The sequence below is a fragment of the Oryctolagus cuniculus genome, chromosome 8, assembly GCF_051225735.1.
Source record: "Oryctolagus cuniculus isolate XC-2025 breed Fujian yellow rabbit chromosome 8, ASM5122573v1, whole genome shotgun sequence".
NCBI lineage: Eukaryota > Metazoa > Chordata > Mammalia > Lagomorpha > Leporidae > Oryctolagus > Oryctolagus cuniculus.
The window spans coordinates 9504069-9792426 of NC_142874.1; the positions used below are offsets into that span (position 1 = coordinate 9504069).

At 39.6% G+C, this 288358-nt stretch overlaps 2 long non-coding RNA genes across 4 annotated transcripts; one reads left to right on the top strand and one right to left on the bottom strand.

Moving 5' to 3' along the window:
- Positions 1-4468: 4468 nt before the first annotated feature.
- LOC149124820 (uncharacterized) lies at positions 4469-45206 on the bottom strand. Of its 2 annotated transcripts, none has more exons than XR_016211560.1 (5): positions 45095-45206; positions 19194-19280; positions 14563-14633; positions 12499-12609; positions 4469-4752 (listed from the first exon to the last, which is right to left on the bottom strand). It is a non-coding gene; the product is annotated as an uncharacterized LOC149124820 (long non-coding RNA). The 2 variants fall into 2 exon arrangements; XR_016211561.1 differs by lacking the exon at positions 45095-45206 and adding an exon at positions 43365-43637.
- Positions 44504-118976, top strand: LOC149124821 (uncharacterized). Of its 2 annotated transcripts, none has more exons than XR_016211559.1 (3): positions 44504-44842; positions 74643-74722; positions 118688-118976. It is a non-coding gene; the product is annotated as an uncharacterized LOC149124821 (long non-coding RNA). The 2 variants fall into 2 exon arrangements; XR_016211558.1 differs by lacking the exon at positions 118688-118976 and adding an exon at positions 99372-100977 and having other exon boundaries at positions 44506-44842.
- The last annotated feature ends 169382 nt before the right edge of the window (positions 118977-288358 follow it).

Sequence of the window (288358 nt, forward strand, 5' to 3'; positions counted from 1 at the left end):
AGATCAGTGCAGCTCTGGCTGTTGTGGCCATTTGGGGAATGAACCAGCAGATGGAAGACCTCTCTCTCTCTCTCTCTCTCTCTCTGCCTCTCCTTCTCTCTCTGTGTAACTCTGACTTTCAAATAAATAAATACATGTTTTTTTAAAAAAAGGAAAATTCTTATTTCAAGTAGGAAGTGAAAGTAGGCCAGTTGAGTTGACATTTTGAACAAAGGTTATGCACACTTTTTAAAAAGATATATTTTATTTATTTGAAAGGCTGAGTGAGAGAGAGACAGAGAAAGAAAGAGAGCAGCCATTTGCTGGTTCACTTACGAAATGAGAGCCATCCTGTAGCCAGGAGCCTGGACTTCCATCTGGGTCTCCAACATGGGTCATAGGGGCCCAAGAACTTGGGTCATATTGGACTGCTTCCCCAGATGCGTTAGCAGGGAACTGGATCAGAAGTGGAGCAGCTGAAACTCGAACAGAGCCACTGGTCTACCTAAATCCATTGTCACTTTTTCCTTACTATAAGAACCTTGATAGTTCAATTAGATATTCTGTTTCCCAAGACTATAGAAAGTGAGCTACTTAACATTTTGATACGCATTTCTGTTATTCACTTACTAAAAATCTCCTACTATTCCGAACTGAATGGCTTTGATCAGTAAATTCCAGAGGTGTTTCCTCCTTGGCCTATGCTCACATGCAGCATGTAACCACAGCGTGCAATGCTGCAGAAAGAAATACAAGCAGGAGTTACTGGGTAGGGACTCTGGACAAGCTCCTCCGCAGGGGCAGGCTCCACTGGCTTTCTCTTAGCCTCCAACACTCTGCTCTTCCTCACTCGTCCTTCTCCTGGCTTCCTGCCTGGAGGACAGACGGCAGAACCAGACGGGGAGCAGCCAGGCTACAACTGTGCGGGGAAAATCCTATGCTGCAGTGGCTGGGAAGGAAGAAGATGCAGTCCCCGAGCCGTCTTCCCCTGCAGCTCCTGTTAGGTGAGGAAAATAAGCCCCGAAGTGTCAAGTCAGTGAAGTCGTGGACATCTGCTCCACAGAGCCAAATGTGGTGACCAACTTCGCAAATATTCTGTGTAGGATGGAAGAAAATAAAGATTTGAATCTGTTCCATTAGTAACATATCTTAAAAGCAAATGGCTCAAATAAAAAATGCTTTATACTTGCCCGCCTTGCCTTTCTCCTTCTCTTTTCTTTCCCTTGGCAAACAATAGAAGTTCAATCACAGGGGGTAGTTTCCCTTCATGACGAAGTCCTAGATTCATTGAAAATATGAGCACTATTTCACATATGTTAAATAACCAGGAGGCCGGTGCTGTGGTGTAGTATGCTAAGCCTCCGCCTGTGGCACTGACATCACATATGGATGTGGGTTCGAGTCCCGGCTGCTCCTCTTCTGATCCAGCTCTCTGCTATGGCCTGGGAAAGCACTGGAAGATGGCCCAAGCGTTTGGGCCCCTGCACCCATGTGGGAGACCTGGAGGAAGCTTCTTGCTTCGGATTGGCCCAGCTCTGGCTGTTCTGGCCATTTGGGAAGTGAAGCAGTGGTCGGAAGCCATTTCTGTCTCTCTCTCTCTTTATTGGTAACTCTACCTCTCAAATAAATAATGAAATAAAATCTTTAAAAAATAATCTAAATGTACCAATATGACACAGAGTGTTTACCTAGAATGAACAGGGGTGATAATTATGCAATTGAATGAACCCTGGGTTATAATACTGGATCCTCTAGTAGTTTCTGTATAGTTGCAGACAAGCTGTTTAAAATTTCTCAGCTCCCATTTCCTACCTGCCAAATGGTAATTAAATATTTATGTTATAGTGTTAATACAAGGATGATGACCATGATTCCATAATGATGCTCAGTATCTGGTACATGCTTGCATTTCTCTGGGTGTCTGATGGTGTAGGTGTTGTTAGGAGAGAATATTTGCTAGCGAGGCCAGCTTTGTCCTGGTCCTGGGGATTAATTTGATATTTGAGCAATGAACCTTTTTTGGAAAGCTAATAAACCTGCAAGGAAGCATACTGATTTTTTTTCAATGGAAGCTATTAAAAGCTATTTTTATTCTGACTGCACTTTCCTCTGGGTGCTATTACAAAGGGTTGTGCAAACACGTGGGATGTGATTTACCTGACCACATCACTGTGGGGAAGAGAAGTTGTCACAGAGGAAGACCGACTTCAGAGTAAGGAAGACTTACAACAGAGATGCTTTAAGAACAAGCATTTGTTTTTCATCCTAATGGAGGCGAAGGAGATCAAGGTCGAGGTGCCTACAGATTCAGTGTCTGGTGAGGTCCCCTGATGGAGCTCCCCGGGACGCCTTTTATAAACACAGTCCCATTCACGCGGCACCACCACTCTGACTCCATTACCCTCCCAAGCTAATACTTGCAGACATTGTCACAGAGGGGGTTGGGATTTTAATGTAGGAATTTGGAGAAGGAGACGACATAAATACCTCATAACCATAGAGTTCCTGATGTGTTTTAGGAACTGCTACTCACATAAACTCAAGTGAGATCTAAAATGTGGAAACAAAACAGAGTTGTCTTTCATTTATGTTGGTATACTTTTCTTTCTGCATGGTTGTGCATACACAGGGATTTTCTACCATATCACTAAACATCCAGTCTCTGGCTTCAAACAGCTGTACATGTTTAGAGGTTGCTGACTGACAGCTGCAGTCATTCCACCTTTCATCCTTCCAAATGACAGATTCAGTGATGAATCTTTTTTTTTTTTTTTTTTTTTTTTTTGGACAGGCAGAGTGGACAGTGAGAGAGAGAGACAGAGAGAAAGGTCTACCTTTGCCGTTGGTTCACCTTCCAATGGCCGCCGCGGCCTGCGCACCACGCTGATCCGATGGCAGGAGCCAGGTACTTATCCTGGTCTCCCATGGGGTGCAGGGTCCAAGGACTTGGGCCATCCTCCACTGCACTCCCGGGCCACAGCAGAGAGCTGGCCTAGAAGAGGGGCAACCGGGACAGAATCTGGCGACCCGACCGGGACTAGAACCCGGTGTGCTGGCGCCGCAAGGCGGAGGATTAGCCTAGTGAGCCGCAGCGCCGGCTTCAGTGAGGAATCTTTAAACTCAGACATTTCTGCTGTAACATTTCAATGGCACCTCAGTTGCGTCTCAGCAAGAATCTCTTCAGTTATAAAGGATTCCGGGTATCCTTTCAGACTATAAGAACTCTTTCTGAAACACGACAATGAATTACTTTTTAAAAAATATTTTATTTATTTTTTGAGAGGTAGAGTTGGAGAGAACCAGACAGAAAGGTCTTACATCCTTTGGTTCTCAGAAGTGATCTGAAGGAGACACACACACAGGAGTATCTATGAGGGGTCTGTGAAAAGTTCCTGGATCATGCACAGTGTGAAAAAAACTATGCATGGGAAAACTCTGCATGAATTTCAAAATATTTTTGCACCAAAATAAATTTTACAACAAAACTTATACTTTAATGTTGTTTTCCCATGAACTTCTTGAAGTAGTGTTGTACATATGCCAGTCCCAAGAGACCCCTTTCCATTGCCAACTGGTATTTACAGCACCTTGGGGCAGTTCACCCCCAAATCCTTCTGAAGGAGGTCAGTGTGACCAGTGGATTCATGCCGCTTCTGAGACTAGGTTACACAGAGGAGGCTTCTCATCTCTGCTTCTCTGTTGCATCCCTCTCTGGGGAGGCCAGCATCCCTGTCATGGGTGCAGCCCACCAAGCCCGGAATGGATGTGTGTTGCAGGCAGTCCTTGGGATGGATCTGGAAGAGGATCACCCGCCTCTTCCCATGAGGCCAGTCCTGACTAACACCAGGAGTACAGCACCCTAGGAGACACTGAGCTCAGCAAGGGAGCTAAGTCACCTTTGTGCTCCTGACAGAAGTGGTATGAAAGAATGCCTACACGTTTGTTGATTCAAGATCCTACATTTTCCAGTAATTAGCTACACAGCAACACATAGCTAATACAATGTGCAAAAACAAAAGTAGATATATTGATCTATGGGGGTCATTTGTTACACAGCAACAGAAAGCTAAGACAGTATGTAAACACATATATTGTTCTATATGGATATGTATGTCTCTATTTGAATATTAATATATTTATATTTAATTTTGATGAATGTTTCAAATAAGGTTAAAAATATCAATTTCTGGTCAACATTAAATTCAATGCAGTATTGGAATAAATTGTTAAATCCTTACAGTAACTTAAAATATATACTGCTACTGCCATCTATTGGTGATTTTAATAACTTCCACGTTTATTTTCTAATGTTTTCTCTTTTAGGGTGAACCATAATTGGGATACACAAAAACATATTTAAGCTTTTGAATACTGTTTAATATAAGTAAATATTTTATCCATATTACCTATTTAGATAATAACTTATGCTAGGGAATACATATATAAATATATTTAAAGATTTTATTTATTTATTTGAGAGGTAAAATTACAGAGAGAAGGAGAGACAGAAAGATCTTTCACCAGCTGGTTTACTCCCCAAATTGTTGCAATGGCTGGAGCTGGGCCAATCAGAATCCAGGAGCCATGAGCTTCCTCTGGGTCCTCACCGTGGTGCAGGGGCTCAAGCACTTGACCCAACTTCCATGGATTTCCCAGGTCATAAGCAAGAGCGCTGGATCAGAAAAGGAGCAGCCAGGACTTCAACCAGTGCTCATATGGGATGCTGGCACCGTAGGCAGAGACAGCCTACTACACCACAGCGCTGGCCCCGTCCTAGAAAATTTTGATAATTTGATAATGGCTATGAGTAATAAGATTTTTCATCAATCAATTACATTATTCTAATAATTTTATGATTCTATCATAATTATTGAAAAAATTCTCACTTTTGATAAATATATAATATGTGTCTGTAGTATATATAATAACAGAACACTGAAAGATAAAATTGTTTATTTGTTTTTTTTTTTTTTTTGACAGGCAGAGTGGACAGTGAGAGAGAGAGAGAAAGGTCTTCCTTTGCCGTTGGTTCACCCTCCAATGGCCGCCGCGGCTGGCGCACTGCGGCCGGCGCACCGTGCTGAACCGATGGCAGGAGCCAGGTACTTATCCTGGTCTCCCATGGGGTGCAGGGCCCAAGCACTTGGGCCATCCTCCACTGCACTCCCTGGCCACAGCAGAGAGCTGGCCTGGAAGAGAGGCAACCAGGACAGAATCTGGTGCCCTGACGGGGACTAGAACCCGGTGTGCCGGCGCCACAAGGTGGTAGATTAGCCTAGTGAGCCGCGGTGCTGGCCAAAATTGTTTATTTCACAATAACAATTGGAACAATATTAGAGGTCTTCAAAAATTCATAGTAGACATAAAATGTCTATACTACCTAAAGCAATCTACATATTCAGGGCAATCCCTATCAAAATATCCATGGCATTTTTTACAGTATTAGGAAAAGCAACCCTAAAATTCATATGGAATCACAAAAGACCCGAATATAACCAAAGCCATCCTGAACAAGAAAAAAGAAACTGGAGGATCATAATACCTGACTTCAAAGCATACTAGAAAGCTATAGTAATTCAAACAGCATGGTACTGGCATAAGAACAGATATGTAGATCAATTGAACAGAAGAGAGCCCCCAGAAATTAATCCACATACATACAGCCAACTGATTGTTGACAGAAGTGCTCAGACTACACAACAGAGTAAGGATAGTCTCTTCAACAAATGGTGCTTGCAAAACTGGACTTATATATCTAGAAGAATGAAATTATACCCATTCCTCTCACCATATAGAAAAATCAACTGAAGATGGATCAAAGACCTAAATTTAAGATCTGAGACAACGAAGCTGATGGAAGAAAACATGGGGGAAACACTACAAGACATTAGTGTAAGGGACGACTTGTACAAGACCTTCAATGCACAGGCAGCAAAAGCAAAACTAGTTCAGTGGGACTATATCAAACTTAGAATCTTTTACACACCAAAGGAAACCATCCATAGAGTGAAGAGACATCCAACGATAACAAGGAAAAAATCTGCAAACCAAGTATCTGACAAAGGATTAATATCTTGAATACACCAGCAACTTAAAAAGTCTCAACAAGAAGAAAACAACCAATCCAGTTGAGAAATGCGCAAAAGACTTCAGTAGCCTTGCGTCGCTGGCACACCGGGTTCTAGTCCCGGTCAGGGCACCAGATTCTGTCCTGGTTGCCCCTCTTCCAGGCCAGCTCTCTGCTGTGGCCAGGGAGTGCAGTGGAGGATGGCCCAAGTGCTTGGGTCCTGCACCCCATGGGAGACCAGGAGGAAGCACCTGGCTCCTGGCTTCGGATCGGCGCAGTGGGCCGGCTGTAGCAGCCATTTGGGGGGTGAACCAGCGGAAAAGGAAGACCTTTCTCTCTGTCTCTCTCTCTGTCTCTCTCTCTGTCTAACTCTGCCTGTCAAAAAAAAAAAAAAAAAAAAAGACTTCAGTAGACAGTTCTCAAAAGAAGAAATATAAATGGCCAACAAACATAAGAAACAATGGTGGACATCACTAGCCACCAGTGAAATGCAAGTCAAAACCGCAATGAGATATCACCTCACCCCTGTCAGAATGGCTAAAATCCAAAACACAGACAGTAACAAATACTGGCGAGGAGGTAAACAACCGTGCTTACACACGGTCGGTGAGAATGTAAATTAGTGCAAACACAGTGGAAAACAGCACTGAGACTTCTTAAGAAATTTAGAAATAGGCTTGTCATATGTTCCAACAATCTCACTACTGAATATATATCCAAAAGATTTGTTTAAAGATTTTTATTTTTATTTATTTAAAAGACAGAGAGAAAGGTAGAGACAGAGAGAGGTCTTCCAGTTCTCGTGTTCACTCCCCCAGATGACTGCAACGGCCAGAGCTGAGCTGATCAAAAGCCAGGAGCCTGGAGCTTCTTCCAGGTTTCCCAGATGGGTGCAGGGGCCCAATCACTTGGGCCATCACATCCTCCACTGCTTTCCCAGGCACATTAGCAGGGAGCTGGATGGGAAGTGGAGCAGCCAAGTCCCAAACCAGTACCCAAAAGGGATGTCGGTGCTAAAAGCCAAGGCTTTAACCACCCCTACCCAAAAGATTTGAATACATTGTATAAAAGAGATATCTGCACCACCATGTTTATAGCAGCACTGTTTACAATTAGCCAAAATTTGGCACCAACCAAAGCATATACCATCAGATGAATGGTGCTATATATACAACATGGAATATTATTCAAATAAATAATGAAATGCAAAATGAATGCAACTGGAGGAGATCACATTGAGTGAAATAAGGCAGAATCAGAAAGATAAACACCACATGTTATGCCTTGTATGTGGGAAATAGAACTTAAAAAATAAGTGGCCCAAGTCCTTGGGCCCCTGTACTTGCATGAGAGACCTAGAAGATGCTCCTGGCTCCTGGCTTCAGATAGGCCCAGCTCTGGCCATTGAGGCCATTTGGGGAATGAACCAGCAGATAGAAGACTTCTTCCTCTCTCTCTCTCTCTCTCTCTCTCTCTCTCTCTCCCTTTCTCTCTCTTTCTCTCTCTTTCTCTCTCTCTCCCTCTGCGTCTCGGTAACTTTGCCTTTCAAATAAATAGATAGATAAATAAATAAATAAAAAATAAATAAATAAAAAAGAAGGAAAAGCAATCTGTATCAGTATTGCTGTAAATATAGTTTGGTAAAACTTTGTTTTAAACCTTTGTGAATCCAATGGCTAAGAATGTTATATTACTATAGTGGAAATGATCTGTGGTTACTTTAAAATTTTCTGTATATGGGTGAAATGGTCAATTTTCCATCCCATTATTGTGTATAGCTATTGTCTGTATTCCCACTAAACTAGGATCTTTTTACTTGTTAAGCTTCTTATTTGGAGAAGTATTTAGCTTTTTACTACAAAGTAAATTTAAAATACATTATATCAAAAATGTAAAAAGACAGAAAAGGGGAAGAAAGGAGAGTAGGAGAGAGAGGGAAAGAAGGAGAGAGAGTAGAAGGGACTATCATTATCTTCTTAGAACTGTATCCACAAAGCACATTGTATCTATTAAAAGCTTATTAAAAATAAAATTAAATTCATGGAAATATGTATTATGAACAAAGTTGCATAGATTTCAGATTCTTGCACCAGAAATAAACCTACCTTTTAATTACATTTTCCATGAACTTTTTGAAATGTTCTCTTATTTAACATTTTTTTTTTTTGACAGGCAGAGTGGACAGTGAGAGAGAGAGAGACAGAGAGAAAGGTCTTCCTTTTGCCGTTGATCACCCTTCAATGGCCGCCACGGCCAGTGCACCACGCTGATCCGAAGCCAGGAGCCAGGTGCTTCTCCTGGTCTCCCATGGGGTGCAGGGCTCAAGCACTTGGGCCATCCTCCACTGCACTCCCTGGCCACAGCAGAGAGCTGGCCTGGAAGAGGGGCAACCAGGACAGAATCTGGCGCCCTGACCAGGACTAGAACCCGGTGTGCCGGCGCCACAAGGTGGTAGATTAGCCTAGTGAGCCGCGGTGCTGGCCAAAATTGTTTATTTCACAATAACAATTGGAACAATATTAGAGGTCTTCAAAAATTCATAGTAGACATAAAATGTCTATACTACCTAAAGCAATCTACATATTCAGGGCAATCCCTATCAAAATATCCATGGCATTTTTTACAGTATTAGGAAAAGCAACCCTAAAATTCATATGGAATCACAAAAGACCCGAATATAACCAAAGCCATCCTGAACAAGAAAAAAGAAACTGGAGGATCATAATACCTGACTTCAAAGCATACTAGAAAGCTATAGTAATTCAAACAGCATGGTACTGGCATAAAAACAGATATGTAGATCAATTGAACAGAAGAGAGCCCCCAGAAATTAATCCACATACATACAGCCAACTGATTGTTGACAGAAGTGCTCAGACTACACAACAGAATAAGGATAGTCTCTTCAACAAATGGTGCTTGCAAAACTGGACTTATATATCTAGAAGAATGAAATTATACCCATTCCTTTCACCATATACAAAAATCAACTGAAGATGGATCAAAGACCTAAATTTAAGATCTGAGACAACGAAGCTGATGGAAGAAAACATGGGGGAAACACTACAAGACATTAGTGTAAGGGATGACTTGTACAAGACCTTCAACGCACAGGCAGCAAAAGCAAAACTAGTTCAGTGGGACTATATCAAACTTAGAATCTTTTACACACCAAAGGAAACCATCCATAGAGTGAAGAGACATCCAACGATAACAAGGAAAAAAATCTGCAAACCAAGTATCTGACAAAGGATTAATATCTTGAATACACCAGCAACTTAAAAAGTCTCAACAAGAAGAAAACAACCAATCCAGTTGAGAAATGAGCAAAAGACTTCAGTAGCCTTGCGGCGCTGGCACACCGGGTTCTAGTCCCGGTCAGGGCACCAGATTCTGTCCCGGTTGCCCCTCTTCCAGGCCAGCTCTCTGCTGTGGCCAGGGAGTGCAGTGGAGGATGGCCCAAGTGCTTGGGTCCTGCACCCCATGGGAGACCAGGATAAGTACCTGGCTCCTGCTATGGGATCAGCGTGGTGTGCAGGCTGCGGCGGCCATTGGAGGGTGAACCAACGGCAAAGGAAGACCTTTCTCTCTGTCTCTCTCTCTCACTGTCTACTCTACCTGTCAAAAAAAAAAAAAAAAAAAAGACTTCAGTAGACAGTTCTCAAAAGAAGAAATATAAATGGCCAACAAACATAAGAGACAATGGTGGACATCACTAGCCACCAGTGAAATGCAAGTCAAAACCGCAATGAGATATCACCTCACCCCTGTCAGAATGGCTAAAATCCAAAACACAGACAGTAACAAATACTGGCGAGGAGGTAAACAACCGTGCTTACACACGGTCAGTGAGAATGTAAATTAGTGCAAACACAGTGGAAAACAGCACTGAGACTTCTTAAGAAATTTAGAAATAGGCTTGTCATATGTTCCAACAATCTCACTACTGAATATATATCCAAAAGATTTGTTTAAAGATTTTTATTTTTATTTATTTAAAAGACAGAGAGAAAGGTAGAGACAGAGAGAGGTCTTCCAGTTCTCGTGTTCACTCCCCCAAATGACTGCAACGGCCAGAGCTGAGCTGATCAAAAGCCAGGAGCCTGGAGCTTCTTCCAGGTTTCCCAGATGGCCCAATCACTTGGGCCATCACATCCTCCACTGCTTTCCCAGGCACATTAGCAGGGAGCTGGATGGGAAGTGGAGCAGCCAAGTCCCAAACCAGTACCCAAAAGGGATGTCGGTGCTAAAAGCCAAGGCTTTAACCACCCCTACCCAAAAGATTTGAATACATTGTATAAAAGAGATATCTGCACCACCATGTTTATAGCAGCACTGTTCACAATTAGCCAAAATTTGGCACCAACCAAAGCATATACCATCAGATGAATGGTGCTATATATACAACATGGAATATTATTCAAATAAATAATGAAATGCAAAATGAATGCAACTGGAGGAGATCACATTGAGTGAAATAAGGCAGAATCAGAAAGATAAACACCACATGTTATGCCTTGTATGTGGGAAATAGAACTTAAAAAATAAGTGGCCCAAGTCCTTGGGCCCCTGTACTTGCATGAGAGATCTAGAAGATGCTCCTGGCTCCTGGCTTCAGATAGGCCCAGCTCTGGCCATTGAGGCCATTTGGGGAATGAACCAGCAGATAGAAGACTTCTTCCTCTCTCTCTCTCTCTCTCTTTCTCTCTCTCCCTTTCTCTCTCTTTCTCTCTCTCTCCCCCTGCGTCTCGGTAACTTTGCCTTTCAAATAAATAGATAGATAAATAAATAAATAAATAAAAATAAATAAATAAATAAAAAAGAAGGAAAAGCAATCTGTATCAGTATTGCTGTAAATAGAGTTTGGTAAAACTTTGTTTTAAACCTTTGTGAATCCAATGGTTAAGAATGTTATACTACTATAGTGGAAATGATCTGTGGTTAGTTTAAAATTTTCTGTATATGGGTGAAATGGTCAATTTTCCATCCCATTATTGTGTATAGCTATTGTCTGTATTCCCACTAAACTAGGATCTTTTTTCTGTTTACTTGTTAAGCTTTTTGGAGAAGTATTTAGCTTTTTACTACAAAGTAAATTTAAAATACATTATATCAAAAATGTAAAAAGACAGAAAAGGGGAAGAAAGGAGAGAAGGAGAGAGAGGGAAAGGAGAGAGAGTAGAAGGGACTATCATTATCTTCTTAGAACTGTATCCACAAAGCACATTGTATCTATTAAAAGCTTATTAAAAATAAAATTAAATTCATGGAAATATGTATTATGGACAAAGTTGCATAGATTTCAGATTCTTGCACCAGAAATAAACCTACCTTTTAATTACATTTTCCATGAACTTTTCGAAATGTTCTCTTATTTAACATTTTTTTTTTGACAGGCAGAGTGGACAGTGAGAGAGAGAGAGACAGAGAGAAAGGTCTTCCTTTTGCCTTTGGATCACCCTTCAATGGCCGCCGCGGCCAGCGCACCACGCTGATCCGAAGCCAGGAGCCAGGTGCTTCTCCTGGTCTCCCATAGGGTGCAGGACCCAAGCACTTGGGCCAGCCTCCACTGCACTCCCGGGCCACAGCAGAGAGCTGGCCTGGAAGAGGATCAACCGGGACAGAACCCCGGCGCCCCGACTGGGACTAGAACCCGATGTGCCGGTGCTGCAAAGTGGAGGATTAGCCTAGTGAGCCATGTCGGTGGCTGTTAACATTTCTTTCACAAAATTTCTGAGAAAAAATAAATGAAAAAAATTTTCATGGCTGCCCACCATACTCCCTTCTTCAACTGTCTTAACTGATCCAAAGAAACAGAAAATGTTTAGCAACTCTCAGTATCTCTTGCAAAATTCGGTTCTTTCACAACAACTCTGCTGGTAACTCCTAAAAATGTCTACATTCCAAACTATCAGTTTACTGTTGGTTTCAGGGTTTTCCTCTCCATCTTACCTCCTATGTTTCTTTTATTCTGCACATTGCTAATCACATTTTAATTAATTAATGAAATGATGATGAAGATGATGATGATGAGTATCTTAGAAAGACCAAAGTAAGATATAATTAGGCAATGGAAAGGGAGGTGGATGGAAAGAGAGAAGAGGTGGAGAGATGGATGATAGATAGATAGATAGATAGATAGATAGATAGATAGATAATCTTGTTTGAAAATATGCAAATAAAGCCTAAAAGCAGTACAAATCAGATTTATTCTTTTGTTAGTCTGTATTCCCATACCTATAAATCTTTCCATCTCAGTGATCTAGTCATTACAGATAATTGGTTAGTGTGTTATCTCCATGCTGAGTAGAACAGTTATGTTACTAAAAGCATTTTTATAGGCAGTGTATTGGCACTTGCATAATTTAAGAAAATGTGAATCTCATAAAACACCTGGTATTCATTAGTACTTTTTATCGATATATTTCCTGCTCAATATTTTGATAACTTACCCCCTTCTGTGTGGATAACATAAAAAGCAGTCAAAAGTAAGAATTTGTTTTTTATAAGACAAGCATACAGTGCAACACAGCACATTTGTTTTCCTGTGTTCTTCTTTAATGCTGAAAAAGAGAGAGGATCAGTGAATATATAAGAAATGGTTGATTGAGAAGAAATTTATGAGAATACAATGGACACCATCTCATTTTTTGACTTACATGTTGTGCCATGTTATGGGAATCGTGCCTGAATCTGTCAGAAAGAAATTATCAAAGACTCAGAAGATAATTTATTAATGTACAGTTAATGAGCAGATTTCCTTGATGGCTGTTTTAGAGATGTAGGATAAAATAAGAAATCATCCAGAAAGGAAACTCCATTCTCCTGTTTTAACTAATAAGAAAATAAGCAAATGTTGTCCTGTAGCTATACTGTCTGTACCAATTTGTGTTCAGAAATGGTGATTCTGAAGTCATCAGGAGCCAGATCACACAGGATGATGAACTAAGCACACAGTACCAAATGTTTAAGGCGAGACCTGGTAACTGAAGGACAGTGTGCTTCTGGAATTTCTGATGAGATTTTTATTTTAGTTTTATCACTCACAATTGTGCTTCCATTCAAATTGGATATCCTAATTGTAACAAGTTCCCACTGCATTCCACGGATAAACTTTCTTTGTTAAAGAACTCTTGTTTGTACCTGAATTCACTTTAGTCCACAACTATCACTCACATTTATCAATAGAGGAGTTCAATCCCATTTTTTAGCAATTTCTAGTGGGAACACTTACAATAGAGGAATGACTCTTCATTTTAATAAGCCACATGAACTGTTTATCTTTCTGGCCATTAGCAACCTGAGATTAAATGCAAAAAATGATTCAATCAACAGAAATACAGCATTGAATTATTGTACCTAATAGATCAGAGCTTGATGACCTGTAATGAAGTTTTTTGTTTTTTATTTAAAAATTTTTGTTGTTTCTCTTCATCAAGATGAAACAATAGAAGAAGCCCTGTAGCCGTCTCACACCTGCAATGGATACCTTCCCTTCCACATGTTCTGTCTCCAGAACTCAACCTCCACCTTCTTTGGGAATCCACTTATTTTAAACACACTTCTTCAAGGGATGGCTATGAGGGTGATGATAAAATATAAGTGCACTCTATCCAAGGATAATGCCTAATACCTATTACCTTTCCATCAGATGTTGACTCCATATATGGAACATTTTTGAAGTACCCTCATACTATACACACAAGTCTGTCTCCTGACTACTTCTGAAAGCAAAACCACACAAGTTTCCTGTTTTGAGTTTTATTTCATCTATATTTTAAATGTTCTATATGGCATCTGTCTGCTTTCCTCTAATGTTCTCATAAAAGCTTATTTAATATTATAAATTATATCTGTAGAGTAAAGGAACTAACTACATTTGCTTTGGGTTATTAGCTCATGTTTATCCAAGTCACATTCGGATGCAGTCCGTTCTGCAAGTCATTGGCATCTCCAGACTAATGGGATAACACATTTCAATGAGTGCAGGGAAAGTCAATTCACCAGAGGCTAGAAGGAAAGATTATGGGGAAATTCATTTTCCTTGCCCGTTGCCCCTCATTAACGAAAATGAAAGACTGAGGTCATTCAAGAACTGGCTGAGAATTAAAAAGGAGAATAACAGTGTTACCGATAAAATAAGTCTTGAAGAAGAATAAGATAAATAATGTGATATTTATCTGAACTCTTTCTGCTAATCCCCATTAAAACACAAATCAAAGCACTGAGAATCCTAATGTGATATTTTGTAACATGAATTCTGATTGATATTTTTGTCAAAATGTCTTTTAAATGTATACTTAATTTGCCCTACATTTTAAAGAACGTACTTGGGAACAGTGATAAAACGTGTATTGTTTCTCAGAGAGTAAACTCCAGGGAAAGTGCTTATCAGAAAACTTTATAATACTAGCAATTTATCTTAAAAATATAATCCTGTGAAGCCAATACATAGGGAGAAAGAACTGCAGAATAAAATATACTTTGTTTCCTCAAATCACAAGAGAATAACTTACTTTGTGTCACTTGGTTGAGATCTTTCCCAGTAAATTGCAAATCCTTGCTCTTTGTGGTATTCTTTGCAGGTCTACAAAAAAAGGACAAAAGAATTGAAAGCTTCGGAATTGTTCTGAATCATAAAGCCTACCAAATTCCTGCTTCTAGTGTCTGGTTACAGTAATAGGGTATGAGTGACAACAGGTCTTAGGGGCCTCTGTAAATTAAATTAATGCACATATGTTAGTGCACATTCAAAGCCAGATAATTAATAAGGAGGCTTCATTAGATTATGTGTTAATCAGTACATAATAGTCATATTCTGCAAATGTTGTGCATTTTCTCTTTGTGTTTAAGTACGACAGAAAAGCTTCTGTTCATGTTCTACAGCATTTAATAAGTGTCCATAGTGTTTAGAAATAAGGAGAATCTTTGAACAAAAAACAAATAAACAAATAAGAACAACACATAATAGAGGAGATTAATTATTTTGATAACTCATCCTAATGCTTGAAAGTGTACTATTAAGATAATTGAAGAAATAAAAAAAATTAAAATTGTAAGGCCGCCACAAAACACACCAAACTCCGGAGTAAAGGAGAGTTTACTGGGGGAAACCCAACAGACTGGAGGGAAAGGGCGAAGAAGGAAGAGGGAGAAGGAGAATTTAAGAGAGAGAGAGGCAGACATCAGGAGACGGAGAGAAAGAGAGAGACAAGTGTTCAGAAACAGGTCCTTTTAAAACCTTGCTGGGGGGAGCAGGGAAGTGGGAGCAGTGAATCCCATTTGGATGGGGGTGGAGCTTGACACAGGTGGTTGGGCCATGTGGCCACCTGGCTTCCAGGAATGATGGCAGGGGCTAGAGCCTAGGATGGTGTTCGGGGTGTAGATCACACCACAGATAAGACTGCCATTTTACTAACAAGTGTGACTTAGGAAAATATGAAAATTAATTGAAATTAGAGTAAAAGGAACTACTTCAATATGATGATGAATTTGATGAAACAAATTTGCACATGTGGCCAGCATGTAGTATAGAAAAGGAAGGAATTGAAGTTCATGTACTTAGTGACATCTTTCTATCACTCTCCACAGGACAGAAAGGGAAACTGGAGGCTCATGAACTGGAAGCTGAGTTCTCCAAAATGCAGTAGGAAGGGTTCATCTGTGTTTCTGAGAATCTGAGAATTACCATCTCCGCAGCTCCCATGTCGTTTCCACTGGCTCCTGTCCTCTTAACCTCAGTTGTTTCCAAGTCCTGATAAACAGTTTACAAATGGCCTTTCCTTCCTTCACAATTCCCTCTTCTCTGCTTCCAGCAGGAACCCTAGAAAGTTGACCTGTTGGCTTGATCTTTAGTCTTTTTCTTTTGACAGCTCATACTCTCTTGAATCCCAGTGATTAAGGACTGCCACCCATTTCTGACAGATATCCTTAGTGGGGCTTGCTATTAAAATACCATCCACATATTGGAGTGGCATTTCCCTCTCCAGGAAGATTCCTCTAATTCACTAGCCAACACTTTACCAAATAGAGTAGGAAAGTTTTTGAGCCCCTTGGGGAGGACTGTCCACATAGCTGCTATCTGCACCCAAGATGAGGGCCTTGCCATTCATTCAAGGACAAAAAGGTCTTGAGATTCAGGGATAGGAGGAATGCATAAATAAGGCATCCTTTAGGTCAACATCCTTTCATTATAAACACTTAAATAAATTAAGTACAGAAGAAATGCATTCCAGTATAATAATGGCTTCAATCACAAGTTCAAATCCAATGTTGCATTTAATGGGGAAATGCTGGAAGTATTGCCGCTAAGAATCTGGAACTAGACAAAAATGTCTACTCTCACCACCCTTACTCAATGTAATATAAGAAGTTTTAGTCAGAGCCATCAGGCAAGAGAAAGAAATTATGTTTTATTTTATCAAATTATCTCTCTGAATCTACTGAGATAATTTTATGATTTTTATCCTTATTCTTGACATGGCATTTTATGTTTATTGATATGAATATGTTGAACCATGTCTTCATCCTTTGGATGGTCCAATTACAGAGATCTGAGGAGCTGAGGGTGTGGACATGATAACCACGGGGTCCCCATGTCCATTAAGTACCTTACCCACAGGTTAATAGCTTGTTCCTTGCTGGACTAGGATTAGATGCTGAGATTGGAGCATAAGGAACAAGGAACGTAGGCTGAGTGTATGAGGGGGGAACTGAAGAGGGGTTGGAAATATGGCAGGAAGAAGGTATCAAAGAGAGGGTGCATCATGAGACTAATGAGAGGCATGCTTGGCTTAGGAGGAGAAATTATGTCTAGTTAGTCTTCCGTAAATTCAAGGAACGGGGATACAGATTTTGACCCCTTGGCAACTGGCCATGAAAACTGAAATAAGGGATTTGGGCCTATTTCTTTCATCTTTGGCAAAGCACATCCAACTGAAGCATTGTGCTGTTATTTAGGGAGCCAATTCTCTCTCTCCTCCAATTTCTAATGTAGCAAAGTAGAATTACAGAGGGAAGTAGTTTCTTTGTCAATGTGTGATATCCAAAGAATTTCCAGTTCAAGAGAATGGCCTCCCAATGGTGACCCCTCTTGGAATCAACATCAGAATCCCCATAGTGGTGAGCTAGGAGTTCTCACTTGCTGCCAACTCCCTAGAGGCCCTTAGGGGAGACACAATGTTGATTTAAGAGGTCATGGAGAAGGCTATGGACCTTGTTGCCCTGAAACACCATCCATTCCAGAAAAGAAGGGGAAGGCCAATGGAACCCTCTAGAATGACTGCTGCAGAATTACTAATGAATAGGACCTGGAGCACCTCTCAGGATAGCAGGCTCTGTCTTGAGATTTGCAAGGCAAGGATTTCTCTTGAGTCTAGTAGGAGAGAGAGAGAGATCTTACTTGGAGGGGTTCAGGATTAGACTCAAGGATGGATAAAATATTTCATTCCTGGCTACAGGGAAAAGAACCTCAAAGAGGGATTAGAATTGAGGATTAGAAAGATCATAATTAGTAAATTTTGACAGATTTTCCAAGTTTTGAATAGCAAGAGTTAGTGGGCCCCAGGGATTGTAGAGGACTTTAGGTTCTAATTCTGTTCTGTGAACTAGATAGTGCCTTTCATCCTAAGTCTTTCTTTCTGTGCCACAGAGTACTTGCAGAAAGACCCCTGAGCATGAAAGCAAGTCCAGAGACCTCTGAAACAATGTCCAGGGGAGATCTAAGGCAGAAACAGAAGAGCTTGAAGAAGGTCTGTAGCCGTAGAGATCCATGGCAATGTTAGGGATGGGAAAAATGATTAAGACATATTCACAATAGACACTGAGAAATGAGCAGAAGGAAAAAGATGACAAGAAGACACAATCCATTGACACCTAGACACCAAAAAAGAGGCCAATTGAAAGGGAAGCCAATTAATACAAAATTAAAGCTAATTCTTACCAAGATAGATGATCCTGTAGGTTTAGATAACCAACTACCTTGCATATGAGGGACAACACAGGAACAGAGAAAATCTGGGGGACAGGAACACTCATCAGTGGTGGAGCAGGAGCCAGGACAGACTAAGGAACAATCACAGAGGTGTCTACATACGACTAGAACAATACGCATGTAAACACCAGATTCCTCACCAGAATGCTGCACAGCCCAGATGTCAGGTGAGAGAGTCACAGTCTCTCTCTCACTTTTGTGGGTCCCAGTATGGAACTGCTGTCCATCATACAATGATTGAGGTTTCTCTTACCCTTTCCAGGAGTTTTAAAATCTGAACTCCATGCTCTGGACAGGATTGCTGACCTTGTGCTGAGTGACCCCCATGCACACCTTTGGTTTTGGACAGATATTCCTAATCTACTTATGCCAGGAAGTCTTTGCCTCAGTATTCACCCTATGAGCTTCCTCAAACCTGTTCTTTCTTGGCTGTTGATGTAACTCAGAGTTGTACTCCAACCTCAGGGTAAAGGAGCCCTAACGGTGCACCCCCAAAAGAGTGACATGTAATCAGTCCATTGATTCCTTTATGACTACCAATTTTAGACTCCTTTTGGGAGCCCCCATTATGTGTGGGGGGACCTCCAAGTCAGGTGCTTTGTTCAGTGTCATGAAGCCAATAATGAAACCAATGCTGAGCATAAATAGCCAAAGAATGGAGAAGCAGGACTGTAGCTCAGAAATGAACTTCTCAGTCTACTAGGGACTGAGAAGTCATAAGTATTGGGCACCATGAGAAGGGACAGTATATGCTACTAACTGGAGGAGTATTTATTGATATGGGGGGAAAGGGAAAAGTAATTCTCAGAAGTGAGGAACTGTCCTTTTTTTGTTATTATATTGTTTCTAACACCTGTTGTTACAACAATTGTCAACTGTCACATGCTGGTGGGAGTTATTTCTACCTGTGGTTATGTTGGCAGCCATCTTGGATCTCACTGAATCAAACCAGGAAGCCTGGGAGGAACTTCTGCCTACTTCCCCTACATAACATAGAGACTGTATGGTAAGAGCCTGGAAGGCATGATGTCTGGCTTGGAATAGCCAAGGCAAGATGGTCATTATAACCAAGTAGTAGCACTTTTACTCACAGACTATGAAACATGACCAAGAAAAACAACACAAAGGAATAAGAGCAAGAAGAAGCTCTTTTACCTGCACTCTCTCTCCAATGCCTTCTACTGTCAAAGTGCAGCATCATGCTCACTGTAGAAAGGAAATTAGAGTCAGATCCATTTCCACCTAGAAGATAATGGAGGAAGAACATGGAGCTAAGAGACAATGAATTGATAACTGGCATGGGAGTAATTCAATTTACTGTCAAATAAACACCGTAATTGTCTTATCACAAAAGGTTAAATATTTTTCAAAAAGATAAAAGGTTGAAAATGTTGCTTATTTTTAAAAATAACAGAATTATTATTTTAATTGTGGTAATAATGGAAAAGATAGATAAGTAGATGAAAAAAGAAAAGTAAAGAAATAAAGAGAGAGAAAAAGAGACTGAAACCGGTTCACTCCTCAAATGTATGCAATGACCAGATATTGGGTGAGGCTGAAGTCAGGAGCTGGGGACTCAGTCAAGGCCTCCCATATAGGTGCCAAGAATCCTCGAGAAGTCCCTCAGATTTTACTAGAATCATCACCACTGACTTCCATTATTAGTACTAGCAGGAAGCTGAATTCAGAAGCCAGAGCTGGGCATCAAACACAGGTACAAATGTCTTAACTGCTAGGTGAATGAGTGCTACTGATTTTGGGTTGATCTTGTTATATAGCAGATGAATTTATTAAATTCATTTATTAATTTTAACAGGTTCTTTTTGCACATGTACTCTTTTTTTAAACTTTTATTTAGTAAATATAAATTTCCAAAGTACAGCTTATGGATTACAATGGCTTCCCCCACCTACCCATAACCTCCCTCCCACCCGCAACCCTCCCATCTCCCGCTCCCTCTCCCCTTCCATTCACATCAAGATTCATTTTCAATTCTCTTTATATACAGAAGATCAATTTAGTATATATTAAGTAAAGATTTCAACAGTTTGCACCCACACAGAACATAAAGTATAAAATATTGTTTGAGTACTAGTTATAGCATTAATTCACATTGAACAACACATTAAGGACAGAGATCCTGCATGAGGAGTAAGTGCACAGTGACTCCTGTTGTTGACTTAACAATTTGACACTCTTGTTTATTGCATCAGTAAATTAACACTCTTCTGTATGAGGCTCTTGACATAAGCTGCCTAGGATATGGAAGCCTTTTGAATCCACAAACTCCTTCAATAGTTAGACAAGGTCATAGTCAAAGTGGAAGTTCTCTCCTCCCTTCAGAGAAAAATACCTCCTTCTCTAATGAACACTTCTTTCCACTGGGGTCTCACCCACAGAGGTCCTTCATGTAGGATATTTTTTTGCCACAGTGTCTTGGCTTTCCCTACCTGAAATGCTCCCCTGGGCTTTTCAGCTAGACCAGAATGCCTTAAGAGCTGATTCTGAGGTTAGAGTGTTACTTAAAACCATTAACATTCTATGAGTCTGCTGTATGTACTGCTCCCCATGTTTTTAATTCTATCTATTATTATTACCAAACACTTAATACTATTGATATGATCACTTCAACACTTCATCTTATCCATGTGATTACTTTAACACTTAAATGATGTTTTTATTCCCCAACTTAAGAGGATTTGGGATCCCATGGCAAGTTTTTATTTTTTTATTTATTTTTTAAAAATTTATTTTAAAGAGTTTTTAGACAGTGAGAGAGAGAGAGACAGAGACAGAGAGAAAGGTCTTCCTTCTGTTGGTTCACACCCAAATGGCCACTACGATCGGCACTGTGCTGATTCAATGCCAGGAGCCAGGTGCTTCCTCCTGGTCTCCCATGCAGGTGCAGGGGCCCAAGCATTTGGACCATCCTCCACTGCACTCCTGGGCCACAGCAGAGAGCTGGACTGGAAGAGGAGCAACCAGGACTAGAACCCAGCACCCATATGAGATGTCAATACTGCAGGTGGAGGATTAACCAAGTGAGTAACAGCGCCAGCTGGCAAGTTTTTAAACTGTACCCTTAGAAGTAATTCTGTAGGAATGTATACAGAACTATACAGCTTTACAGTTATAAACTTCATCCACTCCCCAATGACAACTTTAGTGATATGGTCATTGTTCCCACTGTGCCCACCCTAGTATTTAACTTCTCACCACTCTTGCTCCTCCATCTCTTATTTCCACTCTTTTTTTTTACTAAGATATATTTTCAATTAACTTTATTCACATATGATTAACTCTCTGTTAAGAAAGTGTTCAACAAATAGTGAGAGGAAAAAAAAGAAAAATGGTTCCTCAACATTTGAGACAAGGGCTGTTCAGAGTCTTTGCTTCTCAAACTGTCAATTTCACTTCTACAGATTGCCTTTTAGTTGCTCTATTAGTTATCACAAGTTGGGGAGAACATATGATATTTGTCCCTTTGAGATTGGCTTATTTCCTAAGTGTGATGTTTCCCAGTTTCATCCATAGTGTTGCAAATGACTAGACTTTTTAAATCAGTGTGTTTTTTCCTATGATATACATATCCCATAATTTCTTTGTCCAGTCTTCAGTTGATGGGCATTTGGGATGATTCCATGTCTTAGCTGTTGTGAACTGAGCAGCAAATAAACATGGGGTACAGATAACTTTCATATACTGATTTCATTTACTTTGGGTAAATTTTCAGGAGTGAGATGGCTGGGTCGTGTGGTAGGTCTGTATTCAGATATCTGAGGACTCTCCATACTTTCTTCTATAGTGGCTGTACCAGTTTACATTCCCACCAACAGTGGTTTAGGATATCTTTTCCCCCACATCCTCACCAGCATTTGTTGTTTGTTGATTTCTGTATGAAAGTCATTCTAACTCAGGTGAGGTGAAACTTCATTGTGGTTTTGATTTGCATTTCCCTGATGGCTAGTGATCCTGAGCATTTTTTCATTTGTCTGTTGGCCATTTGGATTTCCTTTTTTGAAAAATGCCTGTTTAAATCCTTTGCCCATTTTTTAACTGGTTTTTTTGTTGTTGTTGAGTTTCTTGATTTATTAATCCTTTATCAGTTAAATAGTTTGCAAATAACTTTTCCCATTCTGTCAATTGCCTCTTGACTTTGCTGAGTGTTTCTTTTGCAGTACAGAAGCTTCTCAATTTGATGCAATCCATTTGTCAATTTTGGCTTTGATTGCCTGGGACTCTGGGGTCTTTTCCAAGAACTCTTTGTCTATGCTACTGTCTTGCAGAGTTTTCCCAATGTTCTCTAATAATTTGATGGTATCAGGTCATAGATTTAGGTCTTCAATCCATTTTGAGTGGACTTTTGTGTAAGGCATAAGGAAGGGGTGTTGCTTCATACTTCTGTATGTGGAAACCCAGTTTTCCAAGCACCATTTGTTGAAGAAACAGTCTGTGCTCCAGGGGTTGATTTTAGTCCCTGGGGGAAAGCTCCCTAGTTGGTCTTGGCAATGATTTTTGCAGTATGACACCAAAATCTCAGGAAATAAAAGCAAAAATAAACATGGTGGCTGTATCAAACTTGAAAGTTTCTATTAGGAAAGGAAACAATCAATAAAATAGTGTATAACTGGGAGAAAATATCTGCAAACCATATTTCAGGTAAGGGGTTAGTGTTTGAAATCTATAAGAAACTCAGGAAACTCAATAACAAAACAAATAAACAGACAACACCATGATTAGAAAATGTGCAAAGGATCTAATATACATTTCACAAGGAAAGGGATACAATGATAAACACATACATGAAAAGGTGCAAAAAAAAAAAAAGGACAACATAGATAATCATCCAGGAAATGGATTTGAAACCACAATGATATACCACCTCACATCTGTTAGAATGGATATTAGCAAAAAGAGGAAAGGTAACAACTATTGGCCTAGCCAATGTGTAAAGGGAAAGAATCTGCAATGTTTTCTGGAATATAAATTAGGACAACCAGTATACGGAAAGCAATAGGGAAGTCCCTCAAATTACTAGACATAGACTTAGTTGTATAGATGTTTGACCTAGGAGTGGAACAATTAATTACTAATTGAGATGACCAGATCCCACACCACTTTCCCTGCCTCCATAAAATAAATGTTAAGAATAAAATAAAACTACCAGAAATTCTACTTCTGGATATATAGCCAATGAATATGAAATCATTACCTTGAAAAAAAAGTCTGTATTCTAATGTTCATTGATGCATTAGTCACAACAGCAAACAGAGAAATAACCTAAATGCCCATCCGTAGATAAATGAGTAAATAAATTTTATATATATATATATAATATTTATTTGTGTGTATGTGGGTAACACATGCATATATATTATATATATCATGCACTTACACTCATATATATGTAATTTATATATAAGTAAAACAGAACATTATGTCAAGTGAAATAAACAAAGTACAGAAAGAAAAATACTACATGACCTCATTTGTGGAATCTAAACCAGCCAAACTCACAGAAGCAGAGAGTATAACAGGGGTTATCTGGACTGGGGCATGGGGAAAATATGGCGATATGAGTCAAGAGCACAAAAGCAGTGCTGTCGGATGGGTATCGAGAGCTAATGTAGAGCCTGAGGAATACAGTTAAGACCAGTGTATTACAGATGGTAAATTTGTTAAGATTAGGTTTCAAATGCTCTCATCTCACACATACAAGCACACACAGAGAAGCGGTAATTAAGCGAAGAGAGGAATATGTCAATTTGCTTAATGGTAGTAACCATCTCCCTATGAATATGTATATCAAGATATCATGTTGTTGATGCTGTAAATATAAGCAATATTTTTAGAAACTTGAAAAAGTACTAGAGTCATACTATTTTAAAATGTTGTGGGGACTGGTTTTATTTAACTAAAAATAGTACCTGAAATATGTGTGTATCATGATGGCGCACAGTGAGGGCAGTTTTATATGATAAAAAGGTTTTTGAATTGCAAACATAAATTAGGAGCGTACAGTGCAAGAAAAATGACTAATATAGAGAGATGAAAAATACAAATATCCTATATCATGGACTATTACTTAGGGAACTGCAGTTTGCTTTTAGGGAGAATGTATGAGGAAAACAAAGTGTCTGGAGGGGTGTGACCCTTTTGCTAATGAAGAAAATAGGAATAGGGTAACAGTTCCTTTAAGAAAGACAAACTAGGAGCAGGCATTGTGGTACAGTGGGTTAACCTACCACTTGTGGCATCAACATCCCGTATCAGAGTGCTGATTTGAATATCAGCTGCTCTACTTCTGATACAGCTTCCTGCTAATGCACCTGGGAAGGCCGTGGAAGATGGTCCAAGTGCTTGGGCCCCAGCCATCCACTTCAGAAACCTAAATGAAATTCCTGACGCCTGGCTTCAGCATGGCCCAGATCTGGATGTTGTGGCCATATCGGGAGTGAACCAGTGGATGGGAGATTTCTCTTCTCTTCTCTTCTCTTCTCTTCTCTTCTCTTCTCTTCTCTTCTCTTCTCTTCTCTTCTCTTCTCTTCTCTTCTCTTCCCTTCCCTTCCCTTCCCTTCCCTTCCCTTCCCTTCCCTTCCCTTCCCTTCCCTTCCCTTCCCTTCCCTTCCCTTCTTCTTCTTCTTCTTCTTCTTCTTCTTCTTCTTCTTCTTCTTCTTCTTCTTCTTCTTCTCTCTCTCTCTCTCTCTCTCCCTCCCCCCTTTCTCTGATATTTTGCCTTTCAGATAAATAAATCCCCCCCCACCAACAGGCTAGGAACACTATTAAAAATCCTTACGTGAGGATAGTATACACATTTTGCAGGACTGGGTGCACAGTGAAAGTGCAGGGTCCCTTGCTCAATAATGATTAGAAAGCAGCAGTGTACAAGATTGGGATCCTTCTAAGCCTGGTGCCTATGGGACTGCCACAAGTAGTCTGTCTGTCACAGGCCCTGTCTGTCACAGGAAGCCCTTTTCATGTAACAATTTAAGCTGGCCCATTGTAGAGTAGAATAACGATATGTGCTTAGTTACCCAGAGAATTGTCTTTATTTACTTATTTATATTTTTAAATTATGTCCCAGTTTAGATTTTGAATTCCAAAGTGACCCTGTTTATAAGATGACCCCGTTTATAAGATGTTAAAGCTGAAAAAAATGAACATTTCATAACCATGATGGCCCAGAGAAAGTGTCCTCTCCTGGAGAGAATGGTAGACATAGGTGTTGTCTTAACCAATCTGATACACTCAGGAAAGATACCTGAATAAGAAGGGAGAATGATGGGGTCACCTCTGCGGTTACAGCTATAGCTAATTCTTGCAAATTGGAAAACAAATATCGATCCCCTTGTAAACAGCATTATATTCTCTTTGCTTTCCTTTCCTCATTTTTTTTACCAAAATGGAGAGAGATGTTAACAAATGACATCAAAGTAGCACATTCTCCATATATGTGTGTGCATTTAGCACAAGAAAATATATCTGTGACTCATTTTTTAATTTAAAAATTATTTCTCAAGGTTTTGACCTAAATATTGTGTTTTCTAAATTCTCCGTTGATTAAACTAAAAATTTAGGGGGAAGGAAAACTGTTTATGTTATTGCTTTCTACAACCACATGGTGGCAGCAAAGGATAAGCACATATAGAGAGCAGCTCCCTAAAGGAACATGAAACTGTTACCAAAAAAAATTTACACAATTACAATACAAAACTATTTTTATTATATGAGCCCTAAAAAATATCAAGTGGAGACAGGCATTTTGCCTAGTGTATTAGCCACCATTTGGGATACCTGAGCCCTATATCAGAGTGTGTGTGTTAGAGTCCTGTCTCCCCTCCGTATTCCAGCTTCCCTCTGGGATGTACACTCAGAATGCTCAAGTCCTTGGGTCCCTGCCACCCACATGAAAGGCCTGGATTGAATGCCTGGCTCCAGGCATTGACCTGGCCCATCCCTGACTGTTGCAGGCATTAGGGAGTGAGCCAGCATCTAAGATATCTTTGATTCTCTCTCTCTTTACCTTTAAATAAATAATTCTTTAAAAAGATTCACATTAGAGGGAGAATATCCATCATGAGTAGTGATAAATCCTACCAAATTAAAAATTCTATGAAGTTGAAATTAAGATCTCTCCTCTTTCTAATATGTATGAGTTAAAATGTGTATTGAAACTTGCATTTCAGGGGCTGGCAGTGTGACACAGTGGGTTAAACCACAGCCTACAGCACCGACATCTCTTTTGTTCCACTCCCAACTGAATTCCTCACTAACACACCTGGGAAAATGTCAGAGGCCCCTGCACTAATATGGGGGACCCGGACCAAGCTCCTGGCTCCTGGCTTCAGCCTGGCCTACCCCCAGCTGTTGCAGCCATTTGGGGGGTAAATCAGTGAATGGAAGATCTCTCTTTCTCTGCCTCTCCTTCTCTCTCTCTCTCTCTCTCTCTCTCTCTCTCTCTCCCCTCTGCCTTTCAAATAAAGAAATAAAATCTTTTTTTAAAAAAAATCCTTGAATCTCCTGTTTAATTCTAATAGGCCCATAATGTAGATATCCGTGGTTACTGTGTTAACTCCGTGAATTACTTTCTTCAACATGTAGTTATTTTTTTTTTAATTTTTTTTTTTTTTGACAGACAGAGTGGACAGTGAGAGAGAGAGACAGAGAGAAAGGTCTTCCTTTGCCGTTGGTTCACCCTCCAATGGCCGCCACGGCCGGCGTGCTGCGGCCGGTGCACCGCGCTGATCCGATGGCAGGAGCCAGGAGCCAGGTGCTTTTCCTGGTCTCCCATGGGGTGCAGGGTCCAAGCACTTGGGCCATCCTCCACTGCACTCCCTGGCCACAGCAGAGAGCTGGCCTGGAAGAGGGGCAACCGGGGCAGAATCCGGCGCCCCAACCGGGACTAGAACCCGGTGTGCCGGCGCCGAAAGGTGGAGGATTAGCCTACTGAGCCGCGGCGCCGGCCAAGAATATTTTCAATACCCTTAAACCCCTTGCACCAATTACTGAAACCCATGAACCTGTTGGGAACACAAAAGCAGAAAACAATGCCCCTACCTCATCGAATGCAACGATCGTCACCTCAGAAGAAACTATTCTCTCCTTCAGCCTAAAACGTGAGACCAAAGTCCACTGGAAATTATATCCCTCCCAGGTTACCACCAGCCACATGGTTAATTAAAATAATATAGGCCGGCGACGCGGCTCACTAGGCTAATCCTCCGCCTTGCGGCGCCGGCACACCGGGTTCTAGTCACGGTCGGGGCACCGGATTCTGTCCCGGTTGTCCCTCTTCCAGGCCAGCTCTCTGCTGTGGCCCGGGAGTGCAGTGGAGGAGGGCCCAAGTGCTTGGGCCCTGCACCCCATGGGAGACCAGGAGAAGCACCTGGCTCCTGTCTTTGGATCAGCGTGGTGTGCCGGCCGCAGCACGCCGGCCGCGGCAGCCATTGGAGGGTGAACCAACGGCAAAGGAAGACCTTTCTCTCTGTCTCTCTCTCTCACTGTCCACTCTGCCTGTCAAAAAAAAAAAAAAATAATAATAACATGGAGATGGCAGCGGGAAAAGGACAGTTGATTTATAGATAACATGCTCATAGGCGAGTTGTTATGGAGCTCTCCTGAGCTATTACCACCGCTCTCCAATCCCCCATCCCAGGCTCGCATTTCTGCTCTTCAGCTGAGGGGTGGCCTGAAGGTTTCCACCTTGTGGGTATTTATGGCAGCTGGATGTAAGAATTCTCCACTGAATTTGGCCCTTGGGGACGGCAGTCCTACGAGGCACTCCAGATGAATTCCTGGGCTTTGAACAAACCTTGTTTTATTGAGTAATAGGGGTACTAATCCTAATGAGAATTAGCAATCGGGACCAGTTAGCACGCTTCCTGGAGCAGTCCCAAAGCCCATTTCTAAGAGACCACTACTGTATACTCTCGGATGTATTTTTTTCCTCATATTCCAAGCCCTTCTAAACCTGAAGTGCCCATGGCTATGGGACAGAGGAGCAATTATGTTAAGTTGAGGATAACAGCAAGAACGGACATCCTAGTTCCAACCCTTGATAGCCAGACTTACTACTGGAGGGAGGGAAGGAGGAAGGGATGGAGAGAGAATCATCTATCCACTGGTCCACTCTCCAAACAGCTACTATGGCTAGAGCTGGGTCAATCCAAAACTAGAAGCCAGGAGCTCCCTCTGGGTGCCTCACAAGGGTGCAGGAGCCCCAGCACTTAGGCCATCTTCAACCGTGTTCCCAGGCACATTGGCAGGGAGCTGTGTGGGATGTAAAGCAGCCAGGACACAACCCAGCTTCCCACGGGAAGTTTTACCTGCCATGCCAGAACACCAGCCCCTCTACAAATCCATAACAATAAGTAGAATCATTAACTAAATCTATTTTTATTGCAATGCCTGTATTCAGTTACTTAAAACATTAAGGTACAATAACATAGAGAATCCTGTAATCATTAAGATACAATGGAAGACCTCATAAGGGTAAATACAAATAGAAGGGGAAAAGGAAAAATATGAAGTTAAAATATGTATTTTGAAATCTATTAAGTGTCATATGTAAATTAATACTACTGAAATTTTATGCACTATTTCAAGATTAGACAGGTTAAGTAAGTAGACAAGACCAATGACGTATAACTAGAAGTGCTAGAATAATCAAATTCACAGCTACATTGTCATCTTTCCTGTAGATTATGGGAAGTCCTCTTGTTTTATTTCTTATGTGTTATGAAAAACTATAAAGATGATCCTACATTTTGCTGGTACTGATAGCATCATAGAGATACTCCTCGGATGGACTTTGAGATTCTCTCTATGGCAGTGCTGTTCAGACTGCCATCATTGGATAGGAAATTAGGAAGGACAAAGATCAGCTGAAATCTCTGGGAATTTTTCATTGAGCAGAGTGATTCCCTCACAAAAGCCACCTTCACTGAATTGCCAAGACCACTTTCACTTCGCAGCCTACTTTGAGGTAGTGATCTAAATTGACCTCAATGTACTTCTGAAAAATCATGTAATTTACTGACCAAATCAACCATAAGAGTGACTCTTTCAGATGGAGCCCAGTTTCAGAATATAAAAAGGAGGAGGGAGAGGATGATTGCTGCTAAAGTCAGGGTTTTCACTTGAATGGAACGCTCATCAAAGGAAATTCAGTTCCTTATCCAACTTTACTAGTTCACTCATTATCTCAAAAAACATTTAGAATGCCTATTATGGGCCAAAAATTTGAATAAAGAAGAATAAATTAATGGAACTAAAATATTTTGTTGCTTTTTTTGTTTTCTACAGTATGTATATCAGTAAATCTATGAGGAATAATGTTTTGTTTATGTTGCAATGATCTCTGCATTTGTTCAATTAAAATTAATGCTTTGAGAGTCATTCCAGATCTGACAACATTTATATGGCTTAGAGCATGAAACAAATTCTGTATTATCATGTTAATAACATTAATTACAAAATTATCCACAATTAAAAATATAATGGCCTATAATTACTTCCAAAGTAAATAAGAGCTACTTTGAAGGTGACTATGCCGTTTATCTTTGGGGTACATAAGCATGTCACATATAATAATACATATCCCAGGGCCAGCACTCCTGGCCTACGACACTGACATTCCATATGGGCGCCAATTCATGTCTTTATCCAGCTCCCTGCTAAGGAAGCAGGATACCTGCTTCCTTACCATGAAAGTAGGAAATGCAGCGGAAGACAGACCAAGCACTTGGGTCCCCGCACCCGTGTGGGAGACAAAGCTGGAGTTCCTGGATCCTGGCTTTGACCTTGCCCAGCCCTGGCTGTCGTGGTCACCTGATTTTTCTTCACAAGAATCATTTGCCTGTCAATTCTTGGAAGATTAGAATATTTTTTCACTGAAACAATACTGTAAATGATCCTCACTTTCACTTGTCTGTGAAACACCTTGAATTATTAATTTAACCAAGCTGACTCCATGATGACACTGCCCTGGAATGGCTGAACACACAACCACTGAGGGAACTGAGGCTTAGTGAGGAACATCTTGAACATTTTTGGGAGGATGCTAGGATTTGAACTTATACAGTCAGACTGGCATGGGGCAGATGTTTTAGGAATCCAAACACAGGTTAATTGGTTCAGGAAGCAGGTAGTATGGTGGTCGAGGGTGTAACCAGTTAGCTGGCAGGTATCCCAGACTTCAGCAGGACTTGGCTCTGAATTCACTAGGCAACCAGCATGGAGATCTTACCAACAGGGACAGAAGCGCTCAGGGGAAAAAAAACGCAAATCTAAATCAGAGAGTAATATTAAGTGAACGTACAACCTAAATTCTGGCTTGTTAGCTAAGACTTTGGTTCTACCTAATACAAGCTTCAGCCTGAAGTCTGCTCTGAGTTTGGGTTTCACACCATGAGCAGTATTTACTATAGCGGGTAATGGCTACTGCTTGTTCTCCTTTGTTCTCATATTTTCTGAGATCCACCCTAATGGATCCATTGAGCCTAAGGACTGAATGGTGAAACTGGATGTATTTTGAATGGAGACACAAAGCTACACCTGCCTATGTTTTCCTACCAAGCAGCCCTGTCATGTAGAGGAAGTCACTTAAAATAATGGGAAAAAGGTTAACTGTAGATAAAGGGAGCAAACTCAGTAAAAAACTATATAATTAAATGTCATATACAATTTAATTTATATAAATTATTTCCTCAGTCTAAATTGTCAATAAAAAAACCAAATGTTACAGTATTTGTGGTTGCACTATAGTCCGCTCATAAAATTCAGTATATTTTACCCATGAAATTTAAAGCAGTATTCTTTCATACATTATTTTTATGTTTAAAGGATATGTATTGTTCTCTTCTGAAAGGTCCCTTGAAAAATGAATATTCTATCATGCAGTTCATAAATTAGTACACTCTAAAAATTATTAGAAATAACTAAGCAATTATATCCTGATCTTAACAGGTTGTAAAATAAATGGGATGAATCAGACAATGAGTCCTCTCAAAGCACATACTGGCACCATATTTCTGCCAAAAATTGAAGTGGCACTTCATCAAAGTCGGCCCGAATACCAACTGGATATCTAATGCTTGCTCGCTTTGAGATTTCTGGGGTTGTAAGGAAAATCAGGATCACAGAATTTGAAGATTAGAATGTAACAAGAGTACTTTGACAAGCGCCTTATCCATTAGTGGCAATAGAGTGTAATCTTAATACAGATTTGTAGTTAAAATAGCAATTCCACATCAAAATCCATCTGCTTAAGGTCACTGTAGTGCTTCTTGTAACCTCAGTTTACTCATATGTCATTGATTATTCATGACATAAATCTTAGTCAACATGATAAAGAGTTATTACCCTTATTTGTTAAATATTTGTCTAATAACATGTGAGACACAAATAAGTACTTATACATCTAATCATGTAGTGAATTTGTGGGCAATGATCATTTTACTGAAGCTATGATATGAATAGGCATATTTCAAAATTTACAATCATAATCCTCAACTCTAGACCAGTGAATGTGGTTTTAATTAATATTTGATTTCAGCGTTGGACATGTGGAGTTATCATACGTTTATGAGGAAATATGAATCAAATAGTAAATATAATAGATATTGGACAGGAATTTGAATCCTTCTAGTAACAGACTGTCTATAGTTAAATTGTTCTCATTATGATTTTTTACAAATTATATTCACTTAACTGTTGCTTTTGGGGGAATATGTGGGAGCTGAGTGCTAAGGGTGTTGCAGCAATAATCAAGGCTTTTTTTATATTAAGGACGATTCCTTTGTAAAATAGGATTAGGTTTAAATCTCCTTCTCAGTGTCAGTAGTCTTTGCATAGTGAGCCACAGTACTATAGTGACTACATTAACACTGCCATGAATAAATCATCTGGATAACTGTCCCACCAAGTATCTGAGTTATCAGCTTAGCATATAATTATTATGAAATATTTCATATAACCTCCATTATGTAAAGTACTACAAAATAATCTTAAAACTATGGCCTAATAATGCATGAATTCTCTCATAGCTAATGAAGAATAGAGTTCTTATGGAATGTTTTCAAGTAGGTTTAGTATTTCCTTTCTTTAAGCTCCCCATCACTAAGTAAAAATGAAGAAAAGCTCTCTCCCTCCCACCCCATCCAAGGCGTGGTGATGAGGAAGGGTTTGGAAGGACCAGCCCGGAGAAGGCAAGGAGCAGGGCCCCTCTTGGAGACAAGAAAGCGATACTCCACTCACAATGCCATTATCCAAAGAAAAGGGACATCACACAGTTTTCTAGAGTGGAAAGTAAAAGTTCTCTAACTTAAGCCCAGCTAGATCTGGATTCTTAAGTCACGTGTCAATTTTTTCAGCTTTTCAACCTTTGACATTGTTTTTCTCTATGGTAGCTTTTTCTAAGATATAGTTTCCACAAATGTTACAACTTGGCTTATCTTTGCAATAATAAAAAAATTAGTTGGGGTGGGGGGTAGACATTTGTGCAGGTGTTTAGACACCACTGGACACCTGCATCTCATATTGGAGTGCCAGGGTCTGAGTTCCAGCTCTGCTCCTGATTCCACATTTCCATCAGTGCACACCATGGCAGACGGCTGCTGATGGCTCAAGTACATGGGTCCTTGTGGGAGGCCTGGATTGAGTTCTGGGCTTCTCACTTTGTTTTTGGCCAGGCCTTGCTATTGTGGGTATTTAGGAAGTGAACCAGGAGATGATTTTCTGTCTGACTCTTTTCACCTTTCAAACAAAAATATATTGATTAAAATTAAGTTAATTGAGTAATTTTTTTTTGATTTCTCAGTCTGGTTTTCATTGGCTTAAGTCATTGTCTTTCTGTGAATAAATGCATTTCTACTGAATCTACATGACTGCACTTAAAGCCAGAAAGTAAAACTAGTATTATTTAACCCACACAGTTGAAAGGGAGAAATAGCTGGCTTTCCAAATGAAAATAAGTATAATTTCACTCTCCGGTAGAAACGGAAAGCATTGTTGGTCAAGTAGAAGAAGTGCATGAGATGAGTCTGAAACTTGAGACTTGATTCATTAATTTGCTCAAGCAACAGAGAAGGTAGAGTGGGCTGTAGTTCCCCACATATGGATGACTTTGTGTTTTGGCTACATGTCTGGACAGTCATTTGTTGCAAGTGATTCTTACATAATGACAACCTGAACTGAATTGTGTTGTGCTATATCATATCTGTAGATCTGGGGACAGAGAAAAGCTATTGGCCTTCAACAGTTTGCTCCCACACAGAAACATAAAGTGAAAAATACTGATTGAGTACTAGTTATAGCATTAAATCTCAATGTACAGCACACTAAGGACAAAGATCCTACATGAGGAGTAAGTGCACAGTGACTCCTGTTGTTGACTTAACAAATTGACACTCTTGTTTATGGCCTCAGTAATCACCCTAGGCTCTTGTCATGAGCTGCCAAGGCTATGGAAGCCCCCTGAGTTCACTGACTCTAATCATTTTTAGACAAGGCCATGGTCAAAGTGGAAGTTCTCTCCTCCCTTCAGAGAAAGGTACCTCCTTCTTTGATGACCCATTCTTTCCACTGGGATCTCACTCGCAGAGATCTTTCATTTAGGTTTTTTTTTTTTTTTCCCCCCAGAGTGTTTTGGCTTTCCATGCCTGAAATACTCTCATGGGCATTTCAGCCGGATCCGCATGCCTTAAGGGCTGATTATGAAGCCAGAGTGCTGTTAGGACATTTGCCATTCTATGGGTCTGCTGTGTATCTCACTTCCCATGTTGGATCATTCTCTCCCTTTTTTATTCTATCAGCTAGTATTGGCAGACACTAGTCTTGTTTATGTGATCCCTATGCTTCTTAGTCCTATCTTTATGATCAATTGCGAACAGAAATTGATCACTGGGACTAGTGAGATGGCATTGGTACATGCCACCTCGATGGGATTGAATTCGAATCCCCTGGTATGTTTCTAAGTCTACCGTTTGAGGTAAGTCAGCTTGAGCATGTCCTGAATTGCACATCTCTTCCCTCTCTTATTCCCACTCTTATATTTAACAGCTATCACTTTTCAGTTAAGTTTCAGCACTTAAGAAGAATTGTGTATTGATTACAGTATTCAACCAAAAGTATTAAGTAGAACAAACAAAAAAATACTAAGAAGGATAACATATTAGAAATTAAAGGGATACAAATTGGGAAGGAAGAACTCAAACTATCCCTCTTTGCAGATGATATGATTCCTAATTAAGGGGACCCAAAGAACTCTACTAAGAGACTATTGGAACTCATAGAAGAGTTTGGCAAAGTAGCAGGGTATAAAATCAATGCACAAAAATCAATAGCCTTTGTATACACAGACAATGCCATGGCTGAGGAAGAACTTCTAAGATCAATCCCATTCACAATAGCTACAAAAACAATCAAATACCTTGGAATAAACTTAACCAAGGACGTTAAAGATCTCTACAATGAAAATTACAAAACCTTAAAGAAAGAAATAGAAGAGGATACCAAGAAATGGAAAAATCTTCCATGCTCATGGATTGGAAGAATCAATATCATCAAAATGTCCATTCTCCCAAAAGAAATTTATAGATTCAATGCAATACCAATCAAGATACCAAAGACATTCTTCGCAGATCTAGAAAAAATGGTGCTGAAATTTATATGGAGACACAGGAGACCTCGAATAGCTAAAGCAATCTTGTACCAAAAAAAAAAAAAAAAAAAAAAAAAACAAAGCTGGTGCATCACAATACCAGATTTCAGGACATACTACAGGGCAGTTGTAATCAAAACAGCATGGTACTAGTACAGATGGATAGACCAATGGAACAGAATTGAAACACCAGAAATCAACCCAAACATCTACAGCCAACTCATATTTGATCAAGGATCCAAAACCAGTCTCTGGAGTAGGGACAGTCTATTGAATAAATGGTGCTGGGAAAATTGGATTTCCACGTGCAGAATCATGAAGCAAGACCCCTACCTTTCACCTTACACAAAAATCCACTCAACATGGATTAAAAACTTAAATCTATGACCTGACACCATCAAATTATTAGAGAGCATTGGAAAAACCCTGCAAGATATAGGTACCGGCAATGACTTCTTGGAAAACACCCCAGAAGCACAGGCAGTCAAAGCCAAAATTCACATTTGGGATTGCATCAGATTGAGAAGTTTCTGTACTGCAAAAGAAACAGTCAGGAAAGTGAAGAGACAACCGACAGAATGGGAAAATATATTTGCAAACTATGCAACAGATAAAGGGTTGATAACCAGAATCTACAAAGAAATCAAGAAACTCCACAACATCAAAACAAACAACCCACTTAAGAGATGGGCCAAGGACCTCAATAGACATTTTTCAAAAGAGGAAATCCAAATGGCCAACAGGCACATGAAAAAATGTTCAAGGTCACTAGCAATCAGGGAAATGCAAATCAAAACCACAATGAGGTTCCACCTTACCCCAGTTAGAATGGCTCACGTGCAGAAATCTACCAACAATAGATGCTGGCGAGGATGTGGGGAAAAAGGGACACTAACCCACTGTTGGTGGGAATGCAAACTGGTTAAGCCACTATGGAAGTCAGTCTGGAGATTCCTCAGAAACCTGAATATAACCCTACCATTCAACCCAGCCATCCCACTCCTTGGAATTTCCCCAAAGGAAATTAAATTGGCAAACAAAAAAGCGGTCTGCACCCTAATGTTTATTGCAGCTCAGCTAAGACCTGGAACCAACCCAAATGCCCATCAACGGTAGACTGGATAAAGAAATTATGGGACATGTACTCTATAGAATACTATACAGCAGTCAAAAACAACGAAACCCAGACATTTGCAACAAGATGGAGGAATCTGGAAAACATCATGCTGAGTGAATTAAGCCAGTCCCAAAGGGACAAATATCATATGTTCTCCCTGATTGGCGACAACTAACTGAGCACCAAAGGGGAAACTTGTTGAAGTGAAATGGACACTATGAGAAACAGTGACTTGATCAGCTCTTGTCCTGACGGTTGATGTACAATGTAATACTTTATCCATTTTAGTATTTTTTTTTTGTTCTAGTACCATTGGTTGAACTCTGTAATTAACACACAATTATTCTTAGGTGTTTAAATTTTAACTGAAAAGTGATCCCTGTTAGGAATTTGGAAAACATTATGTTGAGTGAAATAAGCCAATCCCAAAGGGACAAATGACACTTGTTCTCCTTGATAGGTGACAACTAACTGAGCACCAAAAAGGAAACCTGTTAAAGTAAAATGAACACTAGGAGAAACGGTGACTTGATCAGCCCTCACCCTTGTGGGGAGCAACTCGGACTAGACTAAGTTACTGGAATTAAGACTTATTCTATGCATCTGCTCTCTCACAATATGGCGCTGGGAGAGGAGTAAACAACTTTTACACAGCTGCCTCCAGTTCGACCAGTAACCTGCAGGAGCTGATCCTGCTCCTGATTGGAGGAGAGCAGCGTACTCGGCGTGTGGGTAGCAGAGTTGGGATTGGTGGAAGAGGACTACAAAGGAGGAGAGAGACAACATGCGCCAGGAACATCTAAGGGGAACATCCGGATAACATCTGAGCAGCCCCCGAGAGAGCCGGCTGGTGGTGTGCCGCTCCCCCGCGGAAGTGGGGAATGTGGCAGGGGGAACCGCCCTTCCACGGAGGTGGAAGGGACGGCAGCCAACCCGGGAAGAACCAGCAGCAAACCCGGGGAGGGCCAAGCAGACAAAAGAACAGCTCAGGGTCCCGTGTCGTTCCTCCATGAAGAGGGGGAGCGACACACCCTGACTGTTGATGAGCAGCTTAAAAACTGGGTATTTCTAATACCAATGATCTATTGTTGAAATTTAGGAAAGCAATCAGCTTTTGCGTACTAATCAGGTATCCTGTGACCTTGCTGTACTTTGCTTATTAGTTTTCTGTATACACACATATGTGGAAGATAGTGATTATAGGATTGTGGATGCATTGTTTTCTGTAAGACAAACAGCAGTCAAACGTTTTTACCTGGATAAATGTGAGTGGCATTTATCATTTTCTTTAATTTTAATTATTCTAAAATTTAAAAGCAATGTATAACTAATGTTTCACACATCACAGTTCTACAGTATTTTATAATCTAGAATGATCTTAATATGCAAAATATATGTGTACATATGAATGAGCCTTTTATATAATTTTTTTTAACTTTTATTTAATGAATATTTCCAAAGTACAGCTTATGGGTTACAATGGCTTCCACCCAAAAATGTCCCTCCCACCCACAACCCTCCCCTTATCCACTCCCTCTCCCCTTCCATTCACATCAAGTTTCATTTTCGATTCTCTTTATATACAGAAGATCAGTTTAGCATCCATTAAGTAAAGATTTCAACAGTTTGCTCCCACACAGAAACATAAAGTGAAAAATACTGTTTGAGTACTAGTTATAGCATTAAATCTCAATGTACAGCACACTAAGGACAAAGATCCTACATGAGGAGTAAGTGCACAGTGACTCCTGTTGTTGACTTAACAAATTGACACTCTTGTTTATGGCCTCAGTAATCACCCTAGGCTCTTGTCATGAGCTGCCAAGGCTATGGAAGCCCCCTGAGTTCACTGACTCTGATCATATTTAGACAAGGCCATGGTCAAAGCGGAAGTTCTCTCCTCCCTTCAGAGAAAGGTACCTCCTTCTTTGATGACCCATTCTTTCCACTGGGATCTCACTCGCAGAGATCTTTCATTTAGGTTTTTTTTTTTTTTTTTTTCCCCCAGAGTGTTTTGGCTTTCCATGCCTGAAATACTCTCATGGGCTTTTCAGCCAGATCCGCATGCCTTAAGGGCTGATTCTGAGGTGGCATTTATCATAATGAAAAAGACAGAAGGGAAGGTTTAGGGAGTTTGATTTTGGAAATCATATGTTGAGATACCAAGTATTCATCTAAGTGGAAAAATCAAGTAGTCAGTTGAATACATAAATCTGGAGTTGGTGGCAAGAGATATTTAGAACAAAGATAAATATATAAAGGCTATGAGATTGAATAAGAAAACTTGGGTAACAAGAAGAATTATAGAAAGAATATGTTCGGGGCCAGTGCTGTGACTTAGCAGGTAAAGCCACCACCTGCAGTGCCCGCATCCCATATGGGTGCCAGTTCTAGTCCCAGTTACTCAACTTCCGATCCAGCTCTCTGCTATGGCCTGGCAAAGCAGTAGAAGATGGCCAAGTGCTTGAGCCCCTGCACCTGTATGGGAGACCCAGAAGAAGCTCCTGGCTCCTGGCTTCAGATCAGCCCAACTCCAGCCGTTGAGAACAATTAGGGAGTGAATCAGCAGACGGAAGACGCCCCTCTCTTTGTCTCTCTCTCTCTCTTTCTTACTCTCTCTCTTCCTCTCCTTATCTGTGTTACTCTGACTTTCAAATAAATAAATAAATAAATCTTTAAAATAAAAGAAAGAATATGTTCATGGATTACAGCCTGGAATATCTCAAAATTTAAAGGTCCAGAAGATAAGAAGAAATCAGCAGTGGGGATTAGGATGAATTTCCAACTATGTAAAGACAGACCTGAAAGAGAAGAACTTAAAATGAAGAGATAGCAGTATTTTAATAGAAAGTCATCACTGAATACATCTAATGTAACTGATAAAACATTCAGGCTGAGGGAACTGACCACTGAGTTTTACAACATAAATGTCTTGGTTACCTCAACAAGTGCTTTTTCAATAGAGCAAGAGGGGACTGAAATGACTAAAAAAATATAACTGGAAATCACTATGCTTAGTGAGATAAGCAAGTCCTCAGACAACAAATGTCATATGTTTTCTCTGATATGTGTCAGTTAATAAAGAAACATAGGGATGAAATGGACATCTTGTGATTTAATTGTTGTTTTCAGCCCGTTGGACTGTGGTTGTTCTACTTTTAGTTGTTGAATATTATGGATAGTGCTGCATTAAGCCTATTATTATAGAGTGAATTGAAATTATGTTTTTGCAAAAATTAAAGAAGAAAACGAAGAATGGGGAAAAGGAGGGGGTGGATGGAAGTACTATTATCTTCTGAGAATTTTACCTATAAAATAAATGAAATCTGCAAATCTCAATGTAAGGATTATATACCCAATTATCTCCCAAAGCTTAATAAATGTGTGCTGAAAAAAAGGCACAAAATAAACATGATTTGCATTAATGACTTCTTTAAAAATTTTTGTTATAAAGGAAAGTATAGTCATATGGGTTAGGTTAATTGTGTCTAAAGAAGTCTAAAGAAAAGAAATAGTTTGGCTTGGATGTACTCATGGAGATAACCTAGTGATTTTGTGATGCAGGAGAGAAGAGAGGGACATCTTTGCAAAATGAAAAGGAACAACATTGAATACATGATTCTAGGTGATTAGTAGTAAGAGGAGAGCCTTGTAAATTCATATAACAGCATAGAAGGCAGACCATATATGAAGATATGGAGAGCAGTAGGTAGATGTAAAGTATGGTACATGCAATTAATAAATATCAGTATAAATTCATAATTATTTTGTAAACCTAGTTTTATTGTCATTTCCTCCAAAATAACAAAAAGGAAATCTAAATTTTATTTTATGCTGACAATCAAATTGTATACCATGTCTCTGCTTGCTTGCATATTGTAAATTTATGAACAAAACATGTTTGAATACTTAGAAGTAAATCACCAAGGCAAAACATTTGCTACCAGATCAGAGTTTAACATACATGAGTGTGAAATCTCCAAAAATTGAGTAAATGATGGCTTCAAAGACTACACATGCATTTGTATACACACATACATATAGAGAAAAAATATTTTTATTTCAAATGCCAATTATTTATTGCCAGAATAGAGGAAAGCAGTCAATCTTAGCATATTAATTGGGTATCCTGTAACCTTGTTTACTTGCTTATTTGGCCCTACATAGCAAAATATGTATTTATTCTCATAATAATAATGGAAATGAGAGTAAAAAGAACTTTAAAATGATTGCTGAGCAAAGTTTAATCCACAAATTCAGGGCTTATAAGATGATCATTCAGTACCACTGGCTTTGTTTTTAAAACAAGGAACTCAATTTAAGAATAACTATAAAAATATTAGATATGATTTTAATTAAAATAGTAGGATCTAAACACAGTACAAGACATTTGTTAGGTTTGCTAATACTAGAATTCATCAAATTAGAATTAATCAAATGATGAATAATTATTATTAATAGATAGTAGGATAAGTGATTATTTTACATTCTATAAATGAGTACATTTTAATGAAAAGAAAAATTAAAAAATAGACATGTGGATGAGTGACTTAAGCCATCATGTAAATATAATGTAAAATAATAGTAATGTATATAATGTATATAATGTAAAAAATCAGAATTTGAATATCTAATGATAGAATAGTTCATTATAGATTGAACACTCCATGGCCTATAGTTGGTGATCACAAGAATTATTTACAGAAGGAAATACGCAAAATATGATTTTAAGAAATAAAAGAATATATTAACTGGCTAAAGTCATATCCTACTGAAGAGAGAGAGACACACACACACATACAGATGGAGATAGACAGATAGATAGGTAGATAAACAGATAGATAGATAGATAGATAGATAGATACAGGGAATCAAGGGGTGGGTGCAGGGAGAGAGCTGCAGAGGGTTTCAATGAACATAGTGACCTTGTCTATTTTCTGCACTGCAAGCTCAGAGTCTTGGTCAGTGTCTGGCACAAAGTAGATGCCCTGGAACACAACTCTCCATGGTAGCATGTATTGAAACATCAAGACTCAAAGTAATACACTAACATATCATATATGTTGAGATTGACTTTGTCCTAATGGAATTACACATGAAAAAGTTTTTCTTTCACATTTCTGTATTATCTAATGTTTCTATAATAAAAGTGAGAAGTCTTCAAAATGTTCATAGAAAATGTATAACATGTAAAAAAGTTGCATGGATTATAAAAACATGGCACCAAAATAAACTTATCTTTCAATTCCATTTTTCTACAAACTCACAGTCGTACCATTGTGTGAAACATTCAACCTGTGTCTTATCCTGATCTAAAGTACATCAAAGAGAACTTCAAACACATGTCAAGATAACCATAGGCATGTTTTTAAAGAAGATAGATTGAAAATAACATTTCATCCCTATGAATAAAAGCACTGTCATTTTTAGAAGTCACAGTGAAATGGCTACTTTGGTTAAAATTAAATCCAAAATAATTCTATAGCGACTTCTTATATAATGTAACTTTGAAAATCTCCGCTGATACTTAATTACTGACAGCATGGGAATTAGTATTCCAGCTACCAACTCTTTAGAGAGACCTTAATGCAACAGGAAAGAAGCACCAGATGTTCAGATGGCTGCAATTTTGTCCTCAGCAAAGGTTATAATCAGGTTCATAATATGAGGCTCGATGAAGAGGCAGCATACCACAGAAGAAAAATACATTGGGCAAAGACTCATAAAAACTGAGCTCAAAATTAGTCTCCATTGCTTAGTAATTATGAGTTTGATTCATCCTTAACTGTTATAAGCCTCAATTGCTTCAACAATATAATAGAGATCATAATAACCAGCTTACTTGCTCATTTCACATAGAGTTTAGTGTATTTGTCAGATTTCAAAAGGGAATTTCCCTTGCGCCTGTATTTTGTAATGAATAAATCTCTCATTTTCCTTCCCTACCCATCAAAGAATATGCTTTCAAAACTCTTTTATTTCAATGAAAATTTGAAAAAAAAATATTACCCATGTGGGAACAACTGTTGTTGACATAACTATCATTAAAATTTATTTTGAGAAGAGTTTTCCATGTTGTTTTACTTTATGTACTTTATAGTATTTGATAAAAAACGCCAAGTAGAAAGATGATTTTCCTTTACATGATTTACTGCACTTTAAAGTGAGTGCTGCTAAAATTAGTGCAAGATTATAGATCTTGTCATTCCCACATGGCCCACGTAGGAGGCCCCTGTGGGCTGTAGATTCTGCAGATTCTGAATCAGACGCCCCTGCCACCAACATTCCCTCTGGATATTGTGAATGCACTCATATTTCTGAAAATGACTTCCAGAATAATTGTGGGGTCTCTTCTCCCACAAGCTCTGCTAGCAGACGATGCTCCACCATTCTATGGTTCCAGGGAAGCCTGTGTTTTCTTGAGTCTGTGTTCTCATCTTCATCTTTCATACTGGTCCTTTGTAACTTGATGTGTGTAATAAGTAAATTTCTTTCACTCTCTAAAGGATTCCCCTCCCTTCGTACTGTAGATGAAACCAGAAGACTCACTGGAGTGCCAATTTCATCATCTCAATAGTTTCCTCTCCCTTGTCAGAAACCTACAAATTAGAAACTATGAAAGTAGTAGCCAATGAAGACTAACATTTCTTCACGTTTTGTTTTTCAAAAATTTCTGTTTTAATTTTTGAAAATAAGCCTCAACATCATATTCTTTCCAGCTGTTAGACCAATATGTACAAATTCTTCAAAGATATGGTCCATGTGTACTGAAGCTTTTTCCCCTGACACCAGCTACCTGCAACACACAGCAACATGACTACCACCTATTATTGCTTACAAAAATGCTGTTGGGGAGGGTAGGCTTATGTATCTTTAAGTGCCAACTGACCTGTAAGATTTTTCTTTTCACTTGATTACTCAGAAGCCTTCAATGCCAATAATTACATTTAACTTCCTGAAATTCCCAAGTATGTTCCTTTTCAATGCTCCCAGTTTCATAATTTCCTGACTGCATCTTTTATCTCTGATTTCTACTTGCTACCTGGTTGCTCTGCAATTGATTAGTAAATGCGGAATTTATTCATATCTCAAGACAGAGGTTCCTTATCTTACTTTCTATCAACTCTTTCCCTAAGATCTCATTTATTCCCATGACTATAGTTCTCCATGGAATATTTGAATATATATATATATATATATACATATCTATTACTAGCCCATAAATAATAAGTATTTTCAGAAGATAAAATCAGGAAACGTGTAAGGAGGTAAGAGGTAGTGACCTGCCATTGGAAGAGACTTCTCAGAGAAGCTGCATTTTTGTTGAACCTGGGCTCACGTGAAAGCCTGTGGTCAGGAGAAGACCTGAGAGAGCTGCAAACAGAAAGAGCATCAACTACAAAATCTGTGGAGGAGGCTGAGATCCAAAGGATAAGCAGAGACAGCATGCGATAGAGCTTTGAAAGTCACAGGACGAACTTTGACTGGACATATGGGAGGGGAAGACACCGCACGGCTTTAAGCAGGAGACAGACAAGCACTGACTCACAATCTGGGGCAGGTGCTCTGGTGCAGCAAACGGAGCTGTTCCGTGGGACACCTGCATCCTACATTGCGCCCTAGATGGAGTCCCAGCTGTTCTGCTTCTCATCCTACTGCCTGCTAATGAGCCTGAGAAGTAACACATGATGGCCAATTGCTTGATTCCCTGCCAGCCAAATGGGAGTCCCAGATGGAGTTCCTGGCTCCTGATTTCACCTGCCCCAGCCCCTGGCATTGCAGCCACTTGAGAAGTGAACCAGCAGATGGAAGTTTGACTTCTCTCCCTCTCCCCCTCTCCCCCTCTCCCCCTCTCCCCCTCTCCCCCTCTCCCCCCTCTAATGCTTTCTAAGGTGAACAATTTTGAGGAATGAATAAATTTCCTGTTAGAGTTGCCACCTGCCTTTACCTGGCCAGCTCTCCTTCCAGGCCAGCTGGGTAATGGAAGTCAACAGGGTGCCTTCCCCAAGGAGGTTCACACCTCCCTTATGATGTATCCCATGTAAAGAGATAGCTAAACCTGGGCCTTATAACTGGCAAGGCCTTAAAGCTCACCTTATTATTATCAGGCCCCTTCTGTCAATTTCTATTGGCCTCCCAATCAGAAAACTGACTCGTGCCACTCATGGGCTGCTATTCTCACCCTGTCTTTTATACTACTGTGTCTGTTTATGCGTTTACAGGAGGTGATAATGGAATGAACCAAAGCCTTCGCCAACCAGGTGGTCAACCAAATGCTGCTACAGGGATATACTTGGCTCCCCACCAGGGAGACAGAGGCTTGAGACATCGCCATCCAGCAGTGGGTACCTCTTCACCCCATGTCAGCAGGAAATTGCTCTAAAGACAGATCATCATCCCTCCACCCCTCCTGGACTTCTGGGGCTGATGTAATCCCATACAACTCTTGCTTTGTAAAAAACAGAAGGCGAGAATGTGGGTAAAATGGTGCAGTCTTATCTGTGGTGTGATCTGCGCCCTCAATACCATCCTAGGCTCTAGCCCACATCTCTCCCACCCCATCTCCTGCCGCCATTGCTGAAAGCCAGGTGGCCACCTGGCCCAACCACCGGTATCAGCTCCACCCCCACCCTAATGGGATTCGCTGCTCCTACTTCCCTGCCCGCCCCCTGACAAAAGTTTAAGAGAACATGTTCCCAACCAAACTCCCTGGATCTCTCTTATTCTCTCCTCGTCTCTTCTACCCTCACACATTCCCCTCCCCAGCCCGTGGGGTTCCCCCACCCAAATAAACCTTTCCTCTAAAAAAAAAAAAAAGTTTATAGTAAAGAATGTCTGCATATTGACTGGAGTTTTCTAGTGATGGAAGTGGGAAAAGTTTGATAGAGAAGATTAATCAAGGTAGAAATCTTACAGAATATGCTAATCAGCCGACTAATTCACAGGCAGATTGGTCTTAAAGAGAAGAAAAGCCTCTTCTGTGGCTGTGTCACTCACAGCAAGAGCTATCTGTAACAACAGATGCAGGTGAGTTGGTGGAGTTGGGGTAGAAGGACGACTTTTTGGTTTTTGGGTTGTTTTTTTTAATACTGCCTTTAGGTTCTTGAGATGTGAGAAAAGCAACAGTTTGAACAGATGTAGAGGCTTTCAGGAAACTTCAAGAGAAAATATGGTAATTAAAGAATGAGAAAAGGAGTTTACTAAGAAAGGAAAATATCTTTGCTGAATGTGGGCTTCTAATTTGCGTTCTTCAATTTTCAATGTGTCTGGAGAGCTTACCTGTGTGGGGTGTGTCTGTCAGTGCTCGGCCACTGCAGGTCAGGTATTTAAGTAGACAGAGAAAGGGTTTGCCAGGTGTTAATGCTGGAGGTGGGGACAGAGACTTAAACACTGTCTTATAGATTTACTATGGTGGCGGCTCATGGAGTCTCGGATGGTTGATGGACATGACGTCAAAAAAGACATAGCAGATCATGAAAAAGTGCTGAATTCCCAGAATAGGAGTTCTTAAGGAGACCAGAGAATTTTGGAGTGGGAGTCATGGACAGGAAGTGCTAACAAGCTGCAAGGGTTGTGATTAAGGCATCCAGCGCTAGGGTGTAAGCTGGGAGTTCACAGCTGTGGGGGATTTTCTCTTGTACTTTTTGAATGCAGCAGGGAACAGGGCAGTGTTGTCCTAAACAAAGCAGAACTAAAGACCAGCCTCACTGCGTCTGCTGCTTCCCTCAAAGAATGTCAATCACTGAATGGAGAATGAGTGCTTGACAAGCAAACTGAACATGCCCACACCCTCCGCTTCAAATACTTCCTTTTTCTTGCATAAAGAGCACAGTTCTTTTTAACAAAAACATTTACTGATTTCAAAGGCAGAGAGCGAGATTCTCCCCAAATGTCTGGGTCTCCCACATGGGTGGCAGCAAACAGGTACATCTGTTGCTTTCTAGGAACGCTAGTAGGAAGCTCAATTGAAAGCCAAGGCGGGACTCCAGCTTGGGCACCCTTGGGTGTCTGAGATGTGTTTTAACTTGCTGTTCCGTAAGGCCCAACCCAAGAGCCCCGTTCTTAAAACAGCCTACACTATGTGTTTCCCTGTGCTGCCAGGCCTTCACCCATCTTCCCAGCCTCCTTTCAGGCAGGTGCCCCTTTCTGACTTTGTCCAGGCCCTGTAGCCTTCTCTCTGCACTTGAATGTGTGCTGAGTTCTTTGCCTATGCTCCTGCACTCCCAGTTCTGCCCTGAGTCAGCTCCTGTGTCGCCGCCAGATGTCAGCTCAGCCAGGATTTCCTTTGGAAAGCCTTCTCTCCCTTCACAATTAGCGCATCCCATGTCTCCACACATCACGCATGCAAATTACATAACAAAGAGCATATTCCACACTTCAATATGCTTAAAATGTCAGAATGTCCCAAATTAGTCAGGATGTGGGAACATATTGGAAAATATATGAGAGGACTTCAAAAAGTTCATGAAAACATGGAATTAAACTAATGTTTATTTTGGTGCAAAAATGTTTGAAATCCAGACATAGTTTTTTTCATAATATTCATTTTCCATGAACTTACTGGAAATATTTAATAACAATGCTGATTTAAACCATAGGCATGCCACACTTTGGGTTTACTATACCATTGAGTTAAAAAAAAGGGGGGGGGAGGGATATAAAACACATATACACAGCAAGGCACATTTTATGATAATACCACTACTAATAAAAGCATTACTCTGCCAGATATTGCTAGAAAATAATATATATATATATATATATTTGAAAGAGTAAGAAAAGCTATATTAATTGTTTGGTTTGCTAAGTAGTAGTGTGATGCGTATTGAGAAAATATACTTTTAAAATACTAAGTTTTGTTAGGGCAACACAATTCATTGTTAATAGACTGATTTTTAAAATCACCAAAATGTTTAAAGTAAGTATCTTTGTAGGTTATTTCGGATACAGAAACTTCAATGCATTTCTGGAAAAAGAACTGGTAGCGTTGAGTAGAATCAGAGCACAGACTCTCACTAAAAGCCTAGACCTACTTTCTGGAAATTTCCACAGGCTGTAACTAATGAAGCCACTTACTCTAATGCTATGTTTAGTTGTTCTCTGCCACCATTCAGTTGTTTGTGTCTGGCATATCATGTGTGCTTACCCTCTCAGAGCTGCACTGTTCCAGGAAGTGGCTTGTCAGACTTCCGAACAGCTACTTCTCCAGGGGGTAATCTGGCTTTTTTCTACATTTTTAGGTCAATTTAGCAAAGAGATTTGTGCCTGAAAGAAAAAAAAATTATGATATTTCAAATTAAACATCAAAGAGTTTAATTTTGAAAATAAAAAAGAGATGGGCCAGATGAAGACTTGATTATAAATATTAACATAGAATGAAGCACACAGATTTAAAAAGTAGAATGATTACACATTTTCTGCTTTAGTCTTAACCTAGAAGAACTGATTTAAAAATAACCCTTTTAAAATAGGAATAAGCAAAATAAAACCAGATAAAAAGAACCTTGACTTTTTCCAGTATGTTCTAGTTTTGATCCCAAGCAAATGTATTTATTTTTCTGGATATATATGTGGAGACTGGAAAGAGACCTTAAAGGATAACATGAAGCATTTGAGTTTTATTAATACGTTAGACTCAGATTGTTATCAACTGCATAATCTCATGTAGATTATTTATCATCAGTAAATCTGTTTCCCATACATATAAAATGGAGATAATGAACACACTTGCTTTCTATGCTCCTAGGATTGATTCAATGGTAATATGTGGTTTTTTTAAAGATTTTATTTATTTATTTGAAAGAGTTGAAGAGGCAGAGAATCTTCCATCTGCTGGTTCACTCCCCATATAGCCATAATGGCTGGAGCTGCGCTGATCAGAAGCCAGGAGCTTCCTCTGGGTCTTCCCACATGGGTGCAGGAGCCCAAGGACTTAGGCCATCTTTTACTGCTTTCCCAGACCATTGCAGAGAGCTGGATAGAATGGAGCAGCCAGGACTTGAACCTGCGCCCATGTGGGATGCCGGCACTACTGGTGGCAGCTTTACCTGCTACGCCACAGCCCCAGCCCTGGTAATATGTATTAATGCACATAGGAATTCTTTACAAACTACCATAAATAACTCTGCCTTTCAAATAAATAAATCGTTTAGAAATTATCATGCAATTAAAGTCACATTATCATTGTGTTAATTCTGGGTTTCAGTGCACTCCTCCAATTCTTTGCAAATACTGATGTCACCAAAAATTATGAACATCATTAAGCCTGATCCATTGCTTTGCAGAAAAGGAACTGGAAAGAATAGAGGCCATTTGCACTAAATGACATTTCATGAGGATTGTCCCTCATGGCAGTTCTGATTGTAAGGGGCTGTTCCATCACTACGCTATGACAGAGAAAAAGAATCTGCATAATGTAACTCGCAACTTTGCATAGCGTTCCAGTTGGTAAGGACAAGATAGAAAAGTGTGACACTAAAATGTGTTTGCAAAAAACAGAGCATGTAGAATATTCAGTATTGGATTCTTGTGGGAAGCATTATGGTTTTAGTTTGTATAAAACACAATGTTTTCAGTACAACTCTTCATGCTAGACTGTAGTAAAATCTATAAACAAGTGAGAAATTCAATGATTATAATTATAGCTTAAAACAATATTTAAAGTACTCAAATGGTAGAAATTATACCTGACACTCATCAAAACAGAATCTACTAATCATTACCTTTAGCCATGGGCTGTAGCTTTGTTTATTATTTGGTACATGCAGTATGCAGTGAAGGAATCGCATCTGAAATATCTGTCCTAGAGAGTGAAACTTAGCAAGACACTGAAGAAAAAAATCTTTGGATTAATTTGAAAGTGTTTAAGTTTAAAATTCTAGGATACATGTCTGTACTTACTAGAGATGGAATAAAAGAATAAACAGGTTAGAAGTGTTAAAAATAGTGAGGAGGAGCAATGGGCCAGGATAAACCTGTCCTGTAAGAAAAAGCCATATTATAATCATCTATTTTTTTCCAAATGTGGTAACCATCTTTAATGTTTTCCAGAAATTTTTTTATTTAAGGAATACAAATTTCATGTTTTCCATAAATACTTTAGGAATATAGTGATTCTTCCCACTACTCACCCTTCCGCCCACACTTCCACCCCACTTCCTCCTCTCTTTCCTATCCCCATTATATTTTTTACTGAGATCTATTTTCAATTAACTCTATACACATATGATTAACTCTATACTAAGAACTCAACAAATTGGATTTAAAAAAAAAAAACCATTCCTCAACACTTAAGACAAGGGCAGTTCAAAGGCATTGCCTCTTTAAGTATTAATTTCACTTATATAGATTAACTTTTAGGTGCTCTATTAGTTGTCATAGATCAGGGAGAACATATGGTATTTGTCATTTTATGACTGGCTCATTTCACTAAGAATGATGTCTTCCAGTTCCATCAATTTTATTACAAATCACAAGATTTCATGTTTTACTGTTGTGTAGTATTCCATAGTGTACATATCCCATAATTTCTTTATCCAGTCTTAATTTGATGGGCAATTGGGTTGATTCCATGTCTTAGCTATTGTGAATTGAGCTACAATAAATATGAGGGTACAGGTAAATATTTCATATGCCCATTTCATTTTCTTTGAGTAAAATCCTAGGAATGGGATGTCTGGGTAGTACGGTAGGTCTATATTCAAATTTCTGAGGTAGTTCCATATTGTCTTCCATAGTAGCTGTACCAGTTTACATTCCCACCAGCAGTGGACCAGCATAGCTTTTCTCCACATGCTCGCCAGCATTTGTTTGTTGATTTCAGTATGAAAGCCATTTTAAAGGGGGTGAGGTGAAACCTCATTGTGGTTTTTGATTTATGTTTACCTGATGGCTAGTGATATGAACATTTTTTTTCATGTGTCTGTTGGCCATTTGGATTTCCTCGTTGGAAAAATGCCTGTTTAAGTCCTTTGGCCATTTCTTCACTGGGTTGTTTGTTTTGTTGTTGAGTTTCTTGAGCTCTTTTTAATCTTCTGATAATTATTTTCACAGGCAGAGTTAGTGAGAGAGAAAAACAGAAAGGTCTTCCTTCTGTTGGTTCATACCCCAAATGGCTGCTACTGCCAGCACGCTGCGCCAATCCGAAGCCAAGAGCCAGGTGCTTCCTCCTGGTCTCCCATGAGGGTGCAGGGGCCCAAGCACTTGGGCCATCCTCCACTGCCTTCCCAGGCCACAGCAGAGAGCTGGACTGGAAGAGGAGCAACCAGGACAGAACCTGGAGCCCCAACCGGGACTAGAACCCAGGGTGCCGGCGCTGCAGGCAGAGGATTAGCCTAGTGAGCTGCAGCGCCAGCCTATCTTCTGATAATTAATCCTCTTTCAGTTGTGGAGTTTGCAATATTTCCTCCCATTCTGTCAGTTGCCTCTTCACTTTGTTGAGTGTTTCTTTTGTTGTATAGAATCTACTCAAGTTGATGTTATCCCACTTGTCAATTTTGTCTTTGATTGCCTGTGCCTCTGGGTCTTTTTCAAGAACTCTTTGCCTACATCAATGTGTTGCAGAGTTTTCCCAATGTCCTCTAGTAATTTGATGGTATTGGTTCATAGATTTAGTGCATTTTGAGTGGAATTTTGTGTAAGGTGTAAGATAGGGGTCTTCCTTCATGCTTCTACATGCAGATATCTAGTTTTCCCAGTTCTCTTTGTTGAAGAGACTGTCCTTGTTCCAAGGATTGATTTTAGTTCCTTTGTCAAACATAAGTTGGTTGTAGATGCATGGGTTGATTTCTGGCATTTCTGTTCTGATCCATTGGTCTGTCCATCCGTTTTTGCCAGTAGCAGGCTGTCTTGATTCTATCTGCACTTTAGCATGTCTTCAAATCTGGTATTGTGATGCTTCTGTCTTTGTTTTTGTTGTATAATATTGCTTTAACTCTTTGGGTTCTCCTGTATTTCCATGTAAATTTCAGCATCATTTTTTCTATATCTGAGAAGAATGTCCTTAGTATTTATTAAGCGAGAGAAAAGGACAAAGAAGTTCTGAAAAGTCTGCTTCCTACTTCACACATACTGTCCAGGACTTCCTGACAGTAACCACAGAAGCAAAATTGAGCAGTGAGATCAATGACCAATGACTTTGCGTGTGACAGGCGTGATCTGGCATAGATATCCAGGCTATCTGCATCAAGCTGATTCACTCATTTCATTTCAATCAGTGTCTGACATTTTCTTCTTTAATCAAGCCTGTGATTTAGGGGAGGTTAAAAACTACTATCAAAATCATTGGTTTTGTTCAAATTTCTCAAAATGTGGAAGTCTGCACTCAAACCTTCACAGAAATGCTCTATAAATAAAACATCAAAAACTAAATATTGCACATAAGGAGGCCTATGCTTTTATCACAGTACCATGTTCAAAGGTTCATAATGCAGTTATATTACAGACTATCACACAGCTTATATTCTTTATTATAGTGAGATATAAATATTCTCAAACAATTTTAAATGTCTGCACATTTTCAAAGAAGCTCTCAAGAAAATTCATAAAACACTAATTTTCCACAGACCCTGGTTGCTGCTTTAGCACCAGGAGAGATCATTCATGCATTCTATAAAATGTATGGTCTTTATCACATATTTAATTCAGTAAAAAAAAGACTGACATATATATTATACTTTTTGTGTGACAAACATAAATTCTTAGAACCTAAGTGTTTTAGTGCTACATCTATTTTCTTTTCAAGAGCAAGAAATCTTGCAATTTTCTGAGAATTAGGCATCTACATTTTCAGAAATTTTGCGTATTTGTACTGAGAGTATAATTCTAGGTGGCATTCCTAGTAGGTATGTTGCTATGCACTGCATATGTAAGAGTTTTTTGTTTTGTTTTGTATTTTGGGATATTTTTTCAGGCTATCAGAGCTACGATACTTAGATAGGAGTGTTAGCAGAGTTTTAATGTAGATATTCGTGTTATTCTAAGAAATAAAACACTTGCTGATAAGCCAACTGACCCTTGATTTCGAATGACTTCAGGCTAAGTGTATCATATATAGGTGAATAAACACTTGACCCAAATGCAAATTGAACACTAAGAAAAGTTACAAGAAAAAGCTTAAATTTGGAGTGGGTGTTTGGCACAGCCATGAAGACTCTGCCTTGGATACCAGCGTTCCATACTGGAGTGCCTGGTTTGAGTCCTGGCTCCTCTTTCAATTCCTACTAATGCATACCCAGAGAAGCCGCAGGTGATGATTCAAGCTGTCAGGTCCTTGACAACTGTGTGAGAGATCAGAATTGAGTTCTTAGCTCTTGGCTTTAGCCTAGTTTAGCCACTGCTAATGTAGCCTATTGAGGAGTAAACCGGAAGACAGGAAGTCTGTATGTCTGTGTGTGTGTTCATGCGTTTGTGTGTCTGTCTCTGTAGCTCTGCCTTTCAAAGAAATAGAATAAGTAACGAAATAAAGAAGGGCTTAGCTTTTATTTATTTTAGTTATTTGAAAGAGTTACAGAGGGTGGAGGAGAGAGAGAGAGAGATCATCTACCTGCTGGTTCACTTCTCAGGTGGCTGCGATGACCAGGGCTGGCCAGGCTGAAGCCGGGAGCCAGGAGATTCTTCCAGGCCTTCCTTGTAGGTAGCAGGAGTCCAAACACTTAGGCCATCTGTGCTGCTTCTCCCAGGCCATTAGCGAGGAGCTGGATCTGAAGTTGTGCATCTGCGACCCGAACTGGCACAAGAAGGGACTAACTTTCAGTGCAGCTGGTTGCTTGTCATGCTGGTGATCATCACTCAGGAATTTTTCCAAACCTTCACCATGCACACTAGAGTTAAGAGTCTCTGATTGGTAAAACATATGTTAATTGGAATATATTTGTGACTTTCACTTGGCTCCAATTAGGTCTAACCCGCTTAAACCTAGACTAACTTTAAGCGGTTCGGGGTTTGAAGTGGCCGCCTTCCAGACTAAAATCCTCAGCCCTTGGGAAAAAAGAGGCTCTCCCTTAGCCTCCTTGGGAGCTCCAATGTATATTTAACTGAAAGGATAGGACAGGAAGTGGAGATATGTGGAAAGAGACAGGTTCAGATGAGGTGCATGGGCTAGGAACGGGAGTACTGTGGACGGTAGAGAGAAACCTGGAGCTAAGTGGGTTTTCATGGCTGAGCACAGCAACGGACACTGGAAAGCACAGGGCAGGAGCAGCCCCCTGCTATGAGCAGAACTGACAGTAGTCCCTGGCTGCATAGAATGCTTTGTGAGCCTGGGAGCCTGCTATGTGGCTGGATAAGGGAGGTGTGGGCCATTGTTACTGTTTCCCTTGGAACCTCGGAGGTCATGTGGGAATGTGGTGGAAATGGTATACCAAGACTCCAGGGATTTGAACAAAGGAGTTTAGGCAAGTTTTACTGACACAGTTTATGGGGAAGAGGGAGAAAATGCCTTTTGTTATTGTATAGTGTTTACGATTCCTTTATTTTAGAAAACAATAGTCTGATAAATAACATTTATGTTGTAGTTCCTGCTACTGTTGTGATCATGATCATATTTATTGGTAATACAGGAACAGCTTTATGACACATATAACAGTGTAAAATGTGTAGATTTCTAATTACCCTTGACTATCCAGTGTGTATGTGTGTCTGTACACTAACAAAATACTCCTCTCTGCTCATGTTTAGGGGAGTGGTTTTCATAACAGAACTCATGGACTTCTTGAGTAAAGAGTAGGATTGAAACATAAAGGTCCAAAAAGTTTATGGAAGAAATGGAAATATAAATTTATTCAGGGGCACAAAATTATAATGCACACATAGCTTTTTTTCATAGTATGCAATTTCCATTAGTCAATGAACTTCTCTTTCCTTTAATTTTCAGAGCTTCAGTATTTTTATATATCCTCAGTGAGTTAGTTCATCATGTTCAGCATCTTCAGTTGCCAGAAGGAGCAATAGTATTTCAGATACATTCTGCTGCAGATCCCCGAAGGGAACTTAGAGCCTAAGTATAAATAATAAGAGATAATGCCTAAGGCTTGGTTACTTTTTCCAAGTATGAAATTTTTTTACTTGAGTGTCTAAGTCCTATTCATAACTTCAAATGACTTCTTTGAGACAGAATTCCTTTAAGGAAACTTTAGACAGTTATTTCCATTTGAATAGACGAATAGAGATTGAGACTGACACTCTAAAGTCTTCAACTTAGTCATTGAATTCTATCCGCTTCCTGAAGGATTCTCGGCTGAGTTGTGATTCTCTGACTACATAGAATTCTAGGAACTGTTTTTGCTTCAGGTAACAGAGACCTCTTCCTTGGCATGTACGAAGTCATATGGGTTCTTGCCTGTGACTGGTGTAATTGATGAGGTGGATGAGGAGGGAGTCCTTGGGCAGTGTGGAAAGGTGCCCAAGGCCTGTCTCCCAAGGGCTCTCAGTTCAGCTTTTGATCAGTTTTCATTGGGTCAATAACTGTTTTGTAAGATTTGTTTATGTATTTACTTATTTGAAAGACATAGTGACAGGTGAGAGGGGCAGACAGGGAGATCTTCCATCTGCTGATTCACTTCCCAAATGCCTAGTGCTGCTACTGATGCAAACCACTGGTGGTAACAGTCCAACTTGGTTTTTAACTTGGTTTGGGTAAATGTGCTTGAGATCCTCATCTCTCTTTGCCTAAATCTACATGATGAGTGCTTCCCTTCTGACCCTCAGCTGATAATCGTGAGCTGATCTTGGCTGATGTTGTGTTTATACGTATTTTTATCTGTGTGAATTGTACAAGTCCACTGTCTTTTCTACTCTAAGAATTTGCATTTTACTGTAAATTCTGTGAACAGTGAATTCTGTTTCACATTCCAAGACCTTAATGACTGGTAATAGGCTCAGCTAGAATGCTGCAGTCCCTTCTACCCCTGCCTGCCAAACATGGTTATCTTGGCTGAGGCTACTGGGCTTGCCTTGTACATCACCAGTGTTTGCCACTAGTCACAAATTTTTACTTTAGAAAGTGTTTAAAGTCCTGGAATTGGTTCATATTAACTTGACTGTATTTATTTACATTAAAATTCACTCTCAAATGATCCTATAAATAATATTTTGCATAAAAAACTAAGGGGTAGAGCTGGTGTTTGGCCAGGGTGAAGCTGCAGCTTGGGGCACCCACATTCCATATCAGAGTCACTGGCTTGGCATGCGTGTTCAGATCCCAAATTTAGCTTCCTGCTAGTTCATACTCTGGGAGGCAGCAGGTGATGATTCGAGCACTTGGATTCCTGGTGCCCACGTCAGAGCCCTGGATGGAGTTCCTGCTCCTGGCTTGGCTTGGCCAAGTGGACATAAGCAGTGAATCAGCAGGTGCAAACACTTTCTCTACTCTCTCCCTCTCTTTCCCTTTCAAATAAATTGAATAAGTATTTCAAAAAGCCAAGCAAGTGGTTTCTAAGAAAATGCAAATTCTTTTCTTTTGTACCTTTTATAACTTTCCAAAGAAGATCTCCTAACACCATTGGACTCTTAACAAATGCTTTTGCCACAAATTCATTGCTGAAATTCCTAAGGAAATGAAACACTGATATCTGCTTATAAATCATCTTTTCCTATTGAAAAATTTAGTGATAGTATGATTTTGATAATGATTTTTAAGAAATAAAGCTATTAAAATATAGTAGGCTTTCCTTTATTTTACTGAAAATACTCAATTTAATTTTAAATTTCTATTTATTTGATGACTGTCTAAATTCTCCGGGTACACGCACTAAGTTTTCTTTGTCTACGATTCCCTGGCCCCGTATTTGCCTATATCGCTCCCTCAGTCATGTCAGCTGTTCATGCATATTTCACCTCTCAGCAAACGTTCATGAAAATGTTACTTAAATGTACAATTTTATGTCTCAATTCTTCTTTATATGTTTACTTCATGTTTTCATTTTCTCCATGGCCATCCTTACTATGTAAAGTCCTGAATGTGGTGTTTATTTGACTTTCATTAGAGATGCAGGCAAACCAAAGATAGTCTGTAGGATGTAAAAATATAGTTTTCCTTAACTGTAGAGTATCTCTGAAGATATTGCTTTATCTATCAGCAAAACAATCAATGATTTTCTAGCTACCTTGCATATTGGAATGCACATGGGATATAGTGACCAGATAGAATTATCATCAAATATCTTTATTTTGATTACATAACCTTTGAAAGAGAGACACAGGATCTCCCATCTGCTTCACTTTCCCAAATGCCTCTACCTACTGGGACTGGGCCAAACTAAACCAGGAGCTAGAAACTCAATGTGGGTATTCCACATAGGCAACAAGGACCCAACTATTGAGTCATCACTCGGTAGTAGCCTTCCAGAGTGCACATTAGAAGGAAGCTGGAATTGGAAGTGAAGCCAGACCTTGGACCCAGACACTCTGATGTGGCATGTTGACATCCCAAGAAGGATCTTAACCAATGTGTCAAACACCTTCCCTTCATAAAATATCATTGAAATAGGGTAGGGTCAGCATTGCCTATTCCCACCCCATGTTGCCCAGAATACAGATTCAAAGTTGGAAATAAAACAACTAACATGTTATGAATAGGGGATAAGCATGAGGCTAAAGTGACATGTTAAGAGTGAGCAGAAGGTTGGATGGAGCTGAAACAGCTGCTGAGTCCACTGACGACAGACTGCAAACCTACAAACTCTTTGGACGTGTGAGGGGAATGGCTCCCCACTGGATGACACCACTGTCACTTGAGAGCTCTGTCACAGACAGCCAAGGAGTATTCCAGCCAACACCAACCTAAAGATCTCTCAGAGCTCTGTTTCCCTCCTGAATTCCATTTGATTTTTTGCCTGGCACTTGTGCTCTGCAATTGTAAACTGGGCTACAGACATTTAAACCAGAATTTACATACCAAATATACTCTAAGATGGGTTTTGCTTATTGATCAGTATTTTTTTTTATTGTGGAATTCACGAAGAAGTTGCAAAGCACTATGGAAAGAACAAGACACAGGGGTCACATTTCTTAGATTTACCCAAGATTTGCTGTTAGTCTGGGATGGCAACATAACCACTTACTAGGGCTGAGTCTGTTTCTTCATCTCTGTATGGTAGCATTGGGCTGAAAATCTCCTGTCTTTTCTTGCTCTAATACTGTGATTGTTTCTGTACTGTTTGATATGATTATTATATGCACGTGCATGAAGAATAAGGAAATAGTCGGATTAGTCTGGTTAATATAGATTTCATTTAGATGATTTCAGTTACTCTTTCACCCAAACAAAACACAGTAAGAAAGTTCGTGGCAAATGTTTGTTACATTTTGTTCAGCAAATTAGGGAGCTGTCCTAATACTAGCTAATGATGCCTGCTTTCCCGTGTCCACAATTTTTCTAAACTACAGGTGGCAGATTAGATCGTACTTGCAACATCTATTTCTAGCTCTTGGTCAGACTGACCTAATCCTACATCGTTGTTGGTGTGAGTAAAAAGTTGATGGGATGGTACTTTCATATTGAGGGAGAACTGAGAAAATCTAATTTTAAAAAACAGCTTTAAAGCAAGTACCCCGAGTTACTTCTGGAAGATGCTTCTGGAATGTTGTCCTAGGAATCTCATGTCATTGTCAAGTCGGATGACAGCTGCACTGCTGGAAAATGAACTCCAAAGGGTTCTGGCCTCTTTTGTACTCTGCTACATCCCCAAGGCTTAGGACATGGTGTGGCACAGAGTAGGCATTCAGTAATTAGCTGTTGAACTGGATTTAATAGAAATGATTATGTTGTTATCATAGCCTGTTTGGGGGGAAAAACACTATATTGAAGTCAGAACATTTCCAAATTTAAAAGCCAGCAATTTTTGTTTTTTATTACTAAGTAGGAAACTGTTGCATCCCCTTGTCAGCTAAAACAGAATATTACAAAAACCAGTGACAGCCACACATGAAATTTATTGAAAATGAGAGGCAAGGCAACAGATCAGGACTGACACTTCTTACCAGAGTGTGGGCCCCAACAGTGAGTTAGACAGCTGTTTATAGTATTGTGTCCACTAGGGCTCACAATTTCAAACCCCTGGTATGCAGTGAACAAAAGAAAAACAAAACAAACAAACAAACAAAAAAAAACACCAGAATATGGATCTAAGATAACAGTTAACAATAACAAATCCAGGAACAATAACAAACCTAAGGTAACAGTGCAGGGTGCATTTCTGTCAGCTTAGTCCTTTCTCGATTCCTTGGAATTTGAGCCTTCATTGTTTCACAAGATTCACCCTTAGCCTTTAGCAAGCAAAGCGTACAGAAGCAAGAGATCTGCAATTAGCTTTTAGCCACACTCACTCCATTTTGATTTTGACTGCACAAAATTAGTCTTCCATGGAATATAAAATACATTTTGAGAATTTATCATAATATTGTAATTTTTTGTGTAACAAGAGTGAAACTTGATGTGATAAAAAACATTAAAATGTATAGACAGTAAATGCATAAATTGTGCCTTCTTTGGTGGCTAAGTATTTTTTTTTTTTAGATTTATTTTACTCGAAAGTCACAGTTACACAGAGAGCAGGAGAGGCAGAGAGAGAGAGAGATCGATCTTCCATTAGCTGGTTCACTCCCCAGATGCCCGCAATGGCTGGAGCTGCACCAATCCAAAGTCAGGAGCCAGGAGCTTCCTCCAGGTCTCCCACATGGATGCAGGGGCCCAAGGACTTGGGCCATATTCTACTGCTTTCGCAAGCCATAGCAGAGAGCTGGATTAGAAGTGGAGCAGCTGGGTCTCGAACCAGTGCCCATATGGGATGCTGGCACCACAGGCAGCGGCTTTACCGGTTATGCCACAGTGCTGGCCCCATGGCTAAGTATTTACACAGGTCAACAACAACAAGGGCTCAGCCCAAATTCATGACTAAGAGGTTCTGGGCAAGACAGAAGGCCACTGTCACCTAGACAAAGGTAGCATTTTCACGAGGGTGCTCCCGACGGCTTCAGTTAAGGTGGAGGAGGAAGGGAGGCAGACACAGGGAGAATGAAAAATTTAAACACACTCTGGCCACTTCTGAGAGTTAAAAGGGGAGAGAAGTAAGAATGCTAACTGAGACTATTTTTTCAAATTAAGTAGTGATTATAAGAAGCAGTTACATTGAAATAATTCTATGCTACCTTGAAATTTATAAACATAAAAGGGCTTATTACAGGCTACATTTCCTATGATTTTGGGGGGCCTTAACTGAGATTAAAATATAGGTTAATGCATTATTAAATGTAGAGGAATTAAACTTAAATTACTTGCTCTAGGAGGCCGGCACTGTGGCACAGTGGGTTAATGCCCTGGCCTGAAGCGCCAGCATCCCATATGGGTGCCGGTTCGAGACACAGTTGCTCCACTTCCGACCCTGCTCTGCTATGGCCTGTGAAGCAGTAGAGGATGGCCCAAGTCCTTGGGCAACTGCACCCGTGTGGGAGACCCAGAAGAAGCTCCTGGCTTCCGGCTTTGGATAGGCACAGCTCTGGCCATTGCGGCCAATTGAGGAGTGAACCATCGGATGGAACACCTCTCTCTCTTTCTGCCTCTCCTCTCTCTGTGTAACTCTGGCTTTAAAATAAATAAATATTTTTAAAAAATTACTTGCTCTATAGTGGCAGTGGATTAAGTTTGCTCACCATGACTACTAAAAAAATCCCCTCTAGGCATTCTAGTAGATGTTTCTTGATAAAGTGTTCAGAACCTTTTCATAAAATCCCATTTTGGCACTTAAAAATATGGGAACACACCTACAAATATATGAGGTTACTTCAAAAACGTTGTTGAAAAATGAAATTAAAAGGTGTTTATTTTAGGGGCTGACATCGTGGCACAGTGGCTTAAGCCACAGTCCGTAGCACTGATGTCCCATATAAGCCCCAGTTCCAGTCTTGGGTGCTCCGTTTCCAATTCATTCCCTTGCTAATGTGCCCTGGAAGGCAGGGGAGATGGTCAAGGACTGGAGAACCTGCCACCTACATAGGAAACCTGGGTGGAGTTCCAGGCTTTAGAGAACCAGTGGATGGAAGGTCTCTCTCACCCTCCCTCTCTAATTCTGCCTGTCAAATAAATAAGTCTGTAAAAAGATGTTTATGTTGTTGCAAAAAATTCCATGCATAATTTTTTCATACTATGCATATTCCAAGAACTTTTTGTAAACCCTTCTATAGTACATATAACCTAAGTGTCTTATTTTATTGGTTAGTGCAAAGAAGGGATATATATCTGATCAATATATTTTTTATATTTTTTATTTTTTTATTTAATAAACAAATTTCCAAAGTACAGTTTATGGATTACAATGGCTCCCTCCCCATAATGTCCCTCCCACTCGCACCCCTCCCATCTCCCGCTCCCTCTCCCATTCCATTCACATCAAGATTCATTCAATTATCTTTATATACAGAAGATTTAGTATATATTAAGTAAAGATTTCATCAGTTTGCACCCACACAGAAACACAAAGTGTAAAATACTGCTTCAGTACTAGTTATAGCATTAATTCACAATGTACAGCACACTAAGAACAGATCCCACATGAGAAGTAAGTACACAGTGACAACTATTGTAGACTTAACAAATTGACACTCTTGTTTATGGCATCAGTAGGCTCTAGTCATGAGTTGCCAAGGCTATGGAAGCCTGTTGAGTTCACCAATTTGATCTTATTCCAACAGGGTCATAGTCATAGTGGAAGTTCTCTCCTCCCTTCAGAGAAAGGTACCTCCTTCTTTGGTTGCCCGTTCTTTCCACTGGGATCTCACTCACAGAGATCTCTCATTTAGGTCTTTTTTTTTTTTCCAGGGTGTCTTGGCTTTCCATGCCTAAAATACTCTCATGGGCTCTTCAGCCAGATCCGAATGCCTTAAGGGCTGATTCTGAGGCCAGAGTGCTATTTAGGACATCTGCCATTCTATGAGTCCGCTGTGTATTCCGCTTCCCATGATGGATTGTTCTCTCCCTTTTTGATTCTATCAGTTAGTATTAGCAGACACTAGTCTTGTTTGTGTGATCCCTTTGACTCTTAGGACTATCATTATGATCAATGGTGAACTGAAATTGATCACTTGGACTAATGAGATGGCATTGGTACATGCCACCTTGATGGGATTGTATTGGAATCCCCTGGCACGATTCTAACTCTACCATTTGGGGCAAGTCCGATTCAGCGTGTCCCAAATTGTACATCTACCTCTCTTATTCCCACTGTTATATTTAACAGGGATCACTTTTCCATTAAAATTTAAACACCTAAAAATAATTCTGTGTTAATTACATAGTTCAACCAATAGTACTAGAACAAAACAAAGAGAAAATACTAAAATAAATAAAGTATTACATTATACATCAACAGCCAGCAAAAGAGCTGATCAAGTCACTGTTTCTCATAGTGTCCATTTCACTTCAACAGGTTTCCACTTTGGTGCTCAGTTAGTTGTCACCGATCAGGGAGAACATATGATATTTGTCCCTTTGGGACTGGCTTAATTCACTCAGCATGATGTTTTCCAGATTCCTCCATCTTGTTGCAAATGACCGTGTTTCATTGTTTTTGACTGCTGTATAGTATTCTATAGAGTACATGTCCCATAATTTCTTTATCCAGTCTACTGTTGATGGGCATTTGGGTTGGTTCCAGGTCTTAGCTATTGTGAATTGAGCTGCAATAAACATTAATGTGCAGACAGCTTGTTTGTTTGCCAATTTCATTTCCTTTGGGTAAATTCCAAGGAGTGGGATGGCTGGGTTGTATGGTAGGGTTATATTCAGGTTACTGAGGAATCTCCAGACTGACTTCCACAGTGGCTTGACCAGTTTGCATTCCCACCAACAGTGGGTTAGTGTCCCTTTTTCCCCACATCCTCGCCAGCATCTGTTGTTGGCAGATTTCTGCATGTGAGCCATTCTAACCGGGGTGAGATGAAACCTCATTGTGGTTTTGATTTGCATTTCCCTGATTGCTAGTGACCTTGAACATTTTTTCATGTGCCTGTTGGCCATTTGGATTTCCTCTTTTGAAAAATGTCTATTGAGGTCCTTGGCCCATCTCTTAAGTGGGTTGTTTGTTTTGATGTTGTGGAGTTTCTTGATTTCTTTGTAGATTCTGGTTATCAACCCTTTATCTGTTGTGTAGTTTGCAAATAATTTTTCCCATTCTGTCGGTTGCCTCTTCACTCTCCTGACTGTTTCCTTTGCAGTACACAAACTTCTCAATTTGGTGCAATCCCAATAGTTAATTTTGGCTTTGACTGCCTGTACCTCCAGGGTCTTTTCTAGGAAGTCTTTTCTGGTACCTATATCTTGCAGGGTTTCTCAATGCTCTCTAACAATTTGATGGTGTCAGGTTGTAGATTTAAGTCTTTAATCCAGGTTGAGTGAATTTTTGTGTAAGGTGAATGGTAGGGGTCTTGCTTCATGATTCTACACATGGAAATCCAATTTTCCCAGCACCATTTACTGAATAGACTGTCCTTACTCCAGGGATTGGTTTTAGATCCTTGATCAAATATGAGTTGGCTACAGATGTTTGGATTGATCTGGTGTTTCTATTCTGTTCCATTGGTCTATCCGTCTGTTTCTGTACCAGTACCATGCTGTTTTGATAACAACTGCCCTGTAGTATGTCCTGAAATCTGGTATTGTGATGCCTCTGGCTTTTTTTTTTTTTTTAATGTACAAGATTACTTTAGCTATTCGAGGTCTCCTTTGTCTCCATATGAATTTCAGCATCATTTTTCCAGACCTGAGAAGAATGTCTTCGGTATTTTGATTGGTATCACATAGAATCTGTAAATTGCTTTTGGGAGAATGGACATTTTGATGATGTTGATTCTTCAGATCCATGAGATGGAAGATTTTTCCATTTTTTGGTATCCTCTGCTATTTCTTTCTTTACGGTTTTGTAATTTTCATCGTAGAGATCTTTAACGGCCTTTGTTAAGTTTATTCCAAGGTATTTGATTGTTTTTGTAGCTATTGTGAATGGGATTGATCTTAGAAGTTCTTTCCCAGCCATGGCATTGTCTGTTATACAAAGGTTGTTGATTTTTGTGCATTGATTTTATACCCTGCTACTTTGCTAAACTCTTCTATGAGTTCCAATAGTCTCTTAGTAGAGTTCTTTGGGTCCCCTAAATAAAGAATCATATTATCTGCAAAGAGGGATAGTTTGAGTTCTTCCTTCCCAATTTGTATCCCTTTAATTTCTTTTTCTTGCCTAATAGCTCTGGCTAGAACTTGCGGAACTATATTGAATAGCAGTGGTGAGAGTGGGCATCCCTGTCTGGTACCAGATCTCAGGGGAAATGCTTCCAACTTTTCCCCATTCAATAGGATGTTGGCCGTGGGTTTTTCATAAATTGCTTTGATTATATTGAGGAATGTTCCTTCCATACCCAGTTTGCTTAGAGTTTTCATCATGAACGGGTGTTGTATTTATCAAATGCTTTCTCTGTGTCTATTGAGATAATCATATGGTTTTTCTTCTGCAGTCTCTTAATGTGGTGTATCACCTTGATTGTTTTGCGCACATTGAACCATCCCTGCCTACAAGGGAAAAATCCCACTTGGTCTGGGTGGATGATCTTTCTGATGTGTTGTTGCATTCTATTGGCCAGAATTTTATTGAGGATTTTTGCATCTATGTTCATCAGGGATATTAGTCTGTAATTCTCTTTCAATGCTGCATCTTTTTCTGGCTTAGGAATTAAGGTGATGCTGGCTTCATAGAAAGAATTTGGGAGGATTCCCTCTTTTTCAATTTTTCTGAATAGTGTGAGAAGATTGGAGTCAGTTCTTCTTTAAATGTCTCGTAGAATTCAGCAGTGAATCCAGCTGGTCCTTGGCTTTGCTTTGTTGGGAGGGCCTTTATTTCTGTTTCAATTTCTGTCTCAGTTATGGGTCTGTTTAGCTTTTCTATGTCTTCCTGGTTCAATTTAGGTAGGTTGCATGTGTCCAGGAATCTATCCATTTCTGATCGGTTTCCCTGTTTGCTGGCATACAAGTCCTTGTAGTAATTTCTGATGATTCTTTTTATTTCTGTGGTGTCTGTTGTTATGTTTCCTTTTTCATCTCTGATTTTATTGATTTGGGTCTTCTCTCTTCTTTTTTTAGTTAGTTGGGCCAATGGGGTGTCAATTTTGTTTATTTTTTCAAAAAAACCAGCTCCTCGTTTGGCTGGTTTTTTATAATGTATTTTTTTGGATTCAATCCTGTTAATTTCTTCTCTGATTTTAATTATTTCTCTTCTCCTACTAGATTTGGGTCTGGTTTGCTGCAGATTTTCTAGGTCCTAGAGATGAATTGAAATCTCATTTATTTGGTGCCTTTCCAATTTCTTGATGTAGGCACCTATTGATATAAACTTTCCTCTTAACACTACTTTTGCTGTATCCCATAAGTTTTGGTATGTTGTGGTGTTGTCCTCATTTACTTCCAGAAAGTTTTTGATTTCTCTTTTGATTTCTTCTATGAACATTGTTCATTCAGAAGCATGTTGTTCAATCTCCATGTGTTTGCATATGCTCTAGGGATTCCTGAGTTGCTCATTCCCAACTTCATTCCTTTATGGTCTGAGAAGCTGCATCATATGATTCTAATTCTTTTGAATTTGCTGAGACTTACTTTATGGCCTAGTATGTGGTCAATCCTAGAGAAGGTTCCATGTACTGCTGAGAAGAATGTAAATGCTTTCTGTGTAGGATGAAAAGTTCTGTAGATATCTGTTAGATCCATTTGGGCTATAGTGTCGTTTAAATCTACTGTATCCTTGTTGATCTTCTGTCCTATTGATCTGTCTATTTCTGAGAGTGGAGTATTGAATTCCCCCAGTACTATTGTATTGGAGTCTAAGTCTCCCTTTAAGTCCCTTAACAAATCTTTTAAATAAACTGGTTCCCTGTAATTAGTTGCATATACATTGATAATCGTTGTATCTTCCTGTTGATTGATCCCTTAATCATTATATAGTGCCCCTCTTTGTCTCTCTTAACAGTTTTTGTGTTAAAGTTTATGTTGTCCGATATTAAGATGGCTACACCCACTCTTTTTTCATTTCCGTTGGCATGGTATATCTTTTTCCAGCCTTTCACTTTCAGTCTGTATGCATCTTTGTTGGAAAGATGTGTTTCTTGTAAGCAGCAAATAGATGGGTTTTGTTCCTAAATCCAATCAGCCAATCTGTATCTTTTAACTGGACAGTTCAGGCCATTAACGTTCAATGTGACTATTGATAGATGGTAACTTTGCACTGCCATTTGCCAAAGATATTTTCTAATATATGCTTTGAATTCCCTGTGATCTTTTGCTGTGAGGTTTCCTTCGTTTACCTTCTTTCGTATTGATGACCATGTTTCTGTGTTTCTGTGTGTAACATATCTTTAAGCATCTTTTGCAGGGCTGGACGAGTGGCGACAAATTCTTTCAATTTCTGTTTGCTATGAAAGGTCTTTATTTCAACTTCATTCACAAATGAGAGCTTCACAGGATATAATATTCTGGGCTGGAAGTTTTTCTCTCTTAGTACCTGGGCTATGTCTCGGCATTCCCTTCTCGCTTGTAGGGTTTCTGGTGAGAAGTCAGCTGTGAGTCTAATTGGAGATCCTCTGAGAGTAATCTGACGTTTCTCTCTTGCACATTTTAGGATCTTTTCTTTCTGTTTCACTGTGGTGAGTTTGATTACAACGTGTCATGGTGAGGATCTCTTTTGGTCATGTTTACTAGGAGTTCTATGGGCTTCCTGTACTAGGATTTCTCTGTCCTTCTCCAAACCTGGGAAATTTTCTGCTAATATCTCACTAAAAAGGCCTTCTAATCCTTTCTCCCTCTCTAAGCCTTCAGGAACTCCTAGAACCAGAATGTTGGGTTTTTTAGTAGTATCCTGTGGATTCCCGACAATATTTTTTAGATTTCTAATTTCCTCTTCTTTTCTTTGGTTTGACTGTATACTTTCCTGTTCTCTGTCTTCTAAGTCCAATATTCTCTCTTCTGCTTTACTCATTCTGTTTTAAGGCTCTCTAATGTATTTGTCATTTGATCTATTGAATTCTTCATTTCATTATGATTTCTCGTCACTTTCACAGTTTCATGTTCTACTAGTTGCTTCATTTCATTTTGATTCCTCCTTAATATTTCATTTTCATGAGAGAGATTTTCTATCCTGTCCATTAAGGATTTCTGTAGTTCAAGAATTTGTTATTGAGAACTTCTTAATGTTCTTATCAATTTTTTGAGATCTGCTTCTTTCATTTCTTCTATCTCGTCATAATCTTGAATTGGGGTGTCTTTATCATTTCGGGGCATCGTAGTTTCTTCCTTGTTCTTGTTATCTTGGTTTCTGCGTTTGTTTGGCATTGTGGAGATATTCTTTGGTTTCTTTTCTGTGGTGTTTTTTCTTGTTATACTATGAATCTAGATTAAGTGGACTGTCTGCTTTTGATGGAGCCTTAGAGGCTTGATATGGGTGTGGCCTGAGAGCTCCGTTTGGTTCCTCGGGGTTAAGGGTGTGCCAAAGGTGACACTCCCAGCTTAGGCATGGTAAATCTCTCTCTCTCTCTTTCTTTCTTTTTTTGATTCAAAAGGGAAGTAATTCTGCACAGCTCGCATTCCAGTGCTGGTGTGTTGAGTCTGCTGCTGGTGTCCCGAACTGTGGGCTCCCACACTCTCCACGCAGTTCCACTGTGAATCACTAGTTCCAGAAGTGTTTCCTCTGTTGTTTCTTCCCCTACTCTTCCTTGAACCTGCAGTATCTCCACTTTTATTAAACTGTCTCTTCCTGGACTATCAGTGTGCTCCCTTCCTATTCCGCCATCTTGCCGCTCCTCGATCAATATGATTTTTGAGTGGTAAATTGAGACGAGGCAGAAATAGACATAATTGTCTAAAATCTGTTGGTGAAAATTTCCCATTGTCGCATTATTATAGTACTATGCCAACACCCTCTGACTTAATCCAGTCCCCACCTCTCCCTCTTTTCTCTCTCACCTGCCTATTCCTGCACCCTCCTTATCATCCTTGCAGATCTTGAACACACCAATCACACTTCCTTCTCATTTTCAGTATTTGTACTCCCAAGGTTCACCTCAATGTTATTGTTGTCTATCCTCAAGTACAACTTACACCTTGTTGGCAAACCCCTTATCTACATACATATCTCAAGAAGGAAGACCGCTCATTTTTGACTGCTTGCTGTCACTCTGTTTCTGTCAGTACGTTTATTCCTTCCAGTGTTTTACTACCTTTTTTGATTGTTCTTGCCTCTGCAGACAATCTTGCTTCTCTGTGAGATGTACGTTCTGCTTTCTCCATTTCATGTACCCAACACCAAGAATCGTACCTGGTGTGTGTGGTGAATTAAAAAGAGCTACTTGGACAAAGAAATGATGATGCATTTGAATGTCAGCCTACTCGAAATACATTACTCTTTTTTAGATTAATGCCTGAATTGCATGAGCATTGTGTGACTTTCTATAATCTTTTCAACTAAAGTATTTCCATGTTAGACAGTTCTCTGCCATTCATCATCTGCCTCAATCATTTACTCTCTCCTCCGAAGGTTGGCATTCCAGTTCAGTATTATGGAGAACTTGGGTTCAAAGGACAATTTTTAAAATTTATTTATTTGAAAATCAGAGCTACACAGAGAGAGAAGGAGAGGCAGAGAGAGAGGTCTTCCATCAGCTGGATCACTCCTCAGACCTCAATGGCTAGAGCTGTACAGATCTGAAGCTGGGAGCTTCTTCCAGGTCTCCCACGTGGGTGCAGGGGCTCAACGACTTGGGCCATCTTCTACTGCTTTCCCAGGCCACAGAAGAGAGCTGGATCAGAATGGAGCAGCCGAGATTCGAACCTGAGCCCGTATGGGATGCTGGCACGGCAGGCGGTGGCTCTATCCACTATGACACAGATTGTCTCTGAAGGACAATTTCATCAGACATGCTGGAAGCTACATAAGAAAAGAAAGATTTAGTATGCAATAAAAATGAATATAAAAAGATTGTCATTTTCTAAATTCATATCAACCCTTTTTCAAAACTGTATTTCATTGTCTGTTTCTGCTGGTAGATAATCCATTGCCTGCAGAGCACTAATTATCCGTGGCAGAGTGTTCTCAGATGTTACATTTCCTGCTGTGTTATCCAAAAACATTATAAGACCATTCACTGGAATCGTGGGTATTTGGAGACATTGAAAAGGGAAGAGGGGCCAGTGCTGTGGCACAGGAGCTGAATCCTCTGCCTGCGGCACCAGCATCCCATGTGGGCACCTGATATAGTCCCGGCTGCTCTTCCGATCCAGGCTCCACTATGGCCTGGGAAAGCAGTAGAAGATGGCCCAAGTCCTTGGGTCCCTGCACCCATGTGGGAGACCTGGAAGAAGCTCGTGGCTCCTGGCTTCGCATAGGCTCAGCTCCGGCCGTTGGGGCCATTTGGGGAGTGAACCAGTGGATGGAAGACCTCTCTCTCTGTCTCCTCCTCTGACTGTTGGTAATTCTACCTCTGAAATAAATAAAATTTTAAAAAATGAAAGGGGAAGAAAATGATTATGGTTGCACTCCAAATGAATTTTGAAAATCTATCACATTCTCCTTCACATTCTATTCCAGATTGTCTGAGATATTTTTAATAACTTATTTATTTTTTAAGGATTAATTTTTGAGAGGCAGAGTTAGAGAAGCGGACACAGAGAGAAAAGTCTCCCATCCACTGGTTCACTCCCCACATTGTCGCAATGGCTGGAGCTGGGCCGATCCAAATCCAGGAGCCCATAGCTTCATCCAGGTCTCCCACATAGGTGCAGGGTATCCTCCACTGCTTTCCCAGGCACGTGAGCAGGGAGCTGGATTGGAAGTGGAGCAGCCAGGGCTTGAACCAGCGCCCATACAGGATGCCAGTGCCACAGGCCAGGGCTTCAATCTGCTGAGCGACAGCACTGGCCCCAAGATGTTTTTTTTCTCTATAGCTAAGATACCAGAATAAGAATTGATAGTGATCTTAAAGTGCTTTAGAGATCTGTATGTTAAAAAAAAAAATGGGAGAGTGAACACTGAGAATAGTGATTGAGACTTCTGTGTCCTACAGCAGAGTCCTGGGTTAGGTTCCTAGTTTGATAATTTTTTTTTAAGATTTTATTTATTTATTTGAAAGTCAGAGTTACATGGAGAGAGGAGAGGCAGAGAGAGAGGTCTTCCATCCGATGGTTCACTCCCCAATTGACCGCAACGGCTGGAGCTGTGCCAATCCGAAGCCAGGAGTCAGGACCTTCCTCCGGGTTTCCCACGTGGGTGCAGGGGCCCAAGCACTTGGGATATCTTCTACTGCTTTCCCAGGCCATAGCAGAGAGCTGGATGGGAAGTGGAGCAGCCGGGTCTTGAACCGGTGCCCATGTGGGATGCTGGTGCATCAGGCCAGGGCGTTAACCTGCTGCACCACAGCGCCAGCCCCCCAGTTTGATCTTTGTACTTCACCATCCTGGTAACGCAGACACAGAGGCAGCAGTGATAGTTCAAATAATTGAATTCCTGCCATCCACAAGAGAGTCCTTGATTGTGTTCCCAGCTCTATTTCTCTCTTCTCTGTTTCTCACGTCTACCTCTTTCTCCCCACCCCACACTGCCCATATCTCCCTTTGAGGGAAAAAAAAATAAAAATATATTTGGGTAAAATAAAAATAGGAGTGATTTCTCTGTGCACTAGCTGAAATATTTTTGAAGAAACCATCCTAACTTCCCTGAAATAGCTGTCGGTATATGATATGTTCTGGGTGTGATATTTCATAGGAATATTGTTATTATCATTTGAAATGATGTGTGTGAAGTACCTGAAACTTAGTTGACATCCAGTGAGCATTACCTATTAGTAGCATGTTAATTTAACTAGGAAGGTTAGAGAATGTGAAGAAAATGAGAAAAAGAAAGAGGAAATATGAGGAAATACGAAAGGAAGGATGATAGTAGGTGAGAGAGGTAGAGGATGGTAAAGAAATAAGAAGGAGGAAGTGTGACTCACCTGTACACACTAGGTCCTGAGCAAGAGCACGCTGGCAGGAAGGTGCATGGTTATCTGTACTACAAAGTTGCCACTCCTCTCTCTCTCTCACTGTCTAACTCTGCCTGTCAAAAACCAAACAAAACAAAAAGTTGCCCCTGTAGTACTCTGACTCAAGGATTCAAGCCTTCTGCATGATGACATTTGGCTTCTGGGAGGTGAGCGTGTATGAGCACTGTTCTTGGACCCATAATTAAAGTCACAAATTCAGTTTTGGGAATCATTAAACAAGCAGTCATGAATCCATCATCATTATGAAGTGTTTTGCAATTTATTATGAATCAATCTATGATTATTAAATTAGAGACAGCATAATCATTTATGGTGGATAAATTATTGCTCCCTGAAGTATCTGAAATTCTCAAAGGAGGTAACTGTTACCTCCTGAAAGGTTTAATAACACCTTTGTGAAAATAATTTAAGCAAATTTAATAAAAACATAATAGGACATAACTTCTATGAAATAATTAAAATCACAATAATTTATTAATCCTCTTTAACCATGTGTTAATCTTCATGAAGCTGTTCACTGGCCCTGGCTATTTCTCCCATCTCATTTTAATCTATGACTTCTCAATATGAAATAAATTCTGTTTACACTGATGATCACTCTGTCCCTCTAATGGGCCATTCTTGCTTTCATTAGTATATGGGGACATTTTTGGGGTCTTATCCTAAACATATTCTTCAGAAAGTCTCCCTGCTGTGTCTAGCTCAGATTGTCAGCCTTCTCTAATCACTCTACAGCACTAGCCTTCAGGACTCCCTCAGTCAAGGTGCTATAGTATGATAATTGTCTATTTAGTAGTATCTTTCTGCCCACTAACACAGTCACTGGAGATAACCATTGTTCTGAACAACAGGGTGTGGATGTTGGATGTTCCTTGGTATACAGTGGGATAATTTGAACAGAAAGAATGTATCTAGAGATTTCTTTGAGTTTTTCTTTAGAAAAATGTCTATTTTAAGGCAAAAATAAATAAGAAACAAACCAGAAGATGTTTAAACAAGCATTGCTAATAAATATCCATGGCTTCTAGTAGTGACATGCCCCATAAATCTGTCAAAAAAGGAATCAAAACTTTTTTAAAAATCAATTAAGTATCACCTTTTTTTTTTTTTTTTTTGACAGGCAGACAGGCAGAGTGGACAGTGAGAGAGAGAGAGAGACAGAGAGAAAGGTCTTCCTTTGCTGTTGGTTCACCCTCCAATGGCCGCCACAGCTGGCACGCTGCGGCCAGCGCACCGCACTGATCCAAAGCCAGGAGCCAGGTACTTATCCTGGTCTCCCATGGGGTGCAGGGCCCAAGCACTTGGGCCGTCCTCCACTGCACTCCCTGGCCACAACAGAGAGCTGGCCTGGAAGAGGGGCAACCGGGACAGAATCCGGTGCCCTGACCAGGACTAGAACCCTATGTGCCGGCGCCGCTAGGCGGAGGATTAGCCTAGTGAGCCGCGGCGCCGGCCAAAAAATCAATTAAGTATCACCTTTTTCAGATGTTTTCTCATTTAATCAAGGCTAACAATAAATGAAATTATAGCTTTGTGAGAAGTGGAAAATGAGCAGAAAGCAAGTATTTCTATTATGCTAAAATCACAAGGAGTTCAATATCGGATTTAAACATTGGGAATGTATCAAATGCCATGTAAATAAAAAACTGGAATTTATCCTAATATTCCCATCTTGCTTATCTGTGCCTTCCCTCTACCAGAGTGAGAAATGTAGGTCCCACCATTCATGATCCAGCAGTGTCTCAGTTGTTAACCCATACGACCTGAGAAACAAGGTTTCTCCATTTGAGTCCACTATTCATGTACACTTACTTTTGGCTTTAGTCACATAGTTTCCAACCAAACTACTATTTTCCATTTTTATAGCTTTTACTGCGTATGAATAAAACTGGTATGAATAAAACTGGTGTGTGTGTGTGTATATATATATATATATTTGCACACATGTTGTTATATAAACAAAATTTCAAAGAAAATGAACTTTTTAAAAAAATATTTATTTGAAAGGCAGAATTACAGAGAGGTAGAGGCAGAGAGAGAGAGAGAGAGATCGATCCTCCATCCGCTGGTTCACTTTCCCAAATGGCCGCAATGGCCAGAGCTGGGTCCAACTGAAGCCAGGTCCAACCGAAGCCAGGAGCTCCTTCCAAGTCCCCGAAGCAGGAACACCCAAGGAATTGAGCCATCTTCCACTGTTTTCCTAGGCCATAGCAGAGAGCTGGATCAGAAGCTGGGCAGCCAGGACTCCAACCAGTTCCCATATGAGATGCCTGCACTTCAGGAGGCAGCTTCACTGGCTATGCCACCGCGCTGGCCCCAGAAAAAGAACTTATTAAACATGGTGAATGTTTAAACATGAAAATGTGAGATCCAGAAGCATGATAAATTATTAGCTTGAATTCAATATGGTTGCAAGAGAAATTTGACTCAATGCTGAAAGCAGTACAGAAGTTTGTGTTTCTCGCATCAGAAATTCTAGATACGTTATTCTCTTCCTTTGTGTGTTGTATGGAACCAGGGTCCTTCTTTCTTTCTGCTCAGGCCCTCACATTTCTTTTGTCAAGTTCATGTGAGCTAAAAACGCAGCATTGATGTCACCCTTTACACCTTTACATCATCATTCAACTCAGCAAAAAGAAGGGAAAAGGTAAGAAGACTGAAGGAAAAGTCACAGAATTCACACATACTCCTTTCCACATTTTTGGCACTGGCCAAAATCTACCACGTAGACATATCCCGCTCCAAGAGAGACCTGCAAATGAAATCTTTAATCTTGGGATCCACTGTCCACCTCAAACTGGCGTAGTACGGCACCACTGTAGGGGCGAAGAATAGCTGTTGAGGATATTTCTGAGTTAGTTTTGTTCATCTGACTAGGTCGGACCAATGACATACAGGATACATCTTTTAAGAAGCTTTGGGGAAAAGTGATTGTTCCGTTTACTCTTTTCTGGTGGCTGGGATATGAACAGGATGGCTGAAGTTTGTTCCACAAGGGGAATTTAGGATTGTAAGCTAGTATGATCATCAACATGTGGGCACAAGATAAGGTTGTGAGACATGGGACAATCCTTGATTGTCTACTTCCATCCTTCTTCATGAGAGAGAAGACAACTTCTGTCTTTTTTACATGATTGCTCTTTCAAGTTTCCTGTCAAATGTATGCCTAATCCTAACAACACAAGGAAAGTAGCTGTCTGCTTCATATTAAGTCTATTCCAGGTGCTGCCATTATGAAATAGATTTGTTTGAAATTTTGCCAGGATTAAACTAAGATTTTTCAACAAACGCATATCATTTCAAAGATCACCGAGTATCATACTATGTATTTATTTCATTTATCAGAAGGTTAGAGACATAGAGAGAGAGACAGGCAAACTGACGGAGAAAGAATGAGATGGAGACCTGCCATCTGCTGGCTCAGGAGCCAAATGCCACAACAGCCGGGCTGGACAAAGGTAAAGCCAGGATCCAGGAACTCCTTTCCGGTTTTCCCTGTGGGTGGCAAGAAACTAACCACACGAGCCATCACCTGCTGCCTCCCAGGGTGTGCATTATCAGGAAGTTGAGGTTGGGAGTAGAGTTGCGGCTGAAACCCAGGCTTCCTGATAGGGTAAACTAGTGTCCTGGGTGATGTCTTCCCTGCTGGGCCAAATGTTTGTCCTTTTAACTGACACCGTTGAAGGCACCAGGAACACAGTGTGAAATAAACTAAAATGTTCCTGTCTCGGTGGCATTTTCTGTCTAGTAAAGGTAATATTTTAATAAGATTATTTTATCCCCAAAATGTAATTGTATTAGTTGTGGAAGGTCTATGAAGGAAAAGAAGAGAAAGAATTTGTAGGTGGTCAGACATATCCTTGTGTCTGTTGTATATGTGGTATAGTTTACTTTCATCTCTTATTGATGGCTTGCAGACGTTTTCAGATGTACATTGGATTAAGTTGGGGAATGTGTTGGAAAAAAGTTTGAATGCATAAAATGAAATTCCTGATATTGAAGATCTCATGCAAAGCTAGCAATGAACCTATGATTTGAAAATCTTACTGAGGGCCAGTGCCATGACTCACTTGATTAATCTTCTGCCTGTGGCACTGGCATCCCATATGGGTACCGGGTTCTAATCCTGGTCACTCCTCTTCCAGTCCAGCTCTCTGCTGTGGCCCGGGAGTGCAGTGGAGGATGGCCCAAGTCCTTGGGCCCCTGCACCCCATGGGAGACTAGGAGAAGCACCTGGCTCCTGCCTTCGGATTGGTGCAGCGCCGGCCGTAGCGGCCATTTGGGGAGTGAACCAACAGAAGAAAGACCTTTCTCTCTGTCTCTCTTTCTCTGTCTATAACTCTGTCAAATAAATTAAAAAAGAAAATCTTACTGAAATTATTCTCTAACTTAAAGGTTGTCAAAAGAGAGTAAATTCTAAATGAACTGTGAAATTTTATCGTATGTATCTTACTAGATAACCTTACGTTCTGATTGAGGATAGCTTTTATAGTATTAAAGGAAGGATACTTAATTCCAACTACATACTTCTACTTCTCGGGAGTCAGGGAGACTTCTATGTTCCCTCTGACATCTGATGCAGGTGCTGCATTTATTAAGTGCTTAATGATTACACATTGGGCTTGAGCTGATGCTCTGTAGGAAGCCAGAGATTTCCAAAATGACTTCAGTTCAAGTTCCAGTGACTTAGGGAACTCAATAAAATCAGTTTAAGAATTGATAATGTAATCGCCTTATTAATACTGCACACCTTTTTATTCTACAGCACGGTGCCTTGCAAGCAGCTATACAGAGAATAGTTTCCTAAAGCATTCAGTTGCAAGATTGTCATGATTATCTCTATAGGTGAGTTCTTATTAATTCAGAAGTTAGTATGTTTACATACTTTAGGCAATCTAATTGCTCACATTATAAAGATGTCTGAGTTTTGCTTTCAAACTCAGAGCTGGAATTCAAAAAAAGTTTAAAAATGATCTTCCAGAAGCAGTTTTCATCTTGAAATTTCTTTGTCATTTCATCCCCAGTTGGTATTAGTCTCTCCACTAGTTATTGACTAAAATTAATGTGAAAATGTGATTTTGTTGACTTGTAAAAGAATGTCTAATGTTTAAAAGAAGTGGCATAATTATACTAAATGTTTGAGAGCACCTAAATTAGAGGTATTTATGCACTAATATGTATAATATAAATTAAGAATTTACCAAGTTTCAAGGAATCACACAGGTAAGTTATTTTTTAATGTTATTTGTTATACAAGTTTGAAGTATTCATATATACAGATTTAGGAACATAGTGATACTCCCCCCCCTCCTCCTGCCCACACTCAAACCCTTCTTCCTCCCTCTCCCATTCCCACTCTTAATTTTTACAAATATCCATATTCAATTCACTTAATGATCATAAACTTAACCCTACACAAGATAAAAGACTTCAACAAATAGTATGAAGAAGAAAACATTGTTCCTTAACAGAACACACAAGTGCTGTAAACAATCATCAAATCTCAAAATGTCCATTTCACTCTGATATATTACATTTTACACACTCTATTAATTACCCCTGATCAGGTAAACCATATGATATTTGTCTTTTTGTACTGTCTAATTTCATTAAGTATATTGGTTTCCAGTTGAATCCATTTTTTTTTAATAGCTTAGTACTCTGTTGTGTATATATACCATGATTTCTTTCTTTTTTTTTTTTTTTTTTTTTTTTTTTTTTGACAGGCAGAGTGGACAGTGAGAGAGAGAGGCAGAGAGAAAGGTCTTCCTTTGCCGTTGGTTCACCCTCCAATGGCCGCTGCAGCCGGCGCGCTGCAGCCAGCGCACCACGCTGATCCGAAGGCAGGAGCCAGGTGCTTCTCCTGGTCTCCCATGGGGTGCAGGGCCCAAGCATTTGGGCCATCCTCCACTGCACTCCCTGGCCACAGCAGAGAGCTGGCCTAGAAGAGGGGCAACCGGGACAGAATCCAGCGCCCCGACCGGGACTAGAACCCGGTGTGCCAGCGCTGCTAGGCGGAGGATTAGCCTAGTGAGCTGCGGCGCCGGCCTATATCATGATGTCTTTATCCAGTCATTGGTTGACAGAAGTTTGGGTTGATTCCATATCTTAGCTATTGTGAATTGAGCTGCAGTAAACATGGGGGTACAGATAACTCTTACATATGCTGATTTCATTTCCTTTGGGTAAATTCCCAGAAGTGGGATGGCTGGGTCCTGTGTTAAGTCTATACTCATATTTCTGAGGTATCTCCATACTGTCACCCACAGTGGCTGCACCAGTTTATATTCTCGCCCAACAGTGGACCAAGGTACCCTTTCCTCCACATCCTCACCAGCATTTATTTGTTGATTTCTGTATCAGAGACATTCTAACTGGGGTGAGGTGAAACCTTATTATGGTTTTGATTTTGATTTTTCTGATGGCTAGAGATCCTGAATATATTTTCAAGTTTCTGTAGGCCATTTGAACTTCCTCTTTTTTTAAGATTTATTTATGTATTTGAAAGTCAGAGTTACACAAAGAGAGGAGAGACAGAGAGAGAGAGAGAGAGAGAGAGAGAGGTCTTCCCTCTGATGGTTCACTCGCCAATTGGCCAGAGCTGTGCCGATCCAAAGCCAGGAGCTTCCTCCCCAAATGGCTGCAATGCCTGGAGCTGTGCTGATCCGAAGCCAGGAGCCAGGAGCTTCTTCCAGGTCTCCCACGTGGTGCAGGGGCCCAAGGACTTGGGCCATCTTCTACTGATTTCCCAGGCCATAGCAGAGAGCTGGATCAGAAGAGGAGCAGCTGGGACTAGACTTGTGCCCATATGGGATGCCGGCGCTTCAGGCCAGGGCGTTAACCCACTGTGCCACAGCGCTGACCCCTTGAATTTCCTCTCTTGAAAAGTGCCTGTTCAAGTTCTTTGTCCACTTCTTAACTGGATTGTTTGTTGTTGTTGAATTCCTTGAGCTCTTTATAGATTCTGGATGTTAATCCTTTATCAGTTGTGTAGTTTGCCACTGTTTTCTCCCCTTCTGTGGGTTGCCTCCTGACTTTACTGAGTGTTCCATTTGCAGTACCGAAGCTCCTCAGCTTGATATAATCCAATGTGCCAATGTCTTTCATTTCCTGTGCTTCTTAGACCTTTTCCAAGAAGTCTTTGCCTAAGCCAATGTCTTGCAGAGTTTCTCCTAATGTCCTCTAGTAATTTTTGGTATCGTGTCATAGATGTCAGTCTTTGATCTATTTTGAGTGGGTTTTTGTGTAAACCATAAGGAAGTGGTCTAGTTTCATACTTCTGCATGTGGAGATCCAGTTTTCCCAGCACTACTTTTGAAAGAGACTATTTTCAACTACAGCTCCTAAGAGAGAAATGTGTTGTTGAAACATTGTAGAAGCAAAATTAACAGATGAGAATTTGAACTGAAGAAGAATTCGGTACTGGGTATAAGTAATTTCATACAGTATTTTCTAAGAAAGCTGAGCTACTTGGGATACTAATTTGAGATTCGCAGACTCACAAAAATGCTTTGTGACCACATCACTTTGGGAAAGGGCTGGCTGATAGACTACAAAATATTTGGTTGATAGAAACCTTTATTTTCTTTGAGTATATTTAAAGAATATTTCATGTGACTAACTTTGAAAGAATAAAATAAAAGGAAGCAAGTATTGATTACTTTAGGAGTTTGGGGCCTAGATTCATGGGCTTGAGAATTTTTGTTGATTAAATTACTCAGTATTGTATGCATAGATAACATGTCATGATCCTAAAAGCTGTGTAACAAACCAGATCTTTTGTATCCATTTATTATTTTTATGACCCTCAATGTTTTACTTAAACTTCATGAATTTTAGTTCTCGTTGGTAACAAAAAACAGACAATAATACTATTTATCTGATATATTCATGTAACTTCTAAGTGAAGCGATGCATGTGGTGAATACATAATTTTTATAAACCACGTAAAAATTTTAAATATTATTTTTCTTTTTTTTGATAGGCAGAGTTAGACACACAGAGAGAGAGAAAGAAAGGTCTTTCTTCCGTTGGTTCACCCCCCCAATTGGCCGCTATGGCCAGCGCACTGTGCTGATCCGAAGCCAGGAGCCATGTGCTTCCTCCTGGTCTTCCATGCGGGTGCAGAGCCCAAGCACTTGGGCCATCCTCCACTGCACTCCCGGGCCACAGCAAAGAGCTGGACTGGAAGAGGGGCAACCGGAACAGAATCTGGCGCCCGACCGGGACTAGAACCTGGGGTGCTGGCGCCTCAGGCAGAGGATTACCCTAGTGAGCCACAGCACCGGCCAATATTATTTTTATGTTCATAAATGTATAGATAGACACATGTTCATGAAATAATAGTTTTTCTCTCTCGTACTTTATGGTGAAGTTGTGTGAAAAGATTACTTCTGCAGGGGCTGGCGCCATGGCTCACTTGGTTAATCCTCTGCCTGTGGCGCCGGCATCTCATATGAGCTCCGGGTTCTAGTCCCAGCTGCTCCTCTTCCAGTCTAGCTCTCTGCTGTGGCCCGGGAGGGCAGTGGAGGATGGCCGAAGTGCTTGCGCCCCTGCACCCGCATGGAAGACCAGGAGGAAGCACATGGCTCCTGGCTTCGGATCAGCACAGTGAGCTGGCCATAGCGGCCAATTGGGGGGTGAACCAATGGAAGGAAGACCTTTCTTTCTCTCTCTCTGTCTGGCAGAAGCACCTGGCTCCTGGCTTTGGATCGGCACAGCACCAGCCAAGGCGGCTTTTAGGGAGTGAACCAATGGAAGGAAGACCTTTCTCTCTGCCTCTCTCTCTATAACTCTGTCAAATTAAAAAAAAAATTACCTAAATTTTTAGGTGGCACAAATGGTAATATTTTTCTCCAATTTCCTAATTCTAGATTTTCCTTTTTCTGATAAGTTTTAAGTACATATGACTTACTTCTGAGTCTTCTTGCCTGTTTTCTTCTCTTTTTATTTAGTACTTTCTCTGTATCTGTTGTCCCTGTCCAGTTCCCCTGGGAGTCCATTCTTCATCAGATTTTTCTCAGAATGGAGCTTTGTCCTAGAAGTGAGCCACAGCTGGTTAGTGCTGCTGAAGTTCACACTACTTCTCCACCTTCAGAAATTATCTCAATGCGCTACACTCACCTGCTGTTAGGATCTATTAACCCCACACACTTCACTCACTGTTCTCAAATTGGTTCACCGAGAGTTTGGGTGAACAACCAACTGTTATTTTCAAGATTTTAGGCTTTCCAGAGATTCTGTTCCTTCTCTCTCCTTCTTCATGTACAAATAGTGAGTTCATATAGGTTTTGAAATTGGTGGTTTTGCCACTCCCACTCAAATTAGGTCATATAAGGATATCTTTCACCTAATATCATTAAATGTATTTTCCATGACTTTTTGGTTGTGTTGTCCTAGTTTGTTTTCCCCGCTGGTTCCCTTTGATTTTTATGGGAAAATTTAGACAACTAAGGCTGTCACTTCTGCTTTCTTTCAAGAATCCCATTTCCTACAAGGTTTTGTTAAAATTCTCCCAATCTCCGTTCCTTATGTAGTCCAAGTCAGCACTTATGACAGGGTAAGTATTATTACTTAGTAACAGTTTATTGAGTGATGCATAGGACCCAAGTACTTTACAAGTCCTTGCAAAATAAGACGTGATGAATCTTGCCCTTGGATTGGAGAAAAGTCTAGTAGATGCTTAAAGAAATATATTTAATGTATTATGAAAGTGCACACAGATTCTTTTCTTTGTCAGCTGCTTCTCTTTCTTCAAGGCTTGCTTCAAATCTGCCCCCACCCTTTTTTTTCCTTAAACTTTTTTGCAACCCTTTGTTTCCCCCATCTCATCATTCCATCCCAAAAGTCACCTGTGCTTCCAGTCCTCTAGGCACTTCCTTTATACCCTTAGAATTAAAGTGTTAAAGGCAGATTTTTATTTTTCTTTCTCCACAACACAATTAAATATGTGCTACATTACTTTTGATTAAATATCTGTTGGATTAATGGTTCATTAATGTACATGTTTAAAGTCAGAAAAGGATAAGTAATTCCATTTGAAAATAAAAATCAAGCTTCACAAAACATTGATATGGGCTTTCAAATATTGAAGTAAACCATAAACATTTGGTAAAGAGGAAAATTATTTATGAAAATCGTAATCTTCCATTAGAAGTAGGTATTTAATAACTAGAGTTGGAATTACTCATTACAGAATATTCTATGCACACCAAATCCCCAGAAAATTAATGTTTTAAGGCACTTCTCTTTAGTGACTCACAAATGTTATTTTGAAAGTTCAAAATTCAATGAAACTATGAATTTATTATTGCCATAGTCAACACCTTGAGTCATTTGTGGGAATTGATAGTCAATTCGATTATCTGAATAACATTACTCTGTGTGGCTATAGCTATTTCACACACAAAAAATCCTCTTAAGCTTCTCTATTTCCTGAGTCCTTTAGGGATTTTGTAGACTAAGCTCATTTTTCCCAAAATGATTCAAAACCATTTTTTTCTTTCATAATACCTCTAAATTGATGCTCTTCTTTGAGACTTTCCCTCTATTGATCAGTGCCTGCTCATTCTTTCTTCCTAATTTTTTTTTACAATGGCTTCCCCCCCATAACGTCCCTCCCACCTGCAACCCTCCCTTTTCCCACTCCCTCTCCCCTTCCATTCACATGAGGATTCATTTTTGATTCTCTTTATATACAGAAGATCAGTTTAGCATACATTAAGTAAAGATTTCAACAGTTTGCTCCCACACAGAAACATAAAGTGAAAAATAATAGATGATTTTTTAAATAAAAAGGCAGAAGGCTTAAATAAAGTAGATCTAATTTACATATATTGGGCATACTGCAGCCAAACTAAAAAATACTAGTAATACTATGAATGTAAGTTTAGAAAAGTTTATGAAATGAAAATTAAAGAATTTTTGAAACTATATTCCTTGGCTGTGGTGAACATTTGGGAAGGGAATCAGTAGATGGGATCTCTTTCTGTCTTTCAAATAAGTAAAACAAATAAGTACATATATTTTTAAATTTATTTATTTATTAGAAAGAGCTACACAGAGAGAGGAGAGGCAGAGAAAGAGAGAAGGGGGAGAGAGGAGGAGAGGAGTCTTCCATCTGCTGATTCACTCTCCAATTGGCCACAATGGCCAGAGCTGTGCTGATCCATAGCCAGGAGCTTCTTCTGGGTCTCCCATGCAGGTACAAGGGTCCAAGGACTTGGGCCATCTTCTGCTGCTTTCCCAGGCCACAGCAGAGAGCTGGATCGGAAGTGGAGCAGCCAGGACTTGAACCGGCGCCAATATGGAATGCCGGCGCTTCAGGCCAGGGCTTTAACCTGCTGCGCCACAGCATCAGCCCCTAAACTGTTTTCAACGTGAAATTTTCAGAGAATCTATTTCACATAGTATTCTAGAAATGAGTACTTTAAAATTAAAATGATTAGAAATATTGACATAAAGTAGATAACTTTAAATATATATTTCATGCATAGTAGAATAAATTAAAGACAAAAAGGAGACTATATGCTACTTAGTAGCTAAAATTGTCTTCTCAAAATCAAACAATGAAATTGTAAACATTAGGGAACAAACAGAAAATTTGCATGTAAAATATTTTTATAACAATTTGAAATATTTTCAGTTCTCTTATGGTTGAAATTTATATTGCCATTCTGAAAATTTTTTATAGCTAACACAGAATAAAGCAAAAGGAACAATGATGTGAGACTTTATATCTCCCCTTGGGTCCTCAAAAGCAGTGATTGTTTTCTGGAGGAAAGGTGTAATAGATGTGAGTTGCAGAGATATGTAATTACCATATAGACTAGGGTTTAAGTTGAAAGTATCAGTTTGAAATTATGGTTTATTTTATCCCCAAAAGTAATGTATCTTATATATTAAAAACCCCTAGCTCTGTTCACATAAATGCCAGGGCACAATGCTATATCCAATACCAGTGATTGTCTCTAATAGCCAGACTGCAGTGCCATTTACTGCTAAAATAAAATAAACTCTCCTAGAGAAATCATTTACTTAGTCTGGAACAAAAAAATGGGTAAAAAGAACTTAGAAAATCTTCCTGTTTTATAATGCATAGATCCAACAGTAATACATATATACATATATATATTTTTTTCACTCTTTAATCCATTGGTTTTCAAAAGTGAAACTAATTTGTGATTTTTAAAAAAAAACTATTATATATTATATATGAAATTTAACTGAAAAGTGATCTCTGTTAAATATAAGAGTGGGAATAAGAGAGGGAGGAGATGTACAATTTGGGACATGCTCAATCGGACTTGCCCCAAATGGTAGAGTTAGAAATGTGCCTGGGTATTCCAATTCAATCCCATCAAGGTGGCATGTACCAATGCCATCTCACTAGTCCAAGCGATCAATTTCAGTTCATAATTGATCATAATGATAGGATTAAGAATCAAAGGGATCACATAAACAAGACTAGTGTCTGCAAATACTAACTGATAGAATTAAAAAGGAGAGAACGATCCAACATGGGAAGTGGGATACACAGCAGACTCATAGAATGACAGATGTCCTAAACAGCACTCTGGCCTCAGAATCAGCCCTTAAGGCATTCTGATCTAGCTGAAGAGCCCATGAGAGTATTTTAGGCATGGAAAGCCAAGACACTCTGGAAAAAAAAAATAAACAAAACACCTAAAAGAAAGATCTCTGCGAGTGAGATCCTAGTGGAAAGAACGGGCCATCAAAGAAGGAGGTACCTTTCTCTGAAGGGAGGAGAGAACTTCCACTTTGACTATGACCTTGTCTAAATAAGATCGGAGTTGGCAAACTTAAAAGGCTTCCATAGCCTTGGAAACTCATGACTAGAGCCTAGGGTGATTACTGACGCCATAAACAAGAGCGTCAATTTGTTCCATCAACAACAGGAGTCACTGTGCACTTACTCCTCATGTAGAATCTCTGTCCTTAATGTGTTGTTCAATGTGAATTTATGCTATAACTAGTATTCAAACAATATTTTACACTTTGTGTTTTGTGTGGGGGCAAACTGTTGAAATCTCTACTTAATATATACTAAATTGATCTTCTGTATATAAAGATAATTGAAAATGAATCTTGATGTGAATGGAATGGGAGAGGGAACGGGAGCTGGGAGGGTTGAGGGTGGGAGGGAAGTTATGGAGGGAAAAAGCCATTGTAATCCATAAGCTGCACTTTGGAAATTTATATTTGTTAAGTAAAAGTTAAAAAAAAGCTATTATATAGGAGGAAGTTTCATTTTCCTTTTTTGGTAGACATTTTAATATACATGAACACATCATACATGAAGCCATTTCAAAAAGTTCATGGGAAAATTCAGTTAAAATATGAGTTATTACTGGTACAAAAACATTTTAAAGTACATGAATAGTTTTCTTATTTTTTTTTTTTTTTGACAGGCAGAGTGGACAGTGAGAGAGAGAGACAGAGAGAAAGGTCTTTCTTTTGCCGTTGGTTCACCCTCCAATGGCCGCTGCAGCCTGCGCACCGTGCTGATCCGATGGCAGGAGCCAGGTGCTTCTCCTGGTCTCCCATGGGGTGGAGGGCCCAAGCACTTGGGCCATCCTCCACTGCACTCCCTGGCCACAGCAGAGAGCTGGCCTGGAAGAGGGGCAACCGGGACAGAATCCGGCGCCCCGACCGGGACTAGAACCTGGTGTGCCGGCGCTGCTAGGCGGAGGATTAGCCTAGTGAGCTGTGGCACCGGCTGAGTAGTTTTCTTATATATATTCCACCTATGAAAAGAAATTTTTGCATCAAAATATTGCTTTCATCAAAATAATTTCATTTCATTTTATCGTAGTTTGAAGTACCCCTATGTGTTGTGCAGCCACTTCTACAATTGGTATACAGGACACTCTATAACCCCCCAAATTCCTTACATCATCACTTTTTTTTTTTTATCACATCTATAATGTCTATAACTGTTGGAAACCACTGACATAGTCCCTGTCAGGAATATACTGTGGAGTGGGCATTTGACAAAGTGGATAATGTGCTGCCTGGGACCTACCATTCCATATTGCAGTACCTGGTTAGGAATCCAACTCCTTTGCTTTCTGCTCGAGTGAACCTCTGGAGCCAGCAGATGATGGCGTAGGTAGTTGATTTCCTGCCACCCATGTGAGACACCTGGATAGATTCCCAGCCTGGTCTGGTCCCAGCTGTTGCAGGCATTTGGGGTATGAATCAGCAGATGGAAGATCCTCTCTCTGCCATTTACAAAAATAATGTCAGAAAACAGATTGATATAGTATGTAATCTGTTAAGATTGGTTCTTTCACTAAGCATAATGTCTTTGAAATTTCTCCCAGTTGTTCCTCCCAATATATTTGTTCATCTTTTTATTGTTGAGTATTTTTCTCATTTTAAATGATTCTATTGATATAAAGAGAACCAGTTTCACGTATTTCATGGGTAAAATTCTTCCCACCCTCTCCCTCCCTCTTTTCCCATTCTTCCTTCCTTTCTTATTTTTCTTTACTTTTTCAAAAACCTAATGTCAATCCACTCTATAATCATAGGCTTAATATGTCACTAACCAAAATATTCAACAAGTAAAAAGTCTAAAGACCACACTTTCACGGGAGTATAAACAAGGACTAAAAACAACATTCAGATCACATGATATCCATTTTATTCCTGCACATTTTTTGTCTATATTAACTACAATGTATCAGAGAAATATGATATTTGTCTGTTGGGAACTGGCTTATTTCACTAAGCAAAATGTTTCCAGTTGCATCCATTTTGTTGCCAAAGACAGGATTTCTTTGTGTGTGTGTGTGTGTGTGTGTTTGAGTCGTAAGGCAGAGTGATACCTGAAATACTGTCAGATGATCTTGAGGATCCACAGAAACTGCGTTCTGTCAACATCAGGAAATGAGGAAAGGACACTGATCTTCAGAGACATAGCGTTCCCCAGTGACTCCTTGACTTCATCCTGGTGAGACTGAATCATGAACCCAGCAGAACTTGGGATCTGCAGAAACCACAAGGCAATAATAGGGCTGCTGTTTGAAGCCACTGCTAAGTTTGTGATGATGTAACAGAGTGGTGTGAAACTCACAAACCCCTCTTCTCTTTTATGGAGGAGATTATGAAAATTTGTTATTCCTTTAAATGTTTGCTGAAGTTGACAGAAAACCTGAAGATTTTCCTTATGGGAAAAAATATTAGGGTTTGGCTCTGTGGTATAGTAGGTTAAGCATCCCCCTGCAGTGGGTGCTGCATCCCATGTGTGCGCTGGTTGGTGTCCTGGCTGCCCCATTCATATCCAACTCCCTGTTGATGGCCTGGGAAAGCAGTGGAGGATGGCCCAAGTACCACGTGGGAGACCCAGAAAAAGCTCCAGGATCCTGGCTTCAGATTGGCCCAGCTCCGTCTGTTGTGGCCAGAGGATGGAAGACCTCTTTTTCTCTCTGTGTTTTTCCCTCTGTTTCTAACTCTGCCTCTCAAATAAATAATTCTTTTTAAAATTTTAAATAGAAATCCAACTGAGTTAAAGCAACTCAGGATATTGTACCTTAGATGGTTGGTTGGTTGGTTGGTTTATTTATGTTCCTTTTTAGCTTATCCTTTCTGAGTAGTCAATCCATTTGATCTAAGTTTTAAAATTTATGCATCTGATTATTCTTCAATGTCTGTGGAAACTGTAGCAGTCCTATTAGTCTGCTTTTCCGTACTTCCTTAAAATGCCTGAGAGGAGCTTTTGGGGAAGGCCAGTCACAGTGGAGGTTACAGGGTCTGCTGGCCCCGGAGTCTGGCATCAGGTGGAAGCTGGTTGTGGTGGGTGCAGAAGCACTGTCACACGCTGTACCGGGAAGCTGAACTTCAACTGACACACCTTGCACCGTGCCACGAGGGCAGGCCCCAAATCACGCACAGACCTCCCAGGGGCCCCACCTCTCAGATGCCATCCTTAGGTCAAGTCTCCACACTTACCAGTAATTAACACTAAGACAGCAGAGTTGGAACAGCTACATGAGTTTTGGGGGAACAAACCCTACTCAAGCCATACTAGTAATACACTCTTTAATCCCTGATATTGGCAATTTGTATCTCATGGAAAGAGTGAACCTGGGATCATTTTAATGCAATATGGCAACACTTCTTTTCATTTGTGTTTATTCATTTACATTTACTGTTATGTTTATATATTTGAACATTGATTATTATGTTTTCCATTTTCCCCTGCTTTTTGTTATTCTATTTGTTTCTTGAGCTATTTGAATATTTTTAGTACTCCATTTTAATGTATTGATGGTGACTTTGGCTAAATATCTGTAAGTATAATGCATTTCTTTTTTTATTTTCTTTAAAGATTTTATTTATTTATTTATTTGAAAATCAGATTTACAGAGAGAGAGAAAGAGATCTTCCATCCACTGATTCACTCCCCAAATGGCCACAATGGTCAGAGCTGACAGGCCAAAGCCAAAAGCCAGCAGCTTCCTCTGGGTCTCCCCTGTGGATGCAGAGGCCCTAGGACTTGGGCCAGTTTCTGCTCTCCTAGGTGCATTAGCTGGGATCTGGATTGGCAGTGAACAGCGGAGACCATATGAAATGCTGGTGCTGCAGGCAATGGCTTTACCTGCTACGCCACAATACTGGCCCCTATATAATATACTTCTACTAGTTTTAGAGATTATAAAACACTTAGTCATGATAGCCATGTTGCAGGCATCTTACTGCCATAAAGATCCCCTCACTCTTTGCCTTTTATGCTATCATTTTATTACCTAGTCAAATTCGCATACCCTGAAAATTCCATCTAACAGATATTTGCTGTCAACCCTCAGACATGTTTCAAGAATTTGAGAGCAAAGTAGACTATTGTGTTTACCCAGACATTTGCTATTTCTGTCATTCTTTGTTTATGCCTGATCTTTTAAATTATCTTGCATCATTTACCTGTTGTCTGAAGACTAATTTTAGCAATTATTTTTTACAACTCCGATAGTTATAAATTTGTGTTTTGTCTTCATCTGAGAATGTCTCTATTTCATTTTCATCTTTGAAAGGTATTTTCCATAGATACGGAACTCTGAATTGATGATTTTCTTTGAATATGGATGAAAAAAAGACTTTGTCACTTCTGGACCCACGGCCACTGATGAGAAATTGCAATTATGTGAATCATTGCTATTCTCTATATATAATAAGGCATTTCTCAAGCTATTTTTAAGATGGTTTCTTTGTCTTTAGTTATGAAATTTGAATATGGGTACCATGGGTGTCTTTGGCTCCATCTGTTTGAGATTTGCTCACTTCCTTGAATCTGATAGTTTTATGTCAGTTGAGAAACTTGAGAAATTTCTAGCCATTTAGTTTCAAACTTCTTTTGATCCATTATTGTGTTTTTCAGTTTAAAAAATTTAGTTCTTTATAAATTTTCTGATACTTGCTAGTCTAACATTTCAGGAACAGTTTCAATCAATTTTGTAGCACCTGCAGGATAGTCCTTATCAGATAATCTCAACATCCATGTATTCTCATTTTTGTTGACTTTTGATATCACTTTCCATGTGGGTTGAGATTTTCATGGTTCTTTGTATGTTGAGAAATTCTGGACACATTGTATTCTGGACAGTGTTCAGTATTGTATTTTTAAGCTCTGGACTCTATTTAAATCGCAGTGAGAATGTTGATACTTTTTTCTAGCCATCTGTGGGCCATGGGTTAATGTTAATTCCGTGTTCAAAGACTGTGCAGTGCAGTGCTATTTAGATTTGCTTCATTTGTGTCACCCGCTACTGCTCATCTGCTTCCAGGCAGAATTCTCCCAGTTCCTTAAGTGTTAGGTAGTTAACTTGGGATCCAAGTGTGCACAGCTTAGCAGTGAGAGTCACAGTACTGAAAAACAATGCAATAGGCTCGTTTTCTCAAATTCCTCCATCTCCAATAAATTCTAATTCCCTGGTTCCTTATTCTGGTCCTTTATGCAATTGCTGCCCACTTCCAAAGAATAAGGAAACAACAGTCAGAAAGCACAACACCAGATATTTTGACCTTATCATCTTGGAATTCCAAAAGGAAATAAGAATGTCCTTGGCACCTGAGTTTTGACTTTTTAGGGTCCTTTCTTGACTGCATCTGCTGGTGCCACCACTTGGGCAGAACACCAATTAACAAGGAAGAGAGAAAAATGGAAAAGGGATTTACCATTCTTTTGAGCACAGGGAGTCACCTTTCCCATTCAGTGAGCGAGAATTCCTGGGTCTCTGTACAATAGCCATCACGCGTTTCGAATTGTGTTGAAGTTAGTGCAGTGCAGTCTGGGGATGCGGGAGGAAGGGAAGAGAGGCAGGTTCACTACTGGTTTGGTAGTACTTCCAATTCCAGTTACTTATACCAGACTGCTACTGATACTTCTCAAGCTTTTCAAATATGAGGGTACTTCAAGAGTTCATGGAAAATGGAATTTAAAAATAGTCTATTTTGGTGCAGTTTTGAAATGAGAGATTAGTCTTTTATTCCCCCATATTTTATGCCTTTCATGAACATTTTGAATACCTTTTTTTCTGTCCATGGTTTCAGTTTACCTATGCTTTATAGTTAGATAAGAGGGAGGCAAGAAGTAGTATATATTTATTTTATAAATATATACTATCATATTTATATTATATATTGTTATTATTATATTTGTAACAGTCCACAAGCCAAACGTCAAACTGACTTTTTGTGTGTTTTCCACCCATTTTATTTATTTACTTGGGTGGTAGAGATTGACAGAGAACTCAGTGGCAGGAATCTTGGGTCAAGAGCCAGAGCCAAAAGCTGAACCCAGCTACTCTGGAGTAGAACACAGGCAACTTAACCACTAGGCTAAATGCATGCCCCTAATACTTTATTTTTCTGTAAGATTTATTTATTTAAAAGGCAGAATTAGAGCGAGAGAGAAGGAGAGACAGAGATCTTCCATGTGCTGTTTAACTCCCCAAATGGCCACAACGCCCGGGGCTGTACCAGGCTGAAGCCATGAACCAGGAGCTTCTTCTGGGTCCCCCATGTGGGTGCAGGGGCCCAAGAACCTGTGCCATCCTCCACTTCAGGGAGCTGGACTGGAAGTGGAGCATCTGGGACTCAAACTGGCACTTGTATGGTATTCACCAATGTATGGAATGGTATGCACTGTCCCCAGTACTTCAGCAATGAAGAAAGGAAGACAAATTGCAGTTTACAAATTTAAGTACAATATAGAAAACATGCTAGGAAACTTATAATATTGAAATTCACAAAGTTTCAAATTTAAATCATGACTATAGTCACTCATAGCTGTATCACATTAGTCAGAACACTCCATGAATCTCATTGTCAGGCTCTCATTTCCAGAAAGGGAAAAATACCAATATTGTAGGATACGAAACTTTAACCTCCTTACATTTTGCTACAAACAACCGGCAGTTTCCAAAAGTGTATCTTGTTCTTGCCAAAGCTTGTTTTCTTTAATGAGGTCGTTCCTGATTTCATTACATATAATCTTTAATCAATCCCAACGCATCACATGGATTCTAATGTTTCTCATATTTGGTATTTTATTCTTATTATATCACACAAATGAGAAAAGACATTAAGTGAAAGTCCTATTCCTAGTGTTATTTATTCAATGTTAAAAATGATCAGTATAAAGATACAGCAACATTTCAGGTTTCAGTTGCATAGGCTTGTGCATGCATAAGCAGGCCCAAAGTATGTTCAAATGTAGAATAAAAAGGAACATAAAGCAAAATATTTAAAATGATCTATATTTATCATGAAAACTCTCTATGAAAGAGTATGGATCCTGATTAAAAAAAAAAAGATGGAAATCGCATTCCCATTATGCAAAAGTAAAATAGCATGGATGGGTCCCAATAGCTCTTAATATTTCACAATTTATCACTGGTTTCTTCACAAAAACAACCCCTAAACAAGTATATTTTTTCCTTTAAAGTTATGACACTTCATCAACCTAAATTCTTTGGGAACTTTTCCCATGTTCAAAGTACTATTACCAAATCCTCCTTCCTAGCAACAAAGTTATGTTTAATAAGTAGCATTACATGGTAGCTCAAGATTGCCATTAATATCTCTCCTTTGATCTAATGTTTCCTATTGTTCATTCTGAAAGTCGGTTTTCCCCACAAGCAAAACATAAAAAATATAATTTTCTGATCTTTACAGGCACTGAAGAGATTAAAATTTAAAAAACTTCATAATTGCAATAATAGAAAGAAAATATATAATTTAAAAAATGTAGAAGCTGATTGACTTCAGTGTTTAATGCACATTTGTTATTTAAATTATAATGTTTGCATTTTATGGTAATTGAGGTGAAGCAAATCTTCTTTAATCTTACATTTAATTCATATTCATAAATAGATGCAGTTGTAGAATGTGAGTATAATGAGTCACATTTTATATTCCTTTTCCAAATAATTTTCATAAATGCATTATTTATAAGTGTAGGTGTTTGCATTGCTCCTTTTTGAGGTAGTTATCTTGTCTGGATTGATAACATATTCACAGCTCACAGAGCAAAACCTGACCCCTCTAAGTCTCAGTAAGTCTTACTCTCATTCTCCCCTGGTCAAATATACTGGCAATCACATTACTAAAAGGGCAATTATTATTACTTAGCATACTCTATTTATTGAAGTAGAGCTGCTTTCATTCTTCCATTGTAATTAAGATACTTCAAGATACCAGATAATTTGCATTTAATTTTCTCTCTAATACTGCAAGAAATCTGAATGTAGTAACATAAAAAAAAAATCTTAAAGCATTTAGATTGACTTCACATTCACACAGTTAATTGGAGGAAAGCATGAATGTTACCTAAAAATATCAGCACTTACTATGATTTTTTTTCTATTCTTTATTCCTTACTCCTTAGTAATATTATTTTAAGGAATGTTTGTTAACTATACATTAAGATACTTTGAAAAAGGTAAAAGAGTTTAATATTATAAATATTATTAAATACCAAAGTATACTTATGTGCCTTTTTCTTTGCAGTTGTTAAAAATAGTGATCATATATATAAATATGAGATTGATATCACGTGTGTATATGCATACACACATATAGGAGTATATCTGTTAAACAATATTATGTGAATAAAGTAAGTTTCACTTTATTAAATTAAATTTCCTATTAAAAACAAATGAGAGAAAACCAACATGTAACATGTGAATTTGATTAGATTCCCATGGATACAGAAATAATTGTTCAAAGATGCATAACTGCTGGATAGAGTTTGATACTTCAGGGGACATTGGTAGAAAGGTGAAAGCTGAATTTTCCATATGTAACCCATCTTCTTTGAACAGTAAAAAATAGCACACTCATATGACTGTTTATTAATAATTTTTTAGTGACAGAAACAAGTAATAGGGAATTAAACAATCATAATTTTCAAATATGCCTCCCTGAAACATTAAACCTTTCAATATTATCTTCATGATTATTGCATAAACTAATAAAAACATGTATATTGCAAAATTCTATTGGTCATTTTTTGACATTATGTGGATCTTTAAAAATGAAAAATTGAAAAATATCTAAAATCCAATAAAACCAATCAAATTACAGCAGTCTTTCACAAATAAGTAATTATTTTTCTAACTGTAAAAACATGAAGTTGGTATCAATAAAAATTTGTGGTCTAATACTAGATCAAGATTTTATTGACATGAAGTCTCTGCATTAATAGAAAGATAAACCCATTTACAGTTTTTGAAAATTAACTTAATAGTGTATTTTATTTCCAGTATGTGTCATATCTTAAGAGAAATCATTTCAACGTATCTGAATTATTTGTCAATATTAGAAAAACTGTTTTTATGGTAAACTCTTATAAGTTATGTTGTGGCTACAGATTAAGAACTCAGTTACACAGAACATTTCTGCAGGTAGCTCCTGATGGTAAGTTGTGTTAAAGATGTTTCTTTAATGACTGAAGGAAATATAGGTCTTAAAGGCTTCTTGCATAAACTTTGCAGTATTTTTCCTTGTGTTTGTCTAGTAAAATATCAATATACTTTAATTCACAGGTATTGATAATACTGATTTACCTCCTCTCATGGATGAAAACCTCCCTACTTCCTTAAGCAAACTCCCTCCCTTGTACTCTTCTTTTAAGAAATTTGCTCCTATAGACAACTTGATCTTCCTTCATCAATTTTTCCTTCTGTACCGGACAGTCCTATCAGCATACAAGCATCCTTATGTCTGCCTCTTTTCTCAGGGTACTAATCCTATTAATGACGACGCTGTCCTCAAAATCAATCACTCCTCTTCAGGGTTAGGGTTTCAACATACAGATTTTGCGAGGCAAAAGCATTCAGTTCATAGCAGTATCTTTCCTGACTTCCACCCATTTTTTGTCTTTAAATAGCAAAGGTTTATGTCTGTCTTTTCCATTAGGTGACCTCATCAAATTCTAGGTTTTTAAGCCCAATATTTGTGCCAATATCTCAAAACTCTATTAATTCAATTTTGACATGTTCCCAAGACTCCTCCTCATATATTCACATTTAATTTCTTTCTTCTTCTTTTTTTAAGATTTATTTATTCATTTGACAGAGATTTGACAAGCAGTTACAGAGAATCTGCCATCCTCTGGTTCACTCACCAAATGTCTGCAACAGCCAGAGCTGGGCCAATCCAAAGCCAGGAGCCAGGAGCTTCTTCTGGGTCTCCCATGCAGGTGCAGGGGCCCAAGGACTTGGGCCATCTTCTACTGCTTTCCTAGGCCATAGCAGAGAGCTGGATCAGAAATAGAACAGCTGGGATTCCAACCTGAGCCCATATGGGATGCTGGTGTTGACTTTGCCTGCTATGCCAAAATGTTGGTCCCTAATTTTTTTTAAATTATTTGAAAGGCATAAAGACAAAATGATAGGAAAAGAGAGAGGAGGAGGGGTGGAGGGAGGGAGAGAAGGAGAGAGAGAGAGGGAGAGAGAGAAGAGGGGAGAGAGGGAGGGAGAGATCTCCCATCCACAGGTTCACTTCCCAGTGCCAGCAAGGGCCAGGACTAAAGTCAGGAGCGCAGAACAGTGCAGATCTCCCACATAGCAGCTGTCAGCATCGCCTTTCAGTGTCAGCATCATCAGGAAGCTGGGATCAGGAGCTGGATCAGAGAACTGAAGTCAGGTCCCGTGGCACGTGGGTGTCTGAACCTCTAGGCTGAACGCCTGCTCCCACGTCTGATTTCATTAGATCACCACCGGGACACTGAAAATCCAAACTGAATGAAGCTAAACTAAACCTTGATTCCCACCAACGGTCCACCTGCACTACAGTATTCTTTCCTCCACAGTCTCCTTCCATAGCTATGGAGAAGTGAGCAGTGTGACAACCAGATAGGTTCCTGTCATTCCTCCTCAGCCATGTATCCCTCCCATCAGCAATACCACTAGCTTGGTCCCAGAACTCATCTCAGTGTGCTCCTCATTTCCGCATTTCCACCAGTCCCCCACCACAGCAAAGTCCATCTTCTTCCATCCCCAAGTCTTTCCTCCCCCTACATTGTTTCCCTGTAATCCAACCCACCCAGCAACCTTAGTGCTTTTTTAAATATAGGTCCCATAAGACCACTTTTGTGCTTGAAACCTTCCAGTCATGTCTGTATGTGGACGGAAATCGACACTTGCTATGGTTTGGCAAGTGCTGTGTGGTCAGGCTTCTTGGATCTCATCTCCAACTACAGTGGGTATCACTTCATAGCAACACCTCCTCCTTTCCCAAGCATACAAACTGGTCGCCAAGCTAAGTCTTTGCCATGATCGGTCTGTGGCATGCACCTTCGACACTCTTCATCTTCACACATCTGGCCTCTTAGATTCTGGATTCTAATACAAACTGCTCAGAGAGAACTACGTGGATCTGACTTATTAAGTAGTCATTTCGTTACTTTCTATCACAACAGCTTATATATATTCTCTATGCACATTTAAGGTTATCTGCCTTTTACTAATTATTTGTTTTAAAAAATTTTTAAATTAATTTCTATCTTATTCTCTGTATTAGAATAGAGATCTTGGCAGCCTTGTTTTATGATATCTCCAGGGTCTAGGACATGGTTGGTGTTTAGTCACAGTTAATAAATACCTTTTAAGTGAATAACTGCAAATGAATAAATGATGGAAATTAATGTGTAACCTGCAACTTAAAAGATATGATCTAAAAATCTTAGGACAAGCCTTTTTTCTTTTTGAAGATTTATTTACTTATTGGAGTCAGAGTTACACAGAGAGAAAAGAAGAAGCAGAGAGAGAGTGTGTGTGTGTGTGAGAGAGAGAGAGAGAGAGAGGTTTTCCATCCGCTGGTTCACTCCTCTATTGGCCACAATGCCTGAAGCTAAGCTGATCTGAAACCAGGAGCCAGGAGCTTCTTCTTGGTCTCCCATATGAGTGTAGGGGCCCAAGAACTTGGACCATCTTCTACTGCTTTCCCAGGCCATAGTAGAGAGCTGGATTGGAAATGGAGCAGTCGGGATTCAAACTGGCACCCATATGGGATACCAGCTCTGTAGGCGGCGGATTTACCGGCTATGCCACAGCAACGGACCCAGGACAAGCCTTTGGAAAAACCTGTTTTTCCTCTGCTTGCTTGCTTTCTTTTTTTAAATTTTATTTGACAGGTAGAGTTATAGACAGTGAGAGAGAGAGAGACAGAGAGAAAGGTCTTCCTTCCATTGATTGGTTCACCCCCCAAATGGCCACTACAGCTGGCGCTGTGCCAATCTGAAGCCAGGAGCCAGGTACTTCTCCTGGTGTCCCATGGGGTGCAGGGCCCAAGCACTTGGGCCATCCTCCACTGCACTCCCGGGCCACAGCAGAGAGCTGGCCTGGAAGAGGAGCAACCAGGACTAGAACCCTGCGCCTATATGGGATGCCGGCGCCACAGGCGGAGGATTAACCAAGTGAGCCAGGGTGCCGGCCCTGCCTCCGCTTTATTTTTAACCATCCCTTGGATCTGTTATGTATCTGGAACACCCATCTCTCCATCTGTCTGTCTCTAAAAGCTAAACATAATTACATGGATTGATCCCATCCAGTAATGTTCATCAGTTTGTCAGAATAAGATCAAAACGTGAGCCATCACGGTGCTTCATGCTTGGACTTCAGATTTCGGCTAAGAGGTTGTGGTCCACAACCTTAGCTGTGGGTAAAGTGGGACGAGAGCAGCACAGTCTCCGCCACCTGGCTGTGGAGGCTGCAGGCTGCAGGTTTTCCACTTCGGTTCAGCAGTGCCTTGTGCCACCCAGGAGCTTTGCAAAATCCTCCTCTACAGACGGTGTCTCCAGCCCCTGGGCTTTTGAGCTGACGTTTGTAAAACTGTTTTCTCTTTGAGAAATCGCCATCAGCCGTGAGGAGTCCTGTTGTCTAGGAGAGGAAACCACAGGTTGCCAGCACAAGGAAGAAAGGAAGTCCAAGTTCCGATTACGCTAGACAAGGAATGGTGGAAACTGCATATTAAAGCAAGCGCGCCGGTGCCGCGGCTCACTAGGCTAATCCTCCGCCTGTGGCGCCGGCACACCGGGTTCTAGTCCCGGTCGGGGCGCCGGATTCTGTCCCGGTTGCCCCTCTTCCAGGCCAGCTCTCTGCTGTGGCCAGGGAGTGCAGTGGAGGATGGCCCAGGTGTTTGGGCCCTGCACCCCATGGGAGACCAGGAGAAGCACCTGGCTCCTGCCATCGGATCAGCGTGGTGTGCCAGCCACAGTGCGCTGGCCGCGGCCATTGGAGGGTGAACCAACAGCAAAGGAAGACCTTTCTCTCTGTCTCTCTCTCTCACTGTCCACTCTGCCCGTCAAAAAAAAAAAAGAAAGGGCAGGCGCAAGGCTAGGCCATGCATGCCCGTGACCTTGTTGAGGTCACACAGTAAGGTCATAGGCTACTTGGGACAGCACCAGTAGACTCCTATAGGTGACGGAACATGTTTAATGAACATGTAACTGACAAAAACATTGTAAAACGCAAACCAACGCAGATCTCCTTCTCAGCCTTTAGGACATTAGAGCTGTTTCGGCAGGATAGAGGGGCCTGGCAGTGCCGCTCTTACGTATTTATTGCTAAATAAGCATCTTGCAGCTTTCAATTTCAGGGCATCAGGAAAGTGAGGGCTGTAAATCCCGTTATGGATGCCGACTCATTATGATTGTCCTAAAATCCAAGTCTGCTTCGCTCAAAAACCTGTTGCTCATTATCTTTTGCAGGGAAAAACACTTAGTTCTTTTCCAGTGTTTTTCTATTCCTGCTTCCCCTGAAAATAGTTTACCTACACAAATCAACATTTCAAATGAGAAAATCTGCATGCATGTGGGTAGCTATTGCTTCTAAATTAAAACTGTGAGTTGATTTCCAAACCTAAATCTCCTACACACCCTCACCCCCAAACACTTCTGCTATTTGGAAAATTAATTATGCTACATCAGCTAAAAAGCAATCACCTCTTCTCTTTAACAGAATTGTGATGACAAAAAGGAAAGTTTATTATTATAAAGGGACATTTTTGGATTATGTATTTATGTTTTCATAAATGCATTTATATATCCTATGCTGTTGAGAAAGTTTTAGAAAAAGTTTTAAGCAAATATGTGTAAATTTCTTCATTTTTTTGTAAAATTAGTTTTGACTACATGTTTAGTAATCTGAAGGAAATAGTTATGCTTTAGTCACATAAAAATACTCACTTAGTGTACAGAATTATTACTGATTATATCCATTTTAAATCACATTTTTAAATAAGCAGACGGAATTATTTATGCCAATACATTAATGATAGCTTTTCTGAATAGTAGATATTATCATCTTATTCTAAAACAAGAGTATTTTCCTTATTTAGTAACAACAGTATTCTAAATACTTGATTATGGTATTTTTTAAAAAGTTTTTTTAAAAAGATGTATTGGCCAGTACCGCGGCTCACTAGGCTAATCCTCCGCCTTGCGGCGCCGGCACACGGGTTCTAGTCCCGGTTGGGGCGCCGGATTCTGTCCTGGTTGCCCCTCTTCCAGGCCAGCTCTCTGCTGTGGCCAGGGAGTGCAGTGGAGGATGGTCCAAGTCCTTGGGCCCTGCACCCCATGGGAGACCAGGAGAAGCACCTGGCTCCTGCCATCGGATCAGCCTGGTGCGCCGGCCCCGGCAGCCATTGGAGGGTGAACCAACGGCAAAGGAAGACCTTTCTCTCTGTCTCTCTCTCTCACTGTCCACTCTGCCTGTAAAAAAAAAAAAAAAAAAAAAAGTATTATTTTTCTATAAAAGGCAGATAGAACGCGCGAGCTATCTCCACCCTGTGCTTCATTCCCCAGATGGCCACATGGCGCAGAACTGGGCTGAGACAAACAGGAGCCAGAGCTCCATCACTCTCCCACGGGGGTGGCAGGGGCTCAAGGACTTGGGCCATCCCCTGCTGCATTTCCCAGGCCATTAGCAGGGAGCTGGATCAGAAGTGGGGCAGACAGACTTTATCTGGTGCTCTGATATGAGACGTTGGTTTCACAGGCAGCAGCTTAAACCACTGTGCTGCAATGCAGGCCACTTATATACTTAAGTGAAATTAAATATTTGATATTTTCATTTGAAAATAAATCTAAAGTTAGTTAAAAATATGTGACTGGTAATAAAATAGTGCAACTAAATATTTGCAACTGGAATGACTAAGAACCTACTGAGTGAAAATGTGCAAATGAATATATTAAGGATTTTTATTTTGCATTTAAAGGCAACTAAGAAAAGGAGATAATCCAGTGTTCAAAGAGTGTTAAACCTCAAAGATGGTTCTATAATTTTTCAGGTACACTGGTATTAAATCTAGTGAATATCACACAGCTAGTGGGGGCTTGTCTTTTGGAGAAAAACGAAATCTTTGATTCTAGCAGGTGTGGGTACTGCTGCCACCTCTCTCGTTATCTTTATGACTCATAAAGAAGCTGCAAATGTATCCGCCAACCCAGAAGGAGAAAAGGGCTTATCTCCATACTCAATCTGAGTCAGTGTATTTGAATTTTTTTTTTTTGCATTTGCTGATCCAGTAACTTTTTTTAAAAAGATTTATTTATTTATTTGAAACGGAATTACAGAGATAGGAGAGACAGAGAGAAAGATCTCTCATCTGCTGGTTCGCTCCCAAATGGCAACGATGGCCAAAGCCACGAGCCTGGAGCTTCTTCTGGATTTCCCACACAAGTGTGGGGACCCAAGGACTTGGGCCATCTTCCACTGCTTTCCTAGGCCATAGCAGAGAGCTGGATCAGAAGCGGAACAGCCTTGACTTGAACCTACTCGCATATGGGATGCTGACACTGCAAGAGGCTTTACCAGCTACGCCACAGTGCCGGCTGCAGTCCAAAAACTTTAAAAGTGAAAAGTGATCCCTGTTAAATATACGAGTGGGAATAAGAGAGGGAAGAGATGTGCAATTTGGGACATGCTCAAGCTGACTTGCTCCAAACAGTAGAGTTAGAAACATACCAGGGGATTCGAATTCAGTCCCATCAAGGTGGCATATACAATGCCATCTCACTAGTCCAAGTGATCAATTTCTGCTGACAGTTGATCATAATGATAGCACTAAGAGCCAAAGGGATCACATAAACAAGACTAGTGTCTACAAATACTGATAGAATAAAAAAGGGAGAGAACGATCCAACATGGGAAGTGAGATACACAGCAGACCCATAGAATGGCAGATGTCCTAAACAGCACTCTGGCCTCAGAATCAGCCCTTAAGGCATTCAGATCTGGCTGAAAAGCCCATGAGAGTATTTCAGGCATGGAAAGTCAAGACACTCTGAAAAAAAAAAAAATGAAAATGACCTAAATGAAAGATCTCTGTGCATGAGATCCCAGTGGAAAGAACAGGTCATCAGAGAAGGAGGTATCTTTCTCTCAAGGGAGGAGAGAACTTCCACTCTGACTACGACCTTGTCTAAATATGATCAGAGTTGGCGAACTCAAAAGGCTTCCATAGCCTTGGCAACTCGTGACAAGAGCCTAGGGTGATTACTGATGCCATAAACAAGAGTGTCAATTTGTTAAGTCAGCAACAGGAGTCACTGTGCACTTACTCCTCATGTAGGATCTGTGTCCTTAGTGTGCTGTACATTGAGATTTAATGCTATAACTAGTACTCAAACAGTATTTTTCACTTTGTGTTTCTATGTGGGTGCAAACTGTTGAAATCTTTACTTAATATATGCTAAACTGATCTTCTGTATATAAAGAGAATTGAAAATGAATCTTGATGTGAATGGAAGGGGAGAGGGAGCGGGAAAGGGGAGGGTTGCAGGTGGGAGGGAAGTTATGGGGGGCGGGAAGCCATTGTAATCCATAAGCTGTACTTTGGAAATTTATATTCATTAAATAAAAGTTTAAAAAAAGTACATAAGGAACAGGTGTGGATGTAGTGGTTGAGATGACTGTGTTCCACACTGGAGTGCCTGGGTTTGATTCTAGGTTCTGGCTCCTTTTTCCAGCTTCCAGCTGGTGTAGACACTAGAAGGCAATGGTGATGATTCAAGAAACTGCATTTCTCCACTCAAGTTGGACACCTGGATTGTGTTCCCAGCTCCTGACGCTGGCCCTGGCCCAGCCCTGGTGGTTTTAGACATTTAGAGAGTAGAACAGTGGATGGGTGTATTCTGTTTGTCTGCACATGTCTCTCTTTCTCTGTCACTCAAATTTAAAAAGGTACATAGAATTAAAGTTTTCATTTACATTCCCCTTTAAAGTGTCAATTAGGCATTTTTGTAAATATTAAAATAACTGTTTCCTTTTCTGTAAACTATCTGTTCTTGTGTTTTGTTCATGTGTAAACTGGTTTGCTTTATCTTTTTGAAATTAATATTCATCTGCACTATATGCTAGATATTTTCCCATTTCTTTTATATTAATTTAAAGAGTTTACAGATTTTAACCTTGTTCTGTGACTTTGCATATGTGATTTGTGCCAAGTTACTGTTTGCATAATACTCTATTTTACTATTTTAATTAATTCTAAAGATCTGTACCAAACTGAAATCCATACAACATTAAGTTCACCATTTTAAAGTGAACAATTCAGTGTACTTTAGAACAGCAGCAGTGTAGTGCACCCTCTAGGATTAGCTAGTTAGAAAAGTTTTCATCTCCTAAAGTTTATACCTGATACCTGTTGTTACCGTGCAGTCCCCACTTCTCTATGTATTAATCTATTCTGCATAATTACTATATAATGAATCATACAATTTGTAACGTGTGTTTTCTCCTGGCAGTGTTTTCCAGGTTTATCCATGATGCTTCTTTTTTATGCCTGAATGACTTGCTATTGCATGTGCACACAACCATTTATTTATCCTTCCATCTGTTAATGCATATTCAGGTGTATCACCTTTATCCAGCATGAATAATGCTTCTATGAACATGCATGCACACATACTTGTTTGAGTCCCTGTTTGAACTCTACTGGGTGTACACCTAGTGGTTGAATTGCTAAGCCATATGGCAATTTTATATTTAACTTTTTGAGGAAGCACCAGATCCTTTTTCATGGCTACTGAAACTCTTTACATTCCTACCAGCAGTGTGCAACAGTTCTAACTCCACCACATACTCAACAATACTTGTTATCTTCTGTATATTATCACATTTTAGCACACACCACATGATTAGGTTTTAGTCAATAATGGGCCACATATGAGGGCACTTCAAAAAGTTCATGGAAAATAGTTAAACATTCTTATTTTGTTGCAAAAATTAAAACTCAGTTTTTTTATAATATCCCTTTTCCGTGAACTTTTGGAAGTGATGTTGTATATAATGGGAGTCCCATGAGATTATAATGTACAAGCTGAACCATTCCTGTAACCTGTTGACTTTGTAGAGGTCACAGCACAGGTAATAAATCACATGTTTTGGTGATGTTGATATAAACAAACAAGCCATCACTGCCAGTCATAAAAGCACAGCACACATGACTATGATATAATACTTGTTAGCAATAACACATAGGGATGCTACTGGTTTATGCAGTCACCATAGTATGCCACAATAACTTATCCTATGGCTTTTGTTACTCTTTTAGAGTATATTCTTTTTATTAAAAAGAAAAATTTGTTGTAAAGTAGTACACTGTGTTACATGGGCAGCAGCCTCATATACCCAGTGTTCACCCTTTCTTTTGATTGCAACAAGAGGCCATGTTGAGTGATTGATCTATACCATAAGGTTAGTGTAAATACACTTTATATTTATAAGGTGATAAAATTGCCTAATAATCTATTTCTCAAAATGTGTAACCATTCTTAAGCAGTGCATGACTATCTTAATATCAATTTCTATTCCAGCTGAAACTCTTGTATATTTGTAGTGTCCAACCAAAGAGAAAATATGTTCTTCCAGAAAGTTGCCATTATCCAATCAAGACATTGATATTTTCTTTCTCTTAAAGTTGGATGGGTATATATAACTACCTTAAATTAAATAGAATACTACACAAGTAACATGTAACAATTTTTAAGGGTGGGTTAGAATAAGAAATCCAGGTTTTTCAATCTCTGTCCATTGGGATGCTTACCTCTGAAACCAGATTATCATGAACAAAAACCCAGACTCATTGAGAGGCCGCATGCAATGTAATCATTAGAGTTGTAGCCAGCTCCAAGTATCAGCCACCATACTAATGCTAATAAAACCTTAAGATGATGTTCAGCCCCTATGTGCAGTCAACTCTAACCTACAAGCCACTAGCTGAGTCCACAGCTGTCACTGAACAGACAATCTTTCCTGCTGCCCTAACTTCCTGATGGCCTCGTTCCATGTGTGAACACAGCAACTGGCTGTTTGCATCACTAACTCCTAGAGTAATTTTCCACACAGCAGTGAATAACCAGAACAGAAGAATGGCCATGAGCAAATTAAATCTATGAACTTAATTGATAACAATAATATTCAGATACCACTGATTAAACCATGTAATCAATAGTCTTAAGATGATCAGGGGTCACAATTGTTGTAATGTGACACAGCAGGTTAAGCCACTGCTTACAGTGTCAGGTTCAAGTCCTGGCTACACTTCTTTCAGCCCAGCTCCTTGATAATACACCTGAGAAAAGCAGCGGAGGATGGCATAAGTACTTGAGCTCCTGCCACAGACACTGGAGACCCATATGGAGTCTGGGGCTTCTGGCTTCGGCCTGGCCCAGCTCTAGCTGTTGAGGTTATTTGGGGAGCTGGTGGAGGATCTCTCTTTCTCTCTCTGTACCTCCCTAACTTTTTGTTACTCTTTCAAATAAATAAGTAAATCTCCAAAAGAGGTGACCAATATGTTTCTGAACAGAAATAATACAGAAGAAAAAAAATATATTTTTATGAAATCACAGCTAGTAAGAAGTTGACAGTTTGGGTCAGTTAAGAGACTAAAAGTTCCTCAAGTGCAGAGATAGTGTGTTACTCACATTCTTGCAGATGAACTCAATTAATTAAAATGAGTACTTAATGAGGTAATGACATTTCTGTACTTGCTACAAACATTGTGCATTTAGATTCCAGTGAGTCAGAGATTACAGGAATTGATAGTTGCTTTTACCCTCCAAACATAGATACTTAACAACCCTAAGTTAACTAAATGCTAAAAAAAACTAAGCAAAATGAGTAGAGACACTTCTAGTTCAAGATTTGTGTGTGTGTATGTGTGTGTGTGTATCTAGTTTTCTTAAGGAATGACAGGGATAGGTTATAGTAATATCATAAAATTGGGTAGTTACAAGATTTTTATAATTACATAACATGCATTTTTGCCATTTTTCAACCTAAAATTGGAACTCTGGCTCTCCACATACAGACTTTAGTTGAAAGAGCAAAACATTACATGGTAGTTTTCTGACCAGTGATAATTAATATAGTAAAATCTGGCATTGTATTTGTTTCTCTGTAAACACATTTTTCAATGTTTCAAAATTTAAATAGTTTAAAACTCTAGATCTGCATGTCACTGGAAAAATATTATTTGTGCATGAATTGCTAGAAATAGTTAAGTCAATCTCTTAAACTGATCAAAAACATTTTTGTATGTGAAACTATTGGTGTGGTGCATCTGACATCTGGACCAATTGTCAACGATAGATAATTCAGTCCCTTAATGGTTCCATGCATCTATTTTCAATCCAGTTCAGACCTTGTAATTAAAATCTCTTTAAATAGGACACAGCTCTTTTGGATAATACAAAAGCCTGATTGAATTCAATAGAGTGACGTGACATCACAGAACCTTTGTCTCTAAAAAGTCATTACATTGTGAAAGTTTTCATCTCTGCTGGCCTAAAAGCAGTGTGAGATATTCTATACAGATGTATTGGCATAGCAGTTTATGAGACTTGGAAACCCATACTGAATGTATAAATATCTCTGGTTCTTAGACTACAATTATGTATACCTAACATGTTTAAGATCTACAGATCGGCAATAAAACACCATGTTAGCTATGGATAGAAGCAATAAACTTTTGGAGATTTAGATGTCAGGCAAGTGATAATGCTTCTTCATTATCCAAATAACTCCAGCCTCTCATTGATTTCACTCACAGGCACAACATACATAGTACACGTATGTCATGGAGCTTCAGAGTCAAACACAAATAGCTGAAAATCTAAATTGTGAATGTCACCAACACACTGTTCAGGCACTTATTTCACTAAGAATTGCAAATAATGTGCACACTCTGTAGTAGAAATGGATTGGAGGAATATGGTCACAGCAACCCTTCTCTCTTCAGTAGTCCCACCATGCTTTCCCCAGTATATATCTTGCTATAGGAACAGTTGTATTATCATGCTAGAAATTTGGCAAGCCACTGAGTCTAATTGATCTCTCTCCTGGGAGTTAAAATGTTGAATATAGTATCACAGGCCGGCGCTGTGGCTCGCTAGGCTAATCCTCCGCCTGTGGCGCTGGCACACCGGGTTCTAGTCCCAGTCAGGGCGCCGGATTCTGTCCCGGTTGCCCCTCTTCCAGGCCAGCTCTCTGCTGTGGCCCAGGAGTGCAGTGGAGGATGGCCCAAGTGCTTGGGCCCTGCACCCCATGGGAGACCAGGAGAAGCACCTGGCTCCTGGCTTCGGTTCAGCGCGGTGCGCCGGCTGCAGGGCGCCAGCCGTGGCGGCCATTGGAGGGTGAACCAGTGGCAAAGGAAGACCTTTCTATCTGTCTCTCTCACTGTCCACTCTGCCTGTAAAAATAAATAAATAAATAAATAAATAGTCACAAAGAAAATCAACATTTCATTTATTGCTTTCTGTTATATAGGTCAAGTTTCAGCAAAGGAGGATTGGCTTCTAATTTTTATAAATAGTTTTATGGGGACATGGCCGTGCTCACTTATTTTTGTATTGTATCTAGCTAATTTCACACCATGATGGCAGAGGTACATAGTTGTAACAGCAATCAAATGGCTTAAAAGCTTAAAATGCCTGGCACTATAATAAAAACTTTGCTGATTCCTGACCTAGATCATTAGAGCTGCTATAATTTCTCTCTTTTAGGAGCCAATTTGTTCAATTATTTGGGGTTTGTGAAATGCTAAGGGTATTGATGTTTGTTCATCTGATCAAAAATTAGATTCCAGGGGCAGGAACATGTAACTGATCCTCTGAGAAATATAAGGTATTAGAATTATACCCACACTAAGGAGAGGAACAACAGAGAGAATACAGTTTAAAGACTGCAATGAGACAGTGAAACCCCTGCTAAGCATTTCAAAGCACTTATTTAATCCGTCCAGTATGGCTCCTGGGTCATTGAGTCAACAGAGGAGAATTTTCTCTAATATTGTATAGCAACCTGAATATGGTGAGGAATGCCTAAGCTGTAAAGCAGATGCTTACGTATATCAGAAAAGGACTATGTAATTTAAAAACCTGATTTCTGAATTAAGATGAAGTTGGCTTCTCTTGTTTATAATGTAAAGAACTTACCTGGCCCACCCTCAATTGGGGACAGATCAATTGTAGCTCCTCCATAACCCAAAGTTGACATCGTTCTTCCTGCTTCAGTGCATCACCCAACAACCACTCTTGCTCATGTCTGCTATGTGTGATAGGGATCATTGTGCAGACCATCTCCGCAGAGCTGTGTGGCATGATATCCATTTTACCTGTAAGAAACCATAGCCATTAAATTTTTTTTTATTTTTATTTTTTGACAGGCAGAGTGGACAGTGAGAGAGAGAGACAGAGAGAAAGGTCTTCCTTTGCCGCTGGTTCACTCTCCAATGGCCGCCGTGGCCGGCGTGCTGTGGCCAGCGCACCACACCTATCCAAAGGCCAGGTGCTTCTCCTGGTCTCTCATGGGGTGCAGGGCCCAAGCACTTGGGCCATCCTCCACTGCACTCCCGGGCCACAGCAGAGAGCTGGCCTGGAAGAGGGGCAACTGGGACTAGAACCCAGGGTGTCGGCGCCGCAAGGTGGAGGATTAGCCTAGTGAGCTGCGGCGCCGGGCCCAAGAAACCATAGCCATTAAACAGACTTTTCTCAATAATATAGATGAATAATGAGAGACCAGGAGAAGCACCTGGCTCCTGCCATCGGATCAGCGTGGTGCGCCGGCCGCGGTGGCCATTGGAGGGTGAACCAACGGCAAAGGAAGACCTTTCTCTCTGTCTCTCTCTCTCACTGTCCACTCTGCCTGTCAAAAAAAAAAAAAAAAAAAAAGTATTATATAAAAGGCAGATAGAATGAGTGAGCTATCTTCCACCCCATGCTTAGGAATTTGCTCTAGATGTAAGGTAGATAAGTAAAAGCAATCTTAAATTCTATCCTTCTAGAGTTTTCAATTTGTTTCAATCAAGCTATGAAAACTGACAAAGGCAGACAGTCCACTTCCCATGTAGTGGGAGTATAAATCATTAGATTTGTAGTAGGAAACTTCGAGCTGGAGTCGCAATTATGATATTGTTTTGTGTCATTCATGTGATTGTCAAAGAAAATTATAACACTTATTCAGGTGAATATATTTTAAGTTGTAAAAGATTCTAAAATGAAAATTCTTGTTTCCAGACTGAGTAGATTAAGACTGTGAATACTAATCCAAATCTTGGTTTTTATTTGTTTGCTTTCATAACCTTAAAGTCCACTCTTAGATAAGACAATGTTAATTTATCAGGAAAAAAATTGAGTGTAAAATTAAAATATTTTCAGAAAATAACAGTTTCAAGGGAAGGAATTGTGGTACAGTGTGTTGGGCTGCTACTTCGGATGCCCACATACCATGTTGTTGTGCCTGGGCCCAAGTCTCGTCTCTACTTCTGATCCAGTTTCCTGCTAATGCACACACTGGCAAGAGCATATAATGGCATAGTACACTGTTTCTGCAGGGCATATGTTAAACCTGGATTGAATTGACAGCAACTGTATTCTGACTTGGGCCTGGCCTGGTCCTGGTTGTTAAGAATTTCTCCCTCTCTCTTTCTCTCTCTCTCTCTGCCTCTTTTTCTCTGTTTCTCCCTTTCAAATATATAAAATAAATAACTCAAAAAGAGAAAATAATATATTGTCAAATGAACAATTAAGATAAATGGATTTTTTAAAAACTATGACATACTACTCAGACATCAGAATTTTAAGAAAAATAATTGATAGAACAAGGACATACATGTTAGCCATTCTAGCTCCTTGCCTGAAAGTAAATAAAATTGGGGTTTACTTCTTATCTATTACTTCTTTCCAGAGACCTTTCATTCTTACACCCTGTATTGTTCCTTACTCCACCCCCTGCATTCTTTGATTTGAAAGCCCACAAGAAAACTTGAAAAACTGTATGGAGAAACTCAGCTCCATCTGCCATGCCCTACTCTGTCTCCAGACCCTTAACCCACCCTAAGATATAAAAGGCCCAGCCTGCCGAGGGACTGGGCCTTCTGCCACGTGTTCAGTCTGTATGCACACTAGTAGTTGATCGCTCAATGCTGTGAGTTTATTTTTCTTGAATAAATTTGTTCTGGCTGAGAGTTTGTATCCTGTCTCCTCTCTGTTCTGTGTCCCTTTTCCTTACAATAATCATATCAACTTGTTGATAAATTAATTGGTTCTTTATATTCATGGAAGGATGGATTTGTTCTTTCATAAGTAAGAAAGTAGAGCTTTCTGATAGAGGAAAGGTGATCATTATATATCTCATGCCCTCCCCGCTTTGTTTTCGTCTAAATAAGAACTATGTTTACTGTGTTATTGATGACTAGTTTCCTTGAGTTGTTATGACCTTGAAACTCCTTACCTTCATTATGTTCTACATTTGGGAACTCTCAAAGGGGATGCAAGATAAGAACTCCTACTTTAGTCCAGATGAAGAGTGGACAAGAAAGTACCCCTTCCTTTTTATAGCAAGTTTCCTTTATTTGCCTGCCTGTTGCGTAGTAACTCACAACCCACAACAGTTGTCATTGCCAAAATCTGCCGAGTCAGAGTTGGCTTTTTGGGTGCTTGATAAAACAAGACAGAACCAGCTGCAGCCAGAATTGGAATAAAATCTTCAGAGACCAATTCTGAAGACCTAAGATTTATAGCGTGGCTCATTATGAAGTTAAGTGGCACAGCTCTGATGACATTGATTGACATCTTTTTTTTATTTCAGATATATTTTATTTATTTGAAAGACAGAGTTACAGAGAGAGAGATGGAGGGGCTGAGAGAGAGTGATCTTCCCGTCCACTTTGCTTCACTTCCCAAATGTCCATGCCAAAGCCAGGAGCAGAAGCTTCTTCCAGGTCTCACAGTGGATGGCAGGCGCCCATGCACTGGGCCGTCCTCTCCTGTTTTCCTAGGCCATTAGTAGGGAGCTGGATCAGAAGTAGAGCAGCTAGGACTTGAACCGGTGCCCACATGGGATGCCAATGTTGCCAGCAGTGGCTTAACCCACTATATCACAATGCCAGCCTCCAGCAGCCATCTTTGAACATATGTTTATGTTAATTATATGTTAATGCTCACGCTCCAAGGACTTTCCATACCCCTTTCCTCTGTACCTCATATTCTGACCTTAACTGAGCACAGTCATGCCCCATTCACCCTAACTCCATGAATTCAAACCCCTTTTTGAATGGGAGGTTGGTTTGGGTTCGTGGTCTGACTGCCCCCATCGCTTACAAGCTTGTCATGAAGTTTGTTTTTCTCGGAAGACTCAGCATCTGGTGTTTGCTTATCTTATGTTCACGCAATCAGGGCCAGCCCGTTGCTTGGCAGCACACATAAAAACAATTTAGATAATTAGGTAATTAAGACTATCTTTCCTGAATGACTTAAAAACTGTGAATATACATACAGTCACATGTATATACATATATATATTATATATGAGAGAGAGAAATTGTCACAAGCTGACTCATGCAACGGAAACTGGCAATTTCCAAGATCCACAGCAAGCAAGCGGAAGACACAGAGAGCTGCTGGTCCAGGTCCAGTGTGCCAGAGATGCAGAACGAGCAGCTGCTTTAGATGGAGCTCAAAGGTGGGAGAATCCAATGTCCCACCTCAAAGGGAGTCTCCTTTCTGGTTCTATGTAGGCCTTGAGCTGCAAGGATGATGCCTATGACATTAGGAAAAATATTCTGCTTTACTCAGTCTATTGATTTAAATACTAAATTCAACTAAAAACTCCCTATTAGAAACATACAGAATGATGTCCCCCCCCCCTTTTTTTTAAAGAGATTTGAGAGGTTTAGCTACAGAGAGTGTGAGAGACAGAGACTCTCCATCCGCCGGCCTAAATGGCCACAATGGTCATAGCTGAGTGGATCTGAAGCCAGGAGCTTCCTCCAGGCCTCCCACGTGGGTGCAGGGGCCCAAGCACTGGGCCATCTTCTACCACTTTCCCTGGCCATTAGCAGAGAGTTGGATCAGAAGAGGAACGGCCAGGATATGAACTGAAACCCATATGGGACGCCAGTGCCACTGTGCACTAAGCCACAGTGCCAGCCCCCAGAATAATGTTTTACCAAATATTCGGATACACTGTGGGCCAGTCAAGTAGACAAATAAAACTACCACAACATTCCTATTAACTTATGTTTGAACAAATTAATTAATCGGCCAATAACTAACTCTAAATAGCCTAAATTTACATCTTACTGGGATATTTACAAATCCAAAATGATAAACAAAAGGACACAAGTACATTTGGCAAGGATGGAAAATTCAGTCTCATACTTTTCATTTTTGTACCCCTAACCAAATCATCATTAAATTAGCACATTTCAAATAGGTGTTAGTTTTTCAATGGAAACAAATGATTTTGCATTTCAAACTGAGGAAAGGGAAATCACAAAACTACAGGCGTTTTTAGTCCAATTTACCCTAATAGTGTAATGTTTATTAAAATGTATTAAAATTAGAATGACATTCTTGTCTTTAAAGGGAAAAGTAGAGAGTATATCTTGCCCTTAGAGTGAAATAGCCATTTATAAGATTATTGCAAGATATATGTTCATCTTGATTATATGTTTATGTTATAGAACATAAAAAAATCCTTTAATATAATGCTGTTCTCTGAAAATTATTTAGTTTTACTTGATTACTGTTACACATTGGCAAAACACATGACTGGATAATATGTTGAAATAAGTTTAGAAATATATATATATATATATACACACATACATATATAATCGAGCTGATGAGTTTTCCTTTTACAAGGTACAAAAACAAAATAAGATCAATTCATTTTGTAGCCATGAAGCAATTTGTTAATGGCCTTTTTGTTATTTCCAGATTCAGCTTCATGAATCATGCCCTGTCCCTTTTTCCTTCATTCTCTGTGTTCCATTTGCCTCTGCTATGTAGACGGGTTGTTAGCAACATGAGGTGATAACGAGTCACTTCTTCAGCTTTGTCACAGCTCTCGGGCATCACAGAGCCCTAACTCCGGGCATAGGCTCTGGAATAAGTCTGCTTAGCCTAGTTTCAGGCTCTAGGACTGCCATCTGCTAGCTGTACCAACCAGGGGCAAATTAGTGACCTCTCTGTGCTTGTTTACTCATCTCTGCGAGATGAAAATAACCAGCATGACTCCTCCATAATACTAATGTCGAGGCCAAATGTGTTCATGTTTATACAGCAGTAGTTAGTTCTCAATAGACACTAACCACAAATATACAAAAAGATGACAACCTGCTAGGCTTTACACTGTAGCTTTTCAGTGCTAACCAGGCTTTCATTTGGTGTTTGTATTCTATCAGTAGATTCCCAGAAATGTTAAAAGTGGAAATTTTGCAAAAATATGACTTGTTTTTCTGTAGGTAGAGATGTTTGGTCTTATGTTGAATTCTGAAATAAGTGTGATGGATTGTAGTTAGATAATCTTCCTCAAGCAAAACTTACTTGAGTCACCTTTTTTCAGAATATCACTGTGATATTTCATCTGATACAAATCTATTTAAAATTATTTCCTGCTCAATAAAGATAATTTTTTTGCAAAATTGGATGCACATCATTTTGGCCAAAACAACAGTGGAGACTGATTACCTGTCAGCTGCATTAGACAGGATGTCCTGCTTTTGTAATTACTGTGTTGTCCTGAAGATCCTAGAATAAGATTGTGTGACAGCTCATCCTTTGGCTTGTCCATAAAGTTGAGATATTTGTTTCAGAAAGTAACCCCTATTATCAAATGTTTCTTTTAATGTGAAGCTAATAGAGATACTGAAATAATGGGACAAAAAATGATAATGATACAAAATAGTTAACTGCTCATCTCTCATCATTTTCATTTTTACTGGATAATCATATGTCTATACTGTACATGTGTGCTTGAAGAAATATCTTCACACGATATATATGAGGGCACTTCAAAAAGTTCATGGAGAAATGGAATTAAAAGATAAAATTATTTTGGTTCATTTTTTTTAAATCCATAGTTTTTATAAATAACATGTATTCTCCATGAACTTTTCAATATTTCCTCCTACTCATGGATTTAAAATGATTTGCAACAAAATCAATATCATTTAATTCCATTTTCAACAAACTTTTTGAAGTATTCATGTATATAAGACACATTTTAATGTTCTGTTATATAATGAAAAGTTCAGGAAGATAGAAACCAAAGGAAAATATGATTAGATGAGGAATATAACACAATATGGACCAATAAAATTAAACTATACCCATATTAGGTCAATAATTATACTATGAATATAGGCACTTAATTTTAATTCTAATCCTGTAAAATAACATGCAGTAGAAAATTTTAATTGTTTGACAGCATTCCTCCACATAAAGGCTAAAATACTCTAACATCATTCATATCCTTTCTTTTTATCTTTACATCCAACATATTTTCATTTTTAAACTTTTATGTAATTCAGACTTAACAATAATTATCTGACAAAGTGCGTGTTTCTCTTACTAAAGCAAATGTTTCAAAAGATAACTAAATTAATTTCTTAAAGATTTTATTTATTTGTTTGAGAAGCAGAGTTATAGACAGAGAGAGACATAGAGAGAAATGTCTTCCATTTAACTGGTTCACTCCCCAAATAGCCACAATGGCCAACTGGTAAGAAGAAAATTAATGGGAAGATACAAAATTCAGTTATAAGTTTTAAAATACATTGTGTGAATTACTCTTATCTCATTGGTCTATACTGGATCATGTGAGTACTGTTTTTAATTAACTTTCACTTTGAAGTTGATAATGAGAATTGATATCTTATTTTTCCTGCATCATATTGTGATTATATGGTGCGTTTCTAAAAATCCAAGCTCAATTTCTGCTTCTCTGATGATTTGAACCTTTGAGATGACAGCTCAGAAATTGCTTTTAGAAAACAGGAATGACAGAATTCACAACAAATTGTGTAAGCAATTCAAGTAAGTTTCTAGTACTTGTTTTGGTGAAGAAAGATGACAGTGCTTTTTAAATCCCACATTATTTATTTATTTGCGAGGCAAAGAAAGAGACAGGGAATGCTTCCATATGCTGCTTCACTCTCCAAATGCCTCCTGTGCCTGGGGCTGTGCGAGACTGAAACTGGGAGCCAGGCACTCAACCCAGCTCTCCTATAGCAGTGACAGTGACTTGACTGCTTGAGCCGTCACTACTGGGTCCCAGAGTGTGCCAGCAGGAAGCTGGAGTCGGGCGTGGGGCACAATCACCCTACTGTGGGATATGAGCATCCCAATGAATATAACTGCTAGACCAAGCACCAGCCCCCAGATGCTGGTGCAGTTCACTATTGTGTTATCCAGCGCTGCTTAGAAGAAGATGATGAGCGTAGAACATCGACTCCCAGTCGGGCATCAAAGTCCACAGTTCTGTGATCAAGCATCCATGTCCCCAACACTTCCCAACAATTATTCCATTGCATTAAACGGTTAAAAAGCAAAGCAGAAACTGGATGATCACAGGTTCTGTAATACACTTACTTTGACTAATCACCATAAACAAACAGGCTGAACTTCAATAGAGAAAATTTAGAGCATATCAATTTGTGTCTATGATATTATCCCCCAAACTAAGTAATCATATTGAACCACGTGTATCACTCACCTTTATAGAATTTGTTAATATAAAGTCTAGTGTTTCAGAGTGTTAGTCTTCTGTAATAATGAATGCAGTTATTAAACTTCCTATTTTCTATCAAAATAAAAACAGTATTGTGATTGATGTCAGATTGGGTTTGAATCCCAATTCTGTCATTTATACACTGCGTAAATTAAGACAACTTGGTTAACCTTTCTGTTCCTTAGTTTCTTTACAATGTATAGTATTCAGAGAGTTAGATTCTTGGGAAGTGAGTGAACAATGAAGTGCTCAGAAAAGTGACTGGCACAGAGTGAGCTTCTGGAATTTTCTGTTACTCTCCATCATCGAGTTACTCTCCTTAAAGGAAGTGATACAGCTTTTCTAACTGAATTTGTCATAAGCTAAACAAAGTGTGTGTGCCAATGACAGTCATCTTTTTATCCCATTTATTAAAAGCATTAAAGTCACAAGTTAAAACTGTGAGATGGGCATTGTTTTGGAAAAGGCTCTGCTTTTTAAAATCTGAAGTAATGTAAATATGTGGGTAGGAAAAAGCCTACTGAAGTCAATTCCTGTACTGTTTAATTCTTCTTATCTACCCACTTTTTTTTCTTTTTCAGTACAAAAGTCCATCAAGCCAGGAAGGCACCATGATATGTAAACATATCTAAAATTGTTTCTAAAAAGTGAAGCACACTAACATGTGTTGCTGTTGTGGAGGGAAAACAGTTGGAATTACACACAATTCAGCCTGACAGCACAGTGCTCCAGACTCATAGAATGACAAATGCCCTGAACAGCACTCTGACCTCAGAATCAGCCCTTAAGCTGACACCACTTAAGAATGGTATCCTACCGGCCGGCGCCATGGCTCACTAGGCTAATCCTCCACCTTGCGGCACCGGCACACCGGATTCTAGTTCCAGTCGGGGTGCCGGATTCTGTCCCGGTTGCCCCTCTTCCAGGCCAGCTCTCTGCTGTGGCCAGGGAGTGCAGTGGAGGATGGCCCAAGTGCTTGGGCCCTGCACCCCATGGGAGACCACGATAAGTACCTGGCTCCTGCTATCCAATCAGCGCGGTGCGCTGGCCACAGTGCGCCAGCCGCGGCGGGCATTGGAGGGTGAACCAACGGCAAAGGAAGACCTTTCTCTCTGTCTCTCTCTCTCTCACTGTCCACTCTGCCTTTCAAAAAAAAAAAAAAAAAAAAGTATGGTATCCTTTTTCTGGAGGACACTTCGCCGGTGCCTATTGGACAGACACTGTTTCTGTCCTGATGCTTTTCTTTTTTCCTTTCAATCCAATTTTCAGTTTCATATTTTTTTAACTCCTTAGTGTTCATAGGTATTAACTAACCTTTTTTTTGTCTTTGCTGCAACTCCAGTAAATGTTTATTGCAATTCAATAAGATTTTGCAGTCCATTATCCTACAATGGATGTAGCCTTTCAGTATTTTTGAAACTAAAATTAAAAGAAAAATGAGGAATACTGTCGATTAATGCATATGTAAGAATCTTACCCTACCTTTTAAACATTTTAATAAACATTTTAAAGCACAATAAATAACATGAAAATAAATATACTGGATATTTGTAATGACAAACCCACTCTTTTAGCCATTTTCTGTATTTTTAAACTTTTTTTTATAAAGTTTTTATTTAATGAATACAAACTTCACAGGTACAGCTTTAGGAATATAGTGGTTCTTTCTCCATACCTGCCCTCCCATCCCCACTTCCATCCCACCTCCTCCTCCCTCTCCCATCCCATTCTTCATTAAGATTCATTTTCAATTAATTTTATATACAGAAGACCAACTCTATACTAAGTAAAGATTTCAACAATTTGCACCCCACACACACACAAAGTATGGCTTGTGCCACGGCTCACTTGGCTAATCCTCCACCTACGGCACCAGCACACCAGGTTCTAGTCCTGTTTGGGGCGCCAATTCTTTCCCGGTTGCCCCTCTTCCAGTCCAGCTCTCTGCTGTGGCCTGGGAGTGTAGCGGAGGATGGCTCAAGTGCTTGGGCCATACACTCACATGGGAGACCAGGAGGAAGCATCTGGCTCCTGGCATGGGATTGGCCCAGTGCGCCAGCCATGATGGCCATTTGGGGGGTGACTCAATGGAAGGAAGACCTTTCTGTCTCTCTCTCTCTTTCACTGTCTAACTCTGCCTGTCAAAAAAAAATTTGCACCCCCCAACAAAGTATAAAGTACTGTTTGAGAGCAAATTTTATGGTTAATTCTCATAGGACAACTCATTAAAAGACAGAGGTCCTACATGGGGAGTAGGTGCACAGTGACTCCTGTTGTCAATTTAACAATTAACACTCTTATTTATGTCAGTGATCTCCCAAGGCTCTTGACATAAGCTGCCAAAGCTATGGAAACCTGTTGAGTCCAGAAACTCCATCAGTATTCAGAAAGGGCCATAAGCAAAGTGGAAGTTCTCTCCTCCCTTCAGGGAAAAGTACCTCCTTCTTTGATGGCCCCTTCTTTCCACCAGGATCTCACTCACAGAGATTCTTCATGTAGAACATTTCTTGCCATGGTGTCTTGACTTTCTATGACTGAAATGCTCTCATGTACTTTTCAGCCAGACCAGAATGCATTATGGGCTGATTCTGAGATCAGAGTGCTGTTTAGGGCAATTGTCATTCTATGAGTCTACTGTGTGGACTGCTTCTCATGTTGGATCATCCTCTCCCTCCTAATTCTATCCATTGTTATCACCAGACAGTAGTCTTATTTATGTGATCCCTTAATCACTTAATCCTATCTATATGATCAATTAACACTTAATATGATCACTTTAGCACATAAGATGGCATTAGTACCACCCAGCTTAATGGGATTCGGAGTCTCATGACAAGTTTTTCTGCTTTACCTTTATTGGTAAGTCCATGGGAATGTGCGCCAAAATGTACAGCTCCTCCCTCTCTTATTCTCACTCTTATTTTTCACTGAGATCTATTTTCAATTGAATTTATACATTTATGATTAATTCTATGTTAAGTACATAGTTCAACCAATGGTATTAAGTAGCAAAAAAATTAAAAAAATAAAATAATAAACAGTTCCTTGACAGTTAAGACAATGGCTGTGCAAGTCATTGCTTTTCCTTTTTTTTTTTTTCTTTTTCTTTTTCTTTTTTTTTGACAGGCAGAGTGGACAGTGAGAGAGAGAGACAGAGAGAAAGGTCTTCCTTTGCCGTTGGTTCACCCTCCAATGGCCGCCGCGGCCGGCGCACCATGCTGATCCGATGGCAGGAGCCAGGAGCCAGGTGCTTTTCCTGGTCTCCCATGGGGTGCAGGGCCCAAGCACCTGGGCCATCCTCCACTGCACTCCCTGGCCACAGCAGAGAGCTGGCCTGGAAGAGGGGTAACCGGGACAGATTCCGGCACCCCGACCGGGACTAGAACCCGGTGTGCCAGCGCCGCTAGGCGGAGGATTAGCCTAGTGAGCCACGGCGCTGGCCCAAGTCATTGCTTTTCAAAGTGTCAATTTCACTTTTGCAAGTTTCCTTTTAGGTGCTGTATTAATACAAATGAGGGAGAACATATGGTATTTGTCTCTTTGGGATTGGCTTATTTCACTAACTATAGTGTTTTCCAGATCCATCCATCCATTTTGTTGCAAATGACCAGATTTCTTTTTTTAACCACTGTATAGTATTCCAGAGTACATATCTCATAATTTCTTTATCCAGTCTTCAGTTGATGGGCATTTAAGTTGATTCCATGTCTAAGCTATTGTGAATTAAGCTGCAATAAACATGGAAGTACAGATAATTCTTTTATTTGCTGATTTAATTTCGCTCGGGCAAATTCCCAGGAGTGGGATGGCTGGGTCATATGGTAGGACTATATTCATATTTCTGATGTATCTCCAAACTGTCTTCCATATTGGTTTTACCAGTTTACATTCCCACCAACAGTGGATTAGGGTACCTTTTTTCCCACATCCTCACCAACATTTGTTGTTTGTTGATTTCTGTATGAAAGCCATTCTAACTGAGGTGAAGTAAAACCTCATTGTGGTTGTGATCCTGAACAGTTTTTTTTTTTTTTTTTGACAGGCAGAGTGGACAGTGAGAGAGAGAGACAGAGAGAAAGGTCTTCCTTTGCTGCTGGTTCACCCTCCAATGGCCGCCACGGCCGGTGCACCGCGCTGATCCGATGGCAGGAGCCAGGTGCTTCTCCTGGTCTCCCATGGGTTACAGGGTCCAAGGACTTGGGCCATCCTCCACTGCACTCCCTGGCCACAGCAGAGAGCTGGCCTGGAAGAGGGGCAACCGGAATCCAGCGCCCTGACCAGGACTAGAACCCGGTGTGCCGGCACCACAAGGTGGAGGATTAGCCTAGTGAGCCGCGGCGCCGGCCCTTGAACTGTTTTTAATGTGTTGTTGGCAATTGGATTTCCTTTTTAGTGAAACGTCTGTTTAAGTTGTTGCCCTTTTCTTGATTTTTCACCTCTAATTTTATTTGGTCTTCTCTCTCCTTTGGTTATTTGGGACAATGGTCTTTGAATTTTGTTTATTTTTTGAAAAAAAGCACTTCATTTTGCTGATCTTTTGTATTTTTTTGTTTCAATTTTTTTGATTTCTTATCCAATTTTAATTCTTTTTTTTTCTACTGGTTTTGGATTTGGTTTGCTGTTCTTTTTCTAGATCCTTGAGGTGCATAAATAGTTCATTTTTGGGGGGCCTTTCCAATTTCTTGATGTAGGCACCAATTGCTATATACATTTCTCTTAATATTGCTTTTACTGTATCCCACGAATTTTGGTATGTTTTATTGTCATCTTCATTTGTTTCCAGAATTTTTTTTTATTTCTCTTTTGATTTTGTCTATGACCCACTGTTGATTCAGGAGCATGGTGATCATTCTCCATGTGTTTGCGTATGGTGTAGAGATTCTTGAGTTGTTGATTTCTAGCTTCATTGTATTGTAGTCCAAGGAGATGCATTATACAATTTTGATTTTTTTGAATTTGCTAAGACTTCCTTTATGGGCTAGCATGTGTTCAATCCCAGAGAAAGTTCCATGTACTGGAGAGAAATATGTGTACTATGTGGCTGTAGGGTGGAAGGTTCGGTAGATATCTGCTCGGTCTGTTTGGTCTATGGTGTTGATTAACTGTGTATTTCCTTGTTGATTTTCTGAGTGTTTGCTGAAAGTGGAGTAATGAAGTCCCCCATTACTATTGTAATTGATTCTATGTCTCCCTTAATATTTTTTAAATAGCCAGGTACCCTGTTATTAGGTGCATATACTTGTACATTAGTCACATCTTCATGTTGAATTGATCCTTTAATCATTATATAATGTCCCTCTTTGTCTCTTTTAATAGTTTTTTTTGTTAAAGCCTGTTTTGTCTGATACTAGGATGGCCATATCAGCTCTATTTTGGTTTCTGTTAGCATGGATTATCTTTTTCCATACCTTCACTTTCAGTCTGCATACATCTTTGTTGGTAAGATGTGTTTCTTTTAGGCAGCAAATAGATGGGTTTTCTATTTTAATCCATTCAGCCAGTCTCTGTCTTTTAACTGGGGAGTTGAGACCATTTACATTCAGTGTGACTATTTTTTAAAGATTTATTTATTTAAAGTCAAGTTACACAGATAGAGGGGAGGCAGAGAAAGAGAGGTCTTCCATCCAATGGTTTACTCCCCAGTTGGCCACAACAGCCAGAGCTGCGCTGATCCAAAGCCAGGAGCCAGGAGCTTCTTCCAGGTCTCCCACTAGGGTGCAGGGGCCCAACGACTTGCGCCATCTTCTACTGCTTTCCCAGGACATAGTGGAGAGCTGGGTTGTAAGTGGAGCAGCCAGGTCTCAAGCCAGTGCCCATATGGGATGCCAGTGCTGCAGGCCAAGGTGTTAACCCACTGCACCACAGCGCCAGCTCCATGGCTATTGTTAAGTACCAACTTTGCCCTGCCATGTTTCCATAAATAGTCCTGTTTATGTATTTTGGATTTCATTTGTACGTTTGCTGAGTCATTTTCTGCCTTCATGTACTTTTGTTGTGATGTTCCTGTTTCTGTGTTTCTATATGTAGGATATCCTTGAGCATCTTTTGTAGGGCTGAGTGAGTAGTTTCTAATTCTTTGCATTTCTGTTTTTGTTGAAGATCCTTATTTCTCCTTCATTCATAAATGAGAGTTTTCCAGGATACAGTAATCTGGGGTTAACCCACTTTTATTGTTTGGAATCAGAGTTGCATAAATTTCCTGGCATTCTCATCATGTGCCGCCTATTAGCAATTTGCACTAATTATTCCTTTTTTTTCTTTTTGACAGGCAGAGTTAGAGACAGAGAGAAAGGTCTTCCTTTCCGTTGTTTCACGCCCCATTGGCCGCTACGGCCAGCATGCTGCACCGATCTGAAGCCAGGAGCAAGGTGCTTCCTCCTGATCTCCCATGTGGGTGCAGGGCCCAAGGACCTGGACCATCCTCCACTGCACTCCCAGGCCACAGCAGAGAGCTGGCCTGGAAGATGAGCAACCGGGACAGAACCCGTGCCCCAACAGGGACTAGAACCCGGGGTGCCGGCGCCACAGGCGGAGGATTAGCCTAGTGAGGTGCAGCGCTGGCCCAATGAAGTATATTTTTAAAGAATTATAGATAATACTTGATAAATGCTCTATCATGTCAAAATAATATGTGTCCTTTACAAATATGAATAAATTTCTAATAAAAGCAGAAAGTACAGGCACAATGTAAATTATTAACTAATCTCTTTTGGACTTTTGCCATCATTCATAATGAGACTAGTCTGGTAAAGACTTCATGCTTTGTGGCCTGAACTTTTACAGTAGCCTCTGCATTCCAATAGTCACCCAATACCATGTTTTCCCTACCTGCATCTCAAGCACAGACTGCTTTTATAGACTATGTCTTAGAACATAATCTCAAATAATGCACTTTTCACTGACCCTTTGTGCATCACAGGATGTCAAAATCTCTTGTCTGTTTTTCAGGCTCTCATAATTGTCATTTACAGATCTTTTGATCATGTACTTGAGATTCATTCTCACCTCTTTCTGCTCATCCACTGTCTTTGCCTGAAGTATTCTCTTCTCTGCACAATGAGAGCTTACTTCGGGCACAGATGAAATATTAGTTCAGCTGACAAATTTTCTCCAGAACACCACCACAGCAGCAACACATTTTCACCTCCACTGCCATATCCCTCATCACCAATGCAAAGTTTGTGTCTTACATCAAAACTTCGGTTCATGATCTCTGGGCTCAGACCTCAGTAGCCACACTATGGCTAACACCAAGAAGGTCAGGATCATGGACCTGCTATGGCACCTCCTTCCAGAAAATGGTGAAGCAAATTGAAAACAGCAAGCATGCCAAGTACACGTGCTGCTTCTTAAGCAAAACCAAGATGAGACAAGCTGTGGGGAGCTGTGGGGAGCTGTGGGGAGCTGGCACCATGGTTCCTGCATGAAAACAGTAGCTGGTGCTGCCTGGACACACAACACCTGAAGTCTTCCATCGGAAGACTGAAAGAAATGAAAGACCAGGAGAGGTGTCAGCTTTGAGCCATGAGTAGACTATATTAAATGGGTTAATTTATATACCGAAAAAATTTACATGTATGTCTGTATGAAGCTTTTGCTTAATTTTCCACAAATTCCTCTCCAAAACCCAAGACCAATGACTTATTAAAGCAATAACAGTTTATCGCTGTGTCTACTACATTCAGTATGTTGGCTTTTACTGCTTTTTTAAGGAATTTTTTATTTATTTGAATGCAGAATGACAGAGATGGAAAGACAGAAAGAAAATGATCTTCCATCCACTGCTTCATGCCCCATGAGGCCCCAGCGGCTGGGGACTGAGCCATTAGCAGGGACCTGGATCAGAACCGAAGCAACAAAGTCTCGATATGGCGCTCATGTGGAATGGTGATATTGCACGCGGCAGCTTAGCCTGCTGTGCCACGATGTTGGATTTTGTGGATTTTGATAGCAGATCAAGCCCTCTTCTAAGGAGTAAGTCTGTGCTTGCAAATTCTTTTCCTAAATGTATCATACTAATCTCTAAGTTTTACATAGTATACTATGGTGACATATTTATATTTAATTTATAAAGTGTTAGTAAAAACAGAGACATCAAGATGTGACAAGTTATTCCAAACTTATTGACAAGGGATAGACGTGTTGGAACACCATTTAGAAAGACAAGTAAAAGTGGAAAATTGTGAAAAGTTGTTGAAGTGATCACAGATATTTAAAACAAATGCAAAATTAGGTGTCTTGGGATGGGCACTTGGTGCAGTGAATAAGCGGCTGTTTGGGTTCACCTGAATCCCATATGGTGTACCTGGGTTTCAGTCCTGCCTCCACTCTCCGTTCTAGATTCCTGAAAATGCACACCTAGGAGGCATCAGGTGATGGATGCCTTGGCTCCCTGACAATCACATGAGAGACACACAGATTATGTTACAACTCATCTTTTCGGGCTGTTGTTAGTATTTGGGGAGTGAACCAGCCAATGGGGAGCTTTCTCTGTCTCTTTCTTTCTATTTGTCTTTCAAAATAAATGAAGACAAAATTATAAAAAAGTACCAATAATAAATTGAATTTTGTTCCTCTTTGTTTAGTAAGGATGGCATAAAAGCTACTATCCATTAATCTTCTGTCTCATCAAAAATCCACCTAGGGAAAAATGGTCTAACTATAAATAGCCAATATATTTTCTATAATAATGACTCTTTGGGCAATTTGCTAATTATAATTGTAATTTGATGAAAACTATAGAATGATCATATAAATGATCCCATTCTAAAAATCTAACAATCATTAATCACTAGCAGAACAGGTTACATTAAAAATAATCTATTTGTTTAAGATGTTCACTACATTTATTATGTCGATGAAAGAAATGCCAATGTCTTATTTTAGAATCACCATTTTATTCGTAATGTTTAAAAGGAGCAATATTCTTAAAATATAAAGCAATTCCTGATATTACATTAGTGAAGGTGACCTTGTATAGATCCAGTAGACATTTGTAGTATACAGGAAATGGAACAAACACTTACGTGACAGGAGCTGTAAGCTTGAAACCACTCCCTTTTCTTCCTTAACCACTGCAAATTAATTTATCTGGGGATTATTTGTCATGACATAAAAATATTCAAAGTGAAATTGTTGATTGCTCTTTGTTCCAATGCAGCCACTGAAATAAGTATTATCATTGTGTAATTAAAGCATGTTTGCTTAAGAGTAATTGGTGAGAAATAAATGTTACAAGGCTGTTAATCATAGAGTAGCATTAGGAGGGGTTCACCCTCTGTCACAGATTTAATTTTATATGATCCAAGAAAATCAAGCTGAAATGCAGGATATAAACAGGTAGCAAAAATATAGTAAGACAAATATGTATATATGAAATTTTATGTTGGATGGTTAAAATGAAATGTATTTTATCACCTTATATTGAAACAAGTCTATTTCTACATATGTGTATGTGGACATATGGATAGATATTGTTCAATATGTGGGTACTTCTATCTAACATAATATAACAATGCCAGAATGAACTCTGAAGAGGATAAATTTTACCATCAACTCAGATACATGCTAATTATCCTTCTAATGGAAATGATTGCATGCAACTCTTGCTGAGTTCTGAATATGATTCTAAGTGAAACCTTCCTCTGCATGTTATTTTTATACAAGTAAAACTCCTTGTTTTTAAGTTATATTTATGATGCTTAGGTAGTATAAAAAAGTTGATCAGTTTTTCAGACAGAATCCTGCTTTGTACTGTTGAATGCATTACAAGTAGGGAATAACTTTTAGAACTAGAGCAAAATGGCTCAATATGTTGGAGGTAATCCAACAATTTTCTATAATCTTTATAAATTCTAAATTTTTCCACTGGCAAATACTGCTCAAATTTCTTGACATGATAATAATCAGGCAACTAGATATTATTTTTAAAATATGACCTAGATATTTAGTTATGCATTTATAAAACTGCTTTATCATTATAATCTTCATTAATAACTTTGGTGATAGAGGATGAGATACATAGGTAATAGTAACAAGTTTAACTAATTCACTCATTTTATTTCTGTAGTTGAATTTGTATATTGTACTCAGGATTCTCATTACTTATCTATTAAGTTAGCCCTTTAAAAACTAAACCAGAATACTTCTGCTTCAGTGAAGATCAAGGTCATGGGGTCAAACAATCCTTCATGAAATGAAGACAGGCTAGAGAGGCTTGAGAGGCTATGCAAATTTATTTACTTATTTATTTGTATTTTGCCTGTTTAATGTCAGCAGAGTACTGCAGAAGTGAAGAAAGACCTACATTCTTATAGGGATCCACAAAGTTCGCATATAGAAAGAAGCTGAGGTTGTAGGCAAAGAGCCTAGAGGAGGCTGCAGTTGAGAATCAGAGAAATCAACTCGTGTTTTGTTGTGGGGCTGCAGACAAGGAATTTGGAGCTGGTGAGACTAAGGGTCTAATAAGAATGGAGGCATAAAAATGAGGCAGAAACACAGGAGATTGGGGCTGGCGCTATGGTATAGCAGGTAAAAATAGCCGCCTGCAGTACGCTTGCTGTGTAACTCGAAATTTCAAGTAAATAAATAAATCCATTTTTAAAAAAAATATTGACCTCTCAATGGATTCTAAGCTAATTTTCTTTGTGCATCAACACAGTGAGGCTGCAGAGGATGGCCCAAGTGCTTGGGCCTCTATACCCATGTGGGAGACCCGGAAGAAGCAGCTGGCTTCGGATCAGCACAGCTCTGGCCTTTGAGGCCATTTAGGGAGGGAACCGGGACTAGAACCTGGGGTGCTGGCACCACAGGTGGAGGATTAGCCTAGTGAGCAGTGGCGAATGGACATTTCGATTATACTAATTCTTCCAATCTTTGAACATGGAAGATTTTTCAATTTTTTTGTATCTGTTTCTGTTTCTTTCTTGAATATTTTGTAATTCTCTTCATATAAATTTTTGACAGCCCTGATTAAATTTATTCCAAGTATGTGAATTTTTTTGTAGCTATTGTGAATGGGATTGCTCTTAGCAGTTCATTCTCAGACTTGGCATTATCTATTTATACAAGGCTTTTGATTTTTGTGTGTTGACTTTATATATTGCTTCTTTACCAAACTCTTCTATGAGTTCCCATACACTCTTGTTGGAATCTTTTGGTTCTCCTATATATAGGATCATGCCATCCTCAAATAGGGATAGTTTAACTTCCTAGTTCCCAATTTGTATCCCTTTGATATCTTTTTCTTGCCTACAGGCTCTGGCTAAAACTTCCAGGGCTATATTAAATAGCAATGGTGAGAATGGACATTCCTGTCTGGCATCAGATCTCAGTGGGAATGCTTCCAACTTTTCCCCATTCAATATGATATTGGCCATGGGTTTGGCATAAATTGCCTTGATTGTGTTGAGGAATGTTTCTTTAAAAGCCAGTTAGTTTTCATCATGAAAGGGTGTTCTATTTTATTGAATGATTTCTCTATAACTATTAAGATAACTATATGGTGTTTGTCTTCAGTTTATTAATGAGATGTATTACATTGATTGATTTGCAAATGTTGAATCTTCATTACTTACAAGGGATAAATCCCATTTGGTCTGGGTGAATGATCTTCCTAATGTGTTGTTGGATTTGATTGGCCAGAATTTTGTTGAGGATTTTTGCACCAATGTTTATCAGGGAAATTGGCCTGTAGTTATCTTTCTCTGTTGCATTTTTTCCAGGTTTAGGAATTAAGGTGATGCTGGCTTCGTGGAAAAAATTTGGGTGGATTCCCTCCCTTTCAATTGTTTTGTATAACATGAGAAGAATTGGAGTTATTTCTTTAAATGTCTGTGGAATTCATCTGTGAAGCAATCTGGTCTGGGCTATTCTTTGTTGGGAGGACCTTTATTACTATTTCAGTTTCTGTCTTGGTTATGGGTTTGTTTAGGATTTTTATGTCTTCATGACTCAATTTATATAGGTTGTATTTGTCCAGGAATCTGTCCATTTCTTCTAGGTTTCTGTCTGTGGCACACAGCTCTTTCTAGTGGTTTCTGATGATTCTTTTTATTTCTGTAGTCTCTGTTGTTACATTTCCTTTTTCATCTTTAATTTTATTGATTTGGGTCTTCTCTCTCCTTTTTTTAGTTTGGCCTATAGTTCATCAATTTTGATTTTTTTTTAAAACACTAGCTTTTCATTTGGCTGATCTTTTGTATTTTTTGTTTCAATTTTGTTGATTTCTTCTCTAATTTTAATAATTTCTTCACTAGTTTTGGGTTTGGTTTGCTGTTTTTCTAGATGCCTGAGGATCTAGATAGTTCATTTCTTTTGTGCCTTTCCAGTTTCTTGATTTAAGCACCAAATGCTATAAACTTTCATCTTAATACTGCTTTTGCTGTACTCCACCAATTTTGGTATGTTGTATTGTCATCTTCATTTGTTTCCGGAATTGTTTTGATTTCTCTTTTGATTTCTTCTATGTCCGGTGTTCCTTAAGAAACATGTTCATTCTGTATGTGTTTGCATATGATGTGGAGATTCTTGAGTTGTTAATTTCCAGCTTCATTGCTTTGTGGCCTGAGACGATGTATAATAGGATTTAATTTTTTAAATTTGTTCAGACTGACTTTATGGCCTAGCATGTGGCCAATCCTAGAGAAAGTTCCATGCAGTAGGAAAAAAAAAATGTATACTCCTTTGCTGTAGGGTGGAAGATTTTGTAGATACCTGCTAGGGCTACTTGGTCTGTTGTTGATTAACTCTATTGTTTCCTTGTTGATGTTCTGTTTGGTGGACCTTTCCGTGGCTAAATGTATCTACATCCGCTTTAAATCTCTGAACAATTATTTCAAATAGCCATGTGCCCTGTACTTAGATGCATATACATTTAAAATAATCACATTTTCCTGTTGAATTGATCCTTTAATCATTATATAGCATCCTTCTTTGTCTCTTTTAATAGTTTTTGTGTTAAAGTCTATTTTGTCTGACATTAGGATATCCACACCAGATTTTTTGGTTTCTATTAGCATGGATTATCTTTTCCATACCTTCACTTTCAGTCTGCATATGTCCTTGTTGGTAAGTATGTTTCTTGTGGGCAGCAAATAGATGGTTTTTCTTTTTTAATTGATTCATTATGTGTATTTTAATTGGGGAGGTGATACCATTTACATTCAGTGTGACTATTGTTAAGTACCGACTTTGCCCTGTCATGTTTCCATAAATAGTCCTGTTTATGTATTTTGGATTTCATTTGTATGTTCACTGGGTCATTTTCTGCATTCATCTTCTTTTTAGTGATGTTCCTGTTTCTGTGTTTCTGTATGTAGCACATCCTTGAGCATCTTTTGTAGGGCTCGGCAAGTAGTTACAGATTCTTTCAATTTCTGATTGTTCTGAAGATCCTTATTTCTCCTTCATTCATGAGTGAGAGTTTTCCTGGGTACAGTATTCTGAGTTGATTATTCTCTTAGGACTTGGAATATGTCTTGCCATTTTCTCCTTTCCTGTAGTGTTTGCAATGAGAAGTCCAGGGTGAGTTTAATTGGGTTTCCTCTGAGTGTGATTTGTTGTTTCTCTCATGCACCTTTTAAGATCTGTTCTTTGTGTTTTACTGAGGTGAGTTTTCCTTCAGTGTGTCATGGTGAAGTTCTTTTCTCATCATATCTATTGGGAATTCTGTGTATTTCTTGAACTTGGATATCTCTTTCTCCTGATTGTGTAAGTTCTCTGTTATTATTTCATTAATCAGGCCTTCTAAACCCTTCTCTCTTTTCACATCTTCTGCATTTCCTAGGATCCATAAGTTGGGTCATTTGATAGAAACTTGTAAATTTCCAACCATGGTTTTCAGTTTTCTAATTTATTCTTTTGTATTTGGTCTTACTAAACTATTTCCAGAAGTTTGTCTTCTAGTTCTGATATAATTTTTGTCCCTTCTATGCTATTGCTAAGACTTTCTACTGCAGCCAGCACCGCAGCTCACTTGGCTAATCCGCCACCTGCAGCGCCGGCACCCCAGGTTCTAGTCCCAGCTGGGGCACCGGATTCTGTCCCAGTTGCTCCTCTTCCAGCCCAGCTCTCTGCTGTGGCCAGGGAGTGCAGTGGAGGATGGCCCAAGTGCTTGGGCCCTGCACCCCATGGGAGACCAGGAGAAGTTCCTGGCTCCTGCCTTTGGATTGGCGCAGTGCGCCAGCTGTAGCGGTTATTTGGGGGGTGAACCAACGGAAAAAGGAAGATCTTTCTCTCTGTCTCTCTCTCTCTCACTGTCTAACTCTGCCTGTCAAAAAAAAAAAAAAGACTTTCTACTGCATTTTTTATTTGACCTATTGAATTCTTCATTTCCAGTATTTCATTGTGGCTTCTCTTTAAAATCTCAATTTCTTGGGAATGCTTTTTATTTAGATCTCGAGTTTGTTTCTGATTGCTTTTAAGTAATCTATTAATTTTCTGAATTCCTTTTCTGGCATATCCTCATTCTCTTCAGCCTCCATTTTTTAAAATGTTTTATTTTTATATTTTACAGATTTTATTTATTTATTTGAGAGGTAGAGTTACAGACAGTGAGAGGGAGAGACAGAGAGAAAGGTCTTCCTTCCATTGGTTCACTCCCCAAATGGCCGCAACGGCCAGAGCTTTGCCGATCCGAAGACAGGAGCCAGGAGCTTCTTCCAGGTCTCCCATGTAGGTACAGGGACCCAAGGACTTGGGCCATCTTCTACTGCTTTACCAGGCCACAGCAGAGATCTTGATTGGAAGAGGAGCAGCTGGGACTAGAACTGGCACCAATATGGGATGCAGGCACTGTAGGAGGAGGATTAACCTACTATGCCATGGCACCAGCCTTCAGCCTCCATTATTGAAGATTTGTATTGCTCCTTGGGGAGTTCATAGAGTCTTCCTTATTCTTATTTGGGATTTTTCCTTTGTTCTTTAGTATTTCTAGTTGATTTTATTTTTAAATTGTGACTTTGTGCCTGTGGCATGATTTCCTTTTGGTATGAGCTGCTATATGTCTCTGTTTCAAGTGGAAGCACACAGCCCTGCCTCCTGAAGCCCTGTTTACTTCTAGATCAGGATGGAGGTGGGTACCAGGGCTTTGGTGCACTCTGCCTCGCCTACTTGGGGCTGGACTTACTTCTCAGTGGTGCCAGACATGAGCTTGGGCTTTCACTGTTTAGGACTACTCCTCGGTGTACAGTTTATGTTACGGCGAGGAAATCACTCTGAAATGTTCTGATCCTTGTTCCCGGGTAGGGCATGTTGTGAGGTGGCCCCCGCAATTGATTGGTGTGTGTGTGGAGGCAAACACAGTAGCCCCCTGCTTATATTCGAAAATGCAAATAATCAAATTGGCTTTTCCCTGCTGGCTCTAGGTCTGGTTGGGAGAAACGCAGATGGACCATGGCGTGCCCAACCTCTCTGCCAGTTCCCCTACAATTTCCTTCCAGCTTAGAGCTTCAAATGTAGTTTGCCAAGGTTCCCCGCCCACTGCTATCTGCAGACTTCTCACCTGGTCCTGGGGGCAGGCAATCACCTCACTCCATCCCTCTACCGCTCCTTCACCGTCCATCCGCCACCTGTTCCTCCTCTTTGTTCCCCTAGCATGGACCTGCGCAGTCTCTGGTGGACTCATGGGCCACTCTGCATGAACTTTTTGTGATTGTGCTACTGGCTTGTATCCCCTCTCCTCTCTAACTAAGCATTTTACCCCATGTGACTCGGAACATCTAGGTGCTATGCCACCATCTTGGCCCCCTCCTTCTTGAACATGTTTTTACTAAAGAATTTTGTCTCAGTAAATGTTTAAAATAAAATATAGAAAATATTCTCATTGGTAATGATCTATTTTTTCATCTGCTTTCTTTTTAGTGAAAAAGAAACTTTAATTTGTGTAAATTCTTGGCCCTTCTCTTCTTCCAATATTCACTAATTAAAGGAAATGATGAATTTTGTGGCTGGTCAATGAGACAGGAATAAGCCTAATATGGCCCAAAAGATTCTTATCTACTACTTTTAATACTCTTTATCATCCCCTCCCTTTCACCATCAGCAAAATGTAGGAAGATGCTGCAATCCATTCCCGAAATACATTACAGTATGTGGCAAAGGTGAAGAGGTTTCGTAGATGTAATTCAAGTCTCCAATCCATCTGCCTTTAAATGAATCAAAAGGGAAATTATTCAGAATTGCCCTTTCTTTTATTGGTGAGTCCCTAAAAGAACATTTAGGCTTTTGTTGATAGCAGAGAGATTATGTGTCTGGTCTTAAAACGAGCTAGCATGTGCTCCATGGCTGTAAGAAAAGGAACACCAGCAGTAGTACCACTAGATTAGAAGAGGACCCAGAGACTCAGCCCTGGCCAGTGTCCATATTGCAAGTGTGATGCCCTGAGCAGAGGACCCAGACCAAGTTGTATGTGGACTTCAGACATACATAAGAGAAAATATACAGCGTCAGTTAAGGCTCTTCAGTTGATAACGTCATTTATGCAGCAATAGAAAGTAATACAGTGAGTTCTGAAGAGGTCAGTGAGAAAATATTTTTCAATCTTTGTATGGAGCCTGACAACAGGAAGCAGAGGATATGGACTGGCAGTGTGGCACAGGGGGGTAGGCCACCACGTTGGAGCACCAGTTCATGTCTCAGCTGCTCCTCTTCAGCCCCAGCTCCCTGCTAATGCACCTGCGGAAACTCCTTGGGGCCCTGCCACCCCTGTGGGAGACCTGGATGAAGTTCTGGGCTCCTTGTTTCAGCCTGGCCCCGTGCCAGCCATCACAGTCATTTGGGAAGTGAACCAGCAGATGGAAGATCTGCCTCTTTAACTCTCTCTCACTCTCCATTTCTGTCTGTCTGCCTTTTAAATAACTAAATAAATAAGTCTTTTTAAAAAGATGCATAGAATTATCACTGCTAGGAAATTCTGTGACTTGGTAGCTGTGACAGTATCTCTATTGCAAATCAGGAGAAAGTAATAGCAAATACTCTTCTCACACATATAAAAATCGTATTATTCAATAAACATTAATGCAAAAGTTACAGTTTAGATCTTAATCTAAATCCTAAACCATGTCTCCTATAATTCTGAATTAATTTGAAGTAAAGAAATAACCATTCTTTATTGCATGCTCACAAACCTGAAGACCACAATATTTTCATTTGCTATACAATAATGATGCCATATCAATATTGTACAGCATTACCATGAACCAAGAAAATCGAGAGAAAGAAAGCAGCCAGAAAAATGAAGGGCATCCTGGGTAAATGTCATTTCTCCATGAAAATCTAAAATGATTTCAATGTTATTATCCAAACAATCACCCCTGACTTTCATTATCTTCTTCCTGATGTTAAATGGGTTGAAAATATAACTTACCCTTTTTAAATGCGCAATTGCAAGGATGGTCACAGTAGAAGAAAATCATTGCAACACAGTATCCTTGAGTGACGTCCTAGAGTTTTTAGAATTAATTGACATAACTGGCAGTTTTGAGCTTCCTAAATCTCCTTGGCAGAAATACTCTCCCAGTTGTTTTTCCAGAATGAGGATGACAATGTTCTTAAATAAAATTGTCACTAAATTTCCTTTCAAATTCTGACTGCATGATTGAATAAATGTAGTCTACTGGAACTGTGAAGATAAGTATTTCATGACAGTTAATATATTTCATATGCAAATGTTTTGGCCTCTTTTTATATTGGAAACAAGGAAGAAAATTGTGTTATTGATTTAATTTAGAACATACTATCAAATCAGATGCATAAATCCCTGAAATTAAATAGGTATTTTATTGTATTATGCTATGAAAATAGCACACTTTGTACCAAATACAATTCTGTGACAAGATTCTGATTTCAGTATGCATGATGTACTATCAGAAAGAAATGTTTTATTAAATTTGAATTACTAATGTAAAATCTGTAGCCATTATAAATATGTATATATACATGAAGGTACATCAAAAAGTTCACATCAAAAAAAATTAAAAGTTCAGGGGTAGATGCTGACCTAGCAGTTAAGTCATTGGTTGGGACATGTACGTATTGGATTGCTGGTTTCTGACTTCACTCCCAGTTCCATCTACCTGTAATAATGCGTCTTGAGATGACGGCATTCATGGCACTAGTAGCTGTGGCCCTGTCTCCTACATGGGAAACCTGAGTAGCGTTCCTTGCACCTGGCTTCAGTACTCTGGCTTTGCTAAGATCTGGGGAGTGAACCAGCAAATGGGAGTTCTCCCTTTCTCTATATCACTGTCTCTGTAATTAAAATAATAATAATTTTAAACACATTTTGGTGCAAATTTTGAAACTCCTGAGTTTAAAAAAAATTTGTGAGAAGTCTTCAAAAAGCCTGTGTAAAATGTATCTTATAAAAAAAAGTCCTTGCATGGATTTCAAGGTTTTTGTATCAAAATAAATTTTAATTTCATTGTCCATGATTTTTTAAGGTTTTTGCTTTGCTTGGTTTTAATTTGAGAGGCAAAAAGAGAGAGTTCCAGTCACCTTTTGTTCCCAAATGCCCATGATGGCTGGTGTTGGTTCAGGCCAATAACAACAGCCAGGAACTTAATCCAGGATTCCCATGAGGATGGCAATGATCTGACTACTTAAGCCATCTCTTCCTGCCTCCCAGGGTCTGCACTGGCAGAGAGCTGAAATCAGGTGCCAGAGCTAGGACTGAAACACAGGTACTCTGAAATATCTCTCACATTCATATACACTTCAATTTAGACTTACACTCCAGCTTCCAAATTTTCATGTAAATTTCTACACACCGGCAAATATAAAATCATCCTACATTTTATCATGAATAAAACTGGTCCCTTGAAACATTAGAGAAATCTGTATGTTTTCACCTATATATATGATTTTTTTACATTGCTTTTAATTGAATTTCACTTGCTTTTCTGTGTACCTACTAATTTCATCCTAATTTATTACTTCAATCTAAATATAAATTCCACTTACTAAAACTGTCATGATTTATCATTCCACATAAGAGTTTTAAGTCTGATAAATATTTAAAATTGAAGTTATGCTGCATAAGAAATATATTAATTTGGATATTTTGAAGTTTATGAATTATCTTTGCATAGTTGTCAGTTCAAAAAATAAAATATTTCCCAGTCTTCTCATACCAATTGCCTTTCCTTCATACTTAAAAACAGGTAAGATTTTTAAAAGCTTTTATTTAATGAATGCAAACTTCATAGGTATAACTTTAGGAATATAGTGGGTTATCCCCCCATACCCGCCCTCCTGTCCCACCTCCCACTCCCTCTCCCATCCATTAAGATTCAATTTTTTAACTTGACATACAGAAGACCAACTCTATACTAAGTAACAGTTTCAACAGTTTGCACCCACAAATACACACAATGTATAAAGTACTGTTTAAGAACAAGTTTTGTAGATAATTCTCTTAGTATAACTCCTTAAGGACAGAGGTTCTACATGGGCCGGCCTCCTTGTTGATTTTCTGTTTCATTGATCTTGCCATTGCTGAAAGAGGGGTATTGAAGTCTCCCATTACTATTGTATTTGAGTCTATATCTCCCTTTGAATCCATTAATTCTTTCAAATAGCCAGGTGCTCTGTAATTAGGTGCATATACACTTACTGTAGTCACATTTTCCTGTTGAAATTATCTTTTAATCATTATATAGTGTCCTTCCTTGTCTCTCTTAATAGTTTATTTTGTCTGATATCAGGATGTGCACAGCAGCTCTTTTTTGGTTTCTGTTAGCATGGGTTATTTTTCCATCCTTTCACTTTCAGTCTGCGTGTGTCTTTGTTGGTAAAATGCATTTCTTGTAAGTAGAAAATAGGAGGGTTTTGTGTTTTTTTAATCCATTTACCAATTTGTCTTTTAATTGGGGAGGTGATACCATTTACATTCAGTGTGGCTATTGTTAAGTACCAACTTTGCACTGCCATGTTTCTGTAAATAGTCCTGTTTATATAATTTGGATTTCATTATTACGTTTGCTGGGTCATTTTCTGAGTCCATTTTCTTTTGTAGTGATGTTCCTATTTCTGTGTGTAGCACATCCTTGAGCATCTTTTGTAGGGCTGGGCAAGTAGTTACAAATTCTTTCAATTTCTGCTTGTTGTGGAAGATCCTTATTTCTCCTTCATTCATAAATGAGAGCTTTACAGGGCACAGTATTCTGGGTTGACTGTTTTCTCTTAGGACTTGGGATATGTCTTGCCATTTTCTCCTTGCCTGTAGGGTTTTAGGAGGAGGATTCGTGGGTGAGTCTAATTGGGTTTCCTCTGCATGTGATTTGTTGTTTCTCTCATGCACATTTTAAGATCTGTTCTTTGTGTTTCACTGAGGTGGATTTTGCTTCAATATGTCATTGTGAAGCTCTTTTCTGGTTGTATCTATTGTGAGTTCTGTGTACTTCTTGTACTTGGATGTCTTATTCTTTCTCCTGATTGGGGAAGTTCTATGTCATTATTTCATTAAGAAGGCCTTCTACTCCTTTCTCTCTTTCCACACCTTCTGGAATTCCTAGGACCCATAAGTTGGGTCGTTTGATGGAATCTTGTGAATCTCCAACCATAATTTTTAATTTTCTAATTTCTTCTTCTGGTATTTGGTCTGACTGTATTATTTCTGGATAATGGTTATTTAGTTCTGATATTCTTTCTTCTCTGTCTTCTATTAAGATTTTCTACTGTATTTTTATTTGATCTATTGAATTCTTAATTTCTAGTATTACTTTGACTTCTCTTTAATATCTCAGTTTCTTTGGAGTGTTTTTTATTTAGATTGTGAATTTGTTTCTGATTGCTTCTAATTAATTTGTCTATTAATTTTCTGAATTCCTTTTCTGGCATATCCTTGATCTCTTCTTGAACTTCATTATTGAAGACTTGTTGTGTTCCTTTGGGGAGTTCCTAGAGGCTTTCTTATTCTTTTTCATGGATTTTCCTTTGCTTTTCTGGTTGATTTTATCTTTAATTTGTGCCTGTGGTGTGATTTCCTTCTGCTATGAGCTGCTATGTGTCTGTGCCTTGCCAGTGACATACCATTTTAATATTTTTGTACACATAATAAAGACTTTGTAAAAATTCCCACTCTACTTTAAAAATGTAACTCTATTATTCCATTTTATGTTCTATTTTGAATCTGTTTCAAGTTTTCCTTTTGGGCTAGCTTAATTAACATGTTGATTGTTGTTTTCTACAAGCACATATGAGTACTATTTCTTCTTTTCAAATATAATTGCTTTTTATATTTCTCTTAAAACAGAAGATTATTCTGAGAACATAACAACAGAGAAAAACTAATTGCATCACAAACAAATTTCTGATTGAAAGAACTGGAAGTAAAATAAAGATCTCAGGATTCAGAGGTGGAGAACAGCTCATTTAACTGACAGAGGATGCATGCAGGGTTCATTAGAGAATGAGATATATAGGTGCAAGGAAATGTATTGACAACTTTGCGTACTGTATTAAAAACTAAATAAAGGGAGGAGAATATTCACTGACACACAGCAGGTTAAGCTGCTTGCAACTCCCATATTCCACATCAGAGTGCTGGTTCAAGTCCCAGCTGTACACTTCCATTCCAGCTTCCTGCTAATGAGCCTGGGATCTCCAGATGATGGTCCACATAAACATGAGTGCCTACCACCCAGGTGGGAGACATGAATGGAACTCCTAGCTCTTGGCTTTGGCCTGGCCTAGTGTCAGCTGTTGTGGATATTTGAGAAGTGGATTAGCAGGTAGAGGATCCGTGCATGTGTGTGTGTTGAGGGGGGGGATCTTCTCTGCTGTCTCTCTGCCTTTCAAACAAATAGGCAACTCTTTAAAAAATAAGGGAAAGGAAGGGAAATAAAAAATTCTGAATGTTCAGAACAATCGAAAGAGAAGGAACCCTCCCAAATTCTTTCTATGATGCCAGCATCACCTTAATTCCTAAGCCAGAGAAAGATGCAGCACTGAAAGAAAATTACAGACCAATATCCCTGATGAACATAGACGCAAAAATCCTCAATAAAATTCTCGCCAATAGAGTACAACAACACATCAGGAAAATCATCCACCCAGACCAAGTGGGATTCATCCCTGGTAGGCAGGGATGGTTCAATGTTCACAAATCAAACAATGTGATACACACCACATTAACAGACTGCAGAAGAAAAACCATAGGATTATCTCAATATATGCAGAGAAAGCATTCAATAAAATACAACACCCTTTCATGGTGAAAACTCTAAGCAAACTGGGTATGGAAGGAACATTCCTCAATACAATCAAAGCAATCTATGAAAAGCCCACGGCCAACATCCTATTGAATGGGGAAAAGTTGGAAGCATTTCCACTGAGATCTGGGACCAGACAGGGATTCCCACTCTCACCACTGCTATTCAATATCGTTCTGGAAGATTTAGCCAGAGCTATCAGGCAAGAAAAGGAAATTAAAGGGATACAAATTGGGAAGGAAGAAGTCAAACTATCCCTCTTTGCAGATGATATGATTCTTTATTTAGGGGATGCAAAGAACTCTACTAAGAGACTATTGGAACCCATAGAAGAGTTTGGCAAAGTAGCAGGATATAAAATCAATGCACAAAAATCAACAGCCTTTGTATACACAGACAATGCCACAGCTGAGAAAGAACTGCTAAGATCAATCGCATTCACAATAGCTACAAAAACAATCAAATACCTTGGAATAAACTTAACCAAGGACGTTAAAGATCTCTACGATGAAAATTACAAAACCTTAAAAAGGAAGAGGATATCAAAAATTGGAAAAATCTTCCATCTCATGGATTGGAAGAATCAATATCATCAAAATGTCCATTCTCCCAAAAGCAATTTATAGATTCAATGTGATAAGAACCAAAATACCAAAGACATGCTTCTCAGTCCTGGAAAAAACGATGCTGAAATTCATATGGAGACACAGGAGACCTCCAATAGCTAAAGCAATCTTGTACAACAAAAACAAAGCCAGAGGCATCACAATACCAGATTTCAGGACATACTACAGGGCAATTGTAATCAAAAAGGCATGGTACTGATACAGAAACAGATGGATAGACCAATGGAACAGAATAGAAACACCAGAAATCAATCCAAACATCTACAACCAATTTATATTTGATCAAGGAGCTAAAACCAATTCCTGGACCAAGGACAGTCTATTCAATAAATGGTGCTGGGAAAACTGGATTTCCACATGCAGAAGCATGAAGCAAGACTCCTACCTTACACCTTACACAAAAATCCACTCAACATGGATTAAAAATCTAAATCTACAACCCGACACCATCAAATTATTAGAGAACACTGGGGAAACCCTGCAAGGTATAGGCACTGACAAGACTTCATGGAAAAGACCCCGGAGGCACAGGCAGTCAAAGCCAAAATTAACATTTGGGATTGCATCAAATTGAGAAGTTTCTGTACTGCAAAAGAAACAGGAAAGTGAAGAGGCAACTGACAGAATGGGAAAAAAATATTTGCAAACTATGCAACAGTTAAAGGTTTAATAACCAGAATCTACAAAGAGATCAAGAAACTCCACAACAAAAAACCAAGCAACCCACTTAAGAGATGGGCCAAGGACCTCAATAGACATTTTTCAAAAGAGGAAATCCAAATGGCCAACAGACACATGAAAAAATGTTCAAGATCACTAGCAATAGGGAAATGCAAATCAAAACCACAATGAGGTTTTACCTCACCCCAGTTAGAATGGATCACATGCAGAAATCTACCAACAACAGATGCTGGAGAGGATGTGGGGAAAAAGGGACACTAACCCACTGTTGGTGGGAATGCAAACTGGTAAAGCCCTTACGGAAGTCAGTCTGGAGATTCCTCAGAAACCTGAATATAACTCTACCATACAACCCAGCCATCCCACTCCTTGGAATTTACCCAAAGGAAATTAAATTAGAAAACAAAAAAGCTGTCTGCACCTTGTTTATTGCAGCTCAATTCGCAGTAGCTAAGACCTGGAATTAACCTAAATGCCCATCCAGTAGACTGGATAAAGAAATTATCGGACATGTACTCTATAAAATACTATACAGTAGTTTAAAACAATGAAATCCGGTCATTTGCAAGAAAATGGAGGAATCTGGAAAACATCATGCTGAGTGAACTAAGCCAGTCCCATAGGGACAAATATCATATGTTCTCCCTGATCGATGACAACTAACCAAGCGCCAAAAAAGAAACCTGTTGCAGTGAAATGGACGCTATGAGAAACAGTGACTTGATCGGCCCTTGTCCTGACTGTTGATGAACGACTTAATACTTTATCCCTTTTAGTATTTTTTTTTTATCATACTTAATACTATTGGTTGAACTCTGTAATTAACACACAATTATTCTTATGTTTAAATTTAACTAAAAAGTGATCTCTGTTAAATATAAGAGTGGGAATAAGAGGGGTAGGAGATGCATAATTTGGCATAGGCTCAATCTGACTTGCCCCAAACGGTAGAGTTAGAAACGTGCCAGGGGACTCCAATTCAATCCCATCAAGGTGGCATGTACCAATGCCATCTCAGTATTCCAAATGATCAATTTCAGTTCATAATTGAACATAATGATAGGTCTAAGAGTCAAAGGGATCACACAAACAAGACTAGTGTCTGCTAATACTAACTGATAGAATGAAAAAGGGAGAGAACGATCCAACATGGGAAGTGAGATACACAGCAGACTCAGAATGGCAGATGTCCTAAATAGGACTCTGGCCTCAGAATCAACCCTTAAGGCATTCAGATATGGCTGAAGAGCCCATGAGAGTATTTCAGGCATGGAAAGCCAAGACACTCTGGCAAAAAAAAAAAAAAAAAAAAAAAAAAAAAAAAAAAAACACCCCTAAATGAAAGATCTCTCTGCGAGTGAGATCCCAGTGGAAAGAATGGGCCATCAAAGAAGGAGGTACCTTTCTCTGAAGGGAGGAGAGAACTTCCACTTTGACTAGGACCTCATTTAAATAAGATCAGAGTCGGCGAACTCAAAAGGCTTCCATAGCCTTGGCAACTCGTGACAAGAGCCTAGGGTGATTACTGACACCATAAACGAGAGTGTCAATTTGTTAAGTCAACAACAGGAGTCACTGTGCACTTACTCCTCATGTAGGATCTCTGTCCTTAATGTGTTGTACAATGTGAATTAATACTATAACTAGGACTCAAACAGTATTTTACACTTTATGTTTCTGTTTGGGTGCAAACTGTTGAAATCTTAATTTATACTAAATTGATATTCTATATATAAAGATAATTGAAAATGAATCTTGATGAGAATGGAATGGGAGAGGGAGTGGGAGATGGGAGGGTTGTAGGTGGGAGGGAAGTTATGGGGTGGGGAAGCCATTGTAATCCATAAGCTGTACTTTGGAAATTTATATTTATTAAATAAAAGTTTAAAAAAGAAAAAAATGCATTAAAGATAGCAAAAAAGTTTTTGAATGTTGTAAACTGCAAAAATGAATAAAAGTGAAAATGAACAAAAAAATCCCATTGCATTTGAAAAGAAAAAGAAAACATTTTCTGAAAAATGATAGACAAGAAAGTTAGCTGTATGGAGACTGAACAACTACTTAACCAGCTTACTTAAAAAAACCAAGGGTGTTTTTTCCATATAAATACTCACATTAAACATTTTTCAGATCCTCTCATGAGTCATATATCTCTTTCTTTGTTCCTCTATTCTTGTCCATAACTAATATTAAACAAGAAATTGATAAATTAAAAGGGAAGATTTTATGAGTACAGTTTTCAGTTATCTAAAACAACTTACCATTGTACAGATTCAATCACCATGGAGGAGCAGAACCATGGTCTAAAGGGTTAGCTGTGGGAACTGGAATGTCTGAAATCCACAGGGAAGGCTAGAAGGCTGAAAATTCAGATGATTTGCTATTGCAGTTTCTTCTTTCTATCTATCTATCTCTACTCCAGAGGTAGAGAGACAGAGATTTCTCATATGCTGTTTCACTCCCCCACATACCCAAAATGCCTAGGTTTGGGCCATTGCAAAAGCCAGAAGTCAGTGGTGCAATGCTCGTCTCGTATGTTGGTGACAGGAATCCAACTACATGAGCCACCATTGCTACCTCACAGAGTCTCTAAGGAGCTGGAGTCAGGAGATGAGCTGGAAACGGAATCCAAACACTGTAATGTGGGACGTAGGCACCTTAACCATTAGAGCAACTGTCCACACCAATTGTAATTTTTATGCTGAAATTCATAACGAAGGATGGGAAACCTTAGATTTTACGTTAAGTCTTTCCTAACTGTATGAAACCCAGCAATGTTGTTAAGAGTATATCTACTTTAAGCAAATTGATTGTGGATATTAATTACATGTACAAAATACCTTCACAGTGACATCTAGGCCAATGCTTGATCAAAAGAACCTAGCCTAATTGACACACAGATCCATCATTAGAAAAAATAAATCATTAAAAAAATCATTAAAAAAAAAGAAACTGGAGGTTAGGAAATAAGAAATGGAAGAGTGTGGTCTTTGAAATAAAATGAAATTTAAAGTCATGAATATATTCTTTTAGATTTGTAAAACAGAAAATGAAGTCATAAAAATAATATTTAATGACTAGCAATTTCAAAAATTTAATGACTATGTGAGATTATTTTTATGGAGCATTTCATGTTCCTCTAAAGTTATTTATAGGCTAGGGATGCTGGCTCCCTCCCCTAACACAATTTACAGGTACCCTAAAAACCAGAAACAGATAGAAATATCTGTCACATTAAGATAAATACTATGAGAAAACACCATAAGATGATTTTGGGGTAGTAACTTAAAATAAAAGAGACTTGAGCATACAAATAAGAGAATTTTTTTAGTATGTCATTTTCTCTCCTCCATATTGTCCTCAATTCTTTGTTGCCATAGAAAGTTATAAAATTATTGGCCCACTGAAGACTTCCAGAATCTCTAGTTTAATAGAGATTACACAAGACCAACTGCACAAATTCCCCAGTGCCTCAAACTAAACTCTTCCCCCAGTGCTACATCTGGAAACGCAGGTGGCTTTACGGATAACAGCGGTACACACTGTACTCCTATAGTCTTTACTGTTCGTCATAGCAGAAGTAGACACTATAATAATGATGCAGGCTGTCTCCTATGATTCTGTTCACCAGTGCCCCCAATTCACCAATCAAGGCAGAAATAAGTTTCTGGATTTAGCTTTTCTTCCACGGTACACACCATGAACTGCTATGAACATATGTCCAAAATCATAAGATCCCAGAAGAAAATCATAAATATCTGGTGTGTTGCCACTGTGAGAGAGATATGAGCAGATGATGAAGAATTTCATATACAGTAAATAGTTCAAAGTTAGTGTATTCGATATCTGCAGAGATATATGAAGATGTTGAGCAGGAAGAATGCACAGAATGTCCTAAAATATAAGTGGGATATTATTTATGAGATAGCCCAACAGATGGTCTGAGTTTTGGTATGAAAACGAGAGAGATTACTGATCTGCAAGATGTCAGGAAGAAAAGAGTTTTAGCAAATAAAACTGAAAAGGACATAGACTTTGGAGGTATAACTGTCAATACTTACAGAAGTAAAGGGTAGTAAGGCAACATTTTTTACAAATAATTACTGAGAAACTTCTCCGGTATCATAATATGCCAGATAGTAAGTTATATTCATGAAATTTTAAATCATCAGAAAAAATAGAGAATTATAAAAATGCCAAGGGGAAAAAGCCAGTTAACTAGTAAAGGGAACAATTTGGCATTGTGTGCTATACTTTATTTTTTTAGAAACCTTTTATTTAATGAGTACAAATTTCATAACTACAACTTTAGGAATACAGTGGTTCTTCTCCCCAACCCGCCCTCCCACCTGCACTCCCGTCCTACCACCTCCTCCCTATTTCAACCCATTCTTCATTAATTCATTTTTAATTAAGTTTATACAAAGAAGACCAACTCTATACTAAAAAAAAGATTTCAACAATGTGCACCCCCCCAACACACAAAAAATATAAAGAACTGTTTGAGAAGAAGTTTTACAATTAATTCTTATACTACAACTAATTAAGGACGGAGGTCCTACATGGGGAATAAGTGCACAGTGATTCCTGTTACTCAATTAACAATCTTAGCTATGACGTCAGTTATCACTCAAGGCCCTTGCCATGCAAAATACAATTAATTATATATTAAGTAAAGAGTTCAACCAATGGTAAGGGCTGTTCAAGTCATTGCTTCTCATAGTGTCAATTTCATTTTTACAGGTTTCCTTTTAGGTACTCTGTTATCACAGATCAGGGAGAACATATGGTATTTATCCCTTTGGGATTGGCTTATTTCACTAAGTATGATATTTTCCAGATTCACCCATTTTGTTGCAAATAACCAGATTGATTTTTTTTTGGCCGCTGAGTAGTATTCCATTGAGTAAATATTCCATACTTTCTTTATCCAGTCTTCCACTGAGAGACATCTGGGTTGATTCCATATCTTAGCTATTGCAAATTGAGCTGCAATAAACATGGGGGTACAGATCACTCTTTTATTTGCTAATTTCATTTCCCTTGGATAAATTCTGAGAAGTGTGATGGCACAGTCACATGGTAGGACTATATTTAGATTTCTGAGGTATCTCCAAACTGTCTTCTATAATGGTTTTATCAGTTTGCCTTCTCACCAACAGTGGATTAGGATACCTTTTTCCCCACATCCTAACCAACACTTCTGTGTTGATTTCTGTATGAAACCCATTCTAACGGGAGTGAGGTGAAACCTCATTATAGTTTCGATTCGCATTTTCCTGAAGGCTAGTGATCCTGAACATTCTTTCATGTTTCTGTTGGCCATTTGGATTTCCTCCTTTGAGAAATGTCTGTTTGTCCTTTTGCCATTTCTTGACTGGGTTGTTTGTTTTGTTGCTGGGAAGTTTCCTGAGCTCTTTGTATATTCTGGTGATTAATCCTTTATCAGTTGCACGTTTGCAAATAATTTCTCCCAATCTGTCGATTGCCTCTTTACTTTCTTGTTTCTTTTGCAGTACGGAAGCTTCTCAATTTGATGTAATCATATTTGTTAATTATGGCTTTTTTTTTGCCTCTGCCTCTTTTATGCCTTTTTTTGCCTTTGCCTATGCTTTTTTTTATGTCTTTTTTTGCCTGTGCCTCTGGGGTCTTTTTCAGCAACTCTTTGCCTGTGTCAGTATCTTGCAGGGTTTCCCCAATGCTCTCTAATAATTTGAGGGTATTATGTCATAGATTAGATCTTTAATCCATGTTGATTGGATTTTTGTGTGAGGTAGGGGTCCTAATTCATACTTCTGCATGTGGAAATCCAGTTTTCCCAGCACCATTTGTTGAAGAGGCTGTCCTTGCTCCAAGAACTGGCTTTAGCTCCTTTGTGAAAGCTAAGTTGGTCATAGATGCATAGGTAGATTTTTGGTATTTCTATTCTCTTCCATTGGTCTGTCCATCTATTTTTTTTTTACTAGTACCAGGCTGTTTTGATTATATCTGCCTTGTAGTATGAATTAAAATCTGCTATTGTGATGCCTCCAGCTTTGTTTTTGTTGTATAAGATTGTTTTAGCTATTTGAGGTCTCCTGTGTTTCCAAATTAATTTTATCTTTTTTTTTATATCCAAGAAGTACATCTTTGCTATTTTGATTCATATTGCATTGAGTCTTTAAATTGCTTTTGGAAGAATCAACATTTTTGTGATATTGATTCTTCTAATCTATGAACATGGAAGTTTTTTCCATTTTTTTGTATCTTCTTCTATTTCTTTCTTTAATGTTTTGTTTAATGTTTTGTAATTCTCACAGTAGAAATCTTTGACGCCCTTGGTTAAATTTACTCCAAGATATTTGAATTTTTTGTAGCTATTGTGAATGGGATTGATGTTAGAAGTTCTTCCTCAGCTGTGGTACTGTCTGTATATATATACAAGGCTGCTGTTTTTGTCAATTGATTTTATATCATGCTGATGATTCTTTTTATTCCTGTGGTGTCTGTTGCTACATATCCTTTTTCATCTTTAATTTTGTTGATTTGAGTCTTCAGCAGGTAGGGAAATGTATTGATAATTAAAAGGTAACTGGGGGTTCAATGGCATGGCAGGGGTTGATCTAAATCATGATTATACTTCATATAACCTGGCTGAACTATACCATATTTATAATATTTATCAAATTATAGTAAACTTGATAAATTTTATTCTATTTTAATATATTTGAATAAAACTTATTTAAAGAAAAAGATTAATGTGAGATATACATTTATCTGCTATTGCTTTTTCTATACTAATGTCTTGAAGTATTGCAAAAATAATTCTTCTAGCTATGTCATCATTTCATTCTTACATTTAGGTCTATTTTATTTTGAGTTGATTTTTGAATATGATGTGAGGTAGGCAATCTAATTTCAATCTTCTACATGGATATCTGTTTTGTCAGTATCATTTATTGAATAGCCTGGACTCTCTCAAATGTGTATTCTTGACATCTTTGCAAAAATCAGTTGACTGGGTATATGTGGATTAATTTCTGGATTCTTTATTATGTTGATATATATGTTTATTGTTATGCAAGTACCATACTCTTTTGATTACTACAACTTTTTAGTACACATTTAAGTCTGGTATTTTGATGCCTCTAACTGTATTTTATTTGTTTGTTGTTCTGCTGTGGATGATTTTGGCCATTCTGGTGCCTCTGTAGTTTTGTGTGACTTTTGGGATTTTTTTCCCCATTTCTGTAAAAACAAAATATATAGCCTGTATTTCTATGAGGATTGCATTAAATCCACAGATTGCTTTGAATAATATGGACATTCTATTAAGCAGCAACCAATGGCTGGTTAATTTAGGACCATAGGAGTATTGCTTTCATGCCCCAGAGTGTAACTGCTGGGTGGCATCGTGCACCCTTAGTAGTCTGTGCACTAACATCTATCTTTCACCACTTCAGTAAAATTCCCACTATCACGGTGACAAACATGTGACTTAAAAATCTCAAATATGGTATAAGATGATTTTTTTAAATTGTCAAAAACTCAGAAGTATGGTCACTTTCCCTTGGTCACTTCTGTTTGTTCTCTAACATACATATCAAATATCATCAGATGAAACTTTATTATGAAAACTAAGTTTATGTCATGTATATCCCAAGTTTACATCAACTAAATATAACTGTGGCCGGCGCCGCGGCTCACTAGGCTAATCCTCCGCCTAGCGGCGCCGGCACACCGGGTTCTAGTCCCGGTCAGGGCGCCGGATTCTGTCCCGGTTGCCCCTCTTCCAGGCCAGCTCTCTGCTGTGGCCAGGGAGTGCAGTGGAGGATGGCCCAGGTGCTTGGGCCCTGCACCCCATGGGAGACCAGGAAAAGCACCTGGCTCCTGGCTCCTGCCATCGGATCAGCGCGGTGCGCCGGCCGCAGCGCGCCAGCCGCGGCGGCCATTGGAGGGTGAACCAACGGCAAAGGAAGACCTTTCTCTCTGTCTCTCTCTCTCACTGTCCACTCTGCCTGTCAAAAAAATAAATAAAAAAAAAAAATTAAAAAAAAAATATATAACTGTGAACACTAACTCTTTTTATGTGGAAAAATAGCCTTTTTCACATTATCATGTAATCTTCCAAAATTAAGGAAGCTAAAATATTCAGCAAAAACAAATATGATCCAATTTAACTACAGAAAATATTGTAAGGCAAATGAGCATTCTGCTGCCTGAGGAAAAAGAACAGTGTAGAAGCAAAGAATAGACAAGTTGAAAACGGGAAGAAAACATCGGGGAACGTTAATTAGAAAAGCTAGAGCATTGAAACACGCCCACATAACCTGGAAAATTTAGAAAGCCATGTGTATGACCAGCATAAGATGCCTGCTCAGAAAAACTCCCTGAATACCCTAAGATTTATCCAGCATGAGTGGAAAGTCAAGGCAAATGCAGAGTTGGGAACTCCAGTAAAGAGCCAACTTGAAAACACTGAGCAAGATTCTCACTCCTCCTGCTCCTTGTCTTCAATATAAATATTTTCCCTCTTGCTCTCAGCTCCAAGCGGATGAGGAAGTGTTGGCTAAAACAATAGCTGGCCACAGAGACCTCAGAGACGACACAAATGACAAGAAATACAGAGATTAAAAAATAATTTTGGAATGTCACCAAACAAATAAAATATACAAAATACAAAACAAACCTTAAAGTGGAAGAATGGTCTGATCTCAAAGTTACCATATCATGTTATTTAATGTGTTCAGTTTCCAGCAAGATGTTATAGTAGTAAAAGCATGCAGAGAAAGCAGGAAGCAAGTGTGGTGTTTTGCAGAAGCAAACACAGCCTTCAAATATATTAAACAAAGACATTAAGCCAACTATCTTAAATATGGTCAAATAGCTATTGGAAACTAGAAACCAGGGGCAAATGCTGAGTACCATAGAAACAGTGTACTGGGTCCAGTGTCGCGGTTCAGCGGGAACGTTGCTGTCTGAATGCCAGCATCCCTTATGGGCATCAGTTTGTGTCTCAGTTGCTACTCATCCTGACCCCTGCTGATGGCCTTGAAAAGCAGCAGAGGATGGCCCAAGTGCTTGGGCCCCTGCCATCCAGGTGGGAGATGCAGATGAAGTTCGTGGCTCAGCCCTGGATGTTGTGGCCGTCCGGCAAATGAACCAGCAGACAGATCTCTCTGTCTGTCTCTGCCTGTCACTCTGTAACTCTTTCAAATAAATCTTTATTGCTACCTTGTTTTTTAATTTTTTTAAAGAGAGGCTATTAACAATGAGGAATTATAAAATATTTTTATCAGAAAGGAATTAAAAATATTTTTATAAATAAGGATGCCTATTTATCAGTTTTGCTTCAAATTTAATGTTTTGTAAAAATTTCCTTTAAATTTTTTTCAGATTGTTAAGAATTATACACCATAGTAATTTTAATGAACTGACTAATTTTAAATTTATCTCAGTAAGTTTGAATGTTTTCCATTTGTTCATTATTATAGCCTTTGCCTATATTAATGCTGAATATGGTCTTTTTCACTTTTTATTTGTAGAACTCTTTAATTAGGGGAGCAATAAGCCTTGTAAATTAAATGTAAATTAAAAATATTACCTCAAAAAGAAAAAAAAAGGCATTAGATAAAAACAAAGGAAATTTTTAAAGTATGGGATTTAGTTTATAAAAATCTATAAATATTAATTGTGATAAATGTCTGATGCAAATTATAGGAGTAATTTTGCACAGAGACTGGGTAGGGAGGATGTATCAGAACTCTTTGTGTTGCCTGTTCAATTTTTCTGTAAATCTAAAATTGTTTTTAAAAATGAGATCTATCAGTAAAAAAAATGAAATAATGATTGAAAACTTACCAATTTGATGAATGACTGTCTAAGAATCCAAGTTCTAAAAAACCCTAAGAAAGACAAATACAAAGAGGTCCACACTGAGAACATTATATTCCAACTGTCAAAAGCCAAAGGCAAAGAAAGAACATGAAAAATAGCAACAGAGAAGCAACGTGACACAATGGATCCTCAATAAGTTTAGCAGATCATGCTTCATCAGAAGCCCTGGAGACTAGAAGGCAAGAGAATGCCATGTTGAAAATGAAAAAATCAAAAAGATTCTACATCCAGCAAAATTGTCTTTGAAAAAATGAAGAAGGGACAGGTGCTATGGCACGTGGGGTTAAGCCGCTGTTTGGGTCATCGGCATTCCATATCAGATTGTCTGGTTCCACTTGGCTTACTCCAATCCAACTTCCTACTAATGTACACCCTTGGAAGCAGCAGGAGATGTCTTAAGTACTTTGGTTTCAGCAGACCTGATGGAATTCTAGGCTCTTGGCATCAGCAGCTGGGGCAAACATTTGGGAAGTAAACAAATGTGGAAATATCTCTCTCTCCCTCCTCTCTCTCTCTCTCTCTCTGTCATTCTACATTTTAAAAAAGTGAATGTAAACATTTTTAAAAAAGAAAAAAAATTCTGACATTTCTGAATACACAAATCTATGAATTCAACCCTATAAGCAAAATTAAAGGAACTCCTTCTGGTAGAAATGAAATCACACTAGATACCAACTTAAAGACATATTAAGACTTACAGATTGCTTGTAGAAACAATGCAGTTAGAAACAAAAACAATGACATGGTTTTGGCTTCTTATTTCTTTTTTCCCATATTGTTTAAAAATGAATGCATAAAATAATAACCAAAAATATTGATGATCCAATACTCTATAAAGTTGTTATGGTAGTAGCAACAATGTAAAATGAGAGGGATGGAGCTCTATAGAAGTAGAATTCTTGTACACTGTTGAAACTAATGTGATTTAAATTCAAAATAGATTTTAGAGATTTTAAGACACTAATTTTATTCCCAAAGAGTTAAGGCATTAATTGTAATTTGAGAAAATAACTAGGGGTAGGCCTATAGCATAGTGTTTAATCTACCTATTGGGACACCTGCATCCAATATCAGAGTGTGTGAGTTCAAGTCCCACTCTGCTCCTAATTCCAGCTTCCTGTCAGTGTGCACCTGGGAGTCAGCAAGTGAGGGCTTCAGAACTCAAGTCCCTGCCACCCACTCAGGAGACTCAGACTGAGTTCCTGTCTCTTGTCTGGCATGGCTTAGCTCCAGCTGTTGCAGGCATCTGAGGAGCAAGTCACTAGATAGGAGATCTCTTTTTCTTTCTTTCTCTATGCTTTTCAAATAAATAAAAAAGTTTAAAGAAAGTAACAAATATGTATAGAAAAAGGACATTAAAAAGTAATCAAAATGGTAAATTACAGAAAAATTAAACGAAAAAAGAGATGTGGTGGCAGGATTCAGAAACAAAGGAATGACTGGCATAGCCATCAAATAACAAAATGGCAGAAGTTGTTTTTTTCTTTTCACTAATTACTTTATAAATATAAAATTCTAAAAGACAGAAATTGGCACATGGATTTTATAAAAGGGCCCAATTCTTTGTTGCCCATAGAGACTCACTTTAAATACAAAAGAACCACAGATTAAAAGTGAAAGATATCCTTATACAACAGAAACAAAGCCAGAGACATCACAATACCAGATTTCAAGACATACTACAAAAGCATTTATAATCAAAATAGCCTGGACTTTAAAAAAAACATATGGATAGACAAATAGAACAGAATAGAAATGACAGAAATTAACCCAAGCATCTACAACCAACTTACATTTGGCCAAGAAGCTAAAAACCAATCCCTGGAGCAAGGACAGTCTCTTCAACAAATGGTTCTGGGAAAACTGGATTTCCACATGCAGAAATATGAAGCAGGACCCTAACCAAAAATATATTCAAAATGGATTAAAGAACGAAATCTTTGACCCAATACCATCAGATGACTAGAAAGCACTGGGGAAAGCCAGCAAGACGTGGCCATAGGCAAAGAGTTCCTGGAAAAGACCCCAGAGGCACAGGCAGTCAAAGCCAAAATTAACAAATAGGATTACATCAAATTGAGAAGCTTCCGGACAGCAAAAAAAAAAAAAAAAAAAAAAGAGTCAGGAAAGTGAAGAGGCAATGGACAGACGGGGAGAAATTATTTGCAAACCACGCAATTGATAAAGGGTTAATCACCAGAATATACAAAGAGCTCAAGAAGCTCAACAACAACACAACCATCCAATCAAGATATGGGCAAAGGACTTGGACATTTCTCAAAGGAGGGAATCCAAATGGCCAACAGAAACATGAAAGAATGTTCAGGATCATTCAATGTCAGGGAAATGGACATCAAAACCACAATGAGGTTTCACCTCACCCCGGTTAGAATGGCTCTCATACAGAAATCAACAAACTACAAATGCTGGCAAGGATGTAGGGTAAAAGGTACCCTAATCCACTGTTGGTGGGAATGTAAGCTAGTAAAGCCACTATGGAAGACAAAATACACATTCTTTTCCAAAGCACAAGAAACATTTTCCAGGATGGATAATGGTAGGCCACAAAACAAGAGTCAAAAAATGTAGAAAGATTCTAGTTGCAGAACAAACCTATGTGCTCATAATGGAACTAAACTACAAAGCAAAAGGGAAAGGAAACTCTTACTTCATATATAGAAAGTAAATATAGTCTTAAACAACGGGTCAAAAAGAAATCATTGGAATGTGAAATATTTTGAAATGAATGACATGAAAAACACAACACTGTAGAAGCTGTGAGATGCAGGAATAACTACACTCAGATGCAACTATTCAGAGCTGTGGACAAGGGAAAGATCCAGAAAGAGTGTCGAGCGCTTGGACAGCAGCTCATATACCACTTGGGACATCCGCATCCCTTTCAGACGTCAGGTGCATGTCTTCACTCCCATTTCAGCTTCTGCTAACGCACACCCTGAGAGGCAGCAAATGAGGGCTGACGTACTTACTACCTTGCCACCTACGTGGGAGACTCCTAGATACTGGTTTTGGCCTGTTTCAGCTCTGGTTGTTGTAGGTACTTAGAAAGTGAACCAGCAGATGGAAGGTAATCCTCTTGCTCTCTCTGCCTTCCAAAGAAAATAAAAATAAGAAAAATTTAAAAGCTAAAAATATCAAGTCAATAATCAGGTATTTAACTTAAAGGAACAGAAATAGCTTGAGAAATATAAATTCTAAGCTAGAAGCAAAGGAACATAAAAACTTAGAGTGTAAATAAACGGAAAATAAAAGCAATAATAAGCAATGAAACCAAAAGTTAATTATATGGAAAGTTAACAAAATACTAATGTTTTTAGTTGATTCTATAAGAATAAGAGAAGACTCAAATTTGTAAATTTGGAAGTGAAAGCAGGAATATTTTTATCAACCTTACAGAATTATAAAGGATTATAAGATAATATTCATAAGTAATGATATGGCCAACTCATAAAACAATCTAGGTGAAATGGACAACTTCTGAATGTTGATAAGGTTAATAAACTTCTCAAAGGCTAAACAAGGAAAACAAAAGAGAAGAAACAAAATACCTATATTGAGGCTGAAATAGGAGTCCCTTCTTTAATAAAAGAATACTAAAGAATATGATGAGGACATCTATGCCAACAAATCTGATGATACAGGTGAACTGAATCAAATTCCCCTTTGAAAGACTTATTTATTGTATTTGAAAGGTAGACTTACAGAGAGGTGTGTGTGCATGCACACACACACAGAATCTTCCATCCACGGGTTCACTCCCCAAATGGCTGCAACAGCCAAAGCTGAGACAGACAGAAGCCAGGAGCCAGGAGCTTCATTCAGGACTTCCATGTTAGTACAGGGGCCCACGCTCTTGGGCCATCTTATGTTGCTTTCCCAGGTGCATTAGCAGAGAGCTGGATAGGAATTGGAGCAGCCAGGACTTGAACCAGTGCCCATATGAGATGCTAGCACTGCAGGCAGAGGCTTATATTTTTATGCCACAGCACTGGCCCCTGGATCAAATTCTTGATACATAACATACTGAAGGAGTGACAAATAACATGAATAACAGTATATGTAGTAATTCCATTAATAACTTCTTAATTTCCGTAATCTTCTCTTCTCTTCTTTAGGGATTTCCTTTCTCTTCTTAGGGGGTTTCTCTTCCTCTTCTTTAGGGGTTTCCTTCAGCAAGTAACTTTTCCATGTAGATCTGTATGCATGTGAGGAGCTGTCCAATTTGTCCAGTGGTTGATACTTGGAGAGTTGACTCACTATTGTGTGTTGTTAATCATTCACTGTAGTCCAAAAAGCCTTGTGCAAATGTTATGCCCTAAGTAACAGAGTACCACAAAATAAAATCACATTTCTTAAACCAAAATAAATAAAAATTTCCAAAAATTAAATACTTAAGTACAGATTGTTTTGCTATTGAATTCCAGAAAACATTTGAGGAAGAACAATACCAACCCTACAAATGGTATCTGTTGTGTTGGAGTTTGGGAGATGCTTCCAATGCTTTGTGGCACTTTGAGATGACCTAGTTTCATCTTGCAAAATATCTGCCTGGTCCTAGAACTAGCCGTTTCCCAAAGGACTCTGTGTTGCACTTACTATAGAATGCTGTTAGAAATCAAGGTTGAGCACTGGTATACTCACCAATCTTGTGCTGCTTTGTAGGTGCAGAAAGTACAGAGTGACCTGTGTATTTGCACATGCCTGCATTTATTTTTAACTGAATCTCTCCTCATATATATTAAGCTTACCATTCGCGTGGAAGGATGCCTCTAACTACAGTCACCTGGGTCATCTTGGGTTGTAACAATGAAAGGTGGCTTTGACCATCCACCATGTGTTTTTAGTGTGTTCAGTCATCCTATGTACATGCACAGTACTTTCAGAATCTTAAGCTGGTATCTCTGGGAGAAACAACTTTCCCAACAAAACTACAATGCTTATCAAATGCTATAGGTCTTTTCATCTTTACTTACACAGTCTCCATTCATCTCAGAGTTACTTGGATCAGCAACCTTTTGCCTTAACCTCTCAATTCAAGTTGTCCTATGTGTGTAATACAGGAAGAGTATAGTTAGGATTGTTGTCACAGTTTACTTTCCATTATGGAACCTCCTGACTTCTTATTTGATTTTTAAAATTGACTTGAAGTTTACAAGCTTTCACAAATACATAGTGTCATTATCCACCACTGGAGTATCATTATAGAGTTTCATAGCCCTAAGTTTCCACTGCGCTTCACCAGTTTGACTGGTTATTCTCTCAAAACCTCTAGAAACCACTGATCTATTTTTCATGTCCATACTTTGCTATTTCCAGGATGTCATATAAGTGGAAGCATCAGAATATAATCTTTTCACACTACTCTCTTTCTCTTAGTTGGATAAGGTTAAAATGAATTTGTTTTTAAAAATAAAAACAAAATAAATAAGGAGGCCAGTGTTGTGGTACACTGAATGAAGTCCCACTTAGGACCCTGGCATTCCATATCGGAATGCTGGTTCGAGTCCCAACCACCCTGCTTCCAATTCAGCTCCCTACTGATTCTGCCTGAGAAAGCAGCAAAGGGCAGCCCAAGTACTTGGGCCCCTGCCACCCATGTGGGAGATCAGAATGGGCTTTGGGCTCCTGGCTTCAGCTTGGACCAGCCCCAGCCATTGCAACCTTTTGGGGAGTGAATCAGTGGATGGAAAATCTCACTCTCTGTCTCTCCCCACCCACTGTCACTCTGCTTGTCAAATAAATATCTTTGTTAAAAAGATTACTTCATTGTTGTATAGTTTGGTAATTCATTTATTTTTATATTACTGAACAGTTTACAGTCCTGTGTGCACACCATAGTCTATTTATCTGTTAATAAGCATTTTAGTAACTGATTTCTTATAATAAATTGTACAGATTTTGAATGTTTGGTTCCATGTGTGTTTTGGCAAAGGCAGGCACCCTAGTAAACAATATGCTAGTTATAACATAAAGATTTCATCATCCCAGGATGATGTGGGTTGCCTGTAACCCATATCAGAGTGCCTGCGTTCAAGATCTAGCCACACTCCAGATTCCAGCTTCCTACTAACGAACACCCTGGGAGACAGCGGATGGTGGCTCAAACAGTTGATCCTTGACACCGACATGGGAAATCTGGGTAAGTCATGAGCTCTTCACCTCAGCCTGGCTAAGTCCTGGTATTTAAAAGCATTTGAGGAGCGAACCACTGTTTAGAGGATATCTCTCTAAATGAATACAGACATACATACATACATAAATTGATTTAAATGGAAAAATACAAAGCAATCAATCCAGTTATTGCTCTGTGAAGAGGACAAGGATGGTATGGAGGGTGGAGAGCAGCGAGATGGGAACTCAGACACCAATGTTTTCAGTGGTGTGGAGGTGCATCTGATTATTTTTATATAAAAAGGCAGGTATTGATTAGATTTGACCAAAATTATAAACTGAGTAATTTTGAGGGGCTACTGATCTTAATTACATTAATTCCTATTATTACCTTTCAGACTTTGGTAAGACTTGAGATGTTGTTATTAATATAATGCCTTAATTTTTTTTTTCTTTAGCTATTTTCCCACTTTGCTGTGGAAAGCTGTAGGATGATTTGAGTAGAATTAGTGTAGTCCATTCTTCCTGAAATTATAGGTAATGTAGTAAAATAGATCAAATTGCAAAAAGAATCCGTAGAAAGGATTTCATTATCCACCTCTCTTTGAAATCCATATTAAGTCATATATCCAAAGCATATTTTGAAATAAGATGTTAATTCCAGCTATCTTTCACATCTTATTTTTCTCTTGTAAGCAGCAGGTGAATCATTTGTTATTTGATATCCAAATAGCCTATAATTAGCTTGTGAAATTAACAGGGTTGTTGATTGCTCCATGCAAGATTGCACGTATTATCTGACATGAAAAAAACTTAACACTAGTCATTCCACAAAGTAAAAAAAAAAAATATTGTGTTCAGTAGACAAGGGAAAGCAGAGCTGGTCTCTTCCTTCATTCCAGATTGGGTATAAAGAGGCCAGATCGCCTCTCTTTAATAAAGATGTGGCTGCCCGCCTGCTGGACAGGTTGGATTACATTAATCCTACTCAAAAGTTAACGTATTGGGTGGATATTGAGCACAGAGGGGTGATTGAAATATGTGCATTCCATATGGCTACTCCACTTTCAGTCCAGCTTCCTGCTAAGGCATCTGGGAGGCGGCAGGTGATGATTCCAGTCCTTGAGTCTCTGTCACCAGATGGAGACCCAGCTGGAGTTCCTGGATCCATGTTTTGGCCTGGCCATCCCGAGCTGCTGTGAGAATCTGAGGAGTAAACAGGTGGATGGAAAAACTCTCCCTCTCTCCCTCTCTCTCTCTCTCTCTCACACACACACACACACACACATACCCTCAGTCCCTCCCTCCCTCTCTCTCATGCATTTCAAATAAATATGCAAACGCTTTTTAAAAATTAATGGGTGGAAGTGTTTCATCATAAAAATAATCTCAGGTGGATACCATTGTAACAACAAAACATCATATTCTAAACTAAAGTGTGCCATATATATTTGGCCTTTCTATATTCAAAGAAAAAACACTTCAATACTCTTTAAGAAATTCTGCCTATGTAAACTGATTCCTGTTCTCATTTTTCTTACTTCTCAAGAGGAAATAATCAGAAATGAAAATTTAAAAGAATTACTGTGCTCTGGTGTACACAAACTGGTATATAAGTATAATTAAATGATTTATAAATTGTTATACAGAAATAAAAGGTAATAACGATAAATTCACCATGCACAAATAAAATAATTTACATGACCTCATATACATAATATTTTTCAGATTGGAAAAGGTCACTACATATCATCAGCAACTTGCAAACTTCCTTAATAAGGAACTCCCGAAAGTAAGGACAGCAAAAGATGAGCGAAAGAAAGGAAGAAAGACAAGGGAGGAAGGAAAAAGAAACAACAAGACAATGGAAAACCAGTTCTCTGTAGAGGACACCCATACAGTTATGTCAGTGCTGGACAGCATGCTCAGGTTTCTTCATTACTAAAGAAGAAAAAAAAATCAAAACAAAACAAAAAACCCTCAAAATACAGAGTGAATCCATTGCAGAGCAGTGATAAAGTAGTTAACATGTCTCTGTGTACACAAGGAGAAACCGGAATGCTTGGGGCATTCCTTCTGGGAGTGGATACTGCTACGATCTGATCTCTGACAGCTAGTCTTCTAGGACACTGCAGAAGTAATTAAGCACACATCTTTTGATCTGGTACCTCCCTGTCTACACGTGCACAGGGCAGAGCAGCTTCGTTACAAGAATGTTTACTGCGGTGGTTTTTTTGTGATAGGACGGTAAAAGGGCAGAAACGTTCATCAGTAAGTACAGCAGATACCCCGGGGTTCAGAGCACCGGAGAACATAGACTCACCTAGTGAATTACGTATGGCACATCAGGAAACTAAGACTAAGCCACTATATAATAAAATGAAGCGACTGAAGGTAATGACGACAAGGCATACTGTTGATGGAAATGGAAAAATTTCTCCAGTCTTCCAATTCCATTATGAAAACAAACTGATGATTGCTTGTTTTCAGCTCTTTCTCACCCTGTTCTGCATTACATGAGAAATTCTCTGTCGCTCCCCCTCTTCGTGGAGGAAGGACACAGGACCCTGCGCTGTTCTTTTGTCTGCTCGGCCCTCCCCGGGTTTGCTGCTGGTTCTTCCCGGGTTGGCTACCGTCCCTTCCACCTCCGTGGAGGGGCGGCTCCCCCTGCCACTTTCCCCACTTCCGCGGAGAAGCGGCACACCGCCGGCCGGCTCTCTCGGGGGCTGCACAGATGTTATCCGGATGTTCCTGGTGCATGTCTCTCTCCTCCTTTATAGTCCTCTTCCACCAATCCCAACTCTGCTACCCACATGCCGAGCACGCTGCTCTCCTCCAATCAGGAGCAGCTTCTGCAGTTTATTGGTCGAACTGGAGGCAGCTGCATAGAAGCTGTTTACTCCTCTCCCAGCGCCATATTGTGGGAGAGCAGATACATAGATTAAGTCTTAATTCCAGTAACTTAGTCTAGTCCGAGTTGCTCCCCACATTCTCAAATTAATTAATTAAAACACAGCAATCTGTGAATCAAAAAGAAAGAAAATCAGAGGTCTTGGTCCCAGAAGGATGGCCCCACCTTACACTCTACAGCTCCAGGCAGAGGCAGAGGACAGGACAATCACTACACTGGGTATTGAGGGAAAGAGATTTAAAAAAAATTGATTATGGGGGCCTGCACTGTGGCAAAGCAGGTTAAAGCTTTGGCCTGAAGCGCCAGCATCCTATATGGGTGCCAGTTACAGTCCTGGCTGCTCCTCTTCTAATCCAGCTCTCTGCTATGGCCTGGGAAAGCAGTAGAAGATGGCCCAAGTCCTTGGGCCCCTGCACCCGCATGGGAGACCCAGAAGCAGCTCCTGGCTCCTAGCTTTGATCAGTGCAGCTCTGGCCGTTGCAGCCATCTTGGGAGTGAACCATCGGATGAAAGACCTCTCTCTCTCTCTCTCTGCATCTCCTCTGTGTATAATTCTGACTTTCAAATAAATAAATAAATCTTTAAAAAAAATTATGAGAGAAACCCAATAGCACTGTGATGAACTTGTGGAAATAAATGAGAAAGGAAAAATAGCAAGAAAGTCTGTGTTGAAACAAAGCCATGAATCTTCGGAGGGGAACATCTTAAAGATGTATTGATTCTCTCTAATATTCTGTTTCAAGGGGTGTTAGAATTAATAAAGGTGGCAACAGGAAGTAATGTTGATGTTCCTGTTTGACAAAGTAGCTTTTTTTTTTTTTTTTTTTGGTACAGTCTGAACAGGTTCATAATTACTAAGTGTAAATATCTTCTAGCATTGTTATGCAATAAAACCCTATTTTGCAATAGGGAATTTTACAAAGAAAATTTAGACTTTTGAATTATGTTTCATTTGTGTATAAATCAAATTATCGCAGCACAGCAACAGTCATTGCCACTACCTTGTATTACACTCTAGTAACTTCTCGCCGTCTCTTTCAAAAGCCTCTTTCCTGCTCTACCCACTCTCATTCTTGTTTAGCCACTTTATTCTCCACATCACCATGAGAGAGCTTTATCTAAGATGCAAATTAGCTAATGCCACTTCACTCCTTGAGGCAAAGGATTCCGTGTGGAGATCACCATTTATTCCCCTATGTATTTTTATTGTAATTCTTGCTATAGAGGAACACCATTGAATGGTCATAAGTGTAGAGGAAGGAAAATCTTTCTGCAGTGCTGTTTAATGAAGGCTCAGTCTGTCTGTAAGCCTAGCTGGGAATTTCCCTCTCCCACTTCGTCAGAGGCTGGATGGACCTGGAGTAGAGTACAGTCAGTGCTTGCTCAATGTCAGGGGCATTTTCTGAGAAAAGTGTCATTGAGAGATCTTGTTGTATGAACATCGGAATGTGTGCTAAAGCAAACTGGGATGGCTACTCGGTGATAGAATAGTATGGAGCCACTTTCATTGAGTCAACCATCCATCATTGTTGACTAAACGTTGCTGGTGATGCTCCAGCCTCCAAGCTGGTCAGGCTGTTTGGTAAAATTCCGGTCATTAGGCTCTGGTAAAGTAGCTCCTATTGAGGCGCAGTGCAGCTAAGGGCACCTTTCCTCTTTCTGACCCAGAAGCACCAAGGTACATTTTTTCTCAGACCTGCACAGTGAGAATCTGGTAGGGCTCCTGAGTGCGGGGTGCCCTTGGGGTTTTGAACTCTTAGGGTCAACACATGTAGCCTGCAGCAGTTCATGTATGGTAGTGTTGTCTTTCTGCTGGTACTGCCTCCAGATACCAGGATCTGCTCTTGGCAACTTGGCTCTCTAGTTCTGGGGCAACAGTTCTCCTATGACTTCACCTCTCTGATGGATGTAAGAGTTTTAGATTGCCACTTTTTTTCCGAGCTTTTTTTCATGTTTGGAGGATGGGAGTGGTGACTAATAATCTCTTTATACACAGAATGAAAGCCAGAAGTTCATGATTCCTTTGAAAATAGCTCCTTTGAGACCAAGTAGAAAAAACCACTGACTGTCAATTGACAGTGAACATGCAACATAGGTCCCATTAAGAACTGGGTGTTCTCTGCCCCTTCAAGCCATAAGTCAAAATGTCCACCTCAGCGATCCATCTTCAAGAAAAACTTCAGCACTGATAGCTTTGTAGATACTAGTGCCATCTTTATAAAGGGCTCTAAGTTGTGTCTGAATTTATTTCTGAAAGAATAAAAGTTTGGAATTTGTATGATGAAAACTGAACTTGAGCGTGGGAGCTGGGGTCAGCGGTTCTGGTATGGACTGAGAATCTGACATTGGCACAATCATGTCACATCTCTCCTTCAGCTTTTAGGAGGCTGTTGCAGTACACACCGTGAACACCTACAAAGCCCTGAAAGAATTTCTGTGAGTTCTGAAGGCTTTGATCCTTCCCCAGCCTGGAGGGAACTGTCGTGCCTATGTAGAATGTCCTTAATGTCTTGTAGATACATCTTCCTACTTGGCTGCTCCCTGCCCACCTTCCCAGGAAGCTTAGCTGGTGCGTGTGCAGGGACACACTGCTTTCAACAGAGGGGATGTCTTAACCCTCCTGATATTATTCTGCAAAGAAACCCATGAATTGGGAGAAGATGCCTGTGTTCAGAACTATTTTGCTGCTACTTTTGAGAATTTTAAAATTTAATGTCAACCCATCTATGGACATTAAAAGCCCTTGAAAGTACAATTGTTTCCTCTTTGTGCCTGTTCATGGTGGGTTCTTTCCCTTCCTCCATTAGAGATGGAATCAGACCTTGGTCTTATTCCTCCAAAGAAACCAGTTGGTTTCTAGAACGCTGATTTTTAGATTGCTTATACTTTTCAGCTCTTGAACAAACTTTAGCAATGAGATATATCATTTTTAAAAATTTATCCTGTTTCTGTTATTGGAAAAGGGGTGAGATTTCTTTTATCTTGAGGGGAAGTAAAATTTATGCACTATGATTTTTACTTATTTAAAAGTGCATACCTAAGAGTCTAGAAAAATAAGTTCATCCCCTTTCCATATTTCTATGTGAAGTGATAAATTATATTCTCTCTATTGTTTATGGCAACAAAGATTCTATTTATTCATTCATAATATTCTTGTGGCATTTTCTTTTTGCTGTGCTGCTATGATTTGTGATTTTCCATAATAACCATTATTTCCTCTTCTCAGAGTGCTTTCTATCATGTGGAATTCTGACGAATGTGCTCTGTGGAATAGTTATTTTATCAACACTATTTTTTCCTTTGCAAGTACCTGAAACTTGTATAACAAATAAAATTTTTTAAAAATTTTTGAAAAAGAGAGACATACAGAGAGAGGAGAGAGAGATTTTTCATCTGTTGGTGAATTCCCCAAATGCTCACATGAGAAATTTAACAGGAATAATGTGAGTGCGGGTTATTTATCAGCCTAAAGATGATGGCAAAGATTAACAAACTTTTAAATCAACAAATAAAATTAAAATATTGACTTAAAAATGAAAGCCTAATAGTTTGCAAATTCCCTTCTATGAACTAAATTCTGAGCTAATTTGGAAACATTCTTCTATAATGCATGTTCTAATATTTACCTTCCTTAATAAAAGTGTTCTCACTTTTTTTTTTACCACCTTTGGTATATTTAGCACTTAATTACTTCTAACACTTAATTAGATTCCTTTATTTATATAGGCTATTTTATTTTCAAATTAAAATAGAGAGCATGGTGGTGGGAATGTAAACTGGTAAAGCCACTATGGAAGACAGCATGGAGATACCTCAGAAATCTGAACATAGACCTACCGTATGACCCAGCCATCCCACTCCTGGGTATTTATCCAAGGGGAATAAAGTCAGCATATGAGTTATCTGCACCCTCATGTTTATTGCAGCTCAATTCACAATAGCTAAGACATGGAATCAACTCAAATACCTATCAACTGAAGACTGGATAAAGAAATTATGGGATATGTACACTATAGAATACTACACAGTGGTAAAAAAAAAAAAAAGAAAGAAATCCAGTCATTTACAACAAAATGGATGAATCTAGAAAACATTATACTTAGTGAAATAAGCCAGTCCCAGAGAGACAAATGTCACATGTCCTCCTTGACCTGTGATAACCAATAGAGCACCTAAAAGACAATCTGTAGAAGTGAAATTGATACTTTAAGAAGCAATGACTTGATCAGCTCTTGTCTTTTAGTACTATTTGTTGAAATCTTAACATAGAGTTAAACATACGTGTTTAAAGTCAATTGAAAATAGATCTCAGTAAAAAAAAAATGAGTGGGAATAAGAGAAGGAGGAGGAAAAGGGGCGGGAGTATGGGTGGGAGGGCAGGCATGGTGGGAAGGATCACTATGTTTTTAAAGTTGTAATTATAAAGTGTGTATGAAGTTTGTAATTGTAAAGCTGTATAGTTCTGCATACATTCCTAGGGACTTACTTCTAAGAGTACAGTTTAAAAACGGCATGGGGCCGGCACCATGGCTCAATAGGCTAATCCTCTGCCTTGTGGCACTGGCACACTGGGTTCTAGTCCCGGTCGGGGCGCCGGATTCTGTCCCGGTTGCCCCTCTTCCAGGCCAGCTCTCTGCTGTGGCCCGGGAGTGCAGTGGAGGATGGCCCAGGTGCTTGGGCCCTGCACCCCATGGGAGACCAGGAGAAGGACCTCGCTCCTTCGGATCAGTGCGGTGCGCCAGCCACAGGGCGCCGGCTGCGGTGGCCATTGGAGGGTGAACCAACAGCAAAAGAAGACCTTTCTCTCTGTCTCTCTCTCTCACTGTCCACTCTGCCTGTAAAAAAAAGGGGGGGGGGGGCATGGGACCTCAAATCCCCTTAAGCTGGGTGGTAAAAATAGCATTTTTAAGTGTTAAAGTGATCATATGCATAAGATTAAGAGTCTGGTAGTAATAATAGAATTAAAAGGAGTGAATGCTCCAACATGGGAAGCAGTCTACACAACAGACTCACGGAATGACAATTGCTTTAAATAGCACTCTGACCTCAGAATCAGCACATAATGCATTCTGGTCTGGATGAAAAGCCCACGAGAGCATTTCAGGCTTGGAAAGCCAAGACACTGGGGCCAAAATGTCCTACATGAAGGACCTCTGTGAGTGAGACCACAGGGAAAAGAACTGGTCATCAAAGAAGGAGGTACTTTTCTCTGAAGGGAGGAAAAGAATTTCCACTTTGCTTATGGATTTGTCTAAATACTGACAGAGTTTGCAGATTCAAAAGTCTTCCATAGCCGTGGCAGCTCATGTCAAGAGCCTCAGGTGATCACTGGCATCATACATAAGAGTGTTGATTGTTAAAATAACAAGTCACTGTGCACTAACTTCCCATGCAGGACCTCTGTCCTAAAATAGTTGTATTACAACTACGTCTAAGATCTCACAAAATATATATCATTATTGGTCCTTCCAAAAAAAAAAAGTGAAATTAACTTCAAGATGCAATGACTTTGAACAGCCCTCATCTCGACTGTTGAGGAGCAGTTTTGTTTTCATGGAAATTGTTGGACTCTTTACTTAGTATAGAGCTGGTCTTCTGTGTATAAAGTTAATTGAAAATGGGACTGGGATTAGAAAAGAGAAGAGGAGGAGGAGTGAGAGAGTGGGTGAGAGGGAGGGCATGGTAGGAAGCATCACTATATTCCTAAAGTTGTACTTACAAAATGCATGAAGTTTGTATTCCTTAAATAAAAGATTTGTAGGGAAAAATAAAAAATAAATTAAAAATGGAGTGGAAAGATGAGCTGCTAATTGTGTTCACATATTGTGGAAAAATCAAATTAATGCAATAAGTCTACTCAGAAATAGTTTGCTTTAAAAAAATAGTTTGTTTTAAATAGTTTAGTTTGTCTTTTAAAAAAAAGGTAAAATGTAGGAAAAATATGCCATTGCTTTAATTTAAAAATCTACATCTTTTTTCATCAACCAAAGATATTTTTCAAAAAATAAATGTAATGGATCACCATAATATTGTTTAGAATATTAAAAAATAGGTCATATTATAATATAGCTTAAAACATACCAAATGTAACTACATTAATATGAAACGATGCTGTATTCAATTCACTTATGACACTACAAAATCTGTAATCAAGCATACCTTTTGGTATTAGAAAATACATTAGTTAAGTGCATATGAAGGTACACTTACACATGATGACTTTTGTTCTAAAGATCTCACGTATGGCTATAGGGTACCATCTCTACTGTATACCAAGAAATTTGGTAAGAGGGGAGATCCTAACTGTTCTCACACACATGTATAAACTCACACACATAGTAACTAGGTAAATAAGGTGATAGATGGCATAATACATTTGATTGGGTATATTTATGTATGAAATCAAATTGTGGACCTTAAATACATGCAATAAAAACAATAACAGAAAATAAAGTTTTAAAAGAGTAGCAAAGGAAACAGGAATGTATGGATTTTGCTTTTTAAATCATGCATATTATAGGCATTTTAATGTATTCCTTTACTACATTGCAAGCACAGAGGTATTTACTGCTTATGGGAAGACAGTAGATGGGGTGTCTTCAAGTGTCTCATAGCTGAAGGAGCAAGAAGATGGTAAACAGAAACAGCAAAGTCAAGTAACAAAAAATAGAGGTAGTTACACATCCATCAGTGAAAAAACAATTTACAAAGATGATTCCTACGATGAATGGATGTTGTTCTGATACTTTTTATATGTTGGATACTTGCACTTATTTAAAACATTTAATAACTAAACTTCATTCTCTACAACTCCTGCACAAATAAGGCAAGAAAATAATGAAAACACAACGGTTCTCTGTTTTTCAAGAGAGAATATATATCACATTGAAATACGTGGAAGAAAACCAGAATCAATGCATCAAGCATTACGAAAAATGCTTTCACAGTCAAAGGTAAAATTATGCAATTTATAATAATATCTGTAATTTGAAAAATACTTCAAGAAATGGGGACCATGGTCACAGTTTTTCTCTGGAGTCAAAGAAATATTAACAAAAAGGAAAAAATCATTTTCAACATTTTAAAAAATTGTGATTAGGTAAATTAAGAGAATTTTTGAATGTTTTCTTAAAAACCAACTGACATAGGTTGTAGGTAAATGACGCTAATAAATTTTTGCCACGAGCAGATAATATAATTACCTAGACATGGAAACTCACACAATTAGCAAAGATTTCTAAAGCTGAAGTGAAAATAATACTATAGAAAAAGTAAATAAAGTCATTACAGTTTACTTGGATGAGATGGGGCTGGCCCTGTGGCATAGTGGGTAAAGTCAATGCCTGCAGTGCCAGCATCCTGTATGGGTGCTGGTTCAAGTCCCGGCTGCTCCACTTCTGATCCAGCTCTCTGCTGTGGCCTGGGAAGCAGTAGAAAATGGCCCAAGTCCTTGGGCCCCTGCACCCACATGGGAGACCTGGAAGAGGCTCCTGGTTCTTGACTTTGGATTAGCATAGCTGTTGTGGTCATTGAGGGAGTGAACCAGCAGATGGACCTCTCTGTCTCTCTCTGCCTTTCAAATAAATAAATCTTTTAAAAAAATTGTTTGTAGAATCTTATAAAATTGCAGATTTATATGGGTTTCTTTCCTAGAGCTTTCTCTTAAGTAGCCCCACAGATTATCATACTTATCATTACTAATATACATTCCCATACAAGGAAAGGCTAGCAACAAATTGCACACATCATCAACTGGAAAGACAGTGTTTCAGGCTGTTCTTAACACAGCCTGTTCTCCTATTGTGCAGATACAGTTGTCTTATTTTAGCTGCGTCTGTAATGGGTTGTGTTTGCAGGTATCTTCCATTTTTATCTCTAGCCGATGCAGAAAGGCTGTGCATTGGAGAACACTGCCGCTGTTTTCCCAACAGAGCTGCTGAGTGCCTTCCCATTGCATAGTGTAAGTAGGGCATCCAGAAAACAGAGCAGGCACTCTGGAATAACATATGTATCAGATTATTTACTTTGAACAAGTGACTCATGTTTCTGATCTTATTTCCCCTACAGTAAATTAGCCATAACGCTTACTTGTAGATCATTGTTGGAGGCATCTGATAAGATGGCATATGTACATTACTTGGCATATGCATATTACTTGGCATAAAAAGAAAGTGCCATAGGTATTAATTACCTATACCAGTATCAAGCCTTACTAATAATATAAAATATGTTTTCAATAAAACACAAGCGTTTTCTTTAAGTAAAAAACAGATTTAATTAACATGCACTACTAAAGTCTGAGGAGTCAGTTTCTCAAGTTTACATTTGTGTGTATGTGTGCATACCCTGCTTAAGAAATTGTCTCTATTCCAGTTCTGTAAATATCTTTTATATTTGTTTAAAAAATGACAAATGGCTTAAAGGAGTTATTCATTATGCATAATCAATATCAAGCAATACATAATAATTCAACATTTGTCCTTTAATTTGCATCAAATTTCCATAGGTATGTGGATATCTTCATGAACTCTATTCCACCTAATTAGTCTACTGACCTATTTCATAGCTTCACCCTAATATCTTAATTACTATACTTTTATTAAAGTGGTAATACTCATTTTTGCTAAGCCAAACACTTACTGCTTGGTTCTTGTTCTTTTCCTTCAAAGCTGTTTTATGTGTGTATCTGTATTACTGCAAATATAGTTTTGTGAAACTTTGTCAAACCAATGGTTAGTAATGATATTCTATAGTCTTAATGATCTGATTAAGATTTATTTATTTTGTGAAAGAGTTACAGAGTGAGTGGGAAGGAGGGAGAGCGATAGATGGAGATAGAGAAAGATGGAGGGGGGGAAGAGAAGCAGAAAGATGGGGAGGGGGGAGAGGAGAGGAGAGGAGAGGAAAGGGGAGGGGAGGGAAGAGGAGGGGAGGGGAGGGGAGGGGAGGAGGGGAGGAGGGGAGGGGAGGGGAGGAGGGGAGGGGAGGAGAGGAGAGGGGAGGGGAGGAGAGGAGAGGAGAGGAGAGGAGAGGAGAGGAGAGGAGAGGAGAGGAGAGGAGAGGAGAGGAGAGGAGAGGAGAGGAGAGGAGAGGAGAGATCTTCCACCCACTGGTTCACTTCCCAGATTATTACACTGGCCAGAGCTGGGATAAGCAGAAGGCAGGAGCAAGGAGCTTCTTTGTGCTTTTCTCAGGCCTTTAGCAGAGAGCCAATTCAGAAGTGGAGCAGCCAGGACTCACATAGGATATTCATTGTGTATGAATGAAATGGACATTTTTTCACTTGATCTTTGTTTATAATCTGTGTCTATACTGATACTGAGTTATAATCTTTTTTACTGTTTATGTCTTGAATATTTTTAGTGGAACATTAAGCCTTTGGCTGTAATGTAAATTAAAACTTTGTTATCTCTCTCTCTCTTTTTTTTTTTTTTTTTTTTTTGACAGGCAGAGTGGACAGTGAGAGAGAGAGACAGAGAGAAAGGTCTCCCTTTTGCCGTTGGTTCACCCTCCAATGGCAACCGCGGCCGGCGCGCTATGGCCGGCATACCGTGCTGATCCGATGGCAGGAGCCAGGTGCTTCTCCTGGTCTCCCATGGGGTGCAGGGCCCAAGGACTTGGGCCATCCTCCACTGCACTCCCGGGCCACAGCAGAGAGCTGGCCTGGAAGAGGGACAACCGGGACAGAATCCGGCGCCCTGACCGGGACTAGAACCCGGTGTGCCGACGCCGCAAGGCAGAGGATTAGCCTATTGAGCCACGGCGCCGGCTAAACTTTGTTATCTCTTAAATTAGAAATAGAAAGACAGAGAGGGAAGAAGGAAGGAAGTAAGAGAGAGGGAGAGAGGATAGGAAGTATCCTTGTATATTTAGAGATGTATCTATGTACAACATAGAATCTGTCCTATTTGTATTATTATGAGAAATTATGAGAGTTGTGTATAGTAATTATCATGCATTTGACCCCAAGAATCTAATGTATTAATTCCTTACCCATTATCTTGTGTCTTCTTTAATCTTTGCATTTCTATATCAATTATACAATCAGCTTTCAAGTTTTATTGAAAAATACAGCATTCAGGGCCCGGCACCATGGCTCATTTGGTTAATCCTCCACCTGTGGCACTAGCATCCCATATGGGCACTAGGTTCTAGTCCCAGTCACTCCTCTTATAGTCCAGCTCTCTGCTGTGGCCCAGGAAGGCAATGGAGGATGGCCCAAGTACTTGGGCCCCTGCACTCGCTTGGGAGACCAGAAGGAAGCACCTGGCTTAGGATCAGCGCATCACCAGCTGTAGCGGCCATTTGGGGAGTGAACCAATGGAAGGAAGACCTTCCTCTCTGTCTCTCTCTCTCACTGTCTGTAACTCTACCTATTAAATAAAAAAAAAAGAAAAATATAGCATTCAATTAAAATAGCATTAGATCTAAGGAGTAGTTTAAAGAAAATCTTCAGGGACTGGTGTTGTAACTCAGCAGGTTAAGCCACCGCCTGCAATCCTGGCATCCCATATTGGAGTGCCATTCTGCTATTATGTCTGAGATAGAAGCAGAAAATGACTCAAAGATTTGGACCCCTGCCACCCAAGTGGGAGACACAGATAAGTTCCTGGCTCTGGCCGGTCTCAGACCTGGCTCTAGCAACCATTTGGGGATTCAACACGTGGATGGAAAAATCTCTCTCACTTTGTCTCTGTCTTCCTCCTTCTCTATCCATCTCTATGTCACTCTGCTTTTCAAATAAATAAATATTTAAAAATATATTAAATATTGAGTTTTCCTATCCATGAGAACTAACCTACATGCCTCTGTTGGAGGAAGAACAAAGGGTGTAGTCAGGGAGATCAACTTGAAATTCTTGTAGTACCACAGATGAAAGTGTATAGTGAGAAAATGATGTTCCTCCCTCCAAGATACCAAAATCATCATTCTCCAAATCTTTATGCTACCTTGTAAAGCAAAAGAATTTTGCAAAAGATGTTAAATTAAGGATGCCGCATGGGCAGATTCTACTAGCTAATCATATTCATTCATTCATCATACGTGTCCTTATAAGAGGGAGGGTGGAGTGGCAGGATGCAAAAAGGAGATTTGACAATGGAAACAGAGGGCAGAGATACAAGTCTTATAGAAGTCATGATGACGACGCTGTAGGTGGAAGAAGTCAGAAGCCAGGAAATGCAGGCAGCTTCCATACGCTGAAAAACAAGGAAGGGATTTCTCCCTTCTAGTCTCTAGAAGGCAGATGGGCCTGCTATTGTGATTTTAGAAATTTTGACTTCCAGAATTTAAAGGTAGCAAGCTTTTGTGTTTTTTTTTTGGGGGGGGGAGTTGTTTTTATTTTTAAAGGTTTTATTTATTTGAGAGGTAGAGTTACAGAGAGGGAGAGACAGAGGAAAATGTGCTCCATCTGCTGGTTCATTCCCCAAATGATTGCAAAGGCTGGAGCAGGCCGATTTGAAACCAAGAGCAAGGAGCTTCTTCCGGGTCTCCCAGAAGTGAGTGCAAGGACCCAATCACTTAGGCCATCCTCTACTGCTTTCCCAGGCCATAGCAGTGAGCTGGATTGGAAGAGGAGCAGCCAGGACCAGAACTGATACCCATATGGGATGCCAGCTGTTGTTTAAAACTGGTGGATTTATGGTATTTGTTATGACAGCTCAAGATTGCTTTGGCTATTCAGGGTCTTTTGTGGTTCCATAAAAATTTTACTAGTGTATTTCAAATTCAGTGAAAGATGTCATTGGGATTAGAGATTCCATGAATCTGTGAATCACTTTGGGTAGTATGTCTATTTTAATGATATTGATTCTTCCAATTCATCAACAGGGGATGCTGATGATTTCTTAGTGCCCTCTTCAATTTATTTCACCAATAATAATTTTCGTTGTAGGGATATTTCACTTCTTTGGCTAAATTTATTCTTAGATATTTTTTGTGAACATTGAAAATCAAATTACTTTCTTGATTTTTATGTCAGCACAGGAAATTAATACAAAGTAGATGTGAGCTGAATTAGGAAGTTAGCACACAAATGATAAGAATTACTTGAATTCATCATAGAACTTGAAATTAGAGCCATATATGAATTGTTGATCTACTCTTGTGGACAAGGAGAGTCCAGAGAAACTTGAAGATTCAGGGCCTTACCAATTGGAAAAAATCAAATTACTACATTGTGATATACAATGGATCTGGAAGAAGAGATTAGGGACAGGGAAATGAGTTTTAGTCCCTTTATATTTGGAATGACTACTGGCATTCAAATGGAGAAGCTGAAATTGGCAGATGGATTTAGGGAAGAGGGGAGAAGAATAAAGGTGCATGTTTGGAGATTGCTAGTATTCAAAGTACCTAATGACGAATTACATTATCCATTGGGTGGAAAAAAAAAACAGAATGAACCAATGTCTCAGTAGTTTATTATGACAATGAGGAATAATGTTAGAGAAAAATATTCCCTTTTAGCAGGAGGAAAACTGAAAATGTTGGATCCTTAGCTTGAAAGATAAGGAAGGGAATGATCAACTATATCCCATTTCGGGAATGAAGAAAAAGTCGATGGCAACTTAGAGAAAAGATCCTGAAATGGAGTGATAAGGATGAACAACTGAACAGACTAGAATAGAAGAAAATAAATTAGATGGCAAGCATGGAGTACCTCATTATGAAGATTTCTGTAAATAATGAAAAGAAACTGGGTAGCTAAAAAGAAAAGCAGGTTCTCTCTATTATTTTAGGTTGAGATCTATTATACAGTAATTTCATGCTCAAGACAATGATTTAGTAGAAAATTACTGGAATGATGGCCTTGGATAAGAGAAGGTTGAATTTCATTAGAATGTGGATAAAGTCATCTTATATAAGAGGAAGAAAAGAAATGGGTCTCAGATTCAGTTCTAAGAGCCTATAGATGTCCTCTACTTTTATATTTTATCTTCTAATTGAAATAAGCAACAAGATAAATGCTGAATTAAAATCCAATACTGCATATTCAAAAAAGAGAAGGAGTAAAATGGCCATGTAGAATATTACGGTTAATGTGGTGAGACTGCTTGGCAGGCATATGGTGGGTGAAATTTTTAGATAAGAACAGGCTGGAGTTCTGCCAAATTAACAGGATAAATAGAAAAAAGGCCAAGAGTACTATAGGCCCATGGACAGATCTTTGAAACGGAATGATAGTACATATGGCCAGTAGCGTCTAATGACAGTAATGAAGGTAGTTGAGGTTACACAGAGGAGGAAATATGTGCAAGAGTAGTAGGATCTATGAACTGGACATCTTAGTTGGCTTAATAAACCTGGGTGACAGAGGTTATAACTTAAACAGGAGGAGATTGATGGGTGGAGGGCAGTTAACTAAGACCATATTCCAGAGAAGCTGCAGTTATTGGTAACAATGATATGTAGGTGTGACCTTAGGTACACGTGACTGAAGCAGTGGAGGAAAATATCACTGAGGGAGAGGAGCTGTCCCGCCACTGTATGATATCATTTGTGGATATTAAAAGCATCAAGAGTTAGGCCAGTAAAGATCAGAATTAGAAAATCACCTAGAGTTATCGGTGTGAAGCCAGAGGAGATCTACCACATCTCCAGGTAAAGTGTGTGTGGAATGCAGAGACAAAATGGTCACAGAGCACGTGAGCTTCAAGGGGAGCAGCCAGTGGGACAGGAAAGTGAGAAGGTTCAGAGAAGACAGGCACGGCAAAGAGGGTGTGTGAATGAACGACAGGGCTGCACAGTGTCCCGCAGGGATGGGAGGGGTAATGCCCAGAAACACAAGAAGTGCCTTCTGATGAGAAGAGGTGTGGGAGTCTCGGGATTGTGGTGTTCCCAACAAGGAGGGGTGGAACACACAGTGTGAATGATTTATGTAACTGTGACGATGGTGCAGGCCCTCTGCAGGTTATTTTTAAAAATTGATTCTGTAATCATGAGAAAATTAAATTATTGTCATGGAAAATGAGAAAATATGTACATATTAGGGATAATCTCAATTACACTGAAATTATAAATTATATACAGATGCCCACAAATAACAAATGCTAATTAATTCTAAGTTGAAAATAGTGTATTCAAGTTTTATTAAAAAATTAAAACCACCTAAAATTTCCAACTAAGAATTAAAATTTACTAATTCAATCTTAGCTAAATATCCAGATTAGGAAGCCAATTAATTTTAATAAATCTTGAATATACAGTTTTAAATTCATTTAAAATCAAATTTTCTTAAGTCTAAGTAACATGGTATTTATTGACCTCATTAATAAGTCCAGCTGAATTATTCATTAATGGATGTGTTTCAGGCTTTGGTGATCATCTTATTTTAGAGTCAAAGATTTTTATAATAGCATTCTAATATTCAGTAAATATTTGGAATTCTCATCTAGACAAAGAATAGAGGTCATAATGATAACCCAGTTATCAAGTAAGACAATGTAGTAATGGTAACATCTCAAAATGGTGTTTTCCCTGGGGGATCCTCTCTCACCCTTAACACAGAAGGGGTTATCATGTTATTGTTGGCATATGAAAGAAATACAAACTCGTAGAATGAGAAATACAGGGCAAGGGTTTGGTGCAGCAGTTAGAATGCTGTTCAGGTCAAACTGCCCGGTTTGGAGACCAGCTCTGCTTCGGATGTTGGTGTCCTGCTAATGCACACCTTGGGAGGAAACAGGGGACGACAAGTACTGTGTTCCTGACACTCACATAGGAGACCTACATTGAGTTCTGAGCCCCCGGCTTTGGCACAACACAAATACCCATCATTATAATACATATGAAAGAAATACACAATCTGCTTGTACCTTCATGTGAGCCTCCTTTACTGACTGCTCACAATAGCCCTTTGCCTGTCCAGCTTTCAGTAGCTGGGTAACGAACAGGTAGATGCTTGACCTAGAGAGGCAGACAGTGCTTGGAAAACCCCCATCTCACATCAGAATGCATGGGTTCTATCCCAGGCTTCAGCTCCTGACTCCAGCTTCCTGCTAATGCAGACTCTGCAAGACAGTGCTGACGCCTCAAATGGTTGGGTCTGTGCCATCCACATGGTAGACATGGACTGAGTTCCTGTCTTCTGACTTCAGCCTAGGCTGGCCTTGACCATTGTATTTGGGAAGTAAAACAGAGGATACGGGAGCTTCCTTCCTTCCTTTCCTTCCTTCCTCTCCTTCCTTCCTTTCCTTCCCTTTCCTTCCTTCCTTCCTTCATTTCTTGCTCTCATATAAGGAAATAAAAATGTATAATCACTGTGTGAATTTCAAAAATTACGAGAATTCTCTGTCATCATTTTTTCTCAAAGTCTTTTCTGGAAAATATATTGATAGTCCTTGCATGTTGGGTGGGAATCTCAGAGAATACTGTGAATGCCAGCCATTGCTACGGTTAAGGCCCTTATGCTTAAACTGAGTACAGAGGCAAGTTCTGTTGCCTTTTTATTTTAAACTGGAGAAGTAAAACTTGGAGCGTCCATCTGCAAAACCTGCCACCCCTCCAAAGTGGAGAAGGCCACTTCTCCCCACGATCACATATGTGTTTCTTGTAGTATTCCAATAGAGTCCTGCTCTGTCAGCATGCAATCAAGGGAACTTAAACTGAAGGAGACTCATCACTTAACTTTCACAGCACTTAGTATTTGTACCTTCAGAAGGAAATGGAAGACCACAGACAGCAATATAAAACATATAAACCATATGCCATACCTCCCAAGCACAAATGAATAAACCTATTTCAATATGAAATTTTCAAAGTATCATGGAGACTACACAATAGCCCATCTGTGTGCTAAGGTGTTACTTAAAGCGCTTCTTGACTTGTGAATGCTCATCTTTTGATTACAATGAATTCATCTGAAACACCCACCCTCATTGGTAAGCACTTGAATGATAATTTTGTTGTTTTAAATTAAAAGAATTCAAGTTCTGCAATTTGAGTGTTAGGCATGTTAATTTGTGAATTTTCTCTCCTAAAACTCTCACTAGATGACACTATCCTACCATCTAAAAGTGCTTCCAACTTCAAGTACAAGAAGACTATCAACGTAGTTCATTTCTTCCTAATGAAGGAGTGGTGTTTTAAAGGAACTCATCTTTATGGTTTTCCAGTTAAGATGGATAAACCTTAATTCAAAAATGGTAGCCTTCCACACCTTGGGACAACGAATCTTTTTGACAGTGAAGTCCAGTGTAATTTCTTGTCGAATACAAAAAGTTTCCTGCCTGTTCTTGTACTCGTAGAATGAGAAATACAGGGCAAGTGTTTGGTGCAGCAGTTAGACTGCTGTTCAGGTCAATCTGCCCGGGTTGGAGACCAGCTCTGCTTCGGATGTTGGTGTCCTGCTAATGCACACCTTGGGAGGTAGCAGGTGACAACAAGTACTGTGTTCCTGACACTCACATAGGAGACCTACATTGAGTTCTGAGCCCCCGGCTTTGGCACAACACAAATACCCATCATTATAAGCAGTATTTTATAATAATGGCTAACACATGTCCATTTATTGTGTACCATATATAGTAAACAATGTAATACTAACAACGAACCTAAAAAAATCAAACTTACCCCTTCTTCATTATTTTTATATAAGAAAACTGAATCCCAGAGAGGTTAAAAATCTACCAGGTGACAACGAAGTATAATCGAGGAGTCCATGTGCTTGATCAGACCATCTGCTACCACCCAAACTCAAAAAATAGTCATAGACTTAACTGATTCCAGCTTGACCCCCTCCCCCCAAACAGGTGTTAAAATTCAGTAATCAATTTCCTTAATTCTTTGATTTTAGAAGAATATTTCTAAAATCACATTCCTCCTCAGGGACACAGGGTGTTGAAGGGTGGAGGCACACTGCCTGGATTCAAACCTCTGTTCTGGCATTTACTGGGGGGTTGAACCTGAGCAAGTTGTTTAACCTCCTTAAGCCTTAATATAGGAGTTTCCACAATGCCTAACTCACATAACTGTGGTGAGTAGTAAAGGTTTTTGGATATCTACCTCCAATGATAAACTTTTTTTTTATTGAGTCAATTTGTAATATTCATTTATACTGTACTTGGAGATATTCATTGTATAGAACATTAAATCAGCTTATTTGCATATAATCACCTAAGATAGGACAAGAACCAAACTGTACTAATCATCTGGCATACTGTCTAGGTGTTACGTTTTCCTTTGTATGCAGTCCCTTACTCTTCACCTCTCAAGTATCCTTTACAATGCACTCTCTAACAGCCCTGCTCAATAGGAATAAACTCTTCACTTTGAAATTCTTCTACAGATATGTCCTCTGTTTTCTGAGCTTAACTAGACTCTACAACAATCAATTTTCATGCATACGTTTAAAGCTAAAAGTTGTGTGTGTGTGATATGCACACACATGCATTTTATTTACCTTAGACTCTGACTAGGGGATCAGTGTTTTCCAGCTTAGACCATTTTCCCCATACTTTTATATTTAAAAACAAAATCTGTTTCCTTTAAACTCAAGTCATTCTTTGCTCTACCCTGTCATAAAAAAAATCTACACATTTCTGTTAACTCTACCACATATGTAAAGATGAGCCTATCTGGTTTGCAACATCCAGTTCTATAACATCTGTTGCACTTTAGATTGTTTCAAAATTTTTCCAAAATCTCAGCTTTACTTTGGCCAAACATCTAGTGGTCTCTCCTTCCTGCTAGCTCCCTTTCTCTGCTAAAGCTCATCAGAAATTGTGCCAATAACCAAATAACGGAATTGGAAGGCCTACAACATCTCAGAACGTCCCTCTTCACCATGTTGTACAAATCATTCCTCCAGATACTTAAGTCATTGATTCTCTTACTACTTTTCTCCTTCCATCTTTTCCACCTTTTCCTAATTTTCTCATTGCTTATGTAACTTGAATATTTTAAGATTATCACTACAGTCATTATCTACTTCCTTCTATCGCCCATATATAACTAGAGAGGAAACACAGGTCCTCATACTCTGTTTTAGAAAGGGAGAGAAAAAGAGGCGGGAAAGGGAGGAAGGGAGGAAGGGAGGCAGGGAGAGAAAGAGAGGGAGTGGGGGAAGAGAGAGATTGATTTTCCGTCCACTGGCTCCTTCCCCGCATCCCTGCAACACCAGAAACTGTGCCAGGCTGAAGCCAGGAGCCAGGAATCAATCCAGGTTTCCTAGAGGGATGGCAAGCACTATTGCACACAAGGATGACAGTTTTTAGTTTGAGACTTTAGAGGAATAGGACAGATTCCATTGTAGACACAACACAGTATCTCAGTGCCTAGTGTACAATACAAAAGTACCCAATATTAAAACAAAGGAATTGTGAACAATTTGCAAGAGTAAAGGCAGTTGGTCACAATGACCCGAAGGCAGATGAGGAGATTACTGGATGTGGAATTGCAAGAAATGTTTATAGCTGACCTCAGGTACATGACAGAAAATATGATCACACAGAATAGAAAGAGACTATCGTAATAGAGTCACAGAAATTGTAAGATACAGAAAATATGGGAATAAAACAGATAATATCTCAAATAAATTATTACAGTGAAATCCTTATTCTCGCCAAGTGTACTAGAGTTTCTTTCCTCTTTGTATAAAGCAGAAAAGTGCTTATTCCCAAGAACTATCAGACTTTCATTTTGATTAGTTATAAATAAATCTTCGCCAAAGTGATTTCACAGTGTCCTATCACCAGCAGTACACTATGCAACATGTATGCTTCCATCTTCAAGCCTCAATTAGATGAAACTAATTGGTAAAAACTAAAGTCAGGGCCTGAGTTTTAGTTGGATGGCTGTCTAGAAATGAAATTTTTAGCTTTCACGTTTCAAGAGAGAACACCAAGACAGATGGAAGTTGCAAAGGGTTTTGAGTAAAACAGCAGCAGTATCAGCACACCATTTGTTGGAAGGAAATAATTTTCACTGCAGCTATTTTAAATGAATATAACTTAGTGCTGTGAAATCACAGTATTTATTCCCTCTATGGTGACTTGCTTATTGTAATATCAAAAATTCTGTTCTTTCCTTAGGTTATTTTGGCGCTATACTTAGTTCTAAGCCAATAGTAAACCAATTATTTAATGACTATTAAAACTGCAGAAAAAACATAAAAGTACAGTTTAATTCTAAATATGCAAAGTATACTGCTTGAAGGGGCTGGCGCCATGGCGCAGTAGGTTAATCCTCCGCCTGTGGCACCGGCATCCCATATGCACACTGGTTCTAGTCCTGGCTGCTCCTTTTCCGATCCAGCTCTCTGCTATGGTCTAGGAAAGCAGTAGAAGATGGCCCAAGCACTTGGGCCCCTGCACATGCGTGGGAGACCAGGAAGAAGCACCTGGCTCCTGGCTTTGGATCTGTGCAGCTCCGACTGTTGCAGCCATTTGGGGAGTGAACCAGTGGAAGGAAGACCTTTCTCTGTCTCTTCCTCTCACTGTCTATAACTCTACCTCTCAAATTAATAAATAAAAACTTAAAAAACAAAAAGAGTATACTGCTTGTTAGATAAACCACTAAGAAAATACATAAGCAAGACATGAAATTTAAGATTGGCCTAAAATCTCCCCAGCCAGCCATTTCTTAGACTTAATGGTTTACTAAATTTTGAATTGTTAACACGAAAACTTCTCACACAATAAATAATAAATGTAACAGGTTTATCTGAGCAAAGGAAGACTCATTAGCTGGGTAGCACCGAATACCAGAAGCAGCTCAGAGAGCATGTTCTGCAACATGGGAGTGAGTGTGTAGAGGTCACAAGGAGACAAAGTAAAGAAATAGCTCTTCGGGTTCCAACTAGGCTTTGGCCTTATCTGGACATTCGAATGAGGTCGGATCAGTTGGCAGTCTGTGACAGCTTGAAGCTCAGCTGCTTGTGATTCTATATTATGCAAACACACTCCTCAGTTGAGTTTCGGTTCATTAACACACCAAGTTAGCTTGTAGCTCATTACGCAGGAACTCGAAGTTCTAAGACAGCATCAGGACAACGGCTTCCTATTATTTAACTTCATAGAGTACAGTTTTTGCTCTATATTTTCTTGACTTTTTATTTCATGAATATGTTATTGTTAAATTTTTAGAAACATGATTTTAACACTTCCATAATGTTTATCCTATGTATAATAATTTAAGTATATTGTGGTTAGTATATTTTTAACAAGAAATAATTTACTGGACTCAACATATAATTAGCCAAAAAATAAATTGAAAGGATTGTGGACTGGATAGATTCTAACCACATTTATTCATTTTCTTCCTCTTCTTAAGACATAAATCAAGAGGATGAAAGAAATACAACACTTTCTGGAAGATGTACAAATAACAGAAGCATTGAATTGTACCTAACTGAAAAGATGTGAGGAAATCAAATGTTAAGCCAGCAGTGGTAGAGAGTGCTAAAGACCCCAATGGTTTCATAATCTCCTTAGAAGGCCCAGGGGCTGGCAGCAGTCTGGTACCACTTGAATTGAGAAGGAGGCCAAAATAAGGGTTGAATTAAAGCTGCTTTGTTGATTTCCAGATGCCTTTGCTACCATCAATAGCAAAAGCCATCTGTAGGCTTACCTTCCCTGAATGTAAAACAGTGAGCTGCTTGGGTGCAGATGCCAGGCACAGAAGAGATCTTGTGTATTTTACCACAAACAGGAGTCCAGGGCCATATGGAGGGCGAAATGCCAAGATCCTGCAAAGATCCTCCTAAAGTAGACTAAGGGAATATTAGCAAGCCACTGTTTACCCTCCTGGTGAGTGGGCAGAGAATAACTAAAGATATCAACGCTCTTGTGAATTTCAAAACATAAAATACATTTCCATTGCAGCAAAGGACTCTCCCATCCACGGAACACATTCTTTAGTCACTACCTAAAAAATCAAGGAAATTTAAACATTCATGAAAAGTATCCAGCCTAGAAGATGCAGATAAGAAAAGTCCTTCAAAAAGGAACCTGGTGGAACTGATTTTTCAGGGAAAATAAAACTGAGATGATAATCTTAATATCCTCCTGAGAATAAAAGAAGACAATTTTATGCAACAAAAAAATAAATCACACAAACAGATATTCTTTAAAAAGTATCAGAGAGCAGAGAAAAAGCTCCTGGAAATCAATATGAAATAATAAAATGGGACACAGAAATTGAAATAATTATCAATGAATAAACTAAAGTGGGTTCCAAAAACTGGATTAACAAATCAGGCTTGAAGAGTAGGAGATAATTAAAAAGTAAATTACAGTCTCTATTAGAGTTTAAGCCTTAAAAATCTAACTTCTAGGAAGGCAGAAGAAATAAAATGGGATGGCTCATAGGGTCAATGAAATAATTTAAAGTAAAAATTACAAAATTAAAAGCTTTGACTTTCCAAATTGTTATGGCCTGTTAAGTACACAACACCATGGATAAAAAGACACATACCCATACACACATATAACCCAATTTGTGTCATTTTTAATTTCCAAATTCTGAGCAAAAAGATCCTGAGCGTACAAAGGGGTTAAAAAGAAAGATGTCAAATAATGATACATAGTTAATTTCTTTATAGAAAATCTTGATGCTCAAATATCCTAAAACTTATAAAAAGTTCTTCTACCTAGGCTTCTATACCAAGTTAAAGCTAATTACACAAAGTGAAAGAAATTTGGAATTGACAAGATTACAGGAACACACGAAACAAATCACCCATGTACCTTTCAACATAACACAACTGGAGATTATACAAAACAAGGAATGAATGAAGGAATGCGAGTATTTGATACCTAATTAAGAGAAGCTATGGCATGGGAAAGAATTAGAAGCATTTCCCAGAATGGTGGTACAGTAGATGGATCACTGATGGCCACAACCAAGCTGGAAGGATGGCGGAAGTAGCAGTAAATATAGAACAGAGGAGGGGTAAATATGAAACGCTAACCACAGTGGAGATCTGCACTTTGTGCCACTTCATCCTCTGTTAGGAACGCCCAACTCTCCATCATCACTTTCACTGATGAAATCTACATCATGATATTGTACAGCTGAATCTGAATGATGAGAAAACAAATGTAGTTAAACTGAAGACTGGGGCGGGGTGGTCTTGTAGAAATACCTTGCTCGGACAGTTCTGGTCCAGACCACTTTGAGAAGAGGCACAAATCTATCCAGATGAGAGAACACAACTTTGCATGCACACAGCGTACAAAGCATAAGGGCACAACAGAAGCTAGTATCAACTGCCTTTGAGGACTGGGATAAAAGCGCTGTGAAGAACGCACCTTTTCAAGCCTTCATATTTTTTTTGTAATTTAATAAACTGAGGAAAAGAAACCCTATGAAAGTTAATGAAAATAAAATATATCCTCTAAAGTTAAGCAAATACCACCATTTATTATTTTTGAGGCTATTGTTTATCTTCACCAACATTGTCTCAGTCCTAAAATCTGGTTTTGTTCCGTTGACGAGTAATTCAGTGCTAATTCTTCTGCAAATGCCAGTGGACTTATATTTCCCTGTAGATAAGAATGACTTTCAGCACTCGCATTTTATGTAATACTTTAATTCATCAACATAACTTCCTGTAGGATATGTGAGCTTATCTTTACCGATTAAATTGGGATAAATTGCTTTGATGAAAATATACAGAGAAAAGTCAGTTAGTGAAGAATGCAAAAAAAGCTGTCCAGTTTTGTCTTACTTTCAAATGAAATTTGTGTCATCAAAGCACTGTTCTCACTGATTGACTTAATTCTTCCTTTTTTTTTTGATGCTGTTGTTCTGAGATGACTTTCAGCTTCATTTACATATAACTTTGCTCCTTTATGTTCCTTTTAATCTTCAGTTTATAGACATTTCCAGAATCTGAAAATGTCTCTCAATTTTCTACATTCTTTTACTAAGGGTTGGCTTGGCTATTTCAATTTTAGTATCTCTGATCCATTTCTATATTGGTTGAAATAAGGCATAATCAATATTTAATTTATTATTTATCTATTATAGGTGGAAACATTAAAACATTATTACAATAATTTTCAGTTTATACTTTCTGTACACTAATATGTTCATTCTTTTTGGTGAAAAATGTTAAGTATCCAACTAACATCACACTAAACTGAACCTTCACATTGTACTTGCATACCAGACATGTACATTTATGAGGCTGGTTGTTACCTGCTTTACAATTGTAACACAGTGATTTAATGCAATATTATATTTTATAATGGAGATAACAAATTTATGTTTCCAAAACAAAAAAAATCTGTTTAATCTAGTTCTAACTTGTACCCAAAAAAGCCCTAATGCACAGAAACCAATTTAAGAGGTTGTGATGAAGAAAGAACATCAAATTTAGCAATCATCATTTCACAAGAAAAATTTGAGTACTGCAGAATATTACATAAATTTTATATTTTCATGTCAGGATGAAAATTTATGATGGAATAAGAACTTTTAAGCTCCCCAGTGATCTGTATTCATCTTCAAATACCATACTCCCGTTGTTCTGCTATCCTTATAGCATTTTCTAACATAATAATAATTTAGAAGAAACTTGCAAAATAAGTGTTTACTTAATTATCAGGCTATAGCTATCTAGTTTAATAAAGGGTGAATAAAATTATAGCAATATATGCAAATTTATTTAGAAAAAGAAAATATCTTTATAGGGACATATTTTCAAAATATATTTTTAATAATTCATAGATTTTTAGTGTTTTTATCTTTAATACTTTATATCATTTACTTAATTTGAAAACTATATAAGCAAATGAAGCTAGGTAAATATTAGTGACTATCAGTCAACAAGTCATAAAGATAGCATAGTAAATTTTATGAGTTAGTATGAAAGGTAGATAACAATGGGAATCGTGGGCCAGCAAGGAAACTGACATTTGCAAGTAGCATTCTAAAAGAATAGATGCCAGATGGTTTATGTTTGTATTTCAAGATTATTAAGGTTGCAAGGCAGCAAGATCTTAAAAACATAAGTCAATACTGAGATCAAGCCAGTACTCGGTGACAGTGGAGAGGAACAGAGGGTCCAAAGAGTGACCAGCAAGTAAAGGATCAACTTCTTAGAAGGCTGGGTTACAAAAACAATGGCAAACGCATGTGCTGTCCTCAATTATCTAAACCAAAGATGAGGGATGAATTCTTTCAAATACAAGCTTGCTAACATTTGTGATGAGCTCGTTGTGATGTTTAAGATACAATTTCCAGGTAGAACCATGTACCTGGAAAGCAAGGACTCCCATCAGTCCAGCATCAGTCTTATTTTCTCAATGGCATCTCTGTGTGGCCAGTGTGTTTCTATCATTATAGCTGCTCTCGTTTTCCTTTACACTAGATAATGAGACTAGGTGTATTGTGTTGTTGCTATGGCAATGAATTGATTTTTTTTAAGTTAATACAGCTAGTATTTAATTAAAAATTATAATTAACTCAGTTTTAAAGGTGAGAAATGAAATAAGAAACTTGCTCAAGATTTCTAAGAAAAAGAGAACACTGCATCTCTGATTTGAGTCTGTATTCTCAACCTCCCCACTATACTACACGTGTGTGTGTGTGTGTGTGAGCACACACATATAATGAGGCTCCTTGGGACAAAATGAAACACAGATGAAGAGATATATCTTAGTGACTATAAATTATTCATTTAGAATGCATTTAATCTAGCATGGACTAAATTCTACATTCACAAATATGAGCCAGACTTGATCCTAGCCTAAACAAATGCTGAGTTCATAAGAGACAGAAACACATGGACAATTTCACAGGATGAGGATTTGCGTTGCTGAGCACAGTGGTTGGATCTCTAGCTGCAGAGAGCAGGGTCACGGTGCCTGTCAGAGAGGCCCTGCCCTCCACAGTGCGCAGGTGCCCACCACAAGGCAGAGCGTTCAAGTCATCTGGGCAGACTCCTGCTGACTTTGGTCGGAGGACTCCTCAAGGATTCTGAAAATCCTTCTAAGGCAACAAGAACTCTCCACCCAACCTCTTTTCCTCTTTTTTCCATGTGAGGTCAGTTTTGCTTTATACTCTGACTGCTTTCCCAACCTCGATGAGCTTCCACTGTAATTTCTCCTAGGTGTGTATTTTGCCTGACATAATCTTTGCACGCTCAATCACACCTTGACGTCTGCTGCTCAGAGAGCTAACAGCATTCCACAGGAATGAGCAGAGGTGGGCTTCTGAGGGAGGATGTTCCTGCATTTGTGAATGTTGGAACTCTACATTCACCATCCTCATAAAAGCAGCCTCAGGCTAAGTAGAGCTGACATGAGCCCCAGGGCAGTCTTTGCTGGGCTTTTCTCTCCAGTCACAAATACCTACAATTCCCAATCAAAACTTCACTCACCAGAAATATATTTTTGACTTGTGAGAGCCATTTGTTAAAATGCAAATTCTACACATTTTTTTTTTCTTTTTAGGCACTGTTATTATATTTTATTACTGTTTGGGACTGGTTTGGAGGGAAAGAGGATGATTGCAACCCAGAGTCAAGGTCTAGAGAGAGGAACCGTCAGGGAGTATCAGATCCAGGTCACAGGTCCAAGAGAGACAAAGTACCACAAAGAATAAAGATTTCCTCCAAACACTGAGTACTGTGATAATAACTCTCAGGTATCGATATTAAACAATACATTCATATTTCAAAGATAGCATTAAACACAGTTTGAATTTATTATACAGGTGCCCAGCTCCCAGACTTCTTTAGATTAATTACTTTTTTTACATCTACTCTCAACTTACGATCTGGCATATAGTGAGTAACAGCTTTTTATTTTAACATTCATTCATCCACACAATTGTCCATTCATTCCCTGATGCATGCATTTAATAAATGTGGAATAATTATCTTCTAAGGGCCCAGGACTCCAAGCTGGGGTTTCAGCAGTAAGCAAAACATACCATTATCTACTGAAGCTTGCAGTCCCAATGAAACAGTTGATAAAGGACAAAGGAATATGAAATAAGTAATATGGTATGTGCTAACGAATACAGTTAAAGGGCTAGGGAATTTTTTGGAATGAGGAAGGGTACTCAATAAGTACAGGTGTCAGGGGAGGCATAGCAGGAAGGTTGACAGTTGAGCACAGACCCAAACAAACCAAAAGGAAGGAACCATGTGAATATCTGGAAAAAGAGCACTCCAAAGAGAGAGAATAAAGACAGAGAGCTAGAAGTGTGCTTGGGAAGCTTGACAAACAGCAGGTGGGCCCAGTGCCTGAAAAGTGCAATCAGGGTTAGAAAACGAGGCTGCACCTAAGACACATGATCAGACGTGGTCTGCTTAATGCAGAAAACAGAGGGTCCTTTTATACAGGTATCTGGGGAGTTATTAGCCAGAAATTTGCTACTATTGAGAAGTTTCTCCAAAATAGCTATCTGTCATAAGTGCATTTAGATAGGACTGTGCGCCACAGGCTGCATCTAAGGCCTGCTGAATTATTAATGACAGACCCGTGCTTTGCACACTGGCACATTCAGCTGGACTGATGCGTGCTCTAACAATCTGGTGTAATTTAGTCAGCAGCTGTGCTCTCCAATCATACGTCACCCTTGAGACGGTCTAATATTTGAACAGTCCCAAATTATTTTCTATTTGACTATAACCAGCAAATAATTTACTGTGTTCTATAGAAGCAAGTTCGCTATCAAAACAAATGGTCTTAATTTTCAGGAAAAATGCTATTTGGTGAAAGAATGCATTTGGTGAATAGCATTTTAACTTGAAGGTTATTAATGTCTTACCCTGTAATTTACATAATTGCTGATACATTGATGCACATCCAAAGAAGCCTATGAAAGTCATTTTTAAAATTCTCTCTGAATAAGGATGTACTCAATGTTAATATTTTCTAGAGTACCTTTAAAGACAACATGAAATATTTTTACAATGTTATATATTCTAAACAGTTCCATGACTCAATTTCTTTATTTAGGCATATTTAGTAGTTCCTTAAAAGCACACACACACAAGCAATGATGCTAGATGATATTAATAATTTGTTACAATGAAATTTTTTTTCAAATAATTTTTTTAAGATTTATTTTATTTATTTGAAAGAGTTACAGAGGTGGGGGAGGAAAGGTCTTCCATCCACTGGTTCATTCCCCAGTTGGCTGCAACGGCTGGAGCTGCACCAATCTGAAGCCAGGAGCCAGGAGCCTCCTCTAGGTCTCCCACGTGGATGCAGGGGACTAAGGACCTGGGCCATCTTCTACTGCTTTCCCAGGTCATAGCAGAGAGCTGGATCAGAAGAGGAGCAGCCAGGACTTGAACCGGCGCCCATATGGGATGCTGGCACTGCAGGCAGCGGCTTTATCCACTACGCCACAGCGCCGGCCCCTGTCACAATGAAATTTATCTAAAACTCATGTAGTTTTTTTTCATTGTTTCTGTCTGGCATGAATAAAACTATGTTTAAATTATTTCACTAAATAACTTGAAAATGGGGGACCAGCGCTGTGGTGCAGCAGGTTAAAGCCCTGGCCTGAAGTGTCAGCATTCCATATGGGCACTGGTTATAGTCCCGGCTGCTCCTCTTCTGATCCAGCTCTCTGCTATGGCCTGGGAAAGCAGTAGAAGATGGCCTAAGCTCTTGGGCCCCTGCACCCTCATGGGAGACCCAGAAGAAGTTCCTGGCTCCTGGCTTCAGATCGGCACAGCTCCGGCCGTAGCGGCCATCTGGGGAGTGAACCGGCAGATGGAAGACCTCTCTCTCTGTCTCTACCTCACTACGTAACTCTGTCTTCCAATAAATAAAATAAATCTTTAAAGAAAATAGTAACTTGGAAATGGTTAAAAATATTTATAACATTTAATAAAATTTATATGGAAGAGTTTTTGATAGAATATCAAGTTGTTTTGAATGATGTTCCATTCCAGACTGTTTCTTATTATAAGAAAATTTCAAGACATCTTGACTAGAATTGAGAAATTTTAGTACCAAGGAAAAAACTAGGTAAGAATCTTGTTTGCTTAACTTTGCTGGTATGATAAAACAAAAATACGTAAAATCCACATAAGAACTGTTTGAAACCTAGTAATTAGACTTAAGGACATCTAGTGGAAAACTTTCATCAGAATCCTGTATTTGATATTCATGTTTTTCTTTTCCATGAGAGCTTCCCCAGCACTTTGAGATGAGGTACAATTAAGTTTCCCCACATGGTTTACGTTGTTATGATCTTCTGTTTAATAAGTAACTTGAATTTAAAGTAGATGGGTTTAATTCCTTCGATAGTTCATATAAAACTCTACCCTTAAAGAGCATCATTAAATAAATAATGAAGATCCTAAATGCTGGCTTTGATACTAGACAGTAAGCATCTAAAATTACCAGTAGTATGTGACCAAAGGTTTAAAACTGAAAAAAAGAAAGAAAAAAAATATGAAGATATGGCATGGGGTGACTGATTGAATTTATAGCTTCACTCCATGCTAAAGATGTTGAGAAAAATAAAGTGATTGTGCTATCTACATTACTACATTTTTTTTTTTGACAGGCAGAGCGGACAGTGAGAGAGAGAGAAAGAGAGAGAGAGAGAGACAGAGAGAAAGGTCTTTCGTTTCTGTTGGTTCACCTCCCAGTGGCTGCTCTGGCCGGCGCACTGTGCTGATCCAAAGCCAGGAGCCAGGTGCTTCTCCTGGTCTCCCATGCAGGTGCAGGGCCCAAGGACTTGGGCCATCCTCCACTGCACTCCCGGGCCACAGCAGAGAGCTGGACTGGAAAGAGAAGCAACCGGGACAGAATGCGGCACCCCAGCCGGGACTAGCTGGGGTGCTGGCACCACAGGTAGAGGATTAGCCTATTGAGCTGTGGCACCGGCCCATAACTACCTTTTATTAAGAAAAAAATTGCCTATGCATTTATACGTTAGAGGAGATTTTTCTGGATGGCAAACGGTTCCTTTGAAGGAGGGGAACTTGGTGAGGTGCAGCTCTAACAGAATTTCTAAACTTGTTTTTTCTTATTGTGAGTAGGTGCACAACAGTCTCTTGGAACATGTTAGAAATAAGTGTAACTATATTTAAGGCAAGTAGAGAATGACAGATAAGGAGACTCGATGAAAAAGACATCGTTATTGCCAGGAAAGTGATTTTAAGTGTTCAAGATACAGGATCTAAAGGAAAAAGCATCATTATGTCTGCGGTAAGTGGAAAAAAAAATGACAAAAAGCTGTGATATGTAGAAGGGTCAATGGATGAACAAAAAGTGTTCACCTCCCATAAAAACAGTCCTGTAATGAAATGTCAACTTAGCAGCTCCTCATCACCAGAACTGCTGTAAAATGCGTTCCCTGTGTTCCTAGAACACTGGAAAGGACTAAAGCAAATGGATTTAAAATCATAGCCCAAGAAATTATTATTTTGTTTAAGATAGATAAGCAGGGAATAGGTTTAGCCTTCTACCTGAAGCAATTTTTTTTAAAAGACAAAATATAGACAATGACAGCTCTCAAGATCTGCAGACTTAGGGCAAAGGAAGGCAGAAATCCTGAAGAGTTGGCCCCAGCTTGCTGCCTAGTTTCCAGAATTCAGTGTAAGATGGGAAATCAAGACATATGGACCTTTTCTCTATGATTGATCTAAAGGTCTTGGAAAGAGGAGTCAGCCAGAATCCACAGGGAACAGGACTGAAGATGAGAGAGCTGCAGAGAGAGACAACGTCAGACTAACAAAGACTGCCTGGACTATTTAGTCAGTACTGGTTAGGCAAGAATGAAAAGGTCACACAGCTGGGTGTTTATCCTGGTGGTTAAGAGACACTGACGTCAAATTCCTGAGTGCCTGGATTTGAGTCCCCACTCCAATCCTGATTCCAGCTTCCTGCTGATTCAGATATTGGATCCTTGCTATCCATGTGGGACACCCAGATTACATTCCCAGATATTGGCCCAGCCATGGTCACTGGTGGCATTTGGGGACTGAATCACCTAAAGAGAGATCTCTGACCATCTATCCATTTCTGCATCTCAAATTAAAAAATATTAGAATAAAATTACCTTTCAAAATAAACAGAAATTAAAATGTAACAGAAAGGGTTCAAGCTATTTCCAAAAAGTGTAACCAAATAGCAAATCAAAGCTCAAGAGCATTTTAAGCCATCAAAAATATATAGCATACAAAGTAAAATTCACAGTGTCTGTCCTCCAATCAAAAATCAGCAATTAAGTCAATATAACCCATAATATTAAAAATAAATTGATCAAAGTTGAATTGTAATGGACACATGCTTAAATTAGAATGCAAAAATTTTAAATTCTAATTCAATAATCTAGATTAAACATTAATATTTAAAGAAGATATTAAAAGGTCCAGATATAAATTATACATATGACAAATTTGAATATCTAAAATCAAAAGTATATTGGATAGAATTATACATAAATTAGGCCTTGTAAAAGAAAATTATGGATCTTGAAGACTATAATCAGTAGTGCACAAAATGAAACACGAACAGAAAAAACACTCACAGAAAAAATAGGAGCACCTGTGAGCAATAGACAATTTTATAACCAAGTATGTGTCAATCGGAATTTCAGAGAGGGGAGAAAGGCAAATTATTAGAATAAACAGTTATCAGAATTTCTAAAAAAAATTGAAGAAAACTATGATTCCACGTATTTAAGATCTTCAACCCTCCCCAACCACAGGAACTTTGAAGAAAACTACAGAAAGTCATAGTATAATTAAATTGCCTGGAAAAAGAGATAAAATAAATATTTTTAAAATAGCCAGAAAAAAATGCATCAGCTACTAAGGAACAAAGCCAAAGATGAGAGAAAATCCTAGTGTGATAATATCTTTAAAGTACTGAAAGGGAAAAATAAATAAAATGTCAGCCTGTCAACTTAAAATTCATTACCCAGAGAAAATCTTTCAAAAAATGAGATGAAAAGTTTTTTCAGACACACAAAAACTGACAGAATTCAGTAATAGCCTTTCACTCCAAAAACGTTAAGAAAAATCTTGCAAGCAAAAGAAAAAAATCATACCAGATTGAAAGAAAGATTTACACACAAGAATGAAAAAAAAAAAAAAACAGCAATGGAATGATATGGATAATTGTAAAAGCTTTTTCCTCTTATTCAAATCTTTTTAAAATATTATAATGACTCTACCTTATTGGATAATACATAGCAACTAATTTTCCTAGAAATGGAAAACTGACTTGCAACAGTCAAGAAAGAAAATGCATGTCTCTCAAGGTCTCTCAGGATCCTTTCTATAGCAAATCACATAAAATTAATAGCAGCAGGGTGGATGGGTGGAATAATTAGAATGCCATCTTAAAACCACGAGTTATAAAAATACAGGAGGATAATGTCTAGTATTTAATGTTTTTGTCTCTACTATAGAAAGTAAGTTGTTCTTGCATTGCCTTGAAATTCTCTTTTGGCCATATATTCACTCTAATCGCCACCCTGGAGTCTTGATATCTAGAGAATAAAATCCTGTTCCTATCCCTGTCCTGTCCTTGTCTCTTACCTACTCCCTAGTCACATAACCCTTTCATGTTTAAGGAGCTAATCTTCATTCACACAACTAAGAACCCCAATACAGTTTTATTTATAATAAAAATAGGTTAAATCCTATTAATTCATTTGTATGGTTTTCTAAAAGCTATTAAGACCCAGGCACAATAATTCATAACCATATGCTTATTTTAAGTTGTCACAAAATTCATTTAGTTTTTTTCTTTTTCCTAGCAACCTTATCAACTCCTAATTCTGATTATATAGACAGACACAGCACTTATGTACAGAAGCAAACCACTTTTATAGCAACAACAAAAACATCACATTAATGAACTTGTATAAAATCTACGCGGGAGGACAGGTGCTGTGGCGCGGTGTGTTAACCCACCATTTCAGATGCCCGCATCTCATGTCAGAGTGCCTAGGTGGAGTCCTGGCTAAATCACCTGCAACCCCGCCTCCTGCTAACACACATCCGGAGAGGTAGCAGGTGCTGGTCCTGCACTTGAATCCCCATCTCCTATTTAGAGCACCCTGATGGCACAGCCCTGGCTGTCCTGGAGATCAGGGGAGGAAACCAGTGAGTGGAAGATCTCTCTCTTTCTCTCTCTCTCTTTCAAATAAATAACAACCTAAAAAGTAAAACAAAAGTCTGTGGTGGATAAAACCTGTCCAGGCCTTAGCCTAAAAAAGCACAAGACCAGAACAGAGGAGACACCATCATGGCCATGTGGAGTTAAGCTTTACACGCAGGTGCCTTGAAACTTTCAGAAAGCCTCCTTCGCACTAAACTGCACTCAAGCCCCACCCCATTTGAATATTCAATTAGGGCACCAGCCCCTATCCTATCCAGGAAACCATCACACCTGGGAAGACCATTTTGCCTTTTGGCTTCTGGCCCTGGTTGATCCTTCTCTGCATTCTCCCTCTGCTCTGCTCATAGGCAACTCTCAGTTCTGCTCATGATGTGATTTTCTCCACGTGTGGTTGCCCACACTCACACATGAGTGTATATCCACTTTTTAAAAATAAATCCGGCTCTCAATTGTGCACCTTACTCATGCCTCTGCTTTGAATTCCTGTCTCTGTGGGAGCAAGGACTTGGAATAAAATTTAAGATACTTCTCATAACATTTTGACATTTCATTTCATCTGAAACAGCCCTGCTACAGTGTCTTTGGTTTGGATACCAGACACTATCAGGCTATATTCTCACACAGTCTCTCAGTCTCCATCCTTTAGCTCAAAGTGTCTTTGCAAATCAACTTCTTACTAAAATTACTCATTAAACTGAAGGAGTGGGACAGCTGGCCCCATAGATAGCGTGATCACAAGATTCATATTCATGAGCTCATTTAGCTCCCCAATGTTTGTCACCAGCGGTGGCTGCTCTGCCTCAGTTCCTTTTTGCTGACAGAGCCATTAATTATTGTTCATGGAGAGAAAAGTAGAGATAGTAAGATGCCAGTGTTGTGGTGCAGAGGGTTAAGCTACTGCTTGTAAAGTGAGCATCCCAATATCAGAATACCAGTTCAGGTCCCAGCTGCTCCACTCCTGATGCAGCTTCCTGATAATGCACCTAGGAAAGCAGCAGAGGGTAGCTGACGTATTTGGACCTCTGCAAAATACTTGGATGACCTGGCTATGCCCTGGTCCAACCCAAGCTGTTACAGACATTTGGGGTGTGAACCAGTGGATGGAAGTTCTCCCTCTCTCTCCTCTCTTTTTCCTCTCTCACTCTTTCTCCCTCTATCTCTGATGCTCTGCCTTCCAAATAAATAAATCTTGAAAAGAAAAAGAAAGTAGGGACAGTAAAGCAAAAATGTATTCCAGTACATTCCAAGGGAGGAACCAGCCAGTCAAGACAGTATGTGGCCCCTTTTCTTCCTGGTTTGGGACTTTTATCCTTGAAGTATGAAGGGTGTAGGCAAGTGATGCGACTGTGATGCTCGGATTAGCATGTGTGATTGACATCTGGGAGTTTGACACCTTTAGGTTCTCTGTGTACGTGGCTACAAACTAAACTTTTCCAGTTTGGCTGGGCTTCTACTTTATCAGGATACTCTATCACCTATTAAACTGCGAAGGCAGCAGTCTTGGGCGAGTCCCTCCGGTGAGCATGTGTTTCCAATCCTGGAGGAGGGTCTATGGCTCTTCCTTAATAGCTCATGTCTAATTACCTGCCTAGCACCTTTAATTTCAGCCTTATTTTGAGGGTTTTTCCCTACAATGCCAGACCTTGAGTAAGAGATAACTACCATGTGGTTGATCGACTTTGCCATCATCAAAATTCCCAAAAGACCACAATAACACACTGATCATTCAAAGGAGGGTCAAGAGCATTGAAAGCAAATGAGGGACTTTCTAATGAGCTAAATATGGTCCTCTTACCACTAATTGCAATCCCTAAGACCCTTTACCCATAACTCCTTGGGGAGCCCAGAAATTAAGTGATAGCTGCCTGCTCCTTGCTCTGTACTTTGCAACGAATACTTTTTCCCACCACCCAGTTGTCAGTGGTCAGCTTGCTGATCACTGGGTGAGGGGTTCTACAGCATGTCTCCAAAGCTAATTGGGTTTATGTGTCAGAAAAGAGGGACCATACAGAATTTATGTTGGGTCTGCTGAAATTATTCACTAAGAAATTCAACTAAGAAATACAAAGTAGAAGTCTTTTGGAGTTAAAATAAATGCTGGTCTAGGGCAACATTTCTTAAACTTTAACGTGCACATAAATCACATGGGAATCTTGTTAAAATGCAGATTCAGATTCAGCGGGTATGAGGTGGGACTTGAGATTCTGCATTGCTAAAGAGTTCCTGGATGTTAGAGAGGCTGCCAGTCCCCCAGACACAGGTGGAGAGGCCTGCAGCCACTGCTGTAGTCCATAAACTGTTGGGAGATCTTTAGTTTCCTAATTAGCAAGAATTTTTATGATCCAATTCTTGCTTTTTTGTGCATAAAATGCCCCCAACCAAAGAAACAATTCACAGATACATCTGGATAACCATTTCAGTGTCTGAAGCTAAGCAATTATTTAGAGTGATATACTTAAAAAAGAACATTATGTGATTTATCTTACTTCCATAATGTTATGAGGAATGCTGCTTGTATGATAAAATCAACTTTTATTGATTCTTTATAGATTAGAAAATCTAAAAAGACAGATACCAGGGATGAAATGTGCACTAGCAAGAAATATCTCCTAGCAATCACTTGTGCTTATTAAATTTTAATAATATTGCAGTCTCTAATTGGCAGAATCTATGTTCTTGGCAAAGATAAATAGCACTGAACTTTATTGCATAAATGTTTGCCAGATAGCCCTCCAAATTTTAATTATCAAAAAGTAGTACAGAATGAATGAATGTTTCCCAAATTAGGAGGATATATACACATACATGTATCATATGTGGTATTTTTCTTTTAAAGATTTATTTTATTTAAGGATACAGTTACAGAGAGGGAGAGAAAGGGAAGAGCGGGAGGGGGAGAGAGAGAGAAGTGTTCCATTCTGTTTCACTCCCCACATGGCCACAAGGCCAAAGTCAGTAGCCAGGATCTTCTTCCCCATCTCCCACATGGATGCAGGGGCTAAAAGGCTTCGGCCATTATTCTGCTTTTTTCCCAGGTGCATTAGCAGGAAGCTAGATCGGAAGTGGAGGAGCCAGGACTCTAACCAGTGCCCACGTGGGATGCCAGCACTGCAGCTGTTAGCTTAACTTGTTATGATACAACACCAACCCATTTATGGTATTTTCTAAGATATATTTCCATATGTTGGGTTAAAGTAGGTGTCAATTTTTTTTTAATTCATTGCTTGCTGTTTATCTTGGCAATGCCCAAACAAGCTATTCCAGTATCAAGACAATTGTCAAAGGTGGCAGTTAGGAGAGTGCAAGTTTTTTCCAATCTGTTACGTGAAGCAGAAATCAGATCCATACATCGAGGAATTGGTACATATATTGAAACGTATCTATATCTAAAATTTGTTTTAATCAGGTATGATAAAGTGTCAGCTCTTTCGACAACTGACTTTGAAAGGAGAGTTTATTACTCAGGTTCAACTGACTTTGAAAGAAGAGTTTATTACTCAGGTTTCTCCAAGAAAGAGATAATATGGGGCAACTAGGCAGGAAGCCTTGGTAGGAATAGATAAGCTAGAATCACAATTTCTAGCAACCCTGCATTGCAACCCCACTTCCCCATAATATGCCAGTATCTCATCCCAGACCAGGAAGGAGATGCTATGATGGCTGTGTGGCAGTTAGGCTCCATGTGGAGGCATCATGAAACTCCCAGAAAGTCACAGAGGCACTGAGCTCCACCTCCTGTGTGTATTCAATTAGCACACCAGCCATGGTGACTGCTGCACGTGGGAATGCTCTTTGTTGCTCTGTGGCTTCTGGGCCTTTCTTACGGGTTCTTCTCTGGCCTCCTCCCATGCTCTCACCTCCTAGGCAGCTCTCACCCAATCTTGATGTGCACCTGTCCATGTGGGGCTGCCCACATTCACACGTGAATGTGTATTCACTCTTCCACTTTTAAATAAACTCTGCTCTCACTTGAGCATTTTTGCCTCTGCTTTGAATATGTGCCTTTGTGAAGTGAGAACTTGGAATAAGAACTGCCATACTTAAGTCTATAAGAGGGGTAGATGACACTGGGTAAGGTCCTGTGGAGAAATAACAAGGCTGGTTGAAGGCAGAAGTGAAGGAGAAAGGAGAGCCCAGGACTTTCATTGAGGTTTCAATGGGAAGGAATGAGTGAGGCAGGACAGGCAAGTTTAGGTTTGGACAGCTTGAATACTTGCCCTGGGCTGTGGGCTGGCTGTAAGTGCTTCTAGTCCTACAGTATTTGACCCTGAGGTAATTCATTGCATGCAGAACCTAGGTTTAGTGTGTGATATTTAGATAAAGAAGTGACTGGGGGGAGGGGGTGACTTTTGGGTAAGTTGGTTTGCATAACAAAATAGCAGATTAGGGAAAGATGTTTACTGTCTAAGAATTCACTAACTGGCAGGGCAGTTTCTCCCAGGCTGGGCATCAAGGACTCCAGGAAGTCAAAGCATAGCAAAATACAGAGTAAAATTTTAAAAAATGGTTAACGCACTAGGCAGATAGAGCAAATTTTGACAAACCTCAGTGAGTTTTTCCCAAATATCAGTAAAATGTTTGTGCCCTCAGAAATTACCTTCATCTGCAAATGATTCTACAGGGCTATTTTCCTGAATTAGGTTTACTACTTTATATCCTGGGCACGTAGACATTTTCTCTGAGAAAAACTAACATCACAATTACTATTAATTTCCTATATGCTTCTCTTCACATTTCTATCATAATAACACTAAGTGCACATTCTCAGTTCACATGGTACCCTGCTTCCTTGAGCCCCTCTTTCCTGGAATAAACTTGACCTCAAAATATAAGAAGGAGAAGGGGGAAAAAAATCAACCATTTTGTTCTATCCTAGGGAGAAAATAATTTCTGTGAAACAAACTTTCTTGGAGGCATGACTGGATTCTAGAGGAAATTTACCTGTGTTCTCGATTTGAGTTGTGAGAGACAGAAGTGTGGGGAGCAACCCAGACTGGACTGAGTTACTGGAATTAAGACTTATTCTATGCATCTGCTCTCCCACAATATGGCGCTGGGAGAGGAGAAAACAGCTTCTACGCAGCTGCCTCTTGCCAACTTGAGTGATGACCTCCAGGAGCTGATCCTGCTCCTGATTGGAGGAGAGCAGCGTACTCGGCGTGTGGGCAGCCGAGTTGGGATTGGCGGAAGAGGACTATAAAGGAGGAGAGAGACAACATGCACCAGGAACATCTAAACATCTAAGAGGAACACCTGTGCAGCCCCCGAGAGAGCCGGCCGGCGGTGTGCCGCTCCCCCTGCGGAAGTGGGGAATGTGGCCAGGAGGAACCGCCCTTCCACGGAGGTGGAAGGGACGGTAGCCAACCCGGGAAGGACCAGCAGCCAACCCGGGAAGGACCAGCAGCCAACCCGGGGAGGGCCGAGCAGACGAAAGAACAGCGCAGGGTCCTGTGTCGTTCCTCCACGAAGAGGGGGAGCGACATAATGGTGCCGTGACTCGGATATGAAGCCTAGACAGGGCTTGGTGTCGTTCCCCCACGAAGAGGGGAGCGACACAGAAGAGCAATTACTGCGACAGGATACAAATGCTGGAAATGGGCAGAATTAATACAGCTAATAATAAGTTAAATGTTACATTGTGCTTCCTGATCAAAATTCTTCCTGACTGTATCTCCGCATTATTAACAGAGAACAAACTGCCCCTAGAATAAAACTAATCCTGCAGAGCACTCAAAAGAAACATCTGAGACCTTTGTGAGCACCCTCAGCCCAGAACCTTTATCAGCCATCAGCTCAGTTTACTCGGGTGGTGTGCACGCAGGGTCTGACACACCTCAACCATCTGGGGCAGCTTCATGCAGCGCTTTGTTCTTGTCCTGCACATGCCCTGTGTATCACCAGAAAGGTCCTTAAACTTAAAAAATAGTCTTCTTTTCAGGATACTGTCTCTCTGAAGATGTGTGTTCAATTATCCCAATATGTGCCAGCTTCGTCCCCACTTACCTAAAGCCTACCTATGTAGGTCAAGTTGAAATGTGCTCACTGTGAAACGATAATGGAAAATGTACTATCATGGAATGCATGTTTGACCACTTTGGAGCACTACCCAAGAGTTATTTAACATGGCCGTGCCTGGGGTTGGGGAGGGGCAGCTGTCTGGCGTGGTCAAACCCCTGCCTGGGACGGCTGCGTCCCATATTGAAGTGCCTGGTTTCAGTCCTGGCTCCTTTGCTCTAGTCAGCTTCCTGCTAACACACATCCTGGGAGACAGACTCAAACTTGGGTCCCTGCATCTCACGTGGGAGATGTGGATGGCCTTTCCATCTCCTCTAGTTGACCTGGTCCAGCCCTGGCAGTTGCGGGCTTTTGAGAAATAAACCTGCAGATGGAGAATCTCTCCCTCTGTCCCTCTGTCTCTCTGTCTCTGTCTTTCCCTCCCCACCACATCTCTGTGTGTCTGTGTGTCTGTTTATCTCTCTCTTTGCTTTTCAAGTAAAAAGAAAATAATTAATTTTTTTAAAAAGCTGGTCTTTTTGGGCCGGCGCCGCGGCTCACTAGGCTAATCCTCCGCCTAGCGGCGCCGGCACACCGGGTTCTAGTCCCGGTCGGGGCGCCGGATTCTGTCCCGGTTGCCCCTCTTCCAGGCCAGCTCTCTGCTGTGGCCAGGGAGTGCAGTGGAGGATGGCCCAGGTGCTTGGGCCCTGCACCCCATGGGAGACCAGGAAAAGCACCTGGCTCCTGGCTCCTGCCATCGGATCAGCGCGGTGCGCCGGCCGCAGCGCGCTGGCCGCGGCGGCCATTGGAGGGTGAACCAACGGCAAAGGAAGACCTTTCTCTCTGTCTCTCTCTCTCACTGTCCACTCTGCCTGTCAAAAAATTAAAAAAAAAAAAGCTGGTCTTTTTGTTTTTTACTTGTTAAACGTCTTATCCAGAGGAGTATTAAGCCTTTTTACTATAATGTAAATTTAAATAAGTTATTTCAAAAACTAAAGACAGAAAGAGAGAAGGAAGGAGGGTAGGTGGGAAGGGAAGAAGGAAATATCATTATGTTCTTAGCAGTATATCTATAAAACACATTGAATCTGTTAAAAAAAACTAAAAATTAAAATAAAAAATGTTTAAAAAAAGTCATTGAGCTAGTGTATATTGGACCTGGGTCACTCACAGTCTGCCCTTACTAAACCATGTATTACCAAGCATTAATCTTTTCACAGAGCCCATTTATTTCCATTACAGCGCCAACTATAAAGCTCCATTTTATGCTTATTTAAATAAAACAAATATTAAAAGCATGAGTCTCTGAGAACTTATTAATGTTTTCCTGCATATTATTTAATTTTCTGAATAAAGTTCACATTTGCTTCCACACAAATCTGTAAGCCACACTTTTGTGATATCTTTTCATTGGAAAATGCATTTCCACAAATACATTCATGATCATCTGATTATTCCAACTGTCTTATTTCATCATCTTTTTTACTTCCCATCCACGTAGGAAACCCAGATGAAGCTCCTGGTTCCCAGTTTTGGCTTGGCCCAGCCCCAGGCTGTTTGGGCTATCTAGGAAATAAGCCAGTGGATGGATGATCTCTCTTCCTCTATCTCTGTCTCTCTCTCTCTGTCTCTCTCTCTGTCTCTCTCTGTAACTCTTTAAAACAAATATTTTTTAAAAATAGAAACATAAAACCTTATTAATGACCACATAATCTTTCTAAAAAATTAGTTTCAAAAATTACATTCAAATATAATTACAGCTCTACAAAGATAATAATTCCTTTTTTTTTTTTTTTTTTGATAGGCAGAGTTAGACAGTGAGAGAGAGAAAGAGAGAAAGGTCTTCCTTTTCCACTGGTTCACCCCCAAATGGCCGCTGCGCTGATCTGAAGCCAGGAGCCAGGTGCTTCTCCTGGTCTCCCATGCAGGTGCAGGGCCCAAGCACTTGGGCCATCCTCCACTGCCTTCCTGGGCCACAGCAGAGAGCTGGACTGGAAGAGGAGCAACCGGGACAGAATCTGGCGCCCCAACCGGGATTAGAACCTGGGGTGCTGTAGCCGCAGGTGGAGGATTAGCCAAGTGAGCCGCTGCGCCGGCCGATAATAATTCTTGACTGGTAATTATGTATCCCTTAAGAAACATGGATTGAGTTCTCAACTACTAGCTTCAGCCCCTACTAGGGGCTGTTGTGGACATTTGGAGAGTGAAACAACAGGTGAGTGTTCCCTCTATGTCTGTATGGCTGTCTCTTTTTCCCTGTGCATCTCTGTTTTTCTGTCTCTTCAGAAAATTAAAAAAAAAAATTTAAAAAGTAGATCCCAGACCTTAAAACAAAGCTGGAAAACAGTTCCCCACCCATGCTAGCTGCATGATCATGGAACTTGGGAGGGCCATCTGGGCTGCGGATGCAAAACATTGTCCAATGTACAATCAACCTACAGGATGTGAGTACTCTGGGAATCAAGTGACAAAGATGTCACTAAAAAAATGCCTTACAGAAAGACCAAGAGAAAATAGCATAGAGATTAGGAATACATGCCACGCTTTAGGGGTTTTGCCATGAGAGAAATAGATAAAGAGGCAAGACTCAAGAGAGAGCTGCAGGACAAGGGAGAAGTTTCATTTGGAAGAAATATTATATCACAGAATATTGTGTGATAAGGGAATGATCAAGCAGGGAGGGAAATGATAAAACTGAAGAGAAAGATGTCGACTACCAAAGCAAAGAGTTTGAGCAGAGGGAGGACAATTTAAAGATGAGAGGGGAAAATGAGAGCAAGTTTCGGACAGTGAGACACTGAATTTATTATGGGATGGAGTAGAATTGGGTAATCTCTCTCCGTCTCTCTGTCTCTCTCCACAGACACACTAATACACGCATACACACACACACACACCCAGCGTTCATGGAATATATGATTAAATTCATTTTGGGAGACTGGATTAAGACTGTGGAGTAGGGAGGGAGCTTGCTGCTGGAGACTGGGAGAAGACAGTTTTTAAAAAAGTGGAAAGAGTGCAGTCTCGGGGAAGCGTTAGGAGAAAACAGCAGAGGAATCTCTACACAAATTGGAGGAACACAGTGGACCTATGTGGAGGGTGAGGATGAGCACAACTTAGGACCGCAGTAGCCAAGAGCCTCCGCACCAGCACTGGAGAGTGAGGCAAGACCAGAATGCAGCAGCCCAAGCCCCTGGCAAAGAAGCTGCAGGAAGAGCCAATAGGGAATCCGCTTGGAGTCCTGTGGGTAATAGTGTTCCAAACTAGAGGAGAAAAAACAAAGGGGGGCACATTTCCTCTCTCCCTGATCATCCTGCAAAGGTGTCCTGTAACAAGCTGACAGAAAGCAGGTGCCATTTTGAACATACATGACAGCTGTGTCAGCTTGTGTCTTTGTCTAGCAACAAGCCAAGCAGAGACTCCTGAGACTGGTGGGGAGAACAGACAGGGAGCTGGGGCTTGGGACTGTGGGAGGCTTGTGCACCAGGACTGTGAAAACACTGAGGCTTCATGGGAGGACTCAGGGTGTGGCTGGGACATTGGGCAGTCACTGTGGGAGGCTCTACATGACCAGGGCTCCCTGGTTACCTGGTGAGGGACACTGCTGGGGAAACTGGGCTTACACCGAGGACTGCACAGATCCTTTATATGGTTCTTAGGGAAGAGCAGATGAATAATAGCGCCCAGGCAGTGGTCCCCTTTGAGGAGAGGAGCTCAGCTGAGTCTATGCCAACAGACAAGAAGAAACCTCCAGTCTGATTGAAAAAAAAAAAAAAAAAAGGAGATTTACCATGACAAACCTGGATGTGACACCTCAGACACATCCTCCACCCTGGAGCACTGAATAGAGTTCCCTGGCCACACCCACCACATGCCTATAGCTAGTCCATGAAAGCAGACACTCCACTAATCCACACAGACATAGTACAAAGATAAAAGCTGCCACAGCAAAAAAAGAAAGAAAGAAAGAGAAACCAACAAGTATCTCCAGAAATGCTGAATAACAAATGCACCAATTCAAGAAACAATAAGGAAGACAACATAACCCAAAAGAACACAACACTCAATGTTAGATTATAATGATGATGAATTGATGAATTGAATAAATACCAGAAAATGAATTCAAAGAATTGATCATAGGATTACTAGGAAGCAATCAGAAGCAAATGCTCAAACTAATGAAATCTATGCATTACATGAAAGAAAATTTCTCCCACAAAATTGAGATCTTAAAGAGAAATCAAATGAAATCTTGGAAATGAAGAATTCAATAGAACAAATAAAAAATGCAGTGGAAAGCCTTAACAACAGAATCAGTGAAAAGCTGAAGAAAGAATATCCAACCCAGAAGACAGTACAGGAAATTATACAGTCAAGCCAAACACAAGAAGAAGAAATCAGGAAACTAAAAAAAAAAAAAAAAAAAAAAAAAAAAAAAAAAAAAAAACTGTTGGGAATCTACAGGATACTACCAAACGACCCAATATATGGGTTCTAAGAGTTCCTGAAGGCATGGAAGGAGAGAAAGGATTAGAAGGCTTTTTTAGTGAAATAATAGCAGAAAACTTCCTTGGTTTAGAGAAATAAAGGGACATCCAAGTGCAGGAAGCACATAGAACTCCTAATAGATATGCCCAGGAAAGATCATCACCATGACACATTGTAATCAAACTCTCCACAGTAAAACATAAAAGATTCTAAAATGTGCCCAAGAGAAATGCCAGAATACTTTCAGAAGAACTCCAATTAGACTCACAGTGGACTACTCATCAGAAACCCTAGAGGCTAGGAGAGAATGGCAAAATATATTCCAAGTATTAAGAGAAAAAAACTATCAACCAAGAATACTATACCTGAAAAAGCTCTCATTTATGAATGAAGTTGAGATAAAGACCTTCCATGACAAAGAGAAACCGAGAGAATTTGTCACCACCTGTTCAAGCCCTGTAGAAGATGCTGAAAGATGTGCTGCACACAGAAATACAAAAATATGGTCATTACTGTGGAAGAAGATAAAGGAAGGAAATCTCCCAGTAAAAGTACAAAGGACATCCAGCAAAAAGTAGGAATATTTATGGAAAAATGGCAGGGAAAAGTTGTTACTTATCAATAGTCACCTTGAATGCAAATGGCCTTAACACTACAGTTAAAAGACACAGACTAACTGAATGGATTAAAAAACAAAACCTATATATTTGCTGCCTACAAGAAACACAACTCACTAACAAAGACGCGTGCAGACACTAAGTGAAAGGGTGGAGAAAGATATTCCATGTTAATAGAAACCAAAAAAGAGCTGGTGTAGCCATCCTAATATCAGACAAAATAGACTTTAACACAAAATTGTTAAATGAGATAAAGAAGGTTACTAAGTAATGATTAAGATGAATGGAAAAGGAATATGTGACTATTATAAACATATATGTACCAAATTACAGGTCACCTGGCTATTTAAAAGAAATGTTAAAGGATCTAAATGGAGACGTAGACTCAAATACAACAGTAATGGGGGATTTCAATACCCCACTTTCAGAAATGGAAAGATCAACCAGAGAGAAGATTAGCAAGGAAACAGAAGAGTTAACTGACACTAAGACCAAATAGACCTAACAGACATCTACAGAACTTTCCAACCTACAGTTGCAGAATACACATTCTTCTCATCAATGCATGGAACCTTCTCTAGGATTGACCTCATGTTAGGCTATAAATTAAGTCTCGGCAAATTTAAAAAAAAAATCTAAAACAAACCAAGCATCTTCAGACCACAGTGCAATAAAGCTGGAAATCAGCAACTCAGGAATCTTTAGAACATATGGAAACTCTTGGAAACTGAACAACTTGCTCCTCAATGAACAGTGGGCCAAAGAAGAAATCAAAAGAGAAATCAAAATCTTTTGGAAACAAATGAAGATGATAATACAACATATCAAAACTTATGGGATATACCAAAGGCAGTATCACTAGCCATCAGGGAAATGCAAATCAAAACCACAATGAGGTTTCACCTCACCCCAGTTAGAATGGCTTACATACAGAAATCTACCAGCAACAGATGCTAGCAAGGATGTGGGGAAAAAGGGACACTAACCCACTGTTGGTGGGAATGCAAACTGGTTAAGCCACTATGGAAGTCAGTTTGGAGATACCTCAGAAATCTGAATATAGACCTACCATATGACCTACCATTGCACTACTGGGAATTTACCCAAGGAAAATGAAATCAGCAAATGAAAGAGTTATCTTCAGCCCCATGTTTATTGCAGCTCAGTTCACAACAGTTAAGACATGGAATCAACCTACATTCCTGTCAAATGAAGACTGGATAAAGAAATTGTGGGATATGTACTCTATAGAATACTTTACAGTGTTAAAACAAAAATGAAATCCAGTCATTTGCAACAAAATGGAGGAATCTGGAAAACATCATGCTGAGTGAAGTAAGCCAGTCCCAAAGGGACAAATACCATATGTTCTCCCTGATCTGTGACAACTAGCAGAGCACCTAAAAGGAAATCTGTAGAAGTGAAATTGACACTTTGAGAAGCAATGACTTGAACAGCCCTTATCTTGACTCTCTAGGAACAATTTTTTTTTTCTTAACAAAGAATGAGACTGGGTATAGGAGAGAAAGGAGGAGGTTGGGTGGGAGTTGAGGTGGGAGGGCGTGTATGGTGTGAAGAATCATTATATTCCTAAAGTTGTACTTATGAAATTCGTATTTGTTAAGTAAGTTTTCTTGGAGGAATAAAAAGAATTAAATTCATTTTGGTACAAAAAATTTTTACAATTAATGCACAGTGTTTTCATAACATGCATTTTCTATTAACATAGAAAATGTTATTAACATAGATCTCTTTATGCATACATTTCAAAAATTTTTGCACCAAAATATGCTTACCTTTTAATTCCATTTTCCATATATTTTTGAAGCAACATCATAAGTATGTATGTGTATAGTGTGTGTGTGTGTGTGTGTGTGTGCTGCTTTTCTGAAGAACTCTGACTAAATAAGGTTTCTCTAAGAGGCTTGGATCCTTGTGATAACCCTAATAAAAGTTTAGAAGATGCTCTTTCTGGGGCCAGTGCTGTAGCCTGGTGGGCTAAGCCTCTGCCTACAACACTGGAGTTTGTTCCCTGCTGCTCCACTTCCAATCCAGCTCTCTGCTATGGCCTGGGAAAGCAGCAGAAGATGGCCCAAATGTTTGGGCCCCTGCACCCATGTTGGAGACCTGGAAGAAGCTCCTGGCTTCAGATAAGCCCAACTCCAGCCATTGCAGCCATTTGGGGAGTGATCCAGCAGATGGCTTCTCTTTGTCTCTCCCTCTCTCTGTTACTCTACCTCGCAAATAAATAAAATCTTAAAAAAAAAAAAAAAAAAGATGATCTTTCTAGGAGAGCTGTAAAAATAATTCTAGATGCATGCTTCTCCCTGAGACTACTGTCCACAGGGATACCTCACCACCTTGTTCAGAACTGCCTGGGTACACACCAGGTCCATCTGCACTCCCTCCAGTCCCCATCTCAGCCCTGGCTTGATGGTTCCAACGCCCGGTGGACAGTGATGTCCATGGACCCAACTTCAATCCTGCTTTCTAAACTGAAGGCTTAACTACGAGAGTGTTTTTAATTTTTAGGTTGTATGGTTTATTATTTTCTACTTGTTTATAAATTTCAGATTTTCTTACACATCAGTTGGTGATCGCTTCCTATTTTTTTTTTTTTTTTTGAAAGGCAGAGTTAGAGAGAGAGACTGAATCTTCTATCACTGGTTCACTCCCACAAATGGCTACAATGACTGTGGCCAAGCCAGGCTGAAGCCAGTAGCCAGGGGCTTCTTCCAAGTCTCACACATGGGTGCAGAGGCCCAAGCACTTGGACCATCTTCTGCTGTTTTCCCAGGCATTAGCAGGGAGCTGGATTGGAAGTGGAGCATATGTGTCTTGAACTGGTACCCCTATGGGATGCCAGCATCATAGATGGTGGCTTTACTCGCTACACCACAGAGCCAGCTATTTTTTCTATACTTGGACTGGATGAATTCTCTTTGTGAATATGCACTTGTATTTGAAAAGATGGTATGTTCAGTGTTTTCTTGGTAGGATTTGCATATGATTTGGTTATTTAGCTTTCCAGTATTGTGTAAAAAAAAAATCTTCTGCTGGATTGATGCTCACCAAATTATTAGCAGTAGGGTGTTTCTGTGTATATCTCCTTATATCCTCTGTAGGTTTCACTTTATGAATGTTGGTGATGTTATTGACTTGATAAATCCAACCTAGATATTCACTGTGAATTGACCTTTCAGCCTTCAGATGTGTTCATTTTGGTTTCATTTATATTTTTCCTCACTTCATCATTGTCAAATATTAAAGTTCGTATCATGATTTTGTTTTCTGCGTTTACCAAGTAGACTTGCTCTTTCACATTAAAGCATTCTGATCATTACATTTTAAGTAATGCTTGTCTCTTGTAAAATAGTAAATATTAGATTTTGTTTTGAGATCACATCTGGGATTCTTTAAACTTATACTTATTTAATATTAGCTATACTATATTTTAAAATTCTAATTATGTTTTAGATTGTATTTCCCATTTATTCTTTAAATTACTCACTAAAGAATATGTATTTTTTAAACAAACATCTTTTTTTAAAAAAACATTTATTTATTTATTTGAGAGATAGAGTTACAGAGAGAGGAAGACACACAGAGAGAGGTCTTCCATCCACTGGTTCACTCCCTAAATGGTCATAACAGTTGTAGCTGGGCCATTGCAAAGCCAGGAGCCTGGAGCTTCTTCTGGAGCTCCCACGTGGGTTCAGGGGCCCAAGAATTTGGGTCATCTTCCACTGCTTTCTCAAGCCATCAGCAGGGAGCTGGATTGGAAGAGGAGCAGCCAGGACTTGAACTGGCACCCATATGGGATGCTGGCATTGCAGGCAGAGCCTCAGCCCACTATGCCACAGTGCAAGCCCCAGAATATATATTTTTGTTTTAAATTTATTTCTGATTATTTGGAACCTTATTATGCATTACAAGTTATTTACAACCACAGTGTTTGGAGATACATATTCCTTTGTTAAATAAAAATTTTAATGTTTTTATTGTAGAAGTTCTGGATATACAGAACTGTGGCAAAGATACTTCAGAGAGTCCCTGTGTTCCTCATACCCAGTTTTGCCTATTAAATTGGTTTTCATTCTTTAGTAGTATGGCACTTATAACCATCAGAGAATCAATACTTATACATCGTCATTGAGCAAAGTGCGTACTCCCATTAGGTTTCCTCAGTTTACCCTAATGCTATTTTCTGCTGCAGAAAGCATCCAGCACACGGGATAATTCGTTCTTGTGCCCCCTTAGGCTTTTCTTGCTGCTGAATTTGTCACACTGCCCTTGTTTTTGACAACCTTTCATTTTTTGGGGGGGTTAAAATATTTTCATTTTCATTTTAATAACCATCATTTTAACAATTTAATTTTAAAGGTTTATTTATTTATGTGAAAAGCAGAGTTGGAGAGAGAGAGAGAGAGAGAGAGAGAGAGAGAAATACCTTCTATCTGCTGGTTCACTTCTCCAAATCTCAGACTGTTAGTTTAAAATATATCTAGCATATCAAACCCAAGGTGTCTTTTATTTATTATTTTTATATTCACCTTTTAAAATTTCATTTTAATGAAATTACTTATAAGAATCTTCATATTCAATATATGCTCTTGTAGACAAAATATACTTGTATCCTATTCTTATATATATTCTAATAACCCCTCTTTTCTACTGTCTAAATTCTTTTTTTCTCTTTTTTCTACTCTTCCACTGTCTAAATTATAGAATTTAGACAATTCATACTTAGCATAATTCATGGTGTATTTGGATTAATATCAATCCTGGTTTCAACTTATGTCCTGGGGCTTCTTTTGCCAACTATGTTTTTCAAAGGTTTATTTATTTTCTTATTTGAAAGGCAGAGTGACAGAGAGGGATAGGATGAAGGAGACGGGGAGACAGGGAGAGAGAAAGGGAGAAAGAGAGCGAGCTAGCTCAATTTTTTTAAAGATTTATTTATTTATATGAGAGGTAGACACAGAGAGAGAGGGAGAGACAGAGAGAGAGGTCTTCCATCCACTGGTTCACTCCCTAAATGGCCGCAAAGGCAGGGGCTGGGCTGACCCAAGGCGAGGAGCCAGGAGCTGCTTCTGGGTCTCCCACAGGGATGCCGGGTCCCAAAGACTTGGGCCATCTTCCGCTGCTTTCACAGTCACACTAGCAGGGAGCTGGATTGGAAGTGCAGCAGCCAGGACTTGAATTGGTGCCTATATGTGATGTGAGCACTGCAGGTGGTGGCTTAACTTGCTATACCACAGTGCCAGCTGTAGCTAGCTTAGTCTTGCATCTGCCAGCTCACTCCCCAAATGGCTACAACAGACAGGGCTGGATAAGGTCAAAATCAGGAGGCCGGAACTCCATTATGATCTTCCATGTCAGTTACAGGAGCCCAAGTAGTTATACTCTCATCTGCTGCCTTCCTATATATGTCAACAGGAAGCTGGATCAGAATCAGAGTGGGTAGGATACTGCCATTGCAAACAGTGGCTTAATATACTGTGACATAACACCCACTTGCAGCCATCTCTAGTTTTAGCTGAACATTCTATAGGATTCTATTTTGTCTTTTCTTTATTATATTTTAAAATTCAGGGATGAGAGTTCCCCAGTGTTTACAATGCAGCGTCCCAAGGACTTGGGCCATCTTCTACTGCTTTCAAATCACACTAGCAGGGAGCTAGATCGGAAGTGGAGCAGCCAGGACTTCACAGTGTTCACAATGCATACTTTTCATTTGTGTAAGTCTATATTCTTTAATGCTATTCTAAATGTAGTGTGTGTTTCTTATAACAGAACAACAAATTCCTTTCTCTTATTCTTTGGAACTTTATTGCTACTGACTTTATCCGCCCATAAAATTTACTCACCCAACACATTTTTAGTATTATTACTTAAAAAATGTTAGTATGATTACTTAAAAAATTACTCAGCAAAGGAAAATGTAGTTTTACTTTTTGTCTTATGCTCTTCCTTTATGTAGGCTCAAGTTTCTGATATATATTTATAATTTTTCATCTGTGTAAAGAAAATTTCTCAATATTTTTGTGAACAAGCCTGATGACAATGGCTTTTCTCCATTTTAATTCATCTTATGAAAAAGAAACATTCAGTTCCCCATGTCGTAAAGGATAGTTTGGTTACACAATGCATATGACACATTTTTTCCTTGGCATCTCTTTCCATTGACATGTTTCAATAAGAAGCCTGCTGTAATTGTTAGCCTGGCTCAGCTCCAGTTAAGGTGCTTGTGTTTCCTGCAGGTTCTTTCAAGACTTTTCCTTTGTCTTAGATGCTCTGTATTTTGACCATGATATGTTTACATTAAGTTTAGGTATAATCTAATTGGTTTTCTGAGTGTACTGTATCTGGGGTTTTGGGTCATTAACTTTCCAAAGGCCAAAAATTTTACTCCAAATATTCCCTGTACTCTGTTCTCTTTCCTGGTTAATATACCATTGACACCTATATTAAATAGTTTGCCTTCATCCTACTCATTTTTTCTTGCTTTTTCTTCAGAAAATTTCTATTGTTTTATCTTTTTTTTTTTTTTTTTTTTTTTTTTTTTTTTGACAGGCAGAGTGGACAGTGAGAGAGAGAGACAGAGAGAAAGGTCTTCCTTTGCCGTTGGTTCACCTTCCAATGGCCGCCGCAGCTGGCGCACATTGCTGATCCGATGGCAGGAGCCAGGTGCTTCTCCTGGTCTCCCATGGGGTGCAGGGCCCAAGCACCTGGGCCATCCTCCACTGCACTCCCTGGCCACAGCAGAGAGCTGGCCTGGAAGAAGGGCAACCAGGACAGAATCCGGTGCCCCGACCGGGACTAGAACCCAGTGTGCCAACGCTGCAAGGCGGAGGATTAGCCTAGTGAGCCGCGGCGCCGGCCTATTGTTTTATCTTTAAGCTCATTGATTACTATGGAGTGATTATTTGTGCTTCTCCAAATTAATATGTTCAAACTCTAACTCCCCATTTGGGGATGGGTCCTTTAGGAAGTGATTAGAACCCTCATACAGTATTGGGCACTTATAAAAAAATAAAAGGAAAGTCCTCTCTCTTTAGTATGGAGGACACAACGAAATGGTGGTCATCTGTACACTAGAAAGAGGGCCCCTACTGTGCTGGCACACCCATCCTGGAATTCCAGCCTCCAGCTCAGTGGGAAATAAATGCCTGTCTGTAGTATTTGATGCTATCAGCGCGAACTTAGGCACTGATGCTTTCCTCACGCACAGTCAGTCTACTGACAAGCCTGTTGGGGACAGTCTTCATTTCTGTTACAGTGTTGATCCATGGAATCCCTTTGGACCCTGAGAATCTCCATCTCTCTGCTGTCTTACTTGTATCTTCTTGAAAGCTGTCTATTTTTTTTCGTTGTGAAAAGAATTCTGTGCAGCGCCTTTCAACTCCCACTTGGCCATACAAGAAGGGGCTTTGAGTCTGCAACACTTCTTACCAGGAGATAAAAATCCCACACACCCTGTGCTGAGTTTAGCACCATGTGTGGCAATATCTTTCCCTGCTGCAGATTCAGTAAGTATCGCTCTGTTCCAAGTGTATACCAGTGTCCTTAGGCAGACCCCCAGCTGTCAGGACTTCAGACTCCACAGGCACAGATCTCACTACTGCAGCAGGAGAGAGATGTGCAGTAGGCCAACTGCCCTGTAGCAGCCATAAAGGATGAATTGCTAACCTGGGGGAATCAAAGCACTGTTGGAGATGATCCTGGTCTCTCTCTCTCTCCTCTCTTTTAATAAAGAAAGCACTGTTCTAGCCAGTGCTTGACTCACTTATGTGTCCCTTGGTGGCTCCAATAGCAAGATGAAATGGGCAGAAGTGCAGAAGTGTTTGTAGTACTCCACTGGTCACCATTCCACAGTGTCCTGCTTGACATTTTCCATTTGAGTCCTTAATGTATTAATCATAGTTATTTCAATATTTAGTCATTATAATATCTATTTCTCTTTGATTGTGATTTTAATGTGTACTTTGTATCTGAAGGCCATGCTTTAGTTTTTTCTTGTTTTTGAAATGTCTTATAATAAAATTTTGAAAACTAGATGCATTGCATCAGTTAATAGAAATTCTGTTAAGGCCACTAATATGAGGAACCTATTAGCCTGACTCAGAGCTGAGCTTTGCTTAATGTTTGCAGCAACTTTGGTGCCAGAGGGTTTAAATGTGTCTAATGTCCTTATTTGTATTTTTTCCCTGTTGACTTTTGTATTCCTTAAATGCTGCTACTCAGAGTCAATCTACAGCTGTTTCAGCGGTACTCTAATGTTAGACCACTGGAACCCATGGTTCTTGGGGGAGGATGCCCTAGTTATGGAGAAGAATATGAATCTCTGAGGGTTGATCCTTGCTCCCTCTGCCAGACCCACCAGGAGACCTTTCTTTGGTCTTCACCTTGGGAATGTGAGGGGAGCCTGCAGGTAAAGCACAGGAAAATGTGAGGTGCCCCAGTTACAGAGTTTCTCGCCCTCACTCTAACCTACATTCAGCTCCCAGCAGTTTGGAAACATTTCCATTGAACTGTTCAGATCAACTTCCAGCTCCAGAGGCTGTGACAGGCTGTGACTGCCTGAACCCAACTTTCTCTTCTGACTTAAAGGGCTGGGCATTGCTCTATAAGCTCAGACAGCTTAGGGTTCCAAGAAAAGCTGTTGACTCCTAGTTCATCCAATTTTTCTATTTCATCAGGATGGGATGGGATGAGGGTGCCTACTTCCAAACTTTTTACATGTCAGAGCTGAGAACTGGAAGTCTAATTCCCTATTTTTAAAATAACTTTTTAAAGCTAGAATGCTTGGATTCAAGTCCTGGATCCTCTCTTAGAATTATGATTTCCTTCCTTATCACAAATCCTCTTTGTTGCCTTCCAATTTTCTCTTTCTCCCAAGTTAACTTTCACAGAATCTAAATTATTTTCTAGAAATTCCAAATGAATGACCTGGCTTCCCCAGTTTAACACTGCAATATCAAAGTACAGAGTTTACACAATGCAAGGCTAAAAATATGCATGTTTCAAGCCTGGTGTTTAATCCTGGGTCAACGACTGGTGGCTGAAAGGACAGTAGCACATGGTATTCTTGTTGTTAAAGAACAATTGTAAATAATCTTAAATGGAGGTGTTTTTGTTAGAGTTCTCCAGAGAAACATAACAATAGAATATACGTGTAAATACGTATACATGTTTGTGTGAGAGTATATACATACACACAGGGAAAGAATTTTTTTTTCTTTTCCAATTTTAATTTATTTATTTGAGAGACAGAGACAGAAAGACAATGAGCTCCTATCTGCTACTCCACAAATGCCCACAGTGGTCAGGGATATAACAAACTGAAGTTGGGACCTGTTGACACAATCCAGATCTCCCACGTGGGTGGGAGGAACCCGAATACAGGAGCCACCACCATTGCTCCCTAGGGTCTGCATTGTTGGAAAGCTGGAGTCAGGAGCCAAAGCCAGGAATTAAACCCAGGTGTTCTGATGTGAGACACGGGTGTCTTAATCACTAGGCTCAACGCCTACTCCAAGAAAAGCTTTTTCAGGTACTGCGTAACAAGATACGGGTCCCAACAGGTTGAAAACTGCTGGTCAAAAATATAATTTCTAACATTGGGCATTTAGCCTAGAGATTAACACACCCATGTCCAATATCAGAATAGTCCTAGTTGATTCTCAGCTCTGGCTCCTGCTAATGCAGAACCTGAGAGGCAGCCTAAGTCATTGGCCTGCTGCCACAAGGGAGTTCTAGGTTGGAACCCAGACCCGATCTTTGACACTTGCAAGTTTGGAGAATTAACCAATGAATGAGCGCTCTCTCCCCTCCCTCTGCTCTCCCCTCTCCCCCCTCTCCCCTCTATCCTTCATTCTCTCCCTCCCTCCCTCTCTCTCTCTCTCTCCCTCTCCCTCTCTCCCTCTCTCCCTCTCGCCCTCTCTCTCAAAATAAATAAGCATGTGAAAAACTTAAGCCCCAGCACAACAGTGTTGTGAGTTCTGATCTAATGAGAAGTGATTAGGCTATGAGGGTGGAGTGAAAAAATTAATGCCATTATCACAAGAGTGAATATCCATTATCCTGGGTTTATTTAGCTCTCGCTCTCATTCTATCTTTGCCCTTCTGCCATCAGATGATAAAGCAAGAAGGCTCTCACTAGATGCCAGTCCTAAATTTTTTTTTTTTTTTAAAAAAAAAAGATTCATCTGTTTATTTGAAGGCAGAGTTACAGAGAGGCAGAGGCAGAGAGAGACAGAGACAGAAAGAGGTCTTCCATTCGCAGGTCCACTTCGCAGATCACTGCAACAGCCGGAGCTGCGCCAATCCGAAGCCAGGAGCCAGGAGCTTCTTCCAGGTCTCCTACACAAGTGCAGGGGGCCAAGTACTTGGACCATCTTCTACTGCTTTCCCAGGCCACAGCAGAGAGCTGGATTGGAAGTGGAGTATCCAGGACTGGAACTGGCGCCCACATGGGATGCCAGCACTGCAGGCAGCGGCCTCACCAGCTATGCCACAGCACTGGCCCCATTAGTCCTAAACTTTCATCTTACCCTCCAAAACCCAGAACCATGAGCCAAGGCATTTCTGCCCCAGCTATGAATGACCCAGTCTATGGTATTCTGTTACAGCAGCAGGCTAAGACAGGGTTTGAATTTTATTTTGTATCATAATTCAATGGTAATGAAGTTTTACCAGTTGTACAATACAGATTCCTATAAAAATTGGTTGGAATACATACAGATAAGGAATAGAGTTCAAAGAGTATTAGCTCAAGAAAATAAATAGTTTCCTAAGTCCTAATGTTCAAGAAGTTTAGGAAAATTATATGGAAAAGATAGCCTTCAGCCAGAGGGACTGAAAATCTGTAGTGTGGAAATGGTGGGAGTGAGCACTAGCAGTCCTCATGCTGAAAAATGTGCTTGTAGTTCTAGAACTAACTACTGACATTTGCCATAACAACTTATGCACATATATATTTAGCTGATTTAGAGCTATGCATGACTGTGCAGACGTCTCTGGATAAGGTTTCATTGCCCTCAACCATCACTTATGTAGATGTACTTTTGCTTTGCAATAATAACCCACAATTAAAAGCCATTTTCACTAAGATTTTTTTTTAAATTCTGTCTTTTAAAGTCTTCCCCATTCTAAAAAGGGATAATTAATGATCCACCTCCATGAAATGCTGATCTAAAGGATTATAACAAATAAAAAAAAGAAATCAAGAGTACCAGAAATGAAATGAAGGAGCAAACTCCTGTTTTCTTAGACACTCTCTCCTGTGCTATCACCTTTAACCACAACATAACATTGAAATATACATATTATGATCTCTATAGTAATTGAACAATTTCAGACTCAATGGTAGGCAATTCAGCAGTTTTTACATAGCTACTAAAAAATTAAACAGGATTTAAATCAAACATTTTCCGTCTCCAAACCTGGGTTTCCCCTCTAGAATATAGAATAAATTTGGAATTGTCAAAAATATCTGAAACTATGTAAATTTTTTGTTTCTTTCTTTCCTTGGTAATTCATTTGTTTAAAAAGAAAAGACCAACAAAGGCAAATTGAATAGCATTGTGGGATTTTTGTTAGAACCTGTTAGGTCACTGAGGCCTGATAGAACCTGTTATGTCACTGTGCCTGAACCACCAGGGGGCTCTCCCAGAATGCATGTAGGCTGGCTTCAGACTTGCCGCCTCTGTCTGGGCGGGCTCAACCCCAGTCTCTTTGCCTCCCCCCAAGTCTGTCTCCCCTAAAATAAAGTCTTCCACACTTCAACTGGCTGCCCACCTCCTTGCCTTCTTTGAACCCTAAGATCCTAAAACCTAACAATTCTGAGCGCCTGAGGGAAAATACATCCATAAATAAACCAAAGGTGCATCATTGTGAAAAGTCCCAAGACTAAAAGAAAGTGTGATGTGGGATGTATCAGAGGCCACCTTGAAAGAAAAAAAGAATATGAAAAATGGAGTTTCTTATCTTATTTTTTTTAAAGAAATTTGCTGTATCTTCCAAGGAATAGTCTTTCCCTCTCTAAATTGATTCCTCTAGAATTGGACACTTTAACTGCCTTACTTTCTCACTCTGCCCTGGAATACAATCTTACTGGTATTATTCTTACCATGCTCCAAGCTTGTAGCTAAAGAACATTTATTTTAAACACCAATATTTTCCCAGTCCAAGATTTCTGTGAAGCTAGGAATGTCAGTGTCCTGAGGATATGTAAGGAAAGAGGGGCAGAACAGAGAGGAGACAGGATACGAATTCACAGCCAAAATGAATTTATTCAAGAAGAAAAATAAATTTGCAGAGGTGGCTGACTGCCAACGTGCACACTGACTGAACACAGGACAGACAGCACAGCCCTCCAGCCGGCTGGTCTTCTAGGGGTGGGCTGTGGGTCTTAGGGGAGAGCTGAGCTGGTTGGTACAGGTGTTTCACAGGCTTTCAAATTTGGAAAAGACTGCAGAGGGTGGGGTGGGGAAGAGCGCAGGGCTGGGACTGAACTGGTCTCTTGAAAGAAGGCTGGAGTAAGGTCCCTTAGGGAGTAAATGGCTGAGGCGTATGTCCTTGTTCCAGCAGGATGACACCGTGGAAGATCAGGATTCCAATATGATATGACTGGGATTGATTTTAACACCACTCTGTTCAACACAGGATGGCTGAGAGAATGAATAATTACACTTCTTTCTGTCTTTTACATTTTCCCAAAGACTTTCATCTTTTTGTTGAGACTTTTTTTTTTCAAGTCATTACACTCATTTCACTAATTATATGAATGCTTTTGTCACTAACTAGTAATGCTTTTTGCAAGTCTTTAATGCTTAATAGCACTTGATGAATGTCTAATGAATAATGAGTAATTCTCTCTGGAGCAGTATATTATTTCATGTTATTGCTGTCTTTTGTGTCTGAGAACAAAAAGTTAAAAAAGAATTTGCAAGAAAAATAAATTCATAAAAATAAGAAATTTTTACAAGGCTGACGGTTTGCCAAGTGATATGTCGGAGACATTTGCTTGAGGAGAAAATGCCTTTAAGAAAAAAAAGGTCCAAAATATGTTTTAAACTAAAATGAATAATGACTGCAGATAACTCGCTTTTAAGAATGTTTATTGAAATTACAGTATGTAATTAGTCTATTAGTCTTCATTTCTAAACTTTAATTTTTGGAAACGCTCTAGGAGCTAAGGATTGCCCGGTATGTGTGTGATTGTTCAGAGCAAGGCTTTAATGTCTTTGCATCAGACAGCATTTACCAGAGGCTGTGATGATTATCTTAATTGATGAGCAGTGGCGGGTGGCTGGCTTTCTCAGGTGTGTTTCAGAATATTAAATGAAGAGCTTTCCTTTACCAAACTGCCAGAATTTATCCAAAATAAATAAACAAAAAAGGAAAGAAAGCAAGAAAACAGAAAACAAAATAGAGAGCGTGGATATCATTAACTTTCAGGATAAGATCCAACATTAAATCACAAGACACTGAGTAGCCAAGGCAAACTTGAGCAAGAACAAAGCTGCAGGCATCGCATTGCCCAGTTATAAATATTCAACAAAAACTGAGACACAGGACATTATTCCAAAAGAGCCATATGGAATCAACCATCAAGAGATGAATGGATAGAGAAAAATGCGACTGATGTACATCCAGATATACAGAATGGAATATTATTCAGCTTTAACAATGTAATTTTATTTTTTTAAGGCAGAGTGACAGAGAGACAGAGACAGAGGTAGAGAGAGAAATGGGGGTTGCCCCCCCGATGCTTGCTACAGCCAGGGCTGGACAAGGTCTCCTAGGTGGGAGGCAGGAACTCGAATACTTGATCCATCAGGTGCTGCCTTCCTAAGTAATTTACAAGGGAGTGAAGAAGCCACAACTCAAACAGGCACTCAGATATAAGACACAGGCATTATAATAGGCATCATAGCCCACCGTGCCACAGTGCCTGTAGCCATGTCATTTTGAATATGGAAGAACCAGGTCATTATGTTAAGTGAAGATAAGCCAGGCACAGAAAGACACATCCTACATAATCTCATTTATTTATGGAATCTAAAAAGGTTGAACTCACAGAGGCAGAATAAAATGTGAGCTGCCAAGGGCTATGGGCTGGCAGAAATGGGGAGATATTAGTCAACGTGTTCCAGATTTCATTAGTGCAGGATGGGTAAGTTCTGCAGATCTAATGTAAGGCATGGTGATGATAGGTACTGTTGCCATCTTCCATGCTAGGAATTTTCTGTCTTAAGCATTCTCTCTCACACATACATTCCCACCATAGGAAACCATAAGGTAATGGATATGTCATGTAGCTTAACTTTAGTAATCACTTCACATTGTACAAGGGTACCAAAACATTATGTTGTAGATTTTTTTTTCACAGGCAGAGTGGACAGTGAGAGAGAGAGAGACAGAGAGAAAGGTCTTCCTTTGCCATTGGTTCACCCTCCAGTGGCTGCCGCGGCCGGCGCACCACGCCGATCCGAAGGCAGGAGCCAGGTACTTCTCCTGGTCTCCCATGGGGTGCAGGGCCCAAGCACTTGGGCCATCCTCCACTGCCCTCCTGGGCCACAGCAGAGAGCTGGCCTGGAAGAGGGGCAACCAGGTAAATCTTAAATACATATAATTTTCATTTGTCTTTTATATCTGGAAAAAAGAGCCAATAATCTCATATTTCATGAGGTTCCAATGGGTACCATTATCTGAGAAAGATAAGCAGTTAAGTATAATGTAGTATACATACATACACATAGATAGCGGTTACTCAGATTAAATTATACTATTGGTTTACCATTATTAAGTAACTATTTAGAAATGATGTATCTTTTTTTATGTGACTTGTTCACTGAATCAATTTGAAAAGCTCTGTGATAATGATAGAGCTTCTAAAATGTATGAGGCATACATACAGAGACTAATACATATATTATGATTAGTAAGAATAAAGGATGAAAAAATAAAGTGAGAGAAGAAAAAAAAGTGAATGATTTTCCTTATTTGTAATGAATAATTTGGACTAATCATATAACTAATTCTCTATTCTTTCATTCTTCAATTTTAAAATTATCCTATTTGAAAGTCAGAGTACAGAGAAAGAGAGAGAGAGAGATCATCCATCTACTAGTTCACTCCCCAATTGGCCACCATGGCCAGAGCTGGACCAGGCTGAAAACCAGGAGCCAGGAGCTTCATCCGTGTCTCATGCTTGGGTGGAAGAGACCAAACACGTGGATCATCTTCCATTGCTTTTCCCAGGCCCTTAGCAGAGAGCTGGACTGGAAATGGAGCAGCTGGGCCACAGACCAGCACCCATATGGGGTGCCAGAATTACAGGCGGCAGTTCAACTCACTGCACCACAACATTGGCCCTCATTCTTTCACATTTCTAATTTTACCACAAAACAAAATATTCCTATGGTGATTTGCCACTGCGTTCACCTCCTGTGCCCTCACTATTTACACCAAACTATAGCTTGCTATGAACACATAGTCATTTTTGTACCATGATTTCACTGTCTTGGGATTTGATGCAGATACAGAATTTCAACCTCCAATATTAGTGTTTACTTCACCCTAGAGTCTAGAAGACAAAATATTACATTACCCAAGTGACATTAGAGGAATGCATCACATGTTGATTTAATTTTCTTTTATCTTTAAAGATGTATTTACTTATTTATTTGACAGACAGAGTGCAAGATGCCACCATCACAAGCGGTGGCTTAACCTGATGCACCACACATCGACCCCATGTTCATATACTTTTTGACAAGTGGACACACCCATTAAATTTGTAAGGCAAGAGTAAACACTGGGAATTACTATGTCAATGACAAACACAAAAGTGGATATGATTTCTCCTATAGCAGAGAAAACAGGGGCCCAGTGTGGAATACTTAGCGTTGTTTATGTCAAGAAGTAGATGTAGTCCATGAATCATACTAGTACCAGGGGCACCAGAGAGACACAAGAGTTGTGCTATGGCTTTCTTGGGACCACATCACAATAGAAGTGAGTTTTAAGAACTCAGATGTTGGGGCTGGCACTGTGGCTCACTTGGTTAATCCTCTGCCTGCGGCGCCGGCATCACATATGGTCGCCGGGTTCTAGCCCTGGTTGCTCCTCTTCCAGTCCAGCTCTCTGCTGTGGCCCAGGAAGGCAGTGGAGGATGGCCCAAGTGCTTGGGCCCTGCACCCGCATGGGAGACTAGGAGGAAGCATCTGGCTCCTGGTTTCGGATCAGTGCAGCGCTGGCCGTAGAGGTCATTTGGGGGGTGAACCAACGGAAGGAAGACCTTTCTCTCTGTCTCTCTCTCTCTCACTGTCTGTAACTGAACCTATCAAATAAATTAAAAAAAAAAAAAAGAACTCAGATGTTGAAGGCTGGAAAGCTAGTGACCTGCTTTTCCAGAGATAAAAATAGTATTCCAAAAATCATAGGCAATACGTAGGAAGACATGGTGTGTATCAAAATAATGACGACAGGGAAAGCGGTCAAGATAATAAATTCAGATTCTCACCTCCTCTGTACTTGCTGTTTTTAGGGCAATTGTATAAAGCGGAAGATATGAAGACCCCAGGGTTTTTAGACAACCTAAACAGGAACTTACCCCCCGAGATGTCAGATGACTGTGCGTCTGATTACAGCCATGAACAAATCACTGATGAATTTCTGCTCTTATATCATAGAATAGAACGCATCTGCCTTTTCTGCCTTAATAACCCTCCTTGTATGGCTGTTTAGCAATAGGGCCCTGGTTTGGCAGGTATACAGCTTCTGTCAGTAAATGGCTTCCCAGCCTGCCTTGCAGCTCAGATGCGATATGTGTGGATACAGAAGAACAGCCTTGTGTGTGGCCTCCTGGAAATGTCCTCAGGGGCATTCATGCCCTACTTTGACACTTCTCCTGGCTCATGGCTAGATGACGTCAGGGAAAACGATGTAGTGAAATACTCTAAAAACTTGCCTTTCAATAAATCAATGAAAAAAAACAGCAAAAAATTGTCAGAACAAACTTTTTCAGATGTCCAGAAATAAGCCAAAAGCCTGCAGCAACCTTGGAAGTATTCATGTAATAAAAGTGGTAACTTTTCCATAATAAGAGTGGGCTTTATGGCATCGTAATTTACCTTAGTCCCATTCCCTGCCTCATAGCTTAGTGATAGCCACATAAGAAATGGCCTACACTCCCAGTACTAAAGGGGCAGAAGGATCTAATCCACCATGAATTATTATTATTTTACACACCTGATGGCTCCTTGGCGGAGCTGTGCAAAGGGCTTGTCTCTCTCAGATCTCAGAGCACACCTGGTATGAAAACTAACTTCCAGAATAAAGGACAGTATAAATACATTTTCAGCATATTCTATTTTAAAAGAAAATTGCATAAAGCCATAATTACAAGTCCATGTTGACAGACACAAAATGCGAACAGATGCATTTTTAACAATAACGGCATGAATGAGTGATACTGGAGCAAAGCTTGTATATGCAGTGGAATTTAAGTTGGTATTAACCTAAAGATATCACAGAAACTGATATAAAGGCAAAGAGGATCCTTGAAAACTGAGATCATAAATGCCAATGTCAATTGTTTGCCTTGGATTGCTGGATATTAAAGATTCTTAAATGTTAAAAGAAAATTTTTATAGCAGTTATTATTTTTATTTCTTCTGTTTCTTACAGTGAATTTTTTTTTAATAGAAGGTTTTTTTTTTATTTTATTTTTTTTTGATAGGCAGAGTGGACAGTGAGAGAGAGAGACAGAGAGAAAGGTCTTCCTTTGCCGTTGGTTCACCCTCCAATGGCCGCTGCTGCAGCCGGCGCACCGCGCTGATCTGATGGCAGGAGCCAGGATCCAGGTGCTTTTCCTGGTCTCCCATGGGATGCAGGGCCCAAGCACCTGGGCCATCCTCCACTGCACTCCCTGGCCATAGCAGAGAGCTGGCCTGGAAGAGGGGCAACCGGGACAGAATCCGGCGCCCCGACCGGGACTAGAACCCGGTATGCCGGCGCCGCAAGGTGGAGGATTAGCCTATTGAGCCTCGGCGCCGGCTCTCTTACAGTGAATATTAACAGTAAAAATCCCTATCAATTCTCCCATAGAGGAGAAATTCAAAGACTTCACAGTATTATATTCATGAAAGATATCTCAAGTCCAATGGACCCACCCTCTAAGCCAAGTCCCAGTGCAGCCCATGCGAAGTGCACCCCTCTACCTTTTCTTTTATCAGGGGCGGGATTTCCTCTTCCTCCTGTGTTTCTCTCAAGGCTGAGTCAGAGATCTGTTTGCCTGTTTCTTCCATGTTGAAGCTCCATTCACAGAAAGTCACCAATTATGATTCTTCTTTAGAGCAACAGTGTTTAGAACATTAGACCCAAGAATTAAGACCTATTTGTGTCCATTGTATATTGCACAAAGTCATGACTCTCAGTTCTTGGAGGTTTATAAACATGACTTTTTTTTTTTCTCATTTTCACAGGTCTAAAGAATAGTATCAATCATGCAACTTTAAGAAATTCCTTTAAAAGAGAGAAGTGGGCTGGTGCCGCGGCTCACTAGGCTAATCCTCCGCCTGTGGTGCCGGTACTCCGGGTTCTAGTCCCAGTTGGGGCGCCGGATTCTGTCCCGGTTGCTCCTCTTCCAGTCCAGCTCTCTGCTGTGGCGCAGGAAGGCATTGGAGGATGGCCCAAGTGCTTGGGCCCTGCGCCCGCATGGGAGACCAGGGGAAGGCGCCTGGCTCCTGGCTTCAGATCCGTGCAGTCCGCTGGCTGTAGCAGCCATTTTGGGGGTGAACCAACGGAAGGAAGACCTTTCTCTCCCTAACTCTGCCTGTCAAAAAATAGGAAAAAAAAAAAAAGATAGAAATAGGAGTATCCATAGACAACACCACTACTATTTTTCTAATGTAACAAAAAAAACAGCACAATTGTGTACCTTCCTTTTGTCCAAGATGTTTTTTGTTTCAAGATATATGGTTTGATCAATGGAATTATCCAAATTTAGAATTCTAGGAAGTAGAGACTTTTAAACCGGAAGTAAAGAAGGAGTACACGGATTCCTGAAAAATGCCTTTTCTTCATGAATTCACAGGACACCTGAGACAGTTGTTGAAATCACCCACCAATATTTCCAGTCTCTTTCAACTATAATTCCTAAAATTAAAAAAAAAAAAAAAACTGTTTGAGAAGCAGAGAGACAGGGTATTGATGTGCAGGTTGTGGGAAGAGGGGAGAGAAGTCACAGCATGATGTCTCATCTGCTGTTTAACTCCTCAAACGCCTGCAATACGCAGGGCTGGGCTGAGGCCGAAGCCAAGAGCCAGGAACTCAATGCAGGTCACCTATGTGCGTAGCAGGAACCCAACTACTTGAGCCATCACTGCTGCCTGCCAGGGTCTGTAATTATCAGGAAGCTGAACTCCAGTGCTGGAGCCGGGATTTGAACCCAGGTACTCTGATAGAGTATGCAGACATCTCAACTGGCATCTTGACTGTTAGACTAAACACCCAGTCCTTGAGTTCTTTAAGTTGGGGGTTATCTATGTGAAGAATTCTATAATAATCAGGAAAAATAACACGACCTTTGGATAAACTGATATTTTAAACAGTTTTTCACTCTTCTTTGAGGTTCATAGAAATTTATGATTTTTGTGGTTTATGCATCTTTATAGGCAATTCCAGGAGTAACTAAGGACACTTTGCTGTTTAAGCCAAATGGAATTCATATTATAAAGTAGTCTCTAATTTTTTAGGGTAGAGATAAATCAAAAATTGTGAAGAAGTTTAAAACCGCATGCTGCTTAAAACACTGTATGGTACTCACTGAAAAACTACAGTTAATGAACTTTACCAATTTGACTCTAGAAGAAAAAGATTGGGATACCTACATTTCTTATTAGAGTAAAGAAACAACCACTTCCATCTGCAAAATATTAAATAATTCAAATCTAGCAATTGGCAGGCACACCTGAACTGTTTTACTTTTTTCTATTTGTCTGCATATCTCCACCAAGTGACTTGTATAATCGATTTGGATAAACGTTTCTATTCATTTATTTTCAATGGTCATTTATGTCATTTATTGTGCTTCTTGAAGCTTAAAAACAAATGTAAGCATATAGATATCATATGGCTCTTGCAAAAAGATAATTGTTCTTTTATTAAAACCAAAAAACAGAGAGCTAAAATTTTTTATGTTTTGAAAAGAAAAGGCTTCATTTAAATTTTGACATAACATTTAATATTCCTTTCACCATAAAAGATGAAAACACAACAATTATTTAAATACTAGCATAAAAATCACTATGTGCTTGAATATGAATTTGCATATACTACGCTCTTTTGCCATAAAATGTCAGGTCCACAGTCGGTAATGCATTTCAAATCATTCCTAGTGGGCTATTTAGAATAGGGAAGGTTGTTTATTTACTCTGCAAAATTTTTATTGTTATAGTTTTAAGTTATAGGTCATAACATTGATGAAAAATATATAGTATTTAGAGCTATCCAACATAACCCTAAATAACCTTTGTGACCACTTTTGAACCTAGGAACTAAATTTTCAAACAATTTTTTAGCATTCCCCAAATCAACTTGAAAATTAGATATTTTCTTTACTTCATAGAGGAATATATTAATACTCTTAATACAGAATTTGCTAGTTCTAGTTTCACCAATCAGTTTTTCATTATTAGATTCAGATGACAAACTTCGGTCCAAATTTGCATCCCAGGTAAACCTGCATCTAGGAATATCTACTATATATATATGTAGATATATATGCACAAATAAATATGACATACATATCTATCATATATACACATATGACATATATATATACCAAATGTACACATATATATGGTACACAACCACAATATATGGTACAATTCACTATGCAGTGGCCAAAGGTATAGTTTACTATGACCAATGCAACTGAAAGATGGCTTAATAAAATTTAGTATATACTTGATATGGATATAAGACTCACATATGATACTACATATATATCATAAATAAAATATGCCTAATCATTTATAGCAGATTTGTGGAAATATTTATAAATAACCATACCATGCTTCTGGAAAGCCTTGAATCAGATTCAAAATTCTAAACGCAGTACTTGGAGGACTATTATCAACCAGGAAAGCAAATTTCCTAGAGTATCATCAAGTCATTCACAATTTGTTTACATTACTTGTGCACAACCACTTCTTAGGAGTGGCTCTTTGCCTTCTTCAGTCACTTTGTCCTACAACTCTATTCTTCATGCTGGTTGGCCTTTTTTCTGCTCTTGGATGTCAGAAACATGTAAAACTATTTCATCTCTTAGAGTGCTAACATGGTTGTGTTTTTTCAGCCTGCATTAAAATAGCAACTCCTCAGAGAAATAAAGTCTGACAAAATTGACTGAAACAACTGTCCTCTGTACCCTAGCAGTGTTCGAGCACATTACCCTAGTAATCACGACTGTGGAAATCTTCATTATTTCAAACTACATTATGAATTTGCTAATGTTCTGTCTTATCCACCATTAGAGGGTAAGTTTGCTCAGAGTAAGTTCTAAAAATTTCCTATTCGCGTTTATATTTTCAATGTCTAGAGAATTAAGGATACTTGGAAAAAATAAATATTTGATGAATTAACAAATTAATAGAGTGGATTTATCATTATATAGATGTAAAAATTATTCTTGGTATTTGTTACTATAACACATTAGTTTGTTTAATCTAATGAGCAAGTGAAGAGATGACAATGGGTACTTTTTGAGTAGCATTCAGTTTAGGTTAAAAAACAAACAAGGTAACCCCCTGTCCCCACTTTATGGCAAATAGGGGAAATGGAGATGCAGAGATATTTTATAAAAATAAATAAGCTAACCAATTAAGAAGATAAACCAATTATAATCACATGTGCAACTAACAGAGCCCCAAAATATAAGATGCAAAAATTGACATAAAAGTACAAAGAGACAATAATATTTTGAGATATCAATACCTCTTATCAGTAATGGATAAGATTACATAAAAAAATCAACAAGCAAATAGAAGAACTGAGCTCTACTGTCAATCAATTAGGTAATATTAATACCTGTAGAACACGCCAAAGAATAGCAGAATACACATTCTTCTCAAATACATGTGGAACATTCTCCTATATTTAGACCAAATAGGCCACAAAATGTGCCCAATAAATTTCTTAAGATTTAAATTATACAAAGAATGTTCTCCAACCACAAAGCAGTATTAGAATTCAATACAATGAAGAAGTCTGGAAACTTTATACACATGTAAATGTTAAACAGCATACTCCTTAATATCCAGTCATCCAGGGAATTAATCACAGGGAAAGTTTAAAAGACACTTTAAAAAAATAAAATGAAAACTCAACAGTCCAAACCTGTAAGATGTGCCAAAATCAGTTTTCAGAACTAAATTTACACCAATGAATGCTCACAATAAAAAAGATATCAAATCATTAGCTTAAATATTATACTTTAAGAAATCTAAAAAAGAGAAAATACAACTCATAGCAAGAAAACAAAGGACTAGAATAGAAAAAAAGAAATGGAAAATCAGTTGAGAAAAATGAATGAAGTCAAAAGTTGGTTCTTTGAAGAGATCAACAAAACTTACAATACTTTGCTAGACTGAACAAACAATAAAAGACACCAGCAGCTAAAGCCATCCTATATGGGCACCTGTTGGAGTACTGGTTGCTCTGCTTCTGATCCAGCTCCCTGTTAATGGCTCTGGGAAGTCAACGGAAGATGGCCCGTGTACTTGGGCCACTGTCACTCATGTGGGAGACCAGGATAAAGTTCCTGGCTCCTGGTTTCAACTTGGCCCAGCCCTCTCCATTGTAGCCATTTGGGAAGTGACCCAGCCTTCTGTCTCTCTTGTTATTTCAAACAAATAAATAAAATTTTTCTTTATTTTTATTTGACAGGTAGAGTTATAGACAGTGAGAGACAGAGAGAAAGGTCTTCCTTCCATTTGTTCACTCCCCAAACAGCCACTTCTGCTGGCGCACTGCGCCGATCCAAAGCCAGGAGCCAGGTGCTTCTTCCCAGTCCCCAATGAGGGTGCAGGGCCCAAGCACTTGGGCCATCTTCCACTGCCCTCCTGGGTCACAGCAGAGAGCTGGATTGGAAGAGGAGCAACCGGGACTAGAATCCGGCACCCATATGGGATGCTGGCGCCGCAGGGGGAGGATTAACCAAGTGATCCACAGCGCCAGCCCTAAGTAAATAAAATCTTAAAAATGGAAATACTATGACCACATGCATGGCAATAAACTAGATAGCCTAAATTAAATGGTAAAAGTTCCTAGAAACTCACAAAGTGCCAAAATAAGTAGAAAAATAGACATTTGAAAAGATTTGTTAACAATTAACAAAATTGAATCAGTAATAAAACATTTCCAGTAAAGAAAAGTCACAGAACCAAATGATTTTATTAGTGAATTTTATGAAAGTATTGAAGAACTGCCACCATATCTTTTCAATCATTTCCAATAAATGTAAGAAGGGGAAACATTTCCTAATACAGTCTAAAAGCTAAACAAAGGTATCCCAAGAAAACTAAAGACCAATAACCCTTATGAGTACTGATATAAAAATCCTTAAAGTAAATTGAACATGGCATCATGTAAGTGTTATATATTATGATCAAGTGGAATTTATCTCAGAACTGTGATTTTAGCTAGCATAAAAATCATTAAAACAATATTCCATATTGATAAGCTAAAATAAAAATGCACATAATCAGCTAGTTAAGAGCAGAAAAGCAGGGGTTGGCGCTGTGGCACAGCGGGTTAATGCCCTTGCCTGCAATGCCGGCATCCTATATGAGTGCCTGTTTGAGTCCCGGCTGCTCCACTTCCGGTCCAGCTCTCCTGGCCTGGGAAAGCAGTAGAAGATGGCCCAAGTGCTTGGGCCCCTGCACCCACATGGGAGACCTGTAAGAAGCTCCTGGCTCCTGGCTTCAGATTGGCACAGCTCCGGCTGTTGTGGCCAACTGGGGAGTGAGCCAGCAAGTAGAAGACTCTCTCTCTCTCTCTGTCTCTGCCTCTCTGCCTCTCCTCTATCTGTGTAACTCTTGACTTTCAAATAAATAAATCTTTACAAAAAAAGGAGCAGAAAAGCAAAAAAACAAAATTCTTTATCCATTCATAATAAAAATGTAAACTACAAAGGGATGAAAACTTCCAAAACCTGATATAGGACATCAATAGAAAACTAGAGTTAATATCTGACCTAAAAAAATAACAATAAAACTTTTCCCTTTGGGTGAAAAACAACATATGGATGTCTACTCCTGTCACTTTTAGTCAACATTATTCGAAAGTTCTAGTTAGGGAAATTTGACAAGAAGAATAAATAAGTTTTGCAGGAGACATTTATAGTATGTAGAACATTGTAAATAATGCATAGAAATTTATTAGAGCTAATACATGAGTTCATCAAAATTACAGACTAGAGCCTGGCATGGCGGTACAGCGGGTTAACCCTTCTAATCCAGCTCTCTGCTAAGTATCTGGGAAAGCAGCAATGAGGGCCCAAACTACTTGGATCCCTCCACCCATGTGGGAGACCTGGATGGAGTTCCAGGCTCCTGGCTTTGGCCTGGCCATGTGCAGAGTAAGCTATCAGGTGGTGTGGGTGATCCCGTGAGGCTCTCTGCCCTGCCTATGCAGGTTGAGAGGCTATGGTGCGCCATGCCTCCCAGGAGGGAGCCCACAGCCCGGCTGCTGGCAGGTGGAGGGAGCCCCAGGCACATTTCTCCCAATCCCCGCCTTCTGCCAATCAGGTAAACTGCTCCAGGGAGTGGCCCAGGCCACCTGGAAAGCTACCAGAGCTACGTGATTTTCAAGCTGATTGGAGAGGCACACTGGCACCAGTGTCGGTTCTGTCCTGTAGAGTCAGCTACGCCCTTCTGCCTACCCTTTAACAGTGTAGGTGGCTGTGAATAAAGACGGGCACGTTCAGTGAAGCTGGTCCCCGGGGCTTAAGTGGATGAACACCATCGCCCCACTCTCCCTGGCAGTAGACTTCGTAGGATGGGTCTGTGAGGTGGAAGCCCTTTTTGTCTCTCCCTCTCTCTCTCTGTCCCTCTTTCAAATAAATAAATCTTTTTTTAAATTTATGGGCTACAAGACCAATATATGAATATCAATTATATTTCCATGAAGTGGCAGTAAAAATATAAAAATGAAATTTTAAAAATTCATTTTATAATAGCATCAAAACAAATAAGGAATTAGGAATAAATTCAAGTAATGAAGTCCAAATACACATGGAATATCCTCCTGTAAAGACCATATGCTAGATGCAAATTTCCATAACCAAAGTTTCTTTGATTTAGGCAAAGCTTTCTTAAATATGACACAAAATCCATAAATAATTAAAGGAAAAAGAGAGAGACCAGAGTTTATCAATGTTAGAACCTCTTTGTTAAATGTCACAGTCAAGATTTAAAAATACTGCCATAAAATGAAAAAATTTCAAATTACACATATAACAAAGGATTGTTTCCAGAGTATTAGTAAACTGTTGCAACTCAACAACAGAATAATCTAATTAAAAAATCAATAACCTGAGTAGATATTTCTTAAAAGCATATACAAAAATTGCAATAAGCGCAATGAAAATAAACTTGGCATCATCAATCATTAGAGAAATAGAAATCAAAGCCACAAGTAGATGATGTTTCCCACTCACTAGGATGGCTGTATTAAAAATGACAGGTTAGGTCATCTGCTGGCAAGCAAATAGGGAGCTTGGATCCACATAAACCTGTTCTGTGGATTTAACACATTCCCACTGCCTCAGCACGTCCTAAAATGCTGCACCCACAGGTAGCACACTAATAGGCAGTTCCTAAATACATGATGGGTCTTCAAAAAGTTCATGAGAGATGCAGAGTATGGAAAAACTGAATGGATTTTTCTTTTTTTCCTAAAAAAGAAAAACAAGTCTTTCTTAAAAGATTTATTTTATTTATTTGAAAGGCAGAGGGGAGAGAGAAAGAGAGAGAGAGAGAGAGACAGAGACAGAAGTTTTCCTTCCACCGGTTCACTCCCCAAATGGCTGCAACGGCCAGGGCTGGGCCAGGCTGAAGCCAAGGGCCAGGAGCGTCTACTGGGTCTCACTGCGGAGTTACAAAGACATGGGCCAACTTCTGTTGCTTTCCCAGGAACATAAGCTGGATTGGAAGTGGAGCAGCCTGGACTCAAACCAGCACCCATATGGGATGCAGAAATTGCAGGCAGTGGCTTAACCCATAACACCACAATGCTGGTGCCTCTGCATGGACTTCAAACTTTTTTGAATTTATTTATTTGAGAGGTAGAGCTACAGAAAGAGAGAGGGAGAGAGAGAGAGAAAGGTCTTTTATCTGCTTGTTCATGCCCCAAATGGCTGCAATGGCCAAAGCTGGCTGATCCAAAGCCAGGAGCCAGGAGCTTCTTCTGGATCTCTGACACAGGTGCAGAGGCATCAACCAAGCACTTGGGCCATCTTCTAATGCTTTCCCAGACCACAGCAAAGAGCTGGACGGGAAGAGGATCAGCTGGGACAAGAACTGGAGCCCATATGGGATGCCAGCAACACAGGTGGAGGCTTAGCCCACTATGCCACAGTGCTGGCCCCTCAAACATTTTTTGCACCAAAATAAACCTATTCTAATACCATATCAATGAGTTTTTTTGAAATACCCTCATATAGCATGCATCCTTCACAAAGACTACTACACAAATGTTCATCACAGCATTTCCTAATAGCCTGAAAGTGGAAGCAATCCATGTGCCATCTGTAGATGGATAAGCAATGTGTGTGTCACAGTCTGTTTGGTATTGTTATAACAAATTATCTGACCTAGAGTTATGTATAAAGGAAAGTTTATTTCACTCACGCTTCTGGAAAATCCAAACAGCCTCCTGGTTCCTGGTGAGGAACCCCTTGACTATGTGACAACATGGCAAAGAAGTAGAGGAGCAACTGGAAATGTAGGTGACGAATGTAGGTAAGCAAGGAAGCAAGACTACAGAGGGAGCCCAGTGCTCTCTCTCATAAGAATCCTCTCTTTGGAGAACTAACGTGGTCCTGGGAGAACTACCTTCCAAGGGCAATTTCCTTATGATCCAATAATCTATTAAAAGCCTCCCCCACTTCAATTCTGTCGCACTGGGGACCAAGCTTCCAGCCATATGATCATTTTGGAAACAAACCACACTTAACTATAGCACTGTGATATGTCATGATGGCATACTATCCAGCACTAAAGTGAATGCAGTCTCCGTACATGATGTAATATGGTTCCATCTTAGAAATATGATGCCAATGGAAAGAAGCCAGACACAAAGAACACACATGTGCATCACATGATTCCATTTATAAGAAATATACAGAGTGGTCAAATTCACAGAGATATAAATTGCTTAGTGGTTGCCTGAGTAGGTAGCTTATACAGCATGGATATGCTGAGCTAAGGAATGATTCACATCCCAGATGGGACCTAGCAGCATGGCTCAAGTTTCATCACACTACTCAGAAGATTGCCTCATTTAAACATCATATCTCTGTTGATCTTTGTGAGTCCTTTGCATTTTTTTTTTTTGCATTTAACCTACAGGCAAACTTAGGAGAGGGTTATACATAATGAATCTTCCAGTTCTTAAGCATGAGATAGTAGTAATTGCTAATCTGTGATTTCAAGTTTTACAGTTTCAGTTATCAGTTGTCAGCTGAGATCTGAAAATTTACATAGAAAAATCCAGATATGAAGAGACTTGAGCATCCATAGCTTTTGATTTGGTATCCATGGAGTTCTGGAATCAATCCCCTGTAGATATATAAGGATGGCCATTAGGTTGTTCCTCAATAAATACTTTCCAAAACAGGCATGGCAATGTGAATGAACATATGTTTGACTTCAAGAAATGGGCTGCTGTTATTGTTTACCAGGTTAAGCCACTGCCTGCAACACTGGCATCCTATTTGAGCAAGGGGTTCAATCCTGGCTGCTCCACCTCTGATCTAATTTCCTTACAATGAGCCTAGGACATTCGTAGAAGATGTCCTAAGTGCTTGGGTGCCTGCCACCCATGTGGGAGACCTGGATAAGGTTCCTGGTTCCAGGCTGCAGCCTGACCCAGCCCTGGTCATTGCAACTGTTTAGGGAGTGATCCAGTGCATGGAAGCTCTCTCTCCCTCTTGCTCTCCCTGTCTCTCTAACCCTCTGCCTTTCAAATACATAAATAAATCTTCTTTAGGAAGAGAAACAAAAACATTGTATGCTTATAATCTAGGAAAAACATTGAGAAGAAATTATCTGTGTACTACACTCTGCATTGTCCAAACAAGAATAACCTGACAATAAGAAAAACAAAGAAGATGATGACTGATGTCACTAAACTTTGAGTTTGTATCAAGTTCTTCAAGGGTGTTTGGTGCATTAAGACACTGGCTGGGATACTCCTGTCCTGTGTTTGTAATTCTAGGTTCCAGTCTCCGCTCCACTTCAAATTCATTTCCTGCTAATGCGCTTGCTTGGAGACAGGAGGTGAAGGTTCAAGTACTGAGGTTCCTGCCACCCAGATGGGAGACCTGAATGGAATTCCTAGCTCCCTGCTTCAGCGTGGCCCAGATCTGGCCATGGCAGGCATTTGGGAAGTGAACCAACATATGGAAGGTGTCTCTGTCTCTCTGTCTCTGTCTCTCTCTCTTTTCCTGTCTCTAATAAAATAAATTAGTAAATACAGAATTTATTTATTCACTTTAAAATAAAACATATCATGTTGTCTAAAAATCAAGAGTAGAATTTCTCATTTTCTACATGCTCCTTTCCCTCTCATGCTTTCTCAAGGATGTTGAACTAATAGCTATAATTCTTCCAAAGCCATGTAATGTAAATTGAACAAGCCTAGAAGGTGAATTAATTTGAAAAGCACCTGTGTGCTCTGCTCATGGCTCTCACATTTCAGAGAACCAGATTTCCCTTTTATCCCTCGCACTGAATTTTCAAATATGAAAACAAATTCCCTCACATTAAAAGACGGAAAGAAAATAAAAGTTGATCTTTTTATCTTCATCCTTGTTCCAATTAGTGGTTCAACTTGTTCCTAGTGTTTCATTCTGCTTTAAATATAATATTAAAGACAAGGAGGGGGGCATTATTCATTCAGTTTCAATTCCTTTTCTTATTTAAGGACCCCACGATGACAGGATTCTTGGGTTTATGATGCCTTTTTTTTTTTTTTTTTTTTTTGACAGGCAGAGTGGACAGTGAGAGAGAGAGACAGAGAGAAAGGTCTTCCTTTGCTGCCGGTTCACCCTCCAATGGCCGCCGCGGCCGGCGCACCGCGCTGATCCGATGGCAGGAGCCAGGTACTTCTCCTGGTCTCCCATGGGGTGCAGGGCCCAAGTACTTGGGCCATCCTCCACTGCCCTCCCTGGCCACAGCAGAGAGCTGGCCTGGAAGAGGGGCAACCAGGACAGAATCCGGCGCCCCGACCGGACTAGAACCCGGTGTGCCAGCGCCGAAAGGCAGAGGATTAGCCTAGTGAGCCGCGGCGCCGGCCGGGTTTATGATGCTTTTTGATTTTCATTATTTACTCTACTCTTAGTGGTCTTAATATAATGTCTTAGTTTCTTCAATGAAATAATTTTAGAATAATAAATTATGATGCTTAGTATGATAAAATATTAAAGGTTCTGAAATTTAAGAATAAAATGAGGGCAAAAGCACATTAATGAATGTATCTGATTAAATGAATTATGTCTGCTAGGCAGAGATATAGCAATAGGAAGTGTTATATGCACTAGTTCTACTAGATAAATGCAATAAATCCTTGCCTTTAAATCCTCATACTCAATGCTATTCTTGATATAAAAAATACAGAAGGGACTGCTGGATAATTACTGATTAGATTCTAAGATCCAGGTGCTCAGAGCTGCCCTTCTTGTGCCAAGAATGTTAGAGTTTCTGTTACTTTGTCCCCTTTCTGAACTTAACAATAAATTGTCATTGAGCACCCTATAATTAGCATTAGTAGAATATAAACACAGCCAATTTATTCCCAAGTACAAAATCTGTCATCCAAGTTAATCAGCCTATGATGTCAAAATTACTTTAGTAATTCCTTCTGATCTCACCAAAATAGCCTCAGATGATTGATTTAGGAACTTTATATTCTGAATCTATCCCTTAAATATGATAATAATTATCCATTCCTTGGGAAACTAGAATTACTGGTTGTACATTTTCTCCTTTTAAAATAAATGAGTACATTTTTATCTAAATGGCTCTTACTGGGCATCTGTTATCACATCACGTACACTGTCATTACTTCTCAGTTTTCCACACTTTCTCCCTCACATTGTTTTATGTCTTTGGAACCCAGACCTCATCTGTTTACTCAGAGATACAAATTCTGTTCTCTAACACATTTTTTTCTGTTTCATTTTCTTTTATCTTTTCTTTTGGATGCTAAATACCAACTTTAGTCCACAAGTGGTGAATGCTACAATACCAGTTATAGGGTGAGTGTTCACTCTTTTTTTCTTTTCACTTTAAACAAAAGGTTTCAGTAAATCTAAGCACAGCATTTCAAAAGATTTCTCTGTGACTAACATTTGAAAACCAGAAGATAATTAAATAGTCTGTGATTGAGAATTAGACTGAAGCAATTAGGTTTATTCTGTGGATTGTCTAAAATGTTATTTCATTCTCATAACCAACAAGTAATAACTGTTCCATGAAGCCAGCTATCCTGCAGTGCTTCGTTGCCCCTACATTCTCATTTCAGAAATCAAATTGTCTCCTAAGCACTTAAAATTGCAGGATGAGATACAAGTGTCATACCACACAATAAGCCATTATTCTTTCCTGTGCAGTATTAAATTATCCTCTTTTAATATGAAAGGTAAGTGTAGGGGCAGCCATGCGGCACAGGGGTTCAGTTACCGCTTGGGACACCTGCAGTCTTTATGAGCGTATCTGGCTTGTGTATTGGCTGCTCTCCTTCCAATCCAGCTTCCTGCTAGTGTGGACCCTGGGATTCTAGAGAAAGTGCTTGGGCCCTGACACCCCTGTGGGAGACCAAGATTGAGCTTCAGGTCCTGGTTTCAGCCTAATCCAGCCTCAGTTGTTGTGGGCATTTGGGTAATTAAACAGGAGACGGAAGACCTCTCTAGCTCTGTCCCATTATCTTTCAAATAAAATAAAAATAAACAAATATCTTAAAAAGGGTAAGTATACAAAAAACAGTTACAGATACCTCTTACTTAGAAAAAAGGCTTCTGAAATGGATTTTTATGATATTAACTACCACATATTTCCCTTAAAAGCAGCATTTATATATGTGCATTCAAATATGCATTTTTCTCTTAATTAAAAGAACAACGTCATGTGAGTCAATGGAATGCCCTACATAAATTTGAGGGCAAATATCTCTGAGACTCCTCGTGCTCTTGAATTTTCAAATTACACATGATTTTTGAACTTCAGCATCAGCCTTTCACATATATATTCGTCAGAATGCGAATATTGATGACTCATTTTTCATTGAAAAATCAATACCATCAGTTATACTAGGAAATAAAATCAGATTTATATAAATGTCTGTCTTCCCCAAACATAAATGCATTACCATCAAAGAGGAAAAGCAAAACAGAAGGCAATGCTGCGTTGCCTGGAAGCAAAGCTCTCTGTTTCATTTGACTTCATGGCTTTTTGTTTTCTTGTGTCAATTTCTTGTCCAATATTTAAAATATGTGTTTAAAAGTTTGGAAAAATATCCCCTTGACTCTAATTTATAACTATTTTTTATGGAGACAGTTGCATTAACAAAACTATATAAACATGTCCAGTCTCTTAACAATATATTTCACCTGGAGACAAAGTATTTCTACTTCAATTCCTCTGGCTCAACACATTTAATTCCTATTAAGATTCCATGAATGGGAGCCAACATTGTGGAACAGTGGGCTAAGCTGTCTCCTGCAACTCTAGCATGCCTTGTCAGAGCGCCAGTTCTAGTCCCAGCTGCTCTGTTTCTAATCCAGCTTCCTGCTAGTGTACCTGGGAAGATAGTAGATGATGGCCCAAGTACTTGGGTCTCTACCACTTACATGAGACATCTTGATGGAGCTCCAGGATTCCGTCCAAGCCCAGCCATTGGGGCCATTTGAGGAGTGAACCAGCAAACGGAAGACCTCTGCTTCTTTCTCTCTCTCTCTCTCCCTGGCTACTGCACTGCTTTTCAAATAAATAAATAAAACTTTACTTACAAAAAGAGTTCATGAACGAGTTAGACCTGATTTAGATTCGGAACACTCATTTTATCAGAACAGGTAGTCCTCACATTACTAAGAAATAGGTGATTATTTTTGAAAAAGACATACTCATCCTGAATGGCTGGAGTGATATTTTTACCATATTCAAATCACTTTTATATGACATAGAAACAGATGTCACTCCCAGTTCAAGACCTATACACAGCTGTAGTGCTGTAATGACTTACAATTGAAACTTACTATAAGCCAGCGCCGTGGCTCACTAGGCTAATCCTCTGCCTGCAGTGCCAGCACCCCGGGTTCTAGTCCCTGTTGGGGCGCCGGTTCTGTCCCGGTTGCCCCTCTTCCAGTCCAGCTCTCTGCTGTGGCCCGGGAGTGCAGTGGAGGATGGTCCAAGTCCTTGGGCCCTGCACCTACAAGAAAGCACCTGGCTCCTGGCTTCAGATCGGCGCAGCGTGCCGGCCGTAGCAGCCATTTTGGGGGTGAACCAATGGAAGGAAGACCTTTCTCTGTCTTTCTCACTAACTCCGCCTGTAAAAAAAAAAAAAAAGAAAGAAAGAAAGAAAGAAAGAAAGAAAGAAAGAAAGAAAGAAAGAAAAGAAACGAAACGAAACGAAACTTACTATAAGCTTTACTTCAAGTAAATCTGGGGTTTGAAAAAAATTGCTCCCAGCAATTTTTGCACAATGTAATATTTATGTTTGCTAAAACATTCATACATTTTTCTAGCCTACAAGAAATCACAATATCCAATTAAAATGCAGCACTCTCAAATCTAATGCTTTGAAATCTGAACTCACAAACACTTGCATATGTACTCCTGAATCACATAATATTGAACTGTGCAGGCTGTGTGGAGTCAAAATCCACTCATGAGAGTCGCAAGGATCACTGTTCCAACAGCAGTTGCCTATTTTCTTTTGTAGGTAAAATTAGTCAACTTTAGGATGATCTTAAAAACTTTAGAAGTCAGTCATGGTTTTCTGCCACTTCCTGTTGCTAAGGCTATAATTCACAACAGAACAGTGTTAATAAAAGAGGCTATTTAAATCGATTCCTTTCTGAGAAGTTTGCTTGAATACAGTAACCTTTATAAAACCCATGATTTAAAACCATGGTAGGCCATGGTGATGATATCATAACTTTGTCAGGGGGAAGCAGTTTATAATGAGTTCTCTCCTTGGAGAATGTCACAAGAACAGGGAAGCACCTATGCTATTATAGACATCATTTTTTATATTTATTTTGATTTTTCAAAAGGCAGGGAAAGAGAGAGACAGAGATAGAGAAAGATCTTCCATCAGCTGGTTCACTCCCCAGGGGCCGAGTCAGGCCAAAGCCATAGTTGGAAATTCAATACAAGGCTCCCACATGGACAGCAGGGACCTAAGCACTGAGCCATTACCGACGTCTCTCAGGGCATGCATTAGCAGGAAGCTGGAATTGGGAGCAGAGCCTGGGCTCAAACTCTGGCAACCTGATACGGGATGCAGACAATCCAAGTGACGGCCTAATCACTGGACCAAGCACACACCCTCATTTGAATTCATTTGAATTTTTATAAAAATCTTTAGAGTAATTTGCTACTAAATTCCTTTAACAACCCTGTGGGACAATAAGAAATTCTCTTGTCCTAGTTTTTGTAGGGATATGCATTATAAAACTAAATCTCAGAAATTGTTACGTTCAAAAGTACATAACCTTTCACTAGTAGTATAAGAAAAAGCACTAAATAGAGTTTCAAAAGTCAACATTCTTAAGGTTTTCTTGTTATACTTCCATGCCCCTCTATATGCCTGATCCTCAATACTAGCAGGTAAAAATAAGTAGCTAATTCATAAAGTTATGAATTGCAAACAACAAAGTGCAGGAAAAATGCTGTGACAGCTAGCATGTCCTGAAAAACTATATAGAATACGACAGTATGATACATTCATTTGTTGTACATTAATAAATAAATAATGTATGTGAAATACTGTATATATATATTGCCAGTATTATAGGCAACTAAAAATATATTCTTTTTTAAAAAACAGTGTGAATATTTGCATTCTGTGTTTGTTAACGTACTTTTATCTTTACATTATCTCACACATGGTCTAGTTAGTCTTAGGCATCCGCTTGCCTCGGGGTTGTATGTTGGTGGGGAAATTCAGTTTGCTGAGATAATTGGAAAGCAAGGGAGAAGCTGAATTTCAGCTTCTAAACTGAAAGTACTAATTTACAGAAATGCCAGGATTTTTTTTACCAAAAAAAAAGATTTCCATAGAAATCATTACCTCTCATTTTTACATACTGACAGCTAATCTAGTCATGGAACAGGTAGGATCTTTTTTCCCTGTGAGGACTGTCAGACAGTGCAGCTCGCTGATGCTAAAAGCTTATAATGCTTGTGTAGAGAAAGCAGAAAATTTGAAGCCCTCACCGTTCATTTAATACAGGCCCCAGGGAATGTGCCTGGATGTATGTGAGATGTCTCAGACCAAGAGCCCCGGATGACACGACACTGCACTCACCAAGCCCGGGCAGTGGTTCCCAGAATGAGCTCCCTGCACACCAGCATTATAAAATGCTGTCATAAGATTTGTAGCTGAAAGGAATATGGCACAGGGCAGCCTGATAAAAAGAGAACCAAATATCAGCTGAGTGAGGCTCCTGTCATTAGTGGCTGCCTCCTTGGGGAAAAGTGATCTGTAGCTGAGGGCTATGGGAACTACACTGAGATTTCAGGGCTTGTGCAGAGCTAGGGAGAAGCACACTGAGGGTTTGTACTGGACAGAACAGTGTCCTCCAAACATTCATGCTCACCCAGCACCCCGGAAATAACCTTATTTGGAGACCGGAGGTAAATGCAGGTGCAATTATTTAAGGTGAAATGCTAGCAGATTAGCCTCCCAGGAGGGATTCTCTCTAACCAGTGCCTGGTGTGTTCAGAGGAACAGCACGTGAACTCACAGAGATATAGGGAGGGCAGTGCCCTGTGAGGCTGAGGCATAGACTGTTCAATGCAGCCACACACCATGGGATGACGCCAAGGATTACCAGCAATTCCTAGAAGTGAGGAGTGGGCATGGAACACTTTCCACCCCTAACCTCCAGAAGGAACCAAACCTCGTGCACCTTGATACCAAACTCCCAGCCTCCAGAACCCTGAAAGAATAAACTTCTACTGTTTAAGGCTGCCAAGTTGTGACCATTTGTACTACCTCAGGAAACTAATTTAAACCTAACCAAAGGAAACACAAGGAAAAGATCAAGTCTGAGAGAAAGCCAGGATTTAACTTCAGTAATGGGCAGAATACTCAGACACACAAGTCTTATACCGCACTCAGCAGTTCAGAGAGCTCTGCAAGACAACTGATCCTGCACAAAACTGAGATACCCCAGAGGCGTGTAATCCCATCCAGCATGGCCAGCTTGAGATTTCATAGATGGCACCCTTCTTGGACATCCATGCTCGGTCTTGGGCACGGAAAGGAGAGGAGAGAGAAATCTGCAAGCCCCCCAGTTTACATCAGGAATACTGAGTATTAATACAAACGAAATTTTAAATACCAAATCCATCCTAGATTACAAATTGTCCCAAAATATCATGGTAAGAACAATAATCTCTTTCTAGTCTCTCTTTAGCTGCCTATTTTCTACCTCAGTACCAGGGACAGTGACCACCTAGAAGACCTGTCGACAATTTGTGATTGAGCTAGAATTTGATTCTCTGAGAACTGTGTTCACTGCTCAAAAATGCAAGAAACTCCAAGAAAAGAAGGGAAAAGCACAGTCAAGTTCCACTTGGGGTCAACAAGATGATTACGAACGCTCCATTTCAAGGGCCATGACAGCGTTGTTTCTGATGGAAGTTGCATTTTCTCAATTCCCGTTCTAAGTGTATCCATTCATTGTGTTTTTTTTTCCCCAAATATTTGAGTGCTCACAAAGTACTAGACATTTTGTTTATAATACAGTAAAAGTAAGCAAGCAAACAAACAAACAAAAAAACTTCTCCCAGTTTCTCCCAGTGAAAGCTTGCAAAAAGGAACAAAGTGGAATAGTCTTGCCAGGAGCATCACTGTGCACAAGAACTGTATTCTTCATCTGACATTTTATTATACAGATAACATATTGATTCAGCCCTCTATTCTACTATTAATGCATCCTATTTTCTGACAAACTGCAAAGTAAATTTCAGACATCAGTGTGCCTTTCCTAAATACCTGACCATGAATATCATTTACTAGGCTTAAATATTAGTTTATGGATTTATGTTCTTTAGAGTTTAAATTTACATGAAGAAATGCAAAACATTTAAATGCACATTCACTATTTCAACAATTGAATGTACATGTGTAACCCAAAACTCTGTCAACGTAAAAAACATTTACCTGAGCCCTTAGATTCTTTCCACTTCCAATAATGCTATACCTAAAACCCCTTCACAGGCACAGTTCAGTTTTACCATAGATTTTTTTTTCCAGTTTTAGAATTTCATATAACTAGAAGTATATGCTCTGTACTCTTTTGTGTAAGGTGCTTTCAATCAGATTTTAAGTTTTAAGATGTTTTTTTTTAATCTTTTATTTAATGAATATAAATTTCCAAAGTACGACTCATGTGTTACAATGGCTTCCCCCCCCATACCGTCCCTCCCACCCACAACCCTCCCCTTTCCCACTCCCTCTCCCCTTCCATTCACATCAAGATTCATTTTCGATTATCTTAATATACAGAAGATCAGCTTAGTATACCTTAAGTAAGTATTTCAACAGTTTGCTCCCACACAGAAACATAAAGTGAAAAATAATAGATGATTTTTTTAAAATGATGATGAAATCAGATCAGACCTATTGTCATGTTTAATCCCAGTGAGAGTCAAGTTGGGAATTGATAATTTCTTTCTTTTTTTTTTTTTTTTTTTTTTACAGAAGATCAGTTTAGTGTACATTAAGTAAAGATTTCAGTCGTTTGCACCCCCATAGAAACACAAAGTGAAATATACTGTTTGAGTACTCGTTATAGCATTAAGCCTCAGTGTACAGCACGTTAAGGACAGAGATCCTACATGAGGAGTAAGTGCACAGTGACTCCTGTTGTTGACTTTACCAATTGACACTCCTGTTTATGGCATCAGTAATCTCCCTATGCACCAGTTATGAGTTTCCAAGGCTATGGAAGCCCCTTGAGTTCTCTGACTCTTATCTTGTTTAGACACGGTCATAGTCAAAGTGGAGGTTCTCTCCTCCCTTCAGAGAAAGGCACCTCCCTCTTTGAAGACCTGTTCTTTCCACTGGGATCTCACTCACAGAGATCTTTTTGCCAGAGTGTCTTGGCTTTCCATGCCTGAAATACTCTCATGGGCTTTTCAGCCAGATCCGAGTGCCTTTAGGGCTGATTCTGAGGCCAGAGTGCTATTTAGGACATCCGCCATTCTATGAGTCTGCTGAGTATCTCACTTCCCATGTTGGATCACTCTCCCCTTTATTTATTCTATCGGTTGGTGTTAGCAGATACTAGACTTGTTTATGTGCTCCCTTTGACTCTTAGTCCTTTCATTATGATCAATTGTGAACTGAAATTGATCACTTGCAGTAGTGAGATGGCATTGGCACATGCCACCTTGATGGGATTGAATTGGAATCCCCTGGTATGTTTCCAACTCTACCAATTGGGGCAAGTCAGCCCGAGCATGCCCCAAATTATACATCTCTTCCCTCTCTTATTCCCACTCTTATGTTTAACAGGGATCACATTTCAGTTAATTTTCAACACTTAAGAATAACTGTGTGATAATTACAGAATTAAACCAGTCATATTAAGTAGAACAGACAAAAAAAAAAATACTATGAGGGATAATGTATTAAGTTGTCCATTAGCAGTCAGGGCTATGCTGATCAAGTCACCATTTCTCATAGTGTCCATTTCACTTCAGGAGGTTTCCTTTTTGGTGTTCAGTCAGTTGTCACCGATCAGGGAGAACATATGGTATTTGTCCCTTTGGGACTGGCTTACTTCACTCAGCATGATGTGTTCCAGATTCCTCCATTTTGTTGCAAATGACTGGATTTCGTTGTTTCTTACTGCGGTATAGTACTCTAAAGAATACATATCCCATAATTTCTTTATCCAGTCTACCGTTGATGGGCATTTAGGTTGGTTCCAGGTCTTGGCTATTGTGAATTGAGCTGCAATAAACATTAGGGTGCAGACCGCTTTTTTGTTTATCAATTTAAACTCCTTTGGGTAAATTCCAAGGAGTGGGATGGCTGGGTCGAACGGTAGGGTTATCTTCAGGTTTCTGAGGAATCTCCAGACTGATTTCCATAGTGGCTTGACCAGTTTGCATTCCCACCAACAGTGGGTTAGTGTCCCTTTTTCCCCACATCCTCGCCAGCATCTGTTGTTGGTAGATTTCTGTATGTGAGCCATTCTAACCGGGGTGAGGTGGAACCTCATTGTGCTTTTGATTTGCATTTCCCTGATTGCTAGTGACCTTGAACATTTTTTCATGTGCCTGTTGGCCATTTGGATTTCCTCTTTTGAAAAATGTCTATTGAAGTCCTTGGCCCATCTCTTAAGTGGGTTGTTGGTTTTGTTTTTGTGGAGTTTCTTGATCTCTTTGTAGATTCTGGTTATTAACCCTTTATCTGTTGCATAGTTTGCAAATATTTTTTCCCATTCTGTCGGTTGTCTCTTCACTCTCCTGACTGTTTCTTTTGCAGTACAGAAACTTCTCAATTTGATGCAATCCCAATAGTTGATTTTGGCTTTGACTGTCTGTGCCTCCTGGGTCTTTTCCAGAAATTCTTTGCCTGTGCCAATATCTTGAAGGGTTTCTCCAATGTTCTCTAATAACTTAATGGTGTCAGGACGTAGATTTAGGTCTTTAATCCACGTTGAGTGGATTTTTGTGTAAGGTGTAAGGTAGGGGTCTTGCTTCATGCTTCTGCACGTGGAAATCCAGTTTTCCCAGCACCATTTATTGAATAGACTGTCCTTGCTCCAGGAATTAGTTTTAGATCCTTGATCAAATATAAGTTGGCTGTAGATGTTTGGGTTGATTTCTGGTGTTTCAATTCTGTTCCATTGGTCTATCCATCTGTTTCTGTACCAGTACCATGCTGTTTTGATTACAACTGCCCTGTAGTATGTCCTGAAGTCTGGTATTGTGATGCCTCCGGCTTTGTTTTTGTTGTACAAGATTGCTTTAGCTATTCGAGGTCTCTTGTGCCTCCATATGAATTTCAGCATCATTTTTTCTAGGTCTGCGAAGAATGTCTTTGGTATCTTGATTGGGATTGCATTGAATCTATAAATTGCTTTTGGGAGAATGGACATTTTGATGATGTTGATTCTTCCAATCCATGAGCATGGAAGATTTTTCCATTTTTTGGTATCCTCTTCTATTTCTTTCTTTAAGGTTTTGTAGTTTTCATCGTAGAGATCTTTAACGTCCTTGGTTAAGTTTATTCCAAGGTATCTGATTGTTTTTGTAGCTATTGTGAATGGGATTGATCTTAGCAGCTCTTTCTCAGTCATGGCATTGCTTGTGTATACAAAGGCTGTTGATTTTTGTGCATTGATTTTATATCCTGCCACTTTGCCAAACTCTTCTATGAGTTCCAATAGTCTCTTAGTAGAGTTCTTTGGATCCTCTAAGTACAGAATCATATCGTCTGCAAAGAGGGATAGTTTGACTTCTTCCTTCTTGATTTGTATTCCTTTGATTTCTTTTTCTTGTCTGATGGCTCTGGCTAAAACTTCCAGAACTATGTTAAATAGCAGTGGTGAGAGTGGGCATCCCTGCCTGGTGCCAGATTTCAGTGGAAATGCTTCCAACTTTTCCCCATTCAATAGGATGCTGGCTGTGGGTTTTTTATAAATTGCTTTGATTATATTGAGGAATGTTCCTTCTATACCCAATTTGCTTAGAGTTTTCATCATGAAAGGGTGTTGAATTTTATCAAATGCTTTCTCTGCATCAATTGAGATAATCATATGGTTTTTCTTTTGCAGTCTGTTAATGTGGTGAATCACATTGATTGATTTGCGAATGTTGAACCATCCCTGCATACCAGGGATGAATCCCACTTGGTCTGGGTGGATGATTTTCCTGATGTGTTGTTGTATTCTATTGGCCAGAATTTTATTGAGGATTTTTGCATCTATGTTCATCAGGGATATTGGTCTGTAATTTTCTTTCAGTGCTGCATCTTTCTCTGGCTTAGGGATTAAGGTGATGCTGGCTTCATAGAAAGAATTTGGGAGGATTCCCTCTTTTTCGATTGTTCTGAATAGTTTGAGAAGAAATGGGATTAGTTCTTCTTTAAATGTCTGGTAGAATTCAGCAGTGAATCCATCTGGTCCTGGGCTTTTCTTTGTTGGGAGGGCCTTTATTACTGTTTCAATTTCTGTCTCAGTTATGGGTCTATTTAGGTTTTCGATGTCTTCATGGTTCAATTTTGGTAGATTGCATGTGTCCAGGAATCTATCCATTTCTGATAGGTTTTCCTGTTTGCTGGCATACAGGTCCTTGTAGTAATTTCTGATGATTCTTTTTATTTCTGTGGTGTCTGTTGTTACGTTTCCTTTTTCATCTCTGATTTTATTGATTTGGGTCTTTTCTCTTCTTTTTTTAGTTAGTTGGGCCAATGGGGTGTCAATTTTGTTTATTTTTTCAAAAAACCAGCTTCTCGCTTGGCTGATTTTTTGTAATGTTTTTTTGGATTCAATCCTGTTAATTTCTTCTCTGGTTTTAATTATTTCTCTTCTCCTACTAGATTTGGGTTTGGTTTGCTGCAGTTTTTCTAGGTCCTTGAGGTGCGCTGAAAGCTCATTTATTTGGTACCTTTCCAATTTCTTGATATAGGCACCTATTGCTATAAATTTGCCTCTCAATACTGCTTTTGCTGTATCCCATAAGTTTTGATATGTTGTGTTGTTGTCTTCATTTACTTCCAGAAAGTTTTTGATTTCTCTTTTGATTTCTTGAATGACCCAGTGTTCATTCAGGAGCATGTTGTTCAGTCTCCATGTGTTTGCATACTTTCTGGGGTTTCCTGAGTTGCTAATTTCCAACTTCATCCCGCTGTGGTCTGAGAAGCTGCATGGTATGATTCTAATTCTTTTAAATTTGCTGAGACTTGCTTTATGGCCTAGTATGTGGTCAATCCTAGAGAAGGTTCCATGCGCTGCTGAGAAGAATGTGAAGTCTGTAGATGTAGGGTTGAAAGTTCTGTAGATATCTGTTAGATCCATTTGGGCAATAGTGTCAATTAAATCTGCTGTTTCCTTGTTGATCTTCTGTCCGGATGATCTGTCTATTTCTGAGAGTGGAGTATTGAAGTCCCCCAGTACTATTGTATTGGAATCTAAATCTCCCTTTAAGTCCCTTAACATATCTTTTAAATAGACCGGTGCCCTGTAATTAGGTGCATATACATTTATAATAGTTACATCTTCCTGTTGAATTGAACCCTTAATCATTATATAGTGTCCCTCTTTGTCTCTCTTAACAGTTTTTGTATTAAAGTTTATTTTGTCTGATATTAATATGGCTACACCTGCTTTTTTTTGGTTTCTGTTGGCATGGAATATCTTTTTCCAACCTTTCCCTTTCAGTCTGCATGCCTCTTTGTTAGAGAGATGTGTTTCTTGTAGGCAACAAATAGTTGGGTTGTGTTCTGTGAGCCAGTCAGCCAAACGGTGTCTTTTAACTGAAGAATTCAGACCATTAATGTTCAATGTGACTATTGATACGTAGTGACTTTGCCCTGCCATTTTCCCGGAAATATTTTCTAGTATATGCTTTGAGCTTCCCATGCTCTTTTACTGGTAGGTGTTCTTCCTTTCCCTTCTTTCATATTGATGGCCGTGTTTCTGTGTTTCTGAGTGTAGCACATCTTTAAGTATCTTTTGCAGGGCCGGACGAGTGGCCACAAAGTCTTTCAATTTCTGTTTGCTATGAAAGGTCTTTATTTCACCTTCATTCACAAATGAGAGCTTGGCAGGATATAATATTCTGGGCTGGCAATTTTTCTCTCTTAGCACCTGTGCTATGTCTCGCCATTCCCTCCTAGCTTGTAGGGTTTCTGATGAGAAGTCAGCTGTGAGTCTGATTGGAGATCCTCTGAGAGTAATCTGACGTTTCTCTCTTGCACATTTTAGGATCTTTTCTTTATGTTTCACTGTGGTAAGTTTAATTACCACGTGTCGTGGTGAGGATCTCTTTTGGTCATGTTTATTGGGGGTTCTATGAGCTTCCTGTACTAGGGTATCTCTGTCCTTCTCCAAACCTGGAAAGTTCTCTGCTAGTATCTCACTAAAAAGGCCTTCCAATCCTTTCTCTCTCTCCATGCCTTCAGGAACTCCTAGAACTCGAATGTTGGTTTTTTTAATAGTATCCTGTAGATTCCCAACAATATTTTTTAGGTTTCTAATTTCCTCTTCTTTTCTTTGGTTTGACTGTATGTTTTCCTGTGCTCTATCTTCTAAGTCCGATATTCTCTCTTCTGCTTCACCCATTCTGTTTTTAAGGCTTTCTAATGTGTTTGTCATTTGATCTATTGAGCTCTTCATTTCATTTTGATTTCTCTTCACTATAACACTTTCCTGTTCTACTAGTTTCTGAGTTTCATTTTGACTCTTCCTTAAAATTTCGTTTTCACGAGAGAGATTTTCAATCTTGTCCATTAAGGATTTCTGTAGTTCAAGGATTTGCTTTTGAAAACTTCTAAATGTTCTTATTATAAATTTTTTGAAATCCGTATCTTGCATTTCTTCTATCTCATCATCTTCATACTCTTGGCTTGGGGTGTTTTGCTTATTTGGAGGCATCATAGTGTCATCGTTGATCTTGCTCCCTCTATTTCTGTGTTTGTTACTCGGCATAGTTAATTCTTCTTGAGTCACTGTGCGTTTTTTTTTTTCTTTTTTTTTTTTATACTGTGTCCGTGTTAAGTGGACTGCCTGCTGTTGGAGGAGCCTTGGAGGCTTGAGATGGGTGCGGCCTGAGAGCTCTGCCTGGTTCTTCCTGGTTAAGGGTGTGCAAAGGTGACACCCTCAGGTTATGTGTGGTAAATCTCTCTCTTTTTATTTATTTATTTATTTTATTTATTCAGGGGGTAAGTAACACTGCAGGGCACGGCTGTGCAGAATTGATGGTATTTAGCTTCCAGTCTTTGGCTCCTCTGGACTCCCACTGGGTTGCCTAGGCTACTGAATTGTAGTGACTCAGTTCCTTAGCTCTCCCCCATTGATATGTAAATCCAGAGAGCAGGCCTGCTCTTTGTCTCTTGGGAATTCTTCTAGCCTCACAGCCTTGTAACCTTTGCAAGGTTAGGGGGAAGAGAAACCCCGAAGCTTTTTTTTCCTTCTTTCCGGTAGTGAGTTTGCTGCACTTTCTGGCCCCCCTCTAGATTCTGACCCCCGTTTCCCCACCAATGTCTCGGGTTATTGAGCTCACCTCCCCTTCCAGCGCCGATGTGTGGACTCGGAGCCCTGAGCGTCCCAAGTCTCCCCGCTGTTGTCTGTGTGGCATGCCAAGTTTTAAGATGTTTTAACTGATAGTTATTTAACTGACATACATTTTATTTATGGGATAGTGTTGTGATTTGATACATGTGCACAATGTGTGTGGGGAGCAACTCGGACTAGACTAAGTTACTGGAATTAAGACTTATTCTATGCATCTGCCCTCCCACAATATGGCGCTGAGAAGGGAGCAAGCAGCTTCTACACAGCTGCCTCTTGCCAATTTGATTGACTGAGCTGCAGGAGCTGATCCTGCTCCTGATTGGAGGAGAGCAGCGTACTCGGCGTGTGGGTAGCAGAGTTGGGATTGGTGGAAGAGGACTATAAAGGAGGAGAGAGACAACATGCACCAGGAACATCTATCTGAAGGAACACCTGAGCAGCCCCCGAGAGAGCCGGCCGGCGGTGTGCCGCTCCCCCGCGGAAGTGGGGAAAGTGGCCAGGGGGAACTGCCCTTCCACGGAGGTGGAAGGGTCGGTAGCCAACCCGGGAAGAACCAGCAGCAAACCGGGGGAGGGCCGAGCAGACAAAAGAACAGTGCAGGGTCCTGTGTCGTTCCTCCGCGAAGAGGGGGAGCGACAAATGTGTAATATTCAAATCAGGGTAACTAGTAGTTCCATCTCCTCAAATATCATTTCTAAGGGTTAAGGATCTTCAAAAGGATCTCCTTTGTTATTTCAAAATGTGTAATTGTTGCAGACTACAGTTGCCCTATTTTACTGTCCAACATTAGAACTCCCCCTCCCTCCAACTGTGTTTGGGTGCCCATTGTTCACCTTTCACTAGCCCCCACTCTCTTCCTAGCCTCTAATGACTTCGATTCTTATCTCTATTTCTATGTGATCTTTTTTCATTTCTTCAAATGAGTGAGAACATGCATTATTTGTCTTCTTGTGCCAGGGTTATTCCACTTAACGTGGCGTCCAAAGCCATCTATTTTTGCCACAAATGACAAAAATTCATCCTTTTTAATGACTGAATAACACTGCATATATGTTAAAATGTGATGTATATTTTTATTCATTCATCTGCGGATAGATATATTGGCTAAATCCATGTCCTGCAGTGAACATGAGTATGTGGGAATCTTTTTCATGTAAAAATTTTGTTTCGGGGCTGGTGCCGTGGCTCACTTGGATAATCCTCCACCTGCGGCACCGCCATCCCATATGGGTGCCGGGTTCTAGTCCTGGTTGCTCCTCTTCCAGTCTAGCTCTCTGCTGTGGCCTGGCAAGGCAGTGGAGGATGGCCCAAGTGTTTGGGCCTTGCACCCGCGTGGGAGCCCAGAAAGAAGCACCTGGCTCCTGGCTTCGGATCGGTGTAGCTCCAGCCGTAGCAACCATTTGTGGGGTGAACCAATGGCAGGAAGACCTTTCTCTCTGTCTCTCTCTCTCACTGTCAAACTCTATCAAATAAAAAAAAATTTTGTTTCATTAGGATATATACATGGCAATTTCTTTTAGATTTTTAAGGAAACTCCATAATTATTTTCCACAATGAGTATACTAATTTGTGTTCCCATTAACAGGGCATGAGTTCCCCTTTTTCTACATCCTTGCCAGCATTTGTTAGTTGTAATTATTTTGCTAATAGTCCATCTAAAGGAGATAAGATGATTATCTCATTATGGTTTTGATTTTCATTTCTCTGGTAATTACTGGTATTGAGCAGTTTTTCATGTTAGAGAATACATACGCAGAAGAATAAAATGACACCCCTACCTTTCACTATATACAAAAATCAACTCAAAATGAATCAAGGATACAAATACAAAACCTGAAAGTGAAACTGCTGGAAGCAAACAAAATAAATGTTTTAGCACATCAATAAAGGCAAGGTTTTTAGGATAAGTCCACAAAAGTATAGGCAATAAAAGCAAAACTATACAAATGTGATTACATCAAGTAAGAAGAGATTCTGCACAGTAAAAGAAACAATCAATAGAGTGAAGAAGCAATCAGTAGACTTGGGGACATGTTTGCAAACTAGTTGTCAGAAAAAGGAGTTAATATCTAGAATATATAACAAACAGACTATTCAAACAGCAGAAATAAAATAATATGAATAAAAATGGGTAGGTGATCTGAATAGATGGTTGTCAAATGAAGACATATACTTGTTCACCAAGAATTATTACTTTGAGTGTAGTCATAAGTGTTATTTCTTCAAATAATTTGTCCCTTTTTATTGCTGCATTGAATTCCAGTGTGCAAATTTACCCCAATTTGTTTATTATCTTCCTATTGATTGGCACCTGGATTTTTACCAATTTGAGGATGATATGAAAGAAGCTGTTATAAACATCCTGCAAAAGTCTTTTGGGTTGTTCATGCTTTTGTGTACATGTGCATGCATATGTGAGTGTGTGTGTGTGTGTGTGCACTAAACTGGGCTGATTGATGACTGGCCTTTTTTTATATGTGCAAATTTATTTTTGAAAAGTCAGAGAAAGAATGAAAAGAGAGATGGATAGGCCATGATGACAGCTAATAGTTTCATAGAAATGAGAGTGTTCTTATCACATACACACACAAAAGCGGTTTTCATGTTTGTCACATTAGTAGAATTCTTTTGATTTTTTTCTGTATAATCACAATTAATATTCTTAGGGGATTCAGTTACCTGCATGAGAAAAGTACTATCAAAAGGCTGACAGATTCACATTCTCAAAATAGATAGGAATGAATACCCAGTGTTTTTCACTCACAGCATTCTTATCCAACTAAAATACAAAAAGAAAACTAAATATCACATATTTTACATCAAGTATTTTCATGTAAGAACATAAAATCATTGAATGAATGACAAGAGGAAGAAGGATGGTATCCTACTACCTCTTTTGAAGATCATAGAACTGTTCTTCCATTCCTATTGCAACATAGCATCCAGGCCTTTCAAGACATCTGAATAAGACAACCCATTTCCTCTAATCTTGAGGTGCTCTGCTCCCCTCTCCAGTTCCTTTTTCTAAAGATCCACATCTTAAAGATAAATTATAAAACTTAGAACTGCTAGGTTTATATGGAACTCATTTATTTTTCCAGGTTATAGCCGTCTTCATAACTTTCATGCATGTTCTACCCTGGAAAAGGTTTTACTGCTTCTGTTTCCTAAAAGTCCTTGTAGTTTTCTACCTTTCACATTGCACCCTTTGTTCCCAGGCAATAATTTTACAAGGCCCCAAACCAATCAAACACTCCAGGCTCTCCCAACAATATTCACCGTATGTGGTTGCTTTCTACTGAAATTTTCCAGCTTTTTTAGGATGTGTTTTTTTCTTCTGTATATGAAACCTTGTATGACAGTAATATTAATCATGCATTTTCTTTACCATAAGCAAAATGGGCAGGAACAGGGATTAGAAGTCTTTTCACCACTCCTTCCTCCGCTCAGGATACCTCAGGCTGTTGAGGTAAGGATGCTATATATTTAAAAACCATCAGAACTGACTCTGTGGGGTTTAACTCCCTAAGCCCATCCAATTTCACATCCCATAGCCTTTAAGAACATGAGTCAATAAAAGCATCAAACAAAACTCACATGCCTCAAACACTAAGCATTGAGGCTGACACCCCATAAGCCACAGGAAAGAGGAAACATTACCGCTATGCCTGTCAACATGTTGAAAAGTTTTACCTGTTTCCAAACAGAATTATCCTCAGATATGTTCATTGGGGCAAAAGTCAACACAAGAACAGTCAAGAATTCATATGGAAAGATGGGACAATCTAGAGACACTTTGCCAAAGATAACTGTTCCATGCTTCTCTATCAAACCCAATGCCATCTTAGTATTCCTGGCATCAGTTCCTGGCAAAATGCCATTAGCTGTGGGTCTGCCACATCCTGTCTGTGTAAACAAATCTGTTGCTGCTCTTATGAGAATTTTTGATGAGCAATAATTGCACTACAGAGACCTTTCCCTGTCCAGGTCCATTGGAAATGACTGTTTTTTCTTCTCTATCCTTACACCTGAAGGAGGCTATTTCAGTAAAGTCACTGGGATATTCAAGGAAGAAGTTCTCGTAATACCTGTAAGAGCAAACACTGGCTGATCAAGGAAGGACTTGTGACAGTACTTGCACTGCTGTGTCCCAGTAGAGGTTCTTGTTACTGAACACAATGTGCTTTCATGAAAGGGAAAGTGGTACATGTATGTATATTCTTATCATAACTAAAGCATGGTATTGGCTTAGCTACATTTAAACTTGAATTTCATTTTCCTTAGATAACTTCAACTTGTGTATTTTATCATCTTCCCAGTTTTACGTCACTTTCAGATGACTGATATAGGTTACTAGTTTAATATTTTATGATACTTTTAGTGCAAAAAAATCAGTTTAAAAGATCACCTTACTTTTATCAAACAACTTTGAACTTATTTGAAACACACAGTTCTACTAATCTAAAGTGTTCTGGAAGAAGCATCCTGTGTTTTGGAGGAAAAACAATGTTTTGTTTTTCCATCTAAGAAGTCCTTCTGGGCAGGAATTTTGCCCAGAGGTGAGACTCCTGCATCTCACACAAGAGTGCCTGGTTGGATTTCCAACTCTACTTCTGATCCAGCTTCTTGCCAATGCACACCCGGGGAAGTAGCAGGGGATGGCTCAAGCATGTGGGTTCCTGCTACCATGAGTCAGATACAAGTTGGAGTCCAGGCTCCTGGCTTCAAACTGGACCAACTCTGGAAGTCGAAGGCATTTGGGATATGAACCAGTAGGCAGAAGATATTCTTATTCTCTCTCTCTCTCCCTCTCTCTCTCCCTTTCCCTCTCTCTTTTCCTCTCTCCATCCCTCCTTCCCTCCAAATAAACAAATATTTTATGAATGATTCTTTTTTATGAGAAGAATCAGAAAAATTTATCTTAAACACAGAGAAAAGCTATTTTTTAATCTAATAGGCAAAGCCAATCTGTAAAATGTGCCCACATTCTAATGCCTTTAGTGAAGAAACCTGCTAAAGAAAAATTCTATCCATACACATAGGTAAACCTGTCCAGACTGATTCCAAGAAATGAAATATTTGGCACATCAGACAATTGCATAAAAAGATATTGTGAGGCCGGCGCCGCGGCTCACTAGGCTAATCCTCCGCCTTGAGGTGCCGGCACACCGGGTTCTAGTCCTGGTCAGGGCACCGGATTCTGTCCCGGTTGCCCCTCTTCCAGGCCAGCTCTCTGCTGTGGCCAGGGAGTGCAGTGGAGGATGGCCAAGTGCTTGGGCCCTGCACCCCATGGGAGACCAGGAGAAGCACCTGGCTCCTGCCTTCAGATCAGCGCATGCGCAGGCCGCAGTGCGCCGGCCGCGGCAGCCATTGGAGGGTGAACCAACGGCAAAGGAAGACCTTTCTCTGTCTCTCTCACTGTCCACTCTGCCTGTCAAAAAAAAAAAAAAAGATATTGTGAAGGGCCCACATTGTGGCATTATCAGGTTAAGGCACCGTCTGCAACACCAGCATCCCATTTGGGCACCAGTTCAAGTCCCAGCTTCTCTACTTCCAATCCAGCTGCCTGCTAATGATCTGGAAAAGCAATGGAATATGGCCCAAGTGCATGGGCCACTGTACCCATGTGGGAGACCCGGATGAAGCTCCTGGCTTCACCCTGACACAGCACAAGTCATTGTGATCATTGAGGAATGAACTAACAGATGAGAAGATTTCTCCCTCTCCCCCTCCCCCTCCCCCTCCCCCTCCCCCTCTCCCCCTCCCTCTCCCTCTCCCCCTCCCTCTCCCCCTCCCTCTCCCCTCTCCCCTCTCCCCCTCCCCCTCCCCCTCCCCTCTCTCTCCCCTCTCCCCTCTCCCCTCCCCCTCCCCCTGTCTCCCTCCCCCTCCCCTCTCTCTCCCCTCTCCCCTCTCCCCTCTCCCTCTCCCTATCCCTCTCCCCTCTCCCCTCTCCCCTCTCCCCTCTCCCCTCTCCCTCTTCCCCTCCCCCTCCCCTCTCCCCTCTCCCCTCTCCCTTCTCCCCTCTCCCTCTGATTGGGCTGCTACTTGACCGAATAAAAACTGCTCTAGTTACTCTCCTGTGCTGGCTGATGTCTTTAAAAGTAGCAGGCATTGCATAAGCTGGTGTTTTTTTTTTCAGTCTATTTCTAAATAAAGTGATATATTTGTTATTGTAACATATTTGAGGTAAAAATGAATTTTAAATAAAATCTACTTTTCTTTCTGCTTTTAGTAGACAAAGCTAGGTAAAGTTTTTTGGTTTGTTTGTGTGCTTTTGTGTTAAGGCTTTTCACCATGAACATCAGTCGCTGTGTAGTACTGGGATGCATTAGTGAGTTCGTGGGTCATTGAGGTCAGCAAAACTCGTTTGCCCTGTCATTCTCAGAATTCACACAGATTCACCCTGATCGCCCAGTGGGTTCTGCTGAGGAACACAGTGATCTCTCCAGAGTGCAATCTTGTGTTGCTCAGGTCAATAATTCTGTTCTTTCCTTCACTGTAGCTGACTACTTCTCTGTGGCCAAATCTCTTGGTTCTGGGTGCGTTTGCTCTACTGCTTCCCAAACTGACATACTAATTTGAGTCTGCAGGCTGTGAAATCACTGCCCAAATATCAGATTGTAATCTAAGCAGCCATGTAACAATAATGCAAATAGAAGGCATTTCATACATTGTGGCTCTAAGGTTATAGCACGATAAATCCATCTGCCATCTTTTTTTTTTTTTTTTGCTTGCCACCACTCACACTTCATTGAGAACAGTGGGCAGTCAGGGCTGAGGGCGGCTGCCTACTGTGGAGGAATAAAGACCCGACAGGCAAGGTGCCAGTTAGGCAGGTTCCCCTTGGCTCCATGACCCAGGGAACAGCCTGTGGGGTGGGCACCTACCCTCCTGGGGACCCCTCGAGCAAGGGGATGTGGCAAGCTTCTTTGGGCAGGAAGGAATTAGGAGTGAGGGTTGTAGTTTTCACAGCAGCCTAGCCAAGGGGGGTGCTCACTTGGGGGCAAGGAAGGACACAGCTGGGGACATTAATAATCATGTGTTCCTCTCCTAAATTTCTGTTTCAATTTTTGAGCATTTTCTACACTAATAGTTTTCTTCATAGATATGGTGTGTGTGTCTTAGCTTTCACAGTAAGTTCTAGACCCCTTCAGGATAGAAACAAGTATTTAATGGTTTTTATTAATACTTCCTTACTAATCCTAGTATAAAAACTTAAATTAATGCCTGAGAAGTATAAAGTGCACGGGCTCTGAGACAACTCCTAAATTTTGTAGATTGACAGAATGAATTTTACCAAAGTAACACCTGAACATGTTTAAAAATTAAAACAAAAATCAGAAACAATGCATTAGCAAACAATAATACTACACCATAAAGTATTGTAAAATAGTACCTGTAAAACAGGAGTTATAAAATAAAAAAATAGTTTCCATCCACCCTTTCTAAAGCACAGTCTTCCTGCCCTGAAAAGGTAACCTTTTCTTGTTTATTTGTGCCTCTAATTCCTCTTTTGGCTATTTTCATAAGAGCAGCAATTTGCTTATGTTGCTTATGTTCTTGATTTTTTTAATTTCAAATATTTTAATTGTCAACTGTTGAACTTGATTCGTTAATTGTTGACTCATTTACCTGTAAAGAAGTGTGATTTATATTACCATTTTCTCACGCCTTTTAAAATCTTAATACAGTTAAAACAGTATTTTAGGTTATCTATTGTCATTTCTTAGTATACCTTTTGTCAAACACAGATCAGTGGATTAACTTCTGGAGTTTCTATTCTGCTCCACTGGTCTACAAGTCTGTTTCTGTGCCAGTACTAGGCTGTTTTGATTATAACCTCCCTGTAGTATGTCTTGAGGTCTGCTATTGTGATGCCCCCAGCTTTGTTTTTATAATTTAAGGTTGCTTCAGCTATTTGGGGTCTCTGGTGTTTCCTTATGAATTTTGGCATCAGAGTTTCTAGGTCTGAGAAGAATATTAGTAGTATTTTGATTGGTATTGCATTGAATCTATGAAATGCTTTTGGGAGCATGGACACTTTGAAGGGAAGGGCCTCTAAGAGTCTTGGCACCCACTATTTCTAGGGTCAAACTTTTCTACAGCTTTCTGCATTGAGTCGCACCCATGGCTCATAGCAATAGAACTTTTCTTGCAGTCAGTATGGTGTATAAATGGGACTTTCATGTTGCTGTATGCAATATAGATTCTATCCTCAATTCCAAAAAAAGCTTTTCCAGTAGGTAAATACAGTTTGCTGGAATTCCTTCCTTTCAAGTCTCAAAATGCTCTACCAGGCTCTCTAAATGGCAACTGAGTGCTAGACCCTGGTGAACTATTTACCAACTTGCTATTTCAACCAAGTGGTTGGCATTATATCCTAATTTTACTCCTGAGGTGTTTTTTCTTCCTCAAGATCTTTCAATATTGTTGCTACAAATGAAATTTAAATTGCATTAAAATCCAGAATTGCCCCCTCCTCATTTCACGGAAATAGATCAGTTCATGTTCCAAAGTTTTCTTTTTAAAACATTCTTTTGAAGCTATTAGGAAAGTGCAAAATTGAGGGGTCTAGAATTAGAGAACCAGGTCCCTGATAACAGCCTGGGAAAAGCAATGGAGAATGGCCCAAGTACCAGGGCCCTAAACACTCAAGTGGGAGACTCGGACTTTTTTTTTTTTTTTTAATTATTTATTTGAAAGACAGAACTACATAGAGACACCCCAAATGGCTGCAAAGAACAGAGTTGGGCCAGTCCAAAACCAGGAGCCAGGAGCTACCTCCAGGTGCCCAAGCTCTTGGGCCATTCTCTACCACTTTTCCTAGGTGCATTAACAGAGAGCTGGATTGGAAGTGACACAGCCAGGATTGAACCAGAACCCATGTGACATCCCAGTGCTGCAGGTGTGGCTTTAACCCACTGTGCTACAGAGCCAGCCCCAGTAACTCCTTCAAAAAATAAAGATTTTTAAAAAGTAAACAATTATTATTGATCTGGTTTCATCCTTACTCCACACCTGTGGACTGCTAGTGGCCTAGAGTTATTTGCAGCAAGTTCATTACTAACCAAACATAAGTTGTTCATTGATACTATATATTCATTTCCCATCTCTCAAATATAAAACAAAAGCATATTTACATTTTAGTATTTTATAATCATATAGATTCTATGTATTGCTTTCATTTTAGCTTCAGACGGCACAATTTGTACTCTCACTTAAAGAGAATGCGTTAGGAGCTTGCTTGGTTCACACAGGTTAAGCCTCTCCATGTAACTCTGGCAACGTGCTGGTTGAAGTCCCAGTTCTTTTGCTTCCAATCCAGCTTCCTGCTAACGTGCCTTGGAAGGAAGCAGAAGATGGTACAAGTACTTGGGCCATCTGGGAAGTGAAAAAGTAGATGGAAGATCTGTCTCTGTCTCTCCCTTCTGTCTGTAACTCTTTCAAAAAATAAATCTTTTGTTAAAAAAAATCCAGTTTTCTCAATTCATACACTAACAAGAGAAAAGTCTGAGACATCCTACCAGCTCCAGCAGTGCAGACCTAGGAATCACCTCTGTAAGGGGGACTTTGATATAGCTGTGAGCTCATGAGAATGTCTGCTGATTTCCTGAGGCAATGATGTTTCTGTAAGGTGCACTCCCTTCTGTAGCAGGCATCATCATGTGAATCCCATGATGGGGAGCACGACCTGCACCCACAGGCTACAATTTCTGGGTGGTGTCATGTTTTCAACACAAATCCAGTCTGTCATTTTCACCCAAAACTTATCGGCACTGTGTTGCTGGATTATGAGGTCAGCACTTAATGTTCAGTTTTGGTGAGAAGAACACATGCTAGATTTGATTTATTTGACCTTAATAATATGTTTCATCCCTGATACCATCTTTATCCATCCCTATAACAAAAGCTTTAAAAAAGACCACCTTCTGAAAGTAAGGCCTGCACAGATTCAATCCCAGGAAGTCGTCCCAGTTCTCCCAGTTCCAGGAGTGCTGTTAACCTTTCATAGAGCTTCTACCTACGAGTCTCCTGCTGCCCATAGCTAACATCAGGGATCGGATCCCTCACACTCACCGTTGCAGCCCCTGCTCTTAGTGCCAAGCCTGGGACATACAGGGGACTCCCTGGTGCTGGCTGAGCAAACGTGTCCGACTGATGGATACAGAGTGACGCTTCAGCTTATCAGCCATCCTGCCTCCACACCACTGCAAACCCAAACAGAATTTGAGAAATGAAGTGGTGAGTGAGGAGGCATAAATATGCCCGTAAATAACCACAGAGCTAGGCCCCAGGTCCAGTATGAGATTTTAACATTCTTATTTTCTTTCTTCTGGGCATTCCAGCCTATTGCAGGAAGGAATTAAGGAAAAGTAAAAAGGAATTAAGAAAAAGGAATTAAGGCTGTTGTTACATGATTGACTCTTCAGGGAACTCTCATTTTCAAAGTGATCTTTGCCTCCTATGGTGTCTGTGACACTGCATGTTCTTGGCTTTGATTTACCATTTCAAATGTCTTCTCAAGATACCATGTGCTATTTTTTGAAGGAATCATTATTGATATTCCTTTCTTATCCTTGTATATATTCTCTGAACAAACACCTGCTGAATATATACTATTGGACAAGCTCCAAGCATTTTAAACATAAATCAAAACAAATTAATGATGCATTTGTTACAAGTATTTTTCCTATTTCATTGGAGCCATCTAGTTCTCTAAGCAAGATGCGTTTGTATTCCGTCACCAGCCAAGGGATCCACTCCTCAGACAAGGGGTAAAATGAACATTCATTTAGCTCTATTGTATTCTAAGAACTGTGCTAGACTCTGCAGACGCAGCATCAAGTAAATAATAAAAATAAGATAGAGATCTCCATGCAAAACTTTTCAGGAGATTTGGAACGTGATAATTCCTAAAACCGCGTGTAGTTGGGCTGGCGCTGCGGTACATCAGGTTAAGCCTTCCTCTGCAGCTCTGGCAGCCCATGGAATTCTGACTTTCAAATACATAAATAAAACTTAAAAAAAAACTGCAGGCAGTTTCATATATCACTCTTGTCTGTTCATTCAGTCCCAAGTGATTGATTAAAAAAGCTCTTCACTCTAGAATAAATACCAGACACATTCACTGTGTTATGTTGAGGGATGATGGTTTGTGTGATGGATAATGATTTGTATTTCTCAATAGCATTTATCTCAAATAAATTATGAGTTCTAATTAATCCCATCAAACTCAACTTCTTTTCACTGAAATTCATAATTCCTTTTTTTCTTAGTAAATTCAGAAGATTTAGAAGGCAGATTTTCTTAATTATACCAGTTAGAAAGCACTTAGGATGCATTTCAAAAATCACTGTTCAAAACACTTCTCAAAAGAAAGTAAGCTTTAAAATTCTCAGCATCAGTAATTATGGGGGAAACGCAAGTCAAAACCATAGTGAGATATGACCCCACACCTGTCAGAATGGCTATTACCAAAAAGATGAAAGATAACAATTGGTGCCAGAGATGTCAAGAAAAGGAACCCCCTTCTACACTGTTGGTGGAAATATAAATTAACATACCCACTTTAGACAACAGTATGGAGGTTCCTCGACAAACTGAAAGTAAATTACATGATCCTATATTTGGAGATGTATCCAGAAGACATACAATCTGTGTGTCAAGGAGATGCCTGTACTACTCATCAACTGCGTTATTTTCCAAACAGCCCAGCTATCGACACAACCGAAGTGTCCTTCAACACAAATAAGTTTCAACAATGGGCATATACACGCAATTTCACCTTGGAAAAGAATGACGTTCAGTCATTTGTGACAACATAAGTGAATCTATCCAGGCACAGAAAGACAAATATCCCATGACCTCAGTTATATGTGGAATCTAAAAAATGTCAAACTCACAGAAGCAGAAAGTAGAATGGTGGTTACCAGTGACTTGATTAGGAACAGACAGGGAAAAAGAAAACACTGGTCAAGGGTACAGAGTGTTAGATAGGAGGAATAAATTCGAGTGGATTTTCACATAGCAAGATAACTGTAGTTAATACACTGTGTATTTCAAAGTTGCTAAAAAAAAGTTCTCACTATAAAGAAATGCTAAGTATGTAAGGTGATGGATGCTATGTTAATTTGCCTATTTGATCATATGGGACAACACAGGTAGCTAGATTAGAGCCATGAGCTGGAAGCCATATCCCCACAATGTAATCCTATCTCCCTGTCAGTCAAACAACTCTCCCCGCCCCCAGGATGTGGCTCCCTTCACCTGGGACCTGGGGTGTGAGATGCCCTGTGCCACTCCCTTCTGATTCTATAAAAGAGGCCAGGCAACGAGGATGGTCTCTCTTGCCCTCTTCTTTGCTCAAGACCAGGATGAGAGGCAGCACTGAGCTGTCCTCTCTCAACTTCCCTCCCTTCTCCCTTCCCCCTCCTGCCCCCCTCCACCCCTCAACCACGCCCAAGTGTGGGTTTGCTTTCTCGTCTTTGAAACAAGCTTTACCACTCTGTGCACCATATGAGTGTCTGTGCTCAGAATGCTGCTCTGAGTAGAATCTAAGGACCTGGACTAGGAATCTAGACCCCACTTCTAGCACAGTTCCACAACGTACGCATGGTGCATTGCCCATCCCATTACTTCATCAGCTTGGATAGCATCAGGCAGAGCTAAGTTCTTAATAAGTCAGGTTACTTTTGGGTTCCAAATTAACTCATTGTGCCTGAGCAAGTATTGACAGAGGAGCACCACACACTGATAAGCTCAAAGCAACAGGGTTTATAAAGGCAAAACCACAGGGAGGAGAGGGGGAATACATGGTTGCTAAGATTTGGTGGTATACATGGTTCCTAGAGTCAAACTGAACTAAGTTCTACATCAAACTAATATCAGTTACAATCTTGACAACACCAGTGACAATCCTAACAGTACCAATCTTGACATTAGTCCAGGTATCGCCCTAAATCATATGTGGGACATAGACAAATGCAATCTTTTTTTTTTTTTTTTTTTTTTTTTTTTGACAGGCAGAGTGGACAGTGAGAGAGAGACAGAGAGAGAAAGGTCTTCCTTTGCCGTTGGTTCACCCTCCAATGGCCGCCGCTGCAGCCGGCGCACCGCGCTGATCCTGGCAGGAGCCAGGAGCCAGGTGCTTTTCCTGGTCTCCCATGGGGTGCAGGGCCCAAGCACTTGGGCCATCCTCCACTGCACTCCCGGGCCACAGCAGAGAGCTGGCCTGGAAGAGGGGCAACCGGGACAGAATCCGGCGCCCCAACCGGGACTAGAACCCGGTGTGCCGGCGCCGCAAGGTGGAGGATTAGCCTATTGAGCCGCGGCGCCGGCTGACAAATGCAATCTTAACATTAATCCAGGTGCAGCCTACCAGTTTGAAGCTTGAGTGATCGTGCTATAGGGAGTTCCTATGTTCTGCCAAGTGGCGTGCAGTGTTGTGTTACCGAGTTTCAGACCATACTTAGTTTCAGACCATCGTCTCATGGTGGGGGTGCTTCGTCAAGATGGAGACTGAGGTACTCTGAACAGAGTCCCTGCTGTCAAGGTGTCACCTCAAAGTGTACTCCTGTACAATCTTGTTAGCTCCTGCTCCCAGCTGGCAAATAGGGGATACATTCCTCTTTTTGTTTCAATGATTTATGTATTCATTTGCTTATTTATTCAAAAGGTAGAATCACAGACAGAGATTGAGAGACAAAAAGAGAGAGAGAGAGAGGTTTTCCATCTGCTGGTTCACTCCCCAAATGGCTGCAATAGTCAGAGCTGGGTCAGGACAAAGCCAGGAGCTTAAGAACTCTACCTGGGTTTGCCACCTAGGTGGCAGGTACCTAACCACTGAGGCTATCCTCTGCTGTTTTCCCAGGTGCATTAGTAGGGAGCTGGATTGGAAACAGAGCAGCCGGGGCTTGAACCAGCATTCGGAGAGCTACAGACATTCCAGGCAGTGGCATAACCAGCTGTGCCACAATGCTGGCTGGCTCCACATTCCCCTTTCTTACTTCAATTCTTATTTTTTATTTATAAGGAAAATATTTATAAGATATTTAATTCATCTTAACTTACTCTTGAAATGATTTAATAGTCTACTATTTTAAATAATATTTATTCTTCAAATGTCATTTTGCAAGTGCTATGAATTAGAAGAACTTAAAGCCAGATACAGAGGTGTTAAACTAGAAAAGATTAATTATCATACTGACAGGTCAGGGGCTGGCTGCACGTATTTCAAAGGAGGCTAGGAAAATAATTTTTTTAATATTCTTTTTTTACTTTTATTTTATTTATTTATTTTTGACAGGCAGAGTTAGACAGTGAGAGAGAGAGAGAGAGAGAGAGAGAGAGAGAGAGAAAGGTCTTCCTTCCGTTGGTTCACCCCCCAAATGGCCGCTATGGCCAGCACACTGCGCTGATCCGAAGCCAGGAGCCAGGTGCTTCTCCTGGTCTCCCATACAGGTGCAGGGCCCAAGCACTTGGGCCATCCTCCACTGCACCCCTGGGCCACAGCAGAGAGCTAGACTGGAAGAGGAGCAACCAGGACAGAATCCGGCGCCCCAACCGGGACTAGAACCTGGGGTGCCAGCGCCGCAGGCAGAGGATTAGCCTAGTAAGCTGTGGCGCCGGCCAATAATTTTATTTCATTCTCATAATCAGAAACAAATTCAACTGAAAGAGTGTATTAATTCATTTTTTCTAAATATTAAAACAACTTACATAGATAATTTTGTATTAATTGCACTGAAATTACATTAATTTTTGTATTAATTCTTTGAATTACATTAAAATTTGTATATTGAGTTAATTTTATATTAAATATTATATAGTATCAGAAAATTATTTACAGTTTTAAGCACTACTCATTTTTTCCCTCCATTAACACCTAAGAGGGTCTTCCCAGTCTTGCAGAGTTGTGTGTTAAAGACAGAAGCCTAGAAAAACTGGAGGTAAATATTGCTGATGGTAGTGGTGACGTCTCTGCAGATCCCACATAAACTGCTGTGAATGACCCCAAACTCTCCAAAGTCTTATTTTTTTAAAAGTAAATCCAGAGGGCTGGCGCCGTGGTGCAGAGATTGAGCCACTGCTTGTGACACTGGCATTTCCCATCAGGGTGCCAGTTCCAGCCCCCATTGCTCCACACGATGCAGCTTCCTGCCCATGTGCATGGGAAAGCAACAAAACATGGGCCAAATACTTGGGTCCCTGCACCCACAGGAGACCAGGATGGTGTTCCCAGCTCCTGGCTTCAGCCTGGTCCAGCTCTGGCTGTTGAGACCATATGGAGAGTGAACCAGCACATGAAAGATATTCTCTCTCTCTCTCTCTCTTTCTCTCTCTCTCTCATTATCTCTGTCACTCTGCCTCTCAAATAAATAAATCTTTTTAAAAAAATAAACCTAAACAAGAAGCATGGAAATATTAACTGAGTCCCATGTTTCAACATTTTTCATTAAAAGAATTTTTAGTTATCTCTCCAAATAGCTTAAACATATTTGTGAATTCAGATTAGCTTGCTGTGGATAAAACATATTTACAAAGAAATATTTCATATTTTTCTTTTTTCAGACATCAATTTTTCCCATTTTTCTGATACATCATGAAACATCAAGCAAGTCCTATGCTTCCAGCTTTTGTTTGCAATACAGCTTTCTGATTTTATTCTACATATAAACTGAATTTGCATGAACACAAAATACAGACCCAATTTGGCTATTTATTTTTATTCATTTGAGCATGCAGTCAGACTGAGGATTTATTTGTCTATTAATAGCAGTGCCTCATGAACTTTCATCACCACATCACATTCTCGCTCAAACAGTTCTGTCCATAATATCTTCAAAATTATTAAACTCTCGTGATTTCAAAAAAATATATACTTGAACATTTCTCTGGTCAGTGAACTTGGAGTTTAATTTGCTTTGGACAGAGTTAAGTATTCTGCTTTCCCAACAAACATCTTATTAAAATAAGAGCATTCCTATTAGCCCCTGCTTGCCAAGGAAAACCCTACAATTGCCAGCCCTCTTAACTTCCCCTTGCCTTGTAAAAAGTACCTGTGTGTATCACACATGGTCAGACACAAAGGATAACAAGCAAGTATTTTGCCTAATGCTTCATGTCATACGTTGTCCTAAGTGGATTCTATGTATTAATTCACTTGATGAATATAAACATTTTAGAGGTGAAGTGTGCTCTGAGGTTACAATGTATAATTTCATTCACATCATCTGAAAAACAGGAATATTGATTAAATGTTTTGAGTGTTTAGCTTATTTAGACACTGTTCCTTGCATACACACACACACACACACACACACACACTTCTGAGTCCAGAATGCTACCCCTGGAATAGTGTTGCACCAGCATTTGGAAGTTTTTGGACGAAGCTGGATTACAAATTTACATGGAGTACAGAAGCATGTTCTTTAATATCTCTGAGTTCCCCTTTCTTGTCCTTTCCCATTTATGAGCTTGTATTGAATTGGAAGTAAAATAAGAAGAGGATGAAGAAGAGAGGAAAATACTGACTTGAGGTGCCTGTACTCATGCCAGTATGTGATGCTGATGAGAAAGTTGGTTGTTCAGGTGCAGAGAAAGTGGACAGGGGACACTCGGATTCTGAACTAGTCCTAAAGAAGCAGAGGGTGAGTTGATTTTCCACCTCAAAGGGAGCAGAGGAGAGCTCCCTCCACACCCCTGGAGACAGAGCTGGCTGAGTTCATCCAAATTGCAGGGCTTGGTCAGGCTGTAACTGGCCATTCACAGCAGGCAGGAGTGACTGCCTCTCCCTGTGAGCTCCCTTCATTCCCTGGGTACGATGTAGGTCAGAGCCAAGAGGAACAGCAAGAGTGAAGAGCGACAAGTGAAATAAGGAAGAGAAGAGGGGTGGGTTAGGGACAGGCAGGCTGCACGTCTGCATCCGAGTCAGCACCAGACTCCCACCTTCCACAACAGAAGCCAAAGTGTCGGGACTCATTGCAGAGCATCCTGCCCTGGACTGTCCACCCTGCAGATGAATAAGTGCCACTGCTATGCTGTCAATATTGAGGGGAGGCAAAAGCCCACTCTCCTGGGAAAAGCCAATGACATCTGCTTTCAATTAGATGTAATCAAGACGGACATCTCGCCTTCCCCTGACGTGACAATGAACAGAAGCATTCTGTGTCTTGAGGAAAATTAGGAACATTAGTATACCAACTGTGGGCATATTCAATTTCAGAATTTCTTGTCAGAAGCAATTGCATTTTAATCCGTGATAGGAAGAGAGCAGACAGTCTTGTCAATTCTATACCATGTCTTTTCATAGAAAACAGCTTCACATGTTCTAGAGTATCAACTTTGTCTTGGGGAACTAAATGTACATAATTATTGTGGGTTCTTATTAACTCAGAATTTTCTGGTATAGTATAGTAGTTACAGAAGTTATTGAGAAAACCACTCAGCTACACAGACTTCTAAATTTCCCTGAAGAGAATAAATCATACTATTTGGCAAATATTCTGTGGTAAATTCAGCATTTTACACTTATTTTTTAAAACCCAAAACATTATGTGCATTTACAGTACACACAAACATCATTTGACAAAATATGTCAATTGTTTACTCATAGTCACAGACTCTCTACCTTTTGTCCTGGAGTCTTCAAAACAATTTTGGAGACTACTGGAAAGTAACAGAAGAGCCAAGCCAGATGTAGTATGGGCCAATAAAGAGGAGTTCAAAAAGGAAAACATATAGTATCAGGTTAGTATATAAAAATTTGAGGAATATTTTGACTGCCCAATATGCCAATAACCTCAAAGTATTATATAAGACAATAATGAACTTTTACAACTTTGTGCGTGTTGTCTTTCTTTAATACTGACTGTGGGGTTACCTATCTATGCACTAATTATCACTTTTGCTCTCTCAAGGAGTTATTACTGTATCCTGTCCCCAACATTCTTCTTCAGCCTTTTTTTTTTTTTTTGAAAAAAAAATTGCTTTTATTTCTTTCAAAGGCAGAGTTAGAAAGAGTGAGAAATCTGCCATCTGTTGGTTCACTCTCCAAATGAGCGCAGTAGCCAGGGCTGGAGGAAGCTGAAGCCAAGAGCCTGGAACTTTGGGTCTCCCACATGGCTACAGGGACTGAAGATCTTGAGACGCCTTCCACTGCTTTCAGAGGTGCATTAGCAAGGAGCCAGATCTGAAGTAGGGTAGCCAGAATTCAAACCAGTGTCCATATGGGATGCTGGCAGTGTAAGCAGCTATTTAACCTGCTGCAGAACAATGCTGGCCCCTCGGCCTTACTTCTTGCCTCTTTCTTTTAGTTACACTCATTAGGAGAAACCCCGGACTCCTGCGCTGGACTCCTTGTGTGGGAAACTCTTTATCTTTCTATGTGCACTCAGTCCTTTGCTTAGAATTCACACTCACCATCCTCAAGGCACTGAGTAAACTTAGGTGATTCTTCTAGACCTACCTGGAAACCTCCTAATCTAGGATTTCTTCTTTTGCCTACGGATCCCCCTGATAAAACGATTTATGCCCTCCACAGTATCTAAGTGCTTGCTGTCACCACATTGTATGTATATACTATTTTGCACTAACTTGCTACACTATCCTCTCTTCTACATTAATAGTGGTGATACATTCTGAGAAATGCATCCTTAGGTGATTTCATATTTCTTTTTTTAAACTTTCATTTAATAAATTTCCAAAGTACAGTTTATGGATTATAGTGGCTTCCCCCCATAACTTCCCTCCCACCCGTAACCCTCCCATCTCCCTCTCCGTCTCCCATTCCATTCACATCAAGATTCATTTTCAATTATCTTTATATACATAAAATCAATTTAGTATAAATTGAGTAAAGATTTCAACAGTTTGCACCCACACTGAAACACAAAGTGTAAAATACTGTTTGAGTACTAGATATAGCATTAATTCACATTGAACAGCAATTAAAGACAGAGATCTTATATGAGGAGTAAGTGCACAGTGATTCCTATTGTTGACTTAGCAAATTGACACTCTTGTTTATGGCGTCAGTAATCTCCCTAGGCTCTTGTCATGAGTAGCCAAGGCTATGGAAGCATTTTGAGTTCACCATCTCCAATCTTATTTAAACGAGGTCTTAGGCAAAGTGGAAGTTCTCTCCTCCCTTCAGAGAAAGAGAAAGGTACTGCCTTCTTTGATGGCCCATTTTTGTTGTTTTCATTGTTGTTTTTCTTTCTTTTTTTTCCCCAGAGTGTCTTGGCTTTCCATGCCTAAAATACTCTCATGGGCTCTTCAGCCAGATCCGAATGCCTTAAGGACTAATTCTGAGGCTAGAGTGCCGTTTAGGGCATCTGCCATTCTATGAGTCTGCTGGGTATCCCACTTCCCATGTTGGATCATTCTCTCCTTCTTAATTCTATCAGTTAGTATTTGCAGACACTAGTCTTGTTTATGTGATCTCTTTGACTCTTAGACCTACCAGTATGATAAATTGTGAACTGAAATTGATCACTTGGACTAGTGAGATGGCATTGGTACATGCCACCTTGATGGGATTGAATTGGAATCTCCTGGCACGTTTCTAACTCTACTGTTTGGGGCAAGTCCAAAATTGTACATCTCCTCCCTCTCTTATTCCCACTCTTATATTTAACAGAGATCACTTTTAATTTAAATTTAAACACCTAAGAATAATTGTGCGTTAATTACAGAGTTCAACCAATAGTATTAAGTAGGACAAAAAAATACTAAAAGGGATAAAGTATTAAGTTGTTCATCAACAGTCAGGACAAGGGCTGACAAAGTCACTGTTTGCATGGTTTCTCCAATGTTCTCTAATAATTTGATAGCGTTGGGTCGTAGATTTAGATCTTTAATCCATGTTGAGTGGATTTTTGTGTAAGGTGTAAAGTAAGGGTCTTGCTTCATGCTTCTGCACGTGGAAATCCAGTTTTCCCAACACCATTTGTTGAATAGACTGTCCTTGCTCCAGGAATTGGCTTTAGATCCTTGATCAAATATAAGTTGGCTGTAGATGTAGATGTTTGGGTTGATTTCTGGTGTTTCAATTCTGTTCCATTGGTCTATCCATCTGTTTCTGTACCAGTATCATGCTGTTTTGATTACAACTGCCCTGTAGTATGTCCTGAAATCTGGTATTGTGATGCCTCCAGCTTTGTTTTTGTTGTACAAGACTGCTTTAGCTATTCGAGGTCTCCTGTGCCTCCATATGAATTTCAGCATCAGCATCATTTTTTTCCAGATCTGAGAAGAATGACTTTGGTATTTTGATTGGTATTGCATTGAATCTATAAATTGCTTTTGGGAGAATGGACATTTTGATGATATTGAAACTTCCAATCCATGAGCATGGAAGATTTTTCCATTTTTGGTATCCTCTTCTATTTCTTTCTTTAAGATTTTCTAATTCTCATCGTAGAGATCTTTAACGTCCTTAGATAGGTTTATTCCAAGGTATTTGATTATTTTTGTAGCTATTGTGAATGGGATTGATCTTAGCAGTTCTTTATCAGCCATGGCATTGCCTATGTATACAAAAGCTGTTGATTTTTGTGCATTGATTTTATATCCTGCTACTTTGCCAAACTCTTCTATTTGTTCCAATAGTCTTTATGTAGATGTCAAAGCTCATGATGAAGACAAGGATGCAAAGGAGGAAGAGGAAGAGGGAACACTGCAAAACACTAGCTTTTTACAAAGGAACTGTGCTCACCGTTTTCACTTCATCCCAGCACCTGAGGCATATGCATCATTCTTCCTGCTTTCCCAGGTAAGACAACATCATTTCACCTTTCAGATCACCAAGGGCTAACACAGAATTTGAAGCCAGCCGACTGTTTTGTTAATTAGGGAGCTTTTCCTTCTGAACTTCATGTTTTGTATTACCTCAGAGTTAAAAAAATATAAATGACCACATCACACCATCTCAGCTGTGTTTATGTGCGACCTCCATGACATGTAACCACCAAACACTTGATCATGCATCTCTCAAGAAGAAAGGGAATCTGATACATAGCAGAATTTACATATAATAACATGGTCCAAATTAAAATTTCCCTAATGGCTCAAGTAACAGTTTTTCTACAAAATTTAGGATCCAAAAAGGATCATATGTTGACTAATAGCATGACATCTCCCTTGTCTTCATTAATTCAGAGCAGCTCTTCAGCCATATTTGATTTTCAAGACACTGTCATGTTTTAAGACTCTAAGATGTCCAAACTTTCATATAATTCTTGATTTAATACCTGTTTATTTTCACTGACATTAAATATAATTATCATTAACAATTAGAGTCTAAAAATAGATTTCAGGTTCTCCCTCTTGAACCCAAGAAAATGAAAAAGAAAACTGTGTGTTAGAGAGCTAACAGTAAAGAGAATCTAAGCTTCCACAACTTCAAAATTACTAGCTGCGGAATAGATTCCAGTCTACAAGGTTTGCCTCCTACTCTGTAACATCCCTGGAAATACACTAAACAGGAAAGGCACACTATTCTGAGACTTTTCATTAGTATTCTAAATTTTAAGAGAAAAAGACTGAGACCTATTCAGACGATAAAACACTATGTGTAACAACTGAATCTCCCACTTTTAGATGTTCAAATATAAACAACAGGAGAAAGAACACAAAATCAGTTATATCACAGGAGGGAAAGATACAGTACAGAACTATTGTTTTTCATCTTAAGCCTTCTGTATTGTTTGCATTAGTTAGAAACAGAATATGTATTTAGGAAAATGAAAAATAATAAGATTTTTTTTCTTTACTGCAGATGTTTCAAAGACACAAAATAAATTGTAATTCCTAACTGATTCATAACTGATGGCAACACTTCCCATGAGTTCTTGACTCTAATTCTCTACAGTTCCTTATGTTGTGGGAATTTTTTCATGAGTACCTCCATATACAAATTTCCTAACACCTAGAGTCTAGAACATTTTCTCCAATTTAATCATTTTCATTTTCTACCAACAAAACTTTTCATACTGCTGAATGATTAAAGCACTTTATTTAATTTTCTAGAAAGTCTTTTTCTATTGGCCTAATACTGAATCTGAAACTTCTAGAAAGATGTGGGAGTGATGATGATTAAGTCAGGATATGGCAATAAAGGACTTAAGGAGAAGCTAGTTCTGCTACCTATGATCCACACTACCAGGCCACTCTCATCACCCTCTAGTCACCACCAGGAACACCCTGACCCAGGCAATATCACAGAAATATTAACAACTGATTCTGTTGAAACAGTTTAAAAGAATAATAAAACTTTCCTGTTACATTTCCTGATGCTACCTAGTTTGAAATTGCAGTTAGCAAGTTGCTATTTTTTTATTTCTGTCTTCTCTGGCTGCATACATTGCAACTAAGGAGAAAAGTATATAGGAATCCAAGGTGGTGGATTAGGGACTGACATATTGTGTTTGGATAGATATAAACAGGAAAAAAAGTGTAGGAAGTACACTCAGAGAACTGAATAGAAAACCACATTGGGGCCGGCGCTGTGGTTCAATAGGCTAATCCTCCGCCTTGCGGTGCTGGCACATTGGGTTCTAGTCCTGGTTGGGGCGCCGGATTCTGTCCTGGTTGCCCCTCTTCCAGGCCAGCTCTCTGCTGTGGCCAGGGAGTGCAGTGGAGGATGGCCCAGGTGCTTGGGCCCTGCACCCCATGGGAGACCAGGAGAAGCACCTGGCTCCTGGTTTCGGATCAGCACGGTGCGCTGGCCGCAGCGCGCCAGCCATGGCAGCCATTGGAGGATGAACCAACAGCAAATAGGAAGACCTTTCTCTCTCTCTCACTGTCCACTCTGCCTGTCAAAAATAAAACACACACACACACACACACACACACACACATTGGAACCTGTGTGGAGGGTGTGGACATGCAGCACTAACAGGGACACAATGCACAACCGCAGGAGCCACGAGCCGGAGTGGTGGCAGCTTGCAGATGCAGCTGAGGTCAGACTGCATCAACCCATGGTGATACAGCCAGAGGGAGAGCATGGCGTGAGTCTAGACTGGAGCATGGCGTGAGTCTAGACAGTTGCTGCTGGTAGCCTGCAGACCCAGTCATAGTAGAGAGGGCAGGCTGACCTCACCCCATCTTCCCCACACCAGCACCTGCTGCCCAGCTGAGAAAGGGCAGGTGCCATATTGGGTTTGGGCGGGAGCTGCAGAAGACTTTGTGCATGCACCAGTCAACTGGCTGAGACAGGATGCTATCTTCTCGGCAGTACTGGCAGCAGTGGCGGGAGAGTAGGAGAGTAACATTCAACCAGTGGACCTTGTGTACACGTGTCACCCAGAGATTCTAGTGCAGGGAACAATCTGCAGTCCCCACTGACTTTAAGCCTGGCTGGGAGGAGGCTGGGCAACCACATAAGACAGTGAAGTGCCAAAGCCTCCCATGTTAAAGACACCTAGGCAGAGCTATCTCAAGGAACATCTGCCTCTCTTGACTGGACATGTTGGCAGGGCAGAGAAATCTCTGTAACCAGAAACTGTGGGAGCTTTGTGTGCTGAGGCCATGGGAACTAGGAGGATTCATGAGAAGGTGCAGGGTGTAGCTGGGTCTCTGGGCAATCACTGGGCGCAGATCCCCATGCTCAGAGTTGCTGAGTTGCCTACAGATCGTTGCAGCAGGAAATGTACTCAAGTGAAGACAGTGCATACCATTGTGCAATTCATATGGTGGCACAGAAAACACCGGGGGCTAACACCCAAGCACTGCTATCTACCATGCTCAACTTGGGTGCTACCCCAGACACTCAAGCCCTTGCTGCAGTTGACCACACCCACCACACACCTGTAAGTATTCACTGGAAGTACAGATATACCCCTAAGCCACAGAGGCATAGTTCAAAGATAAAAGCATCAAAGTAAAAAAAAAATCAACTGTACACATGCCTAAAAACAAATGCAGAAATTCCAGAAATAAGAATAAGGAAGGGACCATGACCCACCTAAAAGAATACAAATATTTCAATATTAGAATGTGAAGAAGAGGAGATTGAGGATATTCCAGGAATGGAATTCAAAAAATTAATCATAGGATTACTCAAAAGCAATCAGAAGCAAATCAATGAACTAAAGAAAATCAAAATGAAATATTAGAAATGAAGAATTCAATGATCAAATAAAAATGCAGTGGAAAGCCTCAATATCAGACTTGACAAGAGAGAAGAAAGACTATCTGAACTAAAAGAGAAGTCTGGAAATCTTACAGTCAGACCAAAAAAAAAAGAAAATAGAAAGTTTAAAAACAGTATTGGAGATTTATAGAATACTATCAAATTATCCAATATACAGGTCTTAAGAATTCCTAAAGGCATGGAAAACTTCCCCAATTGGAGAAAGAAAGATATCCCAGTAGAAGAAGCACATAAAGCTCCTAACAGACATGACCAGAAAAGATCATCACTATGAAACATTGTAGTCAAATTCTACAGTAAAACATAAGAAAAGATTCTAAAATGTGCATGAGAAAAATGTCATATGACTTTCAAGGCTCTCCAATTAGTCTCATAACAGACTTCTCATCAGAAACCCTACAGGCTAGAAAACAATGACAATATATAGTCCAAGTTTTAAAAGAAAAAAAAACTGTCAACCCAGAATACGCTACCTTGCAAAGCTCTCATTTATGAATGAAAGTAAAATAAAGACCTTCCATAACAAATGGAATTTGAACTTGTTGCCATCCCTCCAGCCTTACAAAAGATGCTTAAGGATGTGCTACACACAGAAACACAGAAGGATAGCCATCATTATGAAAGAATGTGAAGGCAGAAAACCACAGGTAAAAGTAAAAAATAAATCCAAAGTAAATAATAGGAATGTTTATGGAAAATGGCAGGGCCAAGTCATTACTTGTATAAATAATAAATAGTCTCCATGAATGTAAATGGCCTCTACTCTCCAGTTCGAAGATACAGACTGGCTGAATAGATAAAAAACAAAACCCATCCATCTATTTGCTGCCTAGAGAAAACACATCTGATAAACAAAGATACACATAGACTGAAAATGAAAGGATTGAAAAAGATATTCCATGCTAAACAGAAAGTGAAAGAGAGCAGGTGATCCCATCCCACTATCAGACAAAATACACTTTAACACAAAAACTGTTAAAAGAAATAAAGAAGGGCACTATGTAATTATTAAGGGGTCAATTCAACAGGAAGATATAACTATAATAAATGTGCATGCATCCAATTACAGGGCATCTGGAAATTTAAAAGAAATATATAAAGAGAGACATTGACTTCAATACAATAGTAACAGGGGATTTCAACACCCTACTTTCATCAATAAACAGATCAACTATAGAGAAAATCAACAAAGAAACAACAGAGCTAATAGAACTATGGACAAAATGCATCTAAGTGATATCTACAGAATTTTCACCCCACAGATTCAGAATATACATTTTTCTCATCATTTTTCTCATTAGGGTGGAGATTTCTCTAGGATAGACAATATGCTGAGCCATAAAGGAAATCTCAGCAAATTCAAAAATATTAAAATCATACCATGCATCTTTTCTGAACACTATGGAATGAAGATGGAAATCAACAACTCAAGAATATCTAGAACATATGCAAACACATAGAAACTGAACAACATGTTCCTGAATGAACAGTGGGTCACAGAAGAAATCAAAAAAGAAATAAAAAAATTTCTGGAAACAAATGAAGATGACAATACCTCATATCAAAACTTAGGGTATAGAGCAAAAGCAGTGTTAAGAGGCAAATTTATAGCAATCAGTGCCTACATGATGAAATTGGAAAGGCACCAAATAAGAGAGCTATCAATGCATCTCAAGGACCTAGAAAAGAAAAAAAAAACAGGCCAAACACAAAATTAGTAATAGAAAATAAATAATTAAAATTAGAGAAGAAATGAACAAAATTGAAACCAAATACTAAAGATCAGTGAAAATAAGAGCTGTGTTTTTGAAAAAAATAAATAAAACATAAAACACCTAAACTGAACAATAATCAAGATGGAAACTGAATCAATAATAAAGGCCCTCCCAAAAAAGAAAGCCCAGGCCTGGATGGCTTCACTGCTGAATTCTAACAGATATTTAAAGAAGATATAATTACAATTCTTCTCAAGCTATTCAAAACAATTGAAATGAAAGGAATTCCCCCACACTCCTTCTATGAGGCCAGCATCACCTTAATGCCTAAACCAGAAAAAAATACAACAGAGAAAGAGAACGATAGACCAATATCTCTGATGAACATAGATGCAAAAATCCTCAACCAAATATGAGCTAATTGAATCCACCAACATATCAGAAAGATCATCCATCCAGACCAAGTGGGATTTATCTTTGGTATACAGGGATGGTTCAACACTCACAAGTGAATAAATATGATATACTACATTAACAAACTGAAGAATAAAAACCATATGATTATTTCAATAGATGAATAGAAAGCATTTGATAAAATAAAACATCCTTTCATGATGAAAACTTTAAGCAAATTGGGTTTATAAGGAATATTTCTTAACATAATGAAGGCAATTTATTACAAACCAATGGCTAACATTCTATTGAATGGGGAAAAGCTAGAAGAATCCCCCCTAAGATGCAGCAGCAGACAAGGATGCCCACTCTTATCATTGCTGTTTAACACAGTCCTGGAAGTTTTAGTCGGAGCCATTAGGCAAGAAAAAGAAATCAATGGATACAAATTGGGAAGGAGGAAGTCAAACTATCCCTACTTGCATGATTCTATATGTAGGGAATCCAAAGACTCCATTCAAAGATTATTGGACCTCATAAAAGAGTTTGAAAAGTTGCATGATATAAAATCCACACACAAAAATCAATTGCCTTTGTATACACAGACAATGCCATGTCTGAGAAAGAGCTTTTAAGACCAGTCCCATTCACAATAGCTCCAAACAGAATTAATACTTTGGAATAAATTTAAGCAAGGATGTCAAAGAACTCTATGATAAAAATTACAAAGCACTAAATAAAGAAATAGAAGAAGATATTTAAAAAATGGAAAAAAGCTTCCAACATCATGGATTGTGTCGCTCCCCGTCTTCATGAAGGAACGACACAGGACCCTGCGCTGTTCTTTCGTCTGCTCGGCCCTTCCCGGGTTTGCTGCTGGTTCTTCCCGGGTTGGCTACCAACCCTTCCACCTCCGTGGAAGGGCGGTTCCCCCTGCCACTTTCCCCACTTCCGCAGGGGAGCGGCACACCGCCGGCCGGCTCTCTCGGGGGCTGCACAGGTGTTCCTTCAGATAGATGTTCCTGGTGCATGTTGTCTCTCTCCTCCTTTATAGTCCTCTTCTGCCAATCCCAACTCTGCTACCCACACGCCGAGTACGCTGCTCTCCTCCAATCAGGAGCAGGTCCTACAGTTTATTGGTTGAACTGGAGGCAGCTGTGTAGAAGCTGTTTCCTCCTCTCCCAGCGCCCTATTGTGGGAGAGCAGATGCATAGAATAAGTCTTAATTCCAGTAACAGTCTAGTCTGAGTTGCTCCCCACAGGATTGAAATAATGAATATCATCAAAATGTCTACCAAAAGCAAATAGACATCAAAATGTCTACTACCAAAAGCAAGTTTCAGATTGAATATGATCCCCCAAAAAATACCTACAGCATTCTTCACAGATCTGGAAAAATTGATGCTAAAATTCATATGAAAACACAAGATATCCTGAATAGCTAAAGCAATCTTATACAACACAAACACAGAGGATCACAATCTCTGATTTCCAAGCATACTACAGGACAGCTATAATATAGCCTGGTACTGGCACAAAAACAAACTTGTAGACCAATGGAATAGAATAGAAACTCCAGAAATCAATCCATGCACCTACAACCAATTTATCTTTGACCAAGGAGCTAAAATAAATCCCTGGAGAACAGACACTCTCTTCAACAAATGGTGCTGGAAGCTGGATCTCTGAGTGCAGAAATATGAAACTAGACACATACCTTATACCTTACACAAAAATCTACTCAAAATGGATCAAAGATATAAATGTATTACCCAATACCATCAAATTATTAGAAAACACTGGGGAAACTCTGCAAGACATTGACACAGGCAAAGAGTTCTTAGAAAAGATCCTAGAGACACAGATAGTCAAAGCCAAAATTGACAAATAGGAATAAATAAAATTAAGAAGCTTCTGTACTCCCCCCTGCAAAAAAAAATCTGCAACATAAAAAGGCAACCAACAAAATGGGAGAAGATATTTTCAAACTAAGCCACTGATAAAGGGTTAAAATCTAGAATCTATAAAGAGCTCAAAAAATTCAACAACAACAAAGCAAACAATCCAATTATGAAATGGGCAAAGGACTTGAACAGGGATTTTTTTTCAAGGGAAGACATTTAAATGGCCAACAGATACTTAAGAGAATGCTCAGGATCAGTAGCCATCAGGGAAATGCAGATCAAAACCACAATGAGGTTTCCCCTCATGGCAGTTAGAATGGCTCTCATATAGAAGTCAGCAAACAACACATGCTGGATGATCAACAAATCCTAGTGAGGATATGGAGGAAAAGGTACCATGGTCCACTGTTGGTGGGAATGAAAGCTGGTGCAGCCACTGTGGTAAACAATATCGAGATACCTCAGAAATCTGAATATAGAGCTACCATATGCTCCAGCCATCCCATTCTTGGGAATTTACCAAAAACAAAAGAAAACATATGAAACAGTTATCTGTATTCCCATGTACATCGCAGCACAATGCGCAATAGGTAAGATATGGAGCAAACCCAGTTGTCCATCAACTATTGACTTTATAAAGAAATTAGGACATATATACACTATGAAGTATTAACTCTAAAAAATGAAATCCTGTCTTTTGCAACAAGATAGACACAATTGGAAACCATATATAGTGAAATAAGCCAGTCTCAAAAAGACAGATATCATGTTTTCCCTGATCTGACGTAACATAGAGGAACTGAACTGGAATGTATCAGAGTGAAGCAGACATTTTGAGATTCGATGACTGTTTACAGCCCCAGGCTCCCCAATGAGGAACAGTGGTTTTGTTTGTTTATTTTTTCCTTATTCATACTATCTGTTGAACTCTTTTACTTGGTGTAGGGTTAACCATATAATCATTAATTAAACTAAAAATAGATCTTTTAAAAATTAAGAGTGAGAATGTGAGGGGGGGAGAAGGAAGGGTTGGAGCACGGGTGGGCACAAGGGTAGTGGGGGGAATGTCACTATGTTCCTAAATCTGTAAATATGAAATACATGATACTTGTATTGACTTATATAAAAGAAAAAAAGAGAAAAGTATACCATGTTGAGTTGTCAATATTTTTTGGAAATGAAATAATGTTGCAGTTTTCATTGAAATACATTAACACATTCATTTGAAAAATATTTTCTAGATGAATACTGAAAATAAATGCCAGAGATTAAAGAGTAATTTTGAAGAGCAAAACAAGTCCACAGGTTTTTTTTCCCCTAGTATGAATTCTCTACATATACATTTTTGCATGCATTTTATTATTTTGCAGTTTTAAGGAATACATCTTCTTGTGGCCACTGATGTATACTACATTTTTCTGAAAGGCTTGCTTTTCCTAGCACCTAAAGATGAAAAGCATTCCCAGTTAAATGAGTAACAAAGGTACTGGGATAAGTAACCAGAAAATGGATGGTAGCACTGATGCAGCTAAGCACGAGAAAGTTGTCTTGTCTGTCTTTGATCCCATAATTTTGCATCTCATTTTCCAGGGACATTAATGTTCTGCAGTTCTGCTACACTGGAGACATCTCAGGAGCTTCAAGACACATGTAGCTGAGAAAGGATTACAATGCCAATTCTTTAACTAATTACTGCAAAGTTTGACTTTACTCTCTTTTTTTTTTTTTATTTGACAGGCAGAGTTAGATAGTAGAGAGACAGAGAGAAAGGTCTTCCTTCCACAGAGAGACAAAGAAATAAAGATGGAGGGAAACAGAGTTAAGACCTCCCATCTACTGGTTCAATCCCCAGATGCCTGCAACAGCAGGGTCTAGGCAAGAAAAAAGTCAGAAACTGGTACTCAAACCAGGTCTCCTACACAGGTGTGCAAGGAATTCAACTAACTGAATCATCACCTTTTAGGTTGTGCATTAGCAGGAAGCTGGGATCAGGAGCTGAGCCAGGACAGAAATAAAACAACTCTGACACGGAATGTTGGTTTCCCAAGAAGAGACTTACTCATTGCAACAAATGCTAATACACATTTATTTATTTACTTTGTGTTTACTTGAGGATGAGAGAGAGGAAGAGAGAAAGCTCCCATCTTCTGGTTCATTTACCAAATGCGCACAGTGGTGAGGCTGGGCCAAAGCTGAAACTGGGAGCTGATCATCCAATCCAGGTCTCCCATGTGGGTGTCAGGAACCCGATTGCTTGAGCCACACCACTGCCATCCAGAGTCCGCATTAGTAGGAAGCGAGCGTCAGGAGCCAGAGTGGGAATCAAATCCGAGTACTCTAACATGGGACACCAAAGTCACTAGGCTAAACGTCCACTCCCTGAAGTGATGATTCTTTTCTTAAGAAAAAGTATGTATGTTCACTTACGTGAAATGCTGACTGAGTAAGCAAGACAGAGAAGGAGCCAGAGATCTCTCACCCACTGGTTCACTCCCCAAATGCCCAAAGACAGCCAGGAGCCAGGAACTCAGGTCTCCTATGTGCGTGGCAATACTTTTAGCTCAGGAGTTGTGGAGAAATGTTAAAAACCCATGGGAATTGCCTCCCAACAAAAATGGGAACATTAGTTAAGAATAAAAGCCCATTTGACCTCAAATTAAAGCCATGTTCTCCAGACTTTTTTATTATAAAATATATTTAATATACATATTGTGATACCTATGTTCATCCCTCATTTGTATCCAAAACCATAGGAAAATAAAAATAGTGATAAAAATTTTACTTCCAAAACAAATTGGCAAGTATTGTGAATTTTAAAATAAGCCAGCTGCTGAATCCCCCATAGATATTGAGACTAAAATACCCCCCCAAAAGCCTGCGAAACACTCAGATAAACACCCCTGAGCCTCCTCTGAGGAGTGTCTGGACAGAGTGGCTGATGTTATCCACCAGGCTGATGTGCACATGGGTCTGGTTCATCAGGCATCCAGAGTAACTCTGTGTAACCCTTTGTTCTTTGGTATTCACTGTCTGCTCCCAGAAATACACTTTGCGAAAGTAATCAGTGCCCTGCTTTTCTGTAACCTCGTGGAGATAACACTCTGTCTCTGACGATGTTTCCAAGTAACCAGGTTCTATAACAAGTAACCTAGAAACTGTGAGAAATTCACGCCTGCTTTCTAAAGCCCACCTTTGAGGCAAAAGCCACCGATGTCTGCTGTGTAGCAATAATGAAAAAATTACTGTCAAGGAACACACAAATTCCGACTAGAATTTTACCACTTTTGAACATTTCTCAAGACTCGTTAAAAGCCACTGGGCATGTGTTTCCCATATCTAGGTCACTCATATTCTGCCCTGAAAAACCTTATATTAACTTTTAATCAAGGCTGTTTATTTCCACTGACAATATGAAAGAAAAAAAATCTTGTAGAAGAAAACAGGCAACTTCTAAGAATCTTGTTTCTGAAAATCTGAACTTCCTCAAATAATAAATGACAACTCGAAAGTCCAGGTCTGAAGCCAAGCCATGGTCCTTCCCCACTGCCTATGAAGTAGACCAGGTCAGGCCCCAGTACCCCTCTCTCAGCCTGAAGTTGCTCTGTTTTCCTCTTGAAGTCAATTCCTTGCTTAAGATTAACTCATTAAATGGAGGGAGTGCCACAAGTTGGCTAGAATCAAGACCCTAAGTCACTAAGATTCAGATCACCCTGTAAGTACATACCCCAATGCTAACCTTCAACTCTGAAAGAACCATAGGAATTCACTGCCTGGACCACACAAAGTAATCTACCCATAGGTCCCAGAGAGACAGCAACCAACCTGTGCCATTACACAAGCCCAGTGACTTTTAATGAGTCCTGGTAAGTGTCCCAAAGTGATAAAATTTTACTCAGAATTTGTGTATTCTATAAAACCAAATTTTCATTTGTCAATACATAGTGAACATTTGTTTGTCTATCTCGAAAAGGTGGTCTTTAGATAAGTGAGGATGCATTTCTCACATATTGTTGACTGCTTTTTTTTTTTTTTTTTTTACAGGCAGAGTGGACAGTGAGAGAGAGACAGAGAGACAGAGAGAAAGGTCTTCCTTTGCCATTGGTTCACCCTCCAAAGGCCGCTGAGGCCAGCGCACCGCGCTGATCCCAAGGCAGGAGCCAGGTGCTTCTCCTGGTCTCCTCAACGAGAGGTGAGTTTCCCTAAGCTCTTCATATGAAGTCCTATGTAGCAGGCACTACGCGGGGATGTGACGTGATTAACACGTGAGGAAGTGAGATACAGGGAGTGTAAATAATGCGTTGGGGCTGGCATTGTGACGTAGCGAGTTCAGCATCTGCCTGCAGCACCGACATCACATAGAGTGGCCCATCTGAGTCCTGACTGCTCCACTTCCGATCCAGCTCCCTGCTAATGTGCCTGGAAAAGGGGCAGATGATGGCCCAAGTGCTTGGGCCCCTGCCACCCGTGTAGGAGATCCAGATGAAGTTCTTGGCTTTTGGCCTGCCCCAGCCCTGGCCATTGTGGCCATTGTGGGAGTGAACCAGCAAATGGAAGATCCTTCCTCCTTCCTTCCTTGATTCCTCCCTCCCTCCCTCCCTCCTTCCCTCTCTCTCTCTCTTTCTCTCTCTCTCTCTTCCTTTATCTCTCTCTCTTTTCTTTCTTCTCTCCCTCCCTCCCTCCCTCTCTTCTTCTCCCTCTCTCTTTCTCCCTCTCCTTCTCCCTCTCTCTGTAACTCTTTCAAATAAATAAATAAATCTTAAAATAATCAATCAACAAATAATTTGTTGAGGATTCTTTCCAGAGCCAGTTAAGATTGAACTAGAAGCTCAGCCCAAATGTCCTTTCTTCAGTGTATGCATACTCAATAAATAGTACACCACCTCAGAAAAGGTAAGAAGTAAATAAGGAAAACGGTTTCCCTAGAAACTGATCCACATAAATTTCCTATTATTTGTCTACTTTTTCTGCCAGTCCACCCCTACAGGAGTATGTGTTTCTGTGTTCATATAATGGAGTGCATAATTCTCTCTTCTTAGATTTGTTTATATCAACAGTCACCCAGCAGAGTTGATAAGCTCCTGGATTTCTCCATGTGGCCCTAAAATAAAACTTTTGATTCTTATCAACATATACTATTTCCTTGGCAATAACTTGGTAAAATCACAAATAGTAAAAGGCGATAACCAATTGAAAGTCATCCTTCCAGTCCATGATGCCAGTGATCCCCTCCAGGATTTGCACCTCTGCTTTGTCACAGAAAAATTTCTCATTATTTCACTATATTTGGTACAAATGGAAGGTTTTTCTAAAAATCAACAGTAAGAAAGTTCCAGAAAGTATTGCAATAGTGTAGCAAATAACTATGCTACACTAAAATCATTTTTCTCTTCTGCTTTATAAAAATCTGCATTACATATTTATTAAGTAAAATGTGCTCATATTGAGTGAGCAACACTTAGAACACAGCACTGTTATGAAATTTTTAGAAAAAATGTTTAAGTATGGCCAGCGCTGCAGCTCACTAGGCTAATCCTCTGCCTGCAGCACTGGTATACCGGGTTCTAGTCCCAGTCAGGGCGCTGGATTCTGTCCCGGTTGCTCTTCTTCCAGTCCAGCTCTCTGCTGTGTCCCAGGAGGGCAGTAGAGGATGGCCCAAGTGCTTGGGCCCTGCACCCCATGGGAGACCAGGAGGAAGCACCTGGCTCCTGGCTTTGGATAGGTGCAGCATGCTGGCCATAGTGGCCATTTGCGGGGTGAACCAACAGAAAAAGGAAGACCTGTCTCTCTCTCTCTCTCTCTCTCTAACTGTCTAACTCTGCCTGTCAAAAAAGAAATTTAAGTTTTGAGTAATATGGAATTAATCTTTTAAAATGAAAACCTTGAAGTTGTATAATCATTCATTGCTGCTCAACTAGAAGACAGTAAAAGAATAGCAATTTTTATGTAAATACAGAACAAGCTAACACTGTATAACCTGAAAGCAAATATCTAGAACTTTAACGCACAGAGATAGTCAGGTCTAACGAGTGTTAGCTCCTTCACTAAAACAACTGATGGGCTTATATGATAATCATTAGTAATAAGTTTACTATATTTCTTCATTTCATCTTTGTAGTCTTATGAAAATATTGCATACACAAATAACTAATGCAGTCAAACTCAACTGTCTAAGTATTAGATCGGAGCCACAACTCTGGATGATAATCTCAACCATTTGTAAAGTATTTTAAAATACAGGCTCTCACATTTTGTCCCATTCATGCTTAATCAGTGTCATCAGCACTGGGGTAGCAAATCTGTGTGCTTAAGAATCCCTTTAGAAGATTCTGATTATCAGAAGAATTGGTAGTACCCTTGTAATGAGGCTAATACATTTGAAAGGAATTCTAATAGACAATTAATTCAAGTCATTTATATTTTAGTTATTAAAAAACATGTAGGGGTCAGCACTGTGGCACAGCAGGTATATCTGCCATCTGCAGTGCTGGCATCCCACAGGAGCACCAGTTTGAGTTCCTGCAGTTCCACTTCCGATCCAGCTCTCTGCTACGGTCTGGGAACGTGGCAGGAGATGGCACAAGTCCTTGGATCCCTGCACTCACGTGGGAGACCCAGAAGAAGCTCCTTATTCCTGGCTTTGGATCATCTAGCTCCAGCTGTTGAGGAGTGAACCAGTGGGTGGAAGATCTCTCTCTCTCTCTCTCTCTCTCTCTCTCTCTCTCCTGCCTCTGCCTAACTGCCTTTCAAATAAATAAATCTTTAAAAAAAATAATGTATTTACTACTTCATTGTTGCAAAAGACATCCAAACTTAAGTCATCATAGTAAATAAGACAGAATTTGAAAAGCTCATGGAAAATGGAGTTCAAAGAGGTTCATTTTGGTGCATCTATGTTTGAAGATTCTTCAAATGCATGGATTTAAAATTTTCTACATCAAAATAAACTTATTAATTCCATTTTATCACAAACATTTTGAAGTACTCTCATTTACTTTTTTTTTTTTATTTGACAGAGTTAGACAGTGAGAGAGAGAGAGAGAGAAAGGTCTTCCTTCCATTGGTTCACCCCCCAAATGGCCGATCCAAAGCCAGGAGCCAGGTGCTTTGCCTGGTCTCCCATGTGGGTGCAGGGCCCAAGCACTTGGGCCATCCTCCACTGTCTTCCCGGGCCACAGCAGAGAGCTGGACTGGAAGAGGAGCAACCAGGACTAGAACCCAGCGCCCACATGGGATGCTGGCACCGCAGGCGGAGAATTAACCAAGTGAGCCATGGCGCCAGCCCCTCATGTACTTCTTTAATAAATTTTACACCCATAATAGCTTAACTGGCTAATTGACAGAACTTAAATAGATTCCTTAATTGATAACGAAATTACATATATATATATGTATGTATATATATGTATATATGTTACATATATATATATATATATATATATATGTCATGCCTGGTAGATACATTGGTAGACCTTCCTTCCTTTTCCAATATTTGCTCATATCTATTCTAGTTGTTATGCACATGGAAGAATAAGTTTATCTAACTTTTTTTTTTTTTTTTGACAGGCAGAGTGGACAGTGAGAGAGAGAGACAGAGAGAAAGGTCTTCCTTTGCCGTTGGTTCACCCTCCAATGGCCGCCGCGGCCAGCGCGCTGCGGCTGGCGCACTGCGCTGATCCAATGGCAGGAGCCAGGTATTTATCCTGGTCTCCCATGGGGTGCAGGGCTCAAGGACTTGGGCCATCCTCCACTGCACTCCCTGGCCACAGCAGAGAGCTGGCCTGGAAGAGGGGCAACCGGGACAGAATCCGGCGCCCCGACCGGGACTAGAACCCGGTGTGCCAGCGCCACAAGGTGGAGGATTAGCCTAGTGAGCCGCGGCGCAGGCCCTATCTTACTTTTTTACAGGGATATATTGTCATGGAAATTTGAGCTTAAAAATAACAGTGTAGCTATGGAAACAGACCTCAACAAGACTAGTTAACAGAACATCTTATACTGAACGAGATTGTCACCACAATGCAAATTTTTTTGTGGTTTATTAAACACAGTTTCATGGACAGACATATCATGAGTATAGTCAATGGAGTATCTAGTATGGCTCTCATGTAATTAAACTTCATTTTATCAGTTATTACAGTCAATATTTATTATTATTTTTATTATTTATTATATTTTTATTATTTTTTTTGACAGGCAGAGTGGACAGTGAGAGAGAGAGAGACAGAGAGAAAGGTCTTCTTTTACCATTGGTTCACCCTCCAATGGCTGCTGCAGCCAGCGCACCGCGCTGTTCCGATGGCAGGAGCCAGGTGCTTCTCCTGGTCTCCCATGGGGTGCAGGGCCCAAACACTTGGGCCATCCTCCACTGCACTCCCGGGCCAAAGCAGAGAGCTCGCCTGGAAGAGGGGCAACCGGGACAGAATCCAGCGCCCCGATGGGGACTAGAACCCGGTGTGCCGGCGCCACTAGGTGGAGGATTAGCCTAATGAGCCACCACGCCGGCCCATGCTCACTTTTAGATATGTTATGCTAACTCAAAAACAGCAAATACAAAATGATACTTTCTCTCACTCATTTATTCTACCACTCAAAAAATAGCTACCATGAATATTGATATGTACCCAGAACTGAGCTAACCTCAGCACAAATGTCATGCGTGGTGCCTGTCTTCAATGACTTTCCATCTAACGAAGGAGCTAGATATGAAACTGACATGAAGGCAGTTCCCCAAGTTCACGGATAAATGGAATTTTTTTAAAAAGTGTATTTTGAAGGAAAAAAATGGAAATCTTGGATGAGCATGGTCAGGGGATGGTGATTAAGATACCATTGGCACACCTGTACCCACACTGGAGCATCTGGGTTCAAGACCTGGCTCCCCTTCTGAGTCTAGCTGCCTATTAATGCATACCTGTGGAGTAGAAGGTGATGGCTCAAGTACTTGGTCCGTGTCACTAATGTGGGACACTTGGATTGGGTCCTAGGACCTGGCTTTGGCCTGGCCCAGCCTCAGCTGTTGCAGGCATTTGGGGAATTAACTAGTGGATAGAAGACCTGACACAGGGATGCCATCTGTGATGACGATTATAATGATGACTCCTGGAAAACATCCTGAAGCTATTTGACAGTTAATTATTTTTAATAAGTAGAAGAGTATACACTAGTGATAAAAATTCAGCAGTAACACTGGGGTTTATTATCAAGTATTATATATGTGTATATTTGTGCAAGCTTTACTTTTTATGACTGGAAACACAGCAAGGTGTTCATACAAGCATCACTACAGACAAATGAGTAATGCATTGTGCTAGGATATTGTAATGACTACAACATCACTAAGCAATATGCATTTTTCAACTCCATCACAATATTATGGGGCCACTGTATATGCAGTCCATGCTTGACAGAAACCTTGTACATAGCACATGACTGTAGTTATCCAAAGGACCAAGCAATTAGAAATGTGAAAAATGCTACAAGTGTCGCTGCTAAGGAGGCAACGAAGAGCAGAAAAATATATAAGGAAGTTCATGAAATCCTCCATGGTAAATGACATTCAAACTAATAAATTGAGACTTATAATGAGATACTGGAGTTTACAGAGATGGATTGAAAGAGAAGGAAGTGTTGCAAAGAAGGAATCAATCCAGGTGAAGACTGGGAAGTGGGAAGAGTTGGATGGTACTCTGGTTTGGATGTGGCTTGGGTTTATTCCCTAAGGGTTCATCTCTTAGAAGCTTGTTCCTTAGTATGGTGATATTGAAAGATGGTGGAAGTTTTAAGAGATGGGGGCCTCATGGGAGGTGATGAGGTTTTCAAGCTACTGCCCTCTGAAAAGATAAATGTAGCTCTTAGAGGATCTCGCAGGGTGAGTTGTTATAAAAAGGACAAAAGGAGCCTCTCCAGGTCTCTGGCTTCTGTCTCCCCATGTGAATATCCCTCTCACGTGTGCTGATGTGTAGTTGAGGGAGCCCTCACCAGAGCTCAGTGGATGTTGGTGCCAAGCTCTTAAAAACCTCCCGAACTGGCCGGCGCCGCGGCTCACTAGGCTAATCCTCCGCCTTGCGGCGCCGGCACACCGGGTTCTAGTCCCGGTTGCCCCTCTTCCAGTCCAGCTCTCTGCTGTGGCCAGGGAGTGCAGTGGAGGATGGCCCAAGTACTTGGGCCCTGCACCCCATGGGAGACCAGGAGAAGCACCTGGCTCCTGCCTTCAGATAGGCGCGGTGCACCGGCCACAGCGTGCCAGCTGCAGCAGCCATTGGAGGGTGAACCAACGGCAAAAAGGAAGAACTTTCTTTCTCTCTCTCTCTCTCTCGCTCTCTCTCACTGTCCACTCTGCCTGTAAACAAAAAACAAAAACAAAAACAAAACAAAACAAAAAACAAAACATGACATCAGGAAAGGCCACATCAATCACATACCTTCTTGATGAGTTTTCTTATTTTCCATTTTACACGCCCCTCTTCCCTATACCTTTTGATCCCTTTACATATACGCCCTTTTTCTCAGACTTTGCTTTCATGGGAATCTAACGTTTAAAGCTATCTTGGGGCCAGCACTGTGGTCCCATGGTGGCAAAGTGAGTCAAGTCACACCTGAGACGCCAGCATCCCTTACGAGTGTTAGTTCAATTCCCAGCTGCTCCACCCCAAATCATCAAAGCCTCATAAAATTTTGGAAAATATATTCCCAAGCACAAGTATTTAACAGAGAAATTCTAAGCATTCATATGAGGAAAATGTCATGGCTATTTCTTTCTTGTCACTTCAATTGTTTTTTTTTTCAGTATCCAAAGTGATAATACAAAAATAACAAGAATGATAATATTTTAATGATATTTACTGATGATATTTTAATTCTATTGATGTAGAAACACAATATTGAGGAACTACAAGAAACAAAGACATTATCAACTAATATATCACCTGCACTATCAAGAAATAGTTGACTAATCCTGTCTATGTATGCCAATAAGGTAAAAATAAAACTATTTTTAATAAAGATCATTCAAATCAGACCAACACCCATCTCCTACTGGTCAGGTGGAGAGAATACCATCTTATGATTCTCTAATATTATTAAACTTTATTTATATGTCCAATTAGTAATGCCAGTAAACTCCGCAAGATCAAGTAGAAATGCCCATTAGCAGAAGGAAAATAGTTTCCATTTCATAATTGAACATATTTACATACTAAAAATGATGGTGTAAAATGGTTTTTCATTTGCCCTCCTTACATCTTTCAGTCTCTCTTAACTGATGTGAGGAAAACTTTTTAATGTCATCTCTTTTCTTCCTCCTAGCTTTGCTCCAAGATGTCTCCCTAGACCTATACCCATAATTTTACAAAAATAAACACAATCATGTCCTTCTCTTGGGCTTTCAGTACAAAGACTACATCAGTTCCCTCTGGGTGTAGGGTGCCACTGTGACAATGCCAGGACCTTCACATGAAATGTACAAATGAGCCCACTGCTTTGCCTCTCAGCATTGCAATGACGAACATAAAACACAAATTACTTACTATATTGTCTATTTTATTGCAAAACTCCTATCATTCCAGCTTGTAATAGCTGTTGTACTGAAATATCAATAAATAAGTACCCAACTCATTGAAGAGAAGAAAGTCTCTTCATTATACAATTCCCCCCTCGTGGTCTTTGGTCATCGAGGGTTTATCAGAGTTCAGAGCAGCTTTGCTGGCTGCCTCCTGGCTCACCGTGTGCTGTCCCCCCACCTGCACTCCACCAATGCTAGCATCCACCAGATGCCAGACTAATAGGGCTGCATAACTCTGAACTGTGCCCTTCAAACTGTGAGTAAAATAAACCTTTCTGTCCCCATGAAGCTCCTCTCAGTCATTTTTGTTAACAAAATGAAAAGCTGACTAATCCAGCATCTAGGGAAGTGAATAAAAGAGACTTCAAGCTGTTTTTCTTTTAGGATTTATTTTATTTATTTGAAAGGCAGAGTTATAGAGAGGGAGAGAGGGAGAGGGGGAGAGAGGGAGGGAAGAAGGGAGGAAGAGGGGGAGAGGGGAAGAGGAGGAGAGAGAGATCCGCTGGCTCACTACCCAAATGGCCACAACAGCCAGGCTGGGTCAGACAGAAACCAAGAGCCAGGAGTTTCAGGGTCTCCCGCGTGAGTGCAGAGACCCAAGCATTTGGACCATCTTACACTGTTTTGCCAGCCACATTAGCAGGGAGCTGGATCAGAAATGGAACAGCCAGGACTTGAACCAATGCCCATATGGTGTTGCAGGCCAGGGGTGACTTCACCCACTATGCTGTAACAATGGCCCCAAGACTCCAAGCTTTTAGTCAGTAGAAGTAAAGAGGATAAGGGTGAGATAGGGTTGACAAAGGTGCAGTTGGCCCCTGTTGTGGCACAGTGGGTTAAGTTTCTGCTTAGGACACTGACATTCCATATCGGAGTCTCAGCTACTCCACTTCTGATCCAGCACCCTACTTACGCATCTCAGAAAGCAGCAGATCAAGGATCAAGAAGTTGGTACTCTATTACCCACATGGGAGACCCATATGCGAGACCAGGATGGAGTTCCTGTTCCCTGCTTCAACTTGGCACAACCTTGGGTGGGAGTGAGCCAGCAGATGGAAAATCTCCTCTCTCTCTCTCTCTCTCTGTCTCTCTGTCTCTCTGTCTCTCTTTCTCTCTTTCTCTCTCTCCCTGTACCCCATCACTCTGCTATTCAAACAAATCAATTTTAAAAATAAATAAATAAAAGGAACAGTGGCTGATAATTTGCATAAACAAACAATAGGTGAATCTTATGCCCCTATCATTACGCTAACCAGAAAAAAAATATAAAAATAGACATCTTTGGGCCCCAGCCTCTCTCTAATCTAGTCAATAGAATCTAGGTTAAACAAATAAACCTCAAGACCAGAAAGAGTACAAAGGATTGTGGGTTGTGTGTTTCTTAATTAGGGGGATGGTCCTTACCAACACAGATCTTGTTACTTAAATTTGAATGTACAGATTGAATGATATCTTTGCTTATTTCTGGAAAGGAATATGCACAACTAACCATTTTCTCTATCGCCATAATTCTCTACAGGTGCATTTCCCGCAGCGGCTTCTCATTGCAATAACAGCCACCACAGCGAAATGTTGCAGGCTGCCCTCCAACTGGGACGCTACTAGGAAGCTTGCATTTTGCAAACCCAGGTTTCAAATGGCATCTTCTGTTAGCCTGCCCTCAAGAGCACAACCAGCTCTTATACTACTGATGCTGCTATCCCTCTCAGATCTAACTCATCACTTCAAAAGCTGGTGCATTCTTCAGGATATAAAAACGTAAACTTTGGGAGTATTTCTTTTTTTTCTTTTTTTTTTAACTTTTATTTAATGAATATAAATTTCCAAAGTACGACTTATGGATTACAATGGCTTCCCCCCCATACCGTCCTTCCCACCCACAACCCTCCCCTTTCCCACTCCCTCTCCCCTTCCATTCACATCAAGATTCATTTTCGATTATCTTAATATACAGAAGATCAGCTTAGTATACATCAAGTATGGATTTCAACAGTTTGCTCCCACACAGAAACATAAAGTGAAAAATAATAGATGATTTTTTTTAAACGATGATGAAATCAGAGCAGACCTATTGTCATGTTTAATCCCAGTGAGAGTCAAGTTGGGAATTGACAATTTCTTTTTTTTTTTTTTTTTTTTTACAGAGGATCAGTTTAGTATGCATTAAGTAAGGATTTCAACAGTTTGCACCCCCATAGAAACACAAAGTGAAATATATTGTTTGAGTACTCGTTATAGCATTAAATCTCAATGTACAGCACATTAAGGATAGAGATCCTACATGAGGAGTAAGTGCACAGTGACTCCTGTTGTTGACTTTACCAATTGACACTCCTGTCTATGGCATCAGTAATCTCCCTATGCTCTAGTCATGAGTTTCCAAGGCTATGGAAGCCCTCTGAGTTCTCCGACTCTTATCTTGTTTAGACAAGGTCATAGTCAAAGTGGAGGTTCTCTCCTCCCTTCAGAGAAAGGTACCTCCTTCTTTGATGACCTGTTCTTTCCACTGGGATCTCACTCGCAGAGATCTTTTGCCAGAGTGTCTTGGCTTTCCATGCCTGAAATACTCTCATGAGCTTTTCAGCCAGCTCCGAATGCCTTTAGGGCTGATTCTGAGGCCAGAGTGCTATTTAGGACATCTGCCATTCTATGAGTCTGCTGAGTATCTCACTTCCCATGTTGGATCACTCTCCCCTTTATTTACTCCATCGGTTAGCATTAGCAGGTACTAGACTTGTCTATGTGCTCCCTTTGACTCCCAGTCCCTCCACCATGACCAACTGTGAACTGAAATTGATCACCTGGAACAGTGAGATGGCATTGGTACATGCCACCTCGATGGGATTGAATTGGAATCCCCTGGTATGCTTCCAACTCCACCACTTGGGGCAAGTCAGCCTGAGCATGTCCCGTATTTCTAATGTTATATGCATTCTCACATGCACCTTCTATGCTGTCCATCTCTGCTTTTAATAGTCACTTAAAATCTGGCATTTTTATCTTACTTAGTAGGGACCATGATTTTTCCATATTTCTTTTTTTGAAGATTTTATTTGTTTGAAAGGAAGAGATACAGAGAGAGGGAGAGACAGAGATCTTCCATCTGATCATTTAATTCCCAAATGGCTGGGAAGGCAGGAGCCTGAAATTCCATCCTGGTCCCTGGTGTGGATGGCAGGACCCAAACGCTTGAGCCATCTTTTGCTGCTTTCCCAGCAACTTTAGGAGGGAACTGAATTAGAAGTGAAGCAGCCGGGACTCAAATGATACTCATACAGGATGTCAGCAATGCAGGTGGTGGCTTAACCCATGGTACCAAGAGCCAATCCCGTTTTCTCCATGCTTCTATTGGTTATCATAGCTGTGTGTTTGCATGTTTTTTGAGGGGTTTTGCTGCAAATTCAAATTATGCATTTGGAGACAGTCTTCTCATATCAATAAACAGCTTTTTATCTAAAATTAAGTCAAGTCCCTCTTTACCCAGTGTCCTCGGGTCCCAATCCTGTACCTTCCTTTCACAGATCCTGCTGTGTAGTAGTCCCCTTCCTCCTCTGGGATCCAACACATGCCCATCTGTGTTACACACTAACTTAAGCATGTCTCAGCCAGAGGTGGCCTGATATTGAGGGAGTACTTGTGGTTTGCAAGTGAGACATATCTACATCTTCTTCAGGTAATGGTAGACCTCTAGCCCATAGTGCAAAGGAATAGGCTACTTCTACAAGCTCACAGGGCTCATGAAAATCTGTAGATTCAAGAATTTCAACCATCAAGGAACAGGTCACTCTCCCATTCTTTCACAAGCAGTGCCCTGATCATCACATAAAAAGCCTACCTTGGCAGAGAGCTAAACCTTGGTTGGAGCTTTCTCTACCCTTTTGCTTCAGGAGGTGGGTGTCCCCTGCTACCAAAGACTTTGACCTTCAATTGATAACCATTCTCCACTTTTTTATCAAAGCATCAATTGAGCACAGTAAGTACACAATTTCATTGTCTTTATGGTTACTATTTGCCCCATATTTCTGAAATCTTGACATAAGGATGTTCTATTCATTGTCCAGTTGTTCTACAATGGAAAGTGTAATAAGAACATATAGTCAATGCCAATTCTTAGGAAAAGATACTTAAACCCTCCCATCTATCTGGCTTACTCCAATTGATCCTTTAGGTAACCCATAAATGCCAACTCCTCAAAGAAGTCTTCCAGGTGTCTCTTTCAGTTCTTCCCCATAGGGTGGTATATATCTCCATCACAGTACCCAGTGTGTCACATTGGAGTTTCTTATTACTCACCTTTATTCTACACTCTAACATAAGAAACTTGAGGTTAGGTACAATTATTTGCCTTGTTCATTGCTCACCAAAACTCTACTAAGTAGCAAAGTGTCAGAGACCTAGCAGATAATCAATAAAAGTTTGTTTAAAGAATCAACATGTTAGTACAGTCTAGTGCTGTGGCTTTCAATCATCTAGATGTCCTTGATGCAGTTAAAAAAATAATTCATTAGATGTAGTGATAAAAATCTATGCATTTGTAGTGAAACTTCAGATACCATCCTTCAAAGCTAAGTTTTATGAATATATATATTTACATATATATATATATTTCTATGTGCCTATATGTGTATGTGTTTATACATAATATAAACGTCATCTATCATCATATTATTAAGTTTGTAGACTTTTAATTTAGAATCTGCCAGCACTGTCATCATTGTTTAAAACTGTACTGCTCCTTGCATTATCTAAAATGGCACTATGATGAACTGGCTGTCTTACTAATTCTGACTGTGCAATGAGTCATGTAATACTTCCTGTCAAATCTTCCATCTCATTTTTACTAGCTAAAGGCTTAAACTACTGCCATTATTTATGGAAATGGGAAGATGTTGAAAGTGAGTTGCAACTTGTATAAATCTAGTCCATTTTAGAAGGTACAATTATTTAGGATGAAATCTCCACTGTGTAATCTCAACAGCAAGAACGATTTCATCCTCTTATTCAATATAGTTATATTCTCCTTCTCCCTCTCTCTCTTCCTGTCTCTCTTCTTTTATGTGTATATGTGTATATATACCAACACCTACAGATTTATCATATACATATGTATACACAAACACACACATACAGGCATTATCACATTCAGAATAAAAATTATTTTTCTACCTTTAACATCACTGTGAAAACTCTATAAAATGCTTTGTGATATACTTCTTATATATACTTGGTCTATCCTTCAATATATGGTGAGGATATCTGTTTATGGTGGGTTTTTTTATACTAGTGACTGTAAATATTGACGTCCATCCTTCTTTTATTCATCCTAGGTCAATTTCATATATCTGGTTTCTGAAAGTATCTTTCTCTCGTTTGCTTGTGTACAACCTGAAGAGAATTTCAAAAAAGATCACATCTGAAATGTAAACTATAATTTTCTTCTAGGACTTCAAGGTCACAGAACAGCCAACCACTTTGGGTTGCATGTAGATTATGGTTTAGATTTGCTGGTGATGAAGCTGTTCAAGAAACCAGAATCGGATATAATGCCTAAAGCCAATCTGGATGTATTAGATAAGCACAACTGAAACCCTACTTTACCCTGTAGACTACTGACTTATTTTAGTAATGGAAACTATAACCTTACTAGGATTTGTTAATATCCTAAAGGGTACACTGACCTATGTGATTTGATTTTCTGTCAGTTAAAGTTTCTTTCATCAATATTTAGCATAATCCTAATTAGGTATAAAAATGTATTACTTAGTTTTTATTCCTCCATGAAATGCAAACACACAATCTAATTGACTTCCATGTGTTTGTTCTTCAGGCTTAATGTGGATTTAGTTCCAAATCTAAGAAAAAGTATCCCTCTCTTACATGTTTCTCTGTCTGAACTTAAGTTTCTAATGGAATATGCAGGTCTTTCAGGGCTACCCTAAAGAACTGCAAGGATGATATCGTGTTATTTAAAATTGTTTCCATTTACTCTTTTTTCCTCTTTCTTTCTTTTTACTTCTCTTTCTCAGATAAAACTGGAGAGCAGGAGGTGGGGAGAGAATGGGTGGGAGGGTGGGTACTGTGGGAAGAATTACTATGTACATAATGTTGTATTTATGAAATACATACAAATTAAAAATAAATAAATATTAATAAAATAAATTGCTGCCAAAAGTCAAGGATAATACCTCTATGTTCAACTGACCATATAAATCTCTCACTTTTGAAAACAAACGAATGACAGGGCTGGCACTGTGGTGTAGCAGGTAAAGCCGCCGCATGTTGTGCAGGCATCCCACATGGGCGACAGTTCGAGACCTGGCTGCTCCACTTCCCATCCAGCTCTCTGCTATGGCCTGGGAAAGCAGTGGAAGATGGCCCAAGTGCTTGGGCCCCTGCACCCACGTGGGAGACCTGGAAGAAGCTCCTGGCTCCTGGCTTCGGATTGGCACAGCTCTGATCATTGTGGCCAACTGGGGAGTGAACCAGGGATGGAAGACCTCTCTCTACCTCTCCCTCTCTCTCTCTCTCTCTCTACCTCTCCTCTCTGTGAACTCTGACTTTCAAATAAATAAATCTTATTTATAAAGAAAAACAAATGAATAACTAAATTGGGAGAATTATACGTTATAGAGTAGATATATCACATGTATCATTAACATGGACTAGTCATAGATTTTATATTGTTCCAATTTTGACGTAGCTCTAGAATCACCTCTGGGAACTCCTAAGCATGTCAGTAGTCTGAGCAGGGTAATGAATTCTCTGCCACCTAAAGCCCAAGACTATTTAATCGCAGAAAGAAGAGAAAATAATTTTTTGGCCACATATTAGTATAAAATAAAA